This window comes from Heptranchias perlo, chromosome 22 (genome assembly GCF_035084215.1).
Source record: "Heptranchias perlo isolate sHepPer1 chromosome 22, sHepPer1.hap1, whole genome shotgun sequence".
Taxonomy (NCBI): domain Eukaryota; kingdom Metazoa; phylum Chordata; class Chondrichthyes; order Hexanchiformes; family Hexanchidae; genus Heptranchias; species Heptranchias perlo.
In genome coordinates, this window is record NC_090346.1 from 26,025,566 (window position 1) to 26,313,923 (window position 288,358).

Here is a 288,358-nt window from a genome sequence, read left to right on the forward strand (position 1 = left end):
TTTTACCATTCACCATAAATCTGTGTCCTCTGGTTACTGACCCTTCTGCCACTGGAAACAGTTTTTCATTATTTACTCTTATTTACAAAGGCAGATGGAGTATAATATGGGGAAATGTGAGGTTATTCACTTTGGTAGGAAGAATAGAAAAACAGAATATTTTTTAAATGGTGAGAAACTATTAAATGTTGGTGTTCAGAGAAACTTGGGTGCCCTCGTACAAGAAACACAAAGTTAGTATGCGCGTACAGCAGGCAATTAGGAAGGCAAATGGCATGTTGGCCTTTATTGCAAGGGGGTTGGAGTACAAGAGTAGGGAAGTCTTACTATAGTTGTACAAGGCTTTAATGAGACATCACCTGGAGTGCTGTGTACAGTTTTGGTCTCCTTACCCAAGGAAGGATATACTTGCCTTAGAGGCGGTGCAACGAAGGTTCACTAGATTAATTCCTGGGATGAGAGGATTGTCCTATGAAGAGAGGTTGAGTAGAATGGGCCTATACTTTCTGGAGTTTAGAGGAATGAGAGGTGATCTCATTGAAACATATAAGATTGAGGGGGATTGACAGGGTAGATGCTGAGAGATTGTTTCCCCTGGCTAGAGAGTCTAGAACAAGGGGGCATAGTCGCAGGATAAGGGGTCAGCCATTCAAGACTGAGCGAAGGAGGAATTTCTTCACTCAGGGGGTTGTGAATCTTTGGAATTCTCTACCCCAGAGGGCTGTGGATGCTGAGTCATTGAATATATTCAAGGCTGAGATGATTTTTGGACTCTGGGGGAATCAAGAGATATGTGGATAGGTCGGGAAAGTGGAGTTGAGGTCGAAGATCAGCCATGATCTGATTGAATGGCGGAGCAGGCTCAAGGGGCCATATGGCCTACTCCTGCTCCTATTTCCTATGTTCTTAAATACTCTATCCAAACCATTCATGACCTTGAACACCTCTATCAACTTGCCCCTTAACCTTCTCTGCTCTAAGGAGAACAACCCCAGCTTCTCCAGTTTCTCCACATAACTGAAGTCCCTCATCCTTGATACCATTCCAGTAAATCTCTTCAGCCCCCTCTCTGAGGCCTTGACATTCTTCCTAAAGTTTGGTGCCAAGAATTGAACGCAATAATCCAGCTGAGGCCTAACCAGTGTTTTATAAAGGTTTAGCATAACTTCCTTGCTTTTGTACTCTATACCTCTATTAATAAATATCCCATATGCTTTTTTAACAGCCTTCTCAACTTGTCTTGCCATCTTCAAAGATTTTTGTATATACACGCCCAGATCTCTCTGTTCCTGCACCCCCTTTAAAATCGTACCTTTTGGTTTATATCACCTCTCCTCATTCTTCCTACCAAAATGCATCGCTTCACATTTCTCGGCGTTAAATTTCATATACCACGTGTCTGCCCATTTCACCAGTTTGTTGTTATCCTCCACATTATTTACTACGTTTGAGTTTCGTGTCATCTGCAAATTTTGAAATTATACCCAAGATCATGTCATTAATATGTATCAAAAAGAGCAGTGGTCCTAATATTGACCCCTGGGGAACAGCACTGTATACTTCCCTCCGGTCTGAAAAACAACCGTTCACCACTACTCTCTGCTTTCTGTTGCTTAGCCACTTTTGTATCCGTGCTGCCTCACATACTTTCTCATCCTCTTTTACTCCATCCTATGCTGCTTCTCCTTCTCCAGTTAAATTTCAAACAAGGGAATGTTCATTGGGAATCCCATACCTGGTACTCAGACCCTCTTACTTGTGGGGTGGGAAAAGTTCCCAGTGGTCTCTCTGACAAGCTCTATCCAGATGAAAAGCACTCCAAAAACTCGTTCTCAACCCCAATCACTGTTTAATGCCTATGGTAATATAATGTAATTTAATGGCTGCTTTTATTTGAGACTTTTTGTCACATTTTCTCCGGATATAACATTCAGTAGGCGAGCTGACCATGGAGGGTGATTGCTACAGTGTGCTTGCTCCCATTAGGGGCAAAAAGAGCAGTGGTCCTAATATTGACCCCTGGGGAACAGCACTGTATACTTCCCTCCGGTCTGAAAAACAACCGTTCACCACTACTCTCTGCTTTCTGTTGCTTTAATTTTGCTAACAAGTCTATTAAATGATACTTTATCAGATGTGTTTTGAAAGTCCATATGCACATCAACCACACTACCCTCATCAACCCTATCCGTTCTTTCATCAAAGAACTCAATCAAAGTTAGTCAAACATGATTTTCCTTTAACAATCTGTGCTGACTTTCATGTATGAGTACAGATGGAGTTGAATAAAGACGTCAATCACAAGAATACAATAATTGTTGTTACGTGATATTTACTCAGTTGTATAAAAAATCAATTGCTTCTGAGAAATTATTTGTAATTTGTCAGTTTTTCTGTTCCTTCCTACAATTTTCTTCCCTTATCCCTCTTATTATGCAGAGTGTGATTCATCCACAGATGATAGTAGCCTTCCAGTACCCTGCTGAATGATATGTATTGTACTTCCTCTGGTTTTTGAATCACTTTATTGTACAATGTAGTTGCTGAATTTCTTTACATGTTTTTAGCTCTTAACTAGACTCATTCTTGGAGATGGTTATTGTCACTTTAAAATTCTGGGGGAGAAACTGGTATGTATTGTACTTGCATATTGTGTAATTGAACACTAGAGGGCTCCCTAATGGGAGCAAGCACACTGTAGCAATCACCCTCCATGGTCAGCTCGCCTACTGAATGTTATATCCAGAGAAAATGTGACAAAAAGTCTCAAATAAAAGCAGCCATTAAATTACATTATATTACCATAGCCATTGAAGGGTGATTGGGGTTCAGAACGAGTTTTTGGAGTGCTTTTCATCTGGATAGAGCTTGTCAGAGAGACCACTGGGAACTTTTCCCACCCTACAAGTAAGGTTCTGAGTACCAGGTATGGGATTCCCAATGAACATTCCCTTGTTTGAAATTTAACTGGAGAAGGAGAAGCAGCATAGGATGGAGTAAAAGAGGATTAGAAAGTATGTGAGGAGGATGCCCCCTACAAGGTATTATTCCTCATCAAAAAAATTATAGGTCATGCAGATCTTTTGAATAACTTAGTAAAGCTTGCAGGACTCCTTACTATTTTCAGCGTGAACAACTGCAGCCAAGACCAACAGCCCTGCCTGTGGCAGTAAAAGTAATCATGGCACTCGACTTTTATGCCACTGGCTCATTTCCAACAGTTATAAAGGACCAGTGTAATTTTTTATTCATCCATGGGATGTGAGCGTCACTGGCATGGTCAGCATTTATTGCCAATCTCTAATTGCCCTTTAGAAGGTGGTGGTGAGCTGCCTTCGTGAACCGCTGCAGTCCGTGTAGTGAAGGTTCTTCCACAGTGCTGTTAGGTAGGGCGTTCCAGGATTTTGATCCATCGACGATGAAGGAACGACGACGATAGATTTCCAAGTCAGGATGGTATGTGATTTGGAGGGGAACGTGCAGGTGCTGGTGTTCCCATGTACCTGCTGCTCATGTGCTTCAAGGTGGGAGAGGTCACTGGTTTGGGAGGTGCTGTCAAAGAAACTTTGGTGAGTTGCTACAGTGCATCTTGTAGATGGTACACACTGCAGCCACGGTGCGCTGGTGGTGGAGGTGTTGAATGTTTAAGGTGGTGGATGGGGTGCCAATCAAGCGGACTGCTTTGTCATGGATGTTGTTGAGCTTCTTGTGTGTTGTTGGAGCTGTACTCGTCCAGGCAAGTGGAGAGTATTCCATCACACTCTTGACTTGTGCCTTTATAGATGGTGGAAAGGCTTTGGGGAGTCGGGAGGTGAGTCACTCGCCACAGAATACCCAGCCTCTGACCCGCTCTTGTCGCCACAGTATTTATATGGCTGGTCCAGTTAAGTTTCTGGTCAATGGTGACCCCCAGGATGTTGATGGTGGGGATTCAGCGATGGTAATGCTATTGAATGTCAAGGGGAGGTGGTTAGGCTCTCTCCTGATGGAGATGGTCATTGCCTGGCACTTGTCTGGTGCGAATGTTACTTGCCATTTATCAGCCCAAGCCTGGATTTTGTCCGGGTCTTGCTGCATGCAGGCATGGTCTGCTGCATTATTTGAGGGATTACAAATGGAACTGAACACTGTGCAATCATTAGTGAACATCCCCACTTCTAACCGTATGTTGGATGGAAGGTCATTGATGAAGCAGCTGAAGGGCCTAGGACACTGCCCTGAGGAACTTCTGCAGCGATGTCCTGGGGCTGAGATGATTGGCCTCTAACAACCACTACCATCTTCCTTTGTGCTAGGTATGACTCCAGCCACAGGACAGTTTTCCCCCTGATTCCCATTGACTTCAATTTTAATAGAGCTCCTTGATGCCACATTCAGTTAAATACTGCCTTGATATCAAGGGCAATCACCCTCACCTTAACTCAGAAATTCAGCTCTTTTGTCCATGTTTGGTCCAAGGCTGTAATGAGGTCTGGAGCCGAGTGGTCCTGGCAGAACCCAAACTGAGCATCGGTTATTCGTGAGTAAGTGCTGCTTGATAGCACTGTCGACGACTCCTTCAATCACTTTGCTGATGATTGAGAGTAGGCTGATGGGGCAGTAATTGGCTTGATTGGATTATAGAATCATACAATCGTAGAAAGGTTATATCCGGGAAGGAGGACATTCAGCCCATCGAGTCCTCGCCGGCCCTATGCAAGAGCAATCCAGCTAGTCCCAGTCCCCCACCCTATCCCCGTACCACAGCATATTTTTTTGTTTCAAGTACTTATCCAGTTCCCTTTTGAAGGCCATTATCGAATCTGCCTCCACCACCCCTCAGGCAATGCATTCCAGATCCTAACTACTTGCTGTGTAAAAAAGTTTTTCCTCATGTCACCTTTGGTTCTTTTGCCAATCACCTTAAATATATGCCCTCTGGTTCTTGACCCTTCTGCCAACGGGAACAGTTTTTCTCTATCTACTCTGACTAGACCCTTCATGATTTTGAATACCTCTATCAAATCTCCTCGCAACCGTCTCTGTTCCAAGGAGAACAATCCCAGCTTCTCCAGTCTGTCCACGAAACCAAAGTCCCTCATCCCTGCAATTGTTCTAGTAAATCTCTTCTGCAATCCCTCTAAGGCCTTCACATCTCTCCTAAATTCTGGTGCCCAGAACTGGACACAATACTCCAGTTGTGGCTGAACCATTGTTTTATAAACGTTCATCATGACTTCCTTACTTTTGTACTCTATGCCTCTATTTATAAAGTCCAGGATCCCATATGCTTTTTAACTGCTTTCGCAACCTGCCCTGCCGCCTTCAATGATTTGTGTACATACACCCCCAGATCCCTTTGTTCCTTTACCCCTTTTAGAATTGTGCTCTTTAGTTTATATTGCCTCTCCTCATTTTTCCTACTGAAATGCATCACCTTGCATTTTTCTGTGTTAAATTTCATCTGCCACGTGTCCGCCCATGCCGCCAGGCTGTCTCCATCCTCTTGAAGTCTATCACTATCCTCCTCACTGTTTACTACCCTTCCAAGTTTTGTCACCTGCAAGTTTGGAAATTGTGCCCTGTACACCCAAGTCCAAGTCAATAATATATACCAAGAAAAGCAGCGGTCCCAGCACCGACCCCTGGGGAACACCACTGTACACCTCCCTCCAGTCTGAAAAACATCTGTTCACCACTACTCTGTTTTCTGTCCCATTGACAATTCTGTATCCATGTTGCTACTGCCCCCTTTATTGCATGGGCCACAATCTTAATGAAAAGCCTACCATGCGGCACTTTATCAAATGCCTTTTGAAAGTCCGTATACATCACGTCAACTACTTTGCCCTCATCTACGCTCTCTGTTGCCTCATCAAAAAACTATCAGGTTAGTTAAACATTATTTGCCTTTAATAAATCCATGTTGGCTTTCCCTAATCAAACTACACTTGTCTAAGTGACTGTTAATTCTGTCCCGGATTATCGTTTTTAAAAGCTTCCCCATCACCGAGGTTAAACTGGCCTATAGTTGCTGAGTTTATCCTTACAATCATGTTCAAAAAAGGGTGTAACATTTGCAATTCTCCAGTCCTCTGACAACATCCGCGTATCTAAGGATGTTTGGAAGATTATGGCCAGCACCTCTGCGATTTCCACCCTTAGTTCCCTCAGCAACCTAGGATACATCCCATCTGGACCGGGTGATTTATCTACTTTAAGTACAGCCAGCCTTTCTAGTACCTCTTCTTTATCAATTATTAGCCCGTCCAGTATCTCAAATACCTTCCTTCACTGAGACTCTGGCTGGCAGTATCTTCATCCTTGGTAAAGACAGATTTGTCCTCCTTTTTGTGGACAGGACACACTGGACAATTTTCCACTTTTTTGTGAGATGCCATGTTGTAGCTGTATTGGAACAGCTTGGCTAGAGGCTACTTCTGGAGCACAATTCTTGCACGCAGCCATTTCTTGATATCATGTGGAGTGAATCGAATTGGCTGAAGACTGGCTTCTGTGATGGTGGGGATCTCGGGAGGAGGCCGAGGCTGTCATCCAGGCATGCATTTATCAGGTAACTGACACCATTTTTTGTGCAGTGAATTGTAATGATCTGAAATGCACTGTCTGTAAGGGTGGTGGAAGCAGAATCAATAGTAACGTTCAAAGGGGAATTGGATAAATACTGGAAGGGAAAAAAATTACATGACTATGGGGAAAGAGCAGGGGAATGGGGCTAATTGGATAGCTCTTTCAAAGAGCTGGCACAGACATGTTGGGCCGAATGGCCTCCTCCTGTGCTGTACCTACTATTATACTATGATCAGGAGAATTCATTTAAGTTGGCACAAATAGCAGGCAGCAGGCTAATAGTTTTATTAGGTTTCTGGATTACCAAAAGTGTCAGATGCAATACATGAGACTCATGTAGCATTGTGAACTCCTACAGTTAACACCCTAAACATTCTGAATAGAAAGGGCTTTCAATCGCTCAATGTACAGATAATGTGTGACTACAACCAAAATTTCTGCACATCAATGTCAGATTTTCTGTAAGTTTTCATGACACTGATGAGAGAATCTGGAGTAACCAGATGGCTTATGTGTGACAAACTTGCTATGGATCATGACCTCTCTCTAAGTTGCAAGAGTAGCAGCTGAGGAGTGCTACAGCGGAACACATGCTTCTACAAGAACTGCAACTGAAAGAACTATAAAGGTCTTAAATAGGTAATAGGTGTGTGGGATTTTGCAATGTGCTCCCAAATAGGTATCCTACATAGAGGTAGCTTGCTGTGCCCTGCATACCTTTGGAGTCCAAAAAGGCTTGGACATGAATTAATCTCTGGAGGTGACACCTGCTGCTTTGTAGGCAGAAGATCATGGAGTGGAACAGCATGAAGGCTGCCACTCGATGAGGACTTCTCTGAGACAGTTTAAAGGGGCATCAGAACTCGGCTTACCAATGACTTTGTTTGAGTCTCTCTTTATAACCACTGCCTTTACTCCATTTCCCTGCCTTTACATAAATTCCAATTCCTTCAACACCCATCCTAGAACCTCACAGCACATCAGACTTTATAATCGTCATGCACAACTGCACATGGAATAAATCTGCCTTTTCTATTATTACAAGCAATTCAAAATTGAAGATAAGCCACCCTACTCGTTCTTCACACAGTGGGGGCTAAATCGGGCCGTATAACACCCGTTGGGTAGGCGCTACACAGACTCCTAAGCCCCAAAAATGGTGTCCGCGATGCGCGCGCACACTTCCGATGTGACGTGCGCAGGACGCCATCTTGGTAAAGATGTTTGTGCACACGCACCTAACGAGCACCGGCAGCATGTAAAGTAGGGAAATTATGAAATCAGTGTGCAAGCTGATTTGAAGTAGCTGGCACCATTTTCGAACTCCACGCTCCAGCTGAACAGGAGTTAAAGGGCTTGAGGGACCCCCCCCCCACCACCCTCCCACCAGCGCTATTTAAAGGGATCATGCAGAAGTTACAGGATAGTTGCTGGATTAGTTGTTCTGGCTGCTGGTTCAATTGTGGGTGTTTGTGGAAGTTTCCTATACTTGGAGAAAGTTGCAATATTATGTAGAGGGTGGTCTGGCAGAATTGTTAGTGGCATTTAAAATAGTGTGCTGAACAAGGTTGCTTCCAGACATGGGTGGTCTGCTAGGGCTTCCTCTGAGACTTGAACATGACTGGGAGCATGCAGAGAGGCCACACAGAGCAAGACAAGCTGCCAGAAGAGGGAAGAGGAGTGGGAGATGCAGGGCACTCAGCAGGAGGCCATAAGAACATAATAAGAACATAAGAAATAGGAGCAGGAGTAGGCCAATCGGCCCCTCAAGCCTGCTCCACCATTCAATAAGATCATGGCTGATCTGATCCTAACCTCAAATCTAAATTTATGTCTGATTTCCTGCCCGCTCCCTGTAACCCCTAATTCCCTTTACTTCTAGGAAACTGTCTATTTCTGTTTAAAATTTATTTAATGATGTAGCTTCCACAGCTTCCTGGGGCAGCAAATTCCACAGACCTACTACCCTCTGAGTGAAGATGTTTCTCCTCCTCTCAGTTTTGAAAGAGCAGCCCCTTATTCTAAGATTATGCCCCCTAGTTCAGGACTCTTCATCTAATGAGGATTACAATGGTGAGGAGGAAGATGGGGCGCCGAATGCAAGACCAGACGATCACATTTCTGCTCAAGATACCAGGGATGCCCAGATAGCTTGAAGGTTTATTTAGTCACTCACACTGGACCAATGTCACAATACTATTCCCCCCCCTCGCACAAACAGTCCTGTGACCATCCAGCTATTGGTTTTGCAACCACCAATTGGTGTCAGTCAGTTCATCTCTTCACCTTCAGCACCACACAAATGAAAAGCAGAATGGGCACTCGTCATTCAATAATGGGGCACACAGGAAAATGGTGCGAATTTATAAATTTATTGTGATCCAACAACTAAATATCAATAACAAATATAAAAATGCACCCATGTGCTTACCTTGTGGTTAACTATGAAGCCTTTCCTTTCCTATCTCTGTCACTTCTACTTGGAGATACCCCTGTGGCTTCAGCAGAGGTAGAGGCAACTTGCTCATTTCCATGCTCTGTCTCTTTTGAGGTGCTTGCGGCCGATGACCTCTGGGTGTTAGAGCTAATGAATGCTCCACCTGCAGGGGCAGACAGGAGAGGAGGCAACATGCCGGGTCCTGGTTGAAGGCGGGGCAACGGTTGAGACATGCAGACGCTCTGAAAAGAGTGCGCACTTTCATCACCTTGATCACCATCCTCCTTCCCCTGAGCCAACAGCACATCACTTCTGCCTCTCTGCGGGAGAGAGCAGCTTGGAGGAGATCAGTGATACCTTGTAAGCCCAAGTCTAATTTATCTGCCAGCATGTGGAATCCGGTAGACATATTGGCGGCTATAGTTTTCTAGGCCACTGTCTAGGCCTGCAAGGACTCATTTGTGCAACCTGATACAACTTCCAGAGAGGCGACCAGACTTTCAATGGAAGATTGTATGGTTGCAGAGCCCTGCGACATCATTCCATAAATGTTTGAGCTGGACTCCTCCATCCTCTGTACCATTGTGGAGAGTGCACCTGGTAGGGCTGCCAGCACCTTGCACAGTTGTTGCTGAGCCTCTAGCATTCTCCTTTTCATTGATGGCCTCCTGGGTTCAGCACCTCTGTCCAGCTGAGCAGAGATTGGAGAGGACGGCGCCCTCCAACGTGGATTCACCACAGTTCTCCCTGACACCACTCTCTGCTTGTGCTAACTTGTGCCGTGCCAATCACCAGGTGACATCCCATCTAATGTCCAATAGGCCCTACCAATGTGCTTGTGTCTGTGCTGGTGCCTACAACCCATGTGTCCTGTGAGGGTTTGCCCTCAGCAGAAATGTGCTCCTCTAAGGACTCTTCATCCTCTCCAGGCAGGGCCTTGTGCTCTTCATGTGATGGCCCTGGAGGAGAGAACATACAGGTAAGATTAGGTCATGGAACTTCACAAATGTTGAAATACACATGATTAAAGTGATCATATTTGGTAAATGCTGAAGTCAACTCAAGGTGACTTTGTCTTGTAGGAGATGTGGGTCTGAGAGATTTATGCTGTCACCCTGCTCCAATGCACAACCAATCTCACCCTTTCCGATGCTGAGGGAGGCAGAGATGCCATTTATTTCCAGAGCCTCCTCCTCCATCAAGTAAAATTCAACAATTTGGGGAGGTCCGCCTTTGGCCCTAGCCCTATCTCTGGTATTCTGCGCTCCCTTCCCCTGCAAGGGTGGCATGACAGACCTATGAGTGGATCTGAGGCATATGTGCATCCAATGGATATGGTGCATTTGGTGAGCATGACAATCAGGCAGATGCATCACGAGTGGCATTAGCACGCATTTGACGGTGATGGTGTCATTTGAGGACTTATATTGCTAATCAGGGGAGCTGAATGAGGTGGTATCAGATTACATGAAGATTAGGGTGACTGGCAGTGGTGGAGGGAGGAAGGGGGAGGTGAGGATGAGAGGATGTGCATGTAAACGGAACGATAGGTGCCGATGAAAGTGAAGTGGGTGTGAGAAGTGCTGTTAATGGAATATGATTGACAAGATGGAGTGAGAGGGGGTGCACTGCAGGATGTAGGTGTATCTCTAACTTTGCTCAACTTTCCTGACCTGGTCAGTTCATTGAAGCATTTGCGGCATTGGATTCACGACCTCATGGTGATGCTCCTGCTGCTCATCTCCAGTGCCACCTCCAGCCATGTCTCCATTGTGGTGGCAACAGGTTTCTTTCTTCCATTGATGGGAAAGAGGACATCCCTCCTGGCCCTTACAGGGATGACTCAGTGAACCTAGGCACAGCCTTTGCTCTCCTTCCAGCCATCTCAACGTTGTCCTTGCAATCCACAATCTTCCAAACGCCAAATTTCCTCCTACGTTGCATCTCTGACCTAGGCCATTAAATAATCGAGGGGAAATTGCATCATATGGGGTCTGCATCACGCTCGCTCACATGCAGTGGAGACATGAAACACGGAAGTAAAATGATAATCAGGCATCCCCACTAAAATCAGCCATTCATTCCTATCTGTCCCCCGATGTTGCGTGTTTATCATCTGCTATTGGACCTCCCACTCCATTCCCGTCTCCGCGTTAATATTGTGGCCACAGTGTTTCATTCTTCTGCCCTCTCATATACTACATATACAGCATTGGATGGCAGCTGTTTAGGAACTGAACAGAACTCACTGCAAAACTAGAAAATAATTCTGATTGTTTGGGTTTGGTTCTATCTCCATGTTTCTAAAGTGTGCAAATGGAGCATGCATGTGGTGTCTTGCATTGAATTTCACAGTAACAGTGAAAATTTCATCATTCATATATGAAATACAAATTGTTTCAAAGTCAGATATTTCTAGTTACTGGTTATGTGCATGAGTTAAAATGTTCAGTACCACATCGTCACTCTTACCCTGTTTCCCCAATGGGGCATCTCAATTAAAGTAAAATAGATTTCTTGGTGTCATTTTTATCTTGAGATCAGCTTTACTTTTTGGTTGAATTGAGCTGGGCTGATTTTTAACTGTGTGACTGTGCAAATGGTGTACAGATATATTTTGTAGCCTTTTCACCTTCTTTTCATTCTCAAAATTGCTTTATCTATGTTGCTTTCCCTGTGCAGTACTTGAGAAGAAAACATAGTTTTGCTTTACATAGTGTTTTACACATAGCACCATAAATTTAATACTTAATCCTGTCTGGTTAAAATTTATTACTAAATGTCTATTTATCTTATAAATGATTTCCTGTTAAGAACCCACTGCTATGATTTCCCATTTTTGCTGAACACATCATTTTTCTAAGCTAATTACACTTGCAAATATTATCAATCTATTATGAGACAAAAACTGAATTTAATGCCAAAAACAATTTTGCAGGACATTATTTACTAAGAATGCACACCTTGAGGTGAATTGTTTTATGTTAATTGGCCCCAGTCCCAGACCAACTGCTTTATATAGCTGAACTGCTTTTAGGTGTGGGTGTGGAGTGTTTGCATTTAAAAAAAAATTCTAGCAAAGAAATTAAATTACACAGCTTAATCATAAAGCACACATACATTGTTATGCTTTGTTTAATTATCTTATTAACATTTTGGCAGGGAATTAATTTCAGTATCTGCTCAAACCTTTAATGTTGCAGTAACTACACTAAACTGTACAATTAGTATATGCAAACTTATTGGTTGTATTTTAGGAAACTTACGACATTGATTATGTTAATAAAGTCATTTCATTTGATTATTAGGTGCTATTTATGTTATCTACTAGCTCTTCTGTAACTGATTCTGGCATCATGATAAAGAATATAATTAAAGTACAGCTGTAATGACAGATAGCATAACACGTTTGAAGTAAGAAACCTGTCAAGTGGAATCAAGCACAGTTGCTTGTAAATTTCATTTATTTTCCAGACAAGGATGTTGTTATGCCATGAGCTTGATTGCCATGATATGTGTTCCCTCACCACAATTCTCACTAGCTGTGTTAAATGCAATTTCACCCTTAGTTCTCATAACGGCTCCTCATGCTTGTCATAGCTTTTATCATTATAGTTGCAAATGTGTTCTGAAGCGAGGGCTGTAACTGGATTACTGACTGTGGCCATCTTCTTGGTCTTGCTTCAGCAACATAGAAAATTGGTATTTTAGATGCCAAGCCTGCACTGGAGATAAGGGAGAATCTGCTGACTCTATGCAGCACAGAAGCAAAATCTCTTCATGCTAAAATGAGATTTCTTCAATCATTTTATTAGTTCCACAGGTCTACTTGGTGTTTGAAGATATTTTTGGGTGGGGGGGGGAGGGCGAATGTGTTATGCACAAAAAATGAAATGGTAATCATACATATTTCCATGGTCCAGTAAAAACAGTCTACAAGTGATTGTTGTCTTATTGGGTGGATTGATTACAAAGTTTTGAATTCCAGATGAATAATGACTACTGATTCTTTTTATTCTCATTTTAATCCATTGCAAGTGGTGAATGTTCATGAGTGCATTTAGACCTCTTTTTAAAAAAAAAACAACCAGGGGAATTTTAACCCACCCCATCCCAATGGAAACGGGACAGGTAGGTTGTTCAAATAGCTGTACAAAGACTTACCACCACGTTCCCGGTCAATTCCCGCCCGCCAACCTCTTAACTGGGCCCTTTCTTTTTTTAAGGAGACTGAGGTGCCCATCTGATTTAGAGTTGTTGCTGAATCATCCATATTGTTAGGGGTGAATTTCATCGGGAGTTCTCCTGCTCAGTTGCCATAACTTCCATTGAAGTGCTGCGGAAACCTTGGAAAAATGAAGTAAAGGCCAAGTGGGAGAAACCACCTCCCCACCCCCAGAAATTCACCTCTCTATCTCTTCCATAGTTCATCTTTCTCATGGCTCAGTTCAATAACTCTTCCAAAAACTTGATTTGGTTTTACTTGTTGTTTAAATACAGGCAAAAGACAGATACAATGAAACAAAAGGATCGCTAAAATAATTTATTTTATTCTGATTAATTTTATAAGGGTGACACCCCTTTTTATTTCTAAGATAGAAGTAGGAACTTATGTGGGGAATTTCATCTTTCTCCTATTGCTACTTCATCCCCAAATTATGTACCAAAAACAGAGGGGATAAAATTCAACATTGCCGAGGGTGCAAAACAGCCAGTAACGGATTGACCGCAAGCTGTACACCCTGCTCGATTTTCCTTTCCCTTGACTTCAATGGAAAGGGAAATTGGGAGCGGTGTATAATGGGCGGCCGATTCATTACTGCCCATTTTGTGTCCCTGCCTAACTTCAATTTTACCCTCAAATGCCTATTCAACACTGATGTCTCATTTCTTTACTGAAAAATGAGTTTGCAGTGTGATCCATTTGGCAGATGTTAGACTGTTTAGCAGCAGAGATCAAGGTCCTGGACTAGATGTTGTGATTACACGTGGCAATGACCTGTTCACTGTTCGTTGTTGCCAAGCCAGAAGGCAGTGTTATTTGTAAGAAAAATACCCTATTCATGAAGGCTAAAATTGATATCACAAACTTTCTTGCAGCAACTACTTTGAACCCTCCAGTTTTGGTTAATTGGAATACTTTCATTTATCCTTTACTTGTTTGTAGGTTGCTGTTTGGCCATATGATCTAATCTGGTAAACCTTTAACATCATTTCTACATCATTTATTTAAATAAAACTTTTATGTATGTGAAATACAGGGACTTGGCTATTGTTGCTGTTTGTTTACATTGGCACTCGGAGTGATTAACGAACTCCAGATGCCCTGACACTTGAACCAGAGAATGACATATTTACAGTCAAAGAACACAATCCAACCTTTTAAATCTACTTACCCAGGTGCATGAAACAGATGGCAGTCTAGTGATGTTGCAGCTCAATTTGAGCATCTGCCTGTTAATGAAGACAAATGACTGACTCTGGTCCAATTCTAGGACTCCAGTTAGACATGGCCAATCTTAGTGTAAACTTGGTATGAAACGAACAGCTGGAGATGTGAACTGCATTTACATAAGAACACATGATTTGCATCAGATTAATTTCAGAGTTATGTGAGTAGACCTTATGTGAGAAGCCGGGGTCAAAATAAAGGTTATTTCATAAATGGGTATCAATCTTTATCAATTCTAAATATCTTTCTGAAGTTGTCAGCATACTGGGTAGAAAATGGTCTTCGTTGCACCTTCCATAAACTTGAGCTCATCCAAAACTCTGTTGCCTGTATCCTAACTCGCACCAAGTCCCGTTCACCCATCACCCCTGTGCTCGCTGACCTACATTGGCTCCCGATCCAGGAACAGCTCAATTTTAAAATTCTCATCTTTGTTTTCAAATCCCTCCGTGGTATTACCCCTCCCTATCTCTGTAACCTCCTCCAGCCCTACAACCCTCCGAGATCTCTGCGCTCCTCCAATTCTTGCCTCTTGCGAATCCCCGATTTTGATTGCTCCACCGTTGGCGGCCATGCCTTCAGCTGCCTAGGCCCCAAGCTCGAAAACTCCCTCACTAAACCCCTCCACCTCTCTACCTCTTTATCCTCCTTTAAGGTGCTCCTTAAAACCTACGTTTTGACCAAGCTTTTGTTCACCTGTCCTAAAATTTCCTTTTGTGACTCGGTGTCAAATTTTGTTTCATAATCGCTCCTGTGAAGCGCCTCGGGACATTTTACTATGTTAAAGGCGCTATATAAATGCAAGTTGTTGTTGTTTTCCAGGCAGAAAATGTGGTCAGAAACGACCAATTTGGCAGGTACCCTGCACCCCAGGTACGCCTTAAATAAGTCCAACACCATATTGGCCTCAGACAATTTTCAGACGCACTGCTAGACCACCTTAAACAGGCATTAGGCCACATATATATACTAATGAGGGGCCTATTGCCTTTTTAAGGACCCTCATCTAATTGGTCAACACTGAGTGGAGCTGGCGTTGAGCCTGGTCTGCTCAGGTTTTGGTGGGATTGCTGCGGCCACCACCATAAAGTGTGTTTTTTTTATTTACCTTCCTGTGGAGCAGGAGTGCTCCTCCTCACTGCACAGCATTTCTAAGGCCTGCTGCTGGCGCTTGATCGCTTCCCTCCCATTCTTTCCCCCACTCCCTGTTTTTCCTCTCTCAACTCCTACCCCCTACTGCCAGAGTTACCTAAGGGTTGCTGCTGGCGAGGCAGCAGGCTCAAATATCAGGGAATCATAAAGTCATACCGCACAGAAGGAGGCCATTCGGTCCATTGTGTCTTTGAAAAAGCTATCCATTTAATCCAACTTCCATGCTCTTTCCCCATAACCCTGCAATTTTCTCCTTTTCAAGTTTATATCCAATTCACTTTTAAAAGTTACTACTGAATCTGCTTCCATCACCCTTTCACATTGTGCATTCCAGATCATAAGAACTCGCTGCGTTAAAAAATTTCCCCTCATTTCCCTCCTGGATTTTTTGTCAATTATCTTAGATCTGTGTCCTCTGGTTACTGACCCTCCAGCCAGTGAAAACGGTTTCTCCCCATCTACTCTATCAAAACACCTCATAATTTTGAATAGCTCTATCAAATCTCCCCTTAATGTTCTTTGCTCTAAGGAGGACAATCACAGTTTTTCCAGTCTACCCACATAACTGAAGTCCCTCATCCCTGGTACCATTCTAGTAAATCTCCTCTGGACCCTCTCCAAGGTTTTGACATCCTTCCTACAGTGTGGTGCCCAGAATTGAACACAATACTCCAGCTGAGGCCTAACCAGTGATTTATAAAGGTTTAGCATAACTTGCTTGCTTTTGAACTCTATGCTTCTATTTGTAAAGCTAAGGATCCCGTATGCTTTTTTAACAGCCTTCTCAACTTGTCCTGCCACCTTCAAAGATCTGTGTATGTGCACCTCCAGCTTTAACTGTTCCTGCACCCCCTTTTAAAATTGTACCATTTTAGTTTATATTGCCTCTCTTCATTCTTCCTCCCAAATTGAATCACTTCACACTTCCCTGAGTTAAATTTAATCTGCCATGTTTCTGCCCAATGATCCCAATATCGACCCCTGGGGGACACTATTGCACACTTCCCTCCAGTCTGAAAAACAACTGTTCATTGCTATTCTCTGCTTTCTGTCCCGTAGCCAATTTTGTATTCATGGAGCCACTGCCCCTTTAATCCCACAGGCTTCAATTTTGCTAACAAGTTTAGCATGTGGTACTTTAACAAATGCCTTTAGAAAGTCCATATACACATTATTAAACCGTACTACCCTCATTAACCCTTTCCCTTACATCCTCAAAGCACTCAATCAAGTTCGTCAAACACGAGTTGCCTTTAACAAATCCGTGCCAGCATTCACCCATATTTTTCCATGTGCCAATTAATTTTGTCCCAGATTAACGCCTCTAAAAGTTTCCCACCACTGCCGTCAGGCTGACTGGCCTATAGTTGCTGGGTTTATCCCTCTTCATTTTTATCTCTTTCACCAGGTTTGCATGAAAATAAGATACATTTATCGTGCAAGTAGCAGCGAATCAACAAACATTTCCAGCTCATGTACAATATATCACATGCTACTTTGTGAAATAAGCTGCATGTCCTCAGGCTTGCAAATGAGAGTGGGTCAGAGCACAGTTACTGGTTATCTTATGGATGAGCCTTCTTATTTGTGATAGCTTTCTCCATCATTCAAGTAGATCAGGTATAGGGTTTCAGGCCCAAATTGGGCAGGATAGCAGCAGAAACAATAAGGGAAAATTAATTAGTAAGGCCTAAAAGGCCAAAAGTCCCTTTTAACAGCTGTCTCTCCAACCATTTTGTCTCCAGCACTTACTTGCTGGAGGTCTGAGTCTTGGCTGAGGCCTTTGGTGGAACAGTTGTTCCGTTCTTTGGGGATCTTCTGCCCTTTTAATGCAGCTCCCATCTCTTCTGATGCTGCAGTGAAGTTTTGCTTTAGCCCTGCAGGGGTTTTATGGGCTCATCACAGCAGACTGACTGGTGGCGGGAATGCCGTTGGACGCCTACATCCTTAAATGTCCCCTGCCCCAGGAAAATGGGTTGGGGTCAGGTTGGAGTCGGAGGGACTGGCGGAAGTCCAGTCCACCACTAAAAGGAAAATAGAACCATGCATCATTAAGTTGGCAAAGTTCTGCCTTTTTTCCTTATATTACCAAATCACTATATATGTCACAGCACTCCATTACAGTCTCCTGAGAGCAGCTAAGGATCTGTTCGTATGAGAACATTTTATCAAACCGCTTCTTTAAACACTTTTTGAATTTGAAATTTTAAGGATTTACGTCTCTGACAATAAAATGCCGTAACTACTGCAATGTTGTAAGATTAGCCAATTCTTCCATAGTACAATTAGTCAAATCTGCCTAATTTAAAACTTTTGTCTAGTCTGACAGAATGCAACATTGTACATACTAAAGCAATAGGGGAACTTTCTTTTTAAGTTCTTGCAAACACTTCCAGGCTGTTAAACACTTCACAAGCAGCTAGTCTTTTTCTAGTCAGAAACTTCCGATAGGAACATAGGAATATAGGAATAGGAGTAAGCCATTCAGCCCCTCGAGCCTGTTCAGCCTGTTACCATAGAATAGTTTGTTATTTCCAGGGTCCGTTCGCTAAAGCTTAGAAATGGTATTCTTTGGCAGAAGGATAAGTTCCACATATTTTAGACAAGAAATTTCATGATGCGCAGGGCAATTATCTACAACGAATATCATGCTTTAGAGGAAAATTACCCTGCAAAATTGCCAGAACGGTGCCTTCAAGATTCGTAGGGGAAATGTAAACCCTGTAAACTGGCTGAAATGTGATCTCAAAATTGAGTTTTAGTTTGAAAACTACCCACAAGATGGAGTCGGCAATTGAACTGAATACAGGGAAGTAGGTGGGAAGCTAAAAGCCATACAAGTTTTCTCAGCTAATTAAGCTATAAGGCTTCTTTTTATCACAATATTGACTGGGACAATAGCAGTGTAAAGGCCAAAAAGAGGGTGGAATTAGAGTCATAGAGTCATAGAGTTATACAGCACAGATAGAGGCCCTTCGGCCCATCGTGTCCGCGCTGGCCATCAAGCCCTGTCTACTCTAATCCCATATTCCAGCATTTGGTCCGTAGCCTTGTATGCTATGGCATTTCAAGTGCTCATCCAAATGCTTCTTGAATGTTGTGAGGGTTCCTGCCTTCACAACCCTTTCAGACAGTGAGTTCCAGACTCCAACCACCCTCTGGGTGAAAAAGTTATTTCTCAAATCCCCTCTAAACCTCCCGGCTTTTACCTTGAATCTATGCCCCCTTGTTATAGAACCCTCAACGAAGGGAAAAAGCTCCTTAGTATCCATCCTATCTGTGCCCCTCATAATTTTGTACACCTCAATCATGTTCCCCCTCAGCCTCCTCTGCTCCAAGGAAAACAAACCCAATCTTCCCAGTCTCTCTTCATAGCTGAAGCGCTCCATCCCTGGTAACATCCTGGTGAATCTCCTCTGCACCCTCTCCAAAGCGATCACATCCTTCCTGTAGTGTGGCGACCAGAACTGCACACAGTACTCCAGCTGTGGCCTAACCAATGTTTTATACAGCTCCATCATAACCTCCTTGCTCTTATATTCTATGCCTCGGCTAATAAAGGCAAGTATCCCATATGCCTTCTTTACCACCTTATCTACCTGTTCCGCCGCCTTCAGGGATCTGTGAACTTGCACAACAAGATCCCTCTGACCCTCTGTCTTGCCTAGGGTCCTCCCATTCATTGTGTATTCCCTTGCCTTGTTAGTCCCTCCAAAGTGCATCACCTCGCACTTTTCCGGGTTAAATTCCATTTGCCACTGTTCCGCCCATCTGACCAACCCATCTATATCGTCCTGCAGACTGAGGCTATCCTCCTCGCTATTTACCACATTTCCTGAAATGTGTTCGAGAACTTTCTGGAACATTGGGCGAGATATTCGGCCACCTAGCGCCCTTTGTTTCGGCGCTACCCGGCCTCCCAAAATGCCAAGATGGCGTCTTGGTTGCGCACACACGTTTCCAGGGTGACATGCTCCGGATGTAAAGTGAAGAGAAAATGGATACAATCAGTGTGCAACACTGATTTAAAGTGATAACACCATTTTGTAACTTAACGCTCAACTCAACGCACAGTCTTAACCACAAACATCTGAACATATCATAAAGGACCAGGAGGACTCCCACCGGCACTATTTAAAGGGACCATGCAGGTTTTACAGGTTAGTTGCTGGATTATTGCTTCTGGCTGCCGAAATATTTGTAACTGTTTTTGGGGGTCTCCTATATTTGAAAACTTGGACGCGGGGACATAGCCTCATGCTTAGAGCCAGGACATGCAGGAATGAATTTAGGAAACGCTGCTACACACAAAGGATGGTAGAAGTTTGGAACGTTCTTCTGCAAACGGCAGCTGATGGTAGCTGAATTGTGAATTCTAAATCTGAGATTGATAGATTTCTGTGAACCAAGGATATTAAGGGATATGGAGCTAAGGCAGGTAGATGGAGTTAGGTCACAGGTCCACCATGATCTCATTGAATTTTTTTTAAAATTCGGTCATGGGATATGGGCATCACTGGCAAGGCCAGCAGTTATTGCCCATCTCTAATTGCCCTTGAGAAGGTGGTGGTGAGCCGCCTTCTTGAACTGCTGCAGTCCGTGAGGTGAAGGTTCTCCCACAGAGCTGTTAGGTAGAGAGTTCCAGGATTTTGAGCCAGCGACGATGAAGGAACGGCGATATATTTCCAAGTCGGGATGGTGTATGACTTGGAGGGGAACGTGCACATGGTGTTGTTCCCATGTGCCTGCTGCTCTTGTCCTTCCAGGTGGTAGAGGTCGCGGGTTTGGGAGGTGCTGTCGAAGAAGCCTTGGCGAGTTGCTGCAGTGCATCCCGTGGATGGTACACACTGCAGCCACAGTGCTCCGGTGGTGAAGGGAGTGAATGTTTAGGGTGGCGGATGGGGTGCCAATCAAGCGGGCTGCTTTGTCCTGGATGGTGTCAAGCTTCTTGAGTGTTGTTGGAGCTGCACTCATCCAGGCAAATGGAGAGTATTCCATCACACTCCTGACTTGTGCCTTGTAGATGGTGGAAAGACTTTGGGGAGTCAGGAGGTGAGTCACTCGCTGCAGAATACCCAGCCTCTGACCTGCTCTTGTAGTCACAGTATCTATATGGCTGGTCCAGTTAAGTTTCTGGTCAATGGTGACCCCCAGGATGTTGATGGTGGGGGATTCGGCGATGGTAATGACATTGAATGTCAAGGGGAGGCGGTTAGACCCTCTCTTGTTGGAGATGGTCATTGCCTGGCACTTGTCCGGCGCGAATGTTACTTGCCACTTATCAGCCCAAGCCTGGATGTTGTCCAGGTCTTGCTGCATGCGGGCTCGGACTGCTTCATTATCTGAGGGGTTGTGAATGGAACTGAACACTGTGCAATCATCAGCGAACATCCCCATTTCTGACCTTATGATGGAGGGAAGGTCATTGATGAAGCAGCTGAAGATGGTTGGGCCTAGGACACTGCCCTGAGGAACTCCTGCAGCAATGTCCTGGGGCTGAGATGATTGGCCTCCAACAACCACTACCATCTTCCTTTGTGCTAGGTATGACTCCAGCCACTGGAGAGTTTTCCCCCTGATTCCCATTGAATTCACTTTTACTAGGGCTCCTTGGTGTCCTCCTTGGTGCCACACTCGGTCAAATGCTGCCTTGATGTCAAGGGCAGTCACTCTCACCTCACCTCTTGAATTCAGCTCTTTTGTCCATGTTTGGATCAAGGCTGTGATGAGGTGTGGAGCCGAGTGGTCCTGGCGGAACCCAAACTGAGCATCGGTGAGCAGGTTATTGGTGAGTAAGTGCCGCTTGATAGCACTGTCCATGACACCTTCCATCACTTTGCTGATGATTGAGAGTAGACTGATGGGGCGGTAATTGGTCGAATCGGATTTGTCCTGCTTTTTGTGGACAGGACATACCTGGGCAATTTTCCACATTGTCGGGTAGATGCCAGTGTTGTAGCTGTACTGGAACAGTTTGGCTAGAGGCCCGGCTAGTTCTGGAGCACATGTCTTCAGCACTACAGCAGGGATGTTGTTGGGGCCCATAGCCATTGCTGTATTCAGTGCACTGAGCCGTTTCTTGATATCACGTGGAGTGAATCGAATTGGCCAAAGACTGGCTTCTGTGATGGTGGGGATATGGCCGAGATTGATCATCTACTCAGCACTTCTGGCTGAAGATGGTTGCAAACATTTCAGCCTTGTCTTTTGCACTCATGTGCTGAACTCTGGCTTCATTGAGGATGGGGATGTTTACAGAGCCTCCTCCACAACCAACAGATCAGATCAAAGCTCTGCAGTCCTGCCACATCCAGTCGTGAACGGTGGTGGACAATTAAACAACTAACGGGAAGAGGCTTCTCTGTAAACATCCCCATCCTCAATGGTTTGTGTGTTCAACCAAGACACTCTTTACTCGTGTTAGAAAGTCATTTGAAAGGCTCAGATCCAGGGGGATGTAATTTTAACCCTCGCGGGATGGGTGGGGGATTAAAAATTTTAAAATGGCTAACCCGACCTCAACCCACCCACTTCCGATTTTAACACGCTCTCAGGAGGTAGATCGTGCATTAAAATATTTTAAGGAGGCTGCGTGCCTCCAATTTAACATAACTTTTATTTTTAATGCCTGCAGGCCGGGTTTCCCGGGCCTCGGGAAACTCGGAAGCTGAAGGGAGGCGTGAAGGGCTGTATCCATCAGTTAAGTGCCTTTACAGCACTGCAGGAGTACTTCCCCCAGCCGACCAAGCAAACCCCCCTCGCAATGTCAGACCCCCACTCCCCCTCTGTGATGTCCGACTCCCCGCCCCCCCCCCCCGCGATGTCTGACTCCCCTCAACTCTCTTCCCCCATATCAGACTTACCTCTGCTCTGATCCCCGGCTGCCTTCCCGCCTAACAGCCAGCCAGACTGATTGTAACTTCCAGGTTTCCCGGCTGCAAATCCTCTGCCCCCTGCTCCCTTCCTTAAGGTATTAAGGGATATGGGCCAAAGGCGGTTTTTTGGAGTTAGATCACAGATCAGCCATGGATCTTATCAAATGGCGGAGTGGGCTCGAGGGGCTGAATGGCCTACTCCTGTTCCTATGTTCTTCCTGCCTTGGAATTATTATTGGGGACAGAGAAAGAGCACTTAATGAAACATAAACATTTCACACCTTATCTGGTCCTGCAAGGGACCCTTTGTTAATGATGAGGGTGGATAGGTAGGTTGTCCGTTGTGTCGGGATAGTCAGGTCTTGGAGCGGCGGAGGCAGGTGTAACTTCCCGAGAAGTCGGTGGGAATCGAGGGAAAAAAAAAAGGAGTGACAACACAGGACAGCCAGTCGGTGATTGGCTGGTAAGCTTTACAGGTTCTTTTTTCCCTCTGAGTTAGGGAATTGGTTAAAATCAAATTAAAAGTCGGAAGTGTAAAACTGCTTTTAGTCTATTAAATTTAATAACTTAAATTAGTTTATTAACTAGACTAATAAAACTATAAATAAACAGGGGAAGGAGCTGATTGGCTGGTAGCTGGTGAGCGTTTCTTTTTCTGTTGACTTTTTTAAGGCTTAATTTATTTTTGTTAAGTTTAGTAAACAATCAAATAAATCGAGGCGTGGCAGGGCAGCTCACACCCATCGAATGCATGGCCTGTACCACGTGGGAACTTCAGGTCGCTTCCTGTGTCCTGGACAACCACAGTTGCAGGAAGTGTCGTCAGCTGGAGCAGCTCGAGCTCCGAATTTTGGAGCTTGAGCAATAGCTGGCATCTCTGCGGTGCATCCTCGAGGCTGAGAGCTACGTGGATAGCACGTTTCAGGAGGTGGTCACCCCACAGCTTAAGAAAGTGCAGGCAGAGAGGGACTGGGTGACCGCCAGACAGACAAGGAGGACCAAGCAGGTAGTGCAGGAATCCCCTAAGGGCATCGTGCTCTCTAACCAGTTTTCAGTTGTGAATACTGGTGGGGGAAAGGGTTCCTTTGGGGGGTGCAGCCAGAGCCAAGTCCACAGCACCATGGATGGCTCAGCTGTACAGGGTGGGGAGGAGAAAGGTCAGGAGAGCAATAGTGATAGGGGATTCCATAGTTAGGGGCGCAGATGGGCGTTTCTGCGGCTGGAGATGTGATTCCAGGATGGTATGTTGCCTCCCTGGTGCTAGGGTCATGGATGTCACTGAACGGCTGCAGAACATTCTGGTGGGGGGAGGGTGAACAGCCAAAGGTCATGGTCCATATTGGTACCAACAACATAGGTAGAAAGAGGGATGTGATCCTGCAGGCAGAGTTTAAGGAGTTAGGAAAGAGATGAACAATCAGGACCTCAAGGGTAGTAATCTCAGGATTACTCCCAGTGCCATGCGCTAGTGAGTATAGAAATAGGAGGATAGACCAGATGAATGCGTGGCTGGAGAGATGGTGCAGGAGGGAGGGCTTTAGATTCCTGGGGCATTGGGACTGTTTCTGGGGCGGTACGACCTGTTCAAGCCAGACGGGTTGCACCTCAACAGGGCCGGGACCAATATCCTTGCGAGGAGGTTTGCTAATGCTGTTGTGGAGGGTTTAAACTAACTTGGCAGGGGGATGAGAACCTGAGAGGTGATTCAGAAGGGAGAGTAACAAAGTTGGAAGTGGAAGGCAGAAAAGTAGTTAGTGAAATTGGAAGGCAGTGGAAACAAAGGCCAGCAGCAAATAAGGGTAAAATAGGAAAGAATGTTAAACAAGCAAAATTAAAGGCAATTTATCTGAATGCACGCAGCATTCACAACAAGGTAGATGAATTGACGGCACAAATAGAAGTAAATCGGTCTGATCTAATTGCCATTACAGAGACGTGGCTGCAGGGTGACCAAGGCTGGGAGCTCAATATTCAAGGATATTCGACATTTAGGAAGGACAACCAAAAAGGAAAAGGAAGTGGGGTAGTGCTGTTAATAAAAGATGAGATCAGTACAATAGTGAGAAAGGATCTTGGCTGAGAAGATCAAGATGTAGAATCAGCTTGGGTGGAGCTAAGAAACAGTAAGGGGCAGAAAACATTGGTGGGAGTTGTTTATAGGCCACCAAACAGTAGTGGTAATGTAGGGCATGGTATAAAGCAGGAAATTAGAAGTGCATGTAACAAGGGTAATACAGTAATCATGGGGGACTTTAATCTACATATAGATTGGGCAAACCAAATTAGCACTAATACAGTGGAGGACGAATTCCTGGAATGTATACGAGATGGTTTTCTAGATCAGTATGTTGAGGAACCAACTAGGGAACAGGCTATTTTAGATCTAGTATTGTGCAATGAGAAAGAGTTAATTAATAATCTTGTTGTAAAGGAGCCCTTAGGGAAGAGCGACCATAATATGATAGAATTCTTCGTTAAGTTTGAAAGTGATGTAGTTCAATCCAAAACTAGGGTCTTAAATCTAAACAAAGAAACTATGAAGTTATGAGGTGCAAGTTGGCTGTGGTTGATTGGGGAACGACATTAAAAGGTATGACGGTAGACGGGCAATGGATAGCATTTAAAGAATTAATACATAATTTGCAACAAATATATATTCCTTTAAGCACAAAAACCCAATAGGAAAAGTGGTCCAACCGTGGCTAACAAGAGAAATTAAAGATAGTATTAAATCAAAGAAAGAGGCATATAAAGTTGCCAGAAAAAGCAGTAAGCCTGAGGATTGGGAGCATTTTGGAATTCAGCAAAGGAGGACCAAGAAATTGATAAAGAAAGGGAAAATAGAACATGAGAGTAAACTAGCGAGAAACATAAAAATGGACTAAAAGTTTCTATAGGTATGTAAAAAGGAAAAGACTGGCGAAGGCAAATGTGGGTCCCTTACAGACTGAGATGGGAGAATTTATAATGGGGAATAAGGAATGGCAGAGAAATTAAACAAATACTTTGGCCCAAATATTAGATTGGAGGCGGGATGGCTGCGGCAGGGGGGGGGGGGGGGGTGATTCGGTGCATGGGTAACCCGACCAATAAAAATTGACCGTTTCCCATGCGATCGCAATTCAATTGGTGCCACTTAACATGGCTTCCGGGTTTGCCGTCCGAAAGCTGTGCAGTGGACGGACTGTGCACCCGCATCACAGGCTGTCAGCTGGAGGAGCTCTATTTAAGGGGCCATTGCTCCAATGGCTTTTCCTGGAGCAAACACCCACACATCAAAATAGAGCAGCACAGGAGCAAGGTTGCTCCAAGGTTTAATGTTGCCTCACTCCAGGTGCTACAGGATGGGGTGAAGAGGAGGAGGGGTCTATTTTACCGGCAGACGGGAGGAAGTAGCCTGCCTCTGCCACCAAGAAGGCCTGGCTCGAGGTGGCAGAGGAGGTCACCAGCAACATCTCGCACACATGGATCCAGTGCAGGAAGCGCTTCTCGTGGCTGGGGAATCTAGGACCAGAGGTCACAGTTTCGGAATAAGGGATAGCACATTTAGGAGGATGAGGAGAAATTTCTTCACTCAGAGGGCAATGAATCTTTGGAATTCTCTACTCCAGGGGGCTGTGGAGGCTCAGTCATTAAGTACATTCAAAACAGAGATCGATAGATTTCTAGATATTAAAGGCATCAAGGGATATGGGGATCGTGCAGGAAAATGGCATTGAAGTAGATGATCAGCCATGATCTTGTTGAATGGCGGAGCAGGCTCGAGGGGCCGGATGGCTACTCCTGCTCCTATTTCTTATGTTCTTATGTTTCATTAACTCAATAACACCAGGACCTTCCGTGTTTGTTAGAAATAACTGACATGATTTAGAGTAAACATTAGGGTGTCTGTTTCCTACAAAGCTATATAGGTAACAGCATCTGAAAATAAAATCACAGTGGTTCCTTATCCTCTGATCCGACAGCTTGAATTTGTTTTCGAGGATGATAGGATTTGAGATGGTTTATGTGTACCCTTTTAAAAATCTCATCTCTTGTGGGTTTCTTGAGTTTGATTTGGTAGGCTGCCAATGATCTGTAATAATATGTGAACCTTTCAAGCTTGGTAAGAATTCCTTCATCTTTACATTGTTTTTATTTGTCATCTTGCATAATTAAACCATTTACCAATGTCATTGTTTACCAGTTACTGTCATCTTAAACAATCAGGAGCACTTACTTCTGGAACAAAAATCTTTAACTCTTTCTGTTCCAGCTAACTCAACTTTTTCTTTCGATGTAGAAACAAAATTAATTCTATCTCTCCAAGTTACTAATTTTTCTGGGTCTCCTAGCTCGAGCAAAATAGACTTTGCGGAGCAAACAAAGTTCAATTTTAACATTGAATCTTGTTCAATAAAACATGTTTCTTCCTTTTCCTTATGATCTTGGAGGTATTTACCATTTGGTATGGGCCTTTTAACAACACCACAGGACTTCATGTAAATAATCCATTACTGGGGAGTCTTTTCAGAAAATCGTTGTTTATCAAGAACTTATCTCCACATTTGTTTGTGATATACATTGGGTGAGCAACAGGCATTTTCCCTATTTTAACTTTAATCCAAACCTTTTAAGAGTTCCCTCCATAATCTATTATATGCAAATCACAAGGGAGAATTCCAAGATTCTTCTTTTGATCAATGGTCTTGGCCAATTTATCAAACATGCTCTTTGTAATTAAAGTTACTTCTGAAGTTGTGTCTATTAATGACTCACAACTATATCTTTCCTTTAAATCAGCTTTTACATAATACCTTTCAGCTTTCAGGATAAGCTTTTCAAGGAAAAATTTATGTTTCTTTAATCTCATCAATTCCAAACCTGTGGACCATAGACCAGTCCACGGTCACTTGGTCTACCCTATTTATCAGAAGGGGAAAGGATTTTCGACTGTTATTAGTTTCTTTTTCATTCTCAAACATTTTGGTTTGCAACTTCATTTTCAGCATCATTTCCTACAGCCACATTGTAATCAACCAGAGGGGCAATAGGGCAGACAGACCCCATTTGTCAATCTGGTTGTGGGACTATTTTCTCTGACTGCAGATCCTGGGTCGACCTGAGGTTGATTTAAGAGGAACCTTTGTAATAGACTTTCCATCTTCTTTTCTATTCTAGTGTCTGGATCCTGCTCTTTAGAATTGTTTTGATATCCTCGGTATAGCATTCTGTCAAATTTTGGGCTTCTTTGCTGACCAGAACTTTGCCCATTTTGGTAATTTCCCTCTCTGGTATAATTTTTGTTTCCCCAGTATGAGGGGGTTAAATTGGGCTGTGTAGTGCCCATTTTTTAGGTGCTACGCAGCCACCTAAGGTTACAAAATGGTGTCCAAGATGCACGCGCACACTTCCAATGGGAAGTGAGCAGGAGGCCACCTCGGTAAAGGGGTTTGCCATATGACAGCCGGCAGAATGCAGAGCAGTGAGATCATGACATGAACCAGTGTGCAACGCTGATTTGAAGCCACCGCTGCCATTTTGCAACTCCACACTCCAGCCAACCTTGCACAGCTTAACCTCGCACAGCTGAAAATGATATTAAACGGCATGAAGGATCTCCCCACCACTGCTATTTACAGGGTTCATGAAGTACTTACAGGTTAGTTGCTGGATTATTTCTTCTGGCTGCTGGTGCAATTGTATGCGTTTTTTGAGGTTTCCAATACTTGGCTAAAGTTTGAGTACTCTACAAGGAGTTGTCTGACTGATCTTGCAATACTTTTTGTGTCATTTAAAATATTGTCTTGAAAGAAGTTGCTTCCAGACATGGGTGGCCTGGTAATGCTTCCTCTCGGAATTGAACATGACTGGGAGAATGAAGAGTGGCCATGCAGAGCAGGACAAGCTGCTAGAAGAGGGAGGAGGAGGATGAGGAGGAGCAGGACGCTCAGCAGGAGGCCTTATCTGTGGAGGGTCTTCAGGGATCAATTCTCGTACCTCAACTTCAGTGACGACCAGTGCATAAGATGCCTTCGGTTCACAAAAAAGGTCGTGACTTAAATCTGTCAACTGCTGCAGCCACAACTGCAGCCTCAAAGCGGGGAAAGGACAGCATTGCCTCTGGTTGTCAAGGTGACTGTGGCTCTTAAATTTTATGTCTCTGGCTCCTTTCAGGCTGCTGCTGGAGATATAAGCAACATCTCACTGTTTGCAGTGCACTACTTTATAAGAGAGGTCACTGAGACACTCTATACAATGAGACTCACATACATTACATTCCCACTTGCTAACAGAAGGAGCAAGCGTGAGGTTTTGCACGGATTGCAGGATTCCCCATGGTGCAGGGTGCCATTGACTACACGGACAATGCCTTGTATGCTCCTTATCTGAACTCAGCCATATTCATCAACAGAAAGGGATTCCACCCGCTCAATATGCATCTGGTGTGCAACCACAGGCAGGGCATCATGCAGGTGAATGCCTGGTATCCTGGCAGCAATCACGATTCTTTCATTTTGCGCCAATCCTCTGTTCAACCAGTATTTGAACCAGCACAGCAAGTCAAAAACTGGCTACTGGACAACAAGGATTAACCCCCCATGACATGGCTCATGACTCCGGTTAGGAACCCCCTACACCTGCACAGCAGGCTTGCAATGAGAGCCATTCTGCCATAAGGAACTTTATAGAGCAGACTATCGGCGCCCTCAAACAATGCTTCCACTGCCTGGACCACACTGGAGGAGCCCTGTAATACTCAGCTGAGTGGGTATCGAGATTTGTGGTAGTGTGCTGCATGCTGCACAACCAGGCCATTATGAGGGAACAGTCCTTGCCACCACCTATCAGATGAGAAGCTGAGGAGGAGGAGGAAGTGGAGAAGGAGGAAATGTAAGAGGAAATGGAGGAAGAAGAAGAGGCAGGGAAGCTACAATGTAGATAGTCCCTTTCTGTCAGGGCTCTACGTGATCAGATTATCAATGAGCGCTACCAGTAACCTCAACTACACCTCCCCATTCAGTCCCACTCTCCTTACCTTTCTTCTCTCACTGACTGTCACATCATCCTCTTTCTTCCAACACATATTGGTTCCTCCCTCAGTTCACAGCAGAAATAAAAACCACTACCAAATGCAAATTCAAATCCAAATTTGTCAACTCACTCAATAAATAATACATACAAAATGAAACTAATCATCCTTGTGCATTTCCTTAGTGCCTGTCTTCTGTGTGCCTTTACCTTTCCTGCCACTTCTACGAGGTGCTTCCCTAATGGTTGGAGCATGGGTGGTGGAAGGCTGCTGACCTTCAGTTGAGGAGACTGCAGATCGCCTTGGAGGACGACCTCCAGCAGCTCTGGGCCGAGAGGGCCCGGCTTCAGACTGCATCATATCAGCCTGGGTTGCATCAGTGTGGGCTGGCTGGCTGACAGGCAACAGCAAGGGCACTGGCGGAATGACAGAGTTGGGAGCAGGAATGCTGTCATCCTGAGAGAGGACAGCAGGTTCGTCTTCCATGGAGCCACTGCCACTCTCCAGGGGCAATGCCTCAGGAATCTTAGTGATCTGTTGGAGAACAGGTTCTGGAGTGCTGTGATGCCCCTTTCAACAGTGGTATCCAGAGCCTTGATGGTAGCAGTCTGAGATTGCAAAGCAGCAATCAGACCTTTGATGGAAGCTGTTTGTGCTGCAGTGGAAGTTGTTTGGGCTGCAATGGAAACTGACATCGGTCATCAGATGCTGCGTCATGGTGGGTTCCATAGGTGTGCTGATGGAGGTGACCACCCATTCCATGTTGGAAAGGATGGGCTCCAACCTCTGCGCAAACCCCTGTGCCAAGTTGGAGGTGGACTCCTGCATGCTCCTTGACATTGTGCGTAGCCTTTCTGGCAGGTTTTCCAATGTACCAAGCAAGTTGTGTATGCCCATCTGCCTCCTTGTGTAGCTTGGGCCATCAAAGTTCTCATCTGACTCCTTTGCAGCAGAACTAGTGTGTGACCTCATCCTCTGGCATGCTGGCATCTGCGTTATCCTTTCCCCCCGCCCTGGCTCCTGCGCACTTGTGCCCGGTGTCTCAACACATGCAGACCCCTCCTCTATTCTATCCTCTAAAGTACGTGCAGTGTCAGTCTCTGAGCTGGTGGCTGTGATTGTAAAATCGAGTGATGATGTCTCTTCATCATCACTGCCTTCTTCCTCTTCCTCCTCTGATTGGGAAGGTTCCCGTTCTTGGGTATCTGAAATGAAAAAGGGTTAAGTTGTGGTGAGGGGAGAGGAGAAAGTAAGAAGTGCGTGCTGACACCATCTGCAGCATGTGAGTCAGAAGAGATTGTGGGATGAGGGTAAAGTGGGAAGAGAGAAGGAGGATTACGATTGCAGAGACCCTCATCATCGATCCCTCCAGTGCCGCCAGTGGCCGCGGCCTCACCAAGGCCCCTTCCCATGGTGGCCAGCACTGTCTCCTCCATGGGGGTTATAATGTGTAGGCGTGCTTGTCCTCCTCCAGTTTTTTGCTGCTGCCTCCTTTTATGCACCTCCTTCTCCTGCAAGAAAGAGGAAAGTGTGTCAGTGAGTGTCCTGCAATATGTTTGGGAGATGTGGCTGTCATGGTTGAGTAGCTGCCAGTGTGTGTGAGCCGTGAATTGTGGGTGTGAAGCTTGTAACCGTGCTAAGCGTGTGAGGGTGATGTAAACCATATGAATTGAAGGGTTGAATACTGATTGATAGAGATTGTTGGTAGGTGATGGGGGTGTAGTGAATTGAGCAGTGGCTGAGGCTAGTTGTGCAGTTGGTAGCATATGCCATTTGAAGGTTGAACTCACTCACCCTGATAACTCGTGTCAGATCATTGAACTTCTTCTTGCACTGCATCCATGTTCTTGGAGCTATGCTCTTGGCATTGACCTCCACCGCTACTTCCTCCCACTGCCTCTTGAGCATATGTCTGAAAGGCCTCCTGCCCCCCCCCCCCCCCCCCCCGCATAAGTACAGGTTGTCTCTCCTTCTCTCTACCTCTTGCACCAAGGCCTTCAATGCATTATCAGAAAACCTTGGTGCACGCTCTCTTGCATGTTCAGCCATTCCTCAAAGTATCAAATTCATTTTTCAAATGACTCCCACCACTTGTTGCAGCCACAATGCACCTCCCCTTTAAGAGGTGCAGGTTGCCTTTAAGTGACGCTGGCCGCTCGTGATATCGGGCCCTGTGCTGATGCGTGCAGCCAATGAACAGTACAGGAAGCACTGGCTGCATGTGGTAATCATGGAAATCAGCAGGCAGCGCTAATTTAGCTTGCTGCCTGCAGCGCAATGAACGGGCACAGGATAATCGTGGATCATGATCCCTGTGCCAGTTTTCGGAGCTTAACCAGTTTAACCCTCTGAGTTTATAGACTGCCTACCTTGCTTGTTTTCCTGGTGTGACTTGTCCTGTCCATTGTATGATCTCCTTTTCCCCTTTATTAGGGGTTGAGTTTTGATTTTCCACCTTCTATTTCAAGGGAAGGATTTGTACTGATTTCATTCACTTTTACCTCAGGTTCAAACTTTTCATTTCTTACCTCTCACCTCTTGCGCATTATCATAAAGAATTTCAACTTCTAAAATTATCCATTCAATGGTCAGGTCATACCTTTTTACCTCCCTGGTAAGTGCACTTTTAGTCCTGGATGGCAGGGAGTCAAAATATAGTTCTTTAAATTACTTTTCCTCAACATTTGGTTGGTCCCTTCCCACAAAATACACATGTTTAAGTCTATTAAAATAATCCCTAGGGTGTTCATCAGGTTTGCATAACATTTGCATAAGCTGCTATTATTGCAGCAATGCTATTTGGGGTACATACCAAATTTATTTCTCAATGTTATTGAAACGGCCTCCACAGCTTTGTTTACCTCCGATGGTAACTGATCAAACCTCAGTCAATGTTCATTATTTAAGGACCATCCAAACATATCAACTTTTTCTCTCTCTGAATTTATTTCAAGAATGTTCAGGGCCTATTTTACATTACTGATGTGTTCTTCAATGGAACATAATGACTTATCGTATCAACATTACTTCCCTATCGTTCAGGTGATGGATTTTCTTTGCCTTTGACATGTGGTATACTCTTATTGAATTTCTTTTTCCTTCTGTAGTTGTATTTCTCGTCCAACTCCGAATCACTACTCTCTAAACGGGAGCTTTCATTCCTATGTTTATTTTTCTTTTACTTAACTTCATTGGTTACTCCAACTGAGTTTTTTGGTCGATCTCTTTGCCCAAGGTAAGGAAGAGGATGTGTGGCCAGGTGTCTAGCAGTAGAGCTCCCAGCAGGACAAATATTTTTTGCCTCTAAAGTCACTTCTCTCTCCTTCTGAAATATAAGCTGTTTTGCTCTTTAAAGGATGCAGAGTGTAATTATGTTTCTAACTATTTTGTTTTGTTTCCCATTGAGTTTACTATTGTTTTCAACTCCCAGCATTCTAATTGATGATTATCTACCTTTGTGCTGGCTTCCTTTACTTTCTCTTTTAATACCTCATGTTCTTGGTTATATTTATATAGAAGGTTCCCATTTTGTTTAGATGGCTGTTCATTTTCCAACCTTAAGGATTTATTTTCATTTTTCAAGGCCTCATTTTCTATTTGTAGGGTATGAAACCTAGCTCCATCCTTTGTTTAATCATCAGTACTCCACTCAATAAGTTTCGCTATTGGAAGGGAGCTATCCTCTCTTCCCTAAAGCACGCAAATTTATTTTTTCAAAGCTTCTCTCTCATCTAGTAAACACTCATGTACCCTGATTTTAACTACTTTCACCTGGCAGAAACCAGGTGGGGTGACAGTCAAAATAACGTGAGTCACTTATCCCTCCAATCCCGCTGGTTTCCGATATTAACCTACTCTTTTGAGCAGGTGAACAGTACACCTGCAGGAAGGAAACGGGGTCCTTCTTTAAATATGAGATTGGGTCCAATGATATCCGGACTGGATCTGCAATTTCAACCTGAGGCCCGGGTGTGAGGCCAGTGTCAGCTCCCCCATCAGGTGAGATCTGCCAGGAGCTGGAGCCTGGGCAAGAAGAGGCCCAAAAGGTTATTTTAAAGTTTTATTTTAGGCTTCCTTGTGGGTCAGGAGGAGCAGGAATGCTCCTCCAGGAGTCACAAGGAAGCCTTAGGACTTCCTTGTGTCTTGTTACCTCCTTCCCAATCTTTTACAGATCCATCCCACCCCTTCCCAATCCTGCTCGCAGATCCCTGTCAACAGCCTTCCCCACCTCCTAATGATGGCCAGATCCTTCACCACCCCCTCCCGGTGATGGCCAGACTTCCCCCCACCCCTCCTCTTGATCCCTGTTGACAGGCTTCCCAGCCCCCCATTGACTGCCGGGCACCATTCGCACAGGTCCTTGTCTGCAGCGTCCTGCCGCGAGATGCACACTCCCACCCGTTGGCCAGGTAGCCAATCTGGCCTGGTGCCGGGTGGGACTCTGTATCGATTTATTTAAATGAAGACCTGCCATTATGATGGGAAGGACCTCCCCGTCCCCGATCTTTTCGGGTTCGTTGCCTGCTCCCACGCACCCTTGAAAATCGAGGCCATGGTCTCTTGCCTGGGATATTAAATACTGTTTCATTATACACCAGGCTGCTTCCAATTTAGCAATTCTTTCTATCTGAGCAGATGGAATCGAGAGTGAAAGGGAGGGAGGAACTTAAAACATTTACAATCACCAGGGAAAGAGTTCTGAAAAAAATATTTGAACTAAAAGCTGACAAGTCCCCAAGTCCTGACCGACTTGATCCTAAGGTTTTAAAAGAAGTGGCTGCAGAGATAGTAGATGCATTGGTATTAATTTTCCAAAATTCCCTAGATTCTGGAAGGGTCCCATCAGATTGGAAAATAGCGAATGTAACTCCTCTATTCAAGAAAGGAGGGAGACAGAAAGCAGGAAACTACAGGCCAGTTAGCTTAACATCTGTCATGGGGAAAATGCTAGAATCTATTATTAAGGAGGTTATAGCAGGGCACTTAGAAAATCTCAATGCAATCAGGCAGAGTCAACATGGCTTTGTGAAAAGGAAATCGTGTTTGACTAATTTATTAGAGTTCTTTGAGGAAGTAACAAGAAACGTGGATTAAGGGGATCCTGTGGATTTGGTGTACTTGGATTTCCAGAAGACATTTGACAAGGTGCCACATCAAAGGCTACTACACAAAATAAGAGCTCATGGTGTAGGGGGTAACATATTAGCATGGATAAAGGATTGGTTAGCTAACAGGAAACAGAGAGTAGGCATAAATGGGTCATTTTCAGGTTGGCAAGATGTAACGAGTAGCGTGCCACAGGGATCAGTGCTGGGGCCTCAACTATTTACAATCTATATCAATGACTTGGATGAAGTGACCAAATGTACGGTTGCTAAGTTTGCTGATGACACAAAGGTAGGTAGGAAAGTAAGTTGTGAAGAGGACATAAGGGGCTCGATTTTTGGGTGAAGGAGCGGGTGCGTTGGGGGCGGGTGGCGCTCCGAAAATCGCTGAAATCCCGAGCGGATGCGGAGCCTGGCTCCAACCCCAGTGACGTGTCTGGGTGCGCGCGCGTCTCCCAAATGCGGAAGTCCAACCGGCAATTAAAGCCGACGGGATGATACTTTGCATAGTTTGTCAGCTAGTTGAAGTATTTGAACTACCTGATTGACTCGACATTTTGGCAGGGGTGCGATTTTGAAGCATCCTCAGCCTGTTTCCCGTACTGTGGGAAAAACTCCCTGTTGCAACAGACATATTTCAGCCAGCAGCCAGTGGGAGATGCAAATGGTTATTTGACAGGTGGGGACAAAACGTCATTTATTGCAACAGGGCACTCTGTCACTTCAGACAAATGTAAACAATTTTACAACACCAAGTTATAGTCCAGCAATTTTATTTTAAATTCACAAGCTTTCGGAGATTTTCTCCTTCCTCAGGCAAATGTTTCAAGATCTCCTTGAAGCCTACGCATTTATACATATTGAACAATAAAACATGGTGTTTACAGACTGCCCCTGCAACTGCCCGTTGCCAAGGCAATCACCGTGTTCAGACAGAGAGGTGTTACCTGCAGAACCTCCGAATACACATCCAACAAAAAAACAAACAGGGAAAAAAACAGAGAAAAAAAAACACAGAGAGAGGCAGAAACATCCGGAAGGCAGAGAGAGCCAGCAAATGACCCATTATATTAAAAACAGATAACATTTGTTCGCTGGTGGGGTAACGTGTAGCGTGACATGAACCCAAGATCCCGGTTGAGGCCGTCCTCATGGGTGCGGAACTTGGCTATCAATTTCTGCTCGACAATTTTGCGTTGTCGTGTGTCTCGAAGGCCGCCTTGGAGTACGCTTACCCGAAGGTCGGTGGATGAATGTCCATGACTGCTGAAGTGTTCCCCGACTGGGAGGGAACCCTCCTGTTTGGCGATTGTTGCGCGGTGTCCGTTCATCCGTTGTCGCAGCGTCTGCATGGTCTCGCCAATGTACCATGCTCTGGGGCATCCTTTCCTGCAACGTATGAGGTAGACAACGTTGGCTGAGTCACAGGAGTATGAACCATGCACCTGGTGGGTGGTGTCATCTCGTGTGATGGTGGTATCTGTGTCGATGATCTGGCATGTCTTGCAGAGGTTACCGTGGCAGGGTTGTGTGGCGTCGTGGACGCTGTTCTCTTGAAAGCTAGGTAGTTTGCTGCGAACGATGGTCTGTTTGAGGTTGGGTGGCTGTTTAAAGGCGAGTAGTGGAGGTGTGGGGATGGCCATAGCGAGGTGTTTGTCCTCATTGATGACATGTTGAAGGCTGCGGAGAACATGGCGTAGTTTCTCCGCTCCGGGGAAGTACTGGACGACAAAGGGTACTCTGTTGGTTGCGTCCCGTGTTAGTCTCCTGAGGAGGTCTATGCGATTTTTTGCTGTGGCCCGTCGGAACTGTCGATCGATGAGTCGAGCGTCATATCCCGTTCTTACTAGGGCGTCTTTCAGCGTCTGTAGGTGTCCATCGCGTTCCTCCTCGTCTGAGCAGACCCTGTGTATTCGCAGGGCCTGTCCATAGGGGATGGCCTCTTTGACGTGGTTAGGGTGGAAGCTGGAAAAGTGGAGCATCGTGAGGTTGTCCGTGGGCTTGCGGTAGAGTGAGGTGCTGAGGTGCCCGTCTTTGATGGAGATTCGTGTGTCCAAGAAAGAAACTGATTCTGAGGAGTAGTCCATGGTGAGCTTGATGGTGGGATGGAACTTGTTGATGTTATCGTGTAGTCTCTTTAGTGATTCCTTGCCGTGGGTCCATAGAAAGAAAATGTCGTCGATGTATCTGGTGTATAGTGTTGGTTGGAGGTCTTGTGCAGTGAAGAAGTCCTGCTCGAACTTGTGCATGAAAATGTTGGCGTATTGGGGTGCGAATTTGGTCCCCATGGCTGTTCCGTGTGTTTGGGTAAAGAACTGGTTATCGAAGGTGAAGACATTGTGATCCAGGATGAAGCGGATGAGTTGTAGGATGGCTTCCGGAGATTGGCTGTTGTTGGTGTTGAGTATTGATGCTGTCGCAGCGATGCCGTCATCGTGGGGGATACTGGTGTATAGTGCCGAGACGTCCATCGTGGTGAGAAGTGTTCCTGGTTCAACTGGTCCGTGGGTACTGAGTTTTTGTAGGAAGTCTGTAGTGTCACGACAGAAGCTGGGGGTTCCCTGTACGATGGGTTTCAGGATGCCCTCGATGTATCCAGAGAGGTTCTCACACAGGGTTCCGTTGCCTGATACGATGGGACGTCCGGGTGTGTTGGCTTTGTGTATCTTTGGGAGGCAGTAGAAGTCTCCCACGCGGGGATTACGTGGGATGAGAATGCGTAGGATGCTTTGAAGGTCTGGATCGAAGGTCTTGATCAGTTTGTTGAGCTGGTGGGTGTGTTCTTTGGTCGGATCTGCGGGTAACCGTCTGTAGTGTTCCTGGTTGTCCAGTTGTCGGTATGCTTCTTTGCAATAGTCTGTTCTGTTCTGTATGACTATGGCTCCTCCTTTGTCCGCTGGTTTGATGACGATGTTGCGGTTGGTCTTGAGAGCGTTGATGGCGTTGCGTTGTGCTCGGGTGACATTCTGGACTGTCTTCTGAGTGCGGCTGATGAATCTGGCATTGACGCATTTCCTGACAGCTTGAGCATACATGTCCAGCTGAGGGCAGCGACCCTCCGGAGGAGTCCAGTTTGACTCTTTCCTCTTCGGTTGCTGTACCGCGGATCCCTCTGTCTGCTGTTCCGGATCGTCGATTGTCTCATTGGGTTCGCTGCTGAAATCTTGGGGTTTGTGGTAGAATTCCCGGAGCCTCATTCTCCTGATGAATTCCTCTGTGTCCGCCGCGAGACTAGTGGGGTCCATTTTGGTAGTGGGGCAGAAATTGAGCCCTCGGCTGAGAACTTCGATTTCGTCTGGTTGAAGGGTGTGGTCGGATAAATTGACAATAGACTTCCCTGTGGTTGCAACCGCGGTACCAGGGGAAGCTTGGTCGTTGCTGGTGGTGATGCCGAGTTTCTCAAGCTTCCTGCTCTTGGTTTTCATGTAGGCAGCGTAGTTCCGTTGCCTCGTCTGTTTGGTGGTATAACGTAGCTGATCTGCTGTGTCCTGAGTACAGGTTGAGAGTATGGACTCTATCTTGGTTTCGAGGTTGTGGCGTCTGCTGTAGAGTTGGTGTATGAGATGGTTGCGGAGTGTGCGAGAGGTACGGCGGCAGAGTCTCTCAGCGTAATCCGAGTTGTATGTGGACTTGAGTGGGTTCGTGATCTGGAGTCCTTTCGGGATCTTGTCTGCTTTCTTGCAGCTCTGTAAAAACTTGATGTCTGTGTCTAAATGCGCGATCTTCTTGGATATCCTTTCCACTGTGAGCCGGCAGTTTGTGGTGTCGATGGTAGTCATGATGTGGAGATGCCGGTGATGGACTGGGGTTGACAATTGTAAACAATTTTACAACACCAAGTTATAGTCCAGCAATTTTATTTTAAATTCACAAGCTTTCGGAGATTTTCTCCTTCCTCAGGCAAATGTTTCAAGATCTCCTTGAAGCCTACGCATTTATACATATTGAACAATAAAACATGGTGTTTACAGACTGCCCCTGCAACTGCCCGTTGCCAAGGCAATCACCGTGTTCAGACAGAGAGGTGTTACATGCAGAACCCCCGAATACACATTCAACAAAAAAACAAACAGGGAAAAAAAACAGAGAAAAAAAAAACACAGAGAGAGGCAGAAACATCCGGAAGGCAGAGAGAGCCAGCAAATGACCCATTATATTAAAAACAGATAACATTTGTTCGCTGGTGGGGTAACGTGTAGCGTGACATGAACCCAAGATCCCGGTTGAGGCCGTCCTCATGGGTGCGGAACTTGGCTATCAATTTCTGCTCGACGATTTTGCGTTGTCGTGTGTCTCGAAGGCCGCCTTGGAGTACGCTTACCCGAAGGTCGGTGGATGAATGTCCATGACTGCTGAAGTGTTCCCCGACTGGGAGGGAACCCTCCTGTTTGGCGATTGTTGCGCGGTGTCCGTTCATCCGTTGTCGCAGCGTCTGCATGGTCTCGCCAATGTACCATGCTCTGGGGCATCCTTTCCTGCAATGTATGAGGTAGACAACGTTGGCCGAGTCACAGGAGTATGAACCATGCACCTGGTGGGTGGTGTCATCTCGTGTGATGGTGGTATCTGTGTCGATGATCTGGCATGTCTTGCAGAGGTTACCGTGGCAGGGTTGTGTGGCGTCGTGGACGCTGTTCTCTTGAAAGCTAGGTAGTTTGCTGCGAACGATGGTCTGTTTGAGGTTGGGTGGCTGTTTAAAGGCGAGTAGTGGAGGTGTGGGGATGGCCATAGCGAGGTGTTTGTCCTCATTGATGACATGTTGAAGGCTGCGGAGAACATGGCGTAGTTTCTCCGCTCCGGGGAAGTACTGGACGACAAAGGGTACTCTGTTGGTTGCGTCCCGTGTTAGTCTCCTGAGGAGGTCTATGCGATTTTTTGCTGTGGCCCGTCGGAACTGTCGATCGATGAGTCGAGCGTCATATCCCGTTCTTACTAGGGCGTCTTTCAGCGTCTGTAGGTGTCCATCCCGTTCCTCCTCGTCTGAGCAGACCCTGTGTATTCGCAGGGCCTGTCCTGGAACAGGAATCGACGAACCGGAACAGCAGACAGAGGGATCCGCGGTACAGCAACCGAAGAGGAAAGAGTCAAACTGGACTCCTCCGGAGGGTCGCTGCCCTCAGCTGGACATGTCTGCTCAAGCTGTCAGGAAATGCGTCAATGCCAGATTCATCAGCCGCACTCAGAAGACAGTCCAGAATGTCACCCGAGCACAACGCAACGCCATCAACGCTCTCAAGACCAACCGCAACATCGTCATCAAACCAGCGGACAAAGGAGGAGCCATAGTCATACAGAACAGAACAGACTATTGCAAAGAAGCATACCGACAACTGGACAACCAGGAACACTACAGACGGTTACCCGCAGATCCGACCAAAGAACACACCCACCAGCTCAACAAACTGATCAAGACCTTCGATCCAGACCTTCAAAGCATCCTACGCATTCTCATCCCACGTAATCCCCGCGTGGGAGACTTCTACTGCCTCCCAAAGATACACAAAGCCAACACACCCGGACGTCCCATCGTATCAGGCAACGGAACCCTGTGTGAGAACCTCTCTGGATACATCGAGGGCATCCTGAAACCCATCGTACAGGGAACCCCCAGCTTCTGTCGTGACACTACAGACTTCCTACAAAAACTCAGTACCCACGGACCAGTTGAACCAGGAACACTTCTCACCACGATGGACGTCTCGGCACTATACACCAGTATCCCCCACGATGACGGCATCGCTGCGACAGCATCAATACTCAACACCAACAACAGCCAATCTCCGGAAGCCATCCTACAACTCATCCGCTTCATCCTGGATCACAATGTCTTCACCTTCGATAACCAGTTCTTTACCCAAACACACGGAACAGCCATGGGGACCAAATTCGCACCCCAATACGCCAACATTTTCATGCACAAGTTCGAGCAGGACTTCTTCACTGCACAAGACCTCCAACCAACACTATACACCAGATACATCGACGACATTTTCTTTCTATGGACCCACGGCAAGGAATCACTAAAGAGACTACACGATAACATCAACAAGTTCCATCCCACCATCAAGCTCACCATGGACTACTCCTCAGAATCAGTTTCTTTCTTGGACACACGAATCTCCATCAAAGACGGGCACCTCAGCACCTCACTCTACCGCAAGCCCACGGACAACCTCACGATGCTCCACTTTTCCAGCTTCCACCCTAACCACGTCAAAGAGGCCATCCCCTATGGACAGGCCCTGCGAATACACAGGGTCTGCTCAGACGAGGAGGAACGCGATGGACACCTACAGACGCTGAAAGACGCCCTAGTAAGAACGGGATATGACGCTCGACTCATCGATCGACAGTTCCGACGGGCCACAGCAAAAAATCGCATAGACCTCCTCAGGAGACTAACACGGGACGCAACCAACAGAGTACCCTTTGTCGTCCAGTACTTCCCCGGAGCGGAGAAACTACGCCATGTTCTCCGCAGCCTTCAACATGTCATCAATGAGGACAAACACCTCGCTATGGCCATCCCCACACCTCCACTACTCGCCTTTAAACAGCCACCCAACCTCAAACAGACCATCGTTCGCAGCAAACTACCTAGCTTTCAAGAGAACAGCGTCCACGACGCCACACAACCCTGCCACGGTAACCTCTGCAAGACATGCCAGATCATCGACACAGATACCACCATCACACGAGATGACACCACCCACCAGGTGCATGGTTCATACTCCTGTGACTCAGCCAACGTTGTCTACCTCATACGTTGCAGGAAAGGATGCCCCAGAGCATGGTACATTGGCGAGACCATGCAGACGCTGCGACAACGGATGAACGGACACCGCGCAACAATCGCCAAACAGGAGGGTTCCCTCCCAGTCGGGGAACACTTCAGCAGTCATGGACATTCATCCACCGACCTTCGGGTAAGCGTACTCCAAGGCGGCCTTCGAGACACACGACAACGCAAAATTGTCGAGCAGAAATTGATAGCCAAGTTCCGCACCCATGAGGACGGCCTCAACCGGGATCTTGGGTTCATGTCACGCTACACGTTACCCCACCAGCGAACAAATGTTATCTGTTTTTAATATAATGGGTCATTTGCTGGCTCTCTCTGCCTTCCGGATGTTTCTGCCTCTCTCTGTGTTTTTTTTTCTCTGTTTTTTTCCCTGTTTGTTTTTTTGTTGAATGTGTATTCGGAGGTTCTGCAGGTAACACCTCTCTGTCTGAACACGGTGATTGCCTTGGCAACGGGCAGTTGCAGGGGCAGTCTGTAAACACCATGTTTTATTGTTCAATATGTATAAATGCGTAGGCTTCAAGGAGATCTTGAAACATTTGCCTGAGGAAGGAGAAAATCTCCGAAAGCTTGTGAATTTAAAATAAAATTGCTGGACTATAACTTGGTGTTGTAAAATTGTTTACAATTGTCAACCCCAGTCCATCACCGGCATCTCCACATCATGACTACCATCGACACCACAAACTGCCGGCTCACAGTGGAAAGGATATCCAAGAAGATCGCGCATTTAGACACAGACATCAAGTTTTTACAGAGCTGCAAGAAAGCAGACAAGATCCCGAAAGGACTCCAGATCACGAACCCACTCAAGTCCACATACAACTCGGATTACGCTGAGAGACTCTGCCGCCGTACCTCTCGCACACTCCGCAACCATCTCATACACCAACTCTACAGCAGACGCCACAACCTCGAAACCAAGATAGAGTCCATACTCTCAACCTGTACTCAGGACACAGCAGATCAGCTACGTTATACCGCCAAACAGACGAGGCAACGGAACTACGCTGCCTACATGAAAACCAAGAGCAGGAAGCTTGAGAAACTCGGCATCACCACCAGCAACGACCAAGCTTCCCCTGGTACCACGGTTGCAACCACAGGGAAGTCTATTGTCAATTTATCCGACCACACCCTTCAACCAGACGAAATCGAAGTTCTCAGCCGAGGGCTCAATTTCTGCCCCACTACCAAAATGGACCCCACTAGTCTCGCGGCGGACACAGAGGAATTCATCAGGAGAATGAGGCTCCGGGAATTCTACCACAAACCCCAAGATTTCAGCAGCGAACCCAATGAGACAATCGACGATCCGGAACAGCAGACAGAGGGATCCGCGGTACAGCAACCGAAGAGGAAAGAGTCAAACTGGACTCCTCCGGAGGGTCGCTGCCCTCAGCTGGACATGTATGCTCAAGCTGTCAGGAAATGCGTCAATGCCAGATTCATCAGCCGCACTCAGAAGACAGTCCAGAATGTCACCCGAGCACAACGCAACGCCATCAACGCTCTCAAGACCAACCGCAACATCGTCATCAAACCAGCGGACAAAGGAGGAGCCATAGTCATACAGAACAGAACAGACTATTGCAAAGAAGCATACCGACAACTGGACAACCAGGAACACTACAGACGGTTACCCGCAGATCCGACCAAAGAACACACCCACCAGCTCAACAAACTGATCAAGACCTTCGATCCAGACCTTCAAAGCATCCTACGCATTCTCATCCCACGTAATCCCCGCGTGGGAGACTTCTACTGCCTCCCAAAGATACACAAAGCCAACACACCCGGACGTCCCATCGTATCAGGCAACGGAACCCTGTGTGAGAACCTCTCTGGATACATCGAGGGCATCCTGAAACCCATCGTACAGGGAACCCCCAGCTTCTGTCGTGACACTACAGACTTCCTACAAAAACTCAGTACCCACGGACCAGTTGAACCAGGAACACTTCTCACCACGATGGACGTCTCGGCACTATACACCAGTATCCCCCACGATGACGGCATCGCTGCGACAGCATCAATACTCAACACCAACAACAGCCAATCTCCGGAAGCCATCCTACAACTCATCCGCTTCATCCTGGATCACAATGTCTTCACCTTCGATAACCAGTTCTTTACCCAAACACACGGAACAGCCATGGGGACCAAATTCGCACCCCAATACGCCAACATTTTCATGCACAAGTTCGAGCAGGACTTCTTCACTGCACAAGACCTCCAACCAACACTATACACCAGATACATCGACGACATTTTCTTTCTATGGACCCACGGCAAGGAATCACTAAAGAGACTACACGATAACATCAACAAGTTCCATCCCACCATCAAGCTCACCATGGACTACTCCTCAGAATCAGTTTCTTTCTTGGACACACGAATCTCCATCAAAGACGGGCACCTCAGCACCTCACTCTACCGCAAGCCCACGGACAACCTCACGATGCTCCACTTTTCCAGCTTCCACCCTAACCACGTCAAAGAGGCCATCCCCTATGGACAGGCCCTGCGAATACACAGGGTCTGCTCAGACGAGGAGGAACGCGATGGACACCTACAGACGCTGAAAGACGCCCTAGTAAGAACGGGATATGACGCTCGACTCATCGATCGACAGTTCCGACGGGCCACAGCAAAAAATCGCATAGACCTCCTCAGGAGACTAACACGGGACGCAACCAACAGAGTACCCTTTGTCGTCCAGTACTTCCCCGGAGCGGAGAAACTACGCCATGTTCTCCGCAGCCTTCAACATGTCATCAATGAGGACAAACACCTCGCTATGGCCATCCCCACACCTCCACTACTCGCCTTTAAACAGCCACCCAACCTCAAACAGACCATCGTTCGCAGCAAACTACCTAGCTTTCAAGAGAACAGCGTCCACGACGCCACACAACCCTGCCACGGTAACCTCTGCAAGACATGCCAGATCATCGACACAGATACCACCATCACACGAGATGACACCACCCACCAGGTGCATGGTTCATACTCCTGTGACTCAGCCAACGTTGTCTACCTCATACGTTGCAGGAAAGGATGCCCCAGAGCATGGTACATTGGCGAGACCATGCAGACGCTGCGACAACGGATGAACGGACACCGCGCAACAATCGCCAAACAGGAGGGTTCCCTCCCAGTCGGGGAACACTTCAGCAGTCATGGACATTCATCCACCGACCTTCGGGTAAGCGTACTCCAAGGCGGCCTTCGAGACACACGACAACGCAAAATTGTCGAGCAGAAATTGATAGCCAAGTTCCGCACCCATGAGGACGGCCTCAACCGGGATCTTGGGTTCATGTCACGCTACACGTTACCCCACCAGCGAACAAATGTTATCTGTTTTTAATATAATGGGTCATTTGCTGGCTCTCTCTGCCTTCCGGATGTTTCTGCCTCTCTCTGTGTTTTTTTTTCTCTGTTTTTTTCCCTGTTTGTTTTTTTGTTGAATGTGTATTCGGAGGTTCTGCAGGTAACACCTCTCTGTCTGAACACGGTGATTGCCTTGGCAACGGGCAGTTGCAGGGGCAGTCTGTAAACACCATGTTTTATTGTTCAATATGTATAAATGCGTAGGCTTCAAGGAGATCTTGAAACATTTGCCTGAGGAAGGAGAAAATCTCCGAAAGCTTGTGAATTTAAAATAAAATTGCTGGACTATAACTTGGTGTTGTAAAATTGTTTACAATTGTCAACCCCAGTCCATCACCGGCATCTCCACATCATGACTTCAGACAAAGTTTTGGCTGCAAGACCTTTGTGTTTTCACTCAAAATTCTTACTTTCGACCCAAAACTCTGCTGTTCAAACATATTTAACTATTTTGCGGACCCCCTCATACTCACACCGTCAGGATGGTGGGGGCGGGGGGGCACCATAGCTGCATTCACCACTACATCCGAGGACGAGCAACATCACCAGCCTCTCCAGACATGGCGTCCACCTCCGCCACATGGAGCTCCACAACACAGTGCTGCACCACAGGCACCTGCACAAGAACACAGAGGGCAACAACAGAGAGTGACATGGCAGGAGGCACTACTCTCGCCACAGGGTCTACAGACCGAGGCTCAGCTTCCTGGACCTCTCTGAGGAGCATATGGAGGCTCAGAGTCAGTCGCCAGGTAGTCGCAGACATCTGCAGCCTCCTTCATGCCGAGCTGCTCCCGGCTGGACTGAGTGGCATCTCATTACCTGTCGCTGTCAAAGTCACCACTGCCCTCAACTTCTTTGCCTCCAGATCATTCCAGGAGCCAGGACTGTTCATCAACAGGAAGGGGTATCACTCCATCAACACTCAGCTCGTTTGTGACCACCGCAAGAGATTCCTTCACGTGTGCGCCAGATACCCTGGCAACTGCCAAGATTCCTTTATCCTCTGGGAATCCAACATCCCACCCCTCTTCCATGCACCGAACACCCATAAGGTCTGGCTCCTCGGGGACAAGGGATATCCCCTGCATATGTGGCTCATGACACCTCTGAGGAAACCCATCACTGAGCAACAGTGTCGATATAACGACAGCCACTACCAGGTCTACAATTGAGCATGCTATAGGGCTGCTCAAGATGCGCTTCAGGTGCCTTGGTCGTTCTGGGGGAGCGCTTCAATACGCACCAGACAGAGTGGGATGCGTGTGTTTTGCCCTGCACAACATGGCGGAACAGAGAGCGGTGCCGCTTGAGGAGGCCCCATCCACATCTGCCACCCACATGGAGGAGTAGGAGGGGGAGGACGACGATGAGGAGGAGGAACAACCCATGGGCAGAACAGTGGCTCACCTGGCTGCTCGTGAGGCCAGGGAGTCACTGATATGTGAACGGTTCTCCTAACATCAGACAGTGTGAAGAGTCCAAGAGTCCAGTCCTCACACCACCTGGATAGAGCAGCGCCCACACCAGCAACCGCACCGTCCCCCCACCCCCCCCGCCCCCCCCACCGCCCCCCGCTCCCCCCACCGCCCCCCGCTCCTTGCACAAAACAGTCCTGCAACTACACATACACCCACTGTAGAGTGACCCAATGGGTGGCATCAAGTGTCGTGTTATTACAGAAGCCTTATTACAGAAGCCAGTCAAGAATGGCCAAGACTTGGCGGCAGTGGTGACAATAATAATATTTAATGTGAGTTTAACAAAAAGCAAATATAAATAAAAAACATGACCAACTGTCAATCACTCTTGTGCATCCCCATCGTGCTTACAAAACCTTCACATTTCGCTTCTTACTACTTCAACGTGGTGCATCCCCTGTGGCTGCAGCAGAGGTAGTGGCAGGTTGCTCTTATTCATGCCCTGACCGATCGATGCTTTGGGCCTACGCCTTCTGGGTTTTGGTGCCTGTGAGGGCCCCTCCAAAGACTGCTCCACCTTCTCTTGTGCAGGGGTGGACTCAGCCACCCGGACAGGAGGCAGCATTGTGGGTACTGTTGAGAGGGGGGCAACGGGTGTGACATGGGATTGCTTTGAGTAGCGTCCCCTCTTCCATGCCCCCTTTCGCCATCATTCCTCCCCTGGGCCAGGCCCACACTACTCCATCACTCTGCTGGACAACAATCTGGAGGACATGTGTGAAGCCTTGTAAGGCCAGTGCTAGTGTATCTGCCTGCCTGTTTAAGGCGGCAGAATGTTGTTCACCCTGAGTCCGAACGGCCATTGTCAGGGCCTGAATGGACTCACTTGTGAGCCGTGCTTGAAGCTCAATGGAGGCTAGCCTTCCCTCCATCACAGACATTCCTGCACTTACCCACGGCAGTATGTCAGAGATGCTCTCACAACCCTGTGACACTATCTCAGAGATTCCCTCACGTCCCTGTGACAGTATCTCAGAGATTCCCTCCCGTACCTGTGCCACCATTCCACTCATGCAGGGTTGGACTCCGCCATCCTCTGCGCTATTGTGGAGAGTGCGCGTGGTACTGTTCTAGCACCTCGCAAATGTGCTGCTGCCCCTCGATCATTCTCCTTTTAAAGGATGGCCCCTAGGATTCAGCATCTGTGTCCAGCTGAGCAGAGCCTGGAGAGGAGTGATCCCACTGACGCGGACTCTCCACAACTGCCCCTGCCACCAATGTCTGCTCATGCTCACATGTGTGTGGTAACTCACCATGTGCAACCTCAACTAACTGCGGACGAGGACCCACTGAGATGTGAGTACCTGCACTGGTGGATGGCTCGCTCAGATGTGACGGTGCCCCCTCAGAGGCCGGCAGGTCCTCTGAGGAATCTCTCTCTGCCACCACAGCAATCGCTGAAGGCCTTGTAAGAGAACAGAAGGCAATAGTAAGCATGATCACAGATGTGTCATGTTGCGATGAACATACTGAGGTGCTGAAAAGGACGAGGCATGTTAACATCAATTCATATTGTGTGCTGAATGTTAAAGTTCTGTCACTGGACGTTTTTCGGGTGCCAGTCTTGGCATCCCCGATGGACAGGCACTCGAGGGTGCGGCTCAGCTCTAGTGCCTCCTGCTCTGTGACTGTGAGGACGACGATTTGTTATGGCCCCCCCTCTCCCGTGCATTCTGGGCTCTCTTCTCCTATAAGGGGAGAAAGTACAGACGTGTGAGTGAGTGATGGTGACGTGGCCAATTGATGAATGCATTGGTTTGGGTGCGGCTGACAATGAAAGAGATGCATCAGAGGGTGAGTATGAGACAGAGCCATGATATTGTATGAGGATTGGGTTGAGTGATAGTGGTGGGGTGACTAATGGGGAGGTGAGGAAGTGCAGGTAAGTTGAGGATGAGCCTTAATTGGGTGTGAGGAGTGATGTGATAGAGTAGTGTTGGCCGTGCAGAATGAGTTGAAGGGTGAGAGCGGTGATGTGGAAGACGGAATGTAGGAGAATGAATAAGTGTACTCAATTTGGCTGACCTAGTTAGGTCATTGAAGCACTTCCTGCACTGGATCCAGGTGCGGGAGATGTTGCTGCTGCTGGTGACCTCCTCTGCCACCTCGAGCCAGGCCTTCGTGGTGACAGAGGCAGGCCACTTCCTCCTGTCTGCCTGGTAGAACACATCCCTCCTCCTCCTCCTCACCCCATCCAGTAGCACCTGGAGTGAGGCATCGCTAAATCTAGGAGCAGCCTTTCCCCTGTGCTGCTCCATTGTGCTGTGTGGGTGTTTGCTCCAGGAGCAGCCATTGGAGGACTGCCCCTTTAAATAGAGTTCCTCCAGCTGACAGCCTGTGATGCGGGTGCGCAGTCCGCCCGCTGCACAGCTTTCGGACGGCAAACCTGGAAGCCATGTTAAGTGGCTTCAATCGACCCGCAATCGCTTGGGAGATGGATAGATTTTATTGGGCGGGTTACCCACACGCCCAATCACCCCCCTGCTGCCATCCCGCTTCCCCGCTAATATCGGGGCCAAGGAATCTGCAAAGGGATATAGATAGGTTAAGTGAGTGGGCAAAAATTTGGCAGATGGAGTATAATGTGGGAAAATATGAACTTGTCCACTTAGGCAGGAGGAATAGAAAAGCAGTATATTACGTAAATGGAGAGAGATTGCAGAACTCTGAGGTACAGAGGGATCTGGGAGTTCTAGTACATGAATCACTAAAAGTTAGTATGCACGTACAGCAAGTGATTAGGAAGGCAAATGGAATGTTGTCATTTATTGCAAGGAGAATGGAATATAAAAGTAGAGATGTTTTGCTCCAGTTGTACAGGGCATTGGTGAGACCACATCTAGAATATTGTGTGCAGTTTTGGTCTCCTTATTTAAGAAAGGACATAATTGCTTTAGAGGCGGTTCAGAGAAGGTTCATTCGACCAAAAGCATCAGGCCATTTTGCACATGCAAATAAGGGGCCAACGCTTGCTTCAGGTCCCTGCTGCAATGTTGGTTTTCCCTGAGAAAGCCAGCTGCCTCGGAGAAAACTAACTCTAAACATTGCGTAAGTTTAAAAAAAAAGCTCTTACCACAATCGCCGCTCCAGGTCCCGAGATCCCCAATCTCCGACATCCAGGCCCTGGCCCCGCGTCCGATCTCCCTCCTGATCCCCCCGACCCCTGGCCCCGATGTCCGATCTCCCTCTGATCCCCCGACTTTCAGGCTTCCCGCCACCTCCCCCTGACCCCAGTATTTCCTCCCGAGAACCTGATCTCCCTCTCCGACCCCCGCAAAAGCACGCCCAAGATCCCCGATCTAACTTACGTGTGAGCTACTGCGTTAGCAGCAGCCCAAACTTGGAGGACTTACCTGATGCGGACTCCTACCGCAGCGCCGGCTTCATGATGATGAGGCCCAAGGCACAATATCCAGGGCTCCTCGGACCTTACGATCTGTGCACGGGGGAGTTACGCTGCGTGGGGGCGTCCAGAAATGGGCGATTCGGAATTTAACCCCCATAATGTTCTACTGGAGCCTGGACGCATTCTGAATTAGAGTTGGGCTTGCATATCTCTCTGATAGCTATTTTATAGTAGGAGTCCTTCCATATGAAACATTAGAGAGGAGAAACAAGATGCACAGAGGTCTGGGAGGGACAAAGAACATAAGAACATAACAACATAAGAAATAGGAACAGGAGTAGGCCATCTGGCCCCTCGATCCTGCTCCGCCATTCAACAAGATCATGGCTGATCTTATACTTCAACGCCATTTTCCTGCACCATCCCCATATCCCTTGATGCCTTTAATATCTAGAAATCTACAATCTCTGGGGTAGAGAATTCGGAAGATTAACCAGCCTCTGAGTGAAGAAATTTTTCCTCATTTCAGTCCTAAATGGCTTACCCCTTATCCTGAGACTGTGACCCCTGGTTCTAGACTCCCCAGCCAGGGGAAACATCCTCCTTGCATCTACCCTGTCGAGCCCTGTAAGAATTTTGTATGTTTCAATGAGATCACCTCTCATTCTTCTAAACTCTAGAGAATACAGGCCTAGTCTACTTAATTGCTCCTCATACGACAATCCCGCCATCCCAGGAATCAGTCTGGTGAACCTTCGTTGCACTTCTTCTGTGGTAAGTTTATCCTTTCTTAGGTAAGGAGACCAAAATTGTACACAATACTCCAGGTGCAGTCTCACCAAGGCCCTATATAATTGCAGTAAGACATCTTTACTTCTATACTCAAATCCTCTTGTAAAAAGGCCAACATACCATTTGCCTTCCTAATTGCTTGCAGTACCTGCATGTTAGCTTTCAGTGACTCATGTACAAGGATATCCAGGTCCCTTTGAACATCAACATTTCTCAATCTCTCACCATTTAAAAAATACTCTGCATTTCTGTTTTTCCTACCAAAGTGGATAACTTTTCATTTTTCCACATCATATTCCATCTGCCCTGTTCTTGCCCATTCACTTAGCCTGTCTATATCCCCTTTGCATTCCTCCTCACAACTTACATTCCCACCTAGTTTTGTGTGATCAGCAAACTTGGAAATATTACATTTGGTCCCATCATCCCAAATTATTGATATAGATTGTGAATAGCTGGGGCCCAAGCACCGATCCCTGCGGTACCCCACTAGTCAGTCTGCCAACCTGAAAAAGACCCGTTTATTCCTACCCTCTTTTCTGTCTGTTAACCAATTCTCGATCCATGCCAATATATTACCCCCAATTCCATGTGCTCTAACTTTGTTCACCAACCTCCTGTGTGGGACCTTATCGAAAGCCTTTTGAAAATCCAAATACACCACATCCACTGGTTCCCCCTTATTTATTCTACCAGTTACATCCTCAAAGAACTCCAATAGGTTTGTCAAACATGATTTCCCTTTCATAAATCCATGTTGACTCTGCCAAATCTTATTATTATTTCCTGTTATTACATTGTTTATAATAGATTATAGCATTTTCCCTACTACTGATGTCAGGCTAACAGGTCTGTAGTTCCCTGTTTTCTTTCTCCCTCCTTTCTTAAATAATGTGGTTACATTTGCTACCCTCCAATCTGCAGGAGCCATTCCATAATCTATAGAACCAATGCATCCACTATCTCTATAACCACCTCTTTCAAAACCCTGGGATGTAGATCATCAGGTCCTTGGGATTTATCAACTTTCAGTCCCGTTAATTTCTCAAGTTCTATTTTTTTACTAATACTAATTCCTTTCAGTTCCTCATTCTGGCTAGACCCTTGGTTCTCTAATATTTCTGGGAGATTTTTTGTGTCTTCTTCCGTGAAGACAAACACAAAGTATTTGTTTAATTGCTCTGCCATTTCCTTATTCCCCATTATAAATTCTCCGATCTCTGTCTGTAAGGGACCCACATTTGGCTTCACCAGCCTTTTCCTTTTTACAGTAGAAGCTTTTACAGTCCGTTTTGTATGTTTCTCGTTAGTTTACTCTCATATTCTATTTTCCCTTTCTTTATCAATTTATAGTTCCTCCTTTTCTGAATTCTAAAATGTTCCCAATCCTCAGGCTTACTGCTTTTTCTGGCAACTTTATATGCCTCTTCCTTTGATTTAATACTTTCCTGTTGGGTTTTTATGCCTTAAAGGAATATATATTTGTTGCAAATTATGTATTAATTCTTTAAATGCTATCCATTGCCCATCCACCGTCATACCTTTTAATGTAGTTCCCCAATCAACCACAGCCAACTTGCGCCTCATACCTTCGTAGTTTCCTTTGTTTAGATTTAAGACCCTACTTTCGGATTGAACTACATCAAACTTAATGAAGAATTGAACTTCTTTCAAACTTGATTGAACTACTTTCAAACTTAATGAAGAATTCTATCATATTATGGTCACTCTTCCCTAAGGTCTCCTTTACAACAAGATTATTAATTAACCTTTTCTCATTGCAGAGTACTAGATCTAAAATAGCCTGTTCCCTAGTTGGTTCCTCAACATACTGATCAAGACAAGTAGCACTAGAGTAAAGAATAGCTCAGAAATAGCAGGGATCAGACAGGGGGCAAATGTGAGGCAATCTAAGATGAGATTGGAGTGCATGTTTGTAAATGCCCGTAGCATCACAAATAAGGTTGGTGAGCTGCAGGCTCAAGTCGCCACATGGGACTTTGATATGGTGGCAATAACAGACACCTGGCTCAAGGAAGGGGAGAATTGGGTACTTAATATTCCTGGCTATAAGGTATCCCAAAAAGAGAGGGAAGGAATGAAAGGAGGGCTTGTGGCAGTATTGAGCAAACAAACTATTATAGGACTGGAAAGGGACGATGTAGTTGAGGGGTCAAAGACAGAATCTATTTGGAAATTAAGGAACAATAGCGGAGCTATTACACTACTCGGTGTACACCAAATAGTGGGAAGGAGATAGAGGAGTAAATTTGCAGGCTAATTACAGAAAGATTTAAGAACTATAGAGTAGTGGTAATGGGGGACTTCAATTATCCCAATGTCGACTGGCACAATAATAGTGTAAAGGGCAAAGAGGGGGAGGAATTCCTGAAATGTGTTCAAGAAAACTTTCTTGAACACGTGTGTTTCCAGCCCAACCAAGAAGGAAACAGTGCTGGATCTAGTTCTGGGGAATGAAGTGGGGCAGGTGGAGCATGTTTCAGTGGAGGAGCATTTGGGGAACAGTGATCATTAAATCATTAGGTTTAGAAAATTTATGGAAAAGGACAAAGAACAATCAAATGTGAAAATGCTTAAATGGAAGAGGGCAAATTTCAGTGAGTTCAAATGAGATCTTGCCAAGGTGGATTGGAATCAAAAATTGGCAGGCAAAACAATAATTGAACAATGGGATGCTGTCAAAAAGGAGTTGGTTCAGGTACAGTGTGGACACATCCCTATGAGGGAGAAAGGAAGGGCTTCAAAAGTTAGAGCACCCTGGATGACTGAAGACATAGGGCATGATTTTAACCCCAAAAAACAGGCAGGGGGAGGCATTAAAAATTGCAACAATTTCAAACCCACTCTCAGGAGGCGGGTTGGTCATTGAAACCTTTCAAGGAGGCTGCAAGCCTCCATTATTTTCAGGTTTTGTGATTTTAGCCTCTGGGGGCCGGGATTCCCGAGCCTTCTCCTTCACGCCACGCAAGAGGAGACGCAAAGGCCCGAAGTGCCTTTAAAGCACTACTTGTGGGCCCGGAGGAGGAGAAGTGCTTCCCCCAGGCCCAACAAGCTTACCTGCAGTGACCCCCCACCTCAACGATCGCGACCCCCCCCCCATCGATTCCGACCCTGCGATGACCCCCGATCCCGATTTCCTACCCCTCGGAGACTGAACCCCCCCCCCCCCCAGTAACTGACCCCCGATCCCCGTCCCTCAGATGACCCCCGATCCCGACCTTCCCCTTCGATGACTGGCCCTTCGATGACTGAGGCCCCCGATGACTGACCCTCCTCGATGACTGACCCCTGATCCCCCTCCCTCAGATGACCCCAGATCCTGACCCTCCCCCTCGATGGCTGGCCCCCCAATGACTGACCCTTCCCGTTGACTGACACCCCCCTCGATGACTGACACCCCCCTCGATGACTGACACCCCCCTCGATGACTGACACCCCCCTCGATGACGGACCCTCCCCGATGACTGATCCCCCCCCTCGATGACTGACCCTCCCCAATGACGGACACTCCCCGATGACTGATTCCCCCCAATGACTGACCCCTGATGACTGACCCCTCGATGTCCCCATTGCCCCATGAACCCCGATGCCTCCCCATGCCCCCCATCCACTCCCCCACCCACATCCACCCAATCTAAGACTTCCTGAACACTTACCTCTTCCTTGCTCTTCTCCCATCTGACTGAAACTAGCCTGTCGGGCGGGAAACCGTCAAAAAAAAATAAAAGACATCCTTACGTCAAAATCGTTAGGACATCTGGAAAACCCGTACTTCCGGGTTTCCCGTATGCAATTTGACCCACCCTGCCCCCTTCCAGGCTCCGGGCTAAAATGACCCCCATAAAAATTAAATTGAAACAGAAAAAGGAGGCTTACGGCAAATAGAAGGTTCATAGTACAGTGGAGAAACAGGCTGAATACAGAAAATACAGAGGAGATCTAAAAAAGGGAATAAAAGGGGCAAAAAGAGAGTATGAGAATAGATTAGCAGCTCACATAAAAGGGAAACCAAAAGTCTTTTATGAACCTATTAATAGTAAAAGGTTAGTCAAAGGAAGCATGGGACCAACTAGGGACAAAAATGGAGATCTTTGTGTGGAGGCAGAAATATGGCTGAGGTACTAAATGAATACTTCGCATCGGTCTTCAATAGAGAAGAGGATGCTGCCGTTGTAGCAGTAAAGGAGGAGGTAGTAGCGATATTGGATAGGATAAAAATAGATAAAGAGGAGATAATTAAAACATTGGCGGTACTGAAGGTATAAAAGTCACCCGATCCAGATGGGATGCATCCTAGATTACTGAGGGAAATAAAGGTGGAAATTGTGGAGGCTCTGGCCACAATCTTCCAATCCTCCTTAGATACGAGGATGGTGCCGGAGGACTGGAGGATTGCAAATGTTACAACCCTGTTCAATAAAGGGGAGAGGGATAATCCTGACAGTTACAGGCCAGTCAGCCTAATGTCAGTAGTGGGGAAAATTTTAGACAATAATCCAGATCAAACTAAATTCGCATTTGGAAAAATATGGGCTAATAAATGAAAGTCAGCACGGGTTTGTTGAAGGAAAATCATGTTTGACTAACTTGATTGACTTCTTGGATGAATCATAGAATCATAGAATCATAGAAAGGTTATAGCACGGAAGGAAGCCATTCAGCTCATTGAGTCTGCACTGGCTCTATGCAATAGGAATCCAGCTAGTCCCATTCCCCCGCCCTATCCCTGTAGCCCTTCAAATTTTTTCCTTTCAAGTACTTATCTAGTTCCTATTGAAGGCCATGATTGAATCTGCCTCCACCACCTCCTCAGGCAGTGCATTCCAAATCCTAACCACTCTCTGTGTAAAAAAGTTTTTTCTCAGGTCACCTTTGGCTCTTTTGCCAATCACCTTAAATCTATGTCCTCTAGTTCTTGACCCTTCCGCCAATGGGAACAGTTTCTCTCTATTTACTCTTTCTAGACCCTTCATGATTTTGAATACCTCTATCAAATCTCCTCGCAACCGTCTCTGCTCCAGGGAGAACAACCCCAGCTTCTCCAGTCTATCCATGTAACTTAAAGCCCCTCATCCCTGGAATCATTCCAGTAAATCTCTTCTGCACCCTCTCTAAGGCCTTCACATCTTTCCTAAAGTGCGGTGCCCAGAACTGGACACAATACTCCAATTGTGGCCGAACCAGAGTTTTATAAAGGATCATCATGACTTCAATACTTTTGTACTCTATGCCTCTATTTATAAAGCCCAGGATCCCATATGCTTTTTTAACCGCTTTCTCAACCTGCAGTGCCACCTTCAATGATTTGTGCACATATGCCCCCAGATCTCACTGTCCCTGTACCCCTTTTAGATTTGTGCCCTTTAGTTTATATTGCCTTTCCTCGTTCTTCCTACCAAAATGTATCACTTTGAATTTTTCTGCATTAAATTTAATCTGCCACATGTCTGCCCATGTCACCAGCCTGTCTATATCTTCTTGAAGTCTATCCTCCTCACTGTTTCCTCCCCTTCCAAGTTTTGTGTCTCCTGCAAATTTTGAAATTGTGCCCTGCATACCCAAGTACAAGTCATTAATATATATCAAGAAAAGCAGTGGTCCCAGCACCGACCCCTGGGGAGCACCACTGTACACCTCCCTCCAGTCCGAAAAACAACCGTTCACCACTACTCTCTGTTTCCTGTCCCTTAGCCAATTCTGTATCCATGTTGCTGCTGCCCCCTTTATTCCATGGGCCGCAATCTTGATGATAAGCCTACCATGCGGCACTTTACCAAAGGCCTTTTGAGAGTCCATATACACCACATTATTCATTGCCTTCATCTACCCTCTCTGTTACCTCATCGAAAAACTCTATCAGATTAGATAAACACGATTTGCCTTTAACAAATCCGTGCTGGCTTTCCCTAATCAATCCACACTCATCTAAGTGACTTAATTCTGTCCCAGATTATCGTTTCTAAAAGTTTCCCCACCACTGAGGTCAAACTGACTGGTCTGTAGTTGCTGGGTTTATCCTTACATCCTTTTTTAAACAAGGGTGTAACATTTGCAATTCTCCAGTCCTCTGGCACCACCACCGTATCTAAGGATGATTGGAAGATTATGGCCAGTACCTCCTTACTACCCTCAGCAACCTAGGATGTATCCCATCCAGACCTGGTAATTTATCTACTTTAAGTACAGCCAGCCTTTATTAATTTTTAATTAATTCTTTATTAATTTTTAGCCCATCCAGTATCTCAACTATAAGTAATGAAGAGGGTTGATGAGGATAGTGTGATTGATGTTGTGCATATGGACTTTCAAGATTTGATAAAGTACCACATAATAGGCTTGTTAGCAAAATTAAAGCCCATGGGATTAAAGATACAATGACAGTGTGGATACAAAATTGGCTAGGAGACAGAAAGCAGACAGTAGTGGTGAATGGTTGTTTTTCAGACTGGAGGGAAATATACAGTGATGTTCCCCAGGGATCAGTGTTAGGACCACTGCTCTTTTTGATATATATTAATGACCTGGACTTGGATATAGAGGGTATAATTTCAAAGTTTGCAGATGACATGAAACTCGGAAATGCAGTAAACAATGTGGAGGATAGTAACAAACTTCAGGAGGACATAGACAGGCTGGTGAAATGGGCAGATACATGGCAGATGAAATTTAACACAGAGAAATGTGAAGTGATGCATTTTGGTGGGGAGAATGAGGAGAGGCAATATAAACTAATTAGTAAAATTTTAAAGGGAGTACAGGAACAGAGAGACTTGTAGGTACACATACACACATTTTTGAAGGTGGCAGGACAAGTTGAGCACGCTGATAAAAAAGCATATGGGATCCTGGGCTTTATTAATAGAGGCATAAAGTACAAAAGCAAAGAAGTTATGCTAAACCTTTATAAAACACTGGTTAGGCCTCAGCTAGAGTATTGTGTTCAATTCTGGGCACCACACTTTAGGAAGGATGTCAAGGTTTTGGAGAGGGTGCAGAAGAGATTTATAGAATGATGCCAGGGCTGAGGGACTTCAGTTCTGTGGAGAGACTGGAGAAGCTGGGGTTGTTCTTCTTAGAACAGCGAAGGTTAAGGGGAGATTTGATAGAGGTGTTCAAAATCATGAACATTTTTGACAGACTAAATAAGGAGAAAATGTTTCCAGTGGCAGAATGGTCCGTAACCAGAGGATACAGATTTAAGGTGTTCGTCAAAAGAGCCGGAGGCGACGTGAGGAAACATTTTTGAGGAAATGCCATTTTATCTCCAAACAATATAAATTGTATATTTCATTTAATGAGTTCTTTATCTTATTAAGAAACTCCAGGCATAAACCATGACTTGAAAAGGAAAGGATCATTTGTTATATACCAGACAAATACGGACCTGGAGTTAAAAAATATCTACAGTTCATAAACGATTTAGAAGTGCTTTAACAACAAAAATGGAAAACTTTCTGACTCCAAAATGTATACCATTATTAGAGAAAAAGGCCTATATTATATCAACCCCTTTAAAGAAAGTTTTATATACAGTTAGAATTGCCTCAGGCTTTGAGTGTCAGCCATAGCACTCTCGCCTCTGAGTCAGAAGGTTGCGGGTGCATGAGCCACTCCAGAGACTTGAGCACAAAATCTAGGTTGACACTCCAGTGTAGTTGTGAGAGAGTGCCACACTGACGGAGGTGCCATCTTTTGGATGAGACGTTAAACTGAGGCCCCTTCTTCCCTCTCAGATGTACTTAAAGGATCCCATGCCTCCATTTTGTAGAAAAGCAGGGAGTTCTCCCTGGTGTCCTGGCCAATATTTAGCCCTCAATCAACATCACTAACCATCTGATCATTATCACATTGCTGTTTGTGGGACCTTCTTGTGTGCATATTGGCTGCTGTGTTTTCTGCATTACAACAATGATGACACTTCAAAAGTACTTAGTTGGCTGTAAAGCACTTTGGAATGGCCTGAGGTCGTGAAAATTGCCATCTGAATGCAAGTCTTTCTTTTTTTTTGAGGTTTGTTGTGGCCATGTAGATTTCTCGTCGCCCTTGGGTAATTTTGTAGTACTGTTCTCTTCTCAGGATCAGGGCAGTGGTGAAGGATATGATCAGGAAGAAGCAGTGAGGCAGAGCCATGGCTTCCTCCACATGGCGATGTATATAGTCCCCTTGATTGGGACCACACCTTCGGGGCGGTTGCTTTTCAACAATCGGCATCTTCAAACATGGCTCAGGAATTGATTGACACTCCTTTGACCTGTCTTCTTAGATGTGGCTCAGTTATGCAGATTTCCACACTTTCAACTACCTGGTGTGAATCAGCAATTCTTTTATTCCAGCCTGTCTGCGGCCAATTTCAAATTTTTTATACAAAACTTCCTTTATGATATTTTTTTACAATACCATGCCACTCGGTCATTTCTGGTGCGCTCCATGGCTTCGCCCTTAGTTTCCTTCTATCCATCTCCAAACAGAATGTCATGCTTCCACATTTGCACTGATGATACATAATTTTATCTTTTCACCATTACCTTTGACTGCAGGACTATGGCAATATTTTTCAACTGTTTGTTAAGCATCAAATCCTGTGTGAGTCAAAATTTCTCACAATTCAATATTGACAAAACTGAAGCTATCTTGTTAAGCAGTCGCCAACACTGACCATTCAGGCTGAATTTCATGGTGCTTAACCGCACTTTTTTTTAATCCTGAGCTGAGCGTAAAACCATACCTCCTGGCCATTGCCAAAACTTCCTTATTCCACCTCCAGAACATTGTCCACATTAGCACCTATCTCATTGCTATTGCAGCTTTATCAAGACCTTCATCATCTCAAGGATTGGCTTCCAATACACTCTCCTCGCTGGTCCGCTCACCTTTATCCTTCATAAACTTCAGCTAATTTAGAACTCTAGCCCAAACCCTTGCTCGCAAAAGGTCCTGTATGCCAATAACCTCCATCCTCAACAAGCTCTATTATCTCCTTGTGTCTCAGTCAAACAGTTTCAATATTCTTGTCTTTGAATCCCTCCACACCAGCCCACAATCTCCATTCCTTTGACTTAAATCATTGCCTTTGCTTGGAAGCTGACCTTTCTCCTCCATATGTTCTTGTCCTCTGGCATTCTCTTCCAAAATTACTTCACTTGATCCATCTCTCCTTGCTTTCAAAAATATCCTTAAATATATTTTAGACTATTGGGGTAAAATTCAACTACAGCTGGGGCACAAAATGGGCGATGGCAGATCAGCCACCAATTATCATAGTATCATTGTATCATAGTATGGCATAGCCCAAAGGAGGCCATTCAGCCCATTGTGCCTGTGCCGGCTCTTTGAAAGAGCTATCCCAATTATCTAATTCCCTTTTGAAGGCCATGATTGAATCTGCCTCCACCACTCCCTCGGGCAGTACATTCCAGATCCTAACCACTCGCTGTGTAAAAAAGTTTTTCCTCATATCACCTTTGGTTCTTTTGCCAATCACCTTAAATCTATGCCATCTGGTTCTTGACCCTTCCACCAATGGGAATAGTTTCTCTCTATCTACTCTGTCTAGACCCTTCATGATTTTGTATACCTCTATCAAATCTCCTCTCAACCTTCTCCATTCCAAGGAGAACAATCCCAGCTTCTCCACTCTATCCACATAATTTAAGTCCCTCATCCCTGGAATCATTCTAGTAAATCTCCTCTGCACCCTCTCTAAGGCCTTTACATCCTTCCTAAAGTTTGGTGCCCAGAACTGGTCACAATACTCCAGTTGTGACCGAGCCAATGTTTTATAAAGGTTCATCATGACTTCCCTGCTTTTGTACTCTATGCCTCTATTTATAAAGCCCAGGACCCTGTATGCTTTTTTGACTGCTTTCTCAACCTGCCCTGCCACCTTCAACGATTTATGCACATACACCCCCAGATCCCTCTGTTCCTCCACCCCTTTTAGAATTGCACCCTCTAGTTTATATTGCCTCACCTCATTTTTCCTGCCGAAATGCATCACCTTACATTTTTCCGCTTTAAACTTCATCTGCCACGTGTCTGCCCATGCCACCAGAGTGTCTATATCCTCTTGAAGTCAATCACTATCCTCCTCGCTGTTCACTACCCTTCCAAGTTTTGTGTCATCCACAAATTTTGAAAGTGTGCCCTGTACTCCCAAGCCCAAGTCATTAATATATATCAAGAAAAGCAGTGGTCGCAGCACCGACCCCTGGAGAACACCACTGTACACCTCTCTCCAGTCTGAAAAACAACCGTTCACCGCTAGTCTCTGTTTCCTGTCATTTAGCCAATTCTGTATCCATGTTGCTATTGCCCCCTTTATTCCATGGGCTGCAACCTTAAAAGCAAGCCTACCATGTGGCACTTTATCAAACGCTTTTTGAAAGTCCATATACACCACATCAACTGCATTGCCCTCATTTACCCTCTCTGTTACCTCATCAAAAAACTCTATCAAGTTGGTTAAACACGATTTGCCTTTAACAAATCCGTGCTGGCTTTCCCTAATCAATTCATACTTGTCCAAGTGACTGTTAATTCTGTCCCAAATTATCATTTCCAAAAATTTCCCCACCACCAAGGTTAAACTGACTGGCCTGTAGTTGCTGGGTTTATCTTTACACCCTTTTTGGACAAGGGTGTAACATTTACAATTCTCTAGTCCTCTGGCACCACTCCCATATCTAAGGATGTCTGGAAGATTATGGCCAGTACCTCTGCAATTTCCTCCTTTACCTCCCTCAGTATCCTAGGATGCATCCCATCCAGACCGGGCGACTTATCTATTTTAAGTACAGCTAACCTTTCTAGTACCTCTTCTTTCTCAATTTTTAGCCCATCCAGTATCTTAACTATATCTTCCTTTACCGAGACTCTGGCAGCATCTTCTTCCTTGGTAAAGACCGATGCAAAGTGCTCATTTAATAGCTCAGCCATGCCCACTGCCTCCAAGAGCAGATCTTCTTTATGGTCCCTAATCGGTCCCACCCCTCCTCTTACTACCCGTTTACTGTTAACATGTCTGTAGAAGACTTTTGGATTCCCGTTTATGTTGGCTGCTAGTCTATTCTCACACTCTCTCTTTGCCCCTTTTATTTTGTTTTTCACTTCTCCTCTGAACTTTCTATATTCTGCCTGGTTCTCATTTATTTTATCAATCTGACATCTGTCACATGCCGCTTTTTTCCACTTTATCTTATTCTCCAACTCCTTTATCATCCAGGGAGCTCTGGCTTTAGTTGCCCTACCTTTCTCCCTCATTGGAATGTACCTTGTCTGTACCTGAATCATCTCCTCTTTAAAGGCCGCCCACTGTTCAATTACAGTTTCTCCTGCCAATCTGTGATTCCAATTTACCCGGGCCAGATCTGTTCTCATCCCACTGAAATTAGCCCTCCTTCAATTGAGTATTTTTACTTTAGAGTGGTCAGAATATAATCATAATATGATTAGGTTTTGAATAGTTATGGAAAAAGACAAAGAAAGATCAAATGTGAAAATGCTTAACTGGAGGAGGGCAAATTTCAGTGATTTAAAAAGAGATCTTGCCCAGGTGGATTGGAATCAAAAATTGGTAGGCCGAACAGTAATTGAACAATGAGAGGCCTTCAAAGAGGAGTTGGCTTGGGTGCAGAGTAGACATATCCTTACAAGGGGGAAAGGAAGGGCATCCAAAGCTACAGCTCCCTGGATGACTAAAGATATAGAGATTAAAATGAAACAGAAAAAGAACGCTTATGTGAAATGTAAGGTTCTTAATACAGTAAAGAACCAGGCTGAATACATAGGGTAAAAATAGATTAAAGAGAAGGTACTTAAAATATTGGCAGCACTCAAAGTAGAAAAGTCACCTGGTCCAGCTGGGATGCATCCTAGGTTACCGAGGGAAGTAAGGGTGGAAATTGCAGAGGCTCAGGCCACAATCTTCCAATCCTCCTTAGATATGGGGATGGTGCTGGAGGACTGGAGGATTGCAAATGTTACAACCCTGCTAAAAAAAGAGGTGAGGGATAAACCCGGCAATTACTGGCCAGTCAGCCTAATGTCGGTTAGAGACAATAATCCAGGACAACCGTTCACCACTACTTTCTGTTTTCTATCCCTTAGCCAGTTTTGTAAATTTTGTATCCACGCTGTCACTGCCCCTTTAATCCCATGTGCTTCAGTTTTGCTAACAAGTCTATTATGTGGTACTTTATCAAATACCTTTTGAAAGTCCATATATACATTAACTGGACAATCCCTTCTTTTGACTATCCTTTTACTATTTATATGTTTATAAATTTTTCTTTTATTTGTTCATGGGATGTGGACGTCGCTGGCAAGGCCGGCATTTATTGCCCATCCCTAATTGCCCTTGAGAAGGTGGTGGTGAGCCGCCTTCTTGAACCGCTGCAGTCCGTGTGGTGAAGGTTCTCCCACAGTGCTGTTAGGAAGGGAGTTCCAGGATTTTGACCCAGTGACGATGAAGAAATGGCGATATAATTCCAAGTCGGGTTGGTGTGTGACTTGGAGGGGAACGTGCAGGTGGTGTTGTTCCTATGTGCCTGTTGCCCTTGTCCTTCTAGGTGGTAGAGGTCGCGGGTTTGGGAGGTGCTGTCGAAGAAGCCTTGGCGAGTTGCTGCAGTGCATCCTGTGGATGGTACACACTGCAGCCACAGTGCGCCGGTGGTGAAGGGAGTGAATGTTTAGGGTGGTGGAAGGGGTGCCAATCAAGCGGGCTGCTTTGTCCTGGATGGTGTCGAGCTTCTTGAGTTGGAGCTGCACTCATCCAGGCATGTGGAGAGCATCCCATCAGTCTGAATGTTGTAGGATTTTTAACTCTTTAGGGTAAGAATCAATCTAGACTGAAACATTTTAGAATGGTTTTAAACGCACTAAATAATTTTATTGACATTAAGAAATGATAGTTTTCCAGATAAAGATGCCATACAACCGTAACCAGGGAGTGCAACTCGAAACTCAGAGTGATCAGTTCCTTTGGTCCCAATTTTAAAGCATAAGGCCAGAAGCAGCTGGCAGACCCATGGAGTTCGTGTTCTGGTCTACGATCCCTCTTCTGGCATGACTGGCACAACGGGGAAGCCATTATTGCTCCCCAATCTACATATTTAAACAGAACCCTGCTGCCTTCCTTCGGGTGTCCTGCTTGCCTGCTCGAAAGAGCAGGTTAACATCAGGTCACGGCGGGAAGGCAATGGGATCAGAGGGGATAAGTGATTGCCCTCATTTTAACTGAACCCCCCCCCCCCTCCGCCAGGCAGGGGGAGTTAAAACCTGGGCCTCTGTTTCGGAAGAAGGAGGGGTTAATTATTCGTTGACGACTGCTTTTTGTGATCCACTAAAAATCATTGTAAGCCTGTGTTTTTATATTTTTTTTGTTACTGTGAGAACAGCTTGCTGGTGTTTTTCCTCTCTCCTTCTCATGGCTCTGCACATAGCTGTCTTATCTTTAACCTTGTTTTTATCTCCTACTGTTAGTAACTAGTGTCCTTCAAAAGTACATAGTTTTTCTCAAGGCAATCTGGAGCAATAACAAGCCCATGATACCTTTCGATCTTGGCCAAATTTCACATAGTCCTTTACTGCAGCGGTGTTTCAATACAATGAATCTGTTCCTCAGTAGGCTATTAATCCCAAATTAGTCTACCCATCAATTACATTGACTGCACACGAGTCATCCTTCATTTGCTGTTCATACTCTTTTATGCTCTTTTACAAAGTGTTCACTTTGCTAATCTAGGGTTTCAAGTACATTCCTTTATCCATTCACTGTTCCCGGGCGAGCATTGCCCTGACAGTTCCCACTCCATAGGCCCTGTCTGCTTATTCAGGTGGACATAAAATATCTAATGGCATTATTCAAAGAAGAGCAAAGGAGTTGTCCTGGTGTCCTGGACAACATTTATTCCTCAACCAGCACCTCCAAAAAGAAGATTCATTTGTCATTTATCTCATTGCTGTTTGTGGGACCTTGCTGCGAGCAAATTGGCTGCCACATTTACCTACAACAGCGACTACACTTCAAAAGTACTTAATTGACTGTGAAGCACTCAAAGATATCCTGAGGATGTGAAATGTGCTCTATAAATGTAAATTTGTTCCTTTGTTTTTACTGACCATATTTAGTAACTGTTGCTGTGTTGTGCTGTGCTGTGCTGTTGAATTGACTGCCAACAAATCATGGGTAAATTGGAATGTTTTCCACTGGCACAACCAAAGCAATCCTGTTTGGATCATCCAGAAACTCCATACCATCTGGCTTAATTTCATCCATCATCATGGATGCTCACTTAACTTATACTTGACAGTGTTTGACTCTTAGCTGAGCTTCAAATCCCGCATCCAGTCCGTCATCTAGAATTCCCAACACCTACATACTTTCCTATACTAGTGTGTCAACCTTGTCTCAGTGGTTATACTCTTGCCTCTGAGTCAGAAGGCTACGGTTAAAAGCCCCATTCCACGGCATGAACATATAATCTTGGGTGATACTCTGGTGCAGTACTGAGAGTTGGAGATACTGTCTTTCATATGAGATGTTAAACCCCGACTGCCCTCAGGTGGACATAAAAGATCCCATGGCACTATACAAAGAAGTGCAGAGGAGGTCTCCGTGGGTCCTGACCAACATTTATCTCCCAACCAACACCACCAAAACAGCTAAATTGGTCAATTATCTCATTACTGTTTGTGGGACCTTTCTGTGCTCAAATTGGCTGACGTGTTCCTTTACATTACAACACTGACTGTAATTCAAAAAATAATTTATTGGTTTTGAGTCTCTATGGGACATCCTGAGGTCATGAAAGATGCTACATAAATGCAAGTTCTTTCTTTCTTATTACGCCCCATTCGTTCAGTATTGCAATCTTCATCACTGGCTTCGCTGGTTTCCTGTTTTTGAGGCATTGATTGCGAAATCATCTTTTGCCATCTTCATAAAACCATAGAAGTTCACAGCATAAAACAAGACCATGCTGGTAAATGTGTTTGTACTGCCTCATTGCAAGGACAATCCAAAACGAATTCCCCAGCCCTGCTCTCTCCCCAGAGCCAAATTGAGAAGCCTATTAAAAAAGCATATGGGATCCTGGGCATTATTAATAGAGGCATAGGCATACAAAAAGTTATGCTAAAGCTTTATAAAACACTGGTTCGGCCTCAGATGGAGTATTGTGTTCAATTCTTAGCACCACACTTTAGGAAAGATGTCAAGACCTCAGAGAAGGTGCAGAAGAGAGTTACTAGAATGATACCAGGGATGAGGGACTTCAGTAATGTGGAAAGACTGAGGTTGTTCTCCTTAGAACAGAAAAGGTTAAGGGGAGATTTGATAGAGGTATTCAAAATCATGAACAGTTTTGACAGAGTAAATAAGGAGAAACTGTTTCCTGTGGCAGAAAGGTCGGTAACCAGGGGATAGAGATTTAAGGTGATCGGCAAAAGAGCCAGAGATGACAAAAGTAATCATTTTTATACGCAGCGAGTTGTATTGATCTGGAATGCACTGCCTGAAAGGGTACTGGAAGCAGATTCAATCGTAACTTTCAGAGGGAATTCGATAAATACTTGAAGGGAAAAAAAATTACAGGACTATAGGGAAAGAGCAGGGAAACGGGACTAAATTGATAGCTCTTTCAAAGAACCGGCACAGGCGCGATGGTCCGAATGGCCTCCTCCTGTGGTGTACCAATTATGATCCTATGATACTCTATACCCGAACCAACTCCTCCTTGAAGCCCTGCCATTGTTTAATTAATGTTTTGCCTGCCAATTTTTGAATCCAATACACCTGGGCAAGATCCCTTTTTAACTCACTGAAATTAGCCCACCTCCAGTTAAGCATTTTCACGTTTGATTGTTCTTTTTCCTTTTCCATAACTATCCTAAACCTAATGAAATTATGATCACTATTCCCCAAATGCTCCCCCACTGAAACATGCTCCACCTGCCCCACTTCATTTTCCAGAATTAGATCCAGCACTGTTTCTTTCCTGGTTGGGCTGGAAACACACTGTTCCAGAAAGCTCTCTTGAACACATGAATCCCTCCCTCTTTGCCCTTTAAATTTTTACTGTCCCAGTCCATATTGGGATAATCAAAGTCCCCCATTATTATTACTCTATAGTTCTTGCATCTTTCTGTAATTTGCTTGCAAACTTGCTCCTCTATCTCCTTCCCCCTATTTGGTGGTCTATAGTATTCACATAGTGGAGTAATAGCTCCTCTATTGATCCTTAATTCTAACCAAATAGTTTCTGTCTTTGACCCCTCAACTACATCATCCCTTTCCAGTGCTATAATAGTTTCTTTGATCAGTACTGCCACCCCCCCCCTTTCTTTTCTTCCCTATCTTTCCTGAATATCCTGTAGCCAGGAATATTAAGTACCCAATCTTCCTCTTCTTTGAGCCACCATATCATAGTTATTGCCACCATATCATAGACCCCTTGGTGATGTAAGTGATGGTGTGGGGGAGACTTGCTAAAACAACTCAACACGAGTATAAAGAGGGTCCAGGAACAGAGAGACAAATCTTTGCACAAATTTTTGAAAGTGGAAGGACAGGTTGAGAAAGCAGTTAAAAAAGCATATGGGATCCTGGGCTTTATAAATAGAGTACAAAAGCAAGGAAGTTATGTTGAACCTTTATAAAACACTAGTTTGACAACAACTGGAGTATTGTGTCCAATTCTGGCCACCGCACTTTAGGAAGGATGTGAAGGCCTTAGAGAGGGTGCAGAAAAGATTTACTAGAATGATTCCAGAGATGAGGGACTTCAGTTACATGGATAGACTGGAGAAGCTGGGGTTGTTCTCCTTAGATCAGAAAAGTTTGAGAGGAGATTTGATAGAAATATTCAAAATCATGACGGGTTTAGATAAAGTAAATAAACCATAGAACCATAGAAAAGATACAGCATAGTAGGGGGCCATTCGGCCTATCATGTCCGCTCTGGCTCGAAGAACAACCAGGTGCCCATTCTAATCCCACCTTCCAGCACCTGGTCCGTAGCCCTGCAGCTTACAGCACTTTAGGTGCAGGTCCAGATAGTTTTTTAAAAAGTTGAGGGTCCCTGCCTCTACCACCAATTCGGGCAGTGAATTCCATACACCCACCACCCTCTGGGTAAAAAAGATTTTCCTCATGTCCCCTTGAATCCTTCCGCCAATCAGCTTAAATCTATGTCCTATAGTTCTTGAACTCTCCACTAGAGGAAACAGGTACTTCCTGTCTACTCCATCTGGGGCCCTCCTAATTTTGTACACCTCAATCAAGTCACCCCTCAGCCTCCTCTGTTCCAAGGAAAACAACCCCAGGCTATCCAATCTCTCCTTGTAGCTGCAATTTTCAAGCCCTGGCAAAATCCTTGTAAATCTTCTCTGCACCCTCTCTCCAGATCAATTACATCCTTCCTGTAATGTTGTGACCAGAACTGCACACAATACTCCAGCTGTGGCCTTACCAGCGTTTTATACTGTTCCATTATTACATCCCTGCTTTTGTATTCTATACCTCGGCTAATAACGGAGAGCATTCTGTATGCCTTCTTCACAACCTTATCTACCTGTACTGCCACCTTCAGGGACCTGTGCACATGCACTCCAAGGTCTCTCACTTCCTCTACCCCTCTCAATATATTCCCATTTACTGCGTATTCCCTTTTACTGTTTGCCCTCTCTAAGTGCATCACCCTCACATTTCTCTGGGTTGAACTCCATTTGCCACTTTTCCGCCCACTCCACCAACACATTGATATCTCCTTGGAGTCTACAGCTATTCTTTTCAATTTCAACTACACGGCCAATTTTTGTGTCGTCTGCAAATTTGCCAATCATGCCCCCTACATTCAAGTCCAAATCATTAATATATACCACAAACAGCAAGGGACCCAACACTGAGCCCTGTGGCACACTACTGGAAATGGATTTCCATTCGCAAAGACATCCATCGACTTTTACCCTTTGTTTCTTGTTACTGAGCCAATTTTGGATCCAATTCACCATATTTCCCCATATCCCAGGGGCTTTTACCTTTCTGACCAGTCTGCCATGTGGGACCTTGTCAAATGACTTACTAAAATCCATGTAGACAACATCCCTGATTAAACCATGCCTCTCCAAGTGACAGTTTATCCTATCTCTCAGTATTGATTCTAATAGTTTACCCACCACCGAGGTAAGACTGACCAGCCTATAATTGTTCGGCCTTGCCGTTGTACCCTTTTTAAATAACGGTACTACGTTTGCAGTCTTCCAGTCCTCCGGTACCTCCCCTGTATCTAGTGAGGATTGGAAAATGATTCTCAGAGCATCCGTTATTTCCTCCCTGGCTTCCTTCAATAGCCTAGGAAACAATCCATCCGGCCCTAGTGACTTATCAACTTTCAAGGATTCCAGAACCTCTAGTACTTCCTCTCTCGTAATGTTTACCTTATTCAATATTTCTCACCTCTCCTCTTTAATACTACGTCCGGATCATCCCTTTCCTTTGTGAATAAGGAGACAAAATATTCATTTAAAACCCTACCCACATCCTCTGCTTCTACAAACAAGTTACCCTTATCATCCCTGATAGCTAAGGAAAAGATGGAACCTATCCTCTTGTTCTTAATGTACTGATAAAACATCTTTGGGTTTTCTTTAATCTTACTAGCTAATATTTTTTCATGCTCTCTCTTTGCTTTCCTTATTTCCTTTTTTATCATAAAGAGAAACTGTTCCCATTGGCGGAAGGGTTGAGAACCAGAGGACACAGAGTTAAGGCAATTGGCAAAAGAACCAAAGGCGACGTGAGGAAAAACTTTTTTACGCAGCGAGTAGTTATGATCTGGAATACACTGCCTGAAAGAATGGTGGATGCAGATTCAGTCGTGGCTTTCAAAAGGAGTTGGATAAATATTTGAAGGGAAAATATTTGCAGGGCTACGGGGACAGAGTGGGGGAATGGGACTAACTGGATTGCTCTTACAAAGAGCCAGCACAGGCTAGATGGGCTGAATGGCCTCCTGTGCTGTAACGATTCTATGATTTCGGTGGGAAGAATGAAGAGAGGCAATATAAAGTGAATGGTACCATTTTAAAGGGGATGCAGGACTAGAGAGACCTGTGGCTTCACATACACAAATCTTTACACTGTGGCTTTCCTTTGAAACTTTTCTATTGGCTCTATATCACCCACCATGTGAGCGGACCAGAACTGGAAACAGTATTCTAAATGAAGCCTAACCAAGGTCTTATAGAAATGTTTCTTGTTTTATATTTGATTGTCCTGGCAATGCATCCTAATACTTTATTTCCTTCTGCGATAGCCTTCAGTACTAGTCGTGGCCCATCAGAGATTCATGTATTATAATGACTAAGTCTTTCTCCCATTCAACAGCATTAAGCACACAACCCTGAATGGTATACACTTGCTTGGCACTGCCTCTACCCATGTGCATAACATTACATTTATCTATACAACTTCTGTCAGTTGCTGATTCATTCCCCGATCGCATCTAGATCTTCTTGTAATTTATTTTTCTCATCAAAGGTCCTAACGCCAATACAAATCTTAAGGACAGTTCCCCCGATGCCCTCATTTAGATCATTGATAAAGATGACGAAGAGCACAACCCTCACACCGATCCTTGCAGGACTCCACGAGTGACCGCTCCCATCAATGTAAGGAATCTTACAACACCAGGTTATAGTCCAACAGTTTTATTTGAAAATCACAAGCTTTCGGAGGCTTTCTGATGAAGGAGAAAGCCTCCGAAAGCTTGTGATTTTCAAATAAAACTGTTGGACTATAACCTGGTGTTGTAAGATTCCTTACATTTGTCCACCCCAGTCCATCACCGGCATCTCCACATCATCGGTCCCATCAATAACTGTCTTCTGTCAATGAGAAATCAAAGTCTCCAGAAGCACGCAGTAGTTTAATGACTGCTCAGCACATTTTCTTTTATTTGTTCATGGGATGTGGGCGTCGCTGGCGAGGCCGGCATTTATTGCCCATCCCTAATTACCCTTGAGAAGGTGATGGTGAGCCGCCTTCTTGAACCGCTGCAGTCCGTGTGGTGAAGGTTCTCCCACAGTGCTGTTAGGTAGGGGCTCAATTTTAACATTGAAAAACGGGTGGCTTGGAGACGGGGTGGGCATTGAAAATTGCCACTATTTCACACCTGCCCCCAACGGGCCTCCAACCCACCCACTTCCGGTTTTCGCCGGGGTGGGAAGGGGGGCGGGCGACCAACCCACTCCCAGGAGGCGGGTCAGGCCTTAAAACCTTTCAAGGAGGCTCTGGGCCTCCATTTTTCCGGACTTCCCGATTTCAACCCCGGGAGGCCAGGATTCCCGGGCCTTCTGTTTTACACCTCGTGAAAGGAGGCGAGATGGCCCAAGACTAACAGGTAGGTGCCTAGAAAGGCATAGCTTGTGGGCCCGGAGGAGCAAGAGTGCTTCCCCCAGGCCCAACAAGCCTATCTGCACCGACCCCCCCCAACGGTCGCGGACACCTGACCTCCGATCGCGGACCCCCCCCCCAGATCGCGGACCCCTGATCCCCGACCCCGATCCTCTGACCCCCATCCCGATCCCCCCCAACCCTGATCCCCCCCCCCCCGATCCTCCCCCTTAACGATCGCGGACCCCCACGATGAACCCTGATCCCTGACCCCCAATCTCTCCCCCATGACTCACTACCTGCATGCCAATCTATGCCCACCCATGCCCCCTATACCCACCCATGCCCCCGTGCCCACCAGCCTCCCCCCCCATCCATACATACAAAGACTTAGCTGCAGACGTCTTCTCCGTGGCTGCTCTCCTGTCCGACTAAGACCAGCCTGTCACTCAAGCCGGTCAGTCGGACGGGAAGCCGACAAAAAAAAATAAAAGACGTTCTTACGTCAAAATCGTAAGGACATCCAGGAAATCCGTACTGATGGGTTTCCCGTCCTCAATTTGACCCCCCGCCCCCTTCCCGGCTCGGTTTTAAAATCGAGCCCCTGGAGATTGCTGTAACAGTAAACCGTAAAGTACATGCATATAGACTTACTGCAGACTGGCACTCTACTAATAAACTATGAATGGATGGCAATTGAAATAGAAATAATTTAGCCGTGATGGTTCATTTTTATTAAGTGAATTACTTTTTCTGCTGCTTTCTATACATAGTAGATATCTGTACAAAGCTTTGTGCTGTAGCTCTAGCCTGTGTGTTCTTATCCTCCAGCATTTAGAAACTAATTACAGAATTATTCATGATGCTTCCATTTAATGCCCTTTCTGAAACCAATGGAGCAGGAGTAAGGCCTTCAAAGAGCAGCCCTCCTGCCATTGTGTACACTTGATTGATAATTATAAGTTGTATAGCACTGCTGAAAAGTGCAGCCTGCCAGCTTCACAAGAAAAATGGCAGCAGACAAGGTGAACCAGTAGCAATTAATTAAAACAATTTGAAGATGTATTATTTAATGAGAGCCATGTCTGAGCTGAAATGCATTTAATGAGGACTTTGTCAGGGCAGCACTTTAGTCATGTAACCAAAACAAGTAGCATATTCTGTTTGTTTCCCACCACCTGGCTTCAGAATGGCTGGACAATTTGCATGTTAGCCAAAGCTACATTGTTAGAGCAGGGTTATAAATTCTTGCTGCATCAAACCTCGAACAGATGTTTAAAGTGGGGCAGAAAATGTCCCAAGAGGGGCAGCTATCAAAGGATGTTGGAGATCTTTTAGTCTTCAACCAACCCTTAGAGTATTGGAAAATGTGTTGCATTGATATTGCTGTTTGATGTGAGGGTAAATGAGGATGCGTAAGACAAAGGAGGATCCCCTGGAGATTACAGTGAGTATCGTGGCTCATTAATATGCACATGTGCTGATAAATTTAGTAATTAGTGTAGATTTAAACAATGTAAGGACACCAGTTACACAGTCACATCTAATTTACTGTGTGGCTTTTTGGCTGTTTCAAAAAAAATTGCTTCTATTGTGCTTTGGATGCCTCAGCTGGAGCCATGATGGTCACCAGATGCAACTCCTTCAGCAACACTTGGCCATTTATCGTTTTTCTTTCATTGCATATATATCGCAGTATCTGAACAGAATATAGCCTATGGCCTTTGGCTTTTGATATGGTTACTGAATGTGAAGCTTGGCACATTCCTTGCAAACATGACCAATTGAAATTTGGCCCAACTTGTTAGCTTTTGCATTCAATAACAAATAATTGGAGTGCATTAAAAGGTCTCCTGTTATCCCAGAATATTTAACCATTGAGTGGCTGAGCTCTATAAACCAGGAAAATATCAGGTTCAGTCCCCACTCTATGCTGTATTAGCTGATCTCAAATAGAATAGTAGCAAGGGTGCTACAATTAAGAGTTAGTCCCGTTGGGCAAGGGATGAGAAAATTAGTTAAGGTTTGTACTGTTTGATCACTGTCTAGAGACCTCTGTTGAAAGTACATCTGGCAAGCAAGGATGGGTTCAGGATCAGCTGAGATGCCTCCTCAGCTCAAATAGCCTTCTGAAGTTTGCTATGCAGGTTCACACATATATGATAGCCATTTGAGGGAGTGACTTGAATGTGGAAACATAGCGGGGATATTGGACAAGTGTGGAATAATTAAGGAAAGCCAGCACAGATTTGTTAAAGGCAAATCATGTTTAACTAACTTGACTGAGTGTTTTGATGAGGTAACAGGGAGGGTTGATGAGGGCAATGCGGTTGATGTGGTGTACTTGGACTTATGGGATTTGATAAAGTGCCACATAAGAGGCTTGTCAGCAAAGTTAAAGCCCATGGAATAAAAGGGGCAGTGGCAGCATGGATTTGAAATTGGCTAAGTGAAAGGAAACAGAGAGTAGTGGTGAATGGTTGGTTGTTTTTCAGACTGGAGGGAGGTAAACAGTGGTGTTCCCCAGGGATCAGTACAAGGACCACTGCTTTTCTTGATATATATTAATGACTTGGACTTGGGTGTACAGGGCACAATTTCCAAATTTATAGATGACACAAAACTTGGAAGTGTAGTGAACAGTGAGGAGGATAGTGATAGACTTCAAGAGGATATGGATAGGCTGGTAGCATGGGTGGACACATGGCTGATGAAATTTAACGCTGAGAAGTGTGAAGTGATACATTTTGGTAGGAAGAACGAGGAGAGGCAATATAAACTAGAGGGTGCAATTCTAAAAGGGGTGCAGGAACAAAGAGATCTGGGGGTATATGTGCACAAATCGTTGAAGGTGGCAGGGCAGGTTGAGAAAGCGGTTAAAAAAACATACATGATCCTGGGCTTTATAAATAGAGTCATAGTGTACAAAAGCAAGGAAGTTATGATGAACCTTTATAAAACACTGGTTCGGCCGCAACTGGAGTATTGTGTCCAATTCTGGGCACTGCACTTTAGGAAGGATGTGAAGGCCTTAGAGAGGGTACAGAAAAGATTTACATAGAAATATAGAAAATAGGAGCAACAGTAGGCCATTTGGCCCTGCTCCACCATTCAATATGATCATGGCTGATTGTCTAACACAGTACCCTGTTCCCGCTTTTTCCCCATATCCCTTGATCACTAGATTTATTAGAATGGTTCCAGTGATGAAGGACTTCAATTATGTGGATAGGCTGGAGAAGCTGGGGTTGTTTTCCTTAGAGCAGAGAAGGTTGGGAGGAGATTTGATAGAGGTGTTCAAAATCATGAAGAGTCTAGACAGAATAGATAGAGAGAAACTATTCCCATTGGCAGAAGGGTCGAGAACCAGAGGACACAGATTTAAGATAATTGGCAAAAGAACCAAAGGCGACATGATGAGAAACTTATTTACGCATCGAGTGGTTAGGATCTGGAATGCACTGCCTGAAAGGGTACTGCCACGAGGATTCAATGACATTCACACTTTTCACCAACAGGAGCAGCCCCAATCTCTTAAAGGCAGTTGGTAGCTGTTATTTGCTAAAAATAACAGTCTGCTGTCTGCACGGAGTCTGACCGGAGATCAGACATCGCACACGTAAAACACAGATGCAGGTCCCATCCCTATGTTAACAAACTGATGAGTTATGTTAAAATATTGATTAAAGGTTGCACACTACTAAATCCCATATCCTCCAATCTGCGTGCCAGACCTCACTAATCTGCCGATCTGAGTTTGTACCAGGCCTGTGAGAGTGCGTGCACCAAGGTTCTCTGCTGATGCACTAGAGGCCTTGGTGCAAGAGGTGGACAGAAGGAGGGACATTCTATATCCACAGCGGAGGGGAGGGGGTGGCAAGAGGCCCTCCAGACATACGCCCGAAAGGCAGTGGGAGTTAGCAGTGGGCTCAGTCAATGCCAGGCGCATAGCGCCATGAATGTGGATGCCGCGTAGGAAGAAGTTCAATGCTTTGACACAAGTGGTCAAGGTGAGTGAGGTCAACTGTCAAGTGGCATCTCCTACCAACTGCACCACGAGTTGCATCCACTGCTCCACGCACTACAAACCCTATCACCTACATACCAACAAACTCTTACCATCAGTACTCAACTCTGCCAATCAGATGCTTCCTCTCACCCTTAAACATTACCACTGTTGCAAGCTGCCCACCCACAACTCACAGGCCACACACACTGGCAGCTATTCAACCATGACAGGCACATCACCCAGACACACGTCCCGCTTTCTTGCAGGAGAAGGTGGCGCATATCAGGAGGCAGCAAGTGGCAGTGGCATTTCGCATCTCGAGCGTGTCAATGAGATCACGGTTGACCTGTGACCTAACTCCATATACCCGCTTTAGCCCCATATTCCTTAATACCTTTGGTTAACAAAAATCTATCAATCTCAGATTTAACAGTCACAAGTGAACTAGCATCAACTGCCGTTTGCAGAACAGTGTTCCAAACTTCTCCCACCCTTTGCGTGTAGAAGCGTTTCCTAACTTCACTCCTGCATGTCCTGGCTCTGAATGTTAGGCTATGTTCCCTCATCCTAGTATTCAAGTACAGGAGACCTCCAACAACAGGTACAAATGCATCAGCAGCCAGAAGCAATAATCCAGCAACTAACCTGTAAATCCTGCATGGTCCCTTTAAATAACACTGTTGAGGGGGACCTCCAGGCACTCTAAGACATGGTCGTGGTTGAGTGGAACGTTAAGTCCCAAAATACTGTCTATCACTTTAAATCAGCATTGCACATTGATAGAATCATAAAAAGGTTACCGCACGAAAGGAGGCCATTGGGCCCATCAAGTCCGTGCTGGCTCTATGCAAGAGCAATCCAGCTAGTCCCACTCCCCCGCCCTATCCCCGTAGCCCTGCAAATTTGTTCCTTTCAAGTACTTATCCAGTTCCCTTTTGAAAGCCACAAATGAATCTGCCTCCACCACCCCCCCCCAGCAGTGCATTCCAGATCCTAACCAATCGCTGCATAAAAAAGTTTATCCTCGTTACCTTTTTTTTTGCCAATCACATTAAATCTTTGTCATCTGGTTTTTGACCCTTCCGCCAATGGGAGCAGTTTCTCTCTATTCTGTCTAGAACCTTCATGATTTTGAATACCTCTATCAAATCTTCTCTCAATCTTCTCTGTTCCAAGGAGAACCACCCCAACTTCTCCAGCCTATCCATTTAACTAAAGTCCCTCATCCCTGGAATCATTCTAGTAAGTCTTTTCTGCACCATCTCTAAGGCCTTCACATCTTTCCTAAAGTGTGGCGCCCAGAACTGGACACAATACTCCAGTTGTGATCCAATCAGTGTTTTATAAAGGTTCATCATTCAAGGGGGAGATTCAAAGGGTTCAGAGTAAACATGTTCCCACAAAGAAAAAGGGTGGGACTGCCAAATCTCGAGCCCCCTGGATGTCAAGGAGCATACAAGGTAAGATAAGGCAAAAAAGGAAAGCTTATGTCAGACAGCTCAATGCTGCAGAAAGCCTAGAGGAATATAAAAAGTGCAGGGTTGAAAAAAAATTAGAAAGGAAATTAGGAAAGCAAAGAGAGGGCATGAAAAAATATTTGCAAGTAAAATGAAGGAATACCCAAAAATGTTTTTTAAATATATAAAGAGCAAGAGGATAACTAATAAAAGAGTAGGGCCTATTAGAGACCAAGAAGATAACCTACGTGTGAAGACAGAAGATGTGGGTATGGTTCTTAATGAATACTTTGCATCTGTCTTCACAAAAGAGGGGGACGATGCAGACATTGTAGTTAAGGAGGAGGAGTGTGAGATACTGGTTGGGATAAATGTAGTGAGAGAGGAAGTATTAAGGGGATTAACATCTTTGAAAGTGGATAAATCACTAGGGCCAGATGAAATGTATCCCAGGCTGGATGAAATGTATCCCAGGCCGTTAAAAGAAGTAAGGGAGCAAATAGCGGAGGCTCTGACCATCATTTTCTGATCGTCCCTGGCTACAGGCGTGGTGCCGGAGGATTGGAGGACTGCTAATGTTGTACCGTTGTTTAAAAAGGGAGAAAGAGATAGACCGAATAATTATAGACCAGTTAGTCTAACCTCGGTGGTGGGCATATTAGTGGAATCGATTCTGAGGGGCAGCATAAATCATCATTTAGAAAGACACAGTTTAATCAAGGACAGTCAGCATGGATTTGTTAAGGAAATCATGTCTGACTAACTTGATTGAATTTTTTGAGCAGGTAACAAGGAGGGTTGATATAGTGTACATGGATTTTAGGAAGGCTTTTGACAACGTCCCACATGGCAGACAGGTCAAAAAAGTAAAAGCCGATGGGATCCAAGGGAAAGTGGCAAGTTGGATCCATAATTGGCTCTGTGGCAGGAAACAAAGTGTAATGGTTGACAGGTGTTTTTGCGACTGGATGGCTGTTTCCAGGCTCAGTACTTTTTGTGATATATATTAATGATTTGAATGTGGGGGGCTTGATCAAGAAGTTTGCAGATGATACAATAATTGGCCGTGTAGTTGATAGTGAGGAGTAAAGCTGTAGACTGCAGGAAGATATCACTGTACTGGTCAGGTGGGCAGAAAAATAGCAAATGAAACTCAATTCAGAGAAGTGTGAGGTAATGCACTTGGGGAGGGCAAACAAGGCAAGGGAGTAAACAACAAATGGGAGGATACTGAGAGGTGTAGAAGAACAAAAGGACCTTGGAGTGCATGTCCACAGTTCCCTGAAGGTAGCAGGACAGGAAGGTAAGGTGGTTAAGAAGGCATACGGGATACTTTCCATTATTAGCCAAGGCATAGAATATAAGAGCAGGGAGGTTATGCCAGAACTGTACAAAACATTGGTTAGGCCACAGCTTAAATAGTGCATACAGTTCTGGTCACCACATTACAGGAAAGATGAGATTGCACTAGAGAGGGTACAGAGGAGATTTACGAGGATGCTGCCAGGGCTGTAGAATTTTAGCTATGAGAAAAGATTGGATAGGCTGGAATTGTTTTCATTGGAACAAAGGAGGCTGAGGGGAGATCTAATTGAGGTATATAAAATTATGACTGGACTAGATAAAGTGGATTGGGAGGACCTATTTCCTTTAGCAGAGGGGTCAGTGACCAGGGAGCATAGAATTAAAGTAATTGGTACAAGGATTAAACGGGAGCTGAGGAGAATTTTTTTCACCCAGAGGGTGGTGGGGGTCTGGAACTTACTGTCTGAAAGGGTGGTAGAGGCAGAAACCCCCAACTCATTTAAAACGTACTTGGATGTGCACTTGAAGTGCTGTTACCTACAGGGCTACGGACCAAGTGCTGGAAAGTGGGATTGAGCTGGATAGCTCTTTTTCGGCCAGCACGGACACGATGTGCCGAATGACCTCCTTCTGTGCCGTGACTTTCTATGATTCTATGATTTCATGATCATGACTTCCTTGCTTTTGTACTCTATGCCTCTATTTATAAAACCCAGGATCCCGTACGCTTTTTTAACTGCTTTCTCAACCTGCTCTGCCACTTCTAACGATTTGTGCACATATACCACCAGATCTCTCTGTTCCTGTACCCCTTTTAGTATTGTGCCTTCTAGTTTATATTGCCTCTCCTTGTTCTTCCTACCGAAATGTATCACTGCATTTTTCTGCATTAAACTTCATCTGCCAAATGTCTGCCCATCCCACCAGCCTGTGTCTATCCACTTGAAGTCTATCACTATCCTCCTCACTATTCACTACACTTCCAAGTTTTGTGTCATCTGCAAATATGGAAATTGTGCCCTGTGCACCCAAGTCCAAGTCATTAATATATATCAAGAAATGCAATGGTCCTATTACCGACCCCTGGGGGAACACCACTGTGCACCCACCCCCAGTCCAAAAAACACCCGTTCACCACTACTCTCTGCTTCCTGTTACTTAGCCAATTTTGTATCCATGCTGCTACTGCCCCCTTTATTCCATGACTTCAATCTTGACGACAAGCCTATTATGCGGCACTTTATCAAATGCCTTTTGGAAGTTCATATACACCACGTCAACTGCATTGCCCTCATCTACTCTCTCTGTTACCTCATCAAAAAACTCTATCAAGTTAGCTAAACACAATTTGCGTTTAACAAATCCATGCTGGCTTTCCCTAATCAATCCACACTTGTCCAAGTGACTGTTAATTCTCTCCCGGATTATCGTTTCTAAAAGTTTCCCTCCCCCACTTACGTTAAACAGACTGGTCTGTAGTTGCCGGGTTTCTCTTTATACCCTTTTTTGAACAAGGGTGTAACATTTGCAATTCTTCAGTCCTCTAGCACCACCCCTGTATCTAAGGATGATTGGAAGATTATGGCCAGTACCGCCGCAATTTCCATCCTTACTTCCCTCAGCAACCTAGGATGCATCCCATTCTGACCGGGTGTCTTATCTACTTTAAGTACAGCCAGCCTTTCTAGGACCTCCTCTTTATCAATTATTAGCCCATCCAGTATCTCAACTACATCTTCCTTTACTGAGTCTCTAGCAATATCTTCTTCCTTGATAAAGACAAATGCAAAGTACTCATTTAGTATCTAGGCCATCCCCTCTGCCTCCATGAGTAGCTCTCCCTTTTGGTCCCTGTTCGGCCCCATCCCTCCTCTTACTACCTGTTTACATGCCAATAGAAGACTTTTGGATTCCCGTTTATGTTGGCCGCCAGTCTATTCTCATACTCTCTCTTTGCCCCTCTTATTTCCTTTTTCATTTCCCCTCTGAACTTTCTTTATTTAGCCTGGTTCTCACTTGTGTTATCAACCTCACATCTGTCATAAGCCCCTTTTTTCTGCTTCAGCTTACTCTCTATCTCTTTTGTCATCCAGGGAGCTCTGGCTTTGGTTGCCCTACCTTTCTCCCTCGTGGGAATGTACCTAGACTGTACCCAAACCATCTCCTTAAAGGCCGTCCATTGTTCAATTACAATTTTGCCTGCCAATCTTTGATTCCAATTTACCCGGGCCAGATCTGTTCTCATCCCACTGAAATTAACCCTCTTCCAATTGAGTATTTTTACTTGAGTGGTCCATATCCTTTTCCATAGCTATTCTAAACCTTATGATACTATGATCGCTGATCCCTAAATGTTCCCCCACTGAAACTTGCTCCACTTGGCCCACCTCATTCCCCAGGATCAAGTCCAGCAATGCCTCCTTCCTCGTTGGGCCAGAAACGTACTGGTCAAGAAAGTTCTCCTGAACACACTTCAAAAATTTCTCCCCCTCTGTGCCCCTTATATTATTACTATCCCAGTCTATATTAGGATAGTTGAAGTCTCACATTTTCACTAATCTATGGCTTTTGCACCTCTCTATAATTTCCCTGCAAATTTGCTCCTCTATCTCCTTCCCACTAGTTGGTGGCCTATAGTATACACCTTGTATTGTAATGGCACCTCTATTGTTTCTTAACTCTAACCAAATAGATTCTGTCCTTGACCCCTCCAGGACAACTTCTCTCTCCAGCACTGCAATATTCTTCTTAATCAATACTGCCACCAACCCCCAACTTTCGTCCCTTCCCTATCTTCCCTGAGCACCTTGTACCCAGGAATATTTAGTACCTGATCCTGCCCTTTTTTGAGCCAGGTCTCCGTTATCGCCACAACATCATATTCCCATCTGGCTATTTGCACCTGCAGCTCTCCAACCTTGTTTAACACGCTTCATGCATTTACACACATGCACTGCAAACCTATCTTAGACTTTCTTGTACTCTCTCTTAGTCTGGTCCCTTCTACTGCCATTATACGCATTATCTCCTTACTTTACATGCTGCCGGCGTTCGTTATTTGCACATGCGCTAAACCCTTTACCAAGATGGCGTCCGGCACATGTCATGCTAGAAGCGTGTGGGTGCATTTAAGACGCCATCTTGGATGTTCGGAAGGCCTTCTAGCACCGAAACAACGGGCGCTAGAAGGCCCAATTTAGTGCTCATCGTATCAAGGAGTGAATCGGGTGATTTTCAACTGCAGCGTACATCAGAGGGGCAGTGGGCAGAGCGTATGCCATACCAGGTGATGGTTCAATCTCGCTGGAGTCAATTTCAAAAATCAGACCCTGAAGACGTGGAGGCAATCTGTGGGGTGGGACACTGAGTGATCGGCAGTGGGCCTGTAGATTTTTATGGGACCAGGAGCATCGTGCATGCTTCTCCTGGTCCCACAAAAGTCACTGTAAACAAAAAATCCTTTAGAGTAATTTTCTGAGTAGCCCCCAGTGGTCCATTGCTACATGAACATAACATTGTGTCCTACAACCCAATAGGGCCCAGATATAAATTTTTTAATAGGGCTCTTGCTTGTTTCATACGGGAGTATTAGCCTCCCATTTCGAAGCCTGCTTGAAAATCGTGGCTGGCAGCCCTCAAGTAAACAACGTGGGCAGCAGCTAAAAATTGCCTCTACTGCCTCAAGACGGAGAAGGGGAAATATTAGAACAGAAAAGTTGATATGAATAAAAAATAACTGAAGATCCCTCTTGCGTAGACATTGGGGGTTAAATTGGGTCATGTAGCATTTGTTTTTTAGGCACTATGCAGTCACCTAAGGGTCAAAAATGGGTCCAAGATGCATGCACACTTCTGACGGGACATCTTGGTAAAGGGCTTATCGTGCGCGCCTACCGAACGCCGGCAACATGCAGAGGAGGAAGATCATGACATAGATTGGCATGCAACACTGAGGCTGCCATTACCATTTTGCAAGGCCTCGGTAAATCAGATGCCCTGCTCATCAAAACATGATGTTAAACTGCATGAAGGACCCCCCTATTTAAAGAGATCAAAATAAATTGCTGGATTATTACTTTTGGCTGCTGCTCAACTTCTAGGCAGTCCAGTCCAGATGGGATGCATCCTAGCATTCTGAGGGAAGTAAGGTTGGAAGTAACAGAGGCTCTAGCCACAATTTTTCACTCCACCTTGCATATGGGAGTGTAGTGCGTGCAGCAGTGGATGCGGCTAGTGGTGCAGTTGGTAGGATATACCACTAGACAGTTGAACTCACTCACCTTGACTACTCATGTCAAATCATTGAACTATATCCATGTTTGTGGTACTACGCTTCTGGCTCTGACCTCGTCCCCTCCTTTAACAAATCCATGCTGGCTTTCCCTAATCAATCCACCCTCGTCCAAGTGACTGTTAATTCTGTGCCAGATTATCAGTTCTAATAGTTTCCCCACCACTGAGGTTTAACTGACTGGCCTATAGTTGCTGGGTTTATCCTTACATCCTTTTTTGAACATAGGTGTAACAAGGGTCTTCTGTAGTCTGGCCCATTGAAGTCACCACCTGAGTCCTCAGGTGCAGAACTAGTGTGCAACCTCGCCCACCAGTGGCGTCCTTTCCCTGTGCCCTGGGTCCTGTGCACTTGTGCCCGGTGAATCACCACATGCAGATCCCTCCCGTATCCTAGCCTCTAAAGTCTGTGCAGTGACAATCCCTGAGCTGGTGGCTACGAGAGTAAGATCAAATAACAGTGTATCTTCATCGTCGCTCTCTCTTTTTCTGCACTGGCTGAGGAGCTTCCACCTTTTGGGGAGCTGAAATGACAAAGGGACAAGGGTTAGGTTGTCGTGTGAGGAGAGGGGAGAGGAACAAGTGTGTCCTGACACCATCTGCAGCTTCTCATTCAGAGTGTGTGGGGTGAGGGAGAAGAGAGAAGTTAGAAGAGAGAAGGAAAGAGAAAGAAGAAGGATTAGGTACGCAGAAACCTTAATAAGCTTAAAATTAGGCCGTTCAGGGGTGATGTCAGGAAGCACTTCGTCACACAAAGGATAATGGAAATCTGGAACTCTCTCCACAAAAAGCTGTTGCAGCTAGGTCAATTGAAAATTTCAAAACTTAGGTTGTTAAATTTTTGTTAGGCAAGGGTATCATAGTGTCATAGTAAGTACAGCACAGGAGGAGGCCAGTCAGCCCATCGTGCCTGTGCCAGCTCTTTGAAAGAGCTATCCAATTAATCCCATTCCCCTGTTCTTTCCTCATGGCCCTGTAAATTTTTTCCGTTCAAGTATTTATCCAATTCGCTTTTGAAAGTTACTATTTAATCTGCTTCCAATACCTTTTCAGGCAGCGCATTCCAGATTATTACAACTCGCTGTGTAAAAAAAAATATTTCCTCATGTCAATTTAAATCTGTGTCCTTTGGTTACTGACCCTTTTGCTACTGGAAACAGTTTCTCCTTATTTATTCTGTCAAAACTGTTCATGATTTTGAACACCTCTATCAAATCTCCCCTTATCTTTCCCTGTTCTAAGGAGAACAATCCCAGCTTCTCCAGTCTCTCCACATAACTGAAGTCCCTCATCCCTGGCATCATTCTAGTAAATCTCTTCTGCACCCTCTCTAAGGTCTTGACATCCTTCCTAAAGAGCAGTGCCCAGAATTGAATACAATACTCCAGCTGAGGCCTTACCAGTCATTTATAAAGCTTTAGCATGACTTCCTTGCTTTTGTACTCTATTCCTCTATTAATAAAGCCCAGGATTCCATATGCTTTTTTAACAGCCTTCTCAACTTGTCCTGCTACCTTCAAAGATTTGTGTATGTGCACCCCCAGGTCTTTCTGTTCCTGCACCCCCTTTAAAATTGTACCATTTTTCCTACCAAAATGTATCACTTCACACTTCCATACTTTAACCACGTTAAATTTCATCTACCACGTGTCTGCCCATTTCACCAGTTTATCTATGTCCTCCTGAAGCCTATTACTATCCTCCACAATGTTTACTACATTTCTGAGTTTTGTGTCCTGTGTAAACTTTGAAATTATACTCTCCACACTCAAGTCCAGGTCATTAATATACATCAAAAAAAGAGCAGTGATTCCAATACTGACCCCCGGGGAACACCACTGTACATTTCCCTCCAAAAACAACCGTTCATCACTACTCTCTGCTTTCTGTCCCGAGCCAATTTTGTATTCACGCCGCTACTGTCCCTTTAATCCCAAGGGCTTTAATTTTGCTAACAAGTCTATTACATGGTACTTTGTCAAATGCCTTTTGAAAGTCCATACACACAACATCAACCGCACAACCTTCATCAACCTTTCCGTTACTTCATTAAAGAACTCAATCAAATTAGTCAAACATGATTTTCCTTTAACAAATCCATGGTATTAAGGATTATAGAACTAAGATAGGTAGATGAAGTTATAGTACAGATCAGCCATGACCTAATTGAATGATGGAATAGGTTTGAGGGGCTGAATGGCCTACTCCTGTTCCTATGTTCCTGATTAGTGATTTCTTCAGCGGCCATGGCTTCCGCACTGCCGCTTCCCATGATGGCCAGGACTGTCTCCTCCATGGGAGTGAGTATGTGAAGGGATGTTGTTACTCCATCCCTTGCAGTCTGCTCCTCCTGTTATGCGCCACCTTCTGCAAGAAAGCGGGAAATGTGTTAGTGAGTGTGCTGCAATATGCCTCGTTCAGAAATAGGAGGGATCGGGCAGGGGGCAAATGCCAGGGAGACTAAGATGAGTTTGGTGTGCATGTGTGAAAATGCACGTAGCATGGTAAATAAGGTTGGCAAAATGCAGGCTCTAGTCACCAATTGTGATATAATGGATATACAATAACAGAGACCTGGCTCAAAGAAGGGGAGGATGGGGTACTTACTATTCCTGGCTACAAGGTATTCAGGAAAGATAGGGATGGAAAGAAAGGCGGGGGGATGGTGGCAGTATTGATTAAAGAAACTATTATATCACTGGGATGGAATGTTGTAGTTGAGGGGGCCAAAGACAGAAACTATTTGGTTGAAATTAAGGATCAATAGAGGAGCAATTATACTACTGGATGTACACTATAGGCCACCAAATAGTGGGAAGGAGATAGAGGAGCAAATTTGCAGGCAAGTTACAGGAAGGTGCAAGAACTATAGAGTACTGATAATGGGGGATTTCAATTATCCCAATATAGACTGGGACAGGGGGAGAAATTCCTGAAATGTGTACAAGGGCACTTTCTGGAACAATGCATTTCAAGCACAATGAGGAAGGAAACAGTGCTGGATCTATTTCGAGGAAGTGAAGTGGGGCAGGTGGAGCATGTTTCAGTGGGGGAGCATTTGGGGAACAGTGATCATAATATCATTTGGTTTAGAATAGTAATGGAAAAGGGCAAGAAACAATCAAATATGAAAATACTTAACTGGAGGTGGGCTAATTTCAATGAGTTAAAAAGGGATATTGTCCAGGAGGATTTGAATCAAAAATTGGTCGGCAAAACAGTAATTGAACAATGGTAGGCCTCCGAGAACGGGTTGGTTTGGGTACAGAGTTGACACATCCCTACAAGGGGGAAAGGAAGGGCATCCAAAGCTAGATGTTGCTGGGTGGCTAAAGAAATAGAGATTAAAATGAAATAAAAAAGGCTTATGTCAAAAGTAAGGTTCATAACACAGTAAGAAACCAGACTGAATGCAGAGGAGATCTAAAAAATGACCCCCATAGAGATTAAAATGAAACAGAAAAAGGAGGCTTATAACGAATGTAAGGTTCATAATACAGTAGAAAACCAGGCTGAGATCTAAAAAAGGGAATAAGAGGGGCAAAGAGAGAGTATGAGAATAGATTATTGGCTACCATAAAAGGGAACCCAAAAGTCTTTTATAAACATATAAATAGTAAAAGGATAGTCAAAGGAAGCGTGGTCCAGTTAGGGATAAAAAATGGATCTTTTTGTGGAGGCAGAGGGCTTGGCTGAGGTGTTAAATGAAAAATTTGTATCCGTCCTCACTAGAGAAGAGGATGCTGCCATTGTAGCAGTAAAGGAGGAGGTAGTAGTGATATTGGATAGGATAAAAATAGATAAAGAGGAGGTACTTAAAAGGCTGTTAGTGTTCAAAGTAGAAAAGTCACCCAGTCCAGGTGGGATGTGTTCTAGGTTACTGAGGGAAGTAAGGGTGGAAATTGCAGAGTCTCAGGCCACAATCTTACAGTCCTCCTTAGATATGGGATAGTGTCAGAGGACTGGAGGATTGCAAATAATATACCCCTGCTCAAAAAAGGGGAGAGGGATAAACCTGGCAATTATAGGCCAGTCAGCCTAACATCAGTGGAGGGGAAACTTTTAGAGACAATAATCTGGGAAAAATTAATTGGCACTTGGAAAAGTATGGGCTAGTAAATGAAAGTCAGCATGAATTTGTTAAAGGAAAATCATGCTTGACTAACTTGATCAATTTCGTTGATGAAATAACAGAAAGGATTGATGAGGGTAGTGTGGTTGATGTTTCGTATATGGACTTTCAAAAAGCATTTGATAAAGTGCTACATAATAGACTTGCTAGCAAAACTAAAGCCCATGTGATTAAAGGGACAGTGGCAGCGTGGATACAAAATTGGCTAAGGAACAGAAAGCAGAGAGTAGTGTTGAACGGTTGTTTGTCAGACTGGAGAGAAGTCTACAGTGGTGTCCCCCAGGGGTCAGAATTGGACTACTGCTCTTTTTGCTATATGTTAATGACCTAGACCTGGGTGTAGAGGGTATAATTTCAAAGTTTGCAGATGACACGAAACTCAGAAATGTAATTAACAATGTGGAGGATAATAACTGACTTCAGGAGGACATAGACAGACTGGTGAAATGAGCAGACACAAGGCAGATCAAATTTAACACAGAGAAGTGTGAAGTGATTAATTTTGATAGGAAGAATGAGGAGAGGCAATATAAACTAAATGGTACAATTTTAAAGGGAGTGCACAAACGGGCTGCACATACACAAATTTTTGAAGTTAGCAGGACAAGTTGAGAAGGCTGCTAAAACAGCATACGCGATCCTAGGCTTTATTAATAGAGGAATAGAGTACAAAAGCAAGGAAGTTATGTGAAAGCTACTGGTTAGGCCTCAGCTGTAGAATTGTGTCCAATTCTGGACACCACACTTTAGGAAGGATGTTAAGGCCTTAGAGCGGGTGCAGAAGAGATTTACTAGAATGGTGCCAGGAATGAGGGACTTCAGTTATGTGGAAAGACTGGAGAAGCTGGGGTTGCTCTCCTTAGAACGAGAGAAGGATAAGAGAAGATTTGATCGAGATGTTCAAAATCATGAACTGTTTTGACAGAATAAATAAGGAGAAACTGTTTCCAGTGGCAGAAGGATCGGTAACCAGAGGACACAGATTTAAGGTATTCGGCAAAAGAGCCAGAAGTGACATGAGGAAACAATTTTTACGCAGCAAGTTGTAATGATCTGGAATGCACTGCCTGAAGGGGTATTGGAAGCAGATCAAATAGTATCGTTTAAAAGGGAATTGAATAAATACTTGAAGGGAAAAAATTTACAGGGCTATGGCGAAAGAGCAGGGGAATGGGACTAAATGCTGTTTCAAAGAGCCGGCCCAGGCATGATGGCCCGAATTGCCTCCTCTTGTGCTGTACCTACTATGATACTATGATGTGGCTGTCTTAGTTGAATAGCTGCTAGCATGTGTGTGTGTGAGCTGAGTTTTGGGTGTTAAGTCTGCAATAATGCTGAGTGTGTGAGTATGAGATTAAGCATATGAATTAAAATGTTGACAACATAAGAACATAAGAAATAGAAGCAGGAGTAGGCCATACGGCCCCTCGAGCCTGCTCCGACATTCAATAAGGTCATGGCTGATCTTCGACCTCAACTCCACTTTCCTGTCTGATCCCCATATCCCTTGATTCCCATAGAATCCAAAAATCTATCTATCTCAGCCTTGAATATACTCAACGACTAAGCATGCACAGCCCTCTGGAGTTGAGAATTCCAAAGATTCACAACCCTCTGAGTGAAGAAATTTCTCCTCAACTCAGTCCTAAATGGCCAACTCTTAACCCTGAGACTATGGCCCCTAGTTCTAGGCTCTCCAGCCAGGGGAAAAAACCTTTCAGCATCTACCCTGTCAAGCCCTCTCAAAATCTTATGTTTCAATGAGATCACCTCTCTGTCTTCTAAACTCCAGAGAGTATAGGCCCATTCTATTCAATCTGTCCTCATGGAACAACCATCTCTTCCCAGAAGTCAATCTAGTGAATCTTTGTTGCACCGCCTCTAAGGTAAGTTTATCCTTCGTAAGGAGACCAAAACTGTACAGATGTGGTCTCACCAAAGCCCTGTACAATTGCAGCAAGACTTCCTTACTCTTGTACTCCAACCCCCTTGCAATAAAGGCCAACATACCATTTGCCTTCTTGATTGCTTGCTGTACCTGCAAGTTAAATTTCTGTGCTTTGTGCACAAGGACACCCAAATCTCTCTGAACACCAACATTTAATAATTTCTCACCTTTTAAAAAATATTCTATCTTTCTATTCTTCCTACCAAAATGAATAACCTCACATTTCCCCACATTATACTCCATCAACCACCTTCTTGCCCACTCACTCAACCTGTCTATATCCCTTTGCTGATTCTTTGTGTCCTCCTGACAATTTACTTTCTTACCTAGCTTTGTGTCATCAGCAAACTTGGATACCTTACACTCAGTCCCTTCATCTAAATCATTGATATAGATTGTAAATAGCTGAGGCCCAAGCACTGATCCTTATGGCACCCCACTAGTTACAGCCTGCCAACCCGAAAATGACCCGTTCATTCCTACTCTCTGTTTTCTGCCCATTAACCAATCCTCTATCCATGCTAATACATTAGCCCCAATCCTGTGAGCTTTAATCTTGTGTAACAACCTTTGATGTGGCACCTTATCGAATGCCTTTTAATATCAAAATATATTACATCCACTGGTTCCCTTTTATCTACTCTGCTAGTTACATCCTCGGTAGTCATGATGTGGAGATGCCGGTGATGGACTGGGGTTGACAATTGTAAACAATTTTACAACACCAAATTATAGTCCAGCAATTTTATTTTAAATTCACAAGCTTTCGGAGGCTACCTCCTTCCTCAGGTGAACGATCATCGTCCACATCGTTCACCTGAGGAAGGAGGTAGCCTCCGAAAGCTTGTGAATTTAAAATAAAATTGCTGGACTATAACTTGGTGTTGTAAAATTGTTTACAAGTTACATCCTCAAAAGAGATTTGTCAAACACTATTTCCCTTTCATAAAACCAGGCTGACTCTGCCTACTCATATTATAATTTTTTTAATGCCCCATTACAACATCCTAAATAGTGGATTCCAACATTTTCCCGATGACTGATGTCAAACTAACTGGCCTGTAGTTCCCTGTTTTCTCTCTCCCTTCTTTCTTGAATAACGGTGTTACATTTGCCACCTTCCAATCCACTGGAACCATTCTAGAATCTAGGGAATTTTGGAAGATCACAACCAATACATCCACTATCTCTGCAGCCACCACTTTTAGAACCCTAGGATTTTGACCATCAGGTCCAGGGGATTTGTTGGCTTTTAGTCCCATTAATTTCTCCAGTACTTTTTCTTTACTAATATTAATTACTTTAAATTCCTCTCTCTCAGTAGACCCTTGGTTCTCCACTATTTCTGGTATGTTTTTTGTCTCCTCTACTTTAAAGCTCGATACCAAATATTTGTTTAACGTCTCTGCCATTTTATATTCCCCATTATAATTTCTCCTGATCAGACTCTGAGGGACCAACGTTTACTTTCGCTTTTCCTTTTTACATACTTGTCTCTCTTCCTTTTTACATACTTGTAGAAGCACTTAGAATCTTAACTAGACCAGCTACATAAATACTGTGGCTAAAAAAGCAGGTCAGAGGCTGGGTATCCTGCAGCGAGTGACTCACCTCCTGACTTCCCAAAGCCTTTCCACCATCTACAAGGCACAAGTCAAGAGTGTGATGGAATACTCTTCACTTGCCTGGATGAGTGCAGCTCCAACAACACTCAACAAGCTTGACACCATCCAGGACAAAGCAGCCCGCTGGATTGGCACCCCATCCACCAGCCTAAACATTCACTCCCTTCACTACTAGTACACCGTGGCTGCAGTATGTACCAGTCACAGGATGCACTGCAGCAACTCACCAACGCTTCTTTGATGGCACCTCCCAAACCCGCGACCTCTACCACCTAGAAGGACAAGGGCAACAGGCACATGGGAACAACACCACCTGCACGTTCCCCTCCAAGTCACACACCATCCCGACTTGGAAATATGTTGCCGTTCCTTCATCATCGCTGGGTCAAAATCCTGGGCACTGTGGGAGAACCTTCACCACACAGATTGCAGCGGTTCAAGAAGGCAGCTCACCACCACCTTCTTGAGGGCAATTAGGGATGGGCAATAAATGCTCCTTGCCAGAGACGCCCACATCCCATGAATGAATTTTTAAAAAATCTTTTTTTGTATTTCTTGCTAGTTTACTCTCATATCCTATTTTCTCCCACTTTATCAATTTTTGGTCATCCTTTGCTGGTTTCTAAAACTCTCCCGATCCTCAGGCTTACTAATCTTCTTGGCAACATTATAATCCTCTTCTTTTAATCTAATGCTATCCTTAACTTCTTTAGTTAGCCACAGATGGATCACTTTTGCCATGGAGTTTTTATTTCTTAATGGAATGTATATTCGATGAGAATCATGAAATATTTCTTTAAATGTTCGCCACTGTTTATCAACTGTCATATCTTTTAATCTAATTTCCCAATCAACCCTAGCCTTCTCGCCCCTCATACCTATGTAATTGGCTTTGTTTAAGTTTAAGATTCTAGTTTCTGACTTAAGTACATCACTCTCAAACTCAATGTGAAATTCTATCATATTATGATCACTCTTACCCAGAGGATCCCTTACTATGAGATTACTAATTAACCCTGACTCATTATACAAGACAAGATCTAAAATAATCTGTTCCCTGATTGGTTCCATGATGTATTATTCTAGGAAACTGTCTCGAATGCATTCCATGAACTCGTCCTCCAGACTACTTTTACCAATTTGATTTGTCCAGTCTATATGATGATTAAAGTCCCCCATGATTATTGCATTACTTTTGTTACAAGTTCCTCTTTTTTGTTGATTAATACTCTGTCCAACAGTATAACTACTATTAGGGGGCCTATAAACCACTCCCACCAGTGTTTTCTGCCCTTTGTTATTTCTTATCTCCACCCATACTGATTCTACATCCTGATCTTCTGAGCCAAGATCCTTTCCCACTACTGTCTTTATGTCATCCTTTATTATCGGGGCTCCCCGCCCCCCCCCACAACCTTTTCCATTTTGAATGTTTTTTTGAAAAGTCACCTTGCAAGCACATCTCAGTAATGGCTACTAGATAAAACCCGTTTATCTCTATTTATGCCATAAATTCATCAATCTTGTTATGAATGCTTTGTACATTCAGATAAAGCGCCTTTAATTTTAACCTTTTACTATTTTTCCCAGATTTGACTTTATGCACTATTACCGTTAAATTTCTTCCTGACTCACTCTGCTTATCTTTACCCAAATTGTTGCACTGCTCTATAGCCTTGTCTTTTCTCTTTAGAGCTATAACTTTACCCTTACCTGAACCCTCCCCCCACTTATTACTTTAAAGCCCTATCTACCGCCCTAGTTATTCAATTCGCCAGGACACTGGTTCCAGCCCGGTTTAAGTGGAGCCTGTCCCAATGGAACAGCTCCCTAATTCTCCAGTACTGGTGCCAGTGCCCCATGAGTCGAACCCCCTGGCTCCCACACCACCCTTTCAGCCACACATTTAACTCTCTGATCTGTTTGTCCCTATGTCAATTTGTGCGTGGCTCAGGTAGTAATCCAGAGATTATTACCTTTGAGGTTCTGCTTATTACTTTGGACCCTAGCTCCTCAAACTCCCTAAGCAGAACTTCATTCCTAGTTCTACCTATGTTGTTGGTTTCTACATGGACCACGGCAACTGGATCCTCCCCCTTATGCTCTAAGTTCTTCTCCAGCCACAAGGAGATATCCTTAACCCTGGCAACGGGCAGGCAACACAGCCTTTGGAACTCTCGGTCGTGGCTGCAGAGAACAGTATCTATCCCCCTGACTATACTATCCCCTACCACTACCACATTCCTTTTTATTCCCTCCACTTGAATGGCCCCCTGTACCACAGTACCGTGGTCAAATGGCCCATTCTCCCTGCAGTCTTTGTTCTCATCCATACAGGGAGCAAGTAACTCGTACCTGTTGGACAAGGTCAAAGGCTAAGGCTCCTCCATCACTCCATCTTGGGTCCCCATAACTGCCTGACTCGCAGTCACATCCTCCTGTCCCTGACCACTGACCAAATTTAAACTGCTACCTTACCTAAGCGGTGTGACTGCCTCCTGGATCAAAGTGTCCAGATAACTCTCCCCTTCCCTGATGCATCGCAATGTCTGCAGCTTGGACTCCAGCTCAACAACTTTGAGCCGAAGTTCCTCGAGTTGCAGGCACTTACTGCAGATATGGTTGCTTGGGATCTCGCTGGTCACCACCAACTCCCACATGCTGCAGTTACGACACACCACCTGCCCTGCCATCCCTATCTAACCTTGTTTGATATATTTAATTAATCAAAGTTTTTATGTGATTAGTTGACCTGGTTTATTTTTAGTTTAGTGTTCAGTACTGATTGATAGAGATTTTTGGTAGGTGGCGGATGGGGCTGGGGTAAATTCAACAGTTGATGATGCTACTGCTGCAGCTGTTATGAGATGCCATTTTGAAGATTGATCTTACCTTGACAACTCTTGTTAGATCATTGAACTTCTTGTGACATTGCAGCCTGATAAGTGGAGCCATACTCCACTTACCTGAATGCCTCTTCATCATGTAGCCTGAAAGCTTCCTGCCCCCTGGAGGGTACAGAATGTCCTTCTTTCCACCTCCTGCACCAAGGCTCCCTGCACCAAGGCTCCCTGAGCAGTATCAGAGAACCTTGGTGCACACTCTCTGACACCTTCTGTCATTCTTCAAGATATAAGTAAAAATTGCCTTCAGTTTGAATTGCAGCCACAATGCACCTACCCTTTAAAAGGTGCTGGCTGCCTTTAAATAGCACCCCCATATCAGGCCCCATCCTCATGCGTGCAGCTTATCAACAGTACTGGCTACAAGCTGTAATCATTTAAATCAGCAGGCAGCACGGATTTAACTCTATGAACGGGCGCGAGTTAATTGTCTACCCTGATCCCAACGCCGGTTTTCAAGGGTTATCCAATTTAACCCTCACTATCTGCAACAACAATAACAACTGCATTTTTACAGTGCCTCTAACGTAGGAAAACATCCCATGGCACTTCACAGGAGTGTAATCAAACAAAAATTGACACTGAGCCAAAGAAGGAAATGATGGGCCAGATTTTGCTGTAGCAGGGCACCTAATGGTGTCTGCCATTCGTTAGACTTGCCCCTGCACCCTTTGGCTCAAAATTGCTGAAAGTGCGAGCTGATAACGGTGCAGTGAGGAAAACAGGGTATCTGGGATCTGAGTGAACAGGGCAATCAACAGGGTATTTCCTTAACAAATGAGATTAAAGGATTGGGAAATAAACAGCGGATAGACTGAGAAGGAGGGTGAATTAAAGGGGGTGAATTCAGTGTCAAATCAGGTATGGAAAGAGAAATAAAGAGAGGGAAAGATAGATTGGATTGAGAGAGAGAGAAAAAAAAGAGACAGAAAGGAAAAGTAATAAAAAAATAATATAAAATTGATAATTTCACTTTTTTAAAATCTCCCTGAAAAATTCAAAACCCGAAAGAATGAGACTCTGCACTTGTAATAGTTAATTTTCAGTCCCAGAGAGGTTGATTGGCAGTCATTAACATTTATCATGTCGTTAAAAGGGTACTTACACTTGTAATTACTACTCTAAATATCTGCGGCAGGTTTAGTTCGTATCTACCATGCAAATACAGCAACTGCGTGTCATTCAATGCATGTCACTGGTGAGGCTGACAGCGAAATGCCATTTTCATGAAGCTAAAGGCGGAGAGGCACAATCTGAACAGTAAATTTTGGATATTCGCATTTAACCGTGCATCTGCTCCTCACCTGAAGCTGTAGGACCATTTACGTATTAATAATTGAGTGCCATTAGCCTCACTGTTAATTTGACAGCAAAATCTGGTTCATTAGAACGAGTGACTAAAAGCTTGGTCAAAGATGTTGGTTTTAAGGTGGATCTTAGGAGAGAGAGGTAGAGAGGCGAAGAGGTTTAGGGATAGAATTCCAGAGCTTACGTCCTAGGCAGCTGGAAGGCTTGGTTGTTACTGGTGGGACAAAGGGAGTGGGAGATGCACAAGAGGCCAGAGTTGGAGGAATGCAGAGCTCTTGGAGGGCTGTAGGGCTTGGGGAGGTTACAAAGGAGTGAGGCCATGCATGGATTTGAACATGAGGATGAGAATTTTAAAATTGAGGCATGGTGGACCGGGAGCCAATGTAGGTCAGCAAGCACGGGGTTGGTGGGTGACCGAGAATTGGTGCGGGTTAGGATACGGATAGCAGAGTTTTATCAGTGGTCAACAATAAAATAAATCAAAAAGAAAGGATATTTGGGCATGTGGAAGGAAGTGAGAAATGAGAATTTACCATAAAATGCATTAATTCTGCCTGTTCTGGATAGATGGGACATATGTTTTGATGGCTTCTAAGGCAAGATTACTTTGCTGATCTCAACACAAATTATAACACTGCCCAGGGTCCAGCACTAATTGGGCAGTTTCACTCATAAGTACCCTCAGGATAAATGGAAGTGGAAATGGAAATGCCACACTGATACAGTTGGGGGTTAGGGATGGGGAAGAGCTGCTGCTCTGAGACCAGGATTAAATCACACCAGCTAAATTGATGATAGGACTGTTAAGTGCATAAATGCTTTGTATAGATGCTTATGAGTCAATTTACCTTTTCCACCCAGTACTATTGGAAATTGTAATGTGTTAATCAGGTGGTGGCAAAGAAGCTGAGCTATTCTACTTTGCAGAATACCTGTTGGGATGACAGGCACAACTGCAGATCAAAGGTCAGAGCATCATGTTCTAATTTTATGGCTCGGTTAGTTTCAAAATAAAGTTTTTTTTTCTCTTTTAATATGGTACTCAATTCCTGATTTAACCAGGATAGGAGTTTAAATGCAGTTTTTTGAAATACTAGTCAATCTCCCATGGTGTTGCACATGAGTAGTCATGACTAATTTGAAGTTTTTAGCTCAGGCAAATAGGAGGCAGAGGGAGACCTAGAGAAGGGGAGATGAAAGAGGGGAGGCAGGAGAGAAGGGTAGGGCAGAACAGACAAGAAGAGGAGGGAAAAGACAATGGGAGAGGTGGGGGTGGAAGTAAGGGTGGGAAGAAGGGAGTGCCAACAACAGGAAATTCAGATTAGTGGGATTGAGGTAGGGAGCACCCAGCTATTAGATTACAAAATATCAATGTTTTCAAATACAGAATGATATAGAGGAGAAATGCAGGGAGGTACCTTGAATGGGAAATGGAGTCAGGAGGGGGAGGGGTGTAGAAGGGAAAATAAGCAGGGTGGGGTGGCCTGTGAGGACAACTATAGCCAATGAGCGGATTGGAGGAAAGTGATTGGACGTCAGCGGGCGGGTTGGAATGTGAAATGCAGCCGACGAGGTGGAGAGTTTGGAGTTAAAATCTTGCACAGTTGGAAGGGTCGATTTTTACCTCTGAAGTCTAAAGGTTTTTCCTGTTTGTTAGCTTTGGGGCCATCATGAAATGTTAGGTAGAACCACACTAGACCCGGTTTCAAGTGCCAGCAGCAGAGGGAAAAAGTGAGAGTTGCTGCAGAAAATCCTCAGTCCTTCTGTTTTTCACTAAGCAGATCCATTGTGACACTCCACCCATAATTATTGGAGGATTCCGGGGTTGTCCCCTTGGATTGGAAAACTGCCAATGTTACTCCATTATTTAAGAAGAGTAGGAGAGATAAACAAGCAAATTATAGGCCTATTAGTCTAACATCAGTTGTGGGAAAATTACTAGAATTTGTTATTAGGGACATGGGGCGCTAAATTGAGCCGTGTAGCACCTGTTGTTACGGCGCTACGCGGCCTCTCAAACATCAAAGATGGCGTCTTTGCTGCGCATGCACGTTTCCAGCGTGATGTGCGCCGGACGCCATCTTTGTAAAGGAGTTAGCGCATGTGTAAATACTGAACGCTGGAAGCATGTAAAGTAAGGAGAAAATTGATGCAATCAGTGGGCAACGCTGATTTAAAGTGATAGACATCATTTTGGCACTTAACGTTCAACTCAACATATAGTCTTAACCACGACCATCTGAACATGTCTTTGAGTGCCTGGAGGACCCCCACCAGGACTACTTAAAGAGACCATGCAGGATTCACAGGTTAGTGGCAGGATTATTGCTTCTGGCTGCCCAGACATTTGCAAACATTTTTGGAGGTCTTCTATACTTGAATACTAGGATGCGGGGACATAGCCTGGAGTATTGTGTACAATTTTGGTCTCCTTACCTAAGGAAGGATATACTTGCCATAGAGGGAGTGCAACGAAGGTTCACCAGACTGATTCCTGGGATGGCGGGATTGTCATATGAGGAGAGATTGAGTAGACTAGGCTTGTATTCTCTAGAGTTTAGAAGAATGAGAAGTGATCTCATTGAAACATACAAAATTCTTACAGGGCTCGACAGGGTAGATGCTCGGAAGATGTTTCCCCTGGCTGGGGAGTCTAGAACCAGGGGTCACAGTCTCAGAATAAGGGGTAGGTCATTTAGGCTGAGATGAGGAGACATTTCTTCACTCAGAGAGTGATGAATCTTTGGAATTCTCTACCCCAGAGGTCTGTGAAGTTACAGTCATTAAGTACATTCAAAACGGAGATCGATAGATTTCCAGATATTAAAGGCTTCGAGGGATATGGGGATAGTGCAGGAAAATGGCGTTGAGGTTGAAGATCAGCCATGATCTTGTTGAATGGAGGAGCAGGCTTGAGGGACCGGATGGCCTACACCTGGTCCTATTTCTTATGTTCTTTTGTTCTTATTTAGAGCCAGGATGTGCAGGAGTGAAGTTAGGAAACGCTTCTACATGCAAAGGGTGGGAGAAGTTTGGAACACTCTTCTGCAAATGGCAGTTGATGCTAGCTCAATTATGAATTCTAAATCTGAGATTGATAGATTTCTGTGAACCAAGGGTATTAAGGGATATAGGGCTAAGACGGGTGTATGGAGTTAGGTCATAGGTCCAGCATGATCTCATTAAATGGTGGAACAGGCTCGAGGGGCTAAATGCCGCTGCCACTTGCTACCACCTGTTATGTGCCACCTTCTTCTGCAAGAAAGCGGAACTTGTGTCTGGGTGATGTTCCTGTCATGGTTGAATAGCTGCCAGTGTGTGTGACCTGTGAGTTGTGGGTGGGCAGCTTGCAACAGTGGTAATGTGTAAGGGTGAGAGGAAGCATCTGATTTGAAGAATTGAGTAATGATGGAAAGAGTTTGTTGGTATGTGGGTGATGGGGGGTGTAGTGCACAGAGCTGTAGATGCAGCTAGTGGTGCTGCGCAGGGGCCATTGGGCGTGGGCTAATAGCCCAATAATAGGACCTATCAAAGGAGAGATTGGGGGTGAGAAATCGCGAGGGGGGAGGCACATCGTGGCAGGTTTGCTTGAAGGACTGGGGAGAAGCACTACTGCTCCCCCTGGCCCACAAGTAGTGTTGGAAAAGCACTTACCTGCTGGATCCGGCAGTTCTCCCCTCCCTTCAGTTGCTGGATTTTTCGGAGCCCTGTGAAACCCGGCCCACAGCCATTAAACTCAAATGGCTGTTAAAATCTGACTCATGGAGTCCCATTAACATATTATCATTACTGACCTGCCTTTCGAGAACAGGTTACTGGCCTGCCCCTCCCTACCCGCCCTGGTTAAACTGGAAGTAGGCGTGTTCATGGCAGGTTGGGGTTGGGTTTCCCATTTTTAGCAATTTAACCCCCCAACCCCGGTCACTGTCCCGCCTGTCCTGTGGGATTAAAATTCTTACCAACAGGCTGATGACCTTTCATCAAGAACTGGAAGAAGTTAGAGATTTAACAGTTTATAAGCAAGTACAGAACCAGGGAATGAAGGGGGGAGGGGGTAGGAAGGGAGGAAAGAACAAAAGCGAAGGTGTGTGATAGGGTGGAGGGCAGGACTCATTAAATTAAGCTAGGCCGTTCAGCGGTGATGTTAGAAAACACTTCTTCAGACAAAGGTTAGTGGAAATCTGGAAAGCTGTTGAGGCTGGGGGTCAATTGAAAATTTTAAAACTTATTACGATAAGTAAAAGATCAATTTTAGCAAACTGCGATTGATAGGTTCTTGTTAGGCAAGGGTATTAAGGGTTACAGAACCAAGGCGGTTTGATGGAGCTGAGATACAGATCACCCATGATCTAATTGAATGGCATAACAGGCTCGAGGGGTTGAATGGCCTACTCCTGGTGCTATGTTCCTTCCTGGAACTTTAAGGGGACTTTAAGGTGAGCTTTAAGGGGACAGAATTTCACAGTGGAACTTACTCGGTCAGAAAACGATGTGAAACAAAATGTTCCCCACTTCTAATCTTCAGAAATGTTCAAGCTAATAAAATAGTGCGCAAAAATAACTTTGCTAAAATTGGTCTTTCAATTATCATAATGAAGAAGTTGGCTTATAAAGCTCCAAACCGGGGTTTCAAACTCAATTTAAATGGGCCTGATTTGGCATCCTGAATCTTGGGCCTCAATATTTGCGAGGAGGCGGGGAGGGAGCGAGGGATCGTGTTTGGGAGGGGTGGGGAAACCTGGAAATGCTGGGAAGGCGGAGATCATGCCGAATTTAACGGGAGGACCCCAATATCATTTTTTCATTCTGCTTCCTGCCCGGCAGCCGGCCAGATTAACAGGCTGATCGGCTGCCAGGCTGGAAATCCTGCAGTAGAAGGCCACAGCTGGGGACCGTTGGGGCATACGGAGGGGGTCGGCAAAGATCGTGGGGCATAATGGGGGGTTGGCAAAGATGGGGGACATAAGGGGGGGTCGACAAAATCATCGGGCATAATGGGGGGGTGTCAGACGGCAATCGGGAGGGAGGGAATGATCGCGGGGCATAAGGCTTGGGATTGCGGGTTTTGGATGGGAGGGTCAGACAGGGGGAGCACTCCTGCTTCTCCTGGCTCACCAGCAGTGTTATGAAAAGCACTTAGCTGTTTGATCCGGCTGTTCCCGTCTCCATTTAGCTGCCGGGTTTCCCGAGCCATGGGAAACCCGGCCGACCAGCGTTAAATTTAAGTCAGGCTCCCAACTGCACTAATGGAGCCTGATTTAAATATGTTAATGAAGTATCCCGCCTTTCGAGAGCGGGACACAGACATGCCACGTAACCCGCCACCATAAAAATGCTGTAAACACGGTTGGTTGGGATCACGTTACGCAATTTTTAATTTTTAACCCCCCTGACACTCTTGTGCCTCGTGATTTTTGTCCCATGTTTTAAGAATGTATTCCATTGAACAATTTGGCAGAGACAGTCAAAGAAGGAAGAAGGGCATTGCAAAGGGGTACTAAAGAAAATCACTCAATTTCATTGAGACAGATCTCCAACCATCCTCAAAGCAATTCAGCAAAGAAGACTGCTGGGTCTTCATGGGAGGAAACTGCAAAAAAACGTCTGTTATGCAAGAGGGAGCTGAAACTACCAATGAGTGCCACCGCTCTCACTGCCTGAATTTCAGACCAGGTGTCGGAAGAAGTTCAATGAGCAGGACATTTTTGTTTTCTTCCTTTGGCACCCTGGACACTAGTGTGTTCTTCATGCTCTAAAAACTGAAGATCTGCAAAACTAAGCCTAAACATTGCATTGTGACTAAGGGGAAGCACCAACTCAGGATCATATCGTATGTGTTGCCATGTTCCTAAGAGCAAGAACTTTAATAAAGTGATACTACCAAATCTCTTACATCAGCTGCCCAGTGCCACCTGGGAGATGCAGTTCAATTTTTTAAAAAAAGTTATTCATTCTCAGGATGTGGGCATCACTGGCAAGGCCAACATTTATTGCCCATCCCTAGTTGCCCTTCAGAAGGTGGTGGTAGGCCTCATTCTTGAACCACTGAAGTCCGTGTGCTGAAGGTGCTCCCGCAATGCTGTTAGGAAGGGAGTGCCAGCAACAATGAAGGAATGGAAATATATGTCCGTGTCATGATGGTGTGTGACTTGGAGGAGAACTTGGAGGTATCATAGTAGGTACAGCAGAGGAGAAGGCCATTCAGCCCATCATGCCTATGCCGGCGCTTTGACTGAGCTATCCAATTAGTCCCATTCCCCTGCTCTTTCCCCATAGCCCTGTCATTTTTCCCTTCAATTCCCTTTTAAAAGTTACTATTGAATCTGCTTCCACCACCCTTTTCAGGCATTACATTCGAGATCATTACAACTCGCTACATAAAAAATGTTTCCTTATGTCACCTCTGGCTCTTTGGCCGAACACCTTAAATCTGTGTCCTTTGGTTACCGACCCGTCTGCCACTGGAAACTGTTTCTCCTTTTTTATTCTGTCAAAACCATTCACGATTTTGAACATGTCTATCAAATCTCCCCTTAACCTTCTCTGTTCCAAGCAGAACAACCAAAACTTCCCCAGTCTCTCTACATAGTGGAAGTCCGTCATCCCTGGCACCGTTCTAGTAAATCTCTCCTTCACCCTTTCTAAGGCCTTGATACCCTTCCTAAATTGTGGTGCCCAGAATTGAACACAGTACTCCATCTGAGGCCTAACCAGTGTTTTATAAGCGTTTAGCATAATATCCTTGCTTTTGTATTCTATGCCTCTATTAATAATGCGCAGGATCGCATATGCTTTTGAACAGCCTTCTCAACTGGTCCTGCCACCTTCAAAGATTTGTGTTCCTGCACCCCATTTAAAATTGTACCACTTAGTTTATATTGCCTCTTCTCATTCTTCCTACCATAGAATCATAGAAAGGTTGCAGCACGGAAGGAGGCCATTCGCGCCGGCTCTATGCAAGAGCAATCCAGCTAGTCCCACTCCCCCGCCCTATCCCCGTAGCCCTACACATTTTTTCCTTTGAAGTACTTATCCAGTTCCCCTTTAAAGGCCATGATTGAATCTGCCTCCACCACCCCCTCTGGCAGTGCATTCCAGATCCTAACCACTCACTGTGTAAAAAAGTTTTTCCTCATGTCACCTTTGGTTCTTTTGCCAATCACCTTAAATCTATGTCCTCTGGTTCTTGACCCTTCCACCAATGGGAACAGTTTCTCTCGATCTACTCTGTCCATATACACAATATCAACCATGCTAACCTCATCAACCCTCTCCGTTACTTCATCAAAGAACTCAATCAAGCTAGTCAAACACAATTTTCCTTTAACAAATCCATGATGACTTTCATTCATTAGCCCCTACTTTTCCAAGTGCCAATTTATTTTATCCCAGATTATTGTCTCTGGAAGTTTCCCCACCACCAACGTTAGGCCTGACTAGCCTGTAATTGCTGGGTTTATCCCTCTCCCCTTTTTTGAACAGAGATGTAACATTTGCAATCCTCCAGTCCTCTGGCACCATCCCCATAACTAAGGAGGATTGGAAGATTGTAGTCAAAGCCTCTGCAATTTCCACCCTTACTTCCCTTAGTAACCTAGGATGTATCTCATCCAGACCCGGTGACTTTTCTACTTTCTACGCTAATCGGTCCACGCTTCCTTTGAATATCTTTTTACTATTTATATGTTTATAAAAGACTTTTGGGTTCCCTTTTATGTTAGCCAATAATCTATTTTTACTCTCTCTTTGCCCCATTTATTCCCTTTTTTAGATCTCCTCTGTACTTCCTGTATTCAGCCTGTTTCTCTACTGTATTATGAACCTTACATTTATCATAAGCCTCCTTTTTTATATTTCATTTGAATCTCTACATCTTCAGTCATCCAGGGACGTCTAGCTTTGGATGCCCTTCCTTTCCCCATCTGAGACAAGTTCATTGAGGAGCAGGAGTCATTCTAGGAGGTGGGAACAGAGCACGATTGGGAGCAGTAAGGAAAACCACAGAGCAGGGGAAGCTGCCAGAAGAGGGAGGAGGGCACTCAAAAGGAGGCCAAATCCACAGGTGGTCTTCAGGGAGCACTTCTCCTACCTCAACTTGACTGAGGCGCCTTCGCTTTACCAAGGAGGCTGTCACCGAGCTATGTCAACTGCTGCAGCCACAACTCAAGCCTCAAATCAGGGCATGGACAGCACTGCCTGTGGCTGTCAAGGTCAACCGTCACCCTCAACTTTTATGCCATAGGCTCCTTTCAGGCTGCAACAGGTGACATCAGCAACATCTCACAGCTTGCAGTACACTGATGTATCAGGAAGGTCTGCGAGGCTCTCTACACTTACATATCCTCCCCTATTGACAAAGAGAAGCAGGATGAGAGAGCACAACGTTTTGCCTGCATTGCAGGCTTCCTCATGGTGCAAGGCACCATTGACTGCACATACATTGCCTTGCGTGCTCCACATCAGCACCCTGGAATATTTACCAATCGAAAAGGATTCCAATCCCTCACCGTACAACTGATTTGTGACCAGAGGCAGCGCATCATACAGGTCTGTGCCCGGTATCCTGGCTGTAGTCATGATTCTTTCATTCTCCGCCAGTCCTTTGTGCCACCTTTATTGCAACCAGGCCGCCAAATTTCAGGCTGGCTATTGAGTGACAAGGGCTGTCCCCTCCTGACACGGCTCCTGACTCCAGTTAGAAACCACACACTGATACAGAGCTGGTCTAGAATGAGAGCCATTCTGCTGCAAGCAACATCATTGAGCAAACAATCAGCATTCTCATGCCACACTTCCGCTGCCTGGACCGTTCTGTAAGAGCTTTGCAGAACACCCGAGCGGGTATCTAGATTTATCATCGTCTACTTCATGCTCCACATCTTTGCCCATCATGAGGGACCAGCCCTTACCACCACCTATAAACCAACAAGTACAGGAGGAGGAGCAGGAAGAGGAGGAGGTGGAGAAGCAGCGACCAAGGGAGCCCCTAACTGCACGAGATCTCTGAGACAAGTTCATCGAGGAACGATTCAACTAAGTCAGATCTCCCATTCACCAACAGACCCACAATCCTCACCTTTCTTCTTACAACCACTATCAGATTGCCTTCCCTCACTCCGCACTTATTGGTCTTACCCTCACCACTACAAAGATAAATACCAACATGAAATCCAGATGCTAAAACAAATTTACCAAATAAATAGTGTCATCATTTACAGAAAAAAAATCACTTTTTACCCTTGTGCATTCCCTTAGTGCCTGTTTTGTGTGTTCCTTTCCCTACCCTAGTGCTCCTACGAGGTGGCTAGTTGCTACAGCTTGGATTGTTTCATTGGAATCTGCAGCAGTCAGTGCTTCTCCCTATGCAGAAGCATAAACTTCTCTGGGGGACTGATTAGTCAACACTCTGCATATGGGTATCCAGATCCCAGGGGCCAGGATGCAGGTTGCTGTGTCCCAGGGTCTTTCAGGATCTGATAGCTACCATTATGATGCAGGCATTGTAGTTAAGGAGGAGGAATGTGAAATATTGGATGGGGTAAACTTAGTGGGAGAGGAAGTATTAAGGAGATTAGCATCTTTGAAAGTAGATAAATCACCAGGGCTGAATGAAATGTATCCCTGGCCGTTAAGAAGCAAGGGAGGAAATAGTGGAGGCTCTGACCATCATTTTCCAATCCTCACTGGATACAGGCGTGGTGCCAGAGGATTGGAGGACTGCTAACATTGTACCATTGTTTAAAAAGGGAGCGAGGGATAGACCAAGTAATTACAGGCCAGTCAGTCTAACCTCGGTGGTGAGCAAATTATTGAAATCAATTCTGAGGGACAGGATAAACCATCACTTAGAAAGGCACAGAGTAATCAAGGATGGATTTGTTAAGGGAAGGTTATGTCTGACTAATTAATTGAATTTTTTGAGGAGGTAACAAGGAGGGTCGAATAGGGTAGTGCATTTGATGTGGTCTACATGGATTTTAATAAGGCTTTTGACAAGGTCCCACATGGCAGACTGGACAAAAAAGTACAAGCCCATGAGATCCAAGGGAGAGTGGCAAGGTGGATCCAAAATTGGCTCAGTGGCAGGAAGCAAAGGGTAATGGTCGACCGGTGTTTTTGTGATTGGAAGGCTGTTTCCAGTGGGGTTCCGCAGGGCTCAGTACTAGGACCTTTGTTTTTTGTGATATATATTAATGATTTGGACTTAAATGTAGGGGGCCTGATTAAGAAGTTTGCAGATGATACAAAAATTGGCCGTGTGGTTGACAGAGAGGAGAAAAGCTGTAAGCTGCAGGAAGATATCAATGGACTGGTCAGGTGGGCAGAAAGTGGCAAATGGAATTCAATCCGGAGAAGTGTGAGGTAATGCGTTTTGGGAGGGCAAACAAGGTAAAGTAGTACACAATAAATGGGAGGATACTGAAAGGTGTAGAGGAAGTTAGGGACCTTGGAGTGCATGTCCACAGATCCCTGAAGGTAGCAGGACAGGTAGATAAGGTGGTAAAGAAGGCATATGGAATACTTTCCTTTATTAGCAGAGACATAGAATATAAGAGCAGGGAGGTTATGCTGGAACTGTATAAAACACGGTTAGGTCACCACTTGAGTATTGTGTACAGTTCTGGTCACCACATTAGAGGAAGGATGTAATTGCACTAGAGAGGGCACAGTGGAGATTTATGAGGATGTTGCCAGGACTGGAGAATTTTAGCTATGAGGAAAGATTGGATAGGCTGGGGCTGTTCTCTTTGGAACAAAGAAGGCTGAGGGGTAATTTAATTGAGGTATACAAAATTATGAGGGGCCTAGATAAAGTGGATAGGAAGGACCTATTTCCCTTAGCAGAGAGGTCAATAACCGGGGTGGGGGGGGGGGGCATAGATTTAAAGTGATTGGTAGAAGGATTCGAGGGGAGCTGAGGAAATTTTTTTTCACCTAGAGGGTGGTGGGGGTCCGGAACTCACTGCCTGAAAGGGTGGTAGAGGCAGAAACCCTCAACTCATTTAAAAAGTACCTGGATGTACACCTGAAGTGCTGTGACCTACAAGGCGATGGACCAAGTGCTGGAAAGTGGGATTGGCTGGGTGGCTCATTTTCGGCCAGTGTGGACATGATGGGCTGAATGGCCTCCTTCCGTGCTGTAAATTTTCTATGATTCTATGATTACACTCGTGCATCTCACTGATCAGTGTGATCACAGATCCAGTGGAATGGTTTCAGCTCAAATAGTACTGCCTGAAGCTGTCATTTCTCAGGACAGCAGCACATTGCTGCAATCCAGCCTTGCTCTTCAGAGCACCACACTAGTGGCACATACAAGGTGACACCAGGCTGCCCAGACATAAAGAAAGAAAGACTTGCATTTATATAGCACCTTTCACGCGTTCTGGACGTCCCAAAGCGCTTTATAACTAACAAAGTATTTTTGAGGTGTAGTCACTGTTGTACTGTAGGAAAGGTGGCAGCCAATTTGAGCACAGCAAGATCCCACAAACAGCAATGTGATAATGGCCAGATAATCTGTTTTCGTGACGTTGGTTGAAGGATAAATATTGGCCAGGACACTGGCTCCAGAGATGTAGTCAGATGTAGGAGCGAGCTGCCATAAGAGCAGGGCCACCTCAGTCCGTGAGCCTTTTGTCGCACAGAAACATCCAACCAACCAGCTTACGATACTAGTCCTCGGGTTGTACTAGAATAGGAGAAAGAAAGGGACCTAGGGGAGCACCGTGTGAGGAAAGAGTAGTTTGGCTTTCGTTCACTTTGGAGTTTGCTGTATTAAAGGAGAATGTGCACTTATGCTGTACCTTGTTGTTCATGGAGATTACATAAAGGAAAGGGTGTGCTTATTTCATGTTCCTTTATTCAATCGGATGTTTATTATTGGCATGGCCATTACAGGGGCAAAGAGGTCTGATGGATTGTGATGTTCTAGGATGTATAATAGATTGAAGAATTGTCCTTTATTTGAAAATGGGGGAGAAGGCTCAGTACCAGGTCACTTGCTTTTTGTGGTACATATTAATTTGGACTTAAATGTAGGGGGCATGATTAAGAAGTTTGCAGTTGATGCAAAAATTGTCCGTGTGGTTGGTAATGAGGAAGAAAGCTGTAGACTGCAGGAAGATATAAATGGATTGGTTAGGTGGGCAGAAAAGTGACAAACGGAATTCAATCCGGAGAAAAGTGAGGTAACTCATTTGGGGAGGGCAAACAAGGCAAGGGAGTACACAATAAATGGGAGGATACTGAGAGGTGTCGAGGAAGTGAGGGAACTTGGAGTGCATGTCCACGGATCCCTGAAGGTAGCAGGACAGGTAGGTAAGGTGGTAAAGAAGGCATATGGGCTACTTCCCTTTATTAGCCGAGGCATAGAATATAAAAGCAAGGAGTTTATTCTAGAACTGTATAAAACACTAGTTAGGCCTCAGCTTGAGTACTGGGTACAGTTCTAGTCACTACCTTACACGAAAGATGTGATTGCACTAGAGAAGGTACAGAGGAGATTTACAAGAATGTTGCCAGGACTGGAGAATTGTAGCCATGAGAAAAGATTGGAAAGGCTGGGGTTGTTTTCTTTGGAACAGAGGAGGCTGAGAGGAGATTTAATTGAGGTGTATAAAATTATGAGGGGCCTAGATAGAGTGGATAGGAAGGGCCTATTTCCCTTAGCACAGAGGTTTATAAACAGGGAGCATAGATTTAAAGTGATTGGTAGAAGGATTAGATGGGAGTTGAGGATAATTTTTTTCACCCAGCGGGTGGTAGGGGTCTGGAACTCACTGCCTGAAAGGGTGGTAGAGGCAGAAACCCTCATCACATTTAAAGGTACTTGGATGTGCACTTGAGGTACCATAACCTACAAGGCTAGATACCTAGAGCTGGAAAGTGGAATTAGGCTGGATAGCTCTTTTGGGCCGGCACAGACACAATGGGCCAAATGGCCTCCTCCCATGCTGTAAATTTCTATGGAGTTATGGCAGTGATGATAAAGGTGGACTTTATTAAGCAGATGAAGCCCCTTGCAACAGTGACTGAGGAGTCCTCTGAGTGATGGTCATCCTTATGCTTTCCGCCATGTGGTCTTGCCTCCAAAGCAGCTAGAGCCATTCCCTAGGAATTTATATGCCCAGGTTTTTTTGGACGGTAAATTTGTGCACATCACAGCAAGCTACAGCTACATGGAACTTGCCAGAAGAACTCCTGCTTACCTGTCAGGGCATCATGAACATCTCTTTAAGACCACAATGATCTTCTCAATAACCACTCTGGTAGAGGCTTGTGCTTCATTGTAGTGTTTCTTTTCTGTTGTGCTATTCGTGCAACCCCTTTTGAGGCATCATTATCCATGGTAATGGGGTGTCATTCTTGCCACTCACGAGTCATCCATTTACATGATTTTCTCCTTGAAGAGTTCAAGGCAGGCTGAATTCCGAAGGCTGCATACTTAGTGGCAACTTCAAGCGGATTAAGTGTTGACATGGAAGATTCTTTGCGTATTGTTGGAAACAATCTGTACATTATAGCCTGGATTTTAACCCAGCCTACCTCATGCAAACGGGTGGGAGGGTTCAGCTGGGTTTGCAACAGGTGACCGGCTGACGCCCACTGTAACTCATCAATAAACAGGCAGGCATGAGAGGGCTGCCTACCTCAGGCACATGGGGGCCTACTTTACATTCAAAAGTTGCAGACTGATGATGTAATCGGTGCTGCAGCACAGTTTTAACTCTGAAAATATTTCAAATATACAGCTTTATAGTAAGATCAGTCTGAGCAGATGAAAACTGTACTACTTTAAATTATTCACTATTTCCTTTACTGATAACGTTTCTACTTTGCAAAAACTCAATTTATACAAAAGTTGTTTGGAATGTTTCTGGAAGCATTTGAAAATGTGCAGAAGACCTGAGATTTGAGTCTGTTTTGAATTGCATCCCAGGTAACTATACAAAGAAAAAGCAACATTCTAAAGATGGAGTCCCAAGTTCAATTTATCTGTTCTATTGGGAGTCCAATTCATGTAGATTTTGCTAATATCCAACTTATGTAGGAACTGTGCAGAATAATTGGTTGTAAATATACTGCACCCACTCCTCAGTGAACATGATGAGTTCATTTTGCATGTAAACCCCATATAGAAATAATGGCCACTCATCACTAATGATGTATGGTTTCTGCTGCCTACAACTAATAAGTGGTTTCATGCTGCTTTTCATATTATAGCGGTGTATAAAGACTCTCAGTGGATGGTACAAACAATTTAAGTGAATTGCATAGTACATTTTTAACATTATGATGCAGGGGTCCTACTTGATTTGCCCAGAATATTCAGGTACTCTAGTACCAGAGTAATACAATTTCAGCACAGGGTTGATTTGACTACAGCAGTCAAGCCATTTTAGTTTATGTAAGCTGGAAGGGAACATTTTTGAATAACTCCATATATAAAATACATAAATTTATTTGCTGAAGGTATTGTTGATTCTACCACAGTGGTGGTGGTGGTAAAAAGCTTAGTAGTTAATAAAATGGGTACGGTAGCACAGTGGTTATGTTACCGGACTAGTGATCCAGAGTCATGAGTTCAAATCCCACCGTGGCAGCTGGGGAATTTACATTCAATTAATTAAATAAAATCTGGAATTTAAAAAAAAACTAGAATTAGTAGTGGTGGCCATGAAAATACTGGATGGTCACTTAAAACCCATCTGGTTCACTAATGCCCTTTAGGGAAGGAAACCTGCCGTCCTTATCCGGTCTGACATCTATGTGACTCCAGGCCCACAGCAAACACCCTCTGAAATGGCCTAGCAAGACGCTCAGTTGTACAATCTTGCTTAAAAAAAAGTCATAATAAGAATAAAACCGGACGGACCAACCGGACAGGACAAAGGCAAACCAAGCCCAGTCGACCATGCAAAGCCCTTCTCACTAACATCTGGGGACTTGTGCCAAAATTGGGAGAACTGTCCAACAGACTAGTCAAGCAACAGTCTGACATAGCCATCCTCACAGAATCATACCTTAGAGCCAACGTCGCAGACTCTTCCATTACCATCCCTGGGTATGTCCTGTCCCACCGGCAGGACAGACCGACCAGAGGTGGCGGTACAGTGATATACAGTCAGGAGGGAGTGGCCCTGGGAGTCCTCAACATTGACTCCGGACCCCATGAAATCTCATGGTATTAGGTCAAACATGGGCAAGGAAACCTCCTGCTGATTACCACCTACCGCCCTCCCTCAGCTGATGAATCAGTCCTCCTCCATGTTGAACACCACTTGGAGGAAGCACTGAGGGTAGCAAGGGCACAGAATGTACGGTGGGTGGGGGACTTCAATGTCCATCACCAGGAGCGGCTCGGTAGCACCACTACTGACCGAGGTGGCTGAGTCCTGAAGGATATAGCTGCCAGACTGGGCCTGCGGCAGGTGGTGAGCAAGGGAAAAACCTATTTGACCTCATCCTCACCAATCCACCTGTCACAGATGCATCTGTCCATGACAGTATTGGTAGGAGTGACACCGCACAGTTCTCATGGAGACAAAGTCCTGTCTTCATACTGAGGACACCATCCAACGTGTTGTTTGGCACTACCATAATGCTAAATGGGATAGATTCAGAACAGATCTAGCAGCTCAAAACTGGGCATCCATGAGGTGCTGTGGGCCATCACCAGCAGCAGAATTGTATTCAACCACAATCTGTAACCTCATGGCCTGGCATATTCCTCACTCTACCATTACCAACAAGCCAGGGGATCAACCTTGGTTCAATGAGAAGTGTACAGGACCAGCACCAGGCATACCTAAAAATGAGGTGCCAACCTGGTGAAGCTACAACTCAGGACTACATGCATGCTAAACAGCGGAAGCAACATGCTATAGACAGACCTAAGTGATTCCACAACCAATGGATCAGATCAAAGCTCTGCAGTCCTGCCATATCCAGTCATGAATGGTGGTGGACAATTAATCAACTAATGGGAGGAGGAGGCTCTGTAAACAACCCCATCCTCAATGATGGCGGAGTCCAGCACATGAGAGCAAAAGACAAGGCTGAAGCGTTTGCAACCATCTTCAGCCAGAAGTGCCGAGTGGATGATCCATCTCGACCTCCTCCCGATATCCCCACCTTCACAGAAGCCAGTCTTCAGCCAACTCAATTCACTCCACGTGATATCAAGAAACAGCTGAGCGCAATGGATACAGCAAAGGCTATGGGCCCCAAGAACATCCCGCCTGTAGTGCTGAAGACTTGTGCTCCAGAACTAGCCGCACCTCTAGCCAAGCTGTTCCAGTACAGCTACAACACTGGCATCTACCTGACAATGTGGAAAATTGCCCAGTATGTCCTGTCCACAAAAAGCAGGACAAATCCAATCCGGCCAATTACCGCCCCATCAGTCTATTCTCAATCATCAGCAAAGTGATGGAAGGTGTCGTCGACAGTGCTATCAAGCGGCACTTACTCACCAATAACCTGCTCACCGATGCTCAGTTTGGGTTCCACCAGGACCACTCAGCTCCAGACTTCATTACAGCCGTGGTCCAAACATGGACTAAAGAGCTGAATGCCAGAGGTGAGGTGAGAGTGACTGCCCTTGACATCAAGGCAGCTTTTGACCAAGTGTGACACCAAGGAGCCCTAGTAAAATTGAAGTCAATGGGAATCAGAGGGAAAACGCTCCAGTGGCTGGAGTCATACCTAGCACAAAGGAAGATGGTAGTGGTTGTTGGAGGCCAATCACCTCAGCCCCAGGACATTGCTGCAGGAGTTCCTCAGGGCATTGTCCTAGGCCCAACCACCTTCAGCTGCTTCATCAATGACCTTCCCTCCATCATAAGGTCAGAAATGGGGATGTTTTCTGATGATTGCACAGTGTTCCGTTCCATTCGCAACCCCTCAGATAATGAAGCAGTCCATGCCCGCATGCAGCAAGACCTGAACAACATCCAGGCTTGGGCTGATATGTGGCAAGTAACATTCGCGCCGGACAAGTGCCAGGCAATGACCATCTCCAACAAGAGAGTCTAACCACGTCCCCTTGACAGTCAATGGCATTACCATCGCCGATTCCCCCACAATCAACATTCTGGAGGTCACCATTGACCAAAAGCTTAACTGGACCAGCCACATAAATACTGTGGCTACAAGAGCAGGTCAGAGGCTGGGTATTCTGCAGCGAGTGACTCACCTCCTGACTCCCCAAAGCCTTTCCACCATCTACAAGGCACAAGTCAGGAGTGTGATGGAATATTGTCCACTTGCCTGGATGACTGCAGCTCCAACAACACTCAAGAAGCTCGACACCATCCAGGACAAAGCAGCCCGCTTAATTGACACCCCATCCAGCACCCCAAACGTTCACTCCCTTCACCACCAGCGCACCGTGGCTGCAGTGTGTACCATCCATAGGATGCACTGCAGCAACTCGCCAAGGCTTCTTCGACAGCACCTGCCAAACCCGTGACCTCGGCCACCTAGAAGGACAAGGCCAGCAGGCACATGGGAACTACACCACCTGCACGTTCCCATCCAAGCCACAAACCATCCCGACTTGGAAATATATTTTCGTTCCTTCATCGTCGCTGGGTCAAAATCCTGGAACTCCCTACCTAACAGCACTGTGGGAGAACCTTCACCATACGGCCTGCAGCGGTTCAAGAAGGCGGCTCACCACCACCTTCTCAAGGGCAATTAGGGATGGGCAATAAATGCTGGCCTTGCCAGTGACGATGACATCCCATGAACGAATAAAAAAAAAAGTTGTTGGTCCTGATTGCTCAAGTACTTGCAGAATTAGCAACATAAACTCTTGCAACAATGAGGAGTGTTTAGATGTCTTTGTGATTAGGTAGTTTGGTGATGCATTGAGCTGGTGTACCAGCACTTGGTGCCATGATTGAAAGGACATGTGTTTATCATTTTTTTCAGCTCCCACATGCTAAGTTTGTGATCTCAGCTATGTCATTGAAGCTACTGTTAAGTGGTAGCTCAGTCCTTTCAAAGAATGAAAATTGGCAGGCGAGTCACCCTGAGTGCCCTTGTGCATCATTAAGCAGCCACTTACACAGCCGTGTAAGATGAGGTCTGAGAGCTGTATGCATGCCTATCCTCGCTAGGAACAGGAAGTAGCGTGATTGTGGAAATAAAAAGAGAAAAATATATATCTTCTACCTGTTAAAATGGAAGATATTGCTTTTAGTATGTTTTATAAATCAAGTTTTAACTTTTTATAAATATTTTTGATTTTTTTTTTGTTTTCCAATAAGCTTTATGGTCTCAGCAAAGCAACTGCTTCAATTCACCACAGGGGTTAGCAAGTAAATACAATGGATTACATATTTTAACATGAAAATTTAGCACAAGTGTTAAAGATTGAGTAGATAAATTGAATTAATTTTTCTTTGTAGCTGGAGTTATTCGAACTTAAGAGTGGAAGGCTAAAATTGTACCATGTGTACCACTGTGAATTTTTACACAAATACATTTTTCAAACATATTTGCTAAACTCTCAAATTTGCAATTAATAGGGCATATGGGTTGAAGACATGGAAATTATCTAGTATGGGTATGGGGACCCTTGCATCTATAGATTATTTGTACATCTTTGTTCCTTCCCAACTATGTGACTTGTCAACCATGTAAATCCCTGCATCTCGGAGTGTAGAATGACTTGAAATATAAACTCCTGTCCAGTCTTCTCAATATTAGGATAATTCTCACCTTCACCACCTGGGCGGTAATCTGGTGGAGTGGATCGTCCGCTCATTGTAGAACTGACCTGATTTTTATCCCATTGATTACTGCCAGGCAGTGAAGACAAGAATTGACTCCATTGCTTTATGATTGGTCAACAGGAGGCCTGATTCAATGGAGTAAATTGTTCCACAGGAGGCCTGATTCAATGGAGTAAATTGGTCCATTATTTGTCTTTATTGAAATAATGCTCTTACTTTCCGTATGATACACCATCTTGTGACCACAAAATGCCAAATTCCCTTAACCAACATGAGTTAGAAGATAGCCTTAGGATCTAGATTACAGCACACTACTTTATCGAGTTACATAGAGTTACATTGAAATTACAGCACAGAAACAGGCCATTCTGCCCAACTGGTCTATGCTCCACAAGAGCCTCCTCCCTCTCTACTTCATCTAACCCTGTCAGCATACCCTTTTATTCCTTTCTCCCACATGTGTTTATCTAGCTTCCCCTTAAATGTATCTATGCTATTTGCCTCACCTACTCCTTGTGGTAGCGCGTTCTGCGTTCTTACCACTCTTTGAATAAAGAAGTTTCTCCAGAATTCCCTATTGGATTTAATAGCAACTATTTTATATTTATGACTTCTAGTTTTAGACTCTCCCACAAGTGGAAACATTTTCTCTATGTCTACCTTATCAAACCCTTTCATTACCTTGAAGTCCTCTATCAGGTCACCCCTCAGCTTTCCCTTTTCTGGAGAAAAGATCCCCAGTCTGTTCAGCCTTTCCTGATAAGTATATCCTCTCAGTTCTGGTATCATCCTTGTGAATCTTTTTTGCACCCTCTCCAGTGCCTCTATATTGTTTCTATAGTATGAAGACCAGAACTGTGCATAATACTCTAAGTGTGGTCTAACCAAGGTTCTATACAAGTTTAACATAGCTTCTTTGCTTTTCAATTCTATCTCTCTAGAAATGAAACCGAGTGCTTGATATGCCTTTTTTGCTTTTATTAACCTGCATCTCTACTTTTAGTGATTTGTGTACCCCTAGATCCCTTTGCTCCTCTATCCCATTCAGACTCTAATTATTCAAGCAATATGTGGCCTCCTTATTCTTCCTACCAAAATGCACCACCTCACACTTATCTATATTGAAATTTATTTGCCAATTACACACTCATTCTGCAAGTTTATTAATGTCCTCTTGCATTTTGACACATTCCTCCTTTGTATTAACTATACCCCCCCAATTTGATGTTGTTCGCAAATTTTGAAATTGTACTTCCAATTCCCAAATCTAAATCGTTAATGTAAATTGTGAACAACAGTGAGTAACAGGACCCTGAGGAACACCACTTCTTATCTTTTACCAGTCTTAGTAGCTACCTTTAACTCTATTCTGCTACATGTCCCCTGACTCCACATGCTCTGCCCTTAGTCATGAGTCTATAATGCGGTACCATATCGAAGGCCTTTCAAAAATTCAAATATATTACATCAAATATATTACTTCTTAAAAGAATTCAATAAGGTTGGTCAGGCATGACTTTCCTTTCTGAAATCCGTGCTGACTATTCTTTATTATATTTTCATTTTCTACATGTTTTTCTATTACATTGTTGAGTAAAGATTCCATTATCTTTCCTGCTGCTGGCGTTAAGTTAATTGGTTTAAAGTTCTCTGGCCTATGTTTTAGCATTGGGCACCACCTCTTGCAGAAAAAGGTGCTTATTGTGGGTAAAGGCACCATCTAGTCCATAGAAATAAACTTGCACTGTTCAGATACTCAGTTCCTGATACAGTATTTTGGATATTGGAGTTTACAGCCTACAAAATGTGAACAATTTGTTGTTTACATAATGATTGCACAATGACTGCCTAATAATTTTAATTATTAATTTTATAAAGCCACACACTATCCCGACGTATATCGCCATTCCTTAATCGTCACTGGGTCAAAATCCCGGAACTCACTACCAACAGCACTGTGGGAGAACCTTCACTGCAGCGGCTCAAGAGGAAGGCTCACCACCAACTTCTCAAGGGCAACTAGGGATGGGCAATAAATGCTGGCCTTGCTAGCGACGCTCATATCCTGAGAATGAATATTAAAGAAAAGTTGAATTCTAGAGCTGTCTAGATCTATGGAACATTTCATTCATAGACATTTTCAAATATTGTAAAAAACATTAAAGCCTTTTTTAAAATTATGTTCCTGGAAAGGTTAACTAACGTTGAGACTGGCTGTCCTGTGTTACAGCACAATGTGTACTTTAGGTTGTGACTTGATATTGCATTTATTGTAAGTGCTAATTTAGAAATTTTGGGAGTAGAAACTTGCTTACATTACTGGGCCAGCATGAACCAATCCTTGCACCTGAACAGGTAGGCCCAAGGCCCGATCAAAATTGAACTTCGGCCTCAGCTGAATAATTGAGTTGCCAGTGCCTGTTGCACTTCAGGTGTAGCTTACCTATGTTGACAGATCCAATTTGGGATGCCTGCCTCACTGGCAGAGGCCCTTAGATCAATGCTGGGGGACGGGGGGGAAGGGAAGGGAAGATCAAGTCAGTGGGGGGGCGATCATGGGCCAGCAGTGGTCCTCAGAAGTGCTGTCGAACTGGGTGGAGCATACCTGCTCCTCCTGGTTCCACATAGAATTGTGCAGCACAGAAGTAGGCCATTCGGCCCTTCGTGCATGTGCCAGCTTTTTGAAAGAGCTATATAATTAGTTCCATTTCCCTGCTCTTTCCCCATAGCCCTGCAAATTTCTCCCCTTCAAGTATTTATCTAATTCCCTATTGAAAGTTACGACTGAATCTGCTTCAACCATCCTTTCAGGCAGTGCATTCCAGATCATTACAACTCGCTTCGTGAAAAAATGTTTCCTCATCTCCCCTCTGGTTCTTTTGGCAATTACCAATCTGTGTCCTCTGGTTACCGACCCTCTCACGTGAAAGTATTTTTAAAAAAATGTTTACCTTTTTGTTGGCGGCTGCTTGTTAAATTATATCCACGGCAGGAAAATCTGAGTATAGCGGGCCCAGCACCTGCTCTACTCAAGGCAGCCCATGTTGGATGTATTTCAGGCATCTTTGGGGCGTGGGTCATAACCCCACGAAATTATTCCTTTTATCCCCGGAAATGGGTGCAACAAAGTCCAATTTCCACCACTTGGTGTTTTGATATTTGTGTTAAACATCTTGAATCGAGACAGCAGATGAACTGAGATATTGCTCACAAGTTGCTGATTAGTGAAAAATAAGTGATTTTGTAATATGTTTAAAAAATGCTCAGTTTATTTCTCAACTGATACATTTAAAATTTGTTCCTGATGCCTGCGATATGAACTTATGCCCCCTCTTTAGGGCTTACTATAAAATAACAGAACTGTATTAAAATGAATTTGAGGGATTTGCCCTTTTTTTAACAAATATTATCTTTGTTTTAGAACCTAGAATTTGATCTTGGTGAGTTTAGTTGTTTCAATGTTTGAGGTGTAGTGCAAATGTTACCTGTGCATTGCAGTTCAATTGTCCATTCACGCACATTAAATTGTCCAAGAATTTGGATTTAAAATCTTCAATTTATGTAAAGTTGGAAAAAATAATTGTAAATAAAGAAGTCTTTAACACTGAGTTTGCTTTTGTGAAATTGGAAATGGTGGATTACTTCAAAATTTGTCAACCTGTGATTCTTGGAAGTCTGTAACTCAACCCCTTCTATGCCAATATTCCATGTGAATAATATTTCCATCCTAGATTTAGAGTTAATTCAATTAAGTGAGTCATCAAAAATGGTCTTAGACCATTCCAATAGTTGATTGATTTTTGTTTCTAATTTTGTTAACTATGCAGCAGTTTAAATTTTACATTATTTGAAGTGAAACTTTCTTGCCATGTTTAAAAACTTTTGGGAGCTCTATTTCTTTATCTGAGACTCTGGTGACGTTCAAAGTAAAACTGTTGCTGTGGATTACACTAAACTTGCAGAAAGTAGGATATTTCCTCCCATCCCTGAATTAATCCTAATTAATTGCTTGTGAAATCATGATACCATATTGTTATTTTTCAAATCATGATTCGATTGTGGTAGCCTTCGGTCTGTCACTGGCTGCTATGATGGTAATGCTGGAAAAAGACGAAAACCCAAAAGTATAAGAAACTCCTAAATGTGATTGTAATGCAGTGTACAAGTCTGTGAGACCTCTAGGTGGAGCTCTTACTGATACATACAGCTGCTTGAATCTGCAAGGAATGCATTGAATAAATATCTGAACAGGAATGAAGAATCTTGCAACTGTGATGTGAAGTGTTGTTTCATTGTGCTGCACCAAGATTTCGGACATGCCAGTGCCAAGTCAAAGAATAAAGCTCAGGTTCATTTTGACCTTTGTTTAACCTTTTAAATTGAAACCACAGTGACTTTGAAACCAATCACATTTTTTCAACCGATCGTAGAATCGTAGAAAATTTACGGCACAGAAGGAGGCCATTCGGCCCATCGTGTCCGCGCCAGCCAAAAATGAGCCACCCAGCCTAATCCCACTTTCCAGCACTTGGTTCGTAGCCCTGTAGGTTACGGCACTTCAAGTGCATACCCAAGTACTTTGTAAATGTGATGAGGGTTTCTGCCTCCACCACCCTTTCAGGCAGTGAGTTCCAGACCACTACCATCTTCTGGGTGAAAAGTTTTTTCCTCAGCTCCCCTCTAATCCCCCTACCAATCACTTTAAATCTATGCCTCCTGGTTATTGACCTCTCTGCTAAGGGATGATGAAGTAATATCTGGCCTGTTCATTCTTTTCTTCAGTAAAAAGCTAGCTGATACAGCCAAGGAAGTATTCAGCTCAGCACTTTTGTACCTGCACAAAGCTCTGCCAGCATCCACTCCACAGCAGTCGGTGCAAGCAGCTAGCGTAACTGTAGTCTCCACTCTTATTTCATAGAGGCTATCAGTGCTTCTCAGTGCAAACGTCATAAATGTTAGAAGTCATAAATGCTTTTGTTATTTAGAAAAATACATTTATTACAAGATTAATGTTCCCAGTCAGTTCACCAAAATAAGATGTTTTGTGGAAAAGGCTCTTCCTCCCGTAAGGACAGTGAAACTGGAGAAGAGTCAGTCTGCAGTTAATGTAAAAGAGCAATCAGCAGCTGAAGAATTGTAAGTCTGAACTGCAGTCGATCTTGTTTTTAAAGAAAATAAAAGCATCTAAGCAAAACAGATGTGATTAAAACTGTGTGCCTGTTATATAATAAACCCTTGGCTTACTTGATTATGCAATAATCATTAACAAATTTTGCAATGATTAGAGCCCTGTGCAAAGCAACTCATTTTGCCATTTGTTTTGCATTAAAAGGGCTGGCCAATCTTTATACAAATGAATTCTATGAATATTCTGTGACAAATTGCTATTTTCTAATTTAATATCCAGAACCAATAGTGTCTTTGGAGTAGATTTCATTCCATTTATTTCAAAAAGGTAGAGCACACATTGCCATTAATTTTTAACACTCAACATCTTTTAAATATAACTTTGATTTCCAATAAAACATCTTTGCTTTGTATTCTGTCAAACTTTTTATCCTGTTGTATCTATGGAGTTTTTGGAATCACAGAATACCACACCAGCAGATTATTGTGGGTCTGATGCGTGTAGTTATTTAGATATAATCGATTCTCATCTTTAAAATTTCTACACGTAGCTACTCTAGTTTTTTTAAAAAAGGAGTAGCTAAATGCAGCTACAAACTTAATTACTTTGAACCTCTCTTCTTTAGTATGTGAATGAAGTTTTCAGGATGGCCTGATTTATAATTCAAATGTACATGTACCCACTTATCTGCAGTCATTTATTTGAGTCCTGGCAGTGGCCAATACACCTTGTCCCTGACCAAACCATGTGTGAAAAGTTGCTTCATTCTCACCAGAGCCACTAGGTGGCATTTCCTACTACCTTTAAAACATTACAAAATCCTTATGTTAGTTCCATTTGGCTCAAATATGTGTGCCAATTTGCACAAGAGTATAGACACCCAAAGTTATGAATGGAGGATTGCAATTAAGTGCAGTGTGAGTAGCGATGCAATTTTGGTTAATACATTATAGTGTACAACTGTGTAGTTAAAGGTTGTTATTTGGGGTGTCTACATGACCTGCATGTATTGGATTGCAGTAAATTACAAGATGGAATGACAGCCTTAAAAATGGTCCTGTTTGAGATATTAACAGTTGCATAGATATAATGCTCAGTACTGATGTCACAGGTCCAGTATAGAACTTTCATGCTGATACTCGACTGTAACCATTTGGTTACTAAATCTCCTTTGGTGTCTTCAGTGAATAGTGTAAATATTCTTTGGATTTTATAAAATCCTTTTAAAACAAAGTGATAATGGAAGGAAAAAGAATAAATTGCATTTTAATTGGTGATTAATCTATGCTAGTTTAATGTGGGCTTTAGGACTATGTATGTTAGATTAGTGCAGATCTCAGGCAAAACTCGATGGGTGTTAAATTGGCCCGTGTAGTGCCCATTGTTTCGGTGCTACACAACCTCTCCGACAGCCAAGATGGCATCTTGGATGCGCACGCACGTTTCCAGCATGACGTGCGCCAGGCGCCATCTTGGTATAGGAGTTAGCGCAGGCGCAGATAAGGCACGCTGGAATCATGTAAAGTAGGGAGAAGATTGCTTCAAACACTGATTTAAAGTGATAGACAACATTTTGGGACTTAACGCTCAACTCAACGCACAGTCTTAACCCCGACCATCTCAACATGTCTTAAAATGCCAGGAGGCCCCCCCCCCCCCCCCCCCACCACCAGCACTATTTAAAGGGACCATGCAGGATTTACAGGTTAGTTGCTGGATTATTGCTTCTGGCTGCAGAGACATTTGTAACTGTTTTTGGAGGTCTCCTAGACTTGAATACTAGGACGCGGGGACATAGCCTAACATTTAGAGCCAGGACGTGCAGGAGTGAAGTTAGGAAATGCTTCTACACGCAAAGGGTGGGAGTCGTTTGGAATGCTCTTCTGTAGACAGCAGTTGATGCTAGCTCGCTTGTGAAAGTTAAATCTGAGATTGGTAGAATTCTGTGAACCAAAGGTATTAAGGGATATGAGGCTAAGGCGGGTATATGGAGTTAGGTCACAGGTCAACCATGATCTCATTGAATGGTGGAACAGGCTCGAGGGGCTAAATGCCACTGCCACTTGCTGCCTCTTGATATGTGCCACCTTCTCCTGCAAGAAAGCGGGACGTGTGTCTGGGTGATGTGCCTGTCATGGTTGAATAGCTGCCTGTGTGCGGCCTGTAAGTTGCGGGTGGGCGGCTTGAAACAGAGATAATGTGTAAGGGTGAGAGGAAGCATCTGATTGGAAGAGTTGAGTACTGATGGAAAGAGTTTATTGGTATGTGGGTGATGGGGGGTGCAGTGCGTGGTACAGTTGGTAGGAGACGCCACTTTACAGTTGACCTCACTCACTTTGTCCACTCATATCAAAGCATTGAACTTCTTTCTGCACTGCATCCATGTTCATGATGCTGTGGGCCTGGCATTGACTTTGTCACCTGCTGCCTCCCACTGCCTTTTGAGTATATGTCTGGAGGGCCACTTGCCCCCCACCCCACCGCAGATATAGGATGTCCCTCCTTCTGTCCACCTCTTGCACCCAAGGTCTCTAGTGGATCAGCAGAGATCCTTGGTGCACGCACTCTCGCAGGCCTTGTACCAACTCAGATTGGCAGATTGGTGAGGTCTGGTGTGCAGATTGGAGGATGTATGATTTAGAAGTGCGCAACCTTTATTGAATGTTTTAACATAATTCATCAGTGTGTAAACATAGGGATGGGACCTGCATCTGTGTTTTACGTGTGTGATGTCTGATCTCTGTTCAGATTCCGTGCAGACAGTAGACTGTTATTTTCAGCAAATAACAGATACCAACTACCTTTTAGAGATTTCTAAGAAACATCCTCCCTTTAAGAGATTGTGCTCCCTCTGGTGGTGGAAAGTGCAAATTGCATTGACTCCACGTACAAGGCCTGGAAAGGAAGGCTGATTGCAGGTAAGTCCTCAGGTGCGTCCAAATTTGCGTCCTGCCTGCGTCGGGTCCATCGGGCGTGGGATTCTAACGCATGCGCTACCCCCGCCCAAAACGGACCCTTATCCAATTTTTCCCCCAATGCCTGCATTAATTCTGAATAATAAATAGCTCATTGGGTTGCAGAGAGTTTTACCATCAAGGGCAGATAACAAACTTGAGCAAATAGCAATACCAAAATATTGTTGTGGGTAATCACCGTTTTCCTTTCTTATTCTAGTTGATTTTTAAGTTTAATTTTGTGATTAGGTTACAGCATTGAGGAATGCCCCTGAAAATCCTAAACTCCACCACATGTTTGAGATTTCTTGATTAAAAAGTGCACTTTTTCAATTTAAGTATTTCACTGAGCGTTGTCTTTGCTAATGGGCATTCTTGATGTTTCATCTATTAAAATCACCATTCATTTTTATTCCTAAATTGGCAACATTGTTCTGTCTTTTTGGTAATGAACAGACATACAAGGCTCACATTCTATTAAACTAAGCCGTAAGAGGATGTAAATAAAATACAGGACAACCTCCCACTGGTATCTGCATCCACAGATGGACCTAGTAATATGAGTGATATCATTAGGGTTTAGAACATATTTTTTACAACCCTGGGATCCTTATTTAATTGTACCCCAATCTGATGGAAAGACAAACTCTGACAGCTATTACAGTCTTGTAAAAATAAACTTGGGCAAATTCTATTCAGTTCTTAGTTGGCAGAAGTCTACAGTACACAACTGTCCAGAATTTGGCATCAAATTGGCTGTCTCCCTTAAAGATGACAAATAGATGAGTGGTATAAGAAATGAATTATTAAAATGGTGTTTTAAAGGATACTATTCTCAGGTTTGGGCTGAGCCACATTGTTAGGGTAGAGTAGATGAAGCTTTACTAAATGCATGCACCAGGGAATTAAAATGGAAAACTATTCCATTCCCCAGCATTTACATCCTTTGCTTTGACCAGCACAAGCATTTATATGGTTTCTTGAAATGCATCTACTTGTTTCCCGAACCCATTTATAACAGATGCTTCAATGGCCTTTCCTGATAAATTATTTCACACTTCTATTATACTTTGGATAGCAACATTTCCACATGAATTTCTTTCTGACTCTGCCCTGCCCCACCTCACCCCACTGCACCTGATTTCTGAACTTTTAGCTCAGTCCCCATGGTATTTGAACCGTGAATCCTGCACTATAGTGAATAATTTGCCTAGATCTAGTTTGTCAATTTCCTTCATAATCTTGAAAACTTAAATCACAGTACCTTGAAGTACTTCTAAAGAAGACATGCCTGACATCATATTATCATAGTATCATAGTAGATGAGGAGGAGGCCATTCGGCCTGTGCCGATTCTTTGAAAGAGCTATCCAATTAGTCCAATCCCCCGCGCTTTCCACATAGCCCTGTAAATTTTTTCTTTTCAAATATTTATCCAATTCCTTTTTGAAAGTTACTATTGAATTTGCTTCCACCACCATTTCAGGCAGTGCATTCCAGATCATTACAACTCGCTGCTTAGAAAAATGTTTCCTTACGTCGCCTCTGGCTCTTTTGCCGATCACCTTAAATCTGTGTCCTCTGGTGACCGACCCTTCTGCCACTAGAAACAGTTTCTCCTTATTTACTCTGCCAAAACCATTCATGATTTTGAACACCTCTATCAAATCTCCCCTTAACCTTCTCTGTTCTAAGGAGAACAACTCCAGCTTCTCCAGTTTTATCACATAACTGAAGTCCCTCATCCCTGGTGCCATTCTAGTAAACCTCTTCTGCACCCTCTCTAAGCCCATGACATTCTTCCTAAAGTGTGGTGCACAGAATTGAACACAATACTCCAGCTGAGGCCTAAACAGTGTTTTATAAAGGTTTAGCGTGACTTCCTTGCTTTTGAACTCTTTGCCTGTATTAATAAAGCCCAGGATACCATTTTCTTTTTTAACAGCCTTCTCAACTTGTCCTGCCACCTTCAAAGATTTGTGTACATACACCCCCAGGTCTCTCTGTTCCTGCACTCCCTTTAAAATTGTACCATTTAGTTTATATTGCCTCACCCCATTCTTCCTACCAAAATGCATCGCTTCATACTTCTCTGCATTAAATTTCATCTGCCCATGTCTGCCCATTTCACCAGTCTGTGTGTCCTACTGAAGTCTGTTGCAATCCTCCACATTGTTTACTACAGTTCCAATTTTCATGTCATCTGCAAACTTTGAAATTATACTCTCTATGTCCAAGTTCAGGTCATTAATATATATCAAAAAGAGCAATGGTCCTAATACTGACCCCTGGGAATCACCACTGTAACTCCAGTCTGAAAAACAATCGTTCACCACTACTCTCTGCTTTCTGTCCCCTAGCCAATTTTGTATCCATGTTGCCACTGTCCCTTTAATCCCATCGCCTTTAATTTTGCTAACAGGTCTATTATGTGAACTTTATCAAATGCCTTTTCAAAGTCTATATACAAAACATCAACCGCACTATCCTCATCAACCCTCTTCGTTCCTTCATCAAAGAATTCAATCAAGCATTTTCTTTTAACAAATCTGTGCTGACTTTATTAACCCATACTTTTCCAATTACCATTTTATTTTGTCCTGGATTATTGTCTCTAAAAGTTTCCCCAACACTGATGTTAGGCTGGCTGGCCTGTAATTGCCAGGTTTATTCCTCGCCCCTTTTTTGAACAGGGGTGTAACATTTGCAATCCTCCAGTCCTCCAGCACTATCCCCATATCTAAGGAGGATTGGAAGATTGTGGCCAGATCGTCCGCAAATTCCACCCTTACTTCCCTCAGTAACCTCGGATGCATCCCATCTGGACTGAGTGACTTTTCTACTTTGAGTACTGCCAATCTTTTAAGTACCTCCTCTTTATCTATTTTTATCCTATCCAATATTGCTACTACCTCCTCCTTTACTGCTACAATGGCAGCATCCTTTTCTCTAGTGAAGACGGATGTGAAGTATTCATTTAGTACCTCAGCCATGCCTTCTGCCTCCACAAGATGATCTTTTTTGTCCCTAATTTTTCCCACGCTTCCTAAAACTACCCTTTTACTTTTTATATATTTATAAATGCTTTTGGTTTCCATTTTATGTTAGCTGCTAATCTATTCTCATACTTTCTCTTTGCCCCTTCATTATTTGCCTTGCCTTCCATTTTAGTATCATATGCAAACTTGGAGTGTTTATTTAGTGTACATTTAATCAATTCATCAAAATCAAGTGTTCAGAGGTATCCTACTTGTGACCTCCTTTCAGCTTGAAATAAATTTTGCATGGATCCATAAGGTGCTGATATTTGCAAAAAGTGTTACACTAACAGTAATTAACAGTCCTTTTAAGTTTGGCTTGCAACATTTACAACTTGTTTCAGTTTTTCTTCCCTTCTTCACTTTATATTCCTTAACATCAGGTACCATGCACAGGAGGTGAACAGTCTATCCCTGCCCTCTAACTGGCTATTAGAATGTATAAAAAGAAAAAAATAAAGACTTGCATTTATATATCGCCTTTCACAATCTCAGGATGTCCCAAAATGCTTTACAGCCAATTAAGTACTTTTGAAGTGCAGTTAACCTTTGTAATGTGAGAGCAAACCAGCATAACTTGGCCACCGATTGTTTTACTTTAATAGAACTGTTACTCTATTGAACCTGGAAACATAAAGTTGTTATTTTTTTGAATCTGAAACCTTAGCAGCTTTAATTACACATTTTAATCCTAGTATTGTGAAAAACATCTTGGGGATGATTTTGAGGTTTGCTGCCTGGTGAAAAGCACCCTGAAAATGATGGGAAATAACTCACCGTCCTGATTGATTGATAGTGGTTAACTTCCTCTCCGGGTTTCACGCCCAGCAGCTGGCTTGATTGACAGGCTGGCTGCCATCAGGAGCTGCAACGCGAGGTGGGGGGCGGGAAAGAGTGAGAGCCAGACGCTGGAACAGAAGACGGGGGTGGGGAGAATGGAAGATCCGGCGCTGGACTGGAAGACCGGGGGGAGGAGAGGAAAGATCAGTGGGGGGGAGAGGGGAAGATCAGGGGGACATCGGGAAGACATTGGGGGGAGATCGGGAGGGTGAGATCAGGGTGACATTGGAGTTGGACACATCGGAATTGGAGCAGGTTTCAAAGGTAGGTGCATTCAGTGTTTTCACTTCATTGCATGTTTTTTTATTTAATTTATTTAGTTTCTTGTTCCCTGATCCGGCTCTTCATGCCTGGTTTCACCAAGTGTGAATCAGAAGCGATGGGCAAGCCGCCCAGGTAAGTTAAAAATCTTTCTAATCATTTACTCTGTCACAGATAAAGTGCCTTAAGTACCTCAATGAGATACATTCGGCTCTTTAACTGTCATCTTTAATCACCGGTAGGACTTCCGATTTCGGGTCGCCCACAGATGGGTCCCTGGGAAACTCGGAAGCTGGCGGGTTGGAGCTGGCTTCTGAACCCGAATGGGATTTGCGTGATTTTCAGTGCCCCCCCCCACACCCACGCTCCTGCATTTGCCTCCTAAAATCACCCCCAATGTCTTTTTGCATTTTGAAGCATGCTTCCTTTGTATTAACTACACCCCCCCAATTTGGTGTGGTCTGCAAATTTTGAAATTATACTTCCGATTTCCGAGTCCAAATCGTTAATGTAAATTGTGAACAACAGTGGTCTCAGCACCCTGTGGACCACCACTTCCCACCTTTTGCCAGTCTGAGTAGCTATCTTATACTCTCTGTTTTCTGTTTTGTAGCCAGCTTGCTATCCATTTTGCTATCTGTCCCCTGACTCAGCATGCTCTGACCTTAGTTATGAGTCTACTATGCGGTACCTTATTGAAGGCCTTTTGAAAATCCAAAAATATTACATCTACTACATTACCCTTGTCTACTCTTTCTGTTACTTCTTCAAAGAATGTAGTAAGGTTGGTCAAGCATGACCTTCCCTTTTAGAATAAATGCTGACTACTCTTTATTATATATTTTTTTTCTATTACATCTTTGAGTAAAGATTCCATTATCTTTCCTAGTGTGACGTTAAGCTAACTGATCTATAGAACCTGGATTTGTTCTATCTACCTTTTTTAAATATAGGAATAACATTAGGTGTCCACAAGTCCTGTGGCACTATTCCCTTTTCTAATGATTTTTTATATATTTGTAGAAGTGCCACTCCTATCTCTTCCCTAACTTCTTTTAATAAGCACGGATGCAATCCATCCAGACCAGTGGTTTTATCCTCTCTAAGTTTGATTAGTCTATCAATTATTTTCCCCTTTCTATCTTAAATGTCATGCCCATCTTGTTAATCTCCCTGGTAAATATGAAGGCAAAGTAACTAAGGTTTTAAAGGAAGTAGGTGAGCACATTGCAGATGCCCTAACTATAATCTTTCAAAGTTCTCCAGATTCAGAAACCGTCCCTCTGGATTGGAAAATTGCACATGTCACTCCGCTTTTTAAGAAAGGAGAGAGAGGGAAACCAGGGAATTATAGACCAGTTAGCCTAACATCTATTGTGGGTAAAATGCTGGAGTCTATAATTAAGGATAGGGTGACTGAACACCTCGAGAATTTTCAGTTAATCAGAGAGAGCCAGCATGGATTTGTGAAAGGTAGGTCCTGCCTGACAAACCTGATTGAATTTTTTGAAGAGGTGACTAAAGTAGTGGACAGGGGAATGTCAATGGATGTTATTTATATGGACTTCCAGAAGGCATTTGATAAGGTCCCACATAAGAGACTGTTAGCTAAGATAAAAGCCCATGGAATCGAGGGAAAAGTACGGACTAGGTTAGGAAGTTGGCTGAGCGAAAGGCGACAGAGAGTAGGGATAATGGGTAGGTACTCACATTGGCAGGATGTGACTAGTGGAGTCCGGTAGGCTTCTGTCTTGGGGCCTCAATTATTCACAATATTTATTAACGACTTAGATGAAGGCATAGAAAGTCTCATATGTAAGTTTGTCAATGACACAAAGATTGGTGGCATTGTAAGCAGTGTAGATGAAAACATAAAATTACAAAGGGATATGGATAGATTAGGTGAATGGGCAAAACTGTGGCAAATGGAATTCAATGTAGACAAATGTGAGGTCATCCACTTTGGATCAAAAAAGGATAGAACAGCGTACTTTCTAAATGGTAAAAAGTTAAAAATAGTGGATGTCCAAAGGGACCTAGGGGTTCAGGTACATAGATCATTGAAGTGTCATGAACTGGTGCAGAAAATAATCAATAAGGCTAATGGAAAGCTGGCCTTTATATCTAGAGGACTAGAGTACAAGGGGGCAGAAGTTATGCTGCAGCTATACAAAACCCTGGTTAGACCGCACCTGGAGTACTGTGAGCAGTTCTGGGCACCACACCTTCAGAAGGACATATTGGCCTTGGAGGGAGTGCAGCGTAGGTTTACGAGAATGATACCCGGACGTCAAGGGTTAAGTTACGAGGAGAGATTACACAAATTGGAGTTGTATTCTCTGGAGTTTCGAAGGTTAAGGGGTGATCTGATCGAAGTTTATAAGATATTAAGGGGAACAGATAGGGTGGATAGAGAGAAACTATTTCCGCTTGTTGGGGATTCTAGGAGTAGGGGACACAGTCTAAAAATTAGAGCCAGACCTTTCAGGAGTGAGATTAGAAAACATTTCTACACACAAAGGGTGGTAGAAGTTTGGAACTCTCTTCCACAAACGGCAATTGATACTAGCTCAATTGCTAAATTTAAATCTGAGATAGATAGCTTTTTGGCAACCAAAGGTATTAAGGGATATGGGCCAACGGTGGGTATATGGAGTTAGATCACAGATCAGCCATGATCTTATCAAATGGCGGAGCAGGCACGAGGGGCTGAACGGTCTACTCCTGTTCCTGTGTTCCTAACTATTCAGTTGGAAAGCAGGGAAGTTATGTTAAACTTGTATAGAACCTTTGTTAGACCACACTTAGAGTACTGTGCACAGTTCTGGTCTCCAAAAAGGATACTGGAGAAGGTGCAAAAAAGATTTGCAAGGATGATACCAGAACTGAGAGGTTATACCTATCAAAAAAGATTGAACCTATCTAGAAAAGAGAAGACTGAGGGGTGACCTGATTGAGGTCTTTAAGATTATGGAAGGGTTTGATAGGGTAGAGGTAGAGAAGATGTTCCCTCTTGTGGGGAAGACCAAATCTAGGGGCCATAAATATAAGATAATCACTAATAAATCCAATGGGGAATTCAGGAGAAACTTCTTTACCCAGAGAGTGGTGAGAATGTGAACTAGCTACCACAAAGAGTACTTGAAGCGAATAGCATAGATGCATTTAAGGGGAAGCCAGATAAACACATGAGTGAGAAAGGAATAGAAGGATATGTTGATAGGGTTGGAGGAAGTAGAATCATAGAATCACAACACAGAAGGAGGGCACTCGACCCATCGTGTCTCTGAAAGAGCTTTCCAATTAGTCCTACTCCTCTGCTCTTTCCCCATAGCCCTGCAAATTTTTCCTTTTCAAGTATATATCCAATTACCATTTGAAAAGGTTGAATCTGCTTCCACCACCCTATCAGGCAGTACATTCCAGATCATAACAACTCGCTGTGTAAAAAAATTTCTCCTCATCTTCTGACTGGTTCTATGAAAATTATCTTAAATCTATGTCCTCTGTTACTGACCCTCCTGATTGTGGAAACAGTTTCTCCTCATTTACTCTATCAAAACCCTCATAATTTTGAACACCCTTATTAAATCTCCCCTTAACCTTCTCTGCTCTAAGGAGGACATTCCCAGCTTCTCTAGTCTCTCCACATAACTGAATCCCCTCATCCCTGGTACCATTCTGGTAAATCTCCTCTGCACCCTCTCCAAGGCCTTGACATCCTTCCTAAAGTATGGTGCCCAGAATTGGACTCCATACTCTAGCTGAGGCCTAACCAGTACTTTATAAAGGTTCAGCATTACTCCCTTGCTTTTGTACTGTATGCCTCTATTTAGAAGCCTTTTTAATAGCCTTATCTTCTAATTTTTTTTAGCAAATTGCGGCATAAATTCGCCACTGGAGGATTGGTGAGCACAATGGTCTAACTTATGACATTTGTCACCAGTATCGCTATTGCAGTGAATTTGAGAACAATTTGACATTATTTACCACCTGAAAACCTTTCATAGATTTGAAAGCATTCATTGGGTTCTCACAGTGGGTTCCAGTGAAAAAGCCCCAATTTTTCAAGTTTTTTTTTCTTAATTATAATCTTTTCTAGTATAGTTCTAATGATTATTTATTGTATCCTTTCCATGGCTTTAAGTTCTTTCCTATAATGGAGTGCTCAGAACGGCAAATAATACTCCAATTTTAGGCTAACTAATGCCGTGTACAAATTCAACATCACTTTCTTATTTTTGTATTCTGTACATCTATAAATAAAACTCAGAATTTCATTTACCTTTTATAGGCTTTTCTATCTGCACTCCCGCCTTTAAAAATTTGTACATCTGTAACCTTAGATGTCTCTGTTCCACCATTCTGTTAAGAATCTTATCATGTAGGGTATACTTATTTTCAGTGTTTTTCCAAAAATACATTACTTAACTCTATTAAACTGCTTTAGCCACCTATCTGCCCACCCTGTTAACTTGCCTATGGCCTTCTGCAAGTATAATTAATATATATGTGAGGGATTATGGTAGTTATGAGCCTGATTGCCAGAAATGAAACACTTTTAGTAAATAGACCAAATTAGTCTAACTTCATAATTTAAAGCTCTTTGAAACCAATGGATTCTGAAATCTTCCCAATGCTTGTGTATTTAAAGTATTTGCTGTACATTTGCCTTTTTGTTCATCACTTTGGCTCTTGAACGTATGTCTGTTCGTGAAGTTTACACAATTCAACATTTTCAGTGTCTGCGGCTATAGAAAAGATTGCAGTAATCCTTAAGTCCATTGTCATCTTGGGATACAGATATTCACTTGCTATATTAGGAATTAGTATTTCTGTTCAACCCAACACAAACTATAATGGTAATATACTATTAAACACGTTTTCCACAAAGTTCTGGCTTGAAAGGTGGTGTTATGGCATGAGAAAGGGTTGAGATGAATGAATCTTACACCTGGGGCCCGATTTTAGCATCGGGTTTCGTGTGTGTTCTCGGCGGGGGGGCCTCGATAATCCCGATCCCCAGGTGCGGGACCGGAACGCGCCGCGATCCCGGCCACTTCCGGGTTCCACGCTGACGTGCGGGGCTGCGAGCGCAGGCCCCGCTGGTGGGAATCCCGCAGGCAATTAAAGCCAGCAGGATGCCACTTGAGTGTATTTACTTTGCTTGTTCAGGTCATTAAATGACCTGATTCAGCTGTCTTATTAGGAAGTGTGGGATTTTACCTTCAACTCAGACTGTTTCACATACTGGGGGAAACAGTCTCACTCCAACCGGACGTGTTGCAGCCAGCAGCCTGTGGCAGCTGCCAAGGTGCACTCCACAGGGGGAGGGGGGAGACCCCTCACCCACGCAGGAGGCCACCGCGTCACATAGGGCAACGCCTGCCCTCCACCTCCCCCCGCCAAGCCAGAGGAAACCCCGACGTGGAACTGCAGCCCCAGTGCGAGGAAACACCTACCTACCGTGCACAACCCCTCAGACCAACACCTGCCAGATGGGGGCCGCTTCGACATCCTCGGAGGACGAACAGCATCACCAGCCCCAGCAGCCTCGCAGTCCACGCCGTCCGCCTCATCGACGTGGAGCCCCCCAACACGTTGCTGCGGCACACCCACCTGCACAGCAGGAGGGTGGGCAACCGCAGAGAGAGATGCGTTGCAGGAGGCACTTCCCTCCGCAGAGGGTGTACAGAACGAGGCTCAGCTTCATGGACCTCTCCGAGGAGCAGTGCATACGGAGGCTCAGAGTCAATCGCCAGGTAGTCGCCGACATCTGCAGCCTCCTTAATGACGAGCTGCTCCCGGATGGACCAAGCAGCATCTTCCTACCCGTCGCCGTCAAGGTCACCACTGCCCTCAACTTCTTCGCATCCGGATCCTTCCAGGGTGCCACGGGGGACATCACCGGGGTCTGTCAGTCCTCTGCACACAAGTGCATAAGGCAGGTCACCGATGGGTTGTTCCACAGGGCCTCGCACTACATCAACTTCGCCATGGAGGAGCGCAGCCAGATGGAGAGGGCGGTTGGATTCCATGCCATGGCTGGCTTCCCACGGGTGCAGGGTGTAATCGACTGCACCCACATCGCAATACGGGCACCTCCGCATGAGCCAGGGCTGTTCATCAACAGGAAGGGGTATCACTCCATGAACGCCCAGCTCATCTGTGACCACCGCCAGAGATTCCTACACGTGTGTGCCAGATACCCCGGCAGCTGCCACGATGCCTTCGTCCTCAGGGAGTCCACCGTCCCACCCCTCTTCCACGCACACAACACCGGCAACGGCTGGCTCCTAGGCGACAAGGGGTATCCCCTGCACACGTGGCTCATGACACCTCTGAGGAACCCCATCACCGAGCCGCAGCATCGATACAATGACAGCCACACTGCTACCAGGTCTACAATTGAGCAGACCATAGGGCTGCTCAAGATGCGCTTCAGGTGCCTCGATCGTTCTGGGGGAGCGCTCCAATACACACCATTCAGAGTGGGACGAATCATAGTTGTCTGCTGTGCCCTGCACAACATGGCCCAACAGAGAGGGGCGCCGCTGGAGGAGGCCCCATCCACACCCGCCACCCACATTGAGGATGACAATGAGGAGGAGGAGGAGGTGGAGGAGGAGGAGGAGGTGGAGAAGGAGGGGGATGAGGAGGAGGCCACGCGAGAGGAGGATGTACGACCCATGCGCCGAACACTGGCTCACCGGGATGGTCGCCAGGCCAGGGAGGCACTCATACGTCAACGGTTCTCCTAGAGTCAGACAGTCTGAGGCGTTCACATCCCATCACCTGCACATACGAGGGGCCATACCAGCCCCCTCCACAGAAGAGTCTCGCCAGTACTCCTGCACCCACAGTAGTGTGGCCAATGGGCGCCAGCAGGTGTTCGTCGTCATGATGGGCCGCACGGAACGCACCTATTGCACAAGCCGCAGAAGAATGGACGAGAGGTGGCAGGAGTGGTGAGAACGATTGTGTTTAATATGTGCATGGTGAACGACTATAAACAAAAAAGTGTACAAATGAACAGACACCCTGGTGCATTCCCTTTGTGCTTATAACGCCCTTGGCTTTTGTTTACGGGAACCCCTACGTGGTGCTACCCCTGTGGCTCCAGCAGAGGTAGTGGCAGGTTGCTCCTGATCTTGCCCTGACCGTTTAGATGCTTTGGGCTGACGGCCCCTGGGTTTCGGTGCCCGTGAGGGCACCTCCATAGACTGCTCCTCCTGCACCTGTGCAGGGGCAGACTCGGCCACCTGGAGAGGAGGCACCATTGCGGGTACTGGTTGCGAGGGGGGCAACGGGTGGGACGTGGTGGCACCTTGAGTGGCGTCCCCGCTTCCATGTCCCCGTTCACCATCATCCCTCTCGTGGCGTCGGCCCACATCACCCCTTCCACCCTGCTGGACCACAGTTTGGATGGCATGTGTGAGGCCTTGCAACGCCACCCCTAGCGTGTATCAGTCAGCCTGTTTATGGCGGCGGAATGTTGCTCAGCCTGAATCCGTACAGCCGTTGTCAGGGCCCGCATGGACTTGATGTTCAGCTGTGTGTGACGCTCGAGGGAGGCTAGCCTGTCCTCCACCGCAGACGTTCCCGCACCTACCCGCGACACTATGTCGCCGATACCCTCCTGTATCTGCGCCACCAATGCCCGCATGCAGGAGTTGGACTCCTCCATCACCTGCGCGATCGTGGACAATGCGCGTGGCACCTCTCCCAGTACCTTGGCAATGTGCTGGTGCCCCTCGATGACTCTCCTTTTGACTGGTGGCCCCCGGGGTTCAGCATCTGGGTCCGGCTGAGCAGAGCCTGGAGATGAGTGCTCCCTCCGACGCGGACCCTCTGCAGCTGCCCCTGCCACCAGGATCTGCTCATGCTCACACGTGCGCGGTGAATCACCATGTGCACGCCCAACTAGTTGGCGAGGGGGACCCACCGAGGTGCGTGTCTCTGCGCTGGTGGATGGTTGGCTGATATGTGACGATGCACCCTCAGAGACCGGCATGTCCTCTGAGGAATCGCCCTCCTCACACACAGCGCTCGCAGACGGCCCTGCAAGAGAACAGAGGGCACTATGAGGCATGTGCACAAACGTTACGGTGCGCCTGATGCCAGGTGATGATACGGTCACTCGCGATCATGAGTGTTGAGTGTCAGCTTTCCCTTACCGGCCGTTTCTGCAGCGCCAGACTCGCCATCCGCCACGGAGAGACAATGTTGCGTGCCGGCGAGGTCGAGCGCCTCCACCTCTGCATCCGTCAGTTCAACCACGTGCGGCGGGCCCCCTCCGGTGCGGGCCCTTTCTCGGTCATTCTTGCATCTCTTCTCCTGTCAAGGCAAAACACAGATGCGTGCGTGAGTGCATATTGCATAGTGAGACGCATCAAGCATCGGTGTGGGTGGGTTGAGCGTGGGGCAGATGGATGGGAGGATGCATGTGCCACATGCCCATCCCATTGCATGGGGATTGGGGTGTGTGGTAGTGTTCGGGTGGGGACAGGGACGGTGGGTACTTGCGGGCACGGCGAGGATGGTGAGTGAGTGGCTGTGAGGATTGCTGCGGGAGCGCTGTGGTGGTTCTGCAGGAGGGGTTGTGATATGTTTGGCGTGATGGTGGGGACGGGTTGTGGGAGGGTGCGTTGGTGTACTCACCTTGCCGGACCGAGTGAGGTCATTGAACCGCTTGTGGCACTGCTCCCATGTCCTGGGGGTGTTGGCCCTGCTGCTGACCTCCGCCGCCAACTCTGCCCATGCCTTCCTGGTGACGGAGCCAGGGCACTTGCGTCCGTCCGCCGGGAACAGTGTGTCCCTCCTCCTCCTCACACCCTCCAGCAGCAGCTGCAGCGCGAGGTCGGAGAAGCGTGGCGCAGCCTTGCCCCTGGGTTGCGCCATCCTGTGTTGCCTCTTGCTTGCAGCAGGAGGGGCTTTGGGGGACTGCCCCTTTAAGTGGAGCTCCTCCATCGCGATAACGTTAGTGCGCATGCGCAGCCCGCCGGCGCACAGCTGGGGAACGGAGAACCCGGAACCAGGGCTTAATGTGATCAATTATCCCGTGATCGCGCAGGGGGCGCACTCAATTAGCCGTCCGCGTTTTCCACGCTCCCGAAGGACCACCCGCTGGGAACCCGCAGGCCTGCTAAAATCGGGCCCCTGATGTGTGAGACATGACAAAAATATCATGTCACATTACATGATATTTTTACATCTATTTTATAGCAGCTTCATCAATGGCTCATATCTCAACTCTCGGTAAAGTTCTGTTGTTAAAGAATGACAAGTTCTTCCAAGATATTGAAGCAGCCTTTTGACATCAATTAGAATCAGTCATGTACCCAAACTTGCTCATTTATAATCTGGTATGATGTCACTATTCAGTACTTACTTGAAATATTATTGGTACTTTCCCAAAATGCTGTTCCTATTTTTTGTATGAGCCATGTTATTACTCATGACCTGGTCCTCTCTAACCTATCTAGTTGAAATAACTTTTTTATGCAAACATGATTGTTATGTTGTAAACCTTGATGAAATTGTCCAAGTCTATGCTTCTCTAAAGTATAGCTCTTTAAGCCTTTGTGGGCAGTTAAGGTATTTAAAACTAGGAATCAATCTTGTGGAATGGTCTTCCTCTGTACCTTTTCCAAGGCCTTAATATACCCCACCGTGTGATTGGATCAAAACTGTATTCCAAATTAGGCCTAATCAAAATCTTGTACAGGGACAACATTGTATGTTTTGTTCTGCAGTGAATTGTCCTGCATATGCAACCTAGTACACTGTTTGCCTTAGATACAGATTCGCAACATGGATCAAGAACCTTTAGAGAGTGAGGTAGTATAACACCAAGATATCTTTCTTTCACTTCAGTTTTCTTTTCCTTCAGTTCTATTCCCTGTAAGGTGTACGTATATTTAACACTAGGTCTGCCCATAACACTGCACTTTCCTAAGTTAAACATAATTTGCCAAACATGGGCCCATTCCCCAACACATCAGGTCAAATCTTGCTGGAAAAATAATGCGTGTTAACGACACACCCCGTTACTAATGTGCAAATCGGCCAGCAAGTTCAGGGGATTAAGAGATACGCCGTGAGTGGGAATCCCCAGAACTTGCTGATTGATACATGCTGCTTCACACAAACGGCATCTCATCCTTAGTCTTCCCATATTTTTAAGAACGTGCTGGATTTGCACATTAACTGCCCATTAAACTTGCCACAGAAAGTTATGGCTGGTGATTAAGAGCGTAAGTACCTTTTTAACGGCATGATAATTGTTAATGCTATGCCAATCAACCTCTCTGGCCCAGAAAGGGAACAATTTAAACTGTTCCCATTCCTGATTTTAAAAATTTCATATTTCAAATTTTTTTCTTACTTTTCCTTTCTGGCCCCTTTTCTTAATCCAATCTTTCCTTTCCTCTCTTTATTTTTCTTCCTGTACTGATTTGACTCTAATTCACTCTCCTTCTCCATCGTTCCTCTGTTTCTTTCTCAATCCTTAAATCTCATTGGTTAAGAAGGTACACTGTCGGTCCTGCCATTCACTAAGGTCCCTCACCACGCCGTTGTCAGCTTGTACTTCTAGCAAGTCACGGTGCAAAAAATTCTCGAGTTGAAGGGTGCAGGAAGAAGTCTACTTGATGACGTTTGCTGCGAGATGCCTCGCTTCAGCAGGATTTGGCCTATCCCCTCCAGCCCTAATATTCACACATAGCTTTCTATCACCTGCAAACTTGTGGATCATTCCCCCAACAGAGCAAACATCCTAACACTGATCCCTAAGGGACACCACTCGTAACTGGTCTCCAAACAGATTCAAATCCATTGACAACAGCTTTCAGTCTATGGGCATTCAGCCAATTCTTAATCCACTACAGTAGATTACCATTAATTCCACAAGATTCTGTCTTGAAGTGTAGTCTCTTATGAGGTACTTTATCGAAAGCTTTCTGAAAGTCCAGGTAGACAGTGTCTACCAGGTTGTTCTCTTCCACTAAGCAACTTCTTCAAAAAATTTGACCAAATTAGCCCTTTACTTCTATATCCCTTTTTTTTCTCTCCTGTCCCCACTTGGGCCCTTCTCTCCAGTCTCCTCCCCTCCCTGGTTACGCCACCTTTGTTTTATCCCCTCTTGAGTACTTTGCATAATCCCTACCCCAACCTATCATGACACCTCTGCCTTCCTACTGTCCTGCTGTGGTTCCAGGCTTGAATTCCCCTTGGATAAGCCCACAACTACCTACTGTACCTCTGTGGGCATTTTCCAGATGGCCCTTGAGGCATAAGTCTCCTTATGAGTAACAATCTCAACTGCCATCCTTCTCTCTCACTGAACTTCCCGCCCAGCGCGCTCGCCAATCCCCTTCCTGTCCCATTTACCCCATTCACCATTGTGGTCTTGGATCTTCCAGTGGGTCAACACTCTCTGCTGCCCTCAGCATTTCCTTCCAGAATGTTTTCCTTCCAGAATGAACAAGGCCCTTGCCATCCATGACCTTATTTTGGATAATTGCATTGACATCCCAGCTTTGACTGAAAGCTCATGGATGGTGACATTTTGCTCCTTATGGAAATCTCCCTGTCTTACTTTACTTTCTACCAAGTAACCCACCCAAAGTATTACGGTAGCAGTGTGGCCGTTATCACCTAATCATACTTTGGTATTTCTCCTTACTCCTCTGGTATTTTCTCCTCCTTTGAGCACCTCACCGCTCTCCGCCCCTCTCACCTCTCTAATTCCTTGTAGTCTACCATACCTGAAGCCCACCCCAAGTTTCTCACTGAGATATTTTCCCTCCTTTTCTCCCTCAGCTTCTGTGACTCCTCATCTTCAGTAACTTTAATCTTCATCTCAGCTTCCTAGTCCTCTTTCCTCTGAATTCGCTGACCTTCTGTTCTCCCTAAACCTCTCCCTTCACATAAACTCTCTTACCCATATTCATGGACCTTGTCATCTCCCATGGTCTCTCTACTGCCATAGTCTCTATCAGAGACAAGGCCATCTCCGAGCACTTCCTTGTATCCCTCATTACCCACATCCCTCTAGCCCCTTCCTTCTGTGTTCATCCCTGTCATTTACACCTGCACTTTGTAAATCCCAACTGCCCAGCCTTTGGCCCTCCATTTGCCACAATATTTTTTCAGCCATCGATCTGCTTAACCACTCGTTCATGTCTACCTTTGATGCCCTTTTCCCCAGCAAAACCTTTACTCTCTCCCATCCAAGCTGATCCCCCCTGTATGACTCCCATCTTTGTTTCCTCCAATCCAAGGGCTGCAGACCTGTGCTTATGTGGTGCACATCTGTTTAGTCATCCATGGTCAGATCTGGCTGGACCACATCAAGCACTATCAGGCCTCACTTTCCTCTACCAAAACTGCACACTACTCCATGATCATCCTGGACAACACCAATAACTGCTGGCTTCTTTTCTCCACCACAATCATCTCCTTAAACCCCGCTCCTGCCCCCTTCACTTTCACCTACAACAAGAAATGTGAGGAGCTAATGGAATTTATTTATCATTAAGATGTTGCTTCTCCCACTTCCCCATGCCCATCAAGCAAAGCCTCCTCTGAAGCTCCACTCTGCCCTAGCTCTGAACCCGCATCTTTCTCCAGTTTCTCTCCTATCTCCCCTCTTGACCTCTCCTGAAACCCACTTCCTGCTTCCTTGATCCCATTCCCACTAAACTGCTGACCACCCAACTTCCATTTCTGGCGATCTGACATTATAAATGGTTCCCTCTCCTCAGGAGCTGTCCCTCTTGCTTTCACAACTGCCGTCATCACACCGTCCTCAAAAACCTATCCTCGATCCTCTGACTTGAATTTCTGTTTGAATCTCTCCAACCAGGTTTCTGTCCCTGCCAAAGCACTGAAACAGCCCTAAGCAAAGTCTCAAATGACATTCTCTATGACTGTGACTATGGTACATTACCCTCCTTGACCTCTCTGCAGTCTTTGACACAGTCGACCGCACCATTCCCTTCCATCACTTTCACCCTTCCCCAGTGCGATTGTCCTCACTTGGTTCCTATCCAATCATAAGTAGAGCATCTCCAGCAACAGCTTCTCTTCCTACCCTTGCAATGTTGCCTCTGGAGTCCCTCAAAGATCGATCCTTGGCCCTCTCCCATTCCTCACCTATATGCTGCCTCTTGGCAACATGATCAGTATACACGGGGTCAGCTTCCACGTGTACACTGACGACATCCAGCTTTACCTCACCATCACCTCTCTTGATCCGTTTACTGCCTCTGTATTGTCAGCCTGCTTGTCTGATGAGCCACAATTTCCTCCCATTAAACATTGCGAAGTCTGAAGCCATTGTCTTTGGCCTCCTTCCATAAATTCCGTACCCTTGCTATTGATTCTATACCCTTCTCAGTCTATTGTCTCAGGCTGAACCAGACTGTTTGCAATCTTGCATCCTATTCAACTCCAAGCTGAGCTTCTGACCCCATATACTCTCCATTACAAACACCTCTTACTTCCACCTCTGTAACATTGTTCGCCTCTGCCTCCACCTCTGCCTCAACTCATCTGCTGTTGAAACCCACATCCATGCCTTATAGAATAGAGTCATAGAAGTTTACAACATGGAAACAGGCCCTTCGGCCCAACATGTCCATGCCGCCCAGTTTATACCACTAAGCTAGTCCCAATTGCCTGCACTTGGCCCATATCCCTCTATACCCATCTCACCCATGTAACTGTCCAAATGCTTTTTAAAAGACAAAATTGTACCCGCCTCTACTACTGCCTCTGGCAGCTCGTTCCAGACACTCACCACCCTTTGAGTGAAAAAATTGCCCCTCTGGACCCTTTTGTATCTCTCCCCTCTCACCTTAAATCTATGCCCCCTTGTTATAGACTCCCCTACCTTTGGGAAAAGATTTTGACTATCTACCTTATCTATGCCCCTCATTATTTTATAGATTTCTATAAGATCACCCCTAAACCTCCTACTCTCCAGGGAAAAAAGTCCCAGTCTGTCTAACCTCTCCCTATAAGTCAAACCATCAAGTCCCGGTAGCATCCTAGTAAATCTTTTCTGCACTCTTTCTAGTTTAATAATATCCTTTCTATAATAGGGTGACCAGAACTGTACACAGTATTCCAAGTGTTGCCTTACTAATGTCTTGTACAACTTCAACAAGACATCCCAACTCCTGTATTCAATGTTCTGACCAATGAAACCAAGCATGCTGAATGCCTTCTTCACCACCCTATCCACCTGTGACTCCACTTTCAAGGAGCTATGAACCTGTACTCCTAGATCTCTTTGTTCTATAACTCTCCCCAACGCCCTACCATTAACGGAGTAGGTCCTGGCCCGATTCGATCTACCAAAATGCATCACCTCACATTTATCTAAATTAAACTCCATCTGCCATTCATCGGCCCACTGGCCTAATTTATCAAGATCCTGTTGCAATCCTAGATAACCTTCTTCACTGTCCACAATGCCACCAATCTTGGTGTCATCTGCAAACTTACTAACCATGCCTCCTAAATTCTCATCCAAATCATTAATATAAATAACAAATAACAGCGGACCCAGCACCGATCCCTGAGGCACACCGCTGGTCACAGGCCTCCAGTTTGAAAAACAACCCTCTACAACCACCCTCTGTCTTCTGTCGTCAATCCAATTTTGTATCCAATTGGCTACCTCACCTTGGATCCCGTGAGATTTAACCTTATGTAACAACCTACCATGCGGTACCTTGTCAAAGGCTTTGCTAAAGTCCATGTAGACCATGTCTATTGCACAGCCCTCATCTATCTTCTTGGTTACCCCTTCAAAAAACTCAATTAAATTTGTGAGACATGATTTTCCTCTCACAAAACCATGCTGACTGTTCCTAATCAGTCCCTGCCTCTCCAAATGCCTGGATACTGTTGGGGGAGATGGCTCACCAGGGGACGGTGACAGTGGCCAGGTTCATGGCACCGTGGCTGGCTCTGCTGCACAGGAGGGCAGGAAAAAGAGTGGCAGAGCTATAGTGATAGGGGACTCGATTATTTAAGCAACACAATGCATTTAAAAACCATCTTCTCCTGAATTGAAAGGACATTAATTCTGTGACTCCCAATAGTAATAAACTGTATGCTTCTTTGAATATATTTGTTGAGATCCAGGGTAAATGAGTATAGTGCCTTTGACCATTGATGAATGGTTGGAACAGATAGAAGGTGTAGAATCATAGAAATTTACGGCACAGAAGGAGGCCATTCGGCCCATCGTGTCTGCGCCGGCCGAAAAAGAGATATCCAGCCTAATCCCACTTTCCAGCTCTTGGTCCGTAGCCTTGTAGGTTATGGAACTTCAACTGCATTTCCAAGTACTTTTTAAATGTGATGAGGGTTTCTGCATCTACCACCCTTTCAGGCAGTGAGTTCCAGACCCCTACCACCCTCTAGGTGAAAACATTTCTCCTCAGCTCCTCTCTAATTCTTCTACCAATTACTTTAAATCTATGCCCTCTGGTTATTGACCTCTCTGCTAAGGGAAATAGGTTCTTCCTATCCACTCCATCTAGGCTGCTCATAATTTTATACACCTCAATTAAATCTCCCCACAGTATTAAGTAAGTATTCAACCATAACATTTCATGGAGATTTGTTGTTTGCATGTTTTTTGTTCCATTTCCACTCTTGAGGCTGTTTGTTAGAGAACAAAATCCTATCCTCCAGATATCTGGTGTTATAGAAGTTATTGGAGGAGAAATTGAACTCGGGATTTCCGTTTTTTGCCTGAAAAGTGGATGGCCAGTATTTGAAAATAGGGGTTGGGGGGAATGGGGGTTGGTTGGTGGGCACCTCAGCTATCCCATTGACTCCCAAGGCCTGCTTTCTGTGATATTCAGATGGGCCTGTAAATGTGTCAACAGCCTGCCTGCCTGAAACGTGCATAAAGCTGCATTTCTATCAAAACTGGGTTCTACTCTGGTTGTAGGACCCAGATGCAAAATTCAAGTACAAATATGTCACATAATTTTGTCTTAGTTGTAGCTCATTGTGGGGATTGAGGTGGGCCAAGTGGAGCATGTGTCAGTGGGGGAACATTTACAGAACAGTGATCATTGTATCATAAGGTTTAGATTAGCGATGGAAAAGGACATGGACCACTCTAAAGTAAAAATAATTGGAGGAGTCCACTTTCAATGGGATGAGAACTGATCTGGCCCGGGTAAATTGGAATCAAAGACAATGGGCGGCCTTTAAGGAGGAGATGGTTCAGGTACAGTCTAGGTACATTCCCAAGAGGGAGAAAGGTAGGGCAATTAAAGCCAGAGCTCCCTGGATGACAAAAGATATAGAGAGTAAGATAAAGCAGTAAAAAGGGGCATATGACAGATGTCAGGTTGATAACACAAGTGAGAACCAGGCTGAATATAGAAAGTTCAGAAGGGAAATGAAAAAGGAAATAGGAGGGGCAAAGAGAGAGTATGAGAATAGACTAGCGACCAATATAAAAGGAAAGCCAAAAGTCTTCTGTAGGCATGTAAACAGTAAACGGGTAGTAAGAGGAGCGGTGAGGCTGATCAGGGACCAAAAAGAAGATCCATTCATAAAGGCAGAGGGCACAGCTGATGTACTAAATGAATACTTTGCATCTGTCTTTACCAAGGAAGAAGGTAGAGTAGCATGCAAAGGAAGATGTAGTTGAGATACTGGTGGGCTAATTATTGATAAAAAGGAGGTACTAGAAAGGCTAGCTGTACATCAAGTAGATAAGTCACCCCGTCCGGATGGTGCCAGGGGACTGGAGAATTGCAAATGTTACACCCTTGTTCAAAAACCCAGCAACTACAGGCCAGTCAGTTTAACCTTGGTGGGGTGGGGAAACTTTTAGAAAAGATAATCCGGGACAGAATTAACAGTCACATGGACAGGTGTGGATTGATTAGGGAAAGCCAGCACGGATTTGTTAAAGGCAAATTGTGTTTAACTAACTTGATAGAGTTTTTTGATGAGGTAACAAAAAGGATGGATGAGGGCAATGCAGTTGATGTGGTGTATATGGACTTTCGAAAGACGTTTAATATATTGCCACATTATAGGCTTTTCATCAAGATTGAAGCCCATGGAATAAAGGAGTCAGTAGCAGCATGGATACAAAATTGGCTAAGTAACAGGAAGCAGAGAGTAGTGGTGAATGGTTGTTTTTCAGATTGGAGGGAGGTGTACAGTGGTGCTCCCCAGGGGTTGGTACTAGGACCACTGCTTTTCTTGATATATATTAATGACTTGGACTTGGGCATACAGGGCACAATTTCAAAATTTGCAGGTGACACAAAACCTGGAAGTATAGTGAACAGTGAGGATAGTGATAGACTTCAAGAGGATAGAGATAGGCTGGTGGCATGGACGGACACGTGGCAGATGAAATTTAACGCAGGAAAATGCGAAGTGATACATTTCGGTAGGAAGAACAAGGAGAGGCAATATTACTCAAAGGGCACAATTCTAAAAGGGGTACAGGATCAGAGAGATTTGGGGGTATATGTATACAAATGTTGAAAGTAGCAGGGCAGGTTAAGAAAGCGGTTAAAAAATCAGACGGGATCCTGGGCTTTATAAATAGAGGCATAGAGTACAAAAGGAAGCAAGTCATGATGAACCTCCATAAAATACTGGTTTGGCCACAACTGGAGTATTGTGTCCAATTCTGGGCACCACACCTTAGGAAAGATGTAAAGGCCTTAGAGAGGATGCAGAAAAGATTTACAAGAATGATTCCAGGGATGAGGGACTTTACTTACGTGGATAGACTGGAGAAGCTGGAGTTGTTCTCCATGGATCAGAGAAGGTTGAGAGGAGATTTGATAGAGGTATTTAAAATCATGAAGGGTCTAGACAGAATAGATAGATAGAAACTTTTCCCATAGGCAGAAGGGTCAAGAACCAGAGGCATAGATTTAAGGTGATTGACAAAAGGTGACATGAGGAAAAACTTTTTTATGCAGCGAGTGGTTAGGATCTGGAATGCACTGTCCGAGGGCATGGTGGAGGCAGATTCAATCGTGGCCTTCAAAAGGGAACTGGATAAGTACTTGAAGGGAAAAAACATGCAGGGCTACAGGGATAGGCTGGATTGCTCTTGCATAGAGCCGGCATGGACTCGATGGGCTGAATGGCCTAATTCTGTGCTGCAACCTTTCTATGATTCTATGATTCTATACCATCGCTTGAGCGGCCTAACCAACAGTCCTTAAAGGGACCATTGAAGGCCGCTCACAAAACCACCACAAAATATTTACAAAGTTATACTTTTGTGGAACAAAATGGAACAGGAGTGCTTCTCCCAGCCCTACTAAAGTATTGCCAGCCACTGCCAGTGCCCCTCAGTTTCTCTTCCCCCCTCACACGATTTACCTGTGGGCCAGCTTGGCATTGGAACCAGCCAGAATTCATCAGGCTGCATCCAGAGAGCTGCATCCGGAAGTCTGTTTGGCGCCCTGTCAAGAAACCAGACGAATCCTTAAATCCCTTGCTTAATTCCTCGTTAAGGACCTATCTGGGGTTTACTGCCCAGTTTTGGGTCTAGGACTGAATGTTATCTAAGTGGCCCACCAAACTGTCTTTCATTAACTGGTCAGGCAACAAGTCATGCAATAGCAACTATTTATTGACTACAAAATCACAACTTAAAGTTAAACATTGAGTATATGAACAATTAATAGATGTAAATAGATGTAGTCAGGGTCATATAATAGTTTGAACAGCAAACAGCAAATGCATTGTTACTTAGCACTTCTGGGTACTCGAGCCTGTGAAGGCCCAGATGCAGACTACAGTTCCTCAGCTGTTACCGCAGCACTCTGCTGGCAGATAATTCAAACACGCTATCTAACCCACGCAGAGTGCAAATGTGCCAATGTCTAAGTTGGTGCCTGAGAGGGATGGAGCTCTTGACAGTGCATCCTCAGAGGAATTGTGCTCCTCCGAAGTATCTTCTTGTGCAGGGGGCTCTTGCTGCTGAGAAGGACCCAGAGGAAAGAGAAAAGGAACAAGAACTAGGATGGAAAATAGAAGCTGCACATTTGCATCTTTGCTGAAGTGAGGAATGGTCGTATGTAATATGCAGACACCCTGCTCTAGTAAGTCACCTTCCCCGATGGTGCTGGCTCTGCCTCATTCATTGATCTCCAGGGCGTCTTGCTGTGCTTAGATGAGGGCAATGATGTTAGGTACTCCTCCTTGACTCTCTGCTTTGCATTGTGCGCTGCCTTGTCCTGCAGAAAGAGAGGGTGTAAGTTAGTGAATGGGTTGTTGAAAAGGTACGTGGATATGTGTGGGACTTGTGCATACATGATGTGGTGAGACATGGAGAAGCAGCAAGTTGTAATGAGGATGAGGAGGTGCTGAATGTAAGGAAAGTGTGTGTAATGTGAAGTGAGGAAAGTGGTGGGAGGGGTTGGTGGTTGTGCAAGTGATAGTATGTGAGAAAAGAATTGTGAGGTCATGGAACCTCTTCCTACCATGAAGCCAAGTCCTGGGGATGACGTTGGAGGCACTGACCCTTTCAGATACCTCTATCCATGCCTGCATCATCCTGGCCTTGGACATTCCCTTGTGGCTTGTGGGGAAGGGTTGCTCCCTCCTTCCCCTCGCTTCCTCAATAAAAACCTCCAGGGAGGCATCAGAGAATTGCGGGCCAGCTTTTCTGCTCATCCTGGCTGCCAGAAAGCGTTTTCGAACTATTTGCATCACTTGAAAAGCAGTTTGAACTCAGCAAATGAAAGCGGTAGATGCAACCTTGCTATAACAGGTAATTGGTACAACAGGCATTCCCGCTTTAAGTACACTCGGGAGTAGTACCAGAAAATTCTGCTCGGCATGGGGGTTGGACTGCCCGATTCTGCAGACAACTGGGAGGGCAACCCAGCCATGATATTGTAAGAGGCCTCTGAGTTAAAATAGCTCAGACCCCATGCTTAGCTGTCCATGGAGATTTCCCACCTGCCCCAAATACATCCTGAGTTAAAATCGAGCCTTGTGTCTCCATTTCATGATTCTCCCTTACTTTCCAGCCTTTTGTTTTAACAAAGATTTCCACACTGGAACAGATAAGGTGTGATATGTTTGTGTCAACCTTTGGAGCACTTACCGAGGCCTAAACCTTCCAAATGGCTTTAATACTAGTAAGGAATGTCTTGTGTGTATACACAACCCTTGATGGTGTTAATAACTTAGAAGCTTTATGGCTGTGTTGACTACCTGAGAACTTGGTCTCCAACCATTTACCAGCATTAAGTTCAACAACTGAACTCCATATTGAGTGGGCAGCTTTTAAGCTAAAATTCTATTTTGAGCACATTTCAGGCAGCTTACAAGGGACTTCCCCACAAATCTTGAAGGCACCCTTCAGGCAATTTACACGGTACATTTCCCATAGCTGCTTCTATTCAAATGAGACCCAGCGCTGAATTTGGCTCGAGTGATAATATAAAACTATTCCAGCTTCTCTCTTGAAGTTTCTGATAGCCTAAGAACAGTCTGACATAGCCATACTCACAGAATCATACTTTTCAGCCAACGTCCCAGACTCTTCCATCACCATCCCTGGGTATGTCCTGTCCCACCGGCAGGACAGACCCACCAGAGGTGGCAGTACAGTGATATACAGTCAGGAGGGAGTGGCCCTGGGAATCCTCAACATTGACTCTGGACCCCATGAAATCTCATGGCATCAGGTCAAACATGGGCAAGGAAACCTCCTACTGATTACCACCTACCGCCCTCCCTCAGCTGATGAATCAGTCCTCCTCCATGTTGAACACCACTTGGAGGAAGCACTGCTCAGTTTGGGTTCCGCCAGGACCTCTCGGCTCCAGAACTCATTACAGCCTTGGTCCAAACATGGACAAAAGAGCTGAATTCCAGAGGTGAGGTGAGAGTGACTGCCCTTGACATTAAGGCAGCATTTGACGGAGTGTGGCACCAAGGAGCCCTAGTAAAATTGAAGTCAATGGGAATCAGGGGGAAAACTCTCCAGTGGCTGGAGTCATACCTAGCACAAAGGAAGAGGGTAGTAGTTGTTGGAGGCCAATCATCTCAGCCCCAGGACATTGCTGCAGGAGTTGCTCAGGGCAGTGTCCCAGGCCCAACCATCTTCAGCTGCTTCATCAATGACCTTCCCTCCATCATAAGGTCAGAAATGGGGATGTTTGCTGATGATTGCACAGTGTTCAGTTCCATTCGCAACCACTCAGATAATGAAGCAGTCCAAGCCCGCATGCAGCAAGACCTGGACAACATCCAGGATTGGGCTGATATGTGGCAAGTAACATTCTCGCCAGACAAGTGCCAGGCAGTGACCATCTCCAACAAGAGAGGGTCTAACCACCTCCCCTTGACATTCAACAGCATTACCATCGCCGAATCCCCCACCATCAACATCCTGGGGGTCACCATTGACCAGAAACTTAACTGGACCAGCCATATAAATACTGTGGCTACAAGAGCAGGTCAGAGGCTGGGTATTCTGCGGTGAGTGACTCACCACCTGACTCCCCAAAGTCTTTCCACCATCTACAAGGCACAAATCAGGAGTGTGATGGAACACTCTCCACTTGCCTGGATGAGTGCAGCTCCAACAACACTCAAGAAGCTCGACACCATCCAGGACAAAGCAGCCCGTTTGATTGGCACCCCATCCGCCATCCTAAACATTCACTGCCTTCACCACCAGTGCACTGTGGCTGCAGTGTATACCATCCACAGGATGCACTGCAGCAACTCGCCAATGCTTCTTCGACAGCACCTCCCAAACCCGCGACCTCTACCACCTAGAAGGACAAGAGCAGCAGGCACATGGGAACAACACCACCTGCATGTTCCCCTCCAAGTCACACACCATCCTGACTTGGAAATATATCGCTGTTCCTTCATTGTCGCTGGGTCAAAATCCTGGAACTCCCTTCCTAACAGCACTGTGGGAGAACCGTCACCACACGGACTGCAGCGGTTCAAGGCGGCGGCTCACCACCACCTTCTCAAGGGCAATTAGGGATGGGCAATAAATGCCGGCCTCGCCAGCGGCGCCCACATCCCATGAACGAATGAAAAAAAAGAACCTTCAGAGTGTGTTGTGAGACTATAACATTGCCACACTCAGTGGTTGTATCATTGATTACATAGAAATGAAAATGATTGCAAAAGCCTGAATGTACTATTATTTATTCCCATTTTGGAGGGATTTAATTTATGTGTACTTTCCAACAGTTAAATTGTTAATGCTAATGCTAATTGGAAGAATATTGAACTGCTTCGTTAATCTCCACCATATTCGTACCTGCTTTGCTGATTAATAATTTGCTCACGTGAAGTATTCAGACAACTCAAAAATGATTTATGAACCTGCATACACTTAAAGTAACGTCAATATTGAATGTAATAACTTTCCATAGACACTGAATGATTTGCCACTAAATGGATGAACTCTTTGATGGCCATAAAAGTCATAATTTCAGTACATGCTAGCACATTGATTGAATCACTTACGATTTCTTCAAAAGCACCATTAATTCATGTACTTTCAGACAATATTTTTTGTCGAGAGAAATTCCATCACAATATGGCTAGACACTTCAATTTAAATACAATTAAGATTTTTTTCAATGCTTATAAAATTGTTTTATTTCGCAAATTGCTGATTTAAAGAGTGTAATTATTACCTGAGCAAAGCTGTTCTGGGGCTGTCTATCTATCCATCTATCTATCTATCTATCTATCTATTAACAGTGACTACACTCAAAAGTGCTTTGGGATATCCTGAAGTCATGAAAGGTGCCATATAAATGCAAGTCTTTCTTTCTTCTCTGGGACAGCAGCTACTGGAAGGTGTTACTGGATGCAGGGTATGAGAACAGGCACTTATAAATTCAAAGTTCAGTGCGTATGAATGGTTTGCAGTGAGGCATGCAGCTGCTGCTGAAGGTTTGCATCTGCACTCAGTGGTGTGTGTTCATGTGTAGTGGAAATCTGCAATTCTCTCCCCCAAAAGGCTGTAGATGCTGGGTCAATTACAATTTTCAAGACTGAGATCAAGAGATTTTTGTTAGGTAAGGGTATCAAGGGATATGGAGCAAAGGCGGGTAAATGGTGTTGAGGTATAGATCAGCCATGATCTAATTGAATGGTGGAAAAGGCTTGCGGAGCTGAATGACCTACTCCTGATCCTAAGTTCCATGCTGTAATCAGGTGGATGGTGATAATACTTGGCACTTTTTCTAGTGAATATACTACTCACCAAGCTACCTGTGAGGTGTTCCTCACCTTCTATCCACCTAGTACATGAGGGAGAAAGGAATAAAAGGATATGTTGATAGGTTTAGATGAAGTGTGGTGGGAGGAGCCTCATGTGGTGCACCAGCGTAGACCTGTTGGGCTGAATGGCCTGTTTCTGTGCTGTAAATTCTATGTAATTCCATGTAAATTCATGCTTGTAAACAATCTAATGACCAACTATTGACTATCCTCTTTGAGGGAAGACGGAGAGTTAAATGGGGTCTACTTAGGGTATAGCTAGCTCCAAGATAACACATCAGGCAGTGAAAGATCGGAACCATATTAATTGCCTCCAGCAGGTCCACAGTACTCCAGAGCAGTGTTATTGATTTATTGATTGATCTGGCAAACTGATTCACTTGATGGGACTTGGAGGGGTAGACCTGTCACTAGAAGCTGGGTGATAGAGAATTATTAACTGTCACTGGGACTGATAGAGATGTGTAATAATAAAGCTAATTGTTGCTAGACTAGATGTTAGGCTATTGCACAATGTGGCACCAGGGGGCAGCAGTAGGAGACACCATTGTCAGCAGTGCCATTGTCAGTCATTCTGTGGATGTGCAGAACTCTCTTGAATTCGGCAAAAGTCTGTTGTAAAACCCAGGGGACCAATCACAGCATTACAACTCAGATCACCTGATGTCGGTAAGCCAATGGTATGTGTACTGTATGGAGAACACTATTCAAAATTTTTGTTAGTTAGTTCGTTGATGACTGTCACCATAACTGACGTGCTGTAATAAAGTTCTCCTAAAATTACCATACCACCGGACTCTGAATCTTTTTATGAGATCTTACAATTTGGCGTAGTCGGCAGGATCTTTTTGAGATCTTACACTGGGATTTTTCCCACTTGGCTCCCAATAACTCTGCAAGCCAATGCCCTAATAGGCAAATCGTTCCTGCTGGAGAACTGGTGAGAGATTTAGGAGTGTTCTATGCTGGTAGGTTTTATGGGTTAGTTAAACTCCAGGACTGCCCTGCACACGAATGCTCTAGTGCTTGGCCCTTGCCCACCTGCACCTAAGTACTGTGGGCTTGTGTAAATGGGGTGTGCCTCTACATGATGTGTGTGTATGTATGTGTGTGTGCGGTCCATATCAGACAAACAAGCTTCATCTGTTGATTTCTCAATAGCTTAATTCGGAGACTATTAAGCATGATAATGGGTTTCTGTGTGTGATCCAGTTAATTAAAAACAATCCTTCAAAAATTTCTGTCTGTTATAAATGCCCATCAATTTCTTCAGCACTGGGACTTGGCAGGCCTTCAAGGCTGTATTAGTTCGGGTACAAACCAAGCATATTCCCATACGGAGGAAAGATGGGCATCCAAAGCTAGAGCTCCCTGAATGACAAAGGAAATAGAGGTTAAAATAAAGCAGAAAAGGGAGGTTTATAACAAATGTCAGGTACAGAATAGAGTAGAAAACCACACAGAATACAGAGAGTGTAGGAGGAAATTGAAAAAGCGTATAAGAAGGGCAAAGAGAGAATATGAGAAAAGGTTAGCGGAACCCAAAAAATCTTTTATAAACATGTAAAAAGTAAAAGGATAGTTAAAGGAATGGTGGGGCAGATGAAGGACAAAAAAGGAAATCTTGTGGAGGCAGAGGGCATAACCGAGGTATTGAATCAACACCTGTCTTCACAAAAGAAGAGGATGAAGTTAATGTAACAGTAGAGGAGGAGGGAGTAGAGATATTGGATAGGTTAAAAATAGATACAAAGAGGATGCTAAATAGGTTGGAATCACTCAAAGTTAGCAAGTAACCTGGTCCAGATGGGATGCATCCTAGGTTGCTGAGGGAAGCAAGGGTGGAGATAACAGAAGCTCTGATCACGACCTTTCAATCTTCCTTGGATATGGGAATGGTGCCAGAGAACTGGAGTTTTGCAAATATTACACCCCTATTCAAAAAAGGGGAGAGGGATAAACCTGGGAACTACAGGCCAATCAATCTAGTGTCAGTGGTGGGAAAACTACTAGAGACCATTGTCAAGGACAAAATTAAATCTCAGTTGGAGAAGTATGGGTTAATAAGACACAGCCAGCATGGATTTGTTAAAAGCAAATCGTGTCTGACTAACCTGATTGAGTTCTTTGATGAAGTATCAGAAAGGGTTGATGAAGGTAGTACAGTAGATTTTGAATACATGGATTTTCAAAAGGAATTTGATAAAGTACCACATAACAGACGTATTCGGAAAATAGAAGCACATGGTATTTAATGGAAGGTGGTAACTTGGATACGTAATTGGCTAAGGGATAGGAGGCAGAGAGTAGCGGTGAATGGATGTTTTACTGACTGGAGAGAAGTATGCAGCGGGGCACCCCAGGGATCAATATTAGAACCATTGCTTTTCTTGTTGTATATAAATGACCTCGACTTGGGTATAGGGAGTACAATTTTGAAGTTTTCAGATGATACAACACTTGGCAATGTAGTAAATAGTGAGGAGAATAGTAGCAGAATTCAGGGGGACATAGACAGACTGGTGAAATGGGCAGACACACGGCAGTTGCAATTTAATGTAGCTAAGTGTGAAGTGATGCACTTTGAGAGGAACAACATGGAGAGGCAGTATAATCTAAATGGTACTGTTTTGAGGAGGGTGCAAGAGCAGAGGGACCTGGGGGTACATATTCATAAATCTTTGAAGGTAGCAGGGCAAGTTGATAAGGCGGTTAAGAAAGCATAGGGATACTTGGCTTTGTAAATAGGGGCATTGAATACAAAAACAAGGTAGTCACTGGTTAGGCCTCAGTTGGAATATTGTGTACAATTCTGGGCACCACACTTTAGGAAGGATGTCAAGGCCTTGGAGAGGGTACAGAGGAGGTTTATCAGGATGACACCAGGGATGAGGGACTTCAGTTATGTGGAGAAATTGGAGAAGCTGAGATTGTTCACCTTAGAGCAGAGAAGGTTAAGGGGAAACCTGATAGAGGTATTCAAAATAATGAGGGGTTTTGAGAGAGCAAATAGGAATAAACTGTTTCCTCTGGCAAGTGGGTTGGTAACCAGAGGTCATAGATTTAAAATAATTGGCAAAAGAACTAGAGGGGAAATAAGGAGAATTTTTTTCACACAGAGGATTGTTCAGACCTGGAACGCACTACCTGAAAGAGTGGTGGTAGCAGATTCCATAGGAAATTTCAAAAGGCAATTGGACGTGTACTTGAAGCGGACTAATTTTCAGGGTTATGGTGTGGGGCTAAATTGGACAGCTCTTTCAAAGAGCCGGCACAGGTACAATGGGCCTAATGGCCTCCTTCTGTGTTGTAAGATTCTTTGATTCTATGATTCTGTTGGTTAAGTGTCTGTGTTTTATTTCTTTCCAATTGGAAATTTTGAATGTTTCTGCACTAATCATATTCTGCAATGCCCTCTTCGCAATAAAAACTTGCTGTCCAATTTGACTGAAGCAAAATATCACATCACGTGCCATGAAAATTTCTCACTAACCCCACCCTTTAAGCCCAGCAAGAAAATCACATAATTAATACAAAAAAAAACCTACTTTCCAATTGCTCTGACATCTCTTTCTTCATTCCCATCTGACACAAAACCATCGGCTCCAATCCTGGGCACATTGGGGTCAAATTTGGGCCCGTTTTGTAGGCACTACGTGGACTCCCAAGCCCCAAAAATGATGTTCGGGATGCGCACATAAATTTAGAATCATAGAAAGGTTCAAAGGTTCACTCAGAGGGTGGTGAACCTGTGGAATTCTCTACCACAGAAGGCAGTGGAGGCCAAGTCACTATATTTAAGAAGGAGCTAGATAGATTTCTAGGCACAAAAGGCATTAAGGGTTATTGGGAGAGAGCAGGAATATGGTATTGAGATAGAGGATCAGCCATGATCACATTGAATGGCGGAACAGGCTTGAAGGGCTGAATGGCCTACTCCTGCTCCTATTTTCTATGTTTCTATGTTACAGTACGGAAGGAGGCCATTCGGCCCATTGAGTTTGTGCCGGCTGTAAGCAAGAGCAATCCAGTTAGTCCCACTCCCCCGCCCTATCCCCATAGCCCTGCAAGTTTTTTCCTTTCAAGCACTTATCCAGTTCCCTTTTAAAAGCCACGATTGAATCTGCCTCCACTACCCCCTCGGGCAGTGCATTCCAGGTCCTAACCACTTGCTGTGTAAAAAAGTTTTTCCTCATGTCACCTTTGGTTCTTTTGCCAATCACCTTAAATCTGTGTCCTCTGGTTCTTGAGAACAGTTTCTATCTATTCTGTCTAGACCCTTCATGACTTTAAATACCTCTATAAAATCTCCTCTCAACCTTCACTGTTCCAAGGAGAACAACCCCAGCTTCTCCAGTCTATCCGCGTAACTAAAGTCCCTCATCCCTGGAATCATTCTAGTAAATCTTTTCTGCACCCTCTCTAAGGCCTTCACATCTTTCCGGCGTGAAGTGCGCAGGACGCCATCTTGGTAAAGGTGGTTGTGCTCACGCTCCTAACGAACATCGGCAACATGTAGAGTAGGGAGATTATGATGTAAATCAGTGTGCAACGCTAATTTGAAGCAGTCGGCGACATTTTGGAACTCACGCTCCAGCCAACGCACTGTCTTAACCTCGCACAGCTGAACAGGACTTAAACAGCATGGAGGACCCTCCACCAGTGCTATTTAAAGGGATCATGCAGGAGTTACAGGTTAGGTGCTGGATTAGACGAGGCTTTTCTCTTAAAAAGTTATATTTTAACAAGTGCCTGGTATTGATTTTATTAACTGTGTCTCACTGTTGGTACAATTCTGCGTGTGTGTGGAAGTTTCCTATACTTGGCAAAAGTTGCAATCTTCTACAGAGTGTTGTCTGGCTGGTCTTGCAGTACTGTTAATGGCATTTAAAATAGTGTGCTGACCAAAGTCGTTTCCAAACATGGGTGGCCTGCTATGGCTTCCTCTGATAATTGAACATGACTGGAAGCATGCAGTGAGGCCACACAGAGCAGGACAAGCTGCCAGAAGAGGGAGGAGGAGAAGACACAAGGCATTCAGCAGGAGCTCATATCCATCGAGGCCCCCTTCAGGGACCAATTCTTTTACCTCAACTTCAGCGACGACCAGTGCACCCGATGGCTGCGGTTCACTAAAGGGGTCGTGACTGAAATTTGTCAGCTGCTGCAGCCACAACTGCAGCCTCAGAGCAGGGCAAGGTAACCGTGGCGCTTATTTTTTACGGCTCTTGCTCCTTTCATGCTGCTGCTGGAGATATAAGCAACATCTCGCAGTTTGCAATGCACTGCTGTATAAAGGAGGTCACAGATGCTCTGTATGCACTCAGAAACTGATTTGTCTCGTCCTCCCTTGCCAGGGACAAGCAGCATGAGTGAGCATGATGGTTTGCACGCATTGCAGACTTCCCCATAGTACTGGGTTCCATTGGTTGCATGCAAATTGCCGTGCGTGCTCCATATCAGAACTCAGCCATATTCATGAACAGAAAGGGATTCCACTCCTTCAATGTGCAACTGGTGAGCGACCACACGCAATGCATCATGCAGATCAATGACCGTTATCCAGGCAGCAGTTTTAATTCCTTCTTTCTGTGGCAGTCCAACATGCCATCTATATTTCAACCAGCATGGCAAGGCTGGCTACTTGGTGACCATGTTATCCCGTCATGAAGTGGCTCATGACTCCGGTCCAGAATGCACACAAATGTACACAGAACATCATCGAGCACACCATAGGCACCGTCAAGCAACGCTTCCGCTGCCTTGACCGCTCTGGAGGAGCCTTGCAGTACTCAGCTGAGTGGGTATCAAGCTATGTTGTACTCGCCATTATGAGGGAACAGCCCTTGCCACCGCCTATCTGGCGAGAACCAGAGGAAGAGGAAGAAGAGATGGAGGAGGAGGAGGAGGAAGAGATGGAGGAGGAAGTGGAGGAGGACCAGGAGAAGGAGGAAGTGGAGGAGGAAGATGAGGAAGTGGAGGAAGAGGAAGGGAGGCAACAAGGTAGACAGGTCCTGTCTGCCAGGGCTCTGCATGAACAGATGATTAATGAGCGATACCAGTAACCACAATGACACCTCCCCATTCACCAACAGTCCCGCACTGCTTACCTTTCCACTCCCACATGACCGTAATCATCCTCCTTATGATTACACAATGCTTCCTCCCTCAGCTTATTGCAGAAATGAAAACCAACACCAAATACAAATTCATAACCACATTTATAGATTTACACATGAAATGATTCAAACAAACTGATACTATTCACCCTTGTGCATTCCCTCAGTGCCTGTCATTCGTGTGTCTTTACCTTTCCTAGTGCTCCCACGAGGTGCATTCCCAGTGGCTGGAGCACGGGTGGTGGAAGGCTGCTGACCTTCAATGGAGGAGACTGCATTTGGCCGTGGAGGACGACCTCGAGCGTCTGTGGGCCGGGAGGGCCCGGCTTCAGACTTAACCATCTCGGCCTGGGCTGGCTGGTTGACAGGCAACAGGAAGGGCACTGGTGGAGTGGCAGGGGTGGGAGCAGGAATGCTGTCATCCTGAGAGAGGACAGCAGGTTCCTCTTCCATGGCGCCACTCGCCCGGGGCGGCGCCTCAGCAATGCTGGTGATCTGTTGGAGAACAGATTGCTGGACTGCTGTGATGCTCTGGAAGCCCCGTTCCATAGTGGAACCCAGAGCCACGATAGCAGCAGTCTGAGTTCCAAATGCAGCTGCCAAACCTTGGATGGCAGCTGTTTGTGTTGCAGTGGAAGCTGTGACATCGGTCATCAGCCACTGCATCATGTTGGGTTCCACAGGTCTCCTGATGGAGGTGACCACCCAATCTATGTAGAAAAGGATGGGCTTCAAGCTCTGTGCAAAGCCCTGTGCCAGGTTGGAGCTGGACCCCTCCATGCTCCTTGACATTGTGCGTAGGCTTTCTGGCAGGCTTTCAAGTGCACCAAGTATTTGGTTGTGTACGTTCAGCCTTCTTCTGAAGCCTGGGCCATCGAAGTCTTCATCTGACTCCTCTGCAGCAGAACTAGTGTGTGACCTCGCCCTCCGGTGAGCTGACACCTGTGGTATCCGTTCCTCCCACCCCGGCTCTGGCACACTTGTCCCCAGTGTCTCACCACATGCAGATCCCTCCTCTATCTTAGCCTCTAAACTACGCGCAGTGTCAATATCTGAACTGGTGTCTGCGAGTGTAAGATCGAGTGATGGTGTGTCTGCATCACCATTGTCATCTTCCTCTGCCTCCTCTGACTGTGCCAGTTCCAGTTCTTGGATATCTGCAATGACAAAGGGACACGGGTTAAATTGTGGTGAGGGGAGAGGAGAAAGTAAGAAAGTAAGTGCTTACACCATCTGCAGCACGTGAGTCAGAAAAGATTGTGGACTGAGGGAGAAGCGGGGAATGAGAAGGAGGATTAGATATACAGAGACCCTAGTCATCGATACCTCCAGTACCGCCAGTGGCCACGGCTGCAGCGATGGCCTGTCCAATAATGGACAGCACTGTGTCCTCCATGGGGGTGAGGATGTGTAGGTATGCCTGTCCTCCCCCAGTTCTTTCCTGCTGCCTACTGTTGTGTGCTACCTTCTCCTTCTCCTGCAAGAAAGCGGGAAGTGTGTCAGTGAGTGTCCTGCAAGATGTTTGGGTGATGTGGCTGTCATGGTTGAATAGCTGCCAGTATATGTGACCTGTGAGTTGTGGGTGTGCGGCTTGCAACAGTGATAATGTGTGAGGGTGAGATGCTGCATCCGATTCGAAAGGTGTGTGTGAGATTCCCTGGCAGCTGCCATGATTCTTTCATTCTGAGAGAATTCAACAACCCGGGCCTCTTCCATGCACTGACCACCCTTAAGAGCTGGCTCCTTGGGGACAAGGGATACCCCCTGCAAACATGGCTCATGACACCTCTGAGGGACCCCATCAGTGAGCAACAGCGTCGATACAATGACAGCGACATCGCCACCAGGTCTATAATTGAAGATGCAATAGGGCTGCTCAAGATGCGATTTCAGTACCTCGATCGTGCTGGGATATCGCTTCAATATGCATCAGCAAGAGTCGGTCGCATTATAGTAGTGTGTTGTGTCCTGCACAACATGGCTCAACAGAGAGGGGTACCGGTTGAGGAGGCCCCATCCCCTCATCCACCATCCACATTGAGGAGGAGGAGGAGGACGAACCCATGGGCAGAGCAACGGCTCACCTGACTGCTCGTAAGGCCAGGGAGTCATTCATATGTGAACGGTTCTCATAAGATCAGAAAGTGAGAACAGTCACACAACCTGGAAAGGCCAGCACCAACACCAGCACCCCCCCCCCCCCACCCCCGCAAGTGTCGCCATTCATGGTGAAACACATGAAAGGGCCCTATCACAAAAGCCAGTCAAGAATGGGCAAGACGTGGCAGTAGTGGTGAGAATGATAACATTTAATGTGACTTTAACATAAACCAAATATAAATGAAAAATATGTCAGTCTATCAGACACCCTTGTGCATTCCCTTTGTGATCACAAATCCTTAGCCTTTCTCTTCCTACTGCTTCTACGTGGTGCATCCCCTGTGGCTGCAGCAGAGGTAGTGGCAGGTTGCTCATGTCCATGGCCGGACTGCTTAGATGCTTTCAGCCTACGCCCTCTGGGTTTTGGAGCCCGTGACGGTTTCTCTAAAGACTGCTCCACCTGGACCTGTACCGGGGCAGACTCGGCTACTTGGAAAGGAGGCAGCATTGCGGGTACTGGTTGAGAGGGGGGCAACGGGTGAGACGTGGGACCGCATTGAGTGGCGTCCCCACTTCCATGTCCCCTTTTTCCATCATCCCTCTCCTGGGCCAGGCCCACATCACTCCTACCACCCTGCTGGACAACAGTTTGCAGGACGTTTGATGCCTTGTCAGGCTACTTCTAAAGTATCTGTCAGCCTGTTTAAGGCGGTGTCAGGGCCTGAATGGACTCATTTGTGAGCCGTGCTTGAAGCCCAATGGAGGCTAGCCTTCTCTCCATCGCAGACATTTCCGTAGTTACATGCGACACTATCTCAGACATTTCAGCAGTTACATGCGACACTATCTCAGACAGTTGCTCACGTCCCTGTGACACTATCTCAGAGATTCCCTCCTGTACCTGTGCCACCATTCCATTAATGCAGGAGTTGGACTCCTCCATCCTCTGCGCTATTGTGGAGAGTGTGCGTGGCACCTGTTCCAGTTCTTCGCAAATGTGCTGGTGGATGGTGCGCTAAGATGTGACAGTGCACTCTCAGAGGCCGGCAGGTCCTCTGAGGAATCGCTCTCTGCCATCATTGCGGTTGTTGAAGGGCCTGTAAGAGAACAGAAGGCAATATTAAGCATCATCACAGATGTGTCATGTTGCAATGAGCATTCTGAGGTGGTCAACATGCCAAGCATTGTTAACATCCATTCATGTGTGTGATGAATGTTAAATTTGTGTCACCAGACATTTGTGGGGTGCCAGTCTTGGCGTCCCCGACGGACTGCCACTCAAGGGTGTGGCTGATATCCAGGGCCTCTTCCTCCGCGTCTGTGAGGACCACTATTTGTGAAGGCCTCCCGTGCATTTTGCGCTCTCTTCTCCTAGCAGGGGAGAAAGAACAGACGTGTGAGTGAGTGATGGTGAAGTGGCCAACCGATGAATGCATTGCTTTGGGCGAGGCTGACTGAAAAAGAGACGCATCAGAGGATGAGTATGAGACAGAGACATCACATTGGATCAGGATTGGGGTGAGTGGTAGTGGTGGGGTCACAAATGGGGGGGTGAGGAAGTGCTCAGGAAGTGCAGGTGAGTTGAGGATGAGCCTTAAGTGAGTGTGAGGAGTGATGTGATGGAGTAGTCTTGGCAGTGCAGAATGATGCGGGGGGGGAGAGGTAGGGGTGATGTGCAACACGGAATGCAGGAGAATCAGTAAGTGTACTCACTTTTACTGACCTAATTAGGTCATTGAAACGCTTCCTGCGCTGGACCCAAGTGCGGGATATGTTGCTCCTGCTGGTGACCTCCTCTGCCATCTCAAGCCAGGCATTCTTGGTGGCAGAGGCAGGGCACTTCCTCCTGTCGGCCGGGTAAAATAGTTCCCACCTCCTCCTCACTCCGGCCAGTAGCAGCTGAAGTGAGACATCACTGAATCTTGGAGCAGCCTTGCCCCTGCGCTGCTCCATTGGGCCTTCAGGCTCCTTGCTCCAGCAAAATCCATTGGAATAATGACCCTTTAAATCTAGACACTTCAGCTGACAGCCTTTCATGCGGGTGCGCAATGTGCCCACTGCACAGCTTTCGGACGGCAAACCCGGAAATAAGAATAATGGCCTCCAATTAAGTCACGATCGTGTGGGGAAAGGTAAGGTTTATTATTCCCCCCCCCCCGCTACCATCCCGCCGCCCTACTAAAATTGAGCCCGAAGACTTGGTGGTAGGTGGGTGACAGGGGGTGTATTGCAGGGATCAGTGGATGAGGCTACTAGTGCAGTTGGTGAGGCTACTAGTGCAGTTGGTGGAAATGCCACTTGATATTTGAAGTCACTAACCTTGACTACTCGTGTCAAATCATTGAACTTCTTCCTGCATCCATGCGCGTGGTGCGATGCTAATGACATTCACTTCTTGCGCCACTTCCTCCCACTGCCTCCTCAGCATGTGTCCAGAGGGCCTCCTGCCCCCCTGCGGGTAAAGGATGCTCCTTCTTGCATCCATCTCTTGCACCAAGGTCACTAGTGTGTCATCCCCAAGAACCTTGGTGCATGCTCTCTCACAGGTGCAGTCATTCTACACTATCTTCCAGCACAGAGTTACTTCCCAAAGGCCATCCTGCAGTCACAGTGCACCTCCCCTTTAAGGGGTGCAGGCTGCCTTTAAGTAGTGCTAGCCACTCCCGATATCAGGAGGAAAATTCTCCATTGGCTGGAGTCATTCCTAGCACAAAGGAAGATGGTAGTGGTTGTTGGAGGCCAATCATCTCAGCCCCAGGACATTGATGCAGGAGTTTCTCAGGGCAGTGTCCTAGAACCAACCATCTTCAGCTGCTTCATCAATGACTTTCCCTACATCATAAGGTCAGAAATGGGGATGTTCGCTGATGATTGCACAGTGTTCAGTTCCACTCGCAACCCCTCATAATGAAGCAGTCCGTGCCCGCGTGCAGCAAGACCCGGACAACATTCAGGCTTGGGCTGATAAGTAGCAAGTAACATTCGTGCCAGACAAGTGCCAGGCAATGACCATCTTTAATATGAGAGTCGAACCACTTCCCCATGACATTCAATGGCATTACCATTGTAAGGTCTTCTGTTCCCTTCCACCTTCCACCGGTTCTTGGACCTCGGAATTACAAGAACAAAATTGCAAAACAGGCTTTGGCTCAACCCAAACTTGTTAGTTTATTAGACCAACAAAACCCTAGTACAAATCCTTCTATGATTTGACTGATACTTACAATCACCCATGTGGCTAATTGTTACCGATGCTGATCGTAGGCTTGGACCTGTAAATGACCGGTTTCCGTCCTTCTTCCCTTGACTGCAGTCTCCGCAGTGCAAACCCCTTAGTGGTTTGCCTGGAACTTATAATCATCCACGTGGCTGGTCTTACCAATGTTGATTGTAGGCCTGGATCTGGAGGTGACTGATCTCCGTCCATCTTCACCTGACTGCATCCTCCACGTGCTGCTGTTGTACCTTCTTATAGTGTTCCAGTCATGCAAACCCCCACCTGGGCCTCATCTGTGGTTTCAGCTATCAATCTGTTGGATTGCTTGACATGCACACCTCTTCATCTGGGCATCTCTGTGATTCAAAACTCCTTCGTTGTGCAGAGCTGTGAGATTGAGAGACAACTCCTTATCTCCTCCCCCGCTACCTGCACAGCATCAGGACAATGTGGTATTCCTCACTGTGATGGGCCCTTGGCTCACAGCATTGTTTAGGTGTGAAAGGCCTTCTTGTCTGAGACTGAGCATGGCTCAGCGGCTCAGTTTGATTATACATTGTCTTTAAGTTAATGTGTCTTCGTCAGGGAATCATTATTTGATATAAATGAGTCTCCAAAACTGATCATGGACTGGAGTCTCTTTGACTGGCACCTGAGGTTAACTGTTTCATATCTCGCAGCCTGTTTCATGTCTCGCAGCCTGTTTCATGTCTCGCAGTTTTACAGTGTTTTTGCAGTATTTTCCATATTTGTAGTCCTACACCATCACCGAATCCGCCACCATCAACAACCTGGGGTCACCATTGACCAGAAACTTAACTGGCCCAGCCACATAAATATTGTGGCTACAAGAACAGGTCAGAGGCTGGTTATTCTGTGGTGAGTGACTCACCCTTCCTGACTCCCCAAAGTCTTTCCACCATCTACAAGGCACAAGTCAGGAGTGTGATGGAATACTCTCCACTTGCCTGGATGTGTGCAGCTCCAACAACACTCAAGAAGCTCAACACCATCTAGGTCAAAGCAGCCCGCTTGCTTGGCACTCCCTCCACCACCGGCGCACCCCCATGGCTGCAGTGTGTACCATCCACAGGATGCACTGCAGCAACTCGCCAAGGCTTCTCGAACCTCCCAAACCCACGACCTCTACCACCTAGAAGGACAAGGGCAGCAGGCACATGGGAACACCACCACCTGCACGTTCCCCTCCAAGTCACACACCATCCTGACTTGGAAATATATCGCTGTTCCTTCATCGTCACTGGGTCAAAATCCTGGAACTCCCTACCTAACAGCACTGTGGGAGAACCTTCACCACACGGACTGCAGCGGTTCAAGATGGCGGCTCACCACCACCTTCTCAAGGCCAATTAGGGATGGGCAATAAATGCTGGTCTTGCCAGCGATGCCCACATCCCATCAATGGATAAAAAAAACTATCAGCACTGTTTCAGCGCAAAGGTATTTTTAAAAAAGGTATTTCTTTCCAAAAAAATCCTTGTTTGATATTTACATTTTGTGTTTAAACTTTTTATTTTACATAAGGAACTATGAAGCAGGCAATGCTTAATAGAAATGAAGAGTCAAGTTCTGAAAGATTTTCTTTTCTTTTGGGATATGATTTATTATCTTGTATGCAACATTGTTAATTAATTCCTATTGTGATTTTCCTTTTAACTGGAGTTATTCCATTACAACTTCCATAGATTTAAGATAAATTAATAGCAACCTTTTATAATGTATGTATAAGGGACAAAGAACTATATCTTCTACTTTCCTTCTTTTAGTATTGAATCACCGACTGTTACAATGAACCACAACATCACACGCCTTGAATTCCAATATAATTGTTCAATGTGGTAAGCAGTAAAGTAATAGATTCTGTTAATTAAGTCTTCCATAATTAATTTTCAGGTAAGGAAATGGCCAAGGGCTGAAAGTTTTATTGTTAGCTTTATTGATATTCACTGGAAAAGTCAAACTGACCCCACAGGAACCTAGTGGACCTATTCAATCTTTACAAGTTTCAAGGTGAAATGGTGAATACTGCCATATTTTGTGAGAAGGCTCTGGCATAACATCAAAAGTCAAACCCACTCAAGTGTAGGTCATAATTCAAAGGTCCCAGTGGAGTATTTTCCGTTGTTACTGTGTCCAGATAATGTCAGAATGAAATGCCTCCTGAAGCTTGACATGAATTACATTTTTGGTAAATGTGTGCTGCAAGTTCTTGACAGAAAATTAATTACATAGAATTATCAAGAATTCAGAAACATAGAAGCATAGGAACAGGAGTAGGCCATTCAGCCCCTCGAGCCTGCACCACCATTCAATTAGATCACGGCTGATCTGTACTTTAACTCCATTTACCTGGCTTGGTTCTGTAACCCTTTATACCCTTGCTAACAAAAATCCATCATTCTCAGTTTTGAAATTTTCAATTGACTTAGCCTCAACAGTTTTTTGGGGGAGAGAGTTCCAGATTTCCACTACCCTTTGTCCCTTTGTGTGAAGAAGTACTTCCTGACACCACACCTGAACGGCCTAGCTCTAATTTTAAGGTTATGCCCCTTTGTTCTGGACTCCCCCACCAGAGGAAATGAGCCAGAATTTGCTGTCGCAGGACATCTAACGGCATCTGCCATTAGTTAGACTTGCTCCTGCACCCTTCAGCTCCAAACAATTTTGTCCACAAAGTTGCTGAAAATGCGAGCTGATAATAGCGCAGCGAGAGAAACAGAGCGTCTGGGACCTGAGTGAACAGGGCAAACAACAGGGTATCTCCTTAACCAGTGAGATTTAAGGATTGGGAAATAAACACAGAAAGTACTGAGAAGGATTTAAATTAAATCAAATTAAAGCAGGTGAATTCAATGTAAAGTCAGGTACAGAAAGAGAAATAAAGAGAGGAAACAAAGATTGGATTAAGAAAGAGAGAAAAAAAGGGACAGAAAGCAAAAATAAGAAAATAATTTAAAATTTAAAATTTGAAATTTAAAAAATATCCCTGAAAAATTCAAAACCTGAAGGAATGATACTCCACACTTGTCATGGTGAATTTTCTGTGCCAGAGAGTTTGATTGGCAGTAATTAACAATTATCACATTGTTAAAAGTAGTTTAAATTACTAATTACTAGCCCTAAATATCTGCAGCGGATTTAGTTTGTGTCTACCACACAAATGCAGCAAATTCATGACATTCAATGCATGTCAATGGCGAGGCACACAGTGAAATGCCATTTTCGAGACAGGGCAGCGCAACTCAGACAGAATCTTTTGGCTATTTGCATTTAACTGCACATCTGCTCCTCACCTGAAGCTGCTGTAACATTTACGGAGAGTGCCATGAGCCTCACCATTATTTTCACAGCAAATTCTGGCTTATTATTTTCTCTCTATCTACCCTATCAAATCTGTTAATCATTTTAAACACCTCAATTAGATCAACCCTTAATCATCTATACTCAAGGGATTACAAGCCTAGTCGATGCAACCCGTTCTCATAATTTAACCCTATTAGCCCCAGTATCATTCTGGTGAACAGTCTTACATCACAGAAACAGGCCATTCAGCCCAACAGGTCTATGCTGATGTTTACGTTCCGCACGAGGATCCTCCCACCTGACTTCATCTCACCCTATCAACATATCCTTCTATTCTGTTCCCGCTCATGCACTTATCTAGCCTCCCCTTAAATTCAATTATGCTAATCTACGCTCAACCGTTCCATATAGTAGCAAGTTCCACATTTGCACCACTCTCTGAGTGAGGAAGTTTCTCCTGAATTACTTATTGGATTCATTAGTGACTATTTTATAGTTATCGTCCTTGTTTTGGACTCCCCCACAAGTGGAAACATCTTCTCTATGTCTACCCTATCATACCCTTTAATAATTTTAAAGACCTCTAGCAGGTCACCTCTCAGTCTTCTCTTTTCTAGAAAAAGGTGCTCCAGCCTGTTCAGTATTTCTTGATACTTAAACCCTTTCAGTTCTGGTACCATTCTTGTAAATCTTTTTTGCGCCTTATCCAGTGCCTCTATATAATTTTTGTAATTCTAGAGACCAGGGGCCCGATGTTAGCAGGGCTGCGGGTTCTTGGCGGGGTGAAATTAGTCAGCTCCCCGTGCGATTGTAGCAGACAATCCGCTAATTGGATTCACTTACCTTGTCCTCCGGGTTCCCCACTGCTGATCTGCGCGTCGGGCGGGCTGCGCATGCGCAGTAAGATCTGTCAGCTGGAGGAGCTCTATTTAAAGGGGCAGTCCTCCACTGACAGATGCTGCAACAAATAGAAAAAATCACAGCATGGAGCAGCCCAGGGGGAAGGCTGCTTCCAGTTTAATGATGCCTCACTCCAGGTATCAATACATGGGGTGAGGAGGAGGGGGAGGACAGAGATCTTCCTCCCGGTGGGCGGGAGGAAGCGGCCTGCCTCTGCCACCAGGAAGGCCTGGCTCGAGGTGGCAGAGGAGGTCACCAGCACCACCAACATATCGCCCACCTGCATACAGTGCAGGAGGCGCTCCAATTACCTCAGTAGGTCAGCCAAAGTGAGTACACTTACTCTTTCCCCTACACTCCGTCTGCCACATCACCGCCCCCAACCCACATCTCCTTCTGCACTGCCAACACTACTCTGTCACATCACCCCTCATACCCACTCAAACCTCATCCTCATCGTACCTGCACCTACTCGCCTCGCCAGTACTCATCCGGCCACTACCACTCAACCCAATCCTCATACAATCTCATGGCTCTATCTCGTACTCACCCTCTCATGCATCTCCTTCATGGCCAGCCTCAATCAACCTGCCACTACCTGTGCTGCAGCCACAGGGCATGCATCACATATGTGCAGTAGGCAGCGTAAGGCAAACGTGTCGTGAGCATGAAGGGATGCACAAGTGTGTTTGAGGGTTTGTCATGGTTGTTACTTATATATTGAATTTCTGACCAACTCACATCACATATTATATTGGCACCACTACTGCCATGTCTTCGCGAATCTTGTCTGGTCTGTGCAATAATGCCCTTTCCTGAGGATCACAATGAAGACCCACAACTGATGCCACCCATTGTGTCACTGCAGAGTGGTGTAGATGTATTTGCAGGGCTCTTTTGTGCAGACGGCTGAGAGACATCGGCGATGTCCCCGGTTGCACCCTGGAAGGATGCGGAGGAGAGGTTGTTGAGGGCAGTGGTGACTTTGACAGCGACAGGTAAGAAGATGGTGCTTGGGCCAGCCAGGAGCAGCTTGGCATGAAGGAGGCTGCAGATGTCCACGACTACATGTCGAGTGACTCTGAGCCTCCGTGTGCACTGCTGCTCAGAGAGGTCCAGGAAGCTGAGCCTCGGTCTGTGGACCCTGTGGCGAGGGTAGTGCCCTCTGCGACGCATCTCTCTCTGCGGTTGCCCTCCCTCCTGCTGTGCAGGTGGATGTGTCACAGCACTCTGTTGTGGAGCTCCACATGTCAGAGGTGGACGGCATGGATGGCGAGGCTGGTGATGCTGTTCGCCCTCCGAGGAGGTCATGACTGCAGCTACGGCGGCCCCCACCGGAAGATGTACATCTGAGGGGGTCCGCAAGGTAGGTACATGTGTCTGGACACCGGGGTAAGTGTGCAAGTTGGTGACTTTGATTGTCAGGAGGAGGGTGGTGGAGGCCAAACTTTGTCCCAAGTGACAGAATGGCCTCCTGCAATGAGTGATGGTCTCCCCCCCCACCTGTCAAATGGACCTCTGCAGCTGCCACAGGCTGATGGCTGCAACACGTCCATTTGAACTGGGAGTGTTTCCCCCAGTGTGGGAAACAGTCCCAGGTTGCTGTAAAATCCCACCCCTCCTCACATAATCCCTTCATCAGGTCAGGTAATGACCTGAACAAGCCAAATAAATACTTTCAAGTGGCATCCCGCTGGCTTTAATTGCCTGCGAGATTCCCACCAGCGGCGGCTGCGCGCGCAGGCCGGCGCGTCAGCGGGGAACCCGGAAGTGCGCGGGTTTGAGGCGGGCTCCGGTCCCGCTCCGGGATTTCACGATTTTCGGGGCCCCCCCCCCCCCCGCCCGGAACGCACCCGATAGCGGGTGCTAAAATGCTGCCCCAGAACTGTGCAGAATATTCTAAGTGTGGACTAACCAAGGTTCTATGTAAGTTTAACATAACTTCTCTGCTTTTGAATTCTATTCCTCTAGAAATGAACCCCAGTGCTTTGCACTTTTTATTGCTTTGTTAACCTGCATTGCTAATTTTAACGATTTGTGAATCTGTACCCTTTGATCCCTTTGCGCTTTACTCCATTTAGACTCTTATTTTACAAAGAATAGATGGTGTTCTTATTCCTCCTACCAAAATTCACCACCTCACGCTTATCTATATTGAAATTCATTTGCCAATTACACAGCCCCATGGCAAGTTTGCTAATGTCTCCTTGTATTTTGTCTCAGACTTCCACAGTATTGACTATACTATTGACTATTGACTATTGGTGTTGTTCACAAATTTTGATATTGTACTTCTGATTCCCGAGTCCAAATCATTTATGTTAAATGCTGAACAACAGTGGTTCCATCACCGATCCCTGTGGAGCAACACTTCCCATTTTCCACCAGTCTGAGTAACTAACTTTAACCCCTACTCTTTGTTTTCTGTTTTGTAGCCCGTTTGCTATCTGCTACTTGTCCCATGACTCCACATGCTCTAACCTTCGTCATGAGTCTACATACAGTACCTTATTGAAGGCCTTTTGAAAGTCCATGTACATTACATCCCCTGCATCACCCTCGTCTACTCTTTGTTACTTCTTCAAAGAATTCAGTAAGGTTGGTGAAGCATGACCTTCCCTTTTGAAATTCATGCTGACTATTCTTTATTATATTTTTGGTTTCTAGATGTTGTTCTATTACATCTTTGAGTAAAGATTCCAAATAGCTTTCCTACCACCGACGTTAAGCTAACTGATCTGTGGTTTGCCTGGATTTGTTCAAGCTCCCTTTTTGAATATAGGAATAACATTAACGGTCTGCCAGTCCTCTGCCACTATTCCTTTTCCTATTGAATTTATATATATATATGTAATAGTGCCTCTGTTATCTCTTCCTTAGCTTCTTTGGGAATGCACGGATGTAGTCCATCCTGATCTGAAGTTTTATCCTCTCTAAGTTTGTCTATTTTGTCAATTATCTCCCTCCTATCTTAAATGTCTTGAAATCCTTTTTGATCACTTCTTCTAATGTCATGTCCACCTTGTTAGTCTCCCTGGTAAAAAACTAAGGCAAAGCAGCTATTCAATATGTCTGCCATTTCACTATCATTTTCTATGAGCTTATCTTGTGCTACCCTTAGTGGCCGTATCCCTATATTAATTTTCCTGTTGTTATTTATGTGCCTATAGAATACTTTACTATTTCTTTTTATATTATTTGATAATTTCATTTTGTATTTTCTCTTTGCCTCCCTAATTGTTTCTTTGAGTTCTTTTCTAACCTCTCATTTATTATCTATGTACTTAATGTAGTCTTTTTCTTTAGTTTCAATGTTACTCATATCTCTTCATTTATTCATGGTGTTTCATTATTGGCTAGTTTGTCCTTGTTATTTAGTGGAATATATTTCTCCTGAACTTTATTGGTCACTTTTTAAAATATTTCTCAGTGCTGTTTATCCCTTTGTTTGTCATTTTGTTTTCAATTTACCTTCCCTAGTCCCATCCTCATCCCCTCATAATTAGTGTTATTCCAATTTATTACATTGGTCTTACTTATGTCTCTGCCAATCATTATCTTAAAACTTATTATATTGTGATCACTGTTGTTTGGACTACCCTTCTCTTATCTGCTCTGGTTCACTTCCCATTACTAGATACAGCAGAGATTTATCTCTTGTTGGGATTCTATGTACTGAGTAAGGAAGGAGCACTGTACACTGTAAAAATTCCATTTCCTTTTCCCCTTTCACTACCTCTTCTTGCCAGTTTATTTGGGGATAGTTGAAATCTCCCATGATTATTATTCTATATCTTTTACTCATACCATATATTTGCCGACATGTGTCACCCTCCAATTCTCTTCCACTATTAGGTGGTCTGTAGTATACCTCTATTGGTGTGATATACTCCTTCTCACCCTTTATCTCGATTCATATGGATCCTGTTTCTATCTTCATATTAGTCATGTCCTTTTTTTCTACTGCCATTATGTTATCTATATTTAGTACAGCTACCTTACCCCCTGCTTCCTTCCGTATCCTTTATAAATGTGTTATAATCTGCAATATTTAACTGCCAATCCTGTTCTTTCTCAGCCAAGTTTCAGTTACTCCTACTATATCTGGTTCCTCTCTATGAATTATTTCCTCCAGTTCCCCCATATTGTTTCAGATGCTGTGTACATTGCTGTACTGGCAATTTAATTTATTTTTATAAATTGTTCCACCCGCTTTATGTTCTATAACCTTATCTGTTCTCTGACCGTTTATGTCACTGTTATTCCTTTACATGATCTGACTTTTATTCTCATCTCCTATTTGTTTTATCTTGGGACTACTGTCATTTCTACCAGATCCCACCTCCTGTCTTATTAGTTTAAAGTCTTATCTACAGCCCTATTTATCTTTCCTGCTGAGACCTTGATCCCATTCTGGTTTAAATGGAACCTGTCCCAGTGTGCAGCTCCTTCCTGTCCCAGTGCTGGTGCCTGTGTCCCATAAAATGGAATCCCTCCTTTCCACGCCACTTTAGTATAAATAGTTAGCAGAATTAGGGTGTGTAATGCATAAGCAACAGGTCTAAATGTACTAAACAATGAGAATAGAACATTGTGAGAGTTCTTGCAACCACTTCAGAAATTGAACAGTATTCTATTAAGATTGTGTTGTTTCAATGCTGTATTGCCTTGTGATGATTTTTTAACTCTCTTCACTTGGACTATAGTTTTGATGAAACAAACAAATTTAGCACAGTGGTAAGTAGCAACTTAAAATATAATAAGGAAGTCAACAGTATTAATTTTAAATGGTGCATTGCCTCCCACTTTCCTAATTATTTTTAGTCTGTTCTGCTAGTTTATATCCACCTCACTGCCTTACTTACCCTTTCTGCAAGCACATTGGTAGCCCTCCAGTTCAGATGATGTCCATCCCTCCTGAACAGCTTCGCTCTCTCCCAGAACTGGCCCAATGTCCTAGGCACTCTTCCTCCTGAACCATCTCTCATTAGTTGGTCTAATCTGCCCAACGCATGGCACAGGAAGTAATCCTTAGATTATCCACCCTTGAGGACTTGCTCTTCAGGTTTGACCCCAACTCCTCATACTACCTCCACAAGATTTCACTACTACTCTTTCCTATGTCATTAGTTCTTACACGGACCGTGACTTCTGGCTGCACTCCCTCCCTTTTCAAAAGTTTTTCCACCCAATGTCTAAGGGAGGCTGTTGCAGTTTTGTGGTATGTAAGAAAACTGAATTTTGGTGTCCTGACAAATTTATGCCGAGGAACCAGATAAATTCTTACTGCCCTCCTTTAACTCTTTACGAATGAATTGTCTAGAATCTTAGCTCCCAACATAGATCTAGGGATGAATGATGCCTGACTCAGCTCCTGAACTGTCTTACGTTTAACAAGTTCAGATCAAAATTAATTTAGTTTACTAACCCTTGGGTTAGGTTACCCTCAAGCTGCTGAGTGAGTTTATTAACTCTTTCTTGTCAAAACAAAAAAGAAGAAACCAGACCACAAGTCATGCACTAAACACTATTGATTGGTTACAAATCACAACTTAAAGAAGCACCTCGAGCAATTCTAGGCCTAGAGGGCCCGGCTGCATACTATGGCATCTCATGTGAGGGCGAGATGTGAGTGGGTGTTGGCTGTAGTAGTCTAAGCCGCCTGGCTGTGTGGCACTAGCAAGGGCACTGCCGGAACGTCTGGCGGGGGAGCAGGCATGCTATAATTCTGAAAGAGGACGGCAGGTGCCTCTCCAATTGAGCCAAAGCCACTCTCCTGGGACTGCGCCTCAGCACTCCTACAGCTCTGCATGGGAACAGAGTGCAGGAGTGATGTGACGCCCTGGAAGCACCTTTCAACAGTGGCCCCCAAAACCAAGATGACAGCTGTCTGGGGTTTCATGCCAGCAGTGTGAGCTGCCATAGTAGCCCTATGAGCTTCCATGGCAGAAGTTTGTGCTGCCATGGAAGCTGTCATAAGACACTCCATCATGGTAGATTTCACCGCAATGTTGATGAATCTGACCACTGCTGGCCAGAATGGTCTCCATGCTCTGTACAAAGCCTTGAGACAAGTTGGAGCTGGATTCCTCCATGCTCTGCGACATTGTGTGCCAGCTTTGTGGCAGACTGTCCATTGCACCTAGCATTTCCTGATGTATGCTCATGAGTCTTCTTCGGTAGCCTGGGCCCTCAAAGTGAGCATTTGAGTCCACTGCAGCAAAACTAGTATGTGATCTCACCCTCACATGCAGAAACCTCCTCTATTTGAGGCTTTAAAGTCCACGTGGTGTCACTATCTAAGCTGGTGCTTGTGAGAGTCATATCAAGTGAGTGTGATGTTCCAGAAGGCTGGGCTGCTCTTCCTTCACTGGCTGAGAGGCATCAACGGTCTCAGCAGCTGTGAAAAAGAGAGACAAAGGTTAGCTTGTGGTGTGAGGGAGAGTAGAGAGCACGAAGAGAGTGATGAAAGAATCTACAGTTTGTCATGTAGAATGTGTGGGGTGAAGGAGAAGTCAGAAGAGACAAAGAGGATTAGGTATAAAGAAACCCTGCATGACATCTCCTCCAGCATCGCCAGTGACCACGGACCACTACCCATGATGGCCAGCATGCTCTCTTCAAAGGGGGTTGGGGGTGTGCAGGCGGGCTGTCCCTCCTCCAGAGGCAGCCTGTTGCCTTGTATTGTGTGCGACCTTCTCCTGCAAGAAAGAAGGAAGTGTGTTAGTGCGAGTCTTGTGACGTATTTGGAAAATGTAGCTGTCATGGTGGAATAGCTGGCAGTCTGTGTGTGAGATATTAGTTGTTGGTAACAGAGGGTTGTAATAGTTGTGAGTGTGCTGCAGGAGTTCCTCAGGGCAGTGTCCTCAGCCCAACCATCTTCAGCTGCTTCATCAATGACCTTCCCTCCATCATAAGGTCAGAAATGGGGATATTTGCTGATGATTGCACAGTGTTCAGTGCCATTCGCAACCACTCAGATGATGAAGCAGTCTTTGCCTGCATGCAGCAAGACCTGGACAACATCCAGGCTTGGGCTGATAAGTAGCAAGTAACATTCGTGTCAGACAAGTGCCAGGCAACGACCATCTCCAACAAGAGAGTCTAACCAGCTCCCCTTGACATTCAATGGCATTACCATTGCCAAATCCCCCACCATCAACATCCTGGGGGTCACCATTAACCAGAAACTTAACTGGACCAGCCTGTGACTACAAGAGCAGGTCAGAGGCTGGGTATTCTGTGGCATGTGACTCACCTCCTGACTCCCCAAAGCCTTTCTACAAGGCACAAGTCAGGAGTGTGATGGAATACTTTCCACTAGCCTGGATGACTGCAGCTCCAACAACACTCAAGAAGCTCGACACCATCCAGGACAAAGCAGCCCGCTTGATTGGTACCCCATCCACCACTCTAAACACCCTTCACTCCCTTCACCACCAGCGCACTGTGGCTGCTGTGTGTACCATCCACAGGATGCACTGCCATGACTCGCCAAGGCTTCTTCGACAGCACCTCCCAAACCCGTGACCTCTACCACCTAGAAGGACAAGGGCAGCAGGCACATGGGAACAACGCCACCTGCAATTTCCCCTCCAAGTCACACACCATCCCGACTTGGAAATATATCGCCATTCCTTCATCGTCACTGGGTCAAAATCCTGGCATTCCCTACCTAACAGCACTGTTGGAGAAGCTTCACCACATGGACTGCAGCGGTTCAAGAACGTGGCTCACCACCACCTTCTCAAGGATCAAATAGGAATGGGCAATAAATGCTGGCCTTGCCAGCGACGCCCACATCCCATGAATGAATAAAAGAAAACAGTGGTTAGGCAGGTCCTGCATTACTGTTGGTGTTATTTACAATGGTGTGCTGAACAAGATTCCTGGCAACCATGGGTGGCCTGCTAGGGCTCCTGATGGGCATAGAACATGACTGGGAGCATGCAGAGAAGCCACGTAGAGCAGGTCAAGCTTCGAGGAGAGGGAAAAGGAGGAGACGCAGGGTACTGAGCAGGAGGCCATATACCATGAGGGCCTTCAGGGAACAGTACTCTTATCTCAACATGAGTGCAGATCAGTGCATTCGACAGCTGCGGTTCACGAAAGAGATTATAATGGAGGTATGCCAACTGCTGCAGCCATAACTGCAGCCTCAGAGTGGGGCAAGGACAGCATTGCCTGTGGCTGTCAAGGTAACTATGGCGCTGGACTTTTATGTCTCTGGATCCTTTCAAGCCTCTGCTAGCAACATGTACAACATCTTGCAGTTTGCAGTGCACTGCTGCATAAGGGAGAGCACAGAGGCACTGTACGAGCTGCGCAACAGGTTCATCATGTTTCCTCTTGACAGAGAGAAGCTGAACGAAGGAGCATGAGGGTTTGAATCATAGAATCGTAGAATCATAGAAGTTACAACATGGAAACAGGCCCTTCGGCCCAACATGTCCATGTCGCCCAGTTTATACCACTAAGCTAGTCCCAATTGCCTGCACTTGGCCCATATCCCTCTATACCCATCTTACCCATGTAACTGTCCAAATGCTTTTTAAAAGACAAAATCGTACCCGCCTCTACTACTGCCTCTGGCAGCTCGTTCCAGACACTCACCACCCTTTGAGTGAAAAAATTGCCCCTCTGGACCCTTTTGTATCTCTCCCCTCTCACCTTAAATCTATGCCCCCTCGTTATAGACTCCCCTACCTTTGGGAAAAGATTTTGACTATCGACCTTATCTATGCCCCTCATTATTTTATAGACTTCTATAAGATCACCCCTTAACCTCCTACTCTCCAGGGAAAAAAGTCACAGTCTGTCTAACCTCTCCCTGTAAGTCAAACCATCAAGTCCCGGTAGCATCCTAGTAAATCTTTTCTGCACTCTTTCTAGTTTAATAATATCCTTTCTATAATAGGGTGACCAGAACTGTACACAGTACTCCAAGTGTGGCCTCACCAATGCCCTGTACAACTTCAACAAGACATCCCAACTCCTGCATTCAATGTTCTGACCAATGAAACCAAGCATGCCGAATGCCTTCTTCACCACCCTATCCACCTGTGACTCCACTTTCAAGGAGCTATGAATCTGTACTCCCAGATCTCTTTGTTCTATAACTCTCCCCAACGCCCTACCATTAATGGAGTAGGTCCTGGCCCGATTCGATCTAGCAAAATGCATCACCTCACATTTATCTAAATTAAACTCCATCTGCCATTCATCGGCCCACTGGCCCAATTGATCAAGATCCCGTTGCAATCCCAGATAACCTTCTTCACTGTCCACAATGCCACCAATCTTGGTGTCATCTGCAAACTTACTAACCATGCCTCCTAAATTCTCATCCAAATCATTAATATAAATAACAAATAACAGCGGACCCAGCACCGATCCCTGAGGCACACCGCTGGACACAGGCATCCAGTTTAAAAAACAACCCTCTACAACCACCCTCTGTCTTCTGTCGTCAAGCCAATTTTGTATCCAATTGGCTACCTCACCTTGGATCCCATGAGATATAACCTTATGTAACAACCTACCATGCGGTACCTTGTCAAATGCTTTGCTGAAGTCCATGTAGACCACGTCTACTGCACAGCCCTCATCTATCTTCTTGGTTACCCCTTCAAAAAACTCAATCAAATTCGTGAGACATGATTTTCCTCTCACAAAACCATGCTGACTGTTCCTAATTAGTCCCTGCCTCTCCAAATGCCTGTAGATCCTGTCCCTCAGAATACCCTCTAACAACTTACCCACTACAGATGTCAGGCTCACTGGTCTGTAGTTCCCAGGCTTTTCCCTGCCGCCCTTCTTAAACAAAGGCACAACATTTGCTACCCTCCAATCTTCAGGCACCTCACCTGTAGCGGTGGATGATTCAAATATCTCTGCTAGGGGACCCGCAATTTCCTCCCTAACCTCCCATAACGTCCTGGGATACATTTCATCCGGTCCCGGAGATTTATCTACCTTGATGCGCGTTAAGACTTCCAGCACCTCCCTCTTTGTAATATGTACACTCCTCAAGACATCACTATTTATTTCCCCAAGTTCCCTAACATCCATGCCTTTCTCAACCGTAAATACCGATGTGAAATATTCATTCAGGATCTCACCCATTTCTTGTGGTTCCGCACATAGATGACCTTGTTGATCCTTAAGAGGCCCTACTCTCTCCCTAGTTACCCTTTTGCCCTTTATGTATTTGTAGAAGCTCTTTGGATTCACCTTTGCCTGATCTGCCAAAGCAATCTCATATCCCCTTTTTGCCCTCCTGATTTCTCTCTTAACTCTACTCCGGCAATCTCTATACTCTTCAAGGGATCCACTTGATCCCAGCTGCCTATGCATGTCATATGCCTCCTTCTTCTTTTTGACTAGTGCCTCAATCTCCCGAGTCATCCAAGGTTCCCTACTTCTACCAGCCTTGCCCTTCACTTTATAAGGAATGTGCTTACCCTGAACCCTGGTTAACATACTTTTGACGTGGTGCAGGGTGCCATTGACTGCACACATATAGCCATGTGCGCTCCACATCTCAACTCGGCCATCTTTATGATCAGAAATGTGTTCCACTCCCTCAACGTGCAGCTGGTGTGCGACCACAGGAAGCGCATCATGCAGGTCAATGCTCGCTACCCTGGCAGCAGTCACGACACCTTCATTATGCGGCAGTCCAACATCCCAACTATCTTTGCACTGGCTCGGCAAGTCGAAGGCTGGCTTTTGGGTGACAAGGACTATGCCCTCATGAAGTGGCTCATGACTCCGGTCAGGGAAGCATGCACACACATGTGCAGAGCAGGCATGCAACGAGAGCCACACGGAACATCATCGCCACACTGTAGGTCTCCAAAAGCAGTGCTTCCAGTGCCTGGACCGTTCTGGTGGAACCTTGCAGTACTCCGCTGAGCTGGAGTCAAGATTCGTCGTGGTATGCTACATGCTGCACAACCTCGCCCTTATGAAGGCACAGCCCTTGCCACCACCTATCCACCAAGACCCTGAGCCAGAGGCAGAAGAGGAGGAGGACGAGGAGGAAGAAGCTGAGGAGGAAGAGGAGGAGGAAGAGCCTGAAGAGGAGGAGGAGATGGAGGAGGAAGTGGAGGAAGATGTAGGGAGGCAACAAGGTGCACAGGCGCTGTCTGCCAGGTCTCTGCGTGTTCACCTTATTCGTGAGCGATATGGCTAACCTCAACAACACGTCCCAAGTCAACAACAGTCCTACACTCCCCACTTGTCCTCTCCCGCATGACCATCACATCGCCCTCCATGTGATTACACATTGCCTCCTCCTGCAACTCATCGCATAAATAAAAACCACCACCAACTGTGATTTCAAATCCAAATTTGTAACATAACACAGTAACTGTAGTATCAAACATTAGGCAATTCACCATTGTGCATTCCCTCAGTGCCTGTCATTCACGTGCTTTGCCTTTCCTAGTGCTCCTATGAGGTGCATCCCCAGTGGCTGGAGCATGGGTGATGGAAGGCTGCTAGTCTTCAATTGAGGAGCAGATGGACTTGGAGGGCAACGTTGAGCAGCTCTCGGCCAGGAGGACCCAGCTTCAGACTGCACCATCTCGGCATGGTCTACAGCAGTCTGGCCTGGCTGGCTGACAGGCAACAGCAAGCAGGAATGCTGTCTTCTGGAAAGAGGACGGCAGGTTCAACTGCCATGGCGCCACTGCCACTTGCATGGGGCAGCACCTCAACACTCCTGGTGATCAGCTTGAGAACGGATTGCTGGAGTGCTGTGACACCCTGGAAGCCCTATTCCATGGTGGTACTCAGAGCCACGATAGCGGCAGTCTGCGCTTCCAAAGCATCAGTCTGAGTTGCCATAGCAGCTGTCTGAGCTTCAACTGAAGCATGCAGACCTTTGATGACGTTGGTCTGTGCTGCAATGGAATCCATAACATCAGTCATCAGACATTGCATCATGGTGGGTTCCACAGATGTGCAAATGGATGTGACCACCTGTTCCATGCGGGTAAGGATGGGCTCCAAGCTCTGCGCAAAGCCCTGTGCCAGATTTGAGGTGGACTCCTCCATGCCCCTTGACATTATGTGCAGGATTTCTGGCAGGCTTTCCAGTGCACCAGTGGTGTACGCCCATCAGCCGTCTTCTGTAGCCTGGCCCATCGACGTTACAATTTGACGCCTCGGCAGCAGAGCCATTGTGCTATCTGTTCCCCCGCCCCGGCTCCTGTACACTTGTGCCCGGTGTCTCACCACGTGCAGATCCCTCTAACTTAGCCTCCACACTATGCACAGTGTCAGTCTCTGAGCTGGTGGATGCGAGTGTCAGATCAAGTGATTGTGCGGCTTCGTTATCGGTGTCCTCCTCCTCCTCCTCCTCCTCCTCGGACGGTGCCGCTCCAGTTCTTGGGTACCTGCAATGACAAAGGGAGATGTTTTGAGTTGTGGAGCGAGGATAGGAGTGAGTAAGAGGTGCGTGCTGTCACCATCTGCAGCACACGCATCAGAAAAGATTGTGGGACGAGGGAGTTGTGGGAAACGAGAAGGGGGATTAGGTATGCAGCAGGCTTTCTGACAGATTTACCAGTGCACCAGTGGTGTACGCCCATTAGCCGTCTTCTTTAGCCTGGCCTTTCGTTGGGACCTCCAGCACCTCCAGTGGCCACGGCCACAGCGACGTGAGGACATGTAGACGTGCCTGTCCTCCCGCGGGTCTTTCGGTCTGTCGGCTGTTATGCGCCACCTTCTCCTGCAAGACAAAGGCAAGAGTGTCAGTGAGTATCCTGCAATGTGTTTGAGTGATGTGCCTGTCATGGTAGAATAGCAGCCACTTTGTGTGACCTGTGAGTGGTGGGTGTGTGGATTGCACGTGTGCTACTATGTGAGGGTGAGATGCAGCATCCGAAGTGCAGCATTGCGTACGGATATGCAGCGTTTGTTGGTGGGTGGGTGAAGGGGGGTGAGCAGTGTTGCGGTTGGTAGGATGTGCCACTCACCACCTGCATTCACTCTCCTTGACCACTCGTGTCAAATCATTGAACTTTTTTCGGCACTGTACCCACGTGCGTGGTGCTATACTCCTGCCATTCACTTCCACGGCCACTTCCTCCCACTGCCTCTGCAGCTGGTGTGTGGAGAGTCTCCTGCCACCCCACGGGTACAGAATGGCTCTCCGTTCCTACTCTGCCTGCACTAAGGCCTCCAGTGCGCAGGCGGAGAACCTCAGGGCATGCTCTCTTGCCGCTCCAGCCATTCTGCCTGCCATGCTGCACTGCTTCCATTGACAGTGCACCTCCCCTTTAAGAGGGCCTTATTGAATTTAACCTCCACCATGTTATCTACCTGGAAAGCACTTGATACTGTTCCACATTATAGGCTACTACACAAGGTCCAAGCCCATGGGCTAGATGGAAATGTATTAAAATGGATTGGCAAATGGTTGATTGGTAGACAATAACGAGTGGTAGTGTCTGGGCATGTATCTGGTTGGCAGCTGATTACCAGTGGAGGTTGTTTAGGGTTAAGGCTGCTGTTGTTTATATTTTTTATGAATGATGTAGAGGAAGAAATAATGTCTAAAGTGTCCAGATTTACAGACAATACCAAATTGGGAGCAGTAGCAAATGATAAATATCAATGTGTACAAATTCTAAAGGATCTTGACAAACTCAATCAGTGAATGGAGAAATGGCAGATGCAATTTAATACAGGGAAATGTAATGTTATGAGATTTGGCCGAGACAAGGTTAATGTGGGTTATGTGCTAAATGGGGATGTACTTGAGGTATTGGAGCAAAGAGAGATCTTGAGGGTTTCAGTGCACAGTTCACTAATACTATCCGCACAATGTTCCCAGTCTGTTAGAAAAAGCAAACAGAATATTGCATAGCAAGGGATACAACACATATATTCAGATAGGCCTTTTTTAAAACTGCATTTGGCCCTGGTGAGGCCACATCCAGAGTACTGTGTGCAGTTTTATTCTCCCTTTTTCAAAAAGGATTTTCATTTCTTGGAGGGGTACAGAGGAGGGCCACATAGCTGATCCCAGAAGTTAAGGGAATGATATATGAGGAAAGATGGACTATCCTGGGTTCTTTATCTCTTGAAAAGAGAAGACTGAGAGGGGATTTGATAGAAGTGTTTAAAATTATGAAAGGCTTGGATAAATTGGATCCAAGTAAACTTTTCTGCCATTAAAAATGTATTCAAAGGTTAAAGCAATGAATGTAAAAGGTTTTTTTTCCTTTCATATGGACTTGCCAGCTTAAAACTTTCTGAGACTTTAAAAGTAATTTGTAGGCACCAATTCCTTTGGTCCACAGGGAACCTTCTTTCCCATAATATCCCACTAAAGTGCTATTTGTGCTTGTGTTGCTGTGACCTTTAATCAGCACTTGCCACTGAGGCATTGTTGCTTTGAGAAGGAAGCTCTATGAACATCACCATCTGCCGCCATGGTGGAGCCCAGCAAGTGAGTGCAAGAGGCAAGACAAAGGTACACAATCCTATCCATCCACCTCCCAAGGGCATCCCCCATCACAGATGCCAGTGTCCAGCAAGTTCAGTTCACTCCATGTGACAATAAAAGGCATCTGAATACACTGGATGCAGCAAAGGCCTGACAACAAGTTAGCTGTGGTGCTGAAGGCTTGTGCATCAGAGCTACCCACTCCCCTAGCCAAGCTGTTCCATAATCATAGAATCACAGAATAATACAGCACAGAAGGAGGCCATTTGGTCCATTGTGCCTGTGACAACTCTTTGAAATAGAAATCCAATTAGTCCCATTTCTCTGCCCTTTCCCCATAGCCCTGCAAATGTTTCCCCTTCAAGTATTTATCCAATTTCCTTTTGAAAGTTATTATTGAAGCTGCTTCCACCACCCTTTCAGGCAGTGCATTCAAATCATAACAACTCGCTGCGTAAAAAAAATTCTCCTCAACTCACCTCTGGTTCTTTTGCCAATTACCTTAAATCTGTGTCCTCTGGTTACCGACCCTTCTGCCACTGGAAACAGTTTCTCCTTGTTTACTCTATCAAAACCCTTCATTATTTTGAACATTTCTATTTAATCTCCCCTTAACCTTCTCTGCTCTAAGAACAACAAACCCAGCTTCTCTAGACGCTCCAGGTATCTGAAGTCCCGCATCCCTGATACCATTCTAGTAAATATTCTTTGCGTCCTCTCTAAGGCCTTGACATCCTTCCTAAAGTGTGGTGCCCAGAATTGGACACAGTACTCCAGCTGGAGCCTAACCAGTGATTTATAAAGGTTTAGCATTACTTCCTTGGCAAAACGTGGGAAGTGGTGTTCCGCAGGGATTGGTGCTGGGACCACTGTTGTTCACAATTTACATAAACGATTTGGACTCAGGAATCAGAAGTACAATTTCAAAATTTGCAGACGATATAAAATTGGAGGTGTAGTTAATACAAAGAAAGCATGAGTTAAAATGCAAGAAGACATTAATAAAGTTGCAGAATGGTGAATGTAATTGGCAAATGAATATAAATATAGATAAGTATGAGGTGGTGCATTTTAGTAGGAAGAATATTGCTTGGATAATAAGAGTCTAAATGCGGTAGAGGAACAAAGGGGTCTCAGGGTACAGATACACTAATCACTAAAAGTCACGACGCAGGTCAATAAGGCCATAAAAAAGGCAAACCGAGCACTGGGGTTCATTTCTAGGGGGATAGAATTGAAAAGAAGAGAAGTTATGTTAAACTTGTATAGAACCTTGGTTAGACCACACTTGGAGTAGTGTGCACAGTTCTGGTCTCCACATTATGAAAAGGATATAGAGGCTTTGGAGAAGGTGCAAAAAAAATTCACAAGCATGATACCAGATTTGAGAGGGTATACTTACCAGGAAAGACTAAACAGGCTGGGGCTCTTTTCTCTAGAAAAGAGAAGACTGAGAGGTGACCTGATAGAGGTCTTTAAGATAATGAAAAAGTTTGATAGGGTAGACATAGAGAAAATGTTTCCACTTGTCACGGAGTCCAAAACTAGAGTAATGTAAGATAGTCACTAACAAATCCAATAGGGAATTGAGGAGAAACTTCTTTACCCAAAGAGTGGTAAGAATGTGGAATGCGCATGGAACAAGGAGTAGTTGAGGCAACTAGCATAGATGCATTTAAGGGGAAGCTAAATAAGCACATGAAGAAGAAAGGAATAGAAGTGTATGCTGATAGGCGTAGATGAAGTCGGGAGGGACGAGGCTCGTGTGGAGCATAAACACTGGCATAGACTAGTTGAGCCAAGTGGCCTGTTTCTGTGCTGTAGACTCAATGTGACTGAATGTAACTCAATGTATTGTATGCCTCTATTTATAAATTGTAAACAATTTTACAACACCAAGTTATAGTCCAGCAATTTTATTTGAAATTCACAAGCTTTCGGAGGCTTCTTCCTTCCTCAGGTGAATGCTGTGGAAATGAAATCTTCGAACCTCTCGCATTTATAAATCACAGAACAATACCTGGTGATTACAGACATTCTTTCCAACTGCCCGTTGCCAAGGCAATCAGTGTGCAGACAGACAGGTGTTACCTACAAGGTATCCGAATATACAAACCACCAAAAAAAAAACAGAGATAGAGAGGCAGAAACATGGAAAAGACAGGAAATGACCCGTTATATTAAAGACAGATAACATTTGTTCATTGGTGGGGTAACGTGCAGCGTGACATGAACCCAAGATCCCGGTTGAGGCCGTCCTCATGGGTGCGGAACTTGGCTATCAATTTCTGCTCGACGATTTTGCGTTGTCGTGTGTCTCGAACGCCGCCTTGGAGTACGCTTACCCGAAGGTCGGTGGCTGAATGTCCTTGACTGCTGAAGTGTTCCCCGACTGGGAGGGAACCCTCCTGTCTGGCGATTGTTGCGCGGTGTCCGTTCATCCGTTGTCGCAGCGTCTGCATGGTCTCGCCAATGTACCTTGCTCTGGGGCATCCTTTCCTGCAACGTATGAGGTAGACAACGTTGGCCGAGTCACAGGAGTATGAACCATGCACCTGGTGGGTGGTGTCCTCTCGTGTGATGGTGGTATCTGTGTCGATGATCTGGCATGTCTTGCAGAGGTTACCGTGGCAGGGTTGTGTGGTGTCGTGGACGCTGTTCTCCTGAAAGCTGGGTAATTTGCTGCGAACGATGGTCTGTTTGAGGTTGGGTGGCTGTTTAAAGGCGAGTAGTGGAGGTGTGGGGATGGCCATAGCGAGGTGTTCGTCGTCATTGATGACATGTTGAAGGCTGCAGAGAACATGGCGTAGTTTCTCAGCTCCGGGGAAGTACTGGACGACTAAGGATACTCTGTTTGTTGCGTCCCGTGTTAGTCTCCTGAGGAGGTCTATGCGATTTTTCGCTGTGGCCCGTCGGAACTGTCGATCGATGAGTCGAGCGTCATATCCCGTTCTTACGAGGGCGTCTTTCAGCGTCTGTAGGTGTCCATCGCGTTCCTCCTCGTCTGAGCAGACCCTGTGTATTCGCAGGGCCTGTCCATAGGGGATGGCCTCTTTGACATGGTTAGGGTGGAAGCTGGAAAAGTGGAGCATCGTGAGGTTGTCCGTGGGCTTGCGGTAGAGTGAGGTGCTGAGGTGCCCGTCTTTGATGGAGATTCGTGTGTCCAAGAAAGAAACTGATTCTGAGTAGTAGTCCATGGTGAGCTTGATGGTGGGATGGAACTTGTTGATGTTATCGTGCAGTCTCTTTAGTGATTCCTTGCCGTGGGTCCATAGAAAGAAAATGTCGTCGATGTATCTGGTGTATAATGTTGGTTGGAGGTCCTGTGCAGTGAAGAAGTCCTGCTCAAACTTGTGCATGAAAATGTTGGCGTATTGGGGTGCGAATTTGGTCCCCATGGCTGTTCCGTGTGTTTGGGTAAAGAACTGGTTATCGAAGGTGAAGACATTGTGATCCAGGATGAAGCGGATGAGTTGTAGGATGGCCACATCATGGCTACCATCTATTTATAAAGCCAATGGTCCCATATGCTTTTTTAATAGCCTTATCAACTTGACTGCTACTATCCTTCTCACTGTCTACTACATTTCCGAGTTTCGTGTCGTCTGCAAACTTTGAAATTATGCCCTTTATACCCAAATCCAGGTCATTAATGTATATCAAAAAGAGCAGTGGTCCTAATACCGACCCCTGGAGGACACCACTACACACTTCTCTCCAGTCTGAAGAACACCCGTTCACCACTACCCTCTGCTTTCTTCCCCTTAGCCAGTTTTGTATCCACACTGCCACTGCCCCTTTAATCCCATGGGCTTTAAATTTGCTACCATGTCTATTATGTGGTACTTCATCAAATGCTTTTTGAAAGTCCAGATCCACAACATCAACCGCACTACCCTCATCAACCCTCTCCATTACTTCATCAAAGAACCCAATCAAGTTAGTCAAACACAATTTACCTTTAACAAATCCATGCTGGCTGTCACTTATTAACCCATATTTTTCCAAGTGACAATTAATTTTGCCTCGGATTATTGTGTCTAAAAGTCTCCCCACCACCAACGTTAGGCTGACCTACCATTAGTTGCCGGGTTTATCCCTCTCCCCTTTTTTGAACAGGGGAACATAATATGCTCACAGACACATGGGCATAGATTTTTCATAAAGAAACTGGCCGTTTTCAAATGGTGTAGAGCCAGTCTAGCAAGTAAAATGAGGTGAAAGCTCCCTATCCCCTATGTGCCATGTGGGAAGGTGAAAAACCAGATCAAAAACCAGATCCAATTATGGGAAAAAGTCTTGAATATTCCTATCCAATCCTTCTGGGCGATCAAAACTAGTCCAGGAGACCACATATACCATGACTTATATTAATTGGTACCTAGCTGCTATGATGTGATCTCCACCCCAGCCAGGAACTGGTCCAGCTCTCTCGAAGATACACAGTGAATCACTACTCACCACACAGCTCGACAGCTTGTTCCACAGTTCTACTATTCTCTGGGAAAAGAAGGACTGCTTAATATCTAACCTATTTCTTCCCTTGTGTAATTTATACGCATGACCCCTGGTCCTCCCCCACTGATCAAATTGAAATCATTTGTGAGCGTTTATACAATCTAGTCCCTTCATTATTTTATACACCTCAATCAAATTGCCCCTGAGACTACGCTTCTCTAAAGTATATAGACCCAGTTCCTAATATCAGCTGTTGCAAATTGAATTGCAGCATCATTCTGCCAAGGCCTCTGCCTTGTCTGTGGCTATGTAGCTGATATCAGCATTTAACTTTTAGGCATCCTGATGCTCTCGGGAGGCCACTAGGGATAATAGTCACATCAGTCAGTCAGCAGTTCATCACTGCATTACACATGCCATAGATGCACTTTTCAAACTCGCCTCCAAGTTCACTCAGTTCCACATGGACCTAGCAAAGTAGAGAGAGAAAGCCATTAGCTTCTTCTGAGTGACTGGATTCCCATAACGGCAGGGTCCTATTGATGCCACCATGTGGTTATAAAGTCCCATCTGAAAGCCCCATGAACTTAATTAACTTAATGTCCAGATAGTGAGTGATACTAGTCACCTCATTGTGCACATCAATCAATATTTGCCACCCAGGGAGTAGCCATGATGCATTTATTCTTAGTTAATGCAGGATACCTGTGCTGTTCAGTCACACCAAGATGACAGGGTGGTTGATTGGAGATTAGAGGTTGGGGTACCCTTTTCAGCCTAGGCTGATAACACCTTTTTGGAATTTAAGGACAGAGGCCAAAAATAAGTTTAATGAGGTCTTTGGAGTTATGAGGATCTTTGTGGAACACACCACCAGAATTCTCAAGTCCGCTTTCCTGTGCTTGGAGAGGTCAGGGAGAGCCATGCAGTATAGTCCAGTAAGTGTTTCCAGTATAGCGGCTTGCTGCATCCTCCATAATGTGGCCAATACAAATGGATTGGGCCTTTCAAAGAGGATAAAGATTGAAGAAACCAATCCTCTGCTCATGACATGGAATCCCGGGAAAGAGAGATAGATGGACATTGAAAGCAGCACATGGCATCAGGAAGAAGATAATCACCAACATCTTCCAATAAAGAGAATGCAAGTTATAATAAAGCCTTTTATGATCCCTTAACTTGCTCTTAGATAACCATTCAGCTAATCTGTAATCTTTAATACTTTCAATATCCTATCCGGAAGAGAACAGTTACAAACATTAATCACCATATAAAAATACACAAACACAGAAATGTATATGTTTATTACCATCTTGTCTTTTTATTGTGCCCAACTGCTATTGCTATCTCTTATCACTGAAATTACCCTTTGGGCCAAAACCTCTTCTCATGCTTGGTACTACCTTAGTATTCGGAGGTTGTGAGGTTTATGACTAGGACTGTATTGATGGAGCCCTTGAGGACTAAGGTGTCCCAGTGAAGCTGATGTCCTTTAAGGACCTGCTACCAATGTCATGGTACTTCCATGTCTAATGCTAAATGGCCCATATCAGAAGCTCCCTCCTGTGCTGCTTTGAAGGGGGCTGCACTGATGCATATGCATTGTCACAGCCAATTAAAAGTAGCTCATTCATAGTATCATAGAATCCTAATAGTTACAGCACAGGAGGAGGCCATTTGGCCCATCCTGCCTGTGCCAGCTTTTTGAAAGAGCTATCCAATTAGTCCCATACCCCTGCTCTTTCCTTATAGACCTGTATTTTTTTCCCCTCCAATACAATAAAGATACAACAAAGCCAATTCCCTTTTGAAAGCTACTATTGAATCTACTTCCACCACTCTTTCAGGCAGTGCATTTCAGATCATTACAACTCGCTGCGTAAAAGAATGTTTCCTCATGTCACCTCTGGCTCTTTTGCCAATCACCTTAAATCTGTCTCCTCTGCTTACTGACACTTCTGCCACTGGAAACAGTTTCTCCTTATTTACTCTGTTAAAATGATTCATGATTTTGAACACCTCAATAAAATCTCCCCTTAACCTTCCCTGTTCTAAGGAGAACAACCCCAGCTTCTCCAGTCTCTCCAAATAACTGAAGTCCCTCATCCCTGGCACCATTCTAGTAAATCTCTTTTGCACCCTCTCCCTTGTTGTCAAGACCCTGACATCCTTTCCAAAGTGTGGTGCCCAGAACTGAAAACAATACTCCAGCTGAGGCCTAACCAGTGTTTTATAAAGGTTTAGCATAACTTCCTTGCTTTTGTACTCTATATGACCATTAATAAAGCCCAGGATCCCATATGCTTTTTTAACAGCCTTCTCAACTTGTCCTGCCACCTTCAAAGATTTTTGTATGTGCACCCCCAGGTCTCTCTGTTCCTGCACCTCCTTTAAAATTGTACCATTTAGTTTATATTGCCTCTTCTCATTCTTCCCACCAAAACACTTCTCTGTGTTAAATTTCATCTGCCGTGTGTCTGCCCATTTCACCTGTCTGTCTATGTCTTTCTGAAGTCCATTACTATCCTTCACATTGTTCAGTACATTTCTGAGTTTCGTGTCATCTGCAAACTTTGAAATTATATCCTGTATACCCAAATCTAAGTCATTAATATATATTAAAAAGAACAGTGGCCCTAATACTGACCTCTGGGAACACTATTGTTTGAAATACAGTAGGCTGCAGGAATGGGTGCGTCATGTTTAACTAACTTGATTGAGTTCTTTGATGAAGTAATGGAGCAAGTGGATGAGGGTAGTGCGGTTGATGTTAAATATATGGACTTTCAAAAGGCCACATAATAATTGATAAAGAACCACATAATAGACTTGTTTGCAAAATTAAAGCCCATAGGATTAAAGAGATAGTTGCAGCATGGATACAAAATTGGCTAAGAGATAGAAAGCAGAGAGTAGTGGTGAATGGTTGTTTTTCAGACTGGAGGGGAGTATACAGTGGTGTTCCCCAGGGGTCAGTATTAGGACTACTACTGTTTTTGATAGGTACTAATGACCTGGACTTGGGTATAGAAGATATAATTTCAAAGTTTGCAGATGACACGAAACTCAGAAATGTAATAAACAATGTGGAGGATAACAACAAACTTCAGGAGGACATTAACAAACTGGTGAAATGGGCAGACACGTGGTAGATGAAATTTAATGCAGAGAAGTGTGAAGTGATACATTTTGGTAGGAAGAATAAGGAGAGACAATATAAACTAAATGGTACAATATTAAAGGGGGTGCACATACACAAATCTTTGAAGGTGGCAGGACAAGTTGAGAAGGCTGTTAAAAAAGCATATGGGTCAGCAACTAGAGGACACAGATTTAAGGTGATCGGCCAAAGAGCCAGAGGTGACATGAGGAAATATTTTTTTATGCAGCGAGTTGTAATGATCTGAAATGCACTGCCTGAAAGGATGGTGGAAGTAGATTCAATGGTAATTTTCAAAAGGGTATTAGATAAATACTTGAAGGGAAAAAAATTACAGGTCCAGGGGGAAGGAGCAGGGGAATGGGACTAATTGGATAGCTTTTTCAAAGAGTGGGGTCAGGCACAATGGACCAAATGGCATCCTCCTGCACTGTACCTACCACGATACTATGATAACTCTCTGGCGCTAAAGAGTTAGTGTCTTATGGTCCTTATCTTTGCCGTCATTATTTCCACCACAGCTTCTGAGAATCTTGGTAATTCGGTTATTGCATACACCCCAGATTTTTAATGAGCAAGTGCAGCACCAGTTTTCACTGTCTCTCTCTATCCATTCTGAGTGACCTACTGTGCTTGTGCTCATTTCAGTTGCTGCAGCCTGCACTGATTTTTCTCCCTTCAATGGCGGAAAATCAGTCATGAGTGGGATTCTTGCTGCAATCCTACCCTGCATTCTCAATGAGGTCCCTCCCCAAGCAAATATGATCAAGTGTCGGTGGCATCACAGGAGAAAGTCCTGCCTTGCATTTTACCAACAATATCAGGAAAATCCCCCCCTTGGTTTTTGTTCTGCCAGAACTGCTCGGCTCCAGAACTCATTTTAGCCTTGAGCCAAGCATAGATGCAAGAGCTGAATGCCAGAGGAGAGATGACAGTAGCAGGCCTCATAGAATCAAAGAATCATAGAATAGTTACAGCACAGAAGGAGGCCATTCAGCCCATTAAGCCCGTGCCGGCTCTTTGTAAGAACAATCCAGTTACTCCCATTTCCCCGCTCTTTCCCCGTAGCTCTGCAAATTTTTTCCTTTCAAGTATTTATCCAATTCCTTTTTGAATGCCATGATTGAATCGACTTCCACCACCCTTTCAGGCAGTGCACACCAGATCCTAACCACTCGCTGCATAAAAAAGTTTTTCCTCATGTCACCATTGGTTCTTTTGCCAATCGCTTTAAATCTGTGTCCTCTGGTTCAACAATGAGAACAGTTTCTGTTTATTTACTTTATCTAAATCCTTCATGATTTTGATCACTTCTATCAAATCTCCCCTTAACCTTCTCTGCTCTAAGAAAATCAACCCCAGCTTCTCCAGTCTGTCCAAGTAACTGAAGTCCCAGATCCCTTTAACCATTCTAGTAGATCTTTTCTGCACCCTCGCTAAGGCCTTCACATCCTTCCTAAAGTGCGGTGCCCAGAAATGGACACAATACTCCAGTTGTGGCCGAACCAGTGTTTTATAAAGGTTCAACATGACTTCCTTGCTTTTGTTCTCTATGCCTCTAATTATAAAGCCCAGGATCCTGTATGCTTTTTTGACCACTTTCTCAACCTGTCCTGCCACGGTCAAAGATTTGTACACATATACCTCCAGGTCTTAATGTTCCTGCACCTCCTTTAAAATTGTACCATTTAGATTACATTGTCTCTCCTCATTCTTCCTGCCAAAATGTATCACTTTGTACTTCTCTGCGTTAAATTTCATCAGCCATGTGTCCATCCATTCCACCAGCCTGTCTGTGTCCTCTTGAAGTCTATCACTATCCTCCTCACTGTTTACTACACCTCCAAGTTTTGTATCATCTGCAAATTTTGAAATTGTCCCTGTATACCCAAGTCTAAGTCATTAATATAGATCATAAAAGCAGTGGTCCTAGTACTGACCCCTGGAGAACACAACTGTCCTTCCTCCAGTCCAAAAAACAACCGTTCACCACTCCTCTCTGTTTCCTGTCACTTAGCCAATTTCATATCCATGCTGCCACTGCCCCATTTATTCTATGAGCTTCAATTTTGCTAACAAGCCTATTATGTAGCACTTTATCAAACGCCTATTGAAAGTCCATATACACATCAACCGAATTGTACTCATCAACTCTCTCTGTTACCTCATCAAAAAACTCAATTAAGTTAGATAAATACGATTTGCCTTTAACAAATCCATGCTGGCTTTCCTCACTATCAATTCAATATTCAGTGCTCAGCTCTATTCACAACTCCTTTGATAATGAAGCAGGACTTGGCTAAAATTTAGCTTTGTGATGACAAGTGGCAGCTAACATTCTCACGACATAAGTGGCAGGTAATGACCATCTCGAATGAAAGAAAGCTCAGCCCTCCACCGCTGAACAACAATGACACCACCATCACTGAGTCCCCCACCATCAACATCTCATTGACCAGAAGCTGAAAAGGACCATTCATGTCAACACTGTGGCTAAAAGAACAAGGTACTCTGCAACGAGTGGCCACTTCCAGACCCCTCAAAGCCTCTCCACCATCTACAGTGCTGAAGTTAGCAGTGTGATGGAATACTCATCACTCATCTGAACGGGTGTAGCTGCAACAACACTCAGGAAGCTTAGCACTATGCAGGACAGAGCAGTCTGTTTGATCAGCTCACCTACCACTTAACTCAATATCCACCCTCTCTATCACCAGTGCACTGTAGTTGCAATATGTACAATGCACATAATGCACTAAGGTTACTTCAACAGTACATTACCACCCTGCAAACTCTACCACTGAGAAGGCCAAGAGCAGCAATGTTGTGAGAACACCATCACCTCCAAGTCACACACAATCTGTTAGCATATATAATCACCATATCTTCATCATCACTGGGTCAATATCCTGGAATTCTCCATCAAACAACATTGTAAAAGCACAATCATCACAGGGACTGCAATGATTCAAGAAGAAGACCCACCACCACCTTGTCAGGGAAGCTAGGGATAGGCAATAAATGCAGCCTTGCCAATGTTGCTCCATATACACTCAGTTGCTTACCCTATGAGTGTTGCGGTGCCAATGTGTGTAACAGCACCAGATTATAAGTAGATAGAATCATAGAACCACAGAACCTTACAGCACAGAAGGAGGCCATTCCGCCCATTGTGCATGTGCTAACTCTTTGAAAGAGCTGTCCAATTTAGTCCCAAACCCCAGCTTTTTCCCCATAGCCCTGCAAATTAGTCACCTTCAAATACATGTCCAATTACCTTCTGAAAATTCCGATAGAATCTGCATCCACCACCCTTTCAGGTAGTGCGTTCCAGATCTTAACAACCCTCTGTTCGAAAAAAGTTCTCCTCGTTTCCCCTCTAGTTCTTTTGCCAATTATTTTAAATCTAATACCTTTGGTTACGGACCCATTTGCCAGAGGAAACAGTTTCTCCCTATTTGCTCTATCAAAACCCCCTCATTATTTGGAATACCTCTATCAGATCTCCCCTTCTCTTCTCTAAGGAGAACAATCCCAGCTTCTCTAATCTCTCCACATAACTGAAATCCCTCATCCCTGGTATCATCCTGGTAAACTCCTCTGTCATTTCTCCAAGGCCTAGGCATTCTTCCTAAAGTGTGGTGTCCAGAATTGTACACAATACTCCAGCTGAGGCCTAACCAGTGATTTCCTTGTTTTTGTATTCAATGCCCCCATTTACAAAGCCAAGTATCCCATATGCTTTCTTAACTTCCTTATCAACTTGCTCTGCCACCTACAAAGGTTTGTGAATATGTACTCTCAGGTCCCTCTGCTCTTGCACCACTCTCAAAATTGTGCCATTATTTTGAATACCTCTATCAGGTCTCCCCTCTGCTCTATGGAGGACAATCCCAGCTTCTCCAATCTCTCCACATAACTGAAGTCCTTCATCCCTGGTATCATCCCGGTAAACCTCCTCTGTACCTTTTCCAAGGCCTGGACATTCTTCCTAAAGTGTGGTGTCCATAAAAGTCCAAAAGTCCTCTATAGGCATGTAAACAGTAAACAGATAATAAGAGGAGGGGTGGGGCTGATTCAGGACCAAAAAGGAGATTTACTTATGGAGGCAGAGGGCATGACCGAGGTACTAAATGAATACTTTGCATCTGTCTTTACCAAGGAAGAAGATGCTGCCAGAGTCTCAGTAAAGGAAGAGGTAGTTGAGATACTCGATGGGCTAAAAATTGATAAAGAGGAGGTCCTAGAAAGGTTAGCTGTACTTAAAATAGATAAGTCACCCGGTCTCATCCTAGGTTGCTGAGGGAAGTAAGGGTGGAAATTGTGGAAGTACTGGCCATAATCTTCCAATCATCCTTAGATACAGGGGTGGTACCAGAGGACTGGAGAATTGCAAATGTTATTTGATGAGGTAACAGAGAGGTTCGATGAGGGCAATGCAGTTGATGTGGGGTATATGGATTTTCAAAAGGCACTTGATAAAGTGCAGCATAATAGGCCTGTCATCATGGTTGAAGCCCATGAAATAAAAGAGGCAATGGCAGCATGTATGCAGAACTGGCTAAGTAACAAGAAACAGAGAGTAATGGTGAATGGTTGTTTTTCGGACTGGAGGGAAGCATACAGTGGTGTTCCCCAGGTGCTGGTACTAGGACCGCTGCTTTTCTTGATATATATATATATTAATGACTTAGATTTGGGTCAGGGCTCAAGTTCTAAATTTGCAGGTGACACAAAATTTGGAAATGTAGTGAACAGTGAGGAGGATAGTGACAGACTTCAAGAGGATATAGACAGGCTAGTGGAATGGGCGGACACGTGGCAAATGAAATTTAACGCAGAGAAATGCAAAGTGATACATTTAATTTGGAAGAACGAGGAAAGGCACCATAAACTAAAGGGAACAATTCTGAAAGGCATGCAGGAACAGAGAGATCTAGGGGTATATGTGCACAAATCGTTGAAGGTGGCAGGGCAGGTTGAGAAAACGATTAAAAAAGCATATGGGATCCTGGGCTTTATAAATAGAGGCATAGGGTACAAAAGCAAGGATATCATGATGAACCTTTGAAAAACACTGGTTCCTCCACAACTGGAGTATTGTGTTCAGTTCTGGGCACCGCACTTTGGGAAAGATGTGAAGGCCTTAGAGAGGGTACAGAAGAGATTTACTAGAATGATTCCAGGGAAGAGGGATTTTAGTTACATGAATGGATTGGAGAAGCTGGGGTTGTTCTTCTTGGAACAGAGAAGATTGAGAGGAGACTTGATAGAGGTATTCAAAATTATGAAGGGTCAAGTCGGAGTAGATAGAGAGAAACTGTTCCCATTGGCAAAAGGTTCAAGAACTAGAGGATATAGATTTACGGTGATTGGCAAAAGAACCAAAGATGACACGAGGAAAACTTTTTTATGATCTAGAATGCACTGCCTGAGTGGGTGGTGGAGGCAGATTCAATCGTGGCTTTCAAAAAGGGAATTGGATAAGTACTTGAAGGGAAAACATTTGCAGGGCTACAGGGATAGGGCAGGGGAGTGGCACTAGCTGGACTGCTCTTGCATAGAGCCGGCATGGACGTGCTAGGCCTCCTTCCGTGCTGTAACCTTGCTATGATTCTGTGATTCTATGATTTACATTATACTGTCTCTCCATGTTGTTCCTCCCAAAGTGCATCAATTCACACTTATTATCCACATTAATTTGCATCTGCCTTGTGTCTGCCCATTTCACCAGTCTGTCTATGTCCTCCTGAAGTCTGCCACTATTCTCCTCACTATTTACTACGTACCAAATTTTGTATCATTTGTAAACTTAGAAACTGTATCCCTATACCTAAATCCAGGTCATTTATATATAACAAGAAAAGCGATGGTCCTAATACCGATTCCCGGCAGACACCACTGAGTACTTCTCTCCAGTCAGTAGAACATCCATTCACTGTTACTCTCTGCCTCCTATCTGTTAGCCAATTACGTACCCAAGTTACCACTGTTCCTTCAATACCATATAATTCTTTCCAGTCAGAAAAATATCCGTTCACCAGATGATTATAATTTTAAGAACGAGTATGCTTTCATATCTTGCATAGCAGCCACTTTAATTGGGCTATCTGCCTTGCCGGCAAAATTGGTTATTTTTGTCTCCGTTTTCCGGCACAATGAGTCTAATTTCTATCACGTGGAGCAGTACCAGGAAAATTGAAGGATTCAGACTCTTTCTAAAATTATAGCCAAAAAGGCTGGTAACCAATCTCCTCTTGCTTTTGATAACTTTTCTTTACAAGAATGGGAAATTAAGTATTCATTTGTTACCAGTAAGAAAGGTCAAACGATTCTGTTTATCTCCGTAATTATTGAACCACTAATGAAATTGCATGTTTCAAAACCATGCATGCCACACATTTCTCCAGTTAATTTATTGGATGTGAAGCGTTTTAAGATATTTGTGAGAAGTGACAAGGCGCTATGTAAATGATAGTTTCTTTATTTTCTAACAAGTAAGCATTATCGATGAGAAATGCTTACCTATAGGGTCCTGGTTACTGTTTAATTTTAAACATTTTTTTTAAATTGTAGAAAGTCTCTGATGTTTAAGGGGCAGGATTTTGTAATGATCTCAAGTGCTCTCCACTGTACTTATTTTCATGAATGGAACCATTAATTTTTAAAATTGTTATATTGAAAAGATTGCTGAGCAGCTGACACTAAGGAAAATCCTATAATGATTATTGCTGCCGTCAAATTCCAAGGAGTCTGGCGGGGGGGCGGGTGTGGAGGTTAGAGGTAAGTTTTCCCATGTTTCTCTTAAACTTAGTTATTACAATTGTGGACAAATTGGACTGGTGCTGTTATGGCACAGATTTTCTTTGCAAATTAATTAAAACTTTATTAAAACACAATCTGGTCGTTTTAGCATGATATCCTACAATTTCACATCAATGCAAAAGTGTTTTCAAATGTGCCTGGACACACAAGTCATACTATAACTCAGGAAGCAAATCTAAAAGGAGACTACCTTTGATTAGTAGTCCCACACCATTTGGGTTCTTCACTGGCTGCAATTCAATTAAATTCTGGTGCAAAACTATGTTGGGAGAGAAATTGATCCTCGATGTGCCTGTTTTCCAGGCAGAAAACAGGGACAAAAAGGACCAGTTTTATGGGGCTATGGATTCCTGAAATACGTCTTGACGCCACATTGGCCTCTGATGATATTCACTGTACCCAGGCAGTCATCTTAATCAGGCCTTAGGCCATTTGCTTATCTTAATGACAACGGAAAATAAAATTGGGCGAAATGTAAATGGGCTGCTGTTCACTAACGTCTGTTTTGCGCTATCGTTGAAGACCAATTTGATCCAGAATATTTCTTACGTGTACTTCCAAGGTTGTATGAAATAAATAATGCATGCAGTAACTATCATTAATAAGAAGATTTTTGAGTCTTAAAAAAAACTCATAAGTTATATAACAATGATCTTTTTCAAAAGAAGAAGCTCATCAGTTATTAAATGATTTCATTGATCGCATATGTTTCAGTGAACACAATTAACCTTCCTAGCTAATCATAACATTAAGTGATTAATTCACTGTAACCAAATTATCTTTTTATGTATACCAGATGGCATATTTTCTAGTAATCTAACGTTAGGAAGTGGGCAGGGGGGGGGGGGGATTTACTGGTAATACCATTGACCTGTCATGTGATCTTCGGGTTGATATCTCAATATGTCATAACGGTAAAAAATAACCTTTAATAAAAAAAATTACTATGTTAACAGATAGCAGGAAGCAAATGGAAGGCAGTACACTAGTCTCATAAAGTGGTTGAGCGTCACTCTTTATGGGATCTGAACCCCTCGATTGGATGACTGCTTTGTGGTTCACTTATAAGTATCCACTATCCTCTATTAAATTCATTGCAACAAATGGCCTTTTAAATTCACGGTGAAATATCTAATTTCTGCTAAGTAAAATTAACATTAATGGAATAAATGTTTAAAGAATGTGATACTTTAGAGAGAAGGAGCAACAGAGCTAACAGACTAATATTTGATTACATAGATTATTTATTCATTACCAGCATACCAAGATTATTCAGATATGACAAACAGTTCAATATCAGTAACACACATACAGAGACCCATCTCGCACATTTGTTTGATTTAAAAGGAATAGTAGGTTTCACATCCCTTTGATTTTTCAAAAATCTGTTTCATTCACAGTGTGATTTTTCTTATTTCTTAATTTTGTTTGGAATTTATGTACCTTCCACTTGCTTCCTCTAATGTTGTTGCACTGTTACTTTTGGACAGTAGTCTTGTTTGTAAACAAAGAATAACAATGACAATTCTTTCTCCCTTCATCGTCTTTGCTTCCACTCCTATTAAACTTTTAAAAGCCACATCAAGAGCATTTCCAAACAGTGCTCCTTCGAAAACACTACTTGGACAGAAAATGCAATTATGTGCTGGGTTATACAGTCCTAACTGCTGGTTAGTGGACGTTGTACAACAAACAGTGTTTTTGAACTTTTGTTTCTTAAAGGATCCCACAATTGAATTTTCAATTTGCTGCTTATTATGAATTGCATAACGTCTCTGTTATTATCTTCACTTTTACAAAAAAATACTCTAAGTAACAATATATATTAATGACCTGGGCATAATTTCAAAGTTTGCGGATCACACAAAGCTTGGAATTATAGTAAACAGTGAGGAGGATAGTAGCAGACTTCAGGAGGACATAGCAGAGCAATGAAATGGGCAGACACATGGCAGATGAAATTGTGAAGTGACACATTTTGGAAGAAAAAATGAGCAGAGGCAATATAAACTAAATGGTACAATTTTAAAGGGGGTGCAGTAATAGAGACCTGGGGGTGCACATACACAAATCTTTGAAGGTTGCAGGACAAGTTGAGAAGGCTGTTAAAAAAGCATATGGGATCCATGGCTTTATAAATAGAGGCATGTCTAAAAGTAAGGAAGTTATGCTAAACCATTGTAGATCACTGGTTAGGCCTCAGCTGGTGTATTGTGTCCAATTCTGGGCACCACACTTTAGAAAGGATGTCAAGGCCTTGGAGAGGGCGCTGAGTAGATTTACTAATATGGTACCAGGGATGAGGGAATTCAGATACATGGAGAGACTAGAGAACCTGGGATTGTTCTCCTCAGAGTGAAGAACGTTAATGGGAGTTTTAATTGTGATGTTCAAAATTATATGGGGTTTTGATCAAGTAGACAGGGAGAAATTGTTTCCACTGGCAGGAGGAAGGTAACCAGAGAATACAGATTTAAGATAATTGACAAAAAAGCCAGGGGGGTGATGAGGTGACATTTTTCTAAAGAATGAGTTGTTATGATCTGGAATGCACCACCTGAAAGGATGGTGGAAGCAGATTTAATAGTAACTTTCAAAAAGGGTATTGGATAAATACTGAAAATGGAAACATTTGCAGGGCTATGGGAAAAGAGCAGGGGAGTGGGATTAATTGGTATCTTTTTTCAGAGAGCCAGCACAGGCACGATGGGCCGAATGGCCTCTTTCCACGCTGTATGATTCCATGATTCCAATAACAACCAAGTTGTGAAAGCTATCATTTTCTCTCAATATATCCCTAACTTTGTAGGAGTTTTAATGGTAACCTGGACCAGATAAGAATTAATATTTCATATTTAATTTCCAATATTTAAAATGAAGAAATCAACCCCATATTTATGTAAAAGAGAAAGCAACAAATCATTCTACAAGGTCTTGAACTTCTGATTTTCCTACATCTTTTCAAAGAGGTGAGAGCCAGTTCAGCTAGACTAGAAACTGAAATGATCACTGTCAAAGATTCTGAGATAGTGTATAATAATCTGGGAGTCCATTTTATGAGCTTCCAGCTTAGTTGAATTTATCCAACTGATTTTTTCCTCTCTAAAATCAGACAAATTATCGTTAAAGTGATGGGATGACCAACAAAAGTTGGTGGAGTTAAAGTAAATCAAAACTTCTTAAAATTAACCTCTCAATTGTTTTCTTTGAATAACTTTTTATTTTTTGTGAAATTAAATTTAACTTTCCAAAATCAGTTTCCAAACTTAGCATTAGGACTTAATCTGATTATATTGAAGATATAGATTTTACTCCCACAAATAAGAACATAGAAACATAGAAAATAGAAGCAGAAGTATGCCATTTGGTCCTTCGAGCCTGTTCCGCCATTCAATATGATCATGGCTGATCCTCTATCTCAAAACCATATTCCCGCTCTCTCCCCATACCCCTTGATGCTTTCTGTGTCTAGAAATCTATCTATCTCCTTCTTAAATATATTCAGTGCCTTGGCCTCCACAGCCTTCTGTGGTAGAGAATTCCATGGGTTCACCACCCTCTGGATGAAGAAATTTCTTCTCATCTCAGCCCTAAATGTCCTACCCCATATCCTGAGACTGTGACCCCCCTCATTCTGGATCCCCCAGCCAGGGGAAACATCCTCCCTGTATCCAGTCTGTCTGGCCCTGTCAGAATTTTATACATTTCAATGAGATCCCCTCTCATTCTTCTAAACTCTAGTGAATACAGGCCTAATCGACATAATCTCTCCTCATACGACAGTCCTGCCATCCCAGGAATCAGGTGAACCTTCTGTCGAAACTTAACACTATACACTACACTATCTCTTTATGCATTTCTACACTTCGCTGTACTCCCTCCATGGCAACTATATCCTTTCTTAGGTAAGGAGACCAAAACTGCACACAATACTCCAGGTGTGGTCTCACCAAGGCCCTGTATAACTGCAGTAAGACATTCTTGCTCCTGTACTTAAATCCTCTTGCAATGAAGGCCAACATATCATTTGCCTTCCTATCTGCTTGCTGCACCTGCATGTTTGCTTTCAGTGACTGGTGTACAAGGGCACCCAAGTCCCTTTGTACATCAACATTTCCCAATCTATCACCATTTAAATAATACTCTGCCTTTCTGTTTTTCCTTCCGAAGTGGATAACTTCGCATTCATCCATGTTATACAGGATCTGCCATGTATTTGCCCACTCAACTTGTCTAAATCGCCTTGAAACCTCTTTGCATCCTCCTCACAACTCACAAATAGTTTTGTGTCATCAGCAAACTTGGAAATATTGCATTTGGTTCCCCCATCCAAATCATTGATATATATTGTGAATAGCTGGGGCCCAAGCACTGATCCCTGTGGTACTCCACTAGTCACTGCCTGCCACCCGCAAAAAGACCCATTTATTCCTACTCTCTGTTTCCCGTCTGTTAACCAGTTTTCAATCCATGCCAGTATATTACCCCCAATCCCATGTGCTTTAATTTTGCACACTAACCTCTTATGTGGGACTTTATCAAAGGCCTTCTGAAAATCCAAATACATCACATCCACTGGTTCTCCTTTATCTATTCTACCAGTTACATCCTTAAAAAACTCCAGTAGGTTTGTCAAACACGATTTCCCTTTCATAAATCCATGTTGACTTTGTCTAATCCCGTTGATATTTTCTAAGTATCTTGTTATCACATCCTTTATAATAGAACAAAGCAAAATATTTCACACAAGCACCATTATGAATGAAATCAATCTGATGTGTCTAATTTGCTCCAGATTTTCTTTAACTGGGATCAGGAAGTTTAATTTCAAAGTGGATGCCAGTTACTCACTAATCATTTGATGAGCTACCCTATAAGTTATCCAGTAAAATATCATAACCACTTCATTGCTTCTGTATTTTCTTGGTGTACTCTTTCTTGTGCATGTTCATAAAAGGAAACTATTAAGGAAATGTAGAGGGAAGGAATAAAAAATAATCTTGTCACCTGGGAGCAAATTGTATACTTTTTAATATTTTCTGACATGTTACAGTGCCAATTTAGAAGGAAAATTGGGCTACGTTGAGCAAGTACATTTTCCTCAATGAATTTTCAAATTTGCAAAGTTTATTTAGAAATATACAAATGCCATGCTTTATTTTTTTCTTAACAAAAAATCTTCTTGGAATGTGGGTAATGATGGCAAGATTACATTTTTGCTAAAGACCTGAGAAGTTAGTGGTGGGCCACCACCATGAATTACATAGAACGTACAGCGCAGAAACAGGCCAATCGGCCCAACAGGTCCATGCCAGTGCTTATGCTGCATACGAGCCTCCTCCCTCCCTACGTCATCTAACTCTATCAGCATATCCTTCTATTCCTTTCTCCCGCATGTGTTTATCTAGCTTCCCGATAAATGCATCAATGCTAGTCGCCTCAACTATTCCTTGTGGTAGCGAGTTCCACATTCTATCCACTCTCTGGGTAAAGAAGTTTCTCCTGAATTCCCTATTGGATTATTAGTGACTAACTTATATTTATGGCCCCTAGTTCTGGATTCCCCCACAAGTGGAAACATCTTTTCTACGTCTACCCCTATCAAACCCTTTCATAATCTTAAAGACCTCTATCAGGTCATCCCCCAGCCTTCTCTTTTCTTGAGATTAGAATGCCAGCCTGTTCAACCTTTCCTGATTAGTGTATCCTCTCAGTTCTGGTATCATCCTAGTAAATCTTTTTTGCATTTTTCCCAGTGCCTCTATATCCTTTTGATAATATGGAGACCATAACTGTTCACAGTCCTCCAAGTGTGGTCCAACCAAGGATCTAGATAAGTTTAACATAACTTCTCTGCTTTTCAATTCCATCCCTTTAGAAATGAATCCCAGTGCTTTGTTTGCTTTTTTAATGGCCTTAGTAACCTGCATCACTACTTTTAGTGATTTGTGTATCTGTACCCCAGATCCCTCTGCTCTCCTACCCCATTTAGACTCTTATTATCCAAGCCCGTTTCTTCCTACCAAAATGTAATACCTCATACTTATCTATATTGAAATTCATTTGCCAATTACATGCCCATTCTGCAGGTTATGAATTTCTTCCTGTATTTTGTCACAGTCCTCCTCAGTATTAACTTTACCCCCAATTTGGTGTCGTCCGCAAATTTTGAAATTTCACTTCTGATTCCTGAGTCCAAATCGTTTATGTAAATGGTGAACAGCAGTGGTCCCAGCACCAATTCTTATGGAATACCACTTTTGCCAGACTGAGCCTTTATCCCTATCCTCTGTTTTCTGTTTTGTAGCCAGCTTGCTATCCATTCTGCTACTTGTCCCCTGACTCCACATGCTCTGACCTTAGTCGTTAGTCTACTATGCTGTACCTCGCCAAAGGCCTTTTGAAAATCCAAATATATTACATCTACTACATTACCCTTGTCTACCCTTTCTGCTACTTCATCAAAGAATTCAATGAGGTTCATCAATTATGACCTTCCCTTTTGAAATCCGTGTTTTGTGGTGATGGTATATTTTGGGTGTTTTTAGATTTCTAAATTAACCTATCTGCAGTTTTCTAGTTTCTTTGTAGATGTGCATTTATAAAGGTGATAGAAAGCAGTGATGAGGAATGGATGTGAAAGCTTCAAGTACATGACACATGACACAATTTGAACCACTTGTATTGCATTTCCTCTCATCCCTCTTTCTCCCAAAGCCACACTGACAATTTGTTTGAAACCTAAACTCCGAGGAGCATTCCATCAGCAGTACCACAGCGTAATTTTTCCACTTTCTTTATTTTGTAAGCAAATATTGGCCTCTTGAGCAAATTTGATGTGTTAGTTGAAATTCAAGGACATTTTGCTGCATGGTGGATTTGTCTCTGGATTGAGATGACAATGCTCATATTTGTATGAGCCTCAACAACCATCTAATATAAAATACTTATTCCCATGTCCCATTGGTGAAAGGACAGAGTAACTTATTGTGCAACTCACTGATTATATACCTTGCTGTTTCAAATATCTGACAAATCAAAATGGAAAGTGCATTTTATGAAGTCCTATAAATATGAATGGCATTTTTAAGAATTGTTTTTCATGCATTGCTCTTTAAGATACTATTTCCATAATATGAAAAAGACACTTAGAAGCCCTCCAAACAGAGTATCACTTAGTTACTTCAGATGAAATAGTTCTTCATAGCACTGACACCATGTAATACAACAGTCTCATTTTTATACTGTGTCACTGCAGCTGAATAAAAGGACTACAAACCTGACACAATGTGGTAATGGAAGAGAAAATTGTTTTGTGAAAGTGCCAAGATATGGGCATCACACAGAATATCAATATCCTCACAACTTAGTGTTGACTTTTTCTACAATAAATGTTGCTGAGTGGCAATGACTGTGAGAGCAGCTGTGCTAGGTTTAATGATGGTGCCTGATAAATCCAATGGGACTTGGATCAATATTGTGCCCTTGTATTTTTCTGTCCTGATAGTTCCTTTTTAGACTCCAAATTCCTTATACAGATTTTTTTTTTCTCTTTCTCTATTAGTAGAAGGTCAGCCAGGAACTAGAACAACCCAAAAGGATGATAAAATATTGAGCGCAGGGAGCATGGTACTGGTAGTTAAAGAGGATGTTGAGAGTTTGTATGACTTTTAGGTTGGATATATAGTTGCACTCAATGGGGTAGATTTTGATTTTGTGCGATATTGTAAAACAGGTAATAACGAATCAGCCGCCCGTTTTATATCTCTCCTAATTTTTATTTTCATTGAAATGAATGGAAATAAAAATCAGGAGAGATGTAAAACAGGCTGTTGATTCACTATCACCGATTGTACAAAGTCAAAATCAACCCCAATATGTTTGTATTTGGTTTTAACTTACTTTGGATATTGTTATTTCTGTGTATTGATATATTTTCATCTCATTTCGAGTAACTTCATCTGATTTTTCATTACAAATTACTGGCACAACTAGATTCCTCTCTGGAGAGGATACTTGATCAATAGAATGAATAAGGACACAAGAATGTTGATAGATTTGAATATGAATGCTTTACTGTTTTGTGGACTATGGCTGGAAGAACATCCAGATTATCTTAAACTATGGATATACCACATATGAGGAATCTTTGCGAATAATTTGGGTATGAAGCTATTATTTGCTTTTAGCTGGATATGAGGACAATATTTCAGTTTAGTGCATTTCAGGTTATGTTAATTGTATACCTTTTGTTTGGTCCAGTTATTTTCAAATATTTCAGTGCAATCCAGTTCTTAAATTCCAAAGTCATTCTTTCTGGTTGTGGAACATATCTGCCTATTTATCCTCCATGCAAATAGCAGTACATAATTTGCAACTGATAGTTTTGTAAATATCAAAATGAGAAAGTATGAAGAAGCTGTAGTCATCCCACCAATATTCTGAACGATTTTACTAAAAATCTATTCCATAGAACCACTTGATGCTTTGTGATGGATGCAGTGCTCTAGATTATTATTGACGTAGGAAGTGTTCAGAGAGGCTATCACCACATGACTGAAGAAGATGAGTTGTTTTGAACAGAAGTATACCTTTATAGTGTCAAGAGCCAAATTGGACTTAGCTGTTGTATCTGACCTTAATGTTTGCTTGTAACAGCTAATAATTATTGCTATTGTTCTCCATACAAAATACTTTGATAAGTTTTGAAACAATTAATTTTAAATGAATTCCCCTAAATTAAGCAGTAACATTGAATTTTCAGTGCACCGTGACATCAGAGTGATGCTGAATTTTATGGCCACTTAGCATTGCAATCAAGCACTGTGAGCTGTGCCAAAGAACAGCAGGACGCAGTATATAAGCAGAAATTATCTGCAGATGCAGTAAATTGTTCTTGGTAATCATAGAATCTTAGAAAGTTACGGCACAGAAGGAGGCCATTCAGCCCATCGTGTCCATGCCGGCCAACAAAGAGCTATCCAGCTTAATCCCACTTTCCAGTACTTGATCCGTAGCCCTGGAGTTTACGGCACTTCAACTGCACACCCAAATACTTTTAAAATTCAGGCAATGAGTTCCAGATCCCCACCACCCTCTGGGTGAAAACATTTCTCCTCAGCTCCCCTCTAATCCTTCTACCAATTACTTTAAATCTACGCCCCCGGGTCACTGATCCCACTGCCAAGGGAAATAGGTCCTCCCTATCCGCTCGATCTAGGCCCCTCATAATTTTATACACCTCAATTAAATCACCCCTCAGCCTCCTCTGTTCCAATGAAAACAACCCCAACCTATCCAATCTTTCCTCATAGCTAAAATTCTACAGTCCTGGCAACATTCTCATAAATCTTCTCTGAACCCTCTCTAGTGCAATCACATCTTTCCTGTAATGTGGTGACCAGAATTGTATGCAATACTCTAGCTGTGGCCTAACTAGTGTTTTATACAGTTCTAGCATAGCGTCCCTGCCCTTATATTCTATGCCTTGGCTAATAAAGGAAAGTATCCTGTATGCCATTTTAACCACCTTATCTATCTATCCTGCTACCTTCAGGGATCTGTGGAGATGCACTTCAAGGTCCCTTTGTTCCTGTACACCTCTCAGTATCCTCCCATTTATTGGGTATTCCCTTTCCTTGTTTACCCTCCCCAAATGTATTACCTCACATTTCACCGGATTGAATTCCATTTGCCACTTTTCTGCCCACCTGACCAGTCCATTGATATCTTCCTGCAGTCTATAGCTTCCCTCCTCACTATCAAGTACATGGCCAATTTTTGTATCATCTGCAAACTTCTTAATCATGCTCCTTACATTTAGGTCTAAATCATTAATATACACCACAAAAAGCAAGGGACCTAGTATTGAACCTTGTGGAATCCCACTGAAATGGGAATGATTGTGGTCTACTCTTCATATAGCTATGGAGCCAGTCTTATGGGTAAGAACATACGAAAAATGAATGAGAATGAGAAAAGGCAACCTTGCCCCAGCAAGTCTATTACTTCCAGATGAGACCACATGTAATCTACGCTCTTGTGAACTCCACACCATCTATCTAATCTGTTGAGAAAAGTAGCTACTTAAAAATTTCCTGATCCCCATTATAAAGCCATACTGCAGACTGTCAATCCATTCTCATATCTCCAATATTCAACCCTAGCTGACATCCTTTTTACAGAGGATGGAGGAGAGAGGGAATTACAAAGAATTATATTTTAACCACCTATAAATAATAAATTCATAAATGATAAATGAACTGTGGCACACATACAGCATTTCTGATCTTGTTAACAATTAATTCTTGTTATCTTATTTTGACAATTTAGTTTCACAACACTTTAAATATTAACTCCAACAAGCTTTCAGTTATGTTTAGAAATTCAAGAATTATCTGTAATTGTAAGTGGTTGTGGGGAGGAGAGATTTGTTGTAACAAATAATAACATTTCAAAAGAAATAAATTTCATTAGTTCATTTGTTTAACAAAACCTAGGCTGCTGCCCACAATCTGTCTCTAAACAGTGCAATAGCGAAGAGCTCCAAGGGGATCCTGCTGACTTTCATCATTCTAGGCTTCGCCAAACAAAATGAAAGATAGATCAAAGGCGACATAAGGAAAAACTTTTTTACACAGTGAGTGGTTAATCTGGCATACATTGCCTGAAAGGGTGGTGGAGGCAGATTCAATCATGGCTTTCAAAAGGGAATTGGATAAGTATTTGAAGGGAAAAAATTTGCATGGCTACGGGGAAAGGGCGGGGGGTGGGTGGGACTAACTGGATTGCTCTTGCAGGGAGCCGGCACGGGCTCGACGGGCCAAATGGCCCCCTTCTGTGCTGTGCTGTAACTATCCAATGATTCTATGATGCAGGACAGGTAGATAAGGTGGTTAAGAAGGTGGTTAAGGTGGTTAAGAAGGCATATGGAATACTTTCCTTTATTAGCCGAGGCATAGAATATAAGAGCAGCGACGTTATGCTGGAACTATATAAAACACTGGTTAGGCCACAGCTAGAGTATTGTGTACAGTTCTGGTCACCACATTACAGGAAGGTAGAGAGATGATACAGAGGAGATTTACGAGGATGTTGCCAGGACTGGAGATTTTTAGCTATGAGGAAAGATTGAATAGGCTGGGGTTGTTCTCTTTGGAACAGAGGAGGCTGCAGGGTGATTTAATTGTGGTGTACAAAATTATGAGGGGCCTAGATAGAGTGGATAGGAAGGACCTATTTCCCTTAGCAGAGAGGTCAATAACTAGGGGGCATAAATTTTAAGTAATTGGTAGAAGGATTAGAGGGGAGCTGATGAAAAAATTTTTCACCCAGAGGGTGGCAGGGGTCTGGAACTCACTGCCTGAAAGGGTGGTAGAGGCAGAAACCCTCAACTCATTTAAAAAGTACCTGGACATGCACCTGAAGTGCCGTGACCTACGAGCTACGGACCAAGTGCTGGAAAGTGGGATTAGGCCGGGTGGCTCATTTTTAGCCAACACAGACAAGATGGGCCAAATGGCCTACTTCTCTGCCATAAATTTTCTAAAATTCTAAGATTCTATGATTCTAGATGGGACTCCAGAAAAAAACCCTGGGAATATTCAGTTTTTAAAAACCAGGGGTGCAGCAGGCAGACGATGGGCAGGGAGGGAGTGCACTACCCACCCGATGGCTCCATTGAGAGGCCCGAACAATTTTCATAGTTGGGCTTCTTCTAAATATTTTGAATGAACGCACACAGGCAGCCCATTGAGCGGCTGACAGAAAATCTGCACATTTTTGTTTAATCTTTTGGGGATGTTTTCTGAGTGGCTTCCAGTCATCTCAACCAGTAGGACTCCATTTTAAATATTTTATTAAGGCTCCCGCCTGTTTTAAGGCCCTCCTGAAAATTGTGTCAAGTGGGCCTTGGGTAGCAAGTGACCGGCTGATTTTTTAAATCAGTTTTCAACTGCCAAACTTTCAATTTTCCAGTGTAAACAGGGCGGACGGCAGTTGAAAATTGGCCTCAATATTTTCTTTGCAAACTGAATACATTGTGAAGGGAATATACTGTAGATTAATCGATAATTTGCAATTCATAAAACATTTTTTTCTGTAGACAAAGGATGAGTGAACTGTAATGTATGTTCTGGTAAAAATTGGACAGAGATGATTGCTTATTACAGAGATGTCAAATGTTTCAGTCCAGGTCCAATTGTGAATTTTCTCACAGAAACTGCAAGAAAATTAAAGCATCCAGATTTCATAGAATCACACAGCACAGAAGGAGGCCATTCAGCCCATCGTGTCTGTGCCGAGTCATTGAAAGAGCTATCCAATTAGTCTCACTACCCTGCTCTATCACAATAGCAGTGCAATTTTTCCCCTTCAAGTATTTATCCAATTCCCTTTTGAAAGTTACTATTGAATCTGCTTCCACCACCCTTTCAGGCAGTGCATTCCAGATCATTACAACTCACTGCGTAAAAAAAATGTCACCGAATCTCCTTTCTGGTTCCTTTGTCAATTACCATAAATCTGCATAATCTGGTTACCAACCCTCCTGCCAGTGGAAACAGTTTCTCCCAATTTATTCTATCAAAACCTGTCATCATTTTGAACACCCGCCACTCCACACCTGCTCTGTACTAAATCCATCCCCTCTCCACCCCTGTCCCATGCTAATTCCCTGTCCGCTCCACCCCTGTCCTGTGCTAAATCCATCGCCACTTCACCCCGTCCCATGATAAATCCATACCCGCTTCTCCCCTATCCTATGCTAAATCATCCGCTTCACTCCTGTCCCTTGCTAAATCCATTACCACTCCACCCTGTCCCATGATAAATTCCTGTCCGCTCCACCTCTGTCCCTTGCTAAAACCCTGTCCACTCCACCCCTGTCCTGTGCTAAATCCATAGCCACTTCACTCCGTCCCATGATAAATTCCTGTCCGCTCCACCTCTGTCCCTTGCTAAAACCCTGCCTGCTCCGTCACTGTTCAATATCACTAAGAATATCCCAACACTGGACAAACAGGGGACTCTGGGGGGGGAGGAGCTAAATACGATTAAGAGCACTAAGGAATTGGTACTCAGTAAATTAATGGGACTCAAGGCGGATAAATCCCCTGGACCTGATGGCTTACATCCTAGGGTCTTGAGGGAAGTGGCAGTAGGGATTGTGGATGCTTTGGTAATAATTTTCCAAAATTCTCTGGACTCGGCAAAGGTCCCGGCAGATTGGAAAACTGCCAATGTAACACCCTTATTTAAAAAGGGTAGTAGGCAGAAGGCTGGAAATTATAGACCAGTTAGCCTAACATCTGTGGTGGGTAAAATTTTGGAGTCTGTTATTAAGGAGACAGTAGCGGAACATTTGGATAAACATAATTTAATAGGACAAAGTCAGCATGGCTTTACGAAGGGGAAGTCATGTCTGACAAATTTGCTTGAGTTCTTTGAGGACATAACGTACAGGGTGAATAAAGGTGAACCAGTGGACGTAGTGTATTTAGACTTCCAGAAGGCATTCGACAAGGTGCCACATAAAAGATTATTGCTCAAGATAAAGAATCACTGGATTGGGGGTAATATTCTGGCATGGGTGGAGGATTGGTTATCTAACTGGAAGCAGAGAGTTAGGATAAATGGTTCATTCTCGGACTGGCAACCAGTAGCCAGTGGTGTTCCGCAGGGGTCGGTGCTGGGTCCCCAACTCTTTACAATCTATATTAACGATTTGGAGGAGGGGACCGAGTGTAACATATCAAAGTTTGCAGATGATACAAAGATGGGAGGGAAAGTAGAGAGTGAGGAGGACATAAAAACCTGCAGGGGGATATAGACAGGCTGGGTGAGTGGGCGGAGATTTGGCAGATGCAATACAATATTGGAAAATGTGAGGTTATGCACTTTGGCAGGAAAAATCAGAGAGCAAGTTATTATCTTAATGGCGAGAAACTGGAAAGTACTGCAGTACAAAGGGATCTGGGGGTCCTAGTGCAAGAAAATCAAAAGGTTAGTATGCAGGTGCAGCAGGTGATCAAGAAGGCCAATGGAATGTTGGCTTTTATTGCTCGGGGGATAGAATATAAAAACAGGGAGGTATTGCTGCAGTTATATAAGGTATTGGTGAGACCGCACCTGGAATACTGCATACAGTTTTGGTCTCCATACTTAAGAAAAGACATACTTGCTCTCGAGGCAGTACAAAGAAGGTTCACTCGGTTAATCCCGGGGATGAGGGGGCGGACATATGAGGAGAGGTTGAGTAGATTGGGACTCTACACATTGGAGTTCAGAAGAATGAGAGGCGATCTTATTGAAACATATAAGATTGTGAAAGGGCTTGATCGGGTGGATGCGGTAAGGATGTTCCCAAGGATGGGTGAAACTAGAACGAGGGGGCATAATCTTAGAATAAGGGGCTGCTCTTTCAAAACTGAGATGAGGAGAAACTTCTTCACTCAGAGGGTAGTAGGTCTGTGGAATTTGCTGCCCCAGGAAGCTGTGGAAGCTACATCATTAAATAAATTTAAAACAGAAATCGACAGTTTCCTAGAAGTAAAGGGAATTAGGGGTTACGGGGAGCGGGCAGGAAATTGGAGATGAATTTAGATTTGAGGTTAGGATCAGATCAGCCATGATCTTATTGAATGGCGGAGCAGGCTCGAGGGGCCGATTGGCCTACTCCTGTTCCTATTTCTTATGTTCTTATGTTCAATGCTTAATATGTCTCCACTCCACCCCTTGTCCCTTGCTTAATCATCCACCCTACCCCTGTCCCATGCAGGGATTTGTAAAGGGTAAGTTATGTCTAATGAACCTAGTTGATTTTTTTGAGGATGTAATTAAAATGGTAGATAAAGGAGTGTCTATGGACATGATTCATATTGACGTGCAGAATGCGTTTGATAAGGTTCCACATGAGAGTGCATGGTATTGGAGGCAACCTATTGACATGGGTAGGGAATTGGTTAGGAGGTAGGATACAGAAAGTAGAGATAATGGGTATGTATCTAAATTGGCAGGATGTGACTAGTGGTGTCCCCCAGTGTTCTGTACTAGGGTCTCAGCTTTTCACTAGATTTATAAATGACTTAGATGAAGGAATAGAGAGCCGTATATCTAAGTTTGCTGATGTCACCAAGTTAAGTAGTACAGTAAATAGTGTAGATGGGAGCAGAAAGTTGCAAAGGGACATTAATAGATTAAGTATGTGGGCAAAACTGTGGCAGATGGAGTTCAATGTGGGTAAATGTGAGGTCATTCACTTTTTCCCTAAGAAAGATAGTTCAGAGTATTTTCTAAATTGTGAGAAGTTAGGAACTGAGATTTAGGAGTTCAAGTACAGAAATCACTTAATTCTAGTCGACAGGTACAGGTACAGGTACAAAAAATAATTTAAAAGGCTAATGGAATGTTGGCCTTTATTTCAAGGGGGTTGGAAATTATGTTCGAGTTATATAAAGTTCTGGTTAGACCCCAATTAGAGTACTGTGGTTAGTCCTGGGCACCGCATCTCAGGAAGGATATATTGGCTTTGGAGTGGGTGTAGCGCAGATCACCAGAATGATACTGGGGCTAAAAGGATTAAATTATGAAGACAGGTTGCACAGACTAGGGTTATATTTCTTTGCGTATCGAAGATTAAGGGGTGATCTAATTGAAGTGTTTAAGATGTTTAAAGGAGTTGATAGGTAGGTAGAGGGAAACTATTTCCTCTCCTGGGGGAGTCCAGAACAAGGGGGAAAAACCTTAAAATTAGAGGTGGGTCATTCAGGGCTGACATCAGGAAGCACTTCTTCACACATAGGGTAATGGAAATCTGGAACCCCCTCCCTCAAAAAGCTGCTGAGGCTAGGTCAATTGAAAATTTCACAACTGAGACTGATTCATTTTTGTTAAGCAAGGGTATTAAGAGTTATGGAACTAAGGTGGGTAGATGGAGTTAGGATGCGGATCAGTCATGATCTAATTGAATGTTGGAACAGGCTCGAGGGGCTGAATGGCCTACTCCTGCTCCTATGTTCCGAAATCTCCCCATAACCTCGTCTGCTGTAAGGAGAGTAATCCCAGTTTCTTTAATCGCTTCACGTAACTGAAATCCCTCATCCCTACTACCAGTCTAGTAAATCTCCTCTGCACCCTCTCCAAGGCCTTGACATCTTTCCTAAAATGTGGTGCCCAGAATTGGACACAATATTCCAGCTGAGGCCTAACCAGTGATGTATAAAGGTTTAGCATAACATCCTTGCTTTTGTAATCTAAGCCTCTATTTATAAAGTCAAGGATCCCGTATGCTTTTTAACGGCCTTCTCAACTTGTCCTGCCACCTTCAAAAGATTTGCCTATGTGAACCTCCAGGTCTCTCTGTTCCTGCACCCTTTTTAAAATTGTACCATTTCATTCTGAAAACTTGGTATCTCTCTGAAATATAGCAAATATCAACAGCAATTGCTGGAAGTAGTCAGCAAGTCAGGCAGCATCTATGGAGAGATGAAAGTAGGGTTAATATTTCAGGACTTGCATATATTTCATACCTTATTATGTCTGCTAGAGTGCTTCATATATAATGAATTACCCTGTGCAGCAAACTAAGAGAAAGTACAAAAAAGTCTAAGATTGGTTTGCAGTGCATGTGTGTAAACGTATGAAGCATGGCAAACAAGGTTGGTGAGCTGCAGGCGCAAATAGCCACATGGGAATATGGCAATAACAGAGACCTGGCTCAAAAAAGGGCAGGATTGGTTACTAAATATTCCTGGATTCAAGGTGTTCAGGAAGGATAGGGAAGGAAAGAAAGGAGGGGAGGGGTGACAGTATTGATTAAGGAGAATATTGCAGTGCTGGAGAGAGAGGATGTCTTGGAGGGGTCAACGAAAGAATCTATTTGTTTAGAGTAAAGAAACAATAGAGGTGCCATTACACCACTGGGTGTATTCTACAGGCCACCAACTAGTGGGAAGGATATAGAGGAGCAAATTTGCAGGGAAATTACAGAGAGGTGCAAAAGTCATAGAGTAGTGATAACAGAGGACTTCAACTATCCTAATATAGACTGGGATAATAATAATATAAAGGGCAAAGAGGGGGAGGAATTTTTGAAGTGTGTTGAGGAGAGCTTTCTTGACCAGCACATTTCCAGCCCAACTAAGAAGGAGGCATTGCTGGATTTGGTTCAAGAGAATGAGACAGGCCAAGTGGAGCAAGTGTCAGTGGGGAAACATTTAGGGAACAGCGATTATAGTATCATATCGTTTAGAATAGCTATGGAAAAGAACATGGACCGCTCTAAAGTAAAAATGCTCAATTTGGAGGAGGGCCAATTTCAATGGATGAGAACAGATCTGGCCCAGGTAAATTGGAATGAAAGATTGGCTTGCAGAACTGTAATTGAACAATGGGCGGCCTTTAAGGAGAAGGTGGTTCGGGTACAGTCTAGTTACATTCCCACAAGGGAGAAAGGTAGGGCAACTAAAGTCAGAGCTCACTGGATGACAAAGGAGATAGAGAGAAAGGTGAAGCAGAAAAAAGGGGCGTATGACAGATGTCAGGTTGATAACACAAGTGAGAACCAGGCTAAATATAAAAAGTTCAGAGGGAAAGTGAAAAAGGAAATAAGAGGGGCAAAGAGAGAGTATGAGAATAGACTGTGGCCAACATAAAAGGGAATCCAAAAGACTACTATAGGCATGTAAACAGTAAACGGGTGGTAAGAGGAGGGGTAGGGCCGATTCAGAACGAAAAAGGAGATCTACTCATGGAGGCAGAGGGCATGGCTGAGGAACTAAATGAATACTTGCATCTGTCTTTACCAAGGAAGAAGATGCTGCCAGAGCCTCAGTAAAGGAAGATGTCATTGAGATAATGCATGGGCTAAAAATTGATAAAGAGGAGGTACTAGAAAGGCTAGCTGTACTTAAAGTAGATAAAACAGCAGGTCCGGATGGGGTGCATCCTAGGTTGCTGAGGGAAATAAGGGTGGAAATTGTGGAGGTATTGGCCATAATCTTCCAAACATCCTTAGATACGGGAGTGGTGCCAGAGAACTGGAGAATTGCAAATGTTACACCCTTGTTCAAAAAATGGTATAAGGATAAACCCAGCAACTATAGGCCAGTCAGTTTAACCTCGGCGGTGGGGAAACTTTTGGAAACGATAATCTGGGAAAGAATTAGCAGTCACTTGGACAAGTATGGATTGATTAGGGAAACGCAAATCATCTTTAACTAACTTGATAGAGTTTCTTGATAAGATAACAGAGGGGGTAGATGAGGGCAATGCAGTTGATATGGTGTATGTGGACTTTCAAAAGGCGTTTGATAAAGTGCTACATTATAGGCTTGTCATCAAGATTGAAGCCCATGGAATAAAAGGGGCAGTAGCAGTATGGATCCAGAATTGGCTAAGTAAGAGGAAACCGAGAGTAATGGTAAACGGTTGTTTTTCGGACTGGAGGGAGGAGTACAGTGGTGTTCTCCAGGGGTTGGAACTAGGACCACTGCTTATCTTGATAGATATTAATGACTTGGACCTGGGTGTACAGGGCATAATTTCCAAATTTGCAGATGACAAAACTTGGAAGTGTAGTGAACAGTGAAGACGATAGTGATAGACTTCAAAAGGATATAGACAGGCTGGTAGCATGGGTGGACACGTGGCAAATGAAATTTATCTCCGAAAATTGCGAGGTGATACATTTCAGTAGAAAGAATGAGGAGAGGCAATATAAACTAAAGGGCTCAATTCTAAAAGGTGTACAGGAACAGAGAGATCTGTGGGTATATGTACACAAATCGTTGAAGGTGGCAGGGCAGGGTGAGAAAGCGGTTAAAAAAGCATACGGGATGTAAGGCTTTATAAATAGAGGCCTAGAGTACAAAAGCAAGGAAGTCATGATGAACCTTTATAAAACACTGGTTCGGCCACAGCTGGAGTATTGTGTCCAGTTCTGGGCACCACACTTTAGGAAAGATGTGAAGGCCTTAGAGAGGATGCAGAAGAGATTTACTAGAATCATTTCAAGGATGAGGGACTTCAGTTATGTGGCTAGACTGGAGAAGCTGTGGTTGTTCACCTTGGAACAGAGAAGGTTGAGAGGAGATTTGATAGAGGTAATTAAAATCATGAAGGTTCTAGACGGAATAGATAGAGAGAAACTGTTCCCATTGGCAGAAGGGTCAAGAACCAGAGGACATAGATTTAAGGTGATTGGCAAAAGAACCAAAGTTGACATGAGGAAAAACTTTTTTACACAGCGAGTGGTTAGGATCTGGAATGCACTGCCTGAGGGGGTGGTGGAGGCAGATTCAATCATGGCCTTCAAAAGGGAACTGGATAAGTACTTGAAAGGAAATAATTTGCAGGGCTACAGGGATAGGACGGGGAGTGGGACTAGCTGGATTGCTCTTGCATAGAGCCGGCACAGCTGAATTGCCTCCTTCTTTGCTGTAACCTTTCTATAATTCTATGATTCTAACATTGGTGTGAAGCAAAATCATTTCATACTGACGTTATGGTTATAGTGCAAATCCACCCTAAAACTCACTTGATCCTTTTGAACAACAGTCAAGCACAGAAACCTCAGAAATGGGAGTCGAATATAGTAAAACAAACACATTTTCTTTTGTGGCATATTGTGATGGTTGTTTTCATTTCTGTTTCTTTTCCAGCTTAGTCAAATGAATACAGCAGCAGTACATAGTCATATCACATCAATGACATAAACTGCACACTCTTCAGACAATAGAAAAAAATAACATACTGTCTTTTATGATTTCTTTAAATTAGCCTCTCTGACAGCTTTTAAATTGATGGGCACCAAAGAAACTGTAAAGGTTACTTTGGGCGAATCTGTTTCTCTGGCTCCAGAGCTACTGATTATATTGTCATATAGCTACTATATGTAATAAAACTCTGTTACCCAATTTCATGAAGGTAACTGACATTTATGTCGAGTCTGAGAAGGATCTCAGCACATTCATTTTAAAACTAGATATGCTGCCATGTTCTGTCAAAAATATTCCAGAATTCATTTGCATTGTTCTACAGAGACCATTCCTTTTATTTTGTGTGTGTCAGCTGGCCTTGGCTATCAAACATTAAAACTGCACAGCAAGCTTTATCAATTACTAATGCCTTCTCTCAAATTTTGCAGAAATTAAACAATTAAAGTTTCAAAGTGATAAACAACTTCTGCCATGGAACTGAGCAGCTCTCCCTGAATTGTAAGTTCAGCATTTCTGTAATAACACATCATCAGCCTGCTGAAACTAACAAATTCACTAACTATTAATTTTTATGGGAAGCAGCAATTATGCTTATGTACATTTCTGAGGTCTGATTCTTGTACTCTTGGTCCGGAAATTGCACAGAGCAGCGACTGAACGTCGCCTGCTGCTTGTTAGTTATGAACTCAGCCGCTAACTATTGTTTAGTGCGGGAACTTCCTCTAATGGTGAACTGCAAAAAAATGCAGCGTTCTTTCCTGGGCTTCTTTGGCTGAGAGAGCAGGGAAAGGAGCGCTTTCTCCCCTCAACCAATCAGCTTGAAGCATCCTTGACAAGCCGCACAGAGTCAAACCAGGAAGTGAAAGCTACAACAGTAAATTCAATGTAAAATCAGTTCGAGAAAGCAAAATAGAAAGAGCAAGAAATATTGAAATAAAATAAAAAAGTAAAAGAGACAGGCAGAAAAAGTAAACAAAATGTAATTTTAAAATATTTTTTATAAATGTCCAACAATTAAAATCAGAAGTAGTGAAACTGCACATTTTTAAAAGTTAATTTTGAGTACCAGAGAGTTGCTTGGCAATCATTAAGGCTTACCACACTGTTAAAAGTTAGTTTAGAACTAAAAAACCCAGCATATCTTTTTTATGGAGAGATTAGTTCGTTTCTACCTGGGCAGGAGAGCAAGTTTACGCTGGTCCATTCATTCAGCCGACGAGCTGTCCTTCTCATGCAGCTTTCAAACGAGCAGGGCAAATGTTAGAGCAATTTCTGGATTTCAACATTTGGCTGTGCATTTGCGCTCACCAGAACTTGCTCTTCTGTTTGCCCTGAAATAACGGTGAGCCCTGTTAGCATTGCCATTATTTTATGAGTAATTTCTGGGCCATTAACTTACACCAGTTTTAGGGGTGTATTGTCCTCTGTTGATAAAATTGAATAAAAAACTTGATGTGAGTAAATTGGTGAGCAAGACCAGTAGAAAGCAATAAGTTTTTTTCCCCTCCCATGCTTAAATATTTAAATGTATTTATGGGAGTTATCCCACACAAAAACACAAGAGCTGTTAATCAAGCCAAACTTGTGCAGTTTTGTGTAAAGACCATAAGACCATAAGAGATAGGAGCAGGAGTAGGCCATTCGGCCCCTCGAGCCTGCTCCGCCATTTAATGAGATCATGCCTGATCTGATTTTTACCTCAACTCCACTATCCTGCCCTTTCCCCATATCCTTTGACTCCCTTGCTGATCAAAAATTTGTCTAACTCAGCCTTGAATGTATTCAATGACTCAGCCTTCACAGCTTTTTGGGGTAAAGAATTCCAAAGATTCACGACCCTCTGGGAGAAGAAATTCCTCCTCATTTCTGTCTTAAATGGGTGATCCATTATTCTGAGACTATGCCCCCTAGTTTTAGATTTCCCCATGAGTTTTGACTGATTACTCTTTTGTGAAGCACCTTGGGACATTTTTCAATGTTAAAAGCGCTACATAAATGCACATTTTTGTTGTTTGGAGAGTATGGAAATTAAATCTAGCCAGCAAAAGTTATTATTTTCAATTCTGTGGTCTTTACTTTTAGAGGACAAAATACCAGTGGTCAAAAGCAAAATACAGCAGATGCTGGAAATCTGAAATAAAAACACAAAATGCTGGAAAAGCTCAGCAAGTGAGGCAGCATCTGTAGAGAAAGAAACAGAGTTAATGTTTCAGGTCGAAGACCTTTCGTCAGAACTGGAAGATGTTAAAGAGTTTAAAGATTTTAAGCAAGTACAGAGCCAGGGAAAGCGAGGGAAGGAGGTGAGGGGAGAAAAGAATAAAAGGGAAGGTCTGTCATAGGGTGGAGGGCACGAGTGATTAAATGACAAAAGGGATGATGATGCAAGGCAAGGAGGGTGGTAATGGGACAAGTAAAGAAACAAAAGATCGGTCCAGAGGAGCTGTGAATGACAACATCAGAACCATTACCAGCAATTGCTGTCTGAAAAAATGGGAGCAGTGGTTATGATCTGAAGTTATTGAAATCAGTGTTGAGCCGTAAGGTTGTAAAGTGCCTAAACGAAAGATGAGGTGCTGTTCCTCGAGCTTCATTGGAACAATGTAAGAGGCCGAGGACAGAGAAGTCAGAGTGGGAGTGGGACAGGGATTTAAAATGGCAAGTGACCGGCAGGTCAGGGTCATGCTTGCGGACTGAGCAGAGGTGTTCAGCAAAGCGATCGCCCAATCTGCATTTGGTCTCCCCAGTGTAGAGGAGACCGCATTGTGAGCAGTGAATACAGTATACTAAATTGAAAGAAGTACAAGTAAACCGCTGTTTCATCTGGAAGGAGTGTTTGGGGCCCAGGATGGTGGGAAGGCAGGAGGTGAAGGGACAGGTGTTTCATCTCCTGCGCTCGCACGGAAAGGTGCTGTGAGGAGGAGAGCGGGTGTTGGGGGTGATGGAAAAGTGGATTAGGGCGTCGTGGAGGGAGGAGTCCCTTTGGGATGCTGAAAGGGGAAGGGAGGAGAGGGGAAGATGTGTTTGGTGGTGGGATTGCACTGGAGGTGGCAGAAATGGCGGAGGATGATACGTTGAATGTGGAGGCTGGTGGGTAGAAGATGAGGACAAAGGGGACCCAATCATGGTTCTGGGAGGGAAGGGAAGGGGTGAAAGCAGAAGTGCGGGAAATAGGTCAGATATGGTCGCGGACCCTGTCAATTACAGTGGAGGGGAATCCTTGGTTGAGGAAAAAGGAAGACATATCGGAAGCACTGGTGTGGAAGGTGGCATAATCAGAACAGATGCAACGGAGACGGAAAAACTGGGAGAAGGGAATAGAATGCTTACAGGAAGCGGGGTGGGAGGAAGTGTAATCAAAATAGCTGTGGGAGTCAGTGGGCTTATAGTAGATATTGGTTGACAACCTATCCCCAGAAATGGAGTTAGAGAAGTCAAGGAAGGGAAGGGAAGAGTCGGAGATGGACCATGTGAAGCTGAGAGAAGGGTGGAAATTGGAATCAAAGTTGATGAAATTTTCCAGTTCAAGCGAGATCAGGACGCAACATCGATACAGTCATCAATTTCTGAAAAAGGAGGTGAGGACGGGGACCTGAGTAGGATTGGAACAAGGAATGTTCCACGTATCCCACAAAAAGGCAGGCATAGCTGGGACCCATACAGGTTCCCACAGCAACACCTTTTATTTGGAGGAAGTGAGTGGAGTCAAAGGAGAAGTTGTTCAATGTAAGGCGTAGGAAGGTGATGGGGGATGGGGATTAATTGGACCTCTGTTCAAGGAAGAAGCAGATGGCCTGCAGGCCACCTGGCAGGAGAGGGAGGTGTAGAGGGACTGGACATCCATGGTGAAAAGGAGACGGTGAGGGTCGGGGAGCTGGAAACTGTTAAAGTGGCGGAGGGCGTCAGAAGAATCGCGGATGTAGGTCGGAAGAGACAGGACCAGGGAAGAAAAGATAGAGTCAAGATATGAGGAAATAAGTTGCAAGTGGCACGAAAAGGCTGAAATGATGGGTCTACCGGGGCAATCCTGTTTGTGGATCTTGGGAAGGGTGTAGAAGTGGGCTGTGCGGGGTTGGGGGACTATGAGATTGGAGGCCATGGGTGGAAGATCTCCAGAGGAGATGAGGTCAATGTCAGTCTGGGAAACTATGGCTTGATGTTTGGGCGTGGGGTCATAGTCCAGGGGGAGATAGGAGGAAGTGTCGGAGAATTAGCGTTCAGCCTCCACAAGGTAGAGGTCTGTTCGTCACACAACAACAGCGCCGCCCTTGTCAGCAGGTTTAATGGCAATGGCAGGGTTGGACCTGAGAGAACGGAGTGCTGTAAGTTCAAAGCGAGGTAGGTTAGTGTGAGTGAGGGGAGTAGAGAAATTGAAACGGCCGACGTCACACCAGCAGTTCGCAATGAAAAGATCAAAAGAGGGTAAGAGGCCAGAGGGAGGGGTCCAGGTGGATCGAGAATTTTGAAGATGGGAGAAAGGGCCCGCTGTGCGGGGTGAAGACTCCTGACCAAAGAAGTGGGGCGCGGAGGCAAATGCGACGGAAGAAGAGCTCAGCATCGCGTCACGCTGAAATTCATTGAAGGGGAGACGTAAGGGGATGAAGCTAAGGCTCGTGGTCAGAGAGGGAAAGGACAGAGGGAGTAGTGAAAACACAACAAAGGGTGAGTTCAGAGGGAGGGATGGGGTCAGAGGAAAGTGAAGGGGAAGAAAGATCAGGAGAGGCTTTGGTATCTAAGAGTTGTTGAAGTTTGCGGTCCTTACGACCTGAAATGAAGAAATAAAGTTTTTGTTAATGCGCCGGATGAGGTGAAGGATGAAATGAAACTGCGGAAAAGGACAACTCTGAAATAGAGTGAGTGGGTGCTGCTGGGGAGAGAGAGGTTGAGAACGTGCATGTGGTGGCGCGTGGCGTTGAGCGTGGATCTCAGGAAGTGGTGAGAGCAGTGGTTCGAGGAACGCTGAATATCTGTAATCACGGGTGGATCCGAAACATGAAGGGTGGAATTTAAATTGGAATCCACGTGGAATAAGTTGGAGCTGGAGAAACATAGACACATAGAAAATAGGAGCAAGAGTAGGCCATTCAGCCCTTTGGGCCTGCTCCGCCATTCAAAATGATCATGGCTGTTCGTCTAACTCAGTACCCTGTTCCCGCTTTTTCCCCATATCCCTTGATCCCTTTAACATCAAGAGACAGTTGCTGAGGAAAGAGATGTGGCTGTGAAAGCGAGTTTTATTATTTTCAATAAAAATACCAGTGGTATAAGGGAACCTAAAAATAACTTAATAAAACCTAATAATAACTCAATTGATTTAATACAAGTAAATGAACATAAGAACATAAGGAATAGGAGCAGGAGTAGGCCATATGGCCTCTCAAGCCCGCTCTGCCATTCAATAAGATTATGGCTGATCTTCGACCTCAACTCCACTTTCCTATCCGATCTCTAAATGGGACTTAAGATAAATAAATCTTCACGACCTGATCGTTTCCATCCCAAGGTATTAAAAGAAAAAGGTGAGGAAATTGCACATGTGTTAGTCATAGTTTTCTACAGTTCTCTAGATTCAGAAATTGTACCTCTGGGTTGTAAAATTGCAAATGTCGTTCCATTATTTAAGAAGGGAAGGATGGAGAAACCAGCTAACTACAGACCTTTTAGTTTAACAGTAGTTGTGGGGAAATAACTGGAATCTATCATCAGGGACAGAAGCCCTGATATTAAAGCGGAGATGGGAACGGAGCATGGTGGGGGTTGGTAGCGGGCGAGAGATGCGCAACCACACGAGTCAGTGAAGTCTAGCCGATTTTAAGGGCCAGTCGTCATTTCAATAAAAGTTCTGGGTTTTGGGGCTCCACTGCACGTCAGTGTGTGTGACGCCAATCCACATGTCGCAATTTCCCAATGTGAGAGTCAAATGGAGGGGGAGATTTGGAACGTTTGACTGTGACTGAAAACCAGGAAGTGAGAGATGGTTGCAAGAAGAGGAAAGGCTGCCCCCCAGGTTCACGGACACTTCTCTGGATGTTCTGCTGGGTGCATTAAGGGCCAGCAGGGAGGAGCTGTTTCCCACCAGTGGAAAAAAGAAACCTACTGCCACCATGAAGAAGGCCTGGGTGGAGGTGGCAGAAGAAGTGATTAGCACTAGTGTGACCCATAGGTCCTGGATTCAGTGCCACAAACAGTTCAATGACCTGACTGGGTCAGGAAAGGTGAGCATATCCAATTCCTTCATTGCACCCCCTCTTACTTTGACTTGTCAGTCCTATTCCATTCACACCACTCCTCACCCCACATCACTCTCATCAGGACCAATCGGATGGGTTCAATGCATCTCCTCTCATCCTCACTCCCTTCACATGCTCAACTACTGTTTCCCTCCACCACTGCCAATAAAAGCAAGTCTCATCTCATCTCATATGACCTGATTCACTTCCACCCACTCTCATCACACATCCACAAATGGCACTGTGACCATGATCCTCAAAGACATGCCACTCACATTCTTTATGCATCTGCCTGATTCCCACTTTCACCACATGCAATGCATCTATCAGATATACACATTCCTCAGAGCCACTCATAGGTATGTCATTCCACCCTTGCAGGAGAAGAGAGCGCAAAATGCCAGGGAGAGGACCAGAACCAGGGGAGGGGCACAGGACATAGTAGAAGTTTCCCTGGCGGAGGAGGAGGCATTGGAGATCAGTGGCATTTCCAGCTCCCTCAGTGTTGTAGATGGCGAGACTGGCATTCAAGCGGAGCAGGGTGACAGCATTCATCTTTCAGACAGAGCAACTTCAGCTTCAGTAGACCTCAGAACATTGGCAACTCTGATCGGGTGTTTCACGTGTAGTCAACATTCTCAAAGTGCCATCACTAGATATTATCCTTTTCTTCTCTCCTCCAGGTCCATCACACAAAGACCAAGAGCCCCTGACTGGAGAGGACAAAGACTCCTCAGAGGAACTAATATCTGCTGAGAATGCACCGTCACAGGAAACAAGCTTTGCAGGCACCAGTACAGATACTAACACATCGATGTGGCCTGTAACGCAGTTAGATGGGATGTCACCTGGTGATTGGCGCAGCACTACAAGCAGAGAGTGGTGGCAGGGACTGATGAGGAGAGTACGCATCGGAGCGCACGTCCTCGCCAAGCTCTGTCCAGCAGGACAGAGATGCAGAACCTGGGGGTTCAGCAATTAAAAGGAGAATGCTGGGGGCTCGGCAGCAACTGTGCGAGTTGCTGGCAATTCTGGCAGGCGCATTTTCCACAACGGCACAGAGGATGGAAGAGTCCAGCTCGAACATTTGTGGAATGATGTCGCAGGGATTTTCCATGATGTAATGTTCCATTGAACGTTTGGCCACCTCTATGGAAGTTGTATCAGGGCGCATAAATGAATCCCTGCAAGCACAGGTGGCGGCTTTGAATACTCTGGCCGTCAATATTTTTACCAGAACTGGTATGTTGGCAGATAGACTACACATCGACTTCCAAGGTTTCACTGATCTCCTCCAAGTTGCTCTCCTGCAGAGAGGCAGGAATGATGTGCTGCTGGCTCAGAGGAAGGAGGATGGTGATCAGGGTGAGGAAAATGCACACGTTTCTCAGAACGTCTGCATATCTCATCCATTGCCCTCCCCCTCAATCAGTACCCGACATGCTGCCTCATCTCCTGCTGGCCCAGTCTGCCCCTGCACAAGTGCAGGTGGAGTAGTCAGTGGCGGATCCCCTACGGGCTCCAACACTCAGGTGTCGTCGGCCTCGAGCGTCTCATAAGAATGAGCAAGGTACAGAGCAGCCTGCCACTATCTCTGCTGAAATCACATGGGTAGTACCACATAGAAGTGGTAGGGATAGGAAGAGATAGTCCTCATTGTTGCACTATGTTGTGCAGCACACAGCATGCCGCGATTATCTTCGAGACCCTCGCTGGTGAGTACTGAAGGGAGCCTCCAGACCTGTCAAGGCACGTTAAGCACAACTTCAGCACGCCGATGGTTTGCTCGCTAACACATCAAATGGCTGGAGTTGTACCTCTCCTGTTGTTGATTGGTGGGGTTCCTCAGAGGTGTCATCAGCAATGTTTGAAGGGGTTATCCTTTGACCCCAAGCAGTAATCCTTTCAAGTTCGCTTTAGGTCCGAATATGTTGGGGATGGTGGATTGCCGCAGAATGAAAGCATCATGGATGCTCCCTGGGAATCTCGCTCAAACCTGCATAAACCGTTTTTTGTGGTTGCACACGAGCTGAACATTGATGGAGTGAAATCCCTTGTGGTTCTCAAATGTTCCTGGTCGGTCAGCGGGTCCTCGGATTGCCACGTGTGTGCAGTCGTTGGTAACCAGCACCTGTGGGAAGCCAGTCTGAGATGCGAATCCCAATGCTCCCTCATTCTGGCTGCTGTCATCACAGAGGAAGCTTATATACCTGCTTCCACTGGCAAATAATCTGCCACTCACCTGCCTGATGCATTTATGTGCAGCCGACTGCCACACCCTCAATATATATTTTTTAATTCATTCATGGGATGTGGGCATCGTTGGCAAGGTCAGCATTTATTGCCCATCTCTAATTGCTCTTGAGAAAGTGATGGTGAGCCACCTTCTTGAACCGCTGCAGTCCGTGTGGTGAAGGTTCTCCCACAGTGCTGTTAGGTAGGGCGTTCCAGAATTTTGACCCAGCGAAGATGAAAGAACGGCGATATATTTCCAAGTCAGGATGGTGTGTGACTTGGAGGGCAATATACAGGTGGTGGTGTTCCCATGCGCCTGCTGCTCTTGTCTTTCTAGGTGGTAGAAGTCATGGGTTGGGGAGGTGCTGTCGAAGAAGCCTTGATGAGTTGCTGCAATGCATCGTGTAGATGCTATACACTGCAGCCATGGTGCGCCAGTGGTGGAGGGAGTGAATGTTTAATGTGGTGGATGGGGTGCTAATCAGGCGGGCTGCTTTGTCCTGGATGGTGTTGAGCTTCTTGAGTGTTGGTGGAGCTGCACTCATCCAGGCAAGTGGAGAGTATTCCATCACACCCCTGACTTGTGCTTTTTAGATGGTGGAAAGGCTTTGGGAGTCAGAAGGCGAGTCATTTGCCACAGACTACCCAGCCTCTGACCTACTCTTGCAGCCACAGTATTTATGTGGCTGGTCCAGTTAAGTTTCTGGTCAATGGTGACCCGCAGGATGTTGATGGTGGGGGATTCGGCAACGGATTTGCCGTTGAATGTCAAAGGGAGTGGTTAGATCCACTCTTGTTGGAGATGCTCATTGCCTGGCACTTGTTTGGTGCGAATATTACTTGCCACTTATCAGCCGAAGCCTTAATGTTGTCCAGGTCTTGCTGCATGCAGGCACGGACTGCTTCATTATCTGAGGGGTTGCGAATGGAACTGAACGGAATGGAAGCGAACATCCCCACTTCTGACCTTATGATGGGGGGCAGGTCATTGATGAAATAGCTGAAGATGGTTGGGCCTAGGACACTGCCCTAAGGAACTCCTGCGGCGATGTCCTGGGGCTGAGATGATTGGCCTACCACAGCCACTACCATCTTCCTTTGCGTTAGGTATGACTCTAGCCACTGGAGAGTATTCCCCCTGATTTCCATTGACTTCAATTTTATTCGGACTCCTTGGTGCCACACTCAGTCAAATGTTGCCTTGATGTCAAGGGCAGTCACTCACACCTCACCTCTGGAATTCAGCTCTTTTGTCCATGTTTGGATCATGACTATAATGAGGTCTGGAGCCAAGTGATCCTGGTGGAACCCAAACTAAGCATCAGTGAGCAGGTTATTGGTGAGTAAGTGTCACTTGATAGCACTGTCGACGACACCTTCCATCACTTTGCTGATGGATCATCCATTCGGCACTTCTGGCTGAAGATGGTTGCAATCGCTTCAGCCTTGTCTTTTGCACTCACATGTTGGGCTTTGCCATCATTGAGGATGGGAATGTTCACATAGCCTCCTCCTCCCATTAGTTGTTTAATTGTCCACCACCATTCACGACTGGATGTGGCAGGACTGCAGAGCTTTGATCTAATCTATTTGTTGTGGGATCGCTTAGATCTTTCTACAGCATGCTGCTTCTGCTGTTTAGCATGCATGTAGTCCTGTGTTGTAGCTTCACCAGGTTGGCATCACATTTTTGGGTACGCCTGGTGCTGTTCCTGGCATGCTCTTCTACACTCCTCATTGAACCAGGGTTGATCCCTTGGCTCTATCTCCGGAGGCAAAGAAATTGAGAACGGGTGGTTAATTTCATAGCACTGGCATGGCATGGCCGCCATATCCAGCAGGCAGCAGGTCTTCCTGTTGGAAGCTGCAGAGGTCTGCGACCACCTGATGTGACATACTGAGCCTTTGAAAGCACTGCTCCTCTGAGAGGCCAAGGAAGCTCAGCCTCTGCCTGTACACAATGTTTGGTGGGTAGAGCCATCTGCGAGCTTGTCCCCTCTGTTACTCCCTTCTCTGCTGGCCATCTACAGCTCCCTCCACAGCATGCCCTTGCTGCTGTTGATCCTCACTCTTCTCCTCTTCTTCAGTCCAATCGAGAGCACCCATGGTGCCAACTATCATGAACTTCTCTCTTAAAAACTGTAAAGGTTCCAAATCACTGTCTCACAACAAGTATTATCATCTGAGGAAGGGCCTGTTAGTACTAAAGCTTTACTCACATCGGGCCTCCTTACCTTTAACCACGCTGATAAAGTAGCGACCAATCTTGCCTCTGTTTCCCTGGCGACTTTGCCCACCCTCGGGAAACCCACGCTCCACTCATTAAATTCAATTCGGGTTCCAAATTGCATTATAGGACCCCGATTTAAATATTTTGATGAGCCTCCTGCCTATCCACAGTGGGAGACTCGCTCAGCCCGATAATTGCTGCTGTTAAAATGGCAGCGGTCGCTTACGCGGAGAGTTGAGGGCAGGTCGAATGACTGTCCATCCTGGAGGGTTAAAATCGAGGCCAGAACAAGTGTGAGCTGATCCAAGAGAGTTGGCATGGATTTGTGAAGGCCAGTTCATGTCTGACTAATATAGTTGAATTCTTTGAAAATAGGGGAGTTTCTATGAATGTTGTCCATATGGAGCTCCTGAAGGCATTTCATAAGGTTCCGCATAAGAGATTATTAGCCAAAATGAAAGTGTATGGAATTGGAGGCAACCTTGTGACATGGGTCGGGAATTGGTTGGGAGGTAGGAATATGGATAAAGGGATCATTCTCTGATTGGCAGGATATATGTGGTATTGCTTAGGGATCTGTATTGGGGCCTCAACTTTTCATCATATATATCAATGATTTGGATGAAGAAATAGAGAGTTGTGTATCCAAGTTTGCAGATGACACTAAGTTAGGAGGCATAGTAAGTTGTGTAGATGTGATTAGGAACACAGGCAGACTAAGTGAGTGAGTAAAACAGTGGCAGATGGAGTGGGGAATGTGTGGAAGTAGGAGGTGATCCATGTTGGATCCAAGAAAGACAAATCAGAATATTTTCTTAGTGGGCAGAGACTAGGAGCTTTAGAAGAGCTAAGTGATTTAGGTGTCCATGAACAAAAATCACGAGTAGCTAGCGTACAGATTCAAAAAGAAATCAAAAATGCTCATGGAATCTATCTCAAGAGGGTTGAAATACACAGGGGAGGAAGCTATGCTTCAGTCGTATAAAGCCTTGGTCAGACCCCATCTGCAGTACAATGTTCAGTTTTAGGCATCGCACCTCAACAATGAGATATCGGCCTTGGGCGGGGTGGGGGGGGGGTGCTGCGCAGACTCACCAGAAAGATACCGGGCTTAAAGGGTTAAATTATGAGGACAGGTTGCATAAACTTGGTTTGTATTCCCTTGAGTTTAGAAGGTTGATGTATTTGAATAATAAAGGAATTCGATAGAGTAGATACAGAGAAATTATTTCCTCTGGGTCGGGGAATCTATAACAATTAGAGCTAGGTCATTTAGGAGTGAAACTAGGAAGCAATTGTTTCAGACAAAGGATAGTGGAAATCTCAAACTCTCTGCACCAAAAAGCTGTGGATGCTGGGTCAATTGAAATTTTAAAGACTAAGATCGATAGATTTTTGTTAGGTAAGGGTATCAAGGGATATGGAACAAAGGCAGGAAAATGGAGATGAGGTACACATTAGCCATGATCTAATTGAATAGTGGAACAGGCCTAAAGGGTTGAATAGCCTACTGCCGTTCCTATCTTCTTACGAAATGGGATTTTCCCAATCTTTATGTGCATGTTCTAGTGCCAGGGGAGGGTTGGTAGCTTCAACCAAAGCAGGAGTATGGACTTTCCAGTAATCTGCCTTGGAGGTTATTGGTGAAAAGGCAGCACCATAGCAAAAAACAACACAGGCAGTGGGTAATTTTAACATCGATCGTTACTGTAAAATGGGCAATATCGAATTGACTGCCCGTTATGCTTGCCATCTAATTTTCCCTTCCATTGACTTCAATTGAAAGGAAAATCAGAAGTGGTGTACAATGGGCAGCTAATTCAATATCATCCATTTTACACTATTGCCCAAAGTTAAAATGACCCCCACAGACTTTAAATAAAGCGTTCAGTATTATTTCAGAGCTCTTTGAAAATGGAGGAACAAGAAAACAAAAGTGTGTGTTCAAAAATGGCAGTGTTGGGATAGGCGCAGGGTGATGGTTTGACTGTCAGGATGTTTTTTTATTGAAGGCAGGATTTACTATTTCATGGTTGCAGAGAAGAATGGAGTAGCAGATTGGTCAGCGGGATGGAGTATTCCCAGTGATTAGTTAGGAAAGTGCTTATATCTCAGGAGAATCAGGGCTGTACAGAAGCTCTCAAGGCTCCTCATGGTTTCTGCTCCTACTCAGGTTCTGATTCTCGGTCCTCTTCCCTCAGCTTCTCCTCAAGGTTTTCTTTTTGCACATCCTGAGGCTTGACATCTCTCTCCATGGCCAAATTATGAAGACAGCAGCAAACAACAATGATACAGGAGACTATGGCTGGAGAGTACTGCAGTGCACCTCTGGAAAGCTCAAGGCTGTGGAACTGTTGCTTTAATGCTCCAATTGTTTGGCCAGCCATTTCCCTTATTGTAGACCGAGCTTCATTGTAATAAGGTTGAGCTGCTATTTTAGTATTCCACAGCAGAGTATCAGTCAGGTTATGAATGCACCACAAAAGTTAGTCCTTCAAAATAGAGGAATCGTTGAAGGCACGTGGAGTGCATCATGATGAATGAATCATGCACTGACACAGAATGTCTCACATTCATCTACATGAATCGACGGTGATGGTCACAAATTATTTGCGTGTTGATGAAATAGAACTCCTTGAAATTCATGGATGAGGCACATCTTCCTGTGGGCCACAATCACTATTTCTTGCACTTTGGGGAATCTTACTATGCAGAAAAAGCCATGGGTTCTAGCCTATTGCTGTTGAGGAGATAAGGGGAAACCTTTTTACAAAATGGCATTGATGACCTAGGTTATGCACCTATGAACAGCAGACCGACTTATGCTGCTCAGATTATCCACTGTACCCTAGAAGGAGCCATTTGCAAAGAAACTGAGTGCCACTGTGACAATGGGGGATTATAGAATCATAGGGGGAAAAATTGTTTAACGGTCCGTTCCGGGCGATGTTAGCGCAAAACACCCGTGCCCGACGGACCCTGGGCAGGCAAGACGCAAGTTTGGTCCCAAGGGAGCACTTACCTGCAATCGGCGTTCATTTCCAGGCCTTGCACGTGGAATGAATGCAATTCGCACTTTCCACCACGAGAGGGAATTCCATCTCTTAAAACGAAGATGTTTCTTAGAAATCTCTTAAAGGTAGCTTGTACCTGTTATTTGCTGAAAATAACAGTCTACTGTCTGTATGGAGTCTGAACAGAGATCAGACATCATGCACGTAAAACACAGATGCAGGTCCCATCCCTATGTTTACACACTGATGAGTTATATTAAAATATTGAATAAAGGTTGCGCATTACTAAATCCCACATCCTCCAATCTGCACACCAGATCTCACCAATCTGCTGATCTGAGTTGGTACAAGGCCTGCGAGAGTGCATGCACCAAGGTTCTCTGTTGATGCACTAGAGGCCTTGGGTGCAAGAGTTGGACAGAAGGAGGGACATCCTATATCTGCAGGGGTTGGGGGGGGGTCAAGAGGCGCTCCAGACATATACTTAAAAGACAGTGGGAGGCAGCGGGGGACAAAGTCAATGCCAGGCGCACAGCATCATGAACATGGATACAGTGCAGGAAGAAGTTCAAGGTGAGTGAGGTCAACTGTCAAGTGGCATCTCCTACCAACTGCACCACGCACTACACCCCCCATCCCCCAAATACCAAATACCAAATACTCTTTCCATCAGTACTCAACTCTTCCAATCAGATGCTTCCTCCCGCCCTTACACATTAACACTGTATCGAGCCGCCCGCCCACAACTCACACTGGCAGCTATTCAACCATGACAGGCACATCACCCAGGCACACGTCCCGCTTTCTTGCAGGAGAAGGTGGCGCATATCAAGAAGCAGCAAGTGGCAGTGGCATTTAGCCCCTTGAGCCTGTTCAACCATTCAATGAGATCATAGTGGATCTGTGACCTAACTCCATAGACCCGCCTTAGCCCCATATCCCTTAATACCCTTGGTTCACAGAAATCTATCAATCTCAGATTTAACTTTCACAAGTGAGCTAGCATCAACTGCCGTCTGCAGAAGAGTGTTCCAACGTCTCCCACCCTTTGCGTGTAGAAGCATTTCCTAACTTCACTCCTGCACGTCCTGGCTCTAAATGTTAGGCTATATCCTCGCGTCCTAGTATTGAAGTCTAGGAGACCTCCAAAAATGGTTACAAATGTCTCGGCAGCCAGAGGCAATAATCCAGCCACTAACCTGTAAATCCTGTATGATCCCTTTAAATAGCGCCGGTGGGGGGTCCTCCATGCACACGTTCAGATGGTCGGGGTTAAGACTGTGCGTTGAGTTGAGCGTTAAGTCCCAAAATGGTGTCTATCACTTTAAATCAGCCTTGCACACTGATTGAAGCCATTTTCTCCCTACTTTACATGATTCCAGCGTTTCTTATCTGCGCCTGCGCAAACTCCTATACCAAGTGGCGTCTGGCGCATGTCATGCAGAAATGGCAAGTAAAACTTTTTAGATTCTTCAGTGTAATGCTTCTGTGGTGACATGCCAGCAATGCCAGCACAATCAGTTAATTATTCTCTCTATTTAAAAACAAAGCAATGGTAACTCTCTCCTATAGTATGAGTAAATTTGAGCTAAGAATGCTCCTTCCACAAGGAAAAGTAATGATTTGGCTCTCTCAAACATTATCTGGTGTGTTGTTGACATCCACATATGAAAATTTATGAAGATTCTTTTCCATAAGATCATAAGAGGCCATAAGAGATAGGAGCAGGAGTAGGCCATTCGGCCCCTCGAGCCTGCTCCGCCATTTAATGAGATCATGGCTGATCTGATTTTTACCTCAACTCCACTTTCCTGCCCTTTCCCCATATCCTTTGACTTGCTTGCTGATCAAAAATTTGTCCAACTCAGCCTTGAATGTATTCAATGACTCAGCCTCCACAGCTTTTTGGGGTAAAGAATTCCAAAGATTCACGGCCCTCTGGGAGAAGAAATTCCTCCTCATTTCCAATTAAACGGGCGACCCCTTATTCTGAGGCTATGCCCCCTAGTTTTAGATTCCCCCATGAGGGATAACATCCTCTCAGCATCTACCCTATCGAGAACCCTCAGAATCTTGTATGTTTCAATAAGATCTCCTCTCATTCTTCTAAACTCCAATGAGTATAGACCCAACCTGTTCAATCTTTCCTCATAAGACAACCCTTCCATACCCGGAATCAACTTGGTGAACCTTCTCTGAACTGCCTCCAAAGCAAGTATATTGTTCCTTAAATAAGGGCACCAGAACTGTACGCAGTACTCCAGGTGTGGTCTCACCAGCACCCTGTATAGTTGTAGCATGACTTACCTGCTTTTATACTCCATCCCCCTAGAAATAAAGGCCAATATTCCGTTTTACCTTCCGGATTACCTGCTGCACCTGTATGTTGACTTTTTGTGTTTCATGTCCGAGGACACCCAGATCCCTCTGTACCGCAGCATTTTGTAGTATTTCTCCATTCAAATAATATTTTGCTTTTTTATTTTTCCTCCCAAAGAGGATGACTTCACATTTTCCCACATTATATTCCATCTGCCAAATTTTTGCCATTCGCTTAACCTGTCAATATCCCTTTGCAGACACTTTGGGCCCGATATTACCATGGTGGCGGGTTCGCGGCAGGGGGTAGATTGGGAGCGTGGCTAACGCGCCCGGTGAAATCAGTCTGCTCCACACGCAATCGCAGGCTGATTGGATCCAGTTACCTGTTCTTCCGGGTTCCCCGCTGCTAAGCTGTGCGCCGGGCAGACTGCGCATGATCAGTAAGGTCTGTCAGCTGGAGGAACTCTATTTAAAGTCCTCCACTGACTGATGCTGCAAGAAATAGGAAAAATTACAGCATGGAGCAGCCCAGGGGGAAGGCTGCTCCCAGGTTAATGATGCCTCACTCCAGCTCTTATTGGATGGGGTAAGGAGGAGGGGGAGGACAGAAATCTTCTCCCCGGCGGGCGGGAGGAAGCGGCCTGCCTCGGCCACCAAGAAGGCCTGGCTCGAGGTGGCAGAGGAGGTCACCTGCACCACCAACATATCGCGCACCTGCTTACAGTGCAGGAGGCGCTGCAATCACCTAAGTAGAGTACCACCAAAGTGAGTACACTTACTCATTCCCCTAAACTCCGTCTGCCACATCACCGCCCCCACCCCACATCTCCTTCTACGCAGCCAACACTACTCTGTCACATCACCCCTCACACCCACTCAAACCTCATCCTCATCTTACCTGCACTTACTCACCTCGCCGGTACTCATCCCGCCACTACCACTCAACCCAATCCTCATACAATCTCATGGCTCTATCTCATACTCACCCTCTCATGCATCTCTTTCACAGTCAGCCTCACTCAACCTGCCACTACCTGTGCTGAAGCCACAGGGCATGCATCACATATGTGCAGTAGGAAGCGTAAGGCAAACGTGACGTGAGCATGAAGGGGATGCACAACGGTGTCTGAGGGTTTGTCATGGTTTTTACTTATATTTAATTTCTGATCAACTCACATTACATATTATATTGGCACCTCTACTGCCACGTCTTTGCGAATCTTGTCTGGTTTGTGCAATAATGCCCTTTCCTGAGGATCACAATGAAGACCCACACCTGATGCCACCCATTGTGTCACTGCAGAGTGGGTGTAGGTGTATTTGCAGGGCTCTTTTGTGCAGACGACTGAGAGACGTCGGTGATGTCCCCGATGGCACCCTGGAAGGATGCGGAGGAGAAGTTGTTGAGGGCAGTGGTGACTTTGACAGCGACAGGTAAGAAGATGGTGCTCGGGCCAGCCGGGAGCAGCTCGACATGAAGGAGGCTGCAGATGTCCACGACTACATGTCGAGTGACTCTGAGCCTCCATGTGCACTGCTGCTCAAAGAGGTCCAGGAAGCTGAGCCTCGGTCTGTAGACTTTGTGGCGAGGGTAGTGCCCTCTCTTTCTGTGGTTGCCCTCACTCCAGCTGTGTAGGTGGATGTGTCACAGCACTCTGTTGTGGAGCTCCACGTGTCAGAGGTGGACGGCGTGGCTGGTGATGCTATTCGCCCTCCGAGGAGGTCATGACTGCAGCTACGGCAGCCCCCATCCGGAAGATGTACATCTGAGGGGGTCCGCAAGGTAGGTAAATGTGTCTGGACACCGGGGTAAGTGTGCAAGTTTGTGAATTTAATTGTTAGGAGGTGGGTGATGGAGGCCAACTTTGTCCCAAGTGACAGAGTGGCCTCCTGCAATGAGTGAGGGTTCCCCCCCCCACCTGGACCTTTGCAGCTGCCACAGGCTGATGGCTGCAACACTCCATTTGAACTGGGAGTGTTCTCCCAGTACGGGAAACAGTCTCAGTCAGTTGCAAAATCCCATCCCTGCTAAAATAACGGGTCAATCAGGTCTGTAAACAACCTGAAGTACCTGTTCAATTACTTTAAGTGGCACCCCGCCGGCTTTAATTGCAATTAAAGCCGGCGGGAGTCCCACATGCGGGGGCTGTGCGCGCATGTGAGCACGTCAGTGGGGAACCCGGAAATGGGGCGGGTTGGAGCCGGGCTCCCGACCCGCCCCGCCCCGGGAATCCCCGATTTTCGCAACCCCCGCCCCCCCCCCCCCGCCGCGAACGCACCCTATCGCGGGTGCGAAAATCGAGCCCTTTGTGTCCTCACCACAACTTGCTTTTCCACCTATCTTTGCATCATCAGTAAATTTGGCCACAAGACACTCTGTTTCTTCATCCAAGTCACTGATATATGTTATAAATAGTTGAGGCCCCAGCACTGATCCCTGCGGCACCCCACTAGTTACAGATTGCCATTTTGAAAATTACCCTCTTATCCCGACTCTTTGTTTTCTGTTAGTTAGCCAATCCTCTATCCATGCCAGTATATTACCCCCAACACCATGAGCTCTTATCTTGTACAGTAATCTTTTATGTGGCACCTTATCGAATGCCTTTTGGAAATCCAAATATACTGCATCCATTGGTTCCCCTTTAACCACCCTGCCCGTTACTTCCTCAAAGAACTCTTAATAAATTTGTCAGACCTGATTTCCCCTTCATAAAACCATGTTGACTCTCCTTGATTGTATTATTAGTCTCCAAATGTCCTGCTACTACTTTTCCCATGAATTTACTCAATGAGAAGTTAGTGGCATGGATTTGAATTGAGCCCTGGTAGTTTTACATAAATAATTTTGTTGCTGCAGACTTTTTGGAGGCTGTACTGCAATTCCATCCACCACAAAAACTTACAAACTTAAATCTGTTCTGCTTGTATCACCTGTAAACGTGCAGCAATTAAAATTATAACCCAATTCTGCAAACATCCTGAATAACAACTAGTAGGATTGAGAAGGGGGTGAGTATCAGTACTGATCGACATTTCATTATCAATCAGAACTTCTTGGTATCCATATCTGAATTAGTGACTGGTTATTTTTTTAAATGTGGTAAATGCAGCTGGGTCAGTGTAATAAGGGTGGTGCAGTTCCTCTGTAGAATCTTCAATTCAGGGTGTAAGTCATATATGCCAGAGCTTTATCTGTTCTAAAATACACACTAAATTCTGGTGGAACTGAGTGCTGGAACAAGATACACCCACCTTGAAAATGGTGCATCAAGCAAATGACAGGATAATGAGGACAAAAGTTGTTATCCCAATAATTCCACCATTTACGTCAAATTGCACTTGACTTAACTTAAGCCTGTAGAAAAGAGGGGTATGTTAGCCGCATGATTTGTCGAGCCAGAAAGTGATTCAGTTCACAGGCTTTTACTCTCCACTAACTTTGACTGAAATTTCAGCTTTGGCTGGAACATTTAGAAAATTCTTTTCTCAGCTGTGCTGCTAAGAATGGATAGTGCAAATTACAGTCCGAATTTTAACCCAGCCTGCCTTGGAGTGAACGGGGTGAGAGGCATTCACGCCACATTCTGAATTGGTGCCTCACAGACCCACTGATGCTGTATAAAAGGGGCCCGCAGCTGGATCTTTGCTGCCTGGCCTTCCAGTGTAAGGAATCTTACAACACCAGGTTATAGTCCAACAGTTTTATTTGAAAATCACAAGCTTTCAGAGGCTTTCTCCTTCGTCACCTGACGAAGGAGAAAGCCTCCGAAAGCTTGTGATTTTCAAATAAAACTGTTGGACTATAACCTGGTGTTGTAAGATTCCTTACATTTGTACGGCCCAGTCCATCACCGGCATCTCCACATCATGGCTTTCCAGGAAAGTCTCCAGCTATCAGATCACTTCTTTCATACTTCTTTTGCCTTACTTTACCTCAGAAATCTTTGTCCAATCATCATAGATGCTATTATTTCCAGTCAGGAGTTTCAGGGAGCAGCGCCCTGAGAAGAAACCAGGTGAGGGGAGCTGATTGTAGGAGCCATACTCAGCACGCAGGGTGTATAGGCCCTGAGTAACTGTCCTGGACCTGATTGAGGAGCAATGCCTTTGGACACTTTGCTTCACCAGGCAGGTTGTCTCAGACATCTGCAACGTGCTGCAAGGGGGCCTGCTGCCCACTGGACCAGGGGGCCATGCTTTGCCTGTGGCTGTCAAAGATACCATAGCCCTCAACTTGATCATCACTAGCACTTTCCAGTCTGCCACAGATGTAGGAACAAAAGGCTAGGGTTAATATTACCTTCCCCATTGACCTCAACAGTCAGCAGGCGAGAGCTCAGGGATTTGCAGCAATGGCCAGCATCTCCTATGCAGGGTATCATTGACTGCACACATATTGGCCTCAGGGCACCAGATCACCAGTCAGCAGTATTTATCAATAGAAAAGAGATAAGAGTCAAATTGAAACTAAAGAAAAAGGCATACACTAAGTACATAGACAATAAAGGAGAGGATGACAAAAGGGAATATGAAGAGATTAAGAAAGAAGTAAAAAAAAACAATTGGAGAGGCAAGGAGGAAATATGAAATTAAATTATCAAGAAATATAAAAACAAATAGTAAAGTATTCTACAGACAGATAAGTAACAAAAGGAAAGTCAGGATAGGAATAGAGCCACTAAGGGATGCACAAAATAAACTCACAGGCAATGACAGCGAAATTGCAGAAATATTGAATAATGACTGTGTCTCAATATTTACCAGGGAGACTAAGAGGTATAAGAGTGACAAATCCCCAAGACCAGATGGTTTCCATCCCATGTTTTTAAAGGAAGTAGGTGAGCACATTGCAAATGCCCTAACTATAATCTTTCAAAGTTCTCCAGATTCAGGAACCGTCCCTCTAGATTGGAAAATTGCACGTCACTCTGCTTTTTAAGAAAGGAGAGAGGGAAACCAGGGAATTATATCGACCAGTTAGCCTAACATCTGTTGTGTGGAAAATGCTGGAGTCAATAATTAAGGATAGGGTGACTGAACACCTCGAAAATTTTCAGTTAATCAGAGAGAGCCAGCATGGATTTGTGAAAGGTAGGTTGTGCCTGTCAAACCTGATTGAATTTTTTGAAGAGCTGACTAAAGTAGTGGACAGGGGAATGTCAATGGATGTTACTTATATGGACTTCCAGAAGGCATTTTATAAGGTCCCACATAAGAGACTGTTAGCTAAGATAGAAGCCCATGGAATCGAGGGAAAAGTACAGACTTAGTTAGGAAGTTGGCTGAGCGAAAGGCGACCGAGAGTTGGGATAATGGGTAGGTACTCACATTGGCAGGATGTGACTAGTGGAGTCCCGCAGGGATCTGCCTTGGGGCCTCAATTATTCACAATATTTATTAACGACTTAGATGAAGGCATAGAAAGTCTCATATCTAAGTTTGCCGATGACACAAAGATTGGTGACATTGTCAGCAGTGGAGATGAAAACATAAAATTACAAATGGATACTGATAGATTAGGTGAATGGGCAAAACTGTGGTAAATGGAATTTAGTGCAGGCAAATGTGAGGTCATCCACTTTGGACCAAAAAAGAATAGAACAGGGTACTTTCTAAATGGTAAAAAGTTACAAACAGTGGATGTCCAAAGGGACTTTGGGGTTCAGGTACATAGATCATTGAAGTGTCATGAACAGGTGCAGAAAATAATCAATAAGGCTAATGGAAAGCTGGCCTTTATATCTAGAGGACTAGAGTACAAGGGGGCAGAAGTTATGCTGCAGCTATACAAAACCCTGGTTAGACCGCACCCTGGAGTACTGTGAGCAGTTCTGGGCACTGCACCTTCAGAAGGACATATTGGCCTTGGAGGGAGTGCAGCGTAGGTTTACTAGAATTATACCCGGACTTCAAGGGTTAAGTTACGTGGAGAGATTACACAAATTGGGGTTGTATTCTCTGGAGTTTCGAAGGTTAAGGGGTGATCTGATCGAAGTTTATAAGATATTAAGGGGAACAGATAGGGTGGATAGAGAGAAACTATTTTCGCTGGTTGGGGATTCTAGGACTAGAGGGCACAGTCTAAAAATTAGAGCCAGACCTTTCAAGAGTGAGATTAGAAAACACTTCTACACACAAAGGGTGGTAGAAGTTTGGAACTCTCTTCTGCAAACGGCAATTGATGCTAGCTCAATTGCTAATTTTAAATCTGAGATAGATAGCTTTTTGGCAGCCAAAGGTATTAAGGGATATGGGACAAAGGCAGGTATATGGAGTTAGATCACAGATCAACCATGATCTTATCAAATGGCAGAGCAGGCTCGAGGGACTGAATGGCTTACTCCTGTTCCTATGTTCCTATGTTCCTATAACGTGACATTAGAAGAAGAGATCAAAGAAGATATCCAGACAAAAGATAGAATGGGGGTGATAATTGATAAAATAGTCAAAATAAGAGAGGATAAAATCCCTGGTCTGGATGGATTGCATCCACGCATACAAAAAGAAGCAAGGGAAGAGATAAAAAAGGGATTATTATATATAACATTAGCTGTCCACCAGAGGACTGATGGACAGCTAATGTTACTCCTATATTTAAAAACAAAGAACAAGTTCAGGGAACTATAGACCAATTAGTTTAATGTTGGTGGTAGGAAAGATAATGGAATCTTTGCTCAAAAATGTAATAGAAAAACATCTAGAAACCAAAAATATAATAAACAGTAGTCAGCATGGATTCCAAAAGGGAAGGTCATGCTTGACCAACTTTATTGAATTCTTTGAGGAAGTAACAGAAAGAGTAGATAAGGGTAATGTAGTAGATGTAATATACTTGGATTTTCAAAAGGCCTTCGATAAGGTAGTAGCGTAGACACATGACTAAGGTCAGACCATGTAGAGTCAGGGGACAAGTAGCAGAATGGATAGCAAGCTGGCTACAAAACAAAAAGCAGAGAGTTGGAGGTCAATGGTATTTACTCAGACTGGCGGAAGGTGGGAAGTGGTGTTCCACAGGGATGTTGTATATCATTTACATCAATGATTTGGACTTGGGAATTGGAAGTACAATTTCAAAATTTGCGGCTGACACCAAATTGTGGGGTATAGTCAATACTGAGGAAGACTGTGACAACATACAAGAAGTCATTAATAAACTTGCAGAATGGGCATGTGAATGGTGAACGAATTTCAATATAGGTAAGTGTGAGGTGGTACATTATGGTAGGAGGAATAAGGACGCCACATAGTCTTTGGAAAATAAGAAAATAAATGGGGTAGAGGAGCACAGGGATCCCGGGGTACAGATTCACAGACCATTAAAAGTAGCAACGCTGGTTAACAAGGCCATGAAAAATGCAAACAAAGCACTTTGGGTTCATTTCGAGAGGAATAGAATTGAAACGGTGAGAAATTATGTTAAACTTATATGGAACCTTGGATAGACCACACTTGGAGTGCTGTGCACAGTTCTGGTCTCTTATTACAAAAAGGGTATGGAAACACTAGGGAAGGTGCAAAAATGATTTCCAAGAATGATATCAGAACTGAGAGGTTATAACTCTCAGGAAAGACTGAACAGGATGGGCTCTTTTCTCTAGAAAAGAGAAGGCTGAGGGGTGGCCTAATAGAGTTCTTTAAAATTATGAAGAGGTTTGATAGGGTAGATGTAGAGAAGATGTTTCCACTTGTGGGGGAGTCCAAAACTTGGGGTCGTAAATATAAAATAGTCACTAATAAATCCAATAAGGAATTCAGGAGAAACTTCTTTACCCAGAGTGTGGTTAGAATGTGGAATTTGGAGTAGTTGAGGCGACTAGCGTAGGTGCAGTTAATGGGGTGTTGGATAAGTACTTGAGGGAGAAAGCAATAGAATGATATGCTGATAGGGTTAAATGAAGTAGGGTGAAGGAGGCTCATGTAGAGTGCAAACACTGGCATTGACCAGTTGGGCTGAATGGCCTGATTTTGTGCTGTAAAATCTATGTAATTTTACGTAACACCACTCCATCAGTGGCTGCTCATGGAAACAGGATCATGCAAGTTTCTGCAGAGTACCCAGACAGCTGTCATAATGCATTTATCTTGAGACACAGAGTTTGACCCTCCCAGGAACGTGGCAGGATGGCTACTGTGGACAAGGGATACCCATTACACATGTGGCTCATGACACCCCTTCACAATGCCACCACTCATTGGAACATAGGAACAGGAGTAGGCCATTCAGCCCCTCAAGACTGTTCTGCCATTCCTTTTACATTATGGCTGATCTGCATCTTTACTCCATCTACCCGCCTTGGTTCCATAACTCTTAATACTCTTGCCCAACAAAAATCTATCAATCTCTGTTTTGAAATTGCCTCAACAACTTTTTGGGGAGAGAGTTCCAGATTTCCACTCCCCTTTGTGTGAAGATGTGTATTCTGACATCACCCCCGAATGGCCTAGCTCTCATTTTAAGCTTATGCCCCCTTGTTCTAGACTACCCCACCAGAGGAATTAGTTTCTCTCTATCTACCCTACCAAATCCTGTAATCATCTTAAACACTTCAATTAGATCACCCTTCTCTATATTCAAGAGAATACAAGCCGAGGTATCATTCTGGTGAATCTGCCCTCCAGGCCAATATATCCAATATATCCTGTCTGAGGTGCAGTGCCCAGAACTGAATGCACTCCCAAGCAATAATGATACAGTAGAAGCCATGGGATCACCAGGAAGATAAGGTTCAGGTGCCTTGTCAGGCCTGGGGGTGTCCCTACATTATGCCCCATGAAGAGCCTTCCGCATAGTTGTTGTCTGCTGCATACATCACAACCTTGCCTTACAAGGCCTGCCAGTGGAGGAACCAGAGCAGCAGCATTGCTGCAGGAGTTCCTCAGGGCAGTGTCCTAGGCCCAACCATCTTCAGCTGCTTCATCAATGACCTTCCCTCCATCATAAGGTCAGAAATGGGGATGTTCGCTGATGACTGCACAGTGTTCAGTTCCATTCGCAACCCCTCAGATAATGAAGCAGTCCGAGCCTGCATGCAGCAAGACCTGGACAACATCCAGGCTTGGGCTGATAAGTGGCAAGTAACATTCGCGCCAGATAAGTGCCAGGCAATGACCATCTCCAACAAGAGAGAGTCTAACCACCTCCCCTTGACATTCAACGGCATTACCATCGCCGAATCCCCCACCATCAACATCCTGGGGGTCACCACTGACCAGAAACTTAACTGGACCAGCCATATAAATACTGTGGCTACGAGAGCAGGTCAGAGGCTGGGTATTCTGAGGCGAGTGACTCACCTCCTGACTCCCCAAAGTCTTTCCACCATCTACAAGGCACAAGTCAGGAGTGTGATGGAATACTCTCCACTTGCCTGGATGAGTGCAGCTCCAACAACACTCAAGAAGCTCGACAGCATCCAGGACAAAGCAGCTCGCTTGATTGGCACCCCATCCACCACCCTAAACATTCACTCCCTTCACCACCGGCGCACTGTGTCTGCAGTGTGCACCATCCACAGGATGCACTGCAGCAACTCGCCAAGGCTTCTTCGACAGCACCTCCCAAACCCGCGACCTCTACCACCTAGAAGGACAAGGGCAGCAGGCGCATGGGAACAACACCACCTGCACGTTCCCCTCCAAGTCACACACCATCCCGACTTGGAAATATATTGCCGTTCCTTCATTGTCGCTGGGTCAAAATCCTGGAACTCCCTTCCTAACAGCACTGTGGGAGAACCGTCACCACACGGACTGCAGCGGTTCAAGAAGGCAGCTCACCACCACCTTCTTGAGGGCAATTAGGGATGGGCAATAAATGCCGGCCTTGCCAGCGACGCCCACATCCCGTGAACGAATAAAAAAAAAAGGCCTCATCGGACTAGGAAGACGAGGAGAAGAGGTGGAAGCAGCAGAAGAAGGAGAGCCACCTCAATGCCTTGCAGCAAGAGATGTGAGGGATCAGCTCATTGCTCAGTGACTTCGATGACCTACTTAGACAACTCCTGTACCAATGAAATACTGAGAGTGCGAACTCAGAATCTGCTATGAAACCACACTGTAAATGAAAATGCCAAATTTAATAAAGCTAATCAATTTAAAACCAAACATAGTAATTGTCTTGAATTCACCCGAGTATTCTTTTAAAAGATGGTTTCCAAAGTCTACTACCCCAATGAAGTTCTCCTATAGTGGCTTCAGCAAAGCTGGTGGAAAGCTGCTATTCATCATGTTGTGACCCTTCAGATGTTTGTGGCCTGCTAGTTCTGGGTGCTTGTACCTGTAAAGGCCTAGCTGCAGACTGCTGCTCCTCGGCTGCTGCTGCGGCACTTTGCTGGCCTAGCTGACCTGCTGGTACCATGATGGGTATTGGTAGGTAGGGTGTGGAAGGAGAAAACATGCTGACATCCTTGGAGAGGACAACAGATGCCACTCCCAGCGAGACAGCAGAATGCAGAAGATGAGTAGTTCTTTCAAAGCCCCTCTCTATTTGGTTCACCAATCAGTCCAGCGTGGAGACCTGTCTCTCAATGCTGGAACCCAGAGCCTGAATGGCAGCCTTTTGAGCTTCCATTAAAGCTGTGAAGTGGCTCCTATTGTGAGGGCCTAGATACAGTGTCTCTGGAGGTGGCTACATCATCTAGGGTAGACTCCAGAGTGCTGATGCTGCGCGAGCTGAATCCACACAAATTGGAAGGGGACGCCTCCATACTGTTAGCCATAGTGGAGGAACTCGTTGGTTGGCCTTCTAATACCTTGTATGATGCCAACAATTTTCTTCTCATGGCTGGACCCCTGAAGTCATCACTTATATCCACCAGAGCAGAGACGGGAGAGGACCTCACTCTCTGGTGAGCTCTCTCCTGTGCTGTTGCTGCCACCAGTACCTGCTGTTCTCTGTGACTCACCATATGGGCTAGAAAATAAAGGGGAGGAAGTTTTGCTATGGCTATACAAAGCCCTAGTTTGACCACATCAGGAGTACTGTGTACAGTTCTGGGCACCGCACCTTAGAAAGCATATATTGGCCTTAGAAGAAGTGCAGCACAGATTCACCAGCATGTTACCAGTGCTCCAAGGGTTAAATATGAGGAGAGATTACATAAACCAGGCTTGTATTCCCTAGAATATAGAAGGTTGATCAGTGATTTTAATGTGGCTTTTAGGATTTTGAAAGGAATTAATAGGTTAGATGGAGAGAAACTTTTTCCGCTGGTGAGGGAGTTTAAGATAAGGGGGTATAACCTTAAAATCAGAGCCAGGCCATCCAGGACAGAAGTTAGGAAACACTTCTTCGCACAAAGGGTGGTAGAAATGTGGACCTCTCTCCCACAAAAAGCAGTAGATGCTCGGTCAATTCATAATTTTTCATGATCTGATTAAATGGCTGAACAGGCTTGAGGGGCTGAATGGCCTACTCCTGTTCCTATGTTCCTATGTGCAGACCCCTCAAAATCTAACCCACACAGAATGAGAACATCTAAGCTGGTCATGGGAGGGTTGGGGCACTTGATGGGGCACCCTTGGGAGGAATGTTCTTCTCCGAGGTGACTTCTTGTGCAGGACCCAAAAGATAAAAGCTACGAGTTTGGATGGAAGATAAAAGCTGCACATGAGAACCTGTCTGGAGAAAACAGCTTAATGTTGTTCAGCTTGCTGCATGTTTGCTGAGTTGAAGGAAGGGTTGTAAGTAATATGCAGACACCCTTTTTTGGTAAGCTGCCAGTCTTCCTCAACGGTGTTGGCTCTGCCTGGGCCATTGCTCTCCAGGGCGTCCTGCTCTGCTTGGGTGAGGGCAATCATGTTAGGTACTCCTCCCCTGGATTTGACTCTCTCCTTTAAATTGTGTGCTGTTATGTTCTGCAGAAAGAGAGAGTGAGAGTTAGTGAGTGGCTGTTGGAAAGGTAAGTATTGATGTGTGGGTCTTGCGCATATAGTTGAGAAGTTGAGAAGATGCAAGATAGAATGGAGATGGGGAGGTGCTGAATATAAAGGTCAAGTGTGCGCAATGTGATGTGAGGAAGGAGTGGTGGGAGGAGTTGGTGGTTGTGCAAGTGTCAGTATGTGAGAAGAGAATGGTGTCGGTGTGTTGTTTGAAGACAAGGAAAGAAAGGGGTGAGTGTGCTTGTAATGAGAAAGAGGGGTGTTGTGGTGTGCCCTTGTGATTCAGGGGAAGGATTTGTTGAGATTGGTGGAGGAGGTGGTGAAAAGAGTGTTGTCAGGTGCCGTTGAGTGGGGTGGAGAAATTAAGGCACAGTCAAGCATTGCTGGCTGCTCTTGTGAGATGACGGAACCTCTCCTACACTGAAATAAAGGAAGAAAGTGCTGGAAATACTCAGCAAGACAGGCAGCAGCTGTGGACAAAGAAACAGAGTTAACATTTCAGTTCGGAGACCTTTCGTCAGAACTGGAAGAAGTTAAAGATTTAACAGTTTTTAAATCAGGCAATGAGGGGAAGGAAGGGGAAGGGAGGAAAGAACAAAAGGGAAGGTCTATGATAGGGTGGAGGGCAGAAGTGATTAAATGTCAAAAGGGATGATGGTGCAAGGCAAGGAGGGTGGTAATGGGACAAGTAAAGAAACAAAAGATAAGTCTAGAGGAGCTGTGAATGGCAACAGCAGAACCATTACCAGCACCTGCTGACCGAAAAAATGGGAGCAGTGGTTATGATCTGAAGTTATTGAAATCAATGTTGAGTCCAGAAGTGCCTAAACGAAAAATGAGGTGCTGTTCCTCGAGCTTCCGTTGAGCTTCATTGGAACAGTGTAGGAAGCTGAGGACAGAGAGGTCAGAGTGGGAGTGGGACGGAGAATTAAAATGGCAAGCGACCAGAAGGTCAGGGTCACTCTTGTGGACTGAGCAGAGGTGTTCAGCAAAGCGATCACCCAATCCACCCAATCTCCATTTGGTCTCGCCAATGTAGAGGAGACCACATCGTGAGCAGCAAATACAATATACTGAATTGAAAGAAATACAAGAGCATTTGGGGCCCTGGACGGTGGGAAGGGAGGAGGTGTTGCATGTCCTGCGCTAGCACTGAAGCCAGGTCCTGGGGTTAATGCTGGAGGCACTAACCCGTTCACCCACCTCTGTCCACATCTGCTTCATCCTGGCCTTGGAGACTCTCTTGTGACTTGTGGGGAAGAATTGCTCTCTCTTTCCCCTCACTTCCTCAAGTAAAACCTCCAGGGACAGATCAGAGAATTATGGGCCAGCTTTTTTTTTAATCGTTCATGGGATGTGGGCGTCGCTGGCGAGGCCGGCATTTATTGCCCATCCCTAATTGCCCTTGAGAAGATGGTGGTGAGCCTCCTTCTTGAACTGCTGCAGTCCGCCTGGTGAAGGTTCTCCCACAGTGCTGTTAGGAAGGGAATTCCAGGATTTTGACGCAGCGACGATGAAGGAACGGTGATATATTTCCAAGTCGGGATGGTGTGTGACTTGGAGGGGAACGTGCAGGTGGTGTTGTTCCCATGTACCTGCTGCTCTTGTCCTTCTAGGTGGTAGAGGTCGTGCGTTTGGGAGGTGCTGTCGAAGAAGCCTTGGCGAGTTGCTGCAGTGCATCCTGTGGATGGTACACACTGCAGCCACTGTGCGCCGGTGGTGAAGGGAGTGAATGTTTAGGGTGGTGGATGGGGTGCCAATCAAACGGGCTGCTTTGTCCTGGATGGTGTCGAGCTTCTTGAGTGTTGTTGGAGCTGCAGTCATCCAGGCAAGTGGAGAGTATTCCATCACACTCCTGACTTGTGCCTTGTAGATGGTGGAAAGGCTTTGGGGAGTCAGGAGGTGAGTCACTCGCTGCAGAATCCCCAGCCTCTGACCTGCTCTTGTAGTCGCAGTATTTATGTGGCTGGTCCAGTTAAGTTTCTGGTCAATGGTGACCCCCAGGATATTGATGATGGGGGATTCGGCGATGGTAATGCCGTTGAATGTCAAGGGGAGGTGGTTAGACTCTCTCTTGTTGGAGATGGTCATTGCCTGGCACTTTTATGGCACGAATGTTACTTGCCACTTATGAGCCCAAGCCTGGATGTTGTCCAGGTCTTGAGAGAGGTATGCACCATAAGACCACACCAGAAGAGAAAACAAGTAACTAGGAGATAAAATTCCACCTGTAGATTATGCTGCTCTCTTGAGAATATGTTAGAAGAGATGTGCTTAAGGAAGCAACAGTTTATTAAGGAGGCAAAGAAGGAGCTGCATGTCCCACTGAAAATAACCTCCAAACATCCTCTCAAACTGAAAAATCAAAGAACAAAAGTACCTCAGAACACTAAACTTCATATTACAAAGTGGTTTTACTCTGCAGATACATATTCACAATAGTTGCTTCTTTTATCCTCCATGCTTCTCTGTTCCATTTTTAAACTTATTCCAGGTGCTGCACCAAGGTGCTACCTGAGGGTTAAGGATGCCAGTGATGCTTGGCTGTGCTGTGGAATCATGAGCTTCTTCGAACCGAGGTGGCCCCGGTCTTAGGGTTTCTCAGTTCCTGGAGGGTTCTTAAGCAGGCTTTGTTATCATTGCAAAGAGTTGTATATCCAAATTTGAAGATTACGCTGGGTTAGGAGGCTCAGTAAATTCTGTGGAGGAAGTTACAAAGGGACTGACTGAATGGACAAAACTCTGGAGTTCAATGAGGTGAAGTGTGAGGTCATCCACCTTGGATCTGAGAAAGACAAATCAGAATATTTTCTTAATGGTGAGAGACTGGGAACTGTGGAAGCACTGAGAGATTTAGGTGTCTGTATACACAAATCGCTAAAAGCTAGTGTACAGATACAAAAAGTAATAAAAAAGGCTAATGGAATGTTGGACTTTATCTCAAAGGATCCAGATTTCAAAAGTGAGGAAGTGATGCCTCAGTTGTATTCGGTCCCAGCCCATCTGGAGTACTGCATTCAATTTTGGGCACTGAACCTCAGCAAAAATATATTGGCCTTGGAAGGGGCAAGTGGGGGGGGGGGGGTGGGGGGTACAGTGCAGATTCACCAGAATGATACCAGGGCTTAAAGGGCTACAATATAAGGATGGGTTGCATAAACTTGGCTTGTATACCCTTGAGTTTAGAAGGTTGAGGGGTGATCTAATCGAGGTGGTTAAAAAGATAAAGCGATTCGATAGGGTCGATGCAGAGAAACTATTTCCACTGGTGGGGGAATCCAGAACAAGAGGGCATAATCTTAAAATTAGAGCTAAGCCATTTTGGAATGAAATCAGGAAGTCCTTTCGCACACAAAGAGTAGTGGACATCAGGACCTTGCTCCTCAAAAGTCTGTGATTGCTGGGTCAATTGAAATTTTCAAGACTGAGAGCGATAGAATTTTGTTGGGTAAGTGTATCAAGGGATATGGAACAAAGGCGGGTAAATGAAGTTGAAGTACAGATCAGCCATGATCTAATTGAATGCCGAATAAGCTTGAGGGGCTGAATTACTTACTTCTGTTCCTATAAGAAAATAAAGACATGCATTTATAAGGTGTCTTCCATGACCTCAGGATGTCCCAAAGCGCTATACAGATAATGAAGTACTTTTGAGTCACTGTTGTAATGTAGGAAGCAAGGCAGCCAATTTGTGCACAGCAAGGTCCCGCAAACAGCAATGAAATGAATGACCAGCTAATCTGTTTTAATGATGTTGGTTGAGGGATAAATATTAGCCAGGCCACCAGGGAGAACTACCCAGCTCCTCTTCTAAATAGTGCCATGGGAACTTTTACGTCCAGCTGCTAGGCAGATGGGGCCACGATTTAATGACTCATCTGAAAGATGGTCCCTCCAACAGTGCAGCACTCCCTCAGTACTGACCCTCCGACAGTGCAGCACCTCCTCAGTACTGACCCTCTGACACTGCAGTGCTTCCTCGGTACAGACCCTCCGACAGTACAGCAGCCCCTCAGTACTGGAGAGTCAGCTTAAAATTTTGTGTTCAAGTCTCTGGAGTGCGACTTGAACCCATGACCGTCTGACTCAGAGGCGAGAATGCTAACCACTGAGCCATGGTTTTCACCTGCGCAATTGCCAGATTCATAGGTAACCTGGTCCTGTATCTTGCCACTAGCATAAACAGTCTTCTGGGGAGGCTGGCTAGAAAGGTGACATGAGCTGTCCTTGGGAATGGGGATGGCATCATAAAGATGGATTCTAGCCACGTCATTTGTGCTGGGACCTGGATCTCAGTGCTAACTGATCAGTGGGAGGACAGGCCCAATGGTATCAGTTAGATCCTGCATAACCTGAGAGATGCTGCCACAAAACTATTAGAAGATGGTTTCCATTTTGTTTCTAAACAGTCCCCCAAGGTTTGAGGTACCCTGGTAAAAACATCCATTTTACCAGGTTTGGAGGCTTCTCTGTCAAGGGGAATGTGTAGATTAATACTGTTAGAGAGACCAGCTTGGAGCTGTTGTCTCTGTGCCAGGAATTAAGGTTCTGAATGCAGAGTCAAAGTTTTACAGATTTTATTTTTGGAATTGTTACTCACAGACAACACACACAATGATGTGAAGGCTACTGGGGACCTCACGTTACAGTTGCTGAGTTCAGTTGCATGGTGATTATCCCTGAGTCTTCCCTAACTTCCTTACAATCATAGTATCATAATGTGTTACAGCACAGAAGGAGGCCATTCGGCCCATCCTGCCTGTGCCGGCTCTTTGAAAGAGCTAATTACTATCCAATTAGTACCACTCCCCTGCTCTTTCTCCATATCCCTGTAAATTGTTTCCTTTGATTTTTTTCCCCTCATTACGCAGCGAGTTGTAATGATCTGGAATGCACTACCTGAAAGGATGGTGGAAGCAGATTCAGTAGTAATTTTCAAAAGGGAATTGCATAATTCCGTGAAGGGAAAACATTTACAGTGCTTCTCAGAGGGTGGAAGTGCCATCAAATTTTGGACCCCCCCTCCGACCCACACACACCCTACTTAACGTTAAGGAGTATATGGCAAATATATTGGACAGATAAAGTAAGAGATGTGGGGGTGTGAGAGTGTTAAAGTGGAGGAAGGGGTTTTGTGGTTTGGCAAGGCAGTTGTTGTTTGGGGAGCTGTGTAGCTCCTGTACAGGATAGGGAATTGGAGACATCCTTAACCAGAGTACGGTGTGAAGAGTTAGTTGTTGAAGTGTTGCTTTAGAGGGTGAAGAGTATGCTAGTGCCCAGGGGTGCAAGAAAGAACAGGGAGATGAGTGTAGTGTGTTACCTTGCCTGCCCTGCTGAGGATGTAGAACTTCTTGTGGCACAGTTCTGCTGTCCTGGGGTGAGGGAGTTGGTAATTAGTGGCAGTGCCACCTCCCTCCAGGTGGCACGAGTGATAATTCTGGATGACTTGATGGCAGGAAACTTCCCTCTAGAGACCAGTGGCAAATATAACAGCAGTGTAATTCACATGAGGAATTTCTGAACTATTAGTTCCTGAAATTGCAACAGGTGATAGAATTTGGGGTTTTATATAGAGGGGCATAGAGTACAAGAGTGAAGAAGTAATAATGAATTTATACAAAATATTAGTTAAGCCACAGTTGGAGCACTGTGTGCACATTTGGGGCCTATGATAGAAAGTACATTAAAGCTATAGAGAGCACAAAGTAGATTCACCAGAATGATACCATGGTTGAGAAATTAGAGTTATGAAGAGAGACCTGAGAAAAGGAGATTTAAAGAGGTTTTTAAAATTGTAAAGATTAAAACTATTTCCTGTGGTTGGGGAGTCTGTGATAAGGGGTCATTCATTTAAAATTATCACTGAGATTAAGGAGAGAAATTAGGAGAGATTTGTCCAGAGCATGAAATACTTCAACTACACTTTCCTGGCTTTCGCAACATTGTTCGTTGATTCAAGATTGATACTTTTTGACTGGTCCTGCCCAGGTGATTTATGTTTCATGTGCGTGCACTCACCCATCTTTTCCTACTTTATACACTCAGGAACATACTCATGTCCAATTAAATTACATGTCCCCATAATATTACCATTTCATCTCAGTCATGAGCCCTAGGGGAACCTTTACATCCAATAAGCTATTATTTATTGTTATATATTCTCATTAAACACAGATTAGTAGTTCTCTCATAGTTTGGTCGAATACATCATTGATACTTTTACTTAAATTGCTCAGTCTTTCTTTGATTATCAGCAATATCGTTCACGTTGTCAATAGTCCATGATCACTAGCTCTTTGATCCCAACTATCATGGATGGATCCACTTTATTTGTCCTTCTTCTATCAAATCTAGCTTGGTTTTCACAGATTAATTCTGCTCCACATAGCCTTTCTAGCCCCTGCTCCCTCAAGAACATTTCCAATTGTGCCAGGGGTATTTTGTCTTTCACAATGTTTTGGAATGCACAGCAGGTGGTTTAACAATGGGTGTTAACCATGCAAAGTTTTTAAAATCTTAAATAATTTGTACTGTAAGTCCTGAGAGAAAATAGTGTATCTGCACTAGTCACAGGACTGTTGATCCCATTCATAGAATCATAGAATCATACAGCACAGAGAGAGGCCATTTGTCCCAATCATGCCTGTGACAGCTCTCTAAAAGAGCTACCAAGTAGTCCCATTACCCTACTCTTTCCCCATAGCCCTGCAAATTTTTCCTTTTTAAGTATATTTGCAATTCCCTTTTGAAAGTTATTATTGAATCTGCTTCCACCACCCTTTCAAGCAATGCATTCCAAATCATAACAACTCACTGTGTTAAAACTATTCTCCTCATCTCCTCCCTGGCTTTTTTGCCAGTTATCTTATATCTGTGTCTTCTGGTCACTGACGCTGCTGTCAGTGAAAACAGTTTCTCCCTATCTACTCTATCAAAACACCTCATAATTTTGAACACCTGTATTAAATCACTCCCTTAACCTTCTTTGCTCTAAGGAGAACAATCCCAACTTCTCTCGTCTCTCCACACAATTGAATTCCCTCATCCCTGGTACCATTCTGTTAAATCTCCTCTGTGCCCTCTCCAAGGCCTTGACATCCTTTCTAAAGTGTGGTGTCCAGAAATGGAGACAATACTCCAGGTGAGATCTAACCAGTGTTTTATAAAGGTTTACCATAACTTCCTTGCTTTTGTACTCTATGCCTCTACTTATAAACCCAAGGGTCCTGTATGCTTTTTAAACAGCTTTATCAATTTGTCCTGCCACCTTCAAAGATTTGTGTATGTGAACCTCCGGATCTCTGTGTTCCTGCACCCCCTTTAAAATGTTAGCATTTAGTTTATATTGCCTCTCCTCATTTTTCCTTCTAAAATGTATCACTTCACATTTCTTAGCATTAAATTTCATCTGCCCTATGTCTGCCCATTTCACCGGTCTGTCTATGTCCTCCTGAATTCTGCTACTATCCTCCTCACTGTTTACAACATTTCCAAGCTTTGTGTCATCCGCAAACTTTGAAATTATGCCCCGTATACCCAAGTCCAGGTCATTAATATATATCAAAAAGAGCAATGGTTCTAATTCTGACCCCTAGGAGACACCACTGTATACTTCCCTCCAGTCTAAAAAATAACCTTTCACTATTACTTTCTGCTTTCTGTCTCTCAGCTAATTTTGGATCTATGCTGCCACTGCCCCTTTAATCCCATGTGCTTCAATTTTTCTAACAAGTCTATTAAGTAGTACTTTATCAAACGCCTTCTGAAAGCCCATATACACAACATGAACTGCATAACCTTCATCAACCCTCTCCGTAAATTCTGAGACATTTATTCACACCAGAACATGTAAATGCCAAATGTTTTTCCTAACAAGAGTTCCTGAAGACAGAATTTTAGCATGTAATTTTGTCCGGCTCCTTAATTCTACCTATCAAAACATATGACCTTGAACCGAACTTCCGGGGATATTTCAGAATAATAGTTACTGGGTCTTAACACCCGAATGGTTCTGTGAATCCTCCCCTTTTCTTTCTTCACTAACGTAATCATTCTTATTTGATTTAAACAATTTATACTAACTGCCTTCATTTACACTCAACGCCCCAACTTGAAAAATTTAGTAAGTGAAATATTTGCAAGTAGAGCTGGAGATTTGTTAATGAGTTATTAATGACTGGGAAGAATAGAAGTAAAGGGTTATTTACTGTTAGTACTCTGTAAAAATATCTGTAAGAAGTAAGGCAGAATCAACTACTGTTATTACCGAAGGCGCAAAAATTATCAAAATTTCTAACATTGCTACCTTAAATGTTAGCACCACAGGTACAATGTACTATACAAGTAGAGAAGTTTCAAAATCAAAGAACTTGTATCCTTAAGAAATACAAATCTGTTGAAACAAACAGGAAACCATTAGTTGATTGATTACATTATCATTACCCTGAAGACAGAATTTTAGTTTGTGCATATCATTTGAAATGGAAGTAGTATTTCCTAGCCCAGCCTCATTCACACAAAAGGAGACGTGACAAAGCAGGTCCACCTTAAATCTCCCAAGATTTTAGGGGTACCAGAATAAATTGAAATTAATCCTCCAAAGATATGACTTTGTTAATGCCTTGCATTTTAACTAGATTTTCTTATATACAATCCCCACCGCTTATAGCGGGCACGTTGGTGTTAACGCCATTAGCCCGTTATACATGTTGAACGGTGCAGACACACTCGCTCTTGCAGCCAGGCCACACCTGTTATAGTCTGTGCTGCCATGTTTTAGTTGTGCTCACAGTTCCCCAACGAGGAGAGAACGTTTCACAAGTTTGTTTCGCTACAGGAAGTACTTCCCTTCACAGAAGGTGACTTCTCTCCAAAGTGAGAACGCACTGCCCTGTGTTTAACTACTAAATAAATACGAGTTAAAGAAGTACTTTAACTCATTGTACCACTTCTGTAATTAGAAGATTGTTTTGAAGTATTTCCTCATCTGGTTGGCATGAATTTGGTGTTTTAATGATATGTGGAGGAAGATTTCCTTATTTGCAGCAAAATCATAAACATGAATATAAAAGAAGGATTTTTAATCTCGCTACAAGCACCAAATGAAGATCTTCTCTGATAGTAAAAATTTAAAGCTCTAGTCACACAGGTCATATTAATTATACTTTTTGAGTCAAAATTGCACATTTCTTAAATGAAAAATTCCTAACAGCTATCATTGCTGTTAAATCTAAAAATACCCATTTATTCATGATAGGAATGGAGTTGGGGCATTATTTGCATTGAACTTATATCTTGATAGGGCCTCTGCTGTTCAATTATTGTTAAGATATTCTAGTTTGTTTTTTCATTTATACTCAAATATAATAATATCATAGTCATAACCAAGTAAATGCTTCTGGAATGAAAGCATGTATTATATTTGACAACCTTCAATGGGCCTTCAGCTATTTGTGCATTTTGGTAATCATAAGGAAGCTTGTAAAAATACAAAATTACCACTGCAAAATGCAGTCAATGTTATTGAACTGCTGCTCGCTCTTTTATAGATGGTGTGAGGTACCTTCCATCTGTCAACTCTTGTAGATTGCTATTCTACAAGATTCTTTATGAAAGCAGCTGTGTGGGATGTTTGTCTGCACATATTAGGTATTTGAGTGCATCAGTGAACAAATTTGGAAGTGTTCAAAGGAACCATGGCATTAAAAACATTGCAACAGTTGATATTATTATTGTCAAGTAGCCAAAGGGTTTTGCATGTAGTTTTCACTATGTGATACTGCAGTCATATTTATTCATTTTTCAGACCTTATAATTATATAATGTAAGGGATAGCATACAATTAAGATCTGTTTAGTAATGCTGATCAACTATTTCATTTTTAGACAGATCACACTGTAGGAAAAATTTATGCTAAAAGATATTTGGTATAGAAACTTTTAACACTGCAAGAGTCTGTAGAATATGCATTTTAAGGAGGAGTATCTTCTGTTCTGGCCATGTATGCATTTTGACTCTCAGTGCAGTAGGAAGATCTGTTTTTATGGCTATGTTTACTCTGTTAAAAAAAACTGAGGAGATGTTAATTTTTCTTCATTGTGAAAAACCCTTTAACTCAATCATTGGAACATGCACATTTGAAACCTGTGCTTACTGAGAATGCAATCTAATTAGCTGGAACAAAATAATTGTGAAATGTAGGAACACAGGAACAGGAGTAGGCCATTCAGGCCCTCGGGCTTATTCTGCCATTTAATTAGATCATGGCTGATCTGTATCTGAACTCCATCCACCTGCCTTGGTTCAGTACCCCTTAATACTCTTGCCGAACAAAAATCTATCAATTTCAGTTTTGAAATTTTCAATTGATCTAGCCTCAACAGCTTTTTGGGGGAAAAAATTCCAGATTTCCACTAACCATTGTGTGAAGAAGTGCTTGATCACATCAACCCTAAATGGCATTGCTCTAATTTTAAGGTCGTGCCCCCATGTTCTGGATTCCACCATTAGAGGAAATAGTTTCTCTCTATTAATTCCTTTAATCACCTTAAACACCTCAATTAGATCACCCCTTAATCTTCTGTATGCAAGGGAATACAAGCAAAGTCGATGCAACCTGTCCTCATAATTTAACCCTTTTAGCACTGGTATCATTCTGGTGAATCTGCGCTGCACCCCCTCCAAGGCCAATATATTCATCCTGAGGTGCGGTTCTCAGAGTGAGGTCTAACCAGAGCTTTATATAACTGTAAGATAACTTCCACCCTTTTCAAGCTCCCTTGAGATAATGGCCAACATTCCATTGGCCTTGTAAATTTTTTTTTGTGCTTGTGTGCTAGCTTTCAGTGATTTCTGTACCTGGGCCCCTAAATCTCACTGCTCCTCCACAGTTCCTAGCTTCTCACCATTTAGAAAATACTCTGATCCATCTTTCTTAGGTCCAAAGTGGATGGCCTGATACTTCCTCACATTGAACTCTATCTGCCACAGTTTTGCCCTCTCACTTAATCAATGTCCCTTTGCAACTTTCTGCTCCCACCTACACTATTTACTGTGCCACCTAACTTGGCTTCTTTAGCAAGTCTATAATAATGACCCTTTAATGCTTCGCAAGTAGCTAACTATTCACTTAACCAATATAAATACCAAGAAGCTTGCTGACCTAATTGTGGAGTGTTCAAAATTGTTGGCAATAGCACAATGAATTGCAAGAAAAGCCAAATTTCTCTGGGCACACTGTTTTAAAAGCTAAGTTGCATTTGGTATGGAACATTTGTTGAGCCCCAGATGTGAAGCAGCAGATATGAACAAGCTATTGTATGTCAGTTTTGGGAGGGAGAGTGTGGAAAATATGGGATCTGCAGAGATTGGCGGGAGTGTAGAATTTATGGTATGTATCATATTATTCAGACATTTTCTGGTTTGCATGTTACATTACATTAAGGTATCCATACATAGTAATCATGCATAAAGGTATGTAGTGCATCAATCAGGAACACTTACTTCTGACTAATTGTGATGTCAGAATTTTTTTCGTGACTTTACATTGAGATAGTTGGCTACAGATTTCTGTTCTATAAGGTGAGCTCTGTTATAAACTGGATAGCCAGGTGGTGAAGGATAAAATACTAGAGCCTGGTCTTCAGTTGCTTCCAAGCCTTTATTCACAGAGATCAACACAACCCACACCCAAGATAAGCTCTCATATAAATGGATACAGGAGAGTCCCCAATTGATACGCACCACCTGAATACAATTAACACTAATTGATATAAATCACATGGAAACAATAAACAAGCTCCCTGTTATTGGTGAAGACCTTGAATGTATGCACCTAACATAATGTGCGCACAGTTGAGGGCTATATTAATAGAGTTTTTAAAACTGTATGATCTAATTATATATGTATCCAGCGGGGGAAGTTAATCATGGAGGTAATGCTGGCTGAGATGTATGTGGTCAGCAAGTGAAGAGCATATGGTGCTGGAAAAACAAGGAAAAATGACAGAGTGACCTTTGAAAAGAAATGCTTTCTCTTCAATTTTGTTCAGTCCCACACACAGTTGTTAGTTTCATCAATATTATTTCTCTAAAACCTTTGGTAAGTTACAATTCCTTTTGCTTCAAATTATGGTTTAATTCTATTAGGTTTGATTCCTATATTGGAATTACCATGGCAACTGGAAAGTCTGAAGCATTGGAAACAATTAATTTCAACTCTTGAGAAATAACTTTCTGCATTACGCTGAAAATATAAGGCTAAATCCCGATTCTGCTGCATAACTCCAGCGTATCATTTTTATTGATTCCTGTAAGTTTAAAGTTCTAATCAGTACATTGGCCATTTAATCTGTATTTCTTAAAATTGACTAAGACAATAAATCTATATCTCTTCCCCCACCCTCTCCCTGGCTCTGTACTTGCTTAAAAACTTTAACTCTTTAACATTTTCCAGTTCTGAAAGGTCTTCAACCTGAAACGTTATCTCTGTTTCTTTCTCCACAGATGCTGCCTGACTTGCTGAGTATTTCCAGCCTTTTCTCTTCTTATTTTAGATTTCCAGCATCCGCAAATATTTTGCTTTTGATTTAGTGTTTAATTCACGGCCACTTCCCTTCCAGGAATGCCCACCTTGAAGCAGTTCTGCTCTTCTCTCCGATGGGATTTCCATTTGTCTCTTTTACCTTGTTCACCTTCATTGCTTTCTGTTTCCCTTCGCATGTTTGATCAGCTTTCACAGCCACATCTCTTTCCTCAGCAGCTGTCTCCGGCTCTGATTTATTCCATGTGGATTCCAACTTAAATTCCACCCTTCATGCTTCGGATCCACCCGTGATTACAGATATCTCCATGATATACAGCGTTCCTCGAACCACTGCTCTCGCCGCTTCCTGAGATCCACGCTCAACGCCATGCGCCTCCACATGCACGCTCTTGACCTCTCTCTCTCCAGCAGCACCGACTCACTCTATTTCAGAGTTGTCCTGTTCCGCAGTTTCATTTCATCCTTCACCTCATCCGGCTCTTTAACAAAAAACTTTATTTTTTCCTTTCAGGTATCAAGGACTGCAAGCTTCAACAACTCTTAGATACCAACATCCCTCCTGATCCTTCTTCCCCTTCACTTTCCTCTGATCCCATCCCTCTCTCCAATCTCACCCTTTGTTATGTTTTCACTATTCCCTCTGACCTTTCCCTCTCTGACCTCGAACGACCAGTCCTCAGCAAAGGCCTTCGCTTCATCCCCTTGCAATGAATTTTGAGCTCAAAATGATGCTGAGATCTTCTTCCGTTGCCTTTGCCTCCGCGCCCACTTCTTTGGCCAGGAGTCTTCCCCCCGCACAGCAGACCCTATCTCCCATCTTCAGAATTCTTGATCCACTTGGACCCCTCCCTCTGGCCTCTTAACCTCTCTTGATCTTTTCAGTGAGAATTGCTGGCGTGACATCGGCCATCTCAATTTCTCTACTCCCCTCACTCACATTAACCTACCTTCCACTGAACTTGCAGCAGTCTGTTCTCTCAGGTTCAACCCTGACATTGTCATTAAACCTGCTGACAAGGACAGTGCTGTTGTTGTGTGACAAACAGACCTCTATCTTGCGGAGGCTGAATGCCAACTCCCCGACACTTCCTCCTACCTCCCCCTGGACCATGACCCCACTGCCGAACATCAAGCCATAGTTTCCCAGACCGACACTGACCTCATCTCCTCTGGAGATCTTCCCCCCATGGTCTCCAACTTCATAGACCCCCAACCCCGCACAGCCGACTTCTACCTCCTTTCCAAGATCCACAAACAGGACTGCCCTGGGAGACCCATCGTTTCAGTCTGTTTCTGCCCCACAGAATGTATTTCCTATTACCTCAACTGTATTTTTTCTCCCATTGTCCAGTATCTTATGACCTACATCCGCGACTCTTCTGACGCCCTCCACAACTTTAACAGTTTCCAGTTCCCCGGCCCTAGCCAACTCCTTTTCACCATGGACGTCCAGTCCCTCTACTCCTCCATCTCCCACCAGGATGGCCTGCGGGCCCTCTGCTTCTTCCTTGGACGGAAGCCCAACCAGTCCCCATCCACCACCACCCTCCTCCGCCTGGCCAAACATGGTCTTACTTGGAATCATAGAATCATAGAAAGTTACGGCACAGAAGGAGGACATTCAGCCCATCCTGTCCATGCCAGCCGAAAAAGAGCTATCCAGTTTAATCCCACTTTCCAACACTTGGTCCATAACTATGTAGGTTACGGCACTTCAAGTGCACATCCAAGTACTTTTTAAATGAGTTGAGGGTTTCTGCCTCTAACACCCTTTCAGTCAGTGATTTCCAGACCCCTACCATCCTCTGGGTGAAAAAAAATTCTCCTCAGCTCCCCTCTATTCCTTCTACCAATTACTTTAAATCTATGCCCCCAGTCACTGACCCCTCTGCTAAGGGAAATAGGTTCTCCCTATCCACTCTATCTAGTCTCATCATAATTTTATATACCTCAATTAAATCTCCCCTCAGCCTCCTTTGTTCCAAACAAAACATCCCCAGCCTATCCAATCTTTTCTCATAGCTAAAATTCTCCAGCCCTGGCAACATCCTCGTAAATCTCCTCTGTAGCCTCTATTGTGCAATCACATCTTTCCTGTAATGTGGTGACCAGAACTGTACGCAGTACTCAAGCTGCAGCCTAACCAATGTTTTATACAGTTTGAGCATAACCTCCCTGCTCTTACATTCTATGTCTCAGCTAATAAAGGAAAGTATCCCATATGCCTTTTTAACCACCTTTTCTACCTGTCCTGCTACCTTCAGGGATCTGTGGACATGCACTCTAAGGGCCCTTTGTTCCTGTACACTTCTCAATGTCCTCCTATTTATTGTATATTCCCTTGCCTTGTTTGCCCTCCCCAAATGCATTACCTCACACTTCTCTGGATTGAATTCCATTTGCCACTTTTCTGCCCACCTGATATCTTCCTGCAGTCTACAGCTTTCCTCCTCAGTACCAACCACATGGCCAACTTCTCCTTTGACTCAACTCACTTCCTCCAAATAAAAGGAGCCGCTTTTGGAACCCATACGGGTCCCAGCTATGCCTCTCTTTTTGTGGGATACGTAGAATATTCCTTGTTCCAGTCCTACTCAGGTCCCCTCCCTCACCTCTTTTTCCGGTACATTGAAAACTGTATAGGTATCACTTCCTGCTCTCGCCCTGAACTGGATAATGTCAATTTCCACCCTTCCCTTGCCTTCACATGGTCCATCACCGACTCTTCCCTTCCCTTCTTCGGCTTCTCTATCTCCATTTCTGGGGATAGGCTGTCAACCAATATCTATTATAAGCCCACTGACTCCCACAGCCACCTTGATTTCATTTCCTCCCACCCCACTTCCTATAAGGTCTCTATTCCCTTCTTCCAGTTTCCCCGTTGCATCTGTTCTGACGATGCCATCTTCCACACTGCTTCTGACATGTCTTCCCTTTTTCTCAAACGAGGATTCCCCTCCACTTTAGTTGACAGGGCCCTCGACCGTTTCTGTCCGATTTGGTGCACATCTGCCCTCACCCTTTCCCCACCCTCCCAGAACCATGTCCCCTTGTCCTCACCTGCCACCCCACCAGCCTCCACATTCAATGTATCATCCTCCGTCATTTCTGCAATCTCCAGCATGATCCCACTACCAAACACAACTTCCCCTTCCCTCCCCTTTCAGCATTCCGAAGGGACCGCTCCCTCCACGACACCCAGGTCCATTCTTCCATCACCTCAAACACCCGCTCTCCTCCCCTCAGCATCTTCCCATGTGAGAGCAGGAGATGCAACACTTGCCCTTTCACCTCCTCCCTTCCCGCCGTCCAGGGCCCCAAACACTCATTCCAGATGAAACAGCGATTTACTTGTACTACTTTCAATTTAGTATTCACTGCTCACAATGCGGTCTCCTCTACATTGGGAAGACCAAACGCAGATTGGGTGATCGCTTTGCTGAACGCAAGCTCAGTCCGCAAGCGTGACCCTGACTTGCCGGTCGCTTGCCATTTTAATTCCCCATCCCACTCCCACTCTGACCTCTATGTCCTTGACCTCTTAAGCTGCTCCAATGAAGCTCAACGGAAGCTCGAGGAACCTTCCGGACTCAGCATTGATTTCAATAACTTCAGATCATAACCACTGCTCCCATTTAAAAACATTTTTTTTTGAACTACAGCTGCTGATTATGGTTCTGCTGTTGCCATTTACAGCTCCTCTAGACTGAACTTTTGTTTCTTAACTTGTCTCATTACCACCCTCCTTGTCTTGCATCATCATCCCTTTTGTCATTTAATCACTCTTGCCCTCTACCCTATCACAGGCCTTCCCTTTTAGAAACATTGAAACATAGAAAATAGGAGCAAGAGTAGGCCATTCGGCCCTTCGGGCCTGCTCCGCCATTCAAAATGATCATGGCTGATCGTCTAACTCAGTACCCTGTTCCCGCTTTTTCCCCATATCCCTTGGTCCCTTTAGCATTAAGAACTATATCTATCTCCTTCTTGGCCTCCACTGCCTTCTGTGGTAGAGAATTCCACAGGTTCACCACCCTCTGAGTGAAGACATTTCTCCTCATCTCTGTTCTAAATGGCATACCCCGTATCCTGAGACTGTGACCCCTGGTTCTGGACTTCCCAGCCATTGGGAACATCCTCCCTGCATCTAGTCTGTCTAGTCCTGTTAGAATTTTATATGTTTCGATGAGATCACCTCTCATTCTTCTAAACTCTAGTGAACCCAATCTCTCCTCATACGTTGGTCCTGCCATCCCAGGAATCAGTCTGGTAAACCTTCGTTGCACTCCCTCCATGGCAAGGACATCCTTCCTCAGATAAGGAGACCAAAACTACACACGATACTCCAGATGTGGTCTTACCAAGGCCCTGTATAACTGCAGTAAGACATAGCTGCTCATTTCTCAAATCCTCTTGCAATGAAGGCCAACATACCATTCGCCTTCTTAACTGCTTGCTGCACCTGAATGCTCGCTTTCAGCGACTGGTGTACAAGGACACCCAGGTTTCGTTGCACCTCCCCTTTTCCCAATCTATCACCATTCAGATAATAATCTGCCTTTCTGTTTTTACAGCCAAAGTGTATAACCTCACATTTATCCACATTATACTGCATCTGCCATGTTCTTGCTCACTCACCCAACTTGCCTAAATCATATTGGAGCCTCTTTGCATCCTCCTCACAGCTCACATTCCACCCCAGCTTTGTGTTGTCTGCAAACTTGGAAATGTTATATTTAGTTCTTTCCTCCCCTCCCCTCCCTCCCTCCTCCCTTTTTCCTGGCTCTGTCCTTGCTTAAAAACTTTAACTCTTTAACTTCTTCCAGTTCTGATGAAAGGTCTTCGACCTGAAACGTTAACTCTGTTTCTTTCTCCGCTGATGCTGCTTCACTTGCCGAGCTTTTCCAGCATTTTCTGTTTTTATTAACTCTATATCTATGTTCGATAATAAATTTGGTATGTGGGGCATGTGTTTCGTTGAAAGTTCATTATAGTACCTGTTATTCCAGTAAGGCATCCTGCAATAAGCCTTTTCAATGTTAAAGATGCCACCCTTAGTGACACATAATAGTTGTTATTTTATGGTGAGAATATATCATCTGTGTTTGTGCAATTTGGCCACTGGGTTCATGCATAGTGCTCATAATGCTTTCTGAAAATATTTTCCAAACGCTATTTTGTAACTGAAATTTCAATTAAAAAATGATACTGGTTTCAACAAAATAAACAATGCAAAATTACAAATTACAAATTTGCAGGGTTACGGGGAAAGCCCAGGGGAGCGGGACTAATTGGATAGCAATTTCAAAGAGCCAGCACAGGCATGATGGGCTGAATGGCTTCCTTCTGCGTTGCACAATTCTAAAAAATTACAGATTTCACAATAATATGTTTATTACTGAATTAACTTTTATGTCTTTTAATGTCTTCATATACTTGAAGGCCTCGACCTCAACAAGAGCCTGGGCTCGGGCTTGATATTTTGGGCTGTAATCAACATAGTATCATAGTATCATAGTAGGTACAGTACAGGAGGATGCCATTGGGCCCATCGTGCCTATGTCGGCTCTTTGAAAGGGCTATCCAATTAGTCCCATTCCCCTGCTCTTTCCCATTATCCCTGTACATTTTTTCCTATCAAGTATTTATCGAATTCCCTTTTGAAAGTTACAATTGAATCTGCTTCCACCACCCTTTCAGGCAGTGCATTCTAGATCATTACAACTCGCTGCGGAAAAAATGTTTCCTCATGTCGCCTCTGGCTCTTTTGACGATCACTTTAAATTTATGTCCTCTGGTTACCGAAGCTTCTGCCACTGGAAGCAGTTTCTCCTTATTTACTCTGTCAAAACCATTCATGATCTTGAACACCACTATCAAATCTACCCTTAACCTTCTCTATTCCAGGCAGAACAACCCCAGCTTCTCCAATCTCTCCGCATAAGTGAAGTTCCTCATCCCTGGTACCATTCTAGTAAATCTCTTCTGCACCATCTCTAAGACCTTGACATCTTTCCTAAAGTGTGGTGCCCAGAATTGAACACAATACTCCATCTGTGGCCGAACCAGTGTTTTGTACTCCATGCCTGTATTAATAATGCCCAGAATCCCATATGCTTTTTGAATAGCCTTCTCAACTTGTCCTGCCAACTTCAAAGATTTGTGTACATATACCCCAGGTCTCTCTGTTCCTGTGCTCCCTTTAAAATTGTACCATTTAGTTCAAATTGCCTCTCCTCATTCTTCCTACCAAAATGTATTACTTCACACTTCTCTGCATTAAATTTCCTCTGTCATGTGTCTTTTCACCAGCCTATCTATGTCCACTTGAAGTCTGTTACTATTCTCCACATTGTTAGCTACATTTCAAGTTTCGTATCATCTGCAAACTTTGAAATTATACCTTGTATACACAAGTCCGAGTCATTATTATATATCAGAAAGAGCAGTGGTCCTAATACCAACCCCTGGGGAACACCAATGTATACTTCCCTCCAGTCTGAGAAACAACCGTTCACCACTATTCTCTGCTTTCTGACCCTTAGCCAATTTTGTATCCACACTGCCACTGTCCCTTTAATTTTGCTGACAATCTATTATGTGGTACTTTATCAAATGCCTTTTGAAAGTCCATTAGTATTCCTCTAGTATTTGCCAAATAGTTTGTGCTTCATATTTCTATTGATAATTTATAAATAAATATATTCATTCTTATAGTCTATCTATAACTGTAATATCCAAATTTATAATAGTATATCACCGAACAATATTTAATATAATATTTAGGTTGCTGAAAATAGTAAAGATGTTAACCCTCTAGGCCATTGAACCCTCAAAGACAAATTACTGAAAAGCGACTGCTTCTTGATCTTAGGGAACAATGAATTGTAATAGTTGGGAAATCTGTAAACATTGGGCCGGTTTTGCTCAATCGGCAAACGAAAGGTGCCCGCTGCTCTTTAGACTTAGATTTGCCATAGACTTTTCATGGGCTTTTGCACTGCAAATTCCTCTTATCAAGTCCTCAATCAGGCGTGTCATCCACTCCCAGGCGTCTGGAACTGTGTGAACAGGCTAAGCTGCTGTGTAACCCCTTAACCAATCAGATTGAAGCTTGTTAATAAGCAGCACAGAGACTGAACCAGGAAGTGTAAGTTAGAATAGTAAATTCAATGTAAAATCAGTTACATAAAACAAAATAAAGAGAGGGTAAGAAATATTGAAGTAAAAGACAGAGATAAAGGAGAGGGAAAGAAAAAGTAAAACAATAAAAATGTAATTCTTTTTCAAATGTCCAACAACAATTAAAATGTGAAGGAATGAGACTCCACGCTTGTAAAAGTAAATTTTCAGTGCCAGAGGTTGTTTGGCAGTCATTAAGACTTACGACGCCTTTAAAATTTTGGCTACACTTAAAAAACTTGACATACCTCTACCTGGCGAGATTACTTAGTTTCCATCCGAGTTGTACAGGAACTGTTGTAGTCATTTCAACATTGAGCAGCCGGCAAGATCTCCTTCCTGTGCAGCTTCTGGAGGAGCAAGTCATCTCGTAGAGGAACTTCTGAATTTCTGCGTTTAACTGTGCACATGTGGTCGTCGGAAGTTCCTTTACCATTTGCACTGAAATAACGATGAGCGCTATTAGGCTGTAAATAAAAATCACTGATGGGATAGAATTACATGTGCCTATATATTTCTATATTATAATTGTAGAATTATAAATGCAATATCTTTTTTCAAAAGTCAAACTGTTGTTCAGTCCAGCGAATAACAAGCTGATCCTGCCGACCTGATCAGTGCAATTAATGCAGCACAGCTAACATTCAGTGATTAACTAAGGACTGCCTGAAGTGGCTTGCTAGGTTTGCCAGTATCATTTGTGGAACAGTGAACATGATTTATTTTACTGGTGGGACAAATATGTGTCTTTCAACACCAGATTACTATGTTAATGATTTGTTCTGATGTTAGTTCAATGAAACTTTTTCTCCCCTCAGATTTCTTTCTTTCCTGAAGGTGCTGATTCTTGCTGTAGTACAGTTGCATGGGCATTATCAGCCCATTAGTTATCATATGCTCAACCATGTAAACAGTGGCAATTCAACTATGCTGACAGTATAGCTAAACCCAATCCTGTCTTCCTCCAATGTCCAGATGTGGACAGGGACTGTAGCTGATTATTTTTCACCCCTCTCCAGCCCAAAACAACTGCATTTAATTGTAACACTCCACAAACCACCTTAGCTGTGATCAGCTCACTCAGGACAGACCACAGATTGAACATGAGACCTTACTGGTCTGCATTGCTTAGTGTGAGAAGTGTTTATTGAATTCCCTTGATCTATGTAAGGCATGCAAATTATTATATGTTGCATTATATAGAGCGGTTCAATTTGCCTTTACTTGGAGCCTACTATTTCGAACACCTGAGATAGGGAATCATATACTAATTCATGTAGAACTGAGTTGCTGGAGCTGAAAATATCGCTAGAGCTATCAACATTTGGAGAAGTCATAACTTAACACTGAACAAGTCCTACGTCTGAGATTCCCGGTCATGAACTATATTCCAGGGGGCATTGCCCCACACCAAAACACAAATATGGGTTAAAAGCAGTAAGCTGTGTCTGTCAAATGGGCCACAGCAGATGGCTTCAACAGGGAATTGTTCCAAAGTAGCTGTGGAGGCTGCAACTTCAGACTGGTTTAGTAGCTGATCCAGACCCCTCTGAATCTAGGAACACATCATATGAGCTAGGTACACTGCATACTCATCCTCAATTGGGATTTCACAGGGTCAGTTAGATTTGGAATTCTCTACCCCAGAGGGCTATGGATGCTGAGTCGTTGAATATATTCAAGGCTGAGATAGATAGATTTTTGGACTCTAGGGGAATCAAGGGATAAAGGGATCAGACAGGAAAATGGAGTTGAGGTCGAAGATCAGCCATGATCTGATTGAATGGCGGAGCAGGCTCGAAGGGCCATATGGCCTACTCCTGCTCCAATTTCTTATGTCCTTATGTTCTTACAATAGGAACAGCAATCAGGCCAACCCAAAGTCATGTCTCCACTAAACTCAATGGAGTTGCTCTGGGTTGCTTCCCTCTCAATGACTTTGTGTAGTGACATAGCAAGGAGAAGGATTAACATGGGAAGTGTCTCATTAGCATAGCGGGTAAACAAAGTTTATCCTCTTCGAACTGGGGGCAGTTGGTAGGCCCAAGTGTTGCTTGTACTGAAACCTTAATTTGAATGAGGGAGAGGAACTTGAGAGAGAGACAAGAATTATCCACCAAAAGAAGATTCTTCCCAATGCTGCAAACAAAATCATCTGTCTGCTGCTGCTGAAGCCATAAACCAATCTGAAACCATATTTTTTGAAGTTCAAACTACTTTAATCATAATATGCTACACAAACTAGAATTCTAAAGAGCAAATATAGAATTATTGGGCAGATTTTCCTGTTCCTGTGTCTGGGGTGATTGGGTTGCCTGGCACAGTGGATATTGGAATATTAGAAAGGAGTGCAAGGCTATAAATTAATGGATGGAAATTTGGGTGGGCTTCCTTGTGGGCATGTGTTCCTTCCCATCCAATTTTCTTGTATTCATTGCAGCCAGGCGCTCCCAAAACCTTCCAAAACTTTTCCTGCAGCTACAGAAAAATCTCCCCCGAAATCTAACAGTGGGTTTTCTTCCTTCACCAATATTTTTCTTTCTCTTCCCCTCTTCTTGACTTCTTAGTGGGTACACTTCCATGAGTGTCAGTGGCTCTCTAGTACCTCGCCCAAATTGGTCACTATTCTTCTGTAACCCTTGATCGTGTCATTAGGCTATTTAATTATTTGAGGGGGGAGAGATAGGATCTGCATGCACACTTCCAGCAGGCTCTGTAGCCTGCAATCAGAAGCAGAAAACCTGCCTATTTTTCCCTTTCCTAGTCCAAGCACATGGAGGCTTGATGCAACACCAGTAATGGAGAACCAGTTGAGATTAGCTAACTCATCACAGACTAGGCATTGAACTTGGGACCTTCCCTGTCTGTTTGATTCAGGTATCTGACTGGATAACCTTGGTCAGTAGGAGAGACATTTTTGTTGGTGTTTTGAGGATTAATTCAGTGTGGTCACCTTGAAGTTTAATTCACAGACTCCATTTGTCGCAAAAAACTGGGAACAGTTTGTGCCAAAACTTCACCGAACTGGAAACAGTGGAGTTGTTTATGTTGCAATTGAAACTATAGTTAATGCAGCAGGAAAATGATAGATCATATTTTTTGATGGATTGCAAAATACAATGAACATATGGGGCTCTATTTTCGCACCCGCGATCGGGTGCGTTCCTGGCGGGGGGGCTCCGAAAATCCGGGATTCGCAGGGCTGGTCCGGAGCCCGGCTCCAACCCGCCCCATTTCCGGGTTTCCCAGTGACGCGCTCACATGCACGTGCAGCCTCCACATGTGGGACTCCTGCCTGCAATTAAAGCCGGCGGGGTGCCACTTAAAGTACTTTGAACAGGTACTTCAGGTTGTTTACAGACCTGATTGACCTGATATTTTAGGAGGGATCGGATTTTGCAATTAACTGAGACTGTTTCCCGTACTGGGGGAAACACTTCCACTTCAAATGGACCTGTTGCAGCCACCAGCCGATGGCAGCTGCAAAGGTCCATTTGGCAGGTGTTGGGGGGAAGACCCTCACTCATTGCAGGAGGTCACTCTGTCACTTTGGACAAAGTTTGGCCTCCACCACCCTCCTCCTAACAATCAAATGCATAAACTTGCACACTTACCCCGGTGTCCAGACACATTTACCTACATAACGGACCCCTCAAATATACATCTTCTGGATGGGGGCCGCCATAGCTGCAGTCGTGACTCCTCGGAGGGCGAATAGCATCACCAGCCTCGCCGGCCACGCCGTCCACCTCTAACACGTGGAGTTCCACAACACAGTGCTGTGACACATTCACCTGCACAGCAGGAGGGAGGGAGGGCAACCGCAGAGAGAGATGCATCGCAGAGGGCACTACCCTCGCCACAGGCTCCACAGACCGAGGCTCAGCTTCCTGGACCTCTCTGAGCAGCAGTGCACATGGAGGCTCAGAGTCACTCGACATGTAGTCGTGGACGTCTGCAGCCTCCTTCATGCCGAGCTGCTCCCGGCTGGCCCGAGCACCATCTTCTTACCTGTCGCTGTCAAAGTCAACATTCTCTCCTCCGCATCCTTCCAGGGTGCCACCGGGGACATCGCCGACGTCTCTCAGTCGTCTGCACAAAAGAGCCCTGCAAATACACCTACACCCACTCTGCAGTGACACAATGGGTGGCATGAGTTGTGGGTCTTCATTGTGATCCTCAGGAAAGGGCATTATTGCACAAACCAGACAAGATTCGCAAAGACGTGGCAGTAGTAGTGACAATATAATATGTTATGTGAGTTGATCAGAAATTAAATATAGGTAAACACCATGACAAACCCTCAAACACCCTTCATGCTCACGACACGTTTGCCTTACGCTTCCCACTGCACATATGTGATGCATGCCCTGTGGTTGCAGCACAGGTAGTGGCAGGTTGAATGAGGCTGACTGTGAAAGAGATGCATGAGAGGGTAAGTATGAGATACAGCCATGAGATTGTATGAGGATTGGGTTGAGTGGTAGTGGCGGGATGAGTACTGGCAAGGTGAGTAAGTGCAGGTAAGATGAGGATGAGCTTTGAGTGGGTGTAAGGAGTGATGTGATAGAATAGTGTTGGCAGTACAGAAGGAGATGTGGGGTGGGGGCGGTGATGTGGCAGACGGAGGGGAGGGGAATGAGTAAGTGTACTCACTTTGGCTGACCTACTTAGGTGACTGAAGCGCTTCCTGCACTGTATGCAGGTGCGCGATTTGTTGGTGGTGCTGGTGACCTCCTCTGCCACCTTGAGCCAGGCCTTCTTGGTGGCAGAGGCAGGCCGCTTCCTCCCTCCCGCCGGGGGGAAGATCTCTGTCCTCCCCCTCCTCCTCACCCCATCCAATGATACCTGGAGTGAGGCATCATTAAACCTGGGAGCAGCCTTCCCCGTGGGAAATACTTAAAAGGTTGGCAGTACTCAAAGTAGAAAAGTCATCCGGTCCAGATGGGATACATCCTAGGTTACTGAGAGAAATAAGGGTGGAAATGGCGGAGTCTCTGGCTTCAATCTTAGATATGGGAGTGGTGCCAGAGGACTGGAGGATTGCAAATGTTTAACCTCTTTTCAAAAAAGAGGAGAGGAATAAACCCACAATTACAGGCCAGTCAGCCTAACGTCGGTGGTGGGGAAACTTTTAGAGACAATAATACAGGATAAAATTAATTGGCACTTGGAAAAGTATGGGCTACCAAATGAAAGTCAGCACGGATTTGTTAAAGGAAAATCATGTTTGACTAACTTGATTGAGCTCTTTGATTAAGTAATGGAGAGGGTTGATGAGGGTAGTGCAGTTGATGTGTATATGGACTTTAAAAAGGCATTTGATAAAGTACCACATAATAGGCTTAAAGGGACAGTGGCAGCATGGATACAAAATTGGCTAAGGGACAGAAAGCAGAGAGTAGTGATGAACAGTTGTTTCTCAGACTGGAGGGAAATATACAGTGGTGTTCCCCAGGAGTCTGTATTAGGACCACTGCTCGTTTTGATATATAATAATGACTCAGACTTGCGCATACAAGGTATAATTGCAAAGTATGCAGATGGCATGATACTCAGAAATGTAGTAAACAATGTGGAGGATATAGACAGACTGGTGAAATGGACAGACACATGGCAGATGGAATTCAATGCAGAGAATGTGAAGTGATATATTTTGGTAGGAAGAATGAGAAGAGGAAACATAAACTAAATGGTACAATTTTAAAGGGGGTGCAGGAACAGAGAGACCTGGGTGTCTATGTGCACATATCTTTGAAAGTGACAAGACAAGTTGAGAAGGCTGTTAAAAATGCATATGGGATCCTTGGCTTTATTAATAGAGGCATAGAGTATAAAAGCAAAGAAGTTATACTAAACCTTTATAAAACACTGGTTAGGCCTTAGCTGGAGTATTGTGTTCAATTCTGGGCACCACACTTTAGGAAGGATGTCAAGGATTTAGGGAGGGTGCAGAAGAGGTTTACTAGAATGGTACCAGGAATGAGGAAGTTTAGTTAAGTGGAGTGACTGGAGAAGATGGGGTTGTTTTCCTTATAATAGAGAACGTTAAGGGGAGATTGGATAGAGATGTTCAAAATCATGAACTGTTTACTTGGCAGAAGTGTCATTAACCAGAGGACAAGGTCCCACGTGGCAGACTGGACAGAAAGGTAAAAGCCCATGGGATACAGGGAAATGTGATGAATTGGACCCAAAATTGGTTCAGTGACAGGAAACAAAGGATAAAAGTCGATGGATGTCTTTGCGAATGGAAATCCATTTCCAGTGGTGTGCCACAGGGCTCAGAGTTGGGTCCCTTGCTGTTTGTGGTATATATTAATGATTTGGACTTGAATATAGGGGGTATCATGGGTGGCTCTGCTGCACAGGAGGGGAGGAAGAAGAGTGGCAGGGCGTAAGTGATAGGGGATTCAATTGTAAGGGGAACAGATAGGCGTTTCTGCGGCTGCAAACGTGACTCCAGGATGGTATGTTGCCTCCCTGGTGCTAGGGTCAAGGATGTCACGGAGCGGCTGCAGGGCATTCTGGAGAGGGAGGGTGAACAGCCAGTAGTCGTGGTCCATATTGGTACCAACGACATAGGTAAAAAAAGGGATGAGGTCCTGCAAGGTGAATTTAAGGAGTTAGGAGATAAATTAAAAAGCAGGACTTCAAAGGTAGTGATCTCAGGATTACTACCGGTGCCACGTGCTAGTGAGTATAGGAACAGGAGAATAGACCGGATGAATGCGTGGCTGCAGGGATGGTGTAGGAGGGAGGGATTTAGATTCCTGGGACATTGGGACCAGTTCTGGGGAAGGTGGGACCTGTACAAGCGGGACGGGTTACACCCGAGCAGGACCAGGACCAATGTCCTTGTGTTGGTGTTTGCTAGTGCTGTTGGGGAAGGTTTAAACTAGAGTGGCAGGGGGATGGGAACCTGAGCGGGGAGTCAGAAGGGAATAAAGTTGAGAGCAGCAAGAGAGGGGAAGACCCAGGGGAAATTTACAATACAAATTGTACAAACAGCTGTTCAAGAACAAGTGAAAGGGAAAAGCGTGGAGCAGCGGAAAGAAAGTGTACTTTAGGCACGACAGATAAAGTAAAAACTAGAAGGCGTAAGGCAATTAACCCAGCATCAAAGCTGAAGGTCAGGCTAGGGTGTGTGGCCCAACTAAGAGTTCTATACACAAATGCACGGAGTATAAGGAATAAATTAAATGAACTACAGGTTCAAATTCAAATTGGAGGGTATGACATGATAGCTATTACTGAGACATGGCTGCAGGATGGTCAGGATTGGGAACTAAACATACCAGGTTATAAGGTCTACAGGAGAGATAGGGAAAATGGAAGAGGGGGAGGAGTAGCCTTAATGATTAGAGATGAAATCACTTCAATGATAAAGGGGGATATAACGCGAGGTAAGCAGCCAACAGAGACCTTGTGGGTTGAATTGAGAAATAGGAAAGGATCTAAGACTATAGTCGGAGTTGTGTATAGGACCCCTGGCAGCAGTTCTGAAGTGCTAGATTGTATAAATGCAGAGATTAGACAAGCGTGTAAGAAAGGCATAGTGGTCTTAATGGGGGACTTTAACCTTCACATAGATTGGGAAAAGTAGACTAGCAACTGTCAGAAAGGTAGCGAATTTCTTGAGTGTGTCTGGGATAATTTTCTACAGCAGTATGTCCTAGAGGCAACAAGGGGGCAAGCCATACTAGATTTAGTAATGAGTAATGAACCAGATTTAGTTAACGGCTTAACTGTGCGTGAACATCTATCCAATAGTGATCATAACATGATCAAGTTCAGTGTAGTGTTTGAAAGGGTAAAAAGTGAATCAGCTGCTAAGATTCTAGACTTGGGCAAGGCCGACTTCAATGGGATGAGACAGAGACTGTCCACAGTAAACTGGGCAAATCTGTTAATGGGTAAAATGACTGATGATCAGTGGGAAATGTTTAAAGAAACATTTAACGAGATACAGAATCGGTTTATACCCCTGAGGGGCAAGAAATCTACTTGTCATAAAAAAACAGCCATGGACAACTAAAGAGGTAAGGGACAGTATAAGACATAAGGAAAGAGCATACAAAAAGGCAAAAAATGGCACAGATCCTGGCGAATGGGAAAGATACAAAGATCAACAAAGGGTCACATAACAGATAGTAAGAGCTACAAAAAGAGAGTATGAAAAGAAACTCGCAAGGGATATCAAAACCAATACAAAGAACTTTTATAGTTATATTAGGAAAAAGAGGGTGGTCAGAAGCAGTGTTGACCCCTTAAAAACTGAAAGTGGGGATATTGTCATTGACAATGGGGAAATGGCGGACATGTTGAACAATTACTTTGCGTCAGTATTTACAGTCGAAAAAGAGGATAGCATGCCGGAAATCCCAAGAAAACTTATATTGAATCAGGGACAGGGGCTCGATAAAATTAACATAAGTAAAGCAACAGTAATGAAGAAAATAATAGCACTAAAGAGTGACAAATCCCCAGGACCAGATGGATTCCATCCAAGGGTTTTAAAGGAAGTAGGTGAGCACATTACGGATGCCCTAACTATAATCTTTAAAAGTTCTCTAGATTCAGGAACTGTCCCTCTAGATTGGAAAATTGCACATGTCACTCCGCTTTTTAAGAAAGGAGAGAGAGGGAAAGCGGAGAATTATAGACCAGTTAGCCTAACATCTGTTGTGGGGAAAATGCTGGAGTCTATAATTAAGGATAAGGTGACTGAACACCTCGAGAATTTTCAGTTAATCAGAGAGAGCCAGCATGGATTTGTGAAAGGTAGGTCCTGCCTGACAAACCTGATTGAATTTTTTGAAGAGGTGACTAAAGTAGTGGACAGGGGAATGTCAATGGATGTTATTTATATGGACTTCCAGAAGGCATTTGATAAGGTCCCGCATAAGAGACTGTTAGCTAAGATAGAAGCCCATGGAATCGAAGGAAAAGTACGGACTTGGTTAGGAAGTTGGCTGAGCGAAAGGCGACAGAGAGTAGGGATAATGGGTAGGTACTCATATTGGCAGGATGTGACTAGTGGTGTCCCACAGGGATCTGTCTTGGGGCCTCAATTATTCACAATATTTATTAACGACTTAGATGAAGGCATAGAAAGTCTCATATCTAAGTTTGCCGATGACACAAAGATTGGTGGCATTGTAAGCAGTGTAGATGAAAACATAAAATTACAAAGCGATATTGATAGATTTGGTGAATGGGCAAAACTGTGGCAAATGGAATTCAATGAAGGCAAATGTGAGGTCATCCACTTTGGATCAAAAAAGGATAGAACAGGGTACTTTCTAAATGGTAAAAAGTTAAAAACAGTGGATGTCCAAAGGGACTTAGGGGTTCAGGTACATAGATTATTGAAGTGTCATGAACAGGTGCAGAAAATAATCAAGAAGGCAAATGGAATGTTGGCCTTTATATCTAGAGGACTAGAGTACAAGGGGGCAGAAGTTATGCTGCAGCTATACAAAACCCTGGTTAGACCGCACCTGGAGTACTGTGAGCAGTTCTGGGCACCGCACCTTCAGAAGGACATATTGGCCTTGGAGGGAGTGCAGCGTAGGTTTACTAGAATGATACCTGGACTTCAAGGTTAAGTTACGAGGAGAGATTACACAAATTGGGGTTGTATTCTCAAGAGTTTAGAAGGTTTAGGGGTGATCTGATCGAAGTTTAAAGATATTAAGGGGAACGGATAGGGTGGATAGAGAGAAACTATTTCCGCTGGTTGGGGATTCTAGGAGTAGGGGGCACAGTCTAAAAATTAGAGCCAGACTTTTCAGGAGCGAGATTAGAATATATTTCTACACACAAAGGGTGGTAGAAGTTTGGAACTCTCTTCCACAAATGGCAATTGATGCTAGCTCAATTGCTAAATTTAAATCTGTGATAGATAGCTCTTTGGCTACCAAAGGTATTAAGGGATATGGGCCAAAGGCAGGTATATGGAGTTAGATCACAGATCAGCCATGATCTTATCAAATGGCCGAGCAAGCACGAGGGGCTGAATGGCCTACTCCTGTTCCTATGTTCCTATGTTTCCTATCTTTCCTATGATTGGCAAATTTGCAGACGACACAAAAATTGGCCGTGTAGTTGATGGTGAAGAGGATAGCTGTCGACTCCAAGAAGATATCAATGGGTTGTGGAGTGGATGGAAAAGTGGCAAATGGAGTTTAACCCGGAGAAGTGTGAGGCAATGCACTTGGGGAGGGCAAACAGTAAAAGGGACTACGCAGTAAACGGGAATATATTGAGAGGGGTAGAGGAAGTGAGAGACCTTGGAGTGCATGTGCACAGGTCCCTGAAGTTGGCAGCACAGGTAGATAAGGTTGTGAAGAAGGCATACAGAATGCTCTCCATTATTAGCCGAGGTATAGAATACAAAAGCAGGGATATAATGATGGAACTGTATAAAACGCTGGTAAGGCCACAGCTGGAGCATTGTGCGCAGTTCTGGTCACCACATTACAGGAAGGACGTAATTGTTCTGGAGAGAGTGCAGAGAAGATTTACAAGAATGTTGCCAGGGCTTGAAAATTGCAGCTATGAGGAGAGATTGGATAGGCTGGGGTTGTTTTCCTTGGAGCAGAGGAGGCTGAGGGGAGACTTGATTGAGGTGTACAAAATTATGAGGGGCCCAGATAGAGTAGACAGAAAGTACCTGTTTCCTCTAGTGGAGAGTTCAAGAACTCGAGGACATAGATTTAAGCTGATTGGCGGAAGGATTAGAGGAGACATGAGGAAAACCGTTTTTACCCAGAGGGTGGTGGGTGTATGGAATTTGCTGCCCGAATTGGTGGTAGAGGCAGGGACCCTCAACTCTTTTAAAAAGTACCTGGACCTGCACCTAAAGTGCTGTGAGCTGCAGGGCTACGGACCGGGAGCTGGAAGGTGGGATTAGAATGGGCACCTGGTTGTTCTTCGAGCCGGCGCGCACACGATGGGCCGAATGGCCCCCTTCTGTGCTGTATCTTTTCTATGGTTCTATGGACACAAATGTATGGTGATTAACAGAAGAACCAGAGGCAACATGAGGAAACATTTTTTGACACAGCGAGCTGTTATGATCTGGAATGCACTGCCTGAAAGGGTAGTGGAAACAGTTTCAATAGTAACTTTCAAAAGGGTATTGGATAAATACTTGAAGGGAAATAAATTATAGGGCTGTGGGGAAAGAGTAGGGGCTGGGACTAATTGGATAGCTCTTTCAAATAGCCGGCGCAAGCACGATGGGCCGAATGCCTCCTACTATGATACTATGATAAAATCTGACCGATTCTCATATTGATTTCAATGTAATGAGAATTGGACAGGTTCGATCCGCTCTGCTAGATTACAGCCCATGTGGTGAAAATGAAACAGTTTCCTATGCCGTTATTAGCATGAAACTCAAGTTTACAAGATGGTAGAATGTCATGTAAAGCACATTATCCAGGCAACTGTGCACTTTTAATGGTCTTTTAGCCACCTGCTATAATTTGAAACATTTGTAAAATTCATAAATTAATTTCAACAGAAAAGATCAAATCTAACAAGACTTTGGATTTAGGGATTGATGCATTACTAGTTCCTCAATACAAGGATTTGTTAAGACTTAACTTTAAAAAGTTTAATTTTTAAATTGTCAAATTTATCTGTGCGGGGAAGCCATTGTGCCAACCTCGTCTGAGGAAGAGGAGTAAAGGCCAGAAGAGGCCCAAAAAAGTACCTTTTTAAAACTTTTTTTTGACTTTCCTTGTGAGGCCAAGAGCAGCAGGAGCGCTCCTCTGGACCTCACAAGGAAAGTTTAGGCCTCCCCGACCCGGTCTTTCCCACCACCCCACCCCCTCTGATTGCAAAGCCCTCCCGAACCCCCTCTTGGTTCCTGAATGTCGGGGGCTGTCCCTTTGGTCCCAGCGACAGCCTCCTGCTGCCCAACATTCCACTCCCGCTTACTGGCTAGTTGCCGCTTTGGGAGGGAGCCTATACAGATGAAGTGCAGAAGTTAAAATCTATTGAGCCTTGCGATGCCGAGATTGGGATGTCTGCCACCTGCCTCGGCCTTCGCTTGCACGATGGACTCTTGCGTGAAAATTGGAGCTTCAGTATTTTATTTGTTACATGTTTCCGGCCCCTGTTCCACATTTTTTCATAGTATACCAACTATGCAAACAGTTTCAGTAAGGTACAATATATATGCAAAGTAATCCAGTTGGATTTTGTTTCTTCATGTTATGTGACTGGAGTGTAATCCTGCAATTTAAGGAATGCAGGAATAAATATGTAAAGGTTAGGTAAGATGTTCCAAAGATCAGGTAAAATATTCCAAAGATCAAGTGAGATAGTCCAAGAAAGGCTTTGATGGTGTTTTCTTCCCTCATCTCAGAAAGGCATTAATTTCCAGATTTTTATGACTTTCCCAACTGTCAGATCATGAAGCTCATAACTTACTGGATGTGTAATAAATAAGATGATGGTTTAATTTTCAGAGCTTTTCAAAATATAGCTAGAATTATGAGCAGCAAGTATGTAGATGGTTTTATGACTAAGTAACAGGCGTGACCATGAACATATGTAACCCATGGAGTGAAAACATTTTCCATCACTTATCAAATTCAATTCTACTCATCTTTAAGGAAACTGGATTGAATTTGCATGTTTATACCAGTGGTAAATCAAAAGTTCAAGGTATGTGAAAATTTGAAAGTGTCAGACATCAAAAAAATTGTTTGCATTTTGAATTTAGAAATATTGACCCGTGCACATCTTTAAGCACCAGCCATGTATTCTCATGGTGAGATTCGAGATCTTCCACATAGGGCCACTTTGATAAGTGACACCTTTGAATCAATGGGCATTAGTGCCCGATTTCCACCCAGGGAGGGGTCCAGAATGTGGGGCGGAGCCTGGTTCTGCCAGGATTCCTACTCGTTTCGACTGCCATTTTAAATTCTGTGGGTGCTCTTCTGCTCACCCCTTCCCACACATCAAGGGGACGTGTCAGGGTGAGTTCCTGGGCTTCCATTAGAAATCCTATTCTTTGAAAGGCCTCTGTGGAATTTACATCAGTTGAGAGCTAAACCTTCACTGGAATAAGATAATAGATATCAGAGGGGATCCATTGCCTTGTCTAGTGGCAGAATATCTCTAGTGGGAGCCAAAGACTGAAAACACATTTTTTCCTTTGGCACAGTAGGGCCTCTGGTGAATCTGACGTGGATATCATGATGATGCTCCACCTTACAAAAACTATATGAATGACCCCTTCCCTGAGATTTGGGAAGGGGCCTCAAACTGGGCTAGGGCTGGTGGGGTTTATATTCTGCTGCTCTTATCCCAGCGGAGCAGACCCCCAGGAATTTTGGAGCCCAGGATTTCAAATCTTTCCACAGATATGCAGTTATGGATCATAAATTTAGCCCTTCGACACTTAGGTTGCATTTATACTGCAACTACTGGTCTTAGACAAGTACCTGCGAAGTGCAATATGCAACTAGCAGACCAGAGTTATACCGCCAACTGCACATCACTATGGACTAAATTGAAGTCAGCACCAAAGGAGCTCTGCACATTTGTGGTTGGCTCTGAGCACAGAGTCCCACTCCCCAAGTGACTTGTTTTTTAATAGACTGTCTGGGCACTTTTTAAATGCGTTATTTCCCAGGTTGGAATTATATTGCAGCTACTGTGAACAGGTGTGAGATGGCTTCCATAGATGGGGTTTCACATCTGCCAACTTTAATGTGCTCAGAATCAGACCAGGACCTAAACTTATAGTATATTATATTCCCATTTTCACATCGATGAACACCTCAAACTGCCTCATATAGGAACATAGGAACAGGAGTAGGCCATTCAGGCCCTCGTGCCTGCTCCGCCATTTGATAAGATCATGGCTGATCTGTGATCTAACTCCATATACCCGCCTTTGGCCCATATCCCTTAATACCTTTGATTGCCAAAAAGCTATCTATCTCAGATTTAAATTTAGCAATTGAGCTCGTATCAATTGCCATTTGCGGAGAAGAGTTCCAAACTTCTACCCACTTTGTGTGTAGTCTACCACCCTTTGTGTGTAGATGCAAAAATGGCAATGTAACTATACACTTGGATTAAATTCCCCACTGTCCTTCTCACTGTCTGCAATAGGGTTAAGGACATCTGAACAATTTAAATTGAAACTTAGTATTCAGAGACAGAATGTAATTTTTTTGATACCTGAATTCGAAGGTAAAATCTGAATTACCTTGCAATCCATTTTAGAGGCAGCTGTTTGCATTGTCAAAGTGCGAATCTGGAATAGGAAGAGGTGACATCTGAGGTATAAACTGATCTGAACTGGTAAAGAAAAACAAGAATGCAAGTATAGTAATTTAAAAAATTACTTTGAAATTCACAACCACTCGGACAATAGGATTTTCTTGGGTGCGAATGTAGTATTTAGTGATCATTTTAATGAAAGCACAGAATGGGGGTAATTTTAACTTTGTGCAATAGGTTAAAATGGGTGATAGTGAATTGGCAGCCCGTTATACATCTCTCCCAATTCTTATATCCATTGAAAAGCTGATTCGCTATTGCCCATTTTGCACTGTCCCACAAATTACTCAAAATCTGCCTAGAATTATTCCAAATTTGTTGTTGCTTTCTGAACAATTATTTTAGGAGAGCTAAATATCATTTTTTAAATTGTTTTTTCCAAAACATAATTTTTTAAAAATGAAAGTACACATTTTCCTGAATGATGAAAATAAGTCTCGGACTGTGGTAGCATATGTACCTTCCCCAAGACATCAAACTGATTTCAAAGTACTGTTATCCCCAGTCTTAGTTTTCAAACTGGATTGCTTTGCTTTGATCAAATCTGATCCAGTATAGGACATTCCATTGATGAAATTCATGTATGACTGCTTAACATGCTCATACTATATTCTTGCCAGTGAAGTTTTTATGGTGGCGTTACTCAGATTAATGCCTGCTTAAAAATAGTGCATAATGGAATGTAATTAAATGTTCAAACTCAGAAGTTAAGTATCAGAAACATTCCCATTAGCTGCCATTTTTTAAAAAATACCCATTTTAGTATAATATGAGCCAGCAAATTTTTAGGGGGAAAAATTGGATAGGGCCTATTATTGGACTGGGATAGCGCGATCTGCTATTACCCCGCGCAAGGTGGCCCCAGCGCAGGCAGGACAAGATTTCCGTGAGGCCTGAGGACTTACCTTCAAGCAGCGTTCCGAATCAGCGTTGCCATGAGGATTTAATGCAATTCACACTTTCCACCAACAGGGGGAGCCCCAATCCCTTAAAGGCAAGCTGTCTCTTAAAAATCTCTTAAAGGTAGCTGGTACCTGTTATTTGCTGAAAATAACAGTCTGCTGTCTGCATGCATTCTGAACAGAGATCAGACCTCGCACATGCAAAACACAGATGCAGCTCCCGTCCCTATGTTTACAAACTGATGACTTATGTTAAAACATTAAATAAAGGTTGCGCACTACTAAATCCCACATCCTCCAACCGGCCGATCTGAGTTTGTACCAGGCCTGCGAGAGTGCATGCACCAAGGTTCTCTGATGATGCACCAGAGGCCTTGGTGCAAGAGGTGAACAGAAGGAGGGACATCTTATAACTGCAGGGGAGGGGGGCAAGAAGCCCTCCAGACATATGTCCAAAAGGTAGCGGGAGGCAGCGGGGGATGAAGTCAATGCCAGGCGCACAGCATCATGAACATGGATGCAGTGCAGGAAGAAGTTCAATGCTTTGACATGAGTGGTCAAGGCAAGTGAGGTCAACTGTCAAGTGGCGTCTCCTACCAACTGCACCACTAGCCGCATCCACTGCTCTGTGCACTACACCCCCCATCACCCACATACCAACAAACTCTTTCCGTCAGCATTCAACACTTCCAATCAGATGCTTCCTCTCACCCTTACACATTACCACTGTTTCAAGCCGCCCACCCACAACTCACAAGCCATGCACACTGGCAGCTATTCAACCACGATAGGCACATCACCCAGAAACATGTCCCGCTTTCTTGCAGGAGCAGGTGGCGCTTATCAGGAGGCAGCAAGTGTAGTGGCATTCAGCCCCTCGAGCCTGTTCCACCATTCAATGAGATCATGGTGGACCTGTGACCTAACTCCAAATACCCGCCTTAGCCCCATATCCCTTAATACTCTTGGTTCACAGAAATCTATCAATCTCAGATTTAGAATTTACAACTGAGCTAGCATCAACTGCTGTTTGCAGAAGAGTGTTCCAAACTTCTCGCACCCTTTGTGTGTAGAAGCATTTCCTAACTTCACTCCTGCACATCCTGGCTCTAAATGTTAGGCTATATTCCCTAATCCCAGTATTCAAGTATAGGAGACCTCCAAAAAGAGTCACAAATGTATTGGCAGCCAGAAGCAATAATCCAGCCACTAAATTGTAAATCCTGCATGATCCCTTTAAATGGTGCCAGTGGGGAACGTCCAGGCACTCTACAACACATTCAGATGGTCGGGGTTAAGACTGTGTGTTGAGTTGAATGTTAAGTGCCAACACGGTGTCTATCACTTTAAATCAGCATTGCACATTGATTGTATCCATTTTCTCCTTACTTTACATGCTTCCGGCATTCGGTATTTGCGCAAGCGCTAACTCCTATACCAAGATGGCGTCCGGCACATGCCACATTGGAATATTAACTCCGAGGTGGGAAGAGAGCGGAGTAGGTGGGGTGGGGGTGGGAGCATGGGGCAGATTTGCGGATGAGAAACCTGGAGTTAAGGGAACGACCTGTTTTGAAATTTTTCGAAAGCTTGTCCACCTGACAGCTAGCCTGTATGACAGACTGACGGGCGAGAAAGCAGCTGGGGAGCGGATGAAAGGTAAGTCGGAGGTGGGGGAGGGTCTGATTGCGGCGGAAGTCGGAGATCGGGAGGTGGTTGGGGGAAGTCGGAGATCGCCGTGGGGTGAGCAGTCGGAGATCACGGGGTGGAGGGAGGAGAGGGGAGTTGGAGCTCGCTGGGGGGTAAGCAGTCGGAGATTGCGGGCAGTGGAGGGTGAGCAGTCGCAGATCCCAGGGGGGTGGGGTGGTGAGCAGTGGGAGATCGCAGGGGGATGGGGGAGTCAGAGATCGTGGGGTGGTTAACAGTAGGAGATCGGGGGAGTGGTGGGAGTCGGAAATCGCGGGGTCCGATTGCGGGGTGCGTAAAGAGATTATCTCGGGGGACCAGGGGAAGCACTCCTGCTCCTCCTGTTGACGATCCGGATTCTTTCCCCTCAGTCTGGTTCAGTAATAACTGAAGTCGAATACATTTTAAAGTCCAACACATCTTTAATAGCAGGGTTCTTAGTCTGCAGCATTGATTTGGACTCCTGATAGAGTCCCTCTATGCTGGCAGAGCAAGAACAACAACATACAGAAGTCCACACGTTTTTATACAAATCAATAGGGTTGGAACATACTTAACGAGGGTCAACACCAATCATAAGCCGGGCACAGGTTGCCATGCGAGGTTACATTATTTCCGACCAATCATAAATCGTCCATGTGCTGATCATGCTGCTGTTAGACATCAAAGGGGATAACTTCCTCACTTTCCAACTTAGAATGTTCTTCCCTGTTCCTTCTGTTCCTTATCTCCCAACCTGGAATGTCTTTCAACTTTGGCTAAGCTCGTTCCCTATATTGATCTGCCATAAACATGGAGACATTCAGACCAGTCCTTGACTCACATCAAAGACCTATCACTGATAAGACAATGCAGGCCTGCTGACTAAGCAAACATATGGCCCAGCAGGAGGGCCAGGCCACTTGTATCAATCTCAGTTACTAACTAATTAACCCTTTCTAACCATTTTGCATTCTGCTTCTTTGCCACGTAGGCATTTTAATATTTTACCGAAAACTGACCACGTAGGGATTCTCATTCCCCCCTTTTATCATTTTATGATAACCAATTATTACGGTGCTCACTGGTTCTGCAGGTTCTGCAGTGCAGCAACATTTAAGTAAGCAATAAACTATAAGAATTATAACAATGAATATAACTAGCCCTTGAACTAGAGAAGTCCCAATAGAACACAGACATGTTTCATCAATACGCCTTTGTACTCTTATCTGTTCTCAGGAACAGACTCCTTCTAAACATCTCTCAAATAAGCTGCGAATGTCCTTGGTCAGCTAAACCTATTCATGTTAGTTTGAAAAGGCTATCATAGTCAAATATCCCATGGTGCTTTATATTTTGTTTCCAGCCTAACTAGACTGAATGGTACCTTTCAGACCATTTTACACCTGTGAATTGGTGCCCTCCCCATTATATCCCTTAATCCAAATTCTCCCTACAATATCCCGCTAGATGCTGTACCTCATCTTAACCAGGTTCCCTTCGTGTTGGCCACCAGTCCGGGTGGAAGAGAGGCAGAGCATCTGATAATCCTATCAAACTATAATTGTCTTCCCTTTTACATGCACCTTACCCCAGCGGGTGCTACTCCCGGTACCATTAAGATGTGTTCTTAGTTGAAACCACAGAGACAATGGGGACATTCTCACCCAGGCTCTGTTTTACTATCTTTGCCAAACCCTTCATCCTCTGCTTACATTTATTACATGCAATGAAAACCAAGAAGCACATTACAACAAACTGCACTACGACTAATACATATGAAACTAATCTAATCCAAAGATGGATCTGTATATTCAGTCCCAAATTCCAGAGGTCATTTCACCAGGTGGTGACTTTAATTTGGTCAATGTCATGCTTAATGTTGTTATTGTCCTGTTGTAGGTTATAATAAACCTTCTGGGAGAGGCGTATCTCCATTCGCAATGCTTTCAAGTATTTAGGCAACAGGGGTGTCAGATACCCAAATGTGTCCTGATATGCTTTTAAGTCCTTTCTGACATTCTCAGAAACTTGCAAGGTGGTGAGGTTATGCCGGTGTATCTCTACCAGTTCCTCGGGTCCAATCCAAACCAGGACTTCAGAAATGGAGTAGAATTCTGTACTTAAAATATCACAAGTTAGATTGGCATATTTAAACGTTTTCAAATTAGTTGTAACACAATATTCGCCCTCTCCGGCATATACCACTTAAGTGGGTTTTAGATCCACCTCTAGGGCCTCCATGGTACAGTTAATATCCCGATTGGTACCGGTATTATTAAACCCACACTGTGCTTCTAGGCTGTGTCCAACACTATGTGGACACACAGTGACAGCATGTCTGGTAACACATCCCTTTAATTTTGTTCCAGCCAATCTGCTTAAATCTACGTCCTCTAGTTCTTGAACCCTCTGCTAGGGGAAACAGGTACTTCCTGTCTACTTTATCTGGGCCCCTCATAATCTTGTAATTTTGTATCCATCGTGCGGATATCTTCTAAATATTGTTTCTCCCAATTTTATTGTTAACTGATGGGAACCTAACCCTGAATTTTGGAAATCCAAATTACTGTGTCCCTCTTTACTTTAATTTCAGTCCTTTTGATTGATACCAGTGTTTCCTGACTGTTTCATTAATTAGTTGGTTTCTCTATGGACCATGTGTCAGTGCCTCGTTTAAAAGGATTTCTCACTCGCCTGGACCACATTAACCATTTTCCTGTTGTGCTGTTGTCAAGTAACTGAGCCTGTCTGAGACTCATTCTTCAATGTATCTTCTTCATGTATCTCCACATACTAGCAGCATCTCATAGGAATGAGCTTAGTGTTCTTGGATATTAACTTTCTGCTGGCCAGTCTCTTCTTCCTCATGGTATTTCCGAACATTTTCCATGGCACACATCATATGTCCTGTAGGATTCAGTCCTGTAAAAGCAACTGGTTTGTTTAAAGAGTGGTTGCAATAGCTCACCAGGCCACAGGCCTTTGTAATCATGTTCTTCATCCTGGTCTCCATTTCAGATGATGGCAACATATATTTGTATCTTTTATGTCCACTGTAGCCATTCTTAGGTTTTCAGGTTATCTTATCAAAAAGATCAGGGGTGTCTAGAGTGCTTATCTCCCCCTGCATGGTCCCGATGTCAGGGTAGTGGCCAGGCTATTGAGTGTAGTTTTCTCATTATTCATTATAGGCAAGGACACAAATATCTCCACGAGAAAGCTATCAATTTACTATTCTCAACTACACTTTCCTGACTTCCACTAGATTGTATATTTATGCCAGATTGATTTTTTTTATCATGCCCAATTCAATGACTTTAGAGAAATTCCCATATCTCCCCACCTCGAGCATTCTGTCTCGGAAGACAACAAATAGGCTAAAACAAAACAAATCAAAATGTTTTCAAAAGAAGAGAATCAGGTTGATATCACCACGCTGTGACATTTGGTATCCGCTGATGTCTGCAGCTAAAGTCTTAAATCTTTAACACCACTGGATCGTTTCCTGCACCAAATTTCTCCAGCAAAGGTTGCACCGTAACTTTGTAACTACTCTTGGTAATCCTGCACCATCAACACTCACGTGGTCCCAAAAAAAAACCAGGGTCACCTGTTTTAAAAGAAACACAGAAAATCCATTGCGGCTCTTCTTGAGAGCCCAAGTGATTAATTTGTCAAATCTTCATTTATTATTTATTTATCCAAAGGAATAATCCCTATACCCGAAACAAATTTAGAAAACAAAACAGGAGAGAGAATTTGCCTATTTCCACTCTCTCCCTCTCTCTGAAGCACGCAGCCTGTCTGAAATAAACACGGTCTCTCCCACATACAGATGTACGCAGGGCTGCAGACTGGAATTTCTAACTCCAAGTCCTAATCTCTGTGTTTTCAAGATGTAACCACATTAAGCAGATATCATTAGCAGCCGCCTACTAAGATACGTTATATTCCTCTTTTATTAATTTATTAATGGTTTGGGCATGTGTTTCTAGCACTGTAGCTATCCTTTGCAAATATATGGTCAGCATTTGATCCTCAGACAATTCCTTATCTGTATTTTCATTTATCTTTTAATATATCTTTAATGCGAGACCCTAAATCTCTGACCTTTTGATCTAATGTTGTCAAATCAATGGTGTTAACAACGGATGCAAAGGCAGTTGCTATATCACTTATCACAGATCTTTACGTCTCCATATTTGCCTATCTCTTTTTACGATGTCCACCTCCATTCCATGTGGCTCTTTGTTTTAACACTTGAGTTAGGAGCTGTTGATCTAATTGTTGAGTTTTCTTAGCAGTCTCAATGCGAGTTATATAATTTGTCAGGGAAGGTCTCCCCTCTTTGGTCAGATCTTGTATTCTACTATGAATTTCAAATAAAATTGAATAGCCCCAGAACTTGTCAAAACTTTCTTATCATACTGTGGCAGGGTAAAACTGATAGGTGTTTAGTACCCTGTGTCAGTACATAGCTCAAGTAATGGACTTCCAATTGTCTAACCTAAGCTTCCTTTTCATATGATTTGTTTTACATTCCTTTCTTATCAATTTTTCACTGTAGCATGAAAACTTATCTCAGTCAATTGTAGCCTTTGGCATTTCCGAGTGATTGGGACAATTTTACTAATATAACCTATACCAATTGTTACCTCATGTTCACCTGTGTAATGGTTAGCCTCAGACAGTTCTCAACCGACTGGGTCATTTCTATCTGTTTGAACTGGTCTTGGCATGACAGTCTGGCTTCTTGGGATGGAAGGGGTTAATATTAACTTGCTCTTGTGGTAGGAGTAACTTGATCCTTCTCCCTTTTGAGATTAAGTTCCCACCTTCAAAATTTCACTTCACACAGGTTTGACTGATTTTTTTACTTCTCACATTTGTGGATTGCTTTATACTATATTTTTGCACACTATTTTTTCACATACTTTTAGTGGATGTGATTATAATCAATGCTCCGAGCTGTTCCAGCTTTCCAACTTTTCCTATCACAGTGATACCAGATAGTTTTTTAATGTATCCCGTTAATTTTTAACCTCTTTTTAAACCACAGCCAATCACAAAATAAACATTCAAAATGCCAATTTTTTTAAGATCCCATGTCTGGAATTTAACATGCCCACACTTTATAAGAACCAGAATTTAATAGGTCACTTAACCTCAATAACTCCAATTTTAATTCAGCAGTATCAGAATTAAACACATGACAAGACAGATACATTACACAAAGGAAGAAAACACGTAAGACACAGTAAGAAGGGGGCGTGGCCCACAACACCGACAAAAAAAACACTGATCAAGACAGGCTTTTTAAAGGGACAGTACACTTAAACAACACAACCTTTCTTTTTCGGGTCTCTGTCTTTTAAACATTTGTCTAGTCACTTAATTCTATCCATTTTTTTTACAGTACTGTCTCCATAAAGCAATTAGTTCTTTGGCTGTGGTACCTCTGTTATTTTTCCAAATTAATTCCTGAGCCTTTTTTCGGCATCTAAGTTTTATCAATAGTTCCTGTTTATATCCAATCATCAGGAACTTAAACCCTGACTACCCTCAGTGATATTAACCACTGACCTACCGCTTACAAGTTATTCCCTCAGTACGTACGCTGACCCTCAGCCGGAGCTGACCCTCAGTGATATTCGACCACTGACCTCTTCCTGCTATTTCTGTGTATTCGCCAGACTGACCTGAATCTTGTAAGGACGCCACGCGAGTGTTAGCGATTGGACGATTCGTCGTCAGACTGACGGATTGGAGGAAAACCGACATAGTAAATTAAGACTACTTACATCGGGGCGCCATTTCCTTCCTCCGTGTCTGAGACAATCCGCCTCTTACTCCGCGAACTCTCGGTGAACGACCGTTAAGATCCCACCGCTGCCACCAAATGACGATCCGGATTCTTTCCCCTCAGTCTGGTTCAGTAATAACTGAAGTCGAATACATTTTAAAGTCCAACACATCTTTAATAGCAGGGTTCTTAGTCTGCAGCATTGATTTGGACTCCTGATAGAGTCCCTCTATGCTGGCAGAGCAAGAACAACAACATACAGAAGTCCACACGTTTTTATACAAATCAATAGGGTTGGAACATACTTAACGAGGGTCAACACCAATCATAAGCCGGGCACAGGTTGCCATGCGAGGTTACATTATTTCCGACCAATCATAAATCGTCCATGTGCTGATCATGCTGCTGTTAGACATCAAAGGGGATAACTTCCTCACTTTCCAACTTAGAATGTTCTTCCCTGTTCCTTCTGTTCCTTATCTCCCAACCTGGAATGTCTTTCAACTTTGGCTAAGCTCGTTCCCTATATTGATCTGCCATAAACATGATGTGGAGATGCCGGTGATGGACTGGGGTTGACAATTGTAAACAATTTTACAACACCAAGTTATAGTCCAGCAATTTTATTTTAAATTCACAAGCTTTCGGAGATTTTCTCCTTCCTCAGGCAAATGTTTCAAGAGCTCCTTGAAACATTTGCCTGAGGAAGGAGAAAATCTCCGAAAGCTTGTGAATTTAAAATAAAATTGCTGGACTATAACTTGGTGTTGTAAAATTGTTTACAATTGCCATAAACATGGAGACATTCAGACCAGTCCTTGACTCACATCAAAGACCTATCATTGATAAGACAATGCAGGCCTGCTGACTAAGCAAACATATGGCCCAGCAGGAGGGCCAGGCCACTTGTATCAATCTCAGTTACTAACTAATTAACCCTTTCTAACCATTTTGCATTCTGCTTCTTTGCCACGTAGGCATTTTAATATTTTACCGAAAACTGACCACGTAGGGATTCTCACTGTCCCACTAGCAGTGCTGTAAATGCACTTACCTCATGGATCCGGCCCTTCTCGCCTCCTTTTACCTGCTGGGATTCCCGTGGCCCGGGAAACCCGGCCTCCATGGGTTAAAAATAAAAATATAGGTAAAATGGAGGCCTCCTTAAAAGATTTCACTGACCGACCTGACTCCTGAAATTGAAAGTGGGTGGATTGGGTCGGGTTTGAGCAATTTAAAATTCTTACCTCCCACCCGCCCCCAAGCCACCCATTTTTGGGGATTAAAATTCCACCACTTTGTTTACTAAGTAAAACTGATAGAGGCTATTGAAGTGTCTTCTCACTGAATCCAGGAATCCGTGCACTTAGACCTGAAAAATGATTCACGAGGAAGTGTAATATTATGTTGAAGTTAGCAAAAAGAATAATGATCAGAATAGCCATGTCCTTCGTAGTTTCAGTCATGTCCTTCAGCCATCATTTACTCTTGTGGCTAGCTCGGTAATTAAGACAGGGGGCATTACTGACTATCTTGATATTGCTTGAGGAAGGGGAGGGGGGAAGGACAAAAAGAATGCTGTCAGATATTAAGATCAATAGAAAGGATCACTTAACACAGTGTCAGCAATTCTTTACTCTGTTATGCATCCTCATACACCACTTCTTTACAATGAGATTGCCGTAATGTTAGTGTAGGTCAGACTCTGAGCAGTGAAAAAAGCTTGAGGCTGAGTGCAGTGTGCACATATTAGGAAACAATAGATAATTTACACTTTAGGACACAAAATAATATGTACTGGATTATTGATGTGGATATTCAAGTCTCCAGTGTGAATGTTGTTGAAGTAATATGAAATAACTTGTGATTTATTTTCTCCTTATCATTGACTAGGTGTGCAAAATATTGCCTGCACAAATTTAATTTGGCAATTCTAATATCATAGTGAAAATGAAAGGCTGTGTAAGTGTACATGCAGTGTGCAAAGGAAAATAGTGAGCATGATTAGGGGCATTTTATAACCATTTGGAAAAGAACAGTCTTAACATTAAAGACGTAAAATTGTCTATTGTTAAGATCTTGAAAAATCAGCCTAAAGAAAACATAAAGAATAAAGAAATCCTGATGTGAAAAGTTGGCTAAAAAACTTAAATGCTACTTTAGAAATTGAGAGGAACTAAAAGCTTTGCAGAAGGTATATGGACATTAGATAGTGTCAAAGGACACATGGATGAGCATCATATACTGACTCAAGATCAGAAACATTTTCCAATGTTCCATGAATGATTCATTCAGATGAAGGAGGCAGCTGTCCAGCGCCTTTCTGTTGAACGTATTACTGGGCTACAACACATCTTCTATCCAAAAGGAAAAGTTGAAGGTGATTCTGTAAATTATACAAATGACTAATTATACATTATGGAACACTGCTAATGGCCTGTTCAAGGGTTATGTTGCCAGTAGAGATCCTTTAATCTAAATATAAATTAAATGGCAATAAAAATTAAATGGTATAATTTTAAAGGAGGTGCAGGAATAGGGAGACCTGGGAGTTCACATACACGAATCTTTGAAGGTGGCAGGAAAAGTTGATAAGGCTGCTAAGAAAGCATACTGGATCCTTGGCTTTATGAATTGAAGCATAGAGTATAAAAGCAAGGAAGTTGTGCTAAACCTTTATAGATCTCAGACTAGACCTCAGCTAGAGTATAGTGTCCAATTGAGGGCCTTGGAGAGGATGCAGAGGAGATTTACCAGAATGGTATCGGGGATGAGGGACTTCAGTTAAGTGGAGAGACTGGAGAAGCTGGGGTTGTTCTCCTTAGAGCAGAGAAGGTTAAGAGGAGATTTGATAGAGGTGTTCAAAATCATGAAGGGTTTTGATAGAGTAGATGGGGAGAAACTGTTTCCACTGGCAGGAGGGCCGGTAACCAGAGGTCACAGATTTCAGATAATTGGCAAAAAATCCAGGGAGGAAATGAGGAGACATTTATTTATGCAGCGAGTTCATAGTATCATATTATCATAGTAGGTACAGCACAGGAGGAGGCCATTCGGGTTAAGGTTAGGGTTAGGGTTTGAAAGAGCTATCCATTTAGACCCATTTCCCTGCTCTTTCCCAATAGCCCTGTAAAAATTCGTCCTTCAAGTATTTATCCAATTGCATTTTGAAAGTTACTATTGAATCTGCTTTCACCACCCTTTCAGGTAATGCATTCCAGATCATTACACCTCGTTGCGTAAAAAATGTTTCCGCATGTCACCTCTGTCTCTTTTGCCGATCGCCTTAAATCTGTGTCCTTTGGTTACCGACCCTTCTGCCACTGGAAACAGTTTCTCCTTATTTACAGACCAAAACCGTTCATGATTTTGAACACCTCTATCAAATCTCCCCTTAGCCTTCTCTGTTCTAAAGAGAACAACCCCAGTTTCTCAAGTCTCTCAACATGACTGAAGTCGCTCATCCTTGGATTCGAGTAAATCTCTTCTGCACCCTTTCTAAGTCCTTGACATCCTTCCTAAAGTGTGGTACCCAGAATTGAACGCAATACTCCTGTTGAGGCCTAACCAGTGTTTTATAAAGTTTCAGCATAACTTCCTCACTTTTGTACTCTATGCCTCTATTAATAAAGTCCAGGATCCCGTCTGCTTTTTTATCAGCCTTTTCAACTTGTCCTGCCACCTGCAAAGATTTGTGTACGTGCACCCCCAGGTCTCTCTGCTCCCACACCCCGTTTGAAATTGTACCATTTAGTTTATATTGCCTCGCCTCATTCTTCCCACCAAAATGTCTTTCCAGCATTTTCAGTTTTTACTTTTTCTTTATTCTTTTGGCATTTCATGAGTTGTTATGATCTGGAATTCACTGCCTATAAAGGTGGTGGAAGCAGATTCAATAGGAACATCTAGAGAACGAAAATATGATAAAGAATAGTCAGCACGGATTTCAGAAGGGAAAGTCATGCTTGGCCAAACTTATTGAATTCTTTGAAGAAGTAACAGAAAGAGTAGACAGGGGTAATGCAGTAGATGTAATATATTTGGATTTTCAAAAGGCCTTCGATAAGATACCGCATTCTAGACTCATGACCAAGGTCAGAGTATGTGGAGTCAGGGGATCCATAGCAGCATCGATAGCAAGTTGGCTACAAAACAGAAAGCAGAGAGTAGGAGTTAAGGGTTGGTACTCTGACTGGCAAAAGGTGGAAGGTGGTGTTCCATAGGGATCGGTGCTGGGACCATTGTTCACAATTTACATTAACGATATTGATTCGGGAATCGGAAGTACAATTTCAAAATTTGCGGACGACATCAAATTGGAGGGTTGAGTTAATAAAAAGGAAGAATGTGTCAAAGTGCAAGAGGACATTAATAAACTTGCAGAATGGGCGTGTAATTGGTAAATAAATTTCAATATAGATAAGTGTGAGGTAGCGCATTTTGGTAGGATATTAAGAGTTTAAATGGGATAGAGAAGCAAAGGGATCTAGGGGTACAGATACACAAATCACTAAAAGTAGTGATGCAGTTTATTAAGCGCATAAAAAGGCAAATCAAGCACTGGGGTTCATTTCTAGAGGGATAGAATTGAAAAGCAGAGAAGTTATGTTAAATTTGTATAGACTACACTTGGAGTACCGTGCATAGTTCTGGTCTCCATATTGTAGAAAAGATATGGTAGCATTGGAGAGAGTGCAAAAAAGATTCACAAGGATGATTCTAGAACTAAGAGGATATACTCAACCAGGAAAGGCTGTACAGGCTGGGGCTCTTCTCTCTAGAAAAGAGAAGGCTGAAAGGTGACCTGATAGAGGTCTTTAAGATAATGAAAGGGTTTGATAGGGTAGACATGGAGTAAATGTTTACACTTGTGGGGGAGTCCAAAACAAGAGGTCATAAATATAAAATAGTCGCTAATAAATCCAATAAGAAATTCAGGAGAAGTTTCTTCACCCAAAGAGTGGTAAAAATGTGGAATGCGCTACCACAAGAAATAGTTGAGGCACATAGCATAGATGCATTTAAGGGGAAACTAGATAAGCACATGAGGGAAAAAGAATAGGAGGGTATGCTGATAGAGTTAGATAAAGTAGAGAGGGAGGAGGCTCGTGTGGAGCATAAATGCCGGCATAGACCAGTTGGGCCAAATGGCCTGTTTTTGTGCTGTAGTTTTGAAGTAACTCGATGTGTCTCAATGTAACTTTCAAAAGAGAATTGAAATATACTTGAAATGGAGACATTTGCAGGGCTATGGGGAAAGAGCAGGGGAGTGGGACTAATTGGATAGACCCAGTAGAGACATGATGGGCCGAATGGCTTCCTTCTATGCTGTATGATTCTTTGGTTCTATAAATCTCAGGATGATGCAAGCCTCCCTCATGGTTTGCAGTGTCGACCTCCTAGTGGCTCTTGGACCCGGTGACAAGTAGGTTCTATATAAACTATCTATTGTGGCTGTAGCTACAGTTCCTTCAGAAGCAATATGTGATAATACTATTCATCATTGGAATGGCCACCTTCATTCATACTTACCTTGTGAAATAACTAGATGTTGAACCCTGAGAGAGAGGTAGGAAAAAACATTTTCCTCTCCCTTGTGAGAATGAAACATTTTCTGAAATGCTTTTTAATTTACTGCTTTTATTAGAGAGGCAACACAAAGCATGAATGTCATTCAACATT